Source organism: Saccostrea echinata, unplaced genomic scaffold, assembly GCF_033153115.1.
Source record: "Saccostrea echinata isolate AGI-Se365-2 ecotype Australia unplaced genomic scaffold, CSIRO_AGI_Sech_v1 ptg000056l, whole genome shotgun sequence".
NCBI classification, from domain to species: domain Eukaryota; kingdom Metazoa; phylum Mollusca; class Bivalvia; order Ostreida; family Ostreidae; genus Saccostrea; species Saccostrea echinata.
Genome location: NW_026889805.1, coordinates 3,356,376 through 3,644,733, shown reverse-complemented (window position 1 = coordinate 3,644,733; position 288,358 = coordinate 3,356,376). Strand labels below are relative to the sequence as shown.

General features: G+C 33.5%; 16 protein-coding genes, 1 long non-coding RNA gene and 1 other non-coding gene across 42 annotated transcripts; 8 read left to right on the top strand and 10 right to left on the bottom strand.

Annotated features, from left to right (window-relative positions):
• Positions 1-46,227: 46,227 nt before the first annotated feature.
• Positions 46,228-50,992, top strand: LOC133173531 (phospholipase A and acyltransferase 2-like). The gene is made up of 4 exons (XM_061308515.1): positions 46,228-46,327; positions 46,754-46,940; positions 47,861-47,990; positions 50,894-50,992. The coding sequence occupies exons 1-4, from the start codon at positions 46,228-46,230 to the stop codon at positions 50,990-50,992; spliced, it is 516 nt and encodes a 171-aa protein (XP_061164499.1).
• A 9,981-nt stretch (positions 50,993-60,973) lies between these two features.
• On the top strand, positions 60,974-71,159 carry LOC133173365 (uncharacterized). Its single transcript, XM_061308352.1, has 5 exons — positions 60,974-61,187; positions 65,905-66,077; positions 66,387-66,499; positions 69,606-69,800; positions 70,883-71,159. Exons 1-5 carry the CDS (start codon positions 61,021-61,023, stop codon positions 71,015-71,017), a joined length of 783 nt encoding a protein of 260 aa, XP_061164336.1. The 5' UTR covers positions 60,974-61,020; the 3' UTR covers positions 71,018-71,159.
• Positions 71,160-87,910: 16,751 nt separating this feature from the next.
• On the bottom strand, positions 87,911-91,280 carry LOC133172940 (phospholipase A and acyltransferase 3-like). The gene is made up of 4 exons (XM_061307794.1): positions 91,014-91,280; positions 89,569-89,755; positions 88,525-88,654; positions 87,911-88,413 (listed from the first exon to the last, which is right to left on the bottom strand). The coding sequence occupies exons 1-4, from the start codon at positions 91,123-91,125 to the stop codon at positions 88,294-88,296; spliced, it is 549 nt and encodes a 182-aa protein (XP_061163778.1). The 5' UTR covers positions 91,126-91,280; the 3' UTR covers positions 87,911-88,293.
• A 1,617-nt stretch (positions 91,281-92,897) lies between these two features.
• LOC133173530 (polypeptide N-acetylgalactosaminyltransferase 5-like) lies at positions 92,898-104,256 on the bottom strand. The gene is made up of 11 exons (XM_061308514.1): positions 104,211-104,256; positions 103,195-103,351; positions 102,771-102,937; positions 102,479-102,643; positions 102,114-102,330; positions 100,302-100,419; positions 98,526-98,714; positions 97,708-97,836; positions 97,015-97,119; positions 95,004-95,126; positions 92,898-93,046 (listed from the first exon to the last, which is right to left on the bottom strand). Exons 1-11 carry the CDS (start codon positions 104,254-104,256, stop codon positions 92,924-92,926), a joined length of 1,539 nt encoding a protein of 512 aa, XP_061164498.1. The 3' UTR covers positions 92,898-92,923.
• A 4,005-nt stretch (positions 104,257-108,261) lies between these two features.
• Positions 108,262-113,014, bottom strand: LOC133173133 (uncharacterized). The gene is made up of 6 exons (XM_061308072.1): positions 112,933-113,014; positions 112,024-112,126; positions 111,513-111,714; positions 110,848-110,992; positions 110,076-110,135; positions 108,262-109,330 (listed from the first exon to the last, which is right to left on the bottom strand). Exons 2-6 carry the CDS (start codon positions 112,114-112,116, stop codon positions 109,207-109,209), a joined length of 624 nt encoding a protein of 207 aa, XP_061164056.1. The 5' UTR covers positions 112,117-112,126; positions 112,933-113,014; the 3' UTR covers positions 108,262-109,206.
• Positions 113,015-115,485: 2,471 nt separating this feature from the next.
• LOC133173834 (ubiquitin-conjugating enzyme E2 E3-like) lies at positions 115,486-121,388 on the bottom strand. Of its 2 annotated transcripts, none has more exons than XM_061308900.1 (5): positions 121,162-121,388; positions 120,855-121,075; positions 117,883-117,933; positions 117,161-117,293; positions 115,486-116,430 (listed from the first exon to the last, which is right to left on the bottom strand). In XM_061308900.1, the coding sequence occupies exons 2-5, from the start codon at positions 120,965-120,967 to the stop codon at positions 116,185-116,187; spliced, it is 543 nt and encodes a 180-aa protein (XP_061164884.1). In that variant the 5' UTR covers positions 120,968-121,075; positions 121,162-121,388; the 3' UTR covers positions 115,486-116,184. The 2 variants fall into 2 exon arrangements, with proteins under 2 accessions (XP_061164884.1, XP_061164885.1); XM_061308901.1 differs by having other exon boundaries at positions 121,227-121,388.
• A 2,069-nt stretch (positions 121,389-123,457) lies between these two features.
• On the top strand, positions 123,458-123,539 carry Trnas-cga (transfer RNA serine (anticodon CGA)). The gene has a single exon. It is a non-coding gene; the product is annotated as a tRNA-Ser (tRNA).
• Positions 123,540-125,753: 2,214 nt separating this feature from the next.
• On the top strand, positions 125,754-128,555 carry LOC133173215 (transmembrane protein 26-like). The gene is made up of 3 exons (XM_061308173.1): positions 125,754-126,612; positions 126,696-126,834; positions 127,438-128,555. Exons 1-3 carry the CDS (start codon positions 125,909-125,911, stop codon positions 128,020-128,022), a joined length of 1,428 nt encoding a protein of 475 aa, XP_061164157.1. The 5' UTR covers positions 125,754-125,908; the 3' UTR covers positions 128,023-128,555.
• A 3,155-nt stretch (positions 128,556-131,710) lies between these two features.
• LOC133173093 (uncharacterized) lies at positions 131,711-136,674 on the bottom strand. The gene is made up of 4 exons (XM_061308013.1): positions 136,546-136,674; positions 136,008-136,127; positions 135,439-135,617; positions 131,711-131,803 (listed from the first exon to the last, which is right to left on the bottom strand). The coding sequence occupies exons 1-4, from the start codon at positions 136,592-136,594 to the stop codon at positions 131,720-131,722; spliced, it is 432 nt and encodes a 143-aa protein (XP_061163997.1). The 5' UTR covers positions 136,595-136,674; the 3' UTR covers positions 131,711-131,719.
• Positions 136,675-139,305: 2,631 nt separating this feature from the next.
• Positions 139,306-141,339, bottom strand: LOC133172904 (uncharacterized). The gene is made up of 2 exons (XM_061307739.1): positions 141,242-141,339; positions 139,306-141,129 (listed from the first exon to the last, which is right to left on the bottom strand). The coding sequence occupies exons 1-2, from the start codon at positions 141,312-141,314 to the stop codon at positions 139,892-139,894; spliced, it is 1,311 nt and encodes a 436-aa protein (XP_061163723.1). The 5' UTR covers positions 141,315-141,339; the 3' UTR covers positions 139,306-139,891.
• A 397-nt stretch (positions 141,340-141,736) lies between these two features.
• Positions 141,737-146,137, bottom strand: LOC133173528 (uncharacterized). The gene is made up of 4 exons (XM_061308513.1): positions 146,077-146,137; positions 144,279-144,392; positions 142,514-142,553; positions 141,737-141,920 (listed from the first exon to the last, which is right to left on the bottom strand). The coding sequence occupies exons 1-4, from the start codon at positions 146,135-146,137 to the stop codon at positions 141,773-141,775; spliced, it is 363 nt and encodes a 120-aa protein (XP_061164497.1). The 3' UTR covers positions 141,737-141,772.
• Positions 146,138-147,069: 932 nt separating this feature from the next.
• LOC133173835 (origin recognition complex subunit 2-like) lies at positions 147,070-163,257 on the top strand. Of its 6 annotated transcripts, none has more exons than XM_061308907.1 (6): positions 147,070-147,229; positions 155,911-155,958; positions 156,541-156,564; positions 157,682-157,768; positions 160,779-160,876; positions 162,434-163,257. In XM_061308907.1, exons 1-6 carry the CDS (start codon positions 147,217-147,219, stop codon positions 162,590-162,592), a joined length of 429 nt encoding a protein of 142 aa, XP_061164891.1. In that variant the 5' UTR covers positions 147,070-147,216; the 3' UTR covers positions 162,593-163,257. The 6 variants fall into 6 exon arrangements, with proteins under 6 accessions (XP_061164891.1, XP_061164892.1, XP_061164888.1 ...); XM_061308904.1 differs by lacking the exon at positions 147,070-147,229 and adding an exon at positions 154,303-154,380; XM_061308903.1 differs by lacking the exon at positions 147,070-147,229 and adding an exon at positions 154,852-154,971.
• A 6,250-nt stretch (positions 163,258-169,507) lies between these two features.
• On the top strand, positions 169,508-233,859 carry LOC133173831 (rho guanine nucleotide exchange factor 11-like). 17 transcript variants are annotated; one of them, XM_061308895.1, is made up of 42 exons: positions 169,508-169,609; positions 176,163-176,218; positions 180,694-180,792; positions 182,885-182,934; positions 185,686-185,743; positions 202,293-202,363; positions 204,227-204,307; positions 204,573-204,710; positions 206,508-206,570; positions 206,796-206,966; positions 208,572-208,709; positions 208,917-209,018; positions 210,015-210,080; positions 211,706-211,813; positions 212,029-212,133; positions 212,294-212,465; positions 212,587-212,698; positions 214,989-215,154; positions 215,283-215,391; positions 215,588-215,701; positions 215,895-215,939; positions 216,761-216,787; positions 217,700-217,792; positions 218,191-218,299; positions 219,192-219,275; positions 220,410-220,484; positions 221,498-221,673; positions 222,482-222,628; positions 222,811-222,890; positions 223,417-223,539; positions 223,627-223,744; positions 223,866-224,026; positions 224,141-224,390; positions 224,781-224,856; positions 225,100-225,213; positions 225,521-225,633; positions 226,298-226,407; positions 227,024-227,123; positions 227,693-227,787; positions 228,301-228,357; positions 230,281-230,503; positions 231,964-233,859. In XM_061308895.1, the coding sequence occupies exons 1-42, from the start codon at positions 169,593-169,595 to the stop codon at positions 232,773-232,775; spliced, it is 5,184 nt and encodes a 1,727-aa protein (XP_061164879.1). In that variant the 5' UTR covers positions 169,508-169,592; the 3' UTR covers positions 232,776-233,859. The 17 variants fall into 17 exon arrangements, with proteins under 17 accessions (XP_061164879.1, XP_061164877.1, XP_061164866.1 ...); XM_061308882.1 differs by lacking the exon at positions 169,508-169,609 and adding an exon at positions 173,468-174,591; XM_061308884.1 differs by lacking the exon at positions 169,508-169,609 and adding an exon at positions 173,469-174,591 and having other exon boundaries at positions 204,573-204,674.
• Positions 169,603-172,930, bottom strand: LOC133173836 (uncharacterized). Its single transcript, XR_009719072.1, has 3 exons — positions 172,359-172,930; positions 171,557-171,757; positions 169,603-169,972 (listed from the first exon to the last, which is right to left on the bottom strand). It is a non-coding gene; the product is annotated as an uncharacterized LOC133173836 (long non-coding RNA).
• A 4,235-nt stretch (positions 233,860-238,094) lies between the features above and the next one.
• LOC133173425 (zinc finger protein ZFP2-like) lies at positions 238,095-239,787 on the bottom strand. Its single transcript, XM_061308410.1, has 5 exons — positions 239,622-239,787; positions 239,332-239,501; positions 239,050-239,215; positions 238,754-238,837; positions 238,095-238,624 (listed from the first exon to the last, which is right to left on the bottom strand). Exons 1-5 carry the CDS (start codon positions 239,635-239,637, stop codon positions 238,095-238,097), a joined length of 966 nt encoding a protein of 321 aa, XP_061164394.1. The 5' UTR covers positions 239,638-239,787.
• Positions 239,788-250,656: 10,869 nt separating this feature from the next.
• Positions 250,657-267,692, bottom strand: LOC133172923 (uncharacterized). Of its 3 annotated transcripts, none has more exons than XM_061307771.1 (13): positions 267,574-267,691; positions 263,780-263,983; positions 262,761-262,949; positions 261,233-261,345; positions 260,515-260,670; positions 260,084-260,290; positions 259,787-259,810; positions 259,092-259,156; positions 258,564-258,783; positions 257,617-257,771; positions 256,475-256,610; positions 255,763-255,883; positions 250,657-253,326 (listed from the first exon to the last, which is right to left on the bottom strand). In XM_061307771.1, the coding sequence occupies exons 2-13, from the start codon at positions 263,956-263,958 to the stop codon at positions 253,143-253,145; spliced, it is 1,749 nt and encodes a 582-aa protein (XP_061163755.1). In that variant the 5' UTR covers positions 263,959-263,983; positions 267,574-267,691; the 3' UTR covers positions 250,657-253,142. The 3 variants fall into 3 exon arrangements, with proteins under 3 accessions (XP_061163755.1, XP_061163756.1, XP_061163757.1); XM_061307772.1 differs by having other exon boundaries at positions 263,780-263,979; XM_061307773.1 differs by lacking the exon at positions 259,787-259,810 and having other exon boundaries at positions 267,574-267,692.
• Positions 267,693-267,995: 303 nt separating this feature from the next.
• On the top strand, positions 267,996-268,980 carry LOC133173205 (probable inactive tRNA-specific adenosine deaminase-like protein 3). The gene has a single exon (XM_061308160.1). It carries the CDS (start codon positions 267,996-267,998, stop codon positions 268,977-268,979), a length of 984 nt encoding a protein of 327 aa, XP_061164144.1. The 3' UTR covers position 268,980.
• An 8,072-nt stretch (positions 268,981-277,052) lies between these two features.
• Positions 277,053-278,993, top strand: LOC133173527 (toll-like receptor 4). The gene has a single exon (XM_061308512.1). It carries the CDS (start codon positions 277,053-277,055, stop codon positions 278,991-278,993), a length of 1,941 nt encoding a protein of 646 aa, XP_061164496.1.
• Positions 278,994-288,358: the final 9,365 nt, after the last annotated feature.

Below are 288,358 nucleotides of genomic sequence, written 5' to 3'. Positions count from 1 at the left end.
TATCGTGATCAACCTTTCGTAGTAGACAAATGGTCTGATGCAGAAGTATATAGAAGTGCAGGAAAAGATTACATGGACATGCTTGTATATGGAATTACATGAAATAAAAAGTTGAATACATATAGAATAAAAGAAAGTAAACAGTATCATCAGAGAATGGCTAAAGATATCAATATGAAACTTGCTGAGGTGATAGAGCATCAAATGTAGATATATTGATCGACCATTAATTTTCGTCGTTCCTACTTCCGGTCGCAAACGGAAGTGAATTCAAAAATGTTAAATTTGCAACTTTTTTTGTTTTTAAATATTTTTCTTTGGGATTTACAGGGTTAATAGAGAGTCTTCTAGGAGTTTTATGTATGTTTTCATCTTTCTGATTGAAAAAGTTTGCAGAGATTTTTATAAAATTCACTTCCGGTCGAGTGATTACCTGTCCTCAAAATTAGAATTTGTTCTCACAATATTGCTTGGCAACAGTAAACCATTGAAGTCTAAATCTTTCAGGTCTGATAGTCAGTCATCAGTTTATTTGAATCGTGAGAAAATCTTGTATCGCCGTTACTTCCGGTCGTGACAGGAAGTGACGCAAAAAGTGAATGGTTAATGGTTAGCTTTCTTGGATTTTCACGCTGAATTTCTTTTATCACTTTTTCAGAGTGAATTTTTGTTTTTATTTTCAGAATCGGACGGAAGACCTCTCATTGTTCGCAATGAGTTTCTAGTTATTATTATTATTCTTTTTTTTGACAAAATTTTGTGCACGCGATTTCTCGAAAAGTATTCAGTCGTTTTCAATGAAACTTTCAGGAAAAATCAGTCATTGTATGAACTTTGTTCATCACAAGGAAAATTTGGAAAATTCCATTTTGGTTCCAAGTTACGGGCAATTTCCTGATTTTAAAATGAAATTTTGTCGCCCCTTTTTTTCAAGAATGGCTAAAGATATGAACTGGAGACTTATTGGAGAGCATAGAACGTGACTTCTAAATTTGCAGAATCGCATTTTCGTTCGTCGTCGGCACTTCCGGTCGTCACAGGAAGTGATCAAAGAAATCGTTAAATTTCAACTTTCTTTTTTTAAATCAATATTTACATCACATTATTGCATCTCTTTTGTAGTTTCGAAATATGTTGGTCCCACCGGAAACAAAAACGTCAACTTCCGGTTATAAGAGAAAAACTACATAATTTGAGTATTTTTCTTTCCCATTAATATCCTTTGTAGATAAAGTATTTGAAATGAATTTTAAATATGTTATTTAGACTGCAAATATCTAGAGTAACCTCAAATATCTTTGTAAAATTCACTTCCGGTCGCGTGTTTTTCTGTCCTCAAAATGAGAAGTTGTCTGAGCAAGATCTCGGAAACGGTGAGAGATTAAAACTCCAAACTTATATGACCAACAGACCTTAAGATGTAGGCAAAACCATTTGGGTTCAGAGCGTCAGCCGTCACTTCCGGTCGTAACAGGAAGTGATCAAAGAAATCGAAAATTTCAACTTTTCTTTTTTTTTATTAAAAATTGCATCACTTTATTGCATCTTTTTCGCACATTCGAAAGATGTTGATTCCACCGGAAACAAATACGACAACTTCCGGTTAGACGAGAAAAACTAAATAATTTGAGTTTTTTTAATTTCCAGTAAATATTCTTTATAGATAAAGTATTTGAAATGAATTTTAAATGTGCTATTCAGAGTGCAAATGTCTAGAGTAACCTTAAATATTTTTTTCAAAAATTCACTTCCGGTCGCGTGTTTTCCTGTCCTCAAAATGAGAAGTTGTCTGAACGAGATCTCAAAAACAGGTAAAAGATTAAAACACCAAAATTTTAAGAGTAATGGACGTTGAGGGGTAGGTGAAATCATTTGGGTTAAACGCGTCAGTCGTCACTTCCGCTTGTCAATTTTTTAAATTAAAACTTACATGACTTTATTGGATCTCTTTTGCTGTTTTGAAATATGTTAGATTCCACCGGAAACAAAAACGTCAACTTCCAGTTTTAGGAGATAAACTACGTTATTCTTATATTTAACTTTCTCATAAATATCCCTTATCAATGAAGTACCTGAAATGATTTTATGCATGTTGTAGATACTGCAAATGTCTAGAGAACAGTCAGAGATTTTTATAAAATTCACTTCCGGTTGTGTGTTTACCTGTTCTCAAAATTAGAATTTAGTCCCACAATGTTGTTCAGCAACAGTAAACGACTGAGGACTAAAACTTTCAGGACTGATATTCAGTCATCAGATTATTTGAATCGTGAGAAAATCTTGCATCGCCGTTACTTCCGGTCGTGAAAGGAAGTGATGTAAAAAAGTGAATGGTTAATGGTTCGCACGTTGGATTTTCATGCTGACGATTAGGATTAAATCTCCAGAGTGTCTGAATTTCTTTTATCACTTTTTCAGCTTGAATTTTCGTTTTTATTTTCAGAATCGGACGGAAGACCTCTCATTGCTCGCAATGAGTTTCTAGTTATTATTATTATTTTTTTCCCGTTTTTTGTCCAAGCGATTTCTCAGAGATGGCTCGATAGATTTTCTTGAAACTTTCAGGGATTATGACAAATAAAATAAACTAAAAACATTTTGAAGGATTTTGCAAAATTTACTTCCGGTCGTCAGATATCTCCAGTTTTCGTTTTTTCAAAAGAGATCATGTCCGGACGATATCTCAGAAACGGTAAAAGATTAAGACTTCAAACTTTCAGGGATTATAGATCATTACAAGTACGTTTGCAGAATATGTTTAAATTTGTCAGCGGTCACTTCCGGTCGTCACAGGAGGACATCAAAGAAATCGAAAATTTCAACTTTTCTTATTTTAATTAAATCTTGCATCGCTTTATTGCATCTGTTTTACAGTTTCGAAATATGTTAGTCCCACCGGAAACAGAAACGTCAACTTCCGGTTATAAGAGAAAAACTACATAATTTGAGCATTTTACTTTCCAATAAATATCGCTTATAGATGAAGTATTTGAAATGATTTTTAGATATGTTATTTAGACTGCAAATGTCTAGAGTAACGTCAAATATCTTGGTAAAATTCACTTCCGGTCGCATGTTTTACTGTCCGCAAAATAAGAACTTGTCAAAGTGAGATCTCAGAAACGATAAGAGATTAAGACACCAAACTTACATGAGTAATAGAACTTAATGAGTAGGCAAAACTCTTTGGATTAATAGCGTCAGTCGTCTCTTCCGGTCGTTACAGGAAGTGATCAAAGAAATCGAAAATTTAAACTTTTCACTTTTGAAATAAAACTTGCATCATATAATTAAATCTCTTTCACAGTTTCTATATGTGTTGGTCTCACTGGAAACAAAAAAACGACTCTTTCCGGTTATAAGAGAGAAACTATGTTATTGGGATTTTTAACATTCCCAAAAATATCACTTATTGATAAAGATTTTGAAATGATTTTACATATGTTATTGTCTAGTGTGAAGTCAACCATCTTAGGAAAATGCACTTCCGGTCGCGTGTTTTTCTGTCCTCAAATTGAGATTTTGTTCACCTAAATGCTCAAAAACACTACATGACTGAAGTCAAAAACTTTCAGAACTTATAGTTAGTTACCAGTTTATCTACATCATCTAAAAATCGTACGTTGTCGTCACTTCCGGTCGTGACAGGAAGCGATGCAAAAAAGTGAATTTTTAAAGTTTTTTTCTTTTTGCAGAAATGTTTGGCTAATGCAGATGTTAGATAGACCATGACCATGCAAATTATTTTTATACATTTTATTCGTTTGGAGCACTTTCGTTCATGACGAAGTACATAAAGAAAACAGAAAAGTAATTCCTTTTGTTTTTATCTGTATCTACATATCTTTGGAAGCCTTGAGATAACTTTTGTTATTATTTAGAGTAATCCTATTGAGATGATTGTGGTTTTTTTTCCAAAGAAGTCAAGAAAACGGAAGACCTGTTATTGCCTAGGCAATAAGTATCTAGTTATTATTATTATTTTTTCCCGTTTTTTGTCCAAGCAATTTCTCAGAGATGGCTTGGTGGATTTTCATGAAATTTTCAGAGTTAATGACAAATACAATAAACTTAAAACATTTTGAAGGATTTTGCAAAATTCAGTTCCGGTCGTCAGATATGTCCGATTTCCGTTTTTTCAAAACAGATCATGTCCGGACGAGATCTCAGAAACGGTAAAAGCTTAAAATACCAAACTTTCACGAGTGATAGATCATAACAAGTAGGTTTGCAGAATTGGTTTAGATCCGTCAGTTGTTACTTCCGGTCGTCACAGGAAGTGATCAAAGAAATCGAAAATTTCAACTTTTCTTATTTTAATTAAATCTTGCATCACATTATTGTATCTGTTTTGCAGTTTCGAAATATGTTGGTCCCACCGGAAACAAAAACGTCAACTTCCGGTTATAAGCGAAAAAGTACATAATTTTAGTATTTTACTTTCCCATAAATATCGCTTATGGTTGAAGTATTTGAAATGGTTTTTAGATATGTTATTAAGACTGCAAATGTCTAGAGTAACGTCAAATATCTTGGTAAAATTCACTTCCGGTCGCGTGTTTTACTGTCCGCAAAATAAGAACTTGTCAAAGTGAGATCTCAGAAACGGTAAGAGAATAAGACACTATACTTATAAGAGTACTAGAACTTAAGGAGTAAGCTTAACCCTTTGGGTTAATAGCGTCAGCCGTCACTTCCGGTCGTTACAGGAAGTGATCAAAGAAATTAAAAAATTCAACTTTTCTCTTTTGAAATAAAATTTGCATCATTTAATTGAATCTCTTTCACCGTTTCTGTATTTGTTGGTCTCACTGGAAACAGAAGACGACAACTTCCGGTTATGAGAGAGAAACTTTGTAATCGGGATTTTTAACTTTCTCAAAAATATCGCTTATTGATAAAGTTTTTGCAATGATTTTTACATATGTTATTGAGACTGCAATTGTCTAGTGTGAAGTCAACCATCCTAGGAACATGCACTTCCGGTCGCGTGTTTTTCTGTCCTCAAATTGAAACTTTGTTCACCTGATTGCTCAAAAACAGTATATGACTGAAGTCTAAAACTTTCAGAACTGATAGTCAGTCACCAGTTTATCTACATCATGTAAAAATCGTACGTTGCCGTCACTTCCGGTCGTGACAGGAAGCGATGCAAAAAAGTGAATTTTTAAAGTTTTTTACTTTTTACAGAAATGTTTGCCTAATGCAGATGTAAGAAAGACCATGACCATGCAAATTATTTTCATCGGAAGTGCCAACCGAAAAACCGGAAGTTGTCTCAAACATGAGTAGTTTTTCATGGAAACTTTTAGGGATGATCAGTTGTGAATATTTTAGGTGTAGAATGAACATTTTATTCATTTGGAGCACTTTCGTTCACGAAAGTACATAAAGAAAACAGAAAAGTAATTCTGTTTGTTTTTATCTGTATTTACATATCTTTGGAAGCCTTGAGATAACTTTTATTAATTATTTAGAGTAATCTTTTTGACAAGATTGTTTTTTTTTCCAAAGAAGTCAAGAAAACGGAAGACCTGTTATTGCCTAGGCAATAAGTATCTAGTTAAGGTCTTCCGTCTTCACGGAAGACCTTATAGTGATTCTACTGTTTCTTATTATTATTATTAAGGTCTTCCGTTTCCAACGGAAGACCTTATAGTGATTCTACTGTTTCTTATTATTATTATTATTATTATTATTATTATTTTTCATTTTTATTTTTCTGACCTTTTCAAATCGCGATATCTCAAAAACTACTCAATCATTTTCAGCTAAATTTTCAGGAATGATGTGTTATCTCATGCCATTTTGAAATATTGAAAAAGTTTGGAAAAATTCACTTCCGGTCAGGAATTATTACGATTTTTCACTTTTTCTACTAAAAATCTAGTCCGTGAATGTTCTCGGAAACTGTTAAAGGTAGGAGTCTGAAACTTTCAGGTATGATAGAAGGTGATTTGTAGATGTGTGATCGAAACATTTCGTGTGTCGTCGCCACTTCCGGTCGTCACAGGAAGTGATTAAAAAAGGGTAGTTTTTTGAACTTTTTTGTTTTTTCATTATTTTTTTATGATATGTATAGGTTAAATAGAGAATCTTATCAGAATGCTAAATATGTAATTTATTCAAAAATGGATTAACCCGTACTTAGATATTTATTGCTTGCTACTATGATACGATGGTCTTTGATAGCGTAATGGTTAGCATGTTGAATTTTCACGCGGGGAACTCGTATTCAATCCCCAGAATGTCCAAATTTTTTCACATTATTGTTTGGGCTCAAATGTAATATTTTATTTATATTTAAAGGGGGGGGGGGGGTATGTCGTTCAACGTCAGAGCAATGGTGTTTGACTTCACAATGGCACTGTGTCTTTTTACTCCTTCATAAAGAGTTTGCAGTTAAATTTTGCACTATTCAAACCCCTAAATGTCCGATTTTTTTCACACTGTTGTTTGGGCTCAAATGTAATATTTTATCTTTAAAGGAAGGGGGGGGGGCTATGTCGTTCAACGTCAGAGCAATGGTGTTTGACTTCACAATGGCACTGTGTCTTTTTACTCCTTCATAAAGAGCTTGCAGTTAAATTTTGCACTATTCAATCCCCAGAATGTCCGATTTTTTTCACACTGTTGTTTGGGCTCAAATGTAATATTTTATCTTTGAAAGGGGGGGGGGGGGGGCTATGTCGTTCAACGTCAGAGCAATGGTGTTTGACTTCACAATGGTACTGTGTCTTTTTACTCCTTCATAGAGAGTTTGCAGTTGAATTTTGCACTAATTAATGTGCATATGTCTGTGATATGACGAAATAAGGTAAAAATGTTAATGTAGCTAGGTACCTATGAAATTGAATCACAAATCGGAGATTTGTCAAATTATATTTTGAAAGTAGAATATATTATTTTCTCATCTTGATTGAATAAAAATAGCAATTTCAATGAGAGGGAACTTCAATGACATTTATTTTAAGCAAGATCCGCCATAATTAAGAGCTCAAAGCGACTTAGCGGATAAAGGTATGGTTAATTAATGGTATACAGTGTATTAACACAATGAAATACATAAAAATCTGTATACTTGAAACAGTATGTGAAAAAATATGCTTTCACGTAAAGTGTCAATCATTTTGTTATGCCTGTGTGGTGCTGACTCAGGGAGGGGGGGGGGGGGCCTGAAATGCATGAAATCGGGTAAAATAAAACAAAATAGTGTAGATACATGTAGGTCTTAAATTAAAAAAAAATATTTAACATAATTTTATATTTTGTACAATTATATGTGAGAATCTCAAAGTTTAAAGAAATCCACACAAAGATATTTTGGAACGTAGGTCCTCCCCCCTCCTTAAAATGATATCTCGTATTTTTTTCGTTCCAGTTTTGCAATATTTTCAAAATATAAACGTTTAATTATATTTTATGTATGATTGATTGATTGATTGATTGTATGTTGTTTTAAGTCCCATTCGAGAATTTTTCACTCATATAGAGACGTGACCACCGGTGAAGGGCTTCAAATTTAGACTTTTACTCGGCACTTAGGGCTATTGAGCAGTGAGGGATCTTTATCGTGCCAACACCTGCCGTGACACGGGGCCTCGGTTTTTAAGGTCTCATCCAAAATATCCGCAACTTTCACTTCAAAGTGCCGAGCGCATGGCGAAGAAACTATTTTTTGTATGAAGGTGTGACAGGGAATGCACAACATAACATGTAGTTTAAAGAGGAATCAACATCTATGAAGACAGAGAAGGGACGGAAGACCTTCTTGTTGCCATGGCAACAAGGTTTCTAGTTATTATTATTATTCTTTTTTTTTGACAAAATTTTGTGCACGCGATTTCTCGAAAAGTATTCAGTCGTTTTCAATGAAACTTTCAGGAAAAATCAGTCATTGTATGAACTTTGTTCATCACAAGGAAAATTTGGAAAATTCCATTTTGGTTCCAAGTTACGGGCAATTTCCTGATTTTAAAATGAAATTTTGTCGCTCCTTTTTCTCAAGAATGGCTAATGATATGAACTGGAGACTTATTGGAGAGCATAGAACGTGACTTCTAAATTTGCAGAATCGCATTTTCGTGCGTCGTCGGCACTTCCGGTCGATTACGGAAGTGATCAAAGAAATCGTAAAATTTCAACTTTCTTTTTTTAAATCAATACTTACATCACATTATTGCATCTCTTTTGTAGTTTCGAAATATGTTGGTCCCACCGGAAACAAAAACGTCAGCTTCCGGTTATAAGAGAAAAACTACATAATTTTAGTATTTTTCTTTCCCATTAATATCCTTTGTAGATAAAGTATTTGAAATGAATTTTAAATATGTTATTTAGACTGCATATATCTAGAGTACCGTCAAATATCTTTGTAAAATTCACTTCCGGTCGCGTGTTTTCCTGTCCTCAAAATGAGAAGTTGTCTGAGCAAGATCTCGGAAACGGTGAGAGATTAAGACACCAAAGTTATATGGGCAACAGACCTTAAGATGTAGGCAAAACCATTTGGGTTAAGAGCGTCAGCCGTCACTTTCGGTCGTAACAGGAAGTGATCAAAGAAATCGAAAATTTCAACTTTTCTTTTTTTAATTAAAAATTGCATCAATTTATTGCATCTTTTTCTCAGATTCGAAAGATGTTGGTCCCACCGGAAATAAAAACGACAACTTCCGGTTATAGGAGAAAAACTACATAATTTGAATATTTTTCTTTCCCATCAATATCCTTTGTAGATAAAGTATTTGAAATGAATTTTAAATATGTTATTTAGACTGCAAATATCTAGAGTAACATCAAATATCTTTGTAAAATTCACTCCGGGTCGCGTGTTTTCCTGTCCTCAAAATGAGAAGTTGTCTGAGCAAGATCTCGGAAACGGTGAGAGATTAAGACACCAAACTTATTTGAACAACAGACCTTAAGATGAAGGCAAAACCATTTGGGTTAAGAGCGTCAGCCGTCACTTCCGGTCGTAACAGGAAGTGATCAAAGAAATCGAAAATTTCAACTTTTCTTTTTTTAATTAAAAATTGCATCACTTTATTGCATCTTTTTCTCAGATTCGAAAGATGTTGGTCCCACCGGAAATAAAAACGTCAACTTCTGGTTTTAGGAGATAAACTACGTTATTTTGATATTTAACATTCTCATAAATATTGCTTATCGATAAAGTACTTGAAAAAATTTTATGTATGTTGAAGATACTGCAAATGTCTAGAGAAAAGTCAGAGATTTTATAAAATTCACTTTCGGTCGCGTGTTTACCTGTCCTCAAAATTAGAATTTGTTCTAACAATATTGCTCGGCCACAATAAAGGACTGAAGTCTAAAACTTTCAGGACTGATAGTCAGTCATCAGTTTATTTCAATCGTGAGAAAATCTTGTATCGCCGTTACTTCCGATCGTGACAGGAAGTGATGCAAAACGGTGAATGGTTAATGGTTAGCACGTTGGATTTTCACGCTGACGACCAGGGTTAAATCTCCAGGATGTCTGAATTTCTTTTATCACTTTTTAAGCTTGAATTTTCGTTTTTATTTTCAGAATTGGACGGAAGACCTCTCATTGCTCGCAATGAGTTTCTAGTTATTATTATTATTCTTTTTTTCTACTTTCTTCTCCGGTACTTTTTTGTCCGGGAGTGTTCTCATAGAACCACTCATCCGATTGACATGAAACCTTTTTAGGGTTAATAGGCATGTTGTGTAGGTGTGTGGAACGAAGGTCATTTTGCGCGCACATGCATGCACGTGCGCGCGCGTGCAATGAGTGAAATGACTGATATACTTGATGAAGCCGTAACTTTTATATTTCTTGATCAATTGCTTTGAAACTCAAAATATAAAGATATATTAGTAGTCTAGACAAGACAACATGGTCAAATTAGCGTGAACTCACGCGCATGCATGTGCGCTCTTCTCTGATTGGCTGATACAAAAATCTCAATAATTTCCTTGTTTTTTGACAAAATACTGAAATTTAGAATATAAGTATATATTATAAGGTGCTACAACATGTTATATAGGAAATTTCTTGAAAACACGCGCATGCAGGTGTGCTGCAAACTGATTGGTTGAAACTTTAAATGTCTTTAACTCCCTTGGTTTTTAACAAAACAGGATGAAATTTACGACATGGATAGGCACATAGAGCTCCTACATTATGATACTATCAAAATTGAATGCAAGGCCATGCATGCGCGTATGCTGAATTTTGATTGGTTAATACTTAAAGGGTTACATCTCTCTTATTTTTCAATGAAATTCTTTAATATTTAAAACAAATGTATGTATTGTGAGACACTATAAGATAATTAATGTAAAAAATGTAGCTATTAGATTGGCTCATACCCATATGGCTATATCGGAGTAGTTTTCCAATGAAATACCCTTAAAAATAAAGTGTCCATCTATATTACAAAAGCATTGTCTAATTTATTGAAGCTTGTAGGGAATGGGGCATCACAAGGGATTGGGGAGCCGTTTGGGGAACATCTGTAACGGTTCCCGTTACAATTAGGACTAGTTTATAAATGATACGAACACATTATATATAATCAGTATCAAAAATAGATAGTCATATGTACTTGCAATCGATATCACAGATAGACATGTTTAAGTGAAATTTGAAGATAGCGAACAGTAATCAAGTCTATTGGAAAAATACTAATTTAAAGCAGAGCAAACACGGACCTCTGAAAACAACAGAGGTTGGATCAGGGTTGGTTAGAGCATTTGCTCTAGAGTCGCAGAGTAAAGAGATCCTTACGTCGCGGGTTCGAATCTCACTGCGGAATTGGAAACGGATGAGACCGTAGAAACCGAGGACCCGTGTCGCAGTAGGTGCTGGCACAAAATAGAACCCTCACTGCGAAAAGGCTAAGTGCCAAGTACTAAATTTTTAGCCCTACAAGTAGTGGCATCTCAATATGAATGAAAAACTATCGAAAGGGACAATAAACATCTATTTATTGAATTTGTATATCTCTTATCTCTTGAATTGTCAGTTACTAGTATTTGTATTCTATTGTATTTGCATTGTTTTCTTCTACATTTTTTATGTTCAATTATTTAAGTCATAATTGCAATCAGGCCTTTTTTTCTTTACAAAATATTGTCCGAAATACTTTCAAGATCACCCGATACCTGGCGCAATCACAGATTCAAAATTTCTTATAAAAATGGGTAGTTCAACAAAAGAAAGGCGAAATTATTATTTTCTATACAAGTTTTGTTGAATCAGATTCTTTATTTTGTTTGCTTTTTTTCCAGATGGCAAAAGGGGGTTATGAGCTTATGCCATCGATGATGCAGCTGAACTCGAGGCACAATACGCCAGGCAAACAATTCAGACTATATGTTAAACAAGAGATTGTTCAGGCACCGAAATATTGTACATCTCCAGCACAACACGATTGGTCAACCCAAGACAAAGTTTGGTTTTCTCGACCATTTAACCAAGATTCAGTACCCCAAAGTCTATTTCTCTGAAAAATCGTCCACTCCTAAATTGTACTGGTGCTCAAGAAGTGTCACACATGCCTGAGGGACACGCCAATTGTTGTTATCCAGCTCTGTTAGCCTCTGAGAACTAATTCACTCTTACTGGTATAACCAAAGAACAATTTAAAGATATAAGGAATTCTTTGCTACCCATCATTCGAAAGTGAGATTCGTAAGAACTTTAAATGAAAATGCGCACAAGCCTTTAAAAAGTGTTCTATGTATAACTTAAAATAGAAGAGTCAAAATACATATTACAAAAAAATGTATGTATTCAAAATGACTCTTTGTTTGACTTCTTATTTCTGCACCTCAAATATGATCATACTACGCACTATATTAATGATGTTCATTTTGCAATATAATGCTGAATGATAGTCTTATTGAATTCCTCTTTTAAATGATAACATACATAAACCAATATATTGCATTTCTCATATTTTTTTTCTGCCAGTGACTTGATTTTTTTTAGACGACCATAGGTTATGTTCATGAGCCACCTTCACCTTTATTGAAGCATGGGAATCCATCCAATTTTTTTTATTATAAAGCTATGAATTCAACACAGATTAGTCAATGTTTTTGCCAGTGACATTGAATTTGACCTTGAATCAAAGTTAGAGCTTAATTCAGGTCATAAGTCCTATGTATATATACATGTACATGTAGAATACCTTATAAGCTTCTGATGTTTCTCAGTTACAAAGTTATTGTCAGAAATGACTGCATTGACGGACAGACTAATGGTCAGACGTGTAATCCCCCCCCCCTCCCTCAAAAAACAGTTTTCGTTAAAATATTTATTTTAAAATATAAAATATTTCTCATTTTACTAAAAAAATGTAAAGTTTAACAAATAATCGGAACGAAGAGAATAAAAAACTGTATCAAAATTAACGATTGTTTTTATGACAGTTTGGTTAAATGATAATAATTCTAGATTTTCAGGTCTGAAGGTATCGTTTTTTAAAGATGGTTTCAATGGCAATGGAATGTCTGATCAATTTAAAAATAATATGTTTTCCCAGCAGTACAATTACGTTAACATATCCCAAAATATAAATATAGACATTTACTGAAGAAATTACAGATGCAACCACAATTAAAGGTTTGTTAAATGACAATAGAAGCTAGATTTTCAGGTCTGAAGGTATATGTTTTTAAAGATGGTGTCCATGGCAACGAAATGGCTTTTCAATCTAAAATATAGATCTATTTCCTTAGTAATACAATCACCATAGCATATCCCAGAGTATAAATATAGACATTCACTGAAGATATTATAGATGCTACCAAAATTAAAGTTTTGTTAAATGTCAAGAAAAGCCAGATTTTAAGGTATAAAGAAATACGTTTTTGAAGATTGTTACCATGGTAACGGAATGCCTGATCACTTTAAAATATATTTCCTTGGTAAAACAGTCACATTGGCTATCCCAAAGTATAAATATAGACATTTACTGAAGATATTATAGTTGGTATCAAAATTAAAGATTGGTTAAATGACAATAGATTCCAGATTTTTAGGTCTGAAGGTATGTGTTTTTACGACGGTTTCCATGGCAACGAAATGCCTGAACAAATTAAAAAATATTTTTTAAGCAACACACTTGCCTTATCACTTCCCACAGTAAATATAAACATTTTCTGAATGGGGGCCTAAAATGTCCCGAACCATATATAGTTCTTTTCAAAACATTAATGCATTTTCACAAAATGATCAATAGAGTCCATCCTAACACCAAAACCCCTCACCCAGGGAACATGCATTTCACAAATTTGGAAGAGACACCCTTGCAAATCATAACCATGCACTTAGTTTTTTCTGTGTAATATCCAGGAGCAGAGAAGATTTACAAAGAATTAATGATCTATAGAGCCCTGTCCTAACACCAATATTCAATTTTCTTTTCTTTTGTACTAGGCATATTGTAAAATCAGTGTATGACCAATATGTCTGAAAAAATTAAGAAAAGCTAGTATCTCTTGGTCACTTTCTCAGCTGATATGATGTTGAAGATGCCCGAACTTTAAGTGTTGATGATCGGTCCATTTTTTTCTTTGCAAAGATTTATGTGTCATGTACTGTATACAACTCCGCGAACTATTCTAAGCTCACATGGTTTTGTGCACAAATAAAAGTCACATATTACAATAACAATAATTCACATTATCAAATAAAAGTACAAAAAATTAACACTAACCTTAATTTTTAGATGTATTTGTTATCTTACGTAAAGGGTACATGCCCTTTAAAAATATTATCTTAAGTCTTCAAAGTCGCTGTTGTAAAGGGGAGTTTGTCAAAAAATGGTACGATGTAACATATTTGATGATTCTGTCATTGGTATTTAGAAATAGAATTAACCGAGCTTTCTTTGATACAATTTGGTTGATTTTTTTTTAAATTGACATCTTAAAGGTGAGTTTTCTTCTAAATACTTCGGCTCTGTGATCGGGAGGTCGTGAGTTCGAATCTCGGCCGCGACAGACCTAAGTCGATAAAAAATAGGTAGCAACTGTTCCTTCGCCATGCGCTCGGCACTTTGAAGTGAAAGTTGCGGGTCCTTCGGATGAGACCTTAAGGGAGTATGGTACTGACAAGTCCTAATTTCAGAGTAATTAAAACTCTAAAACATCCACATAAAATGAAAGAAGTACCTTTATATATTTCATAAAATATTATAAGAAAAGGTTCTAGTGAGTAAATCTAAAATTATGACGCACTAAAATAAGGGGGGTAACTCTGTATGATAAAGTGATATTTTTATAACCAATTTTTAAAAAATTGAGAACAACAATAAAAACAACATAAAAATATTTTTTTTTGAAAAAGATGTCATCCACAATATTGAAATTTTAATTTCAAAACAAAATAGTACAAGAAAAAAGCCAAAAAGACAAATTAATTTTGATTCATTTATATCATGACAATTTATTGGGAAAATGGGTTCATGTATATGTACAACGTATTTTTTAATAATGAAAGAATAATTAAAAGTTTGATATCTTATGCTATATTTATAGTGATTTGCTTGCTTTACAAATTGCTGATAAAAAATTATAATGTTAGTGTGTAGTTTTGGAGTAATGTGCTCCCGAATTTCCTGACCCGAATTTCCTCTGCTCAAAAAGCTGTTATAAAATGTTAAAATAATGAGATTGCAATTTATTTACTTGCTTATAGTTTCTAACTCTCCTGATTTTGTCGTTTTAAACTCAAATTTTTATTATAGTTATTATTTTTCTCTTGTGACACGGCGGGCAATGCTTTTCACCAGATTTTTGCCGAACAATCCGAAAATCTTCCGATTTCCCGGTTTGGTTTTGTACATTATCGCGTACACGTCACTTCCAGTTTGCAACTCGAATCGGAATCAAAGTTGAAAGTAGACTTGGAGGAGGTGCTGATGTTTACAATTTTCTATGAATTGTTTTGAACCAAAAAAAAAAAAAAAAAAAAAAATAGAATTTGAAACTCCGGATTATAATTTCTAACGTTTAGTGGAACGGATGAAATAAAGTGAATTGACGAAGACAATGCTCGAGGCTTATTGTACATTCGTTCTAGTATGTCATTATCTGATATGTCTCCATGTTTAATTTTAATGAATAATAAATCTTTGTCTTGAATGAATATTTTCCATCTTCAGCAATATTGAAAGATTAGATATGATTCAGTAACTATTAACTAACCTGCTATTAAACCCAGGTCCGTAGAATGCGGGGGGGGGGGGGTGTTCTGTGTAAAGTATATTGTAGTAAATTTTCCCTTAGATACTAGTTGATCAAATGTCGAGCACTAGCAAATTCCAGGATTTGGATAGTGAAATTAGGTGGGTTTTTTTATATTTGCTTGTCACATTTTTGAGAAATATTGCCCCCTTTTTTGGTCTTTTTTTCCTTTATCAGATTTTTTTAGGAAGTTGCCTCCCCCCCCTCCCCCCCTTTTTTTGAAATTGTTGCTACAAGTCTGACTAAACCATCATACATGCTGTTGAAGCTAGGGAAAATAGTGACACCACCACTGTACTTTGCTATGCATGTGTACAATATGGTGTAGAGTAACAGCAATATTTAACAAAATCAGATAAAATTTTAAGAGCTAAAACCACAAAGTACAAAAATAGTCCTTCACTAAAATAGATGAACTTATGTTTTATAATTTGAAGGGTTTTAAACTATTTATCTTAAATATCTTTTTCTAGTTTTCTTTTTATGGTTAAAATAACCTTTGTTTCTCTTATAATAAGTATCATAAGTTTACAAGTCAAGCAGCAGGCTTGTAGCAACGGTTTCAAAATATTAATAAATGAAGATAAAAACTTACAGTACATGATGTGAGGCAGCTTATTACCTCTTCAATGTAACCATATGCATGAGGGACGGGAGATTATTAATACAAGAAAGTTGTAGAAGATTATACATTCATGACATTGGGTCAGATTATGACACAGATTTGAGTCATAAGCAATTTTTGTGTCAAGTATCAACTACCAATTAGCCTCCATTTGAGAGTAATAGACCAGGTACAAATAATACGCCTTTTCTGCCAGAAGCCTTGAACTTGCTGGGATGACCTTGAGTCAAGGTCAGTTACTCAATACATACATGTAACCTTAGGTTATATGCAATATTTATGATCAGTATGTGCATCTCATGTTCTCCATACAAAATACAGGAATTCAATGTTTTTCTTAAAATGACATTTAACTTGATCAAAGGATCTTGAGTCAAGGTCATGGCACGCATTTGGGTCATTAGCAGTCCTTGTGTGCCATTTTCATCATTTTTCCAATGGAAAACCTTGTTAAAAATAAGGAAGATGAATTTCCCAGGTTCTACTCTTTTTTTTAACATGCAGTGTATTTAGCATCTGTTCATACAACGATAAGGTAATGAAATAATTTTTATAATGAAATGTATTTAATATTGCAAAATTCATGAGAATCAAAATACATTAACATATTGAAAACTTCTTTGCTCTATCTACAATTTAAAAAAAAAGAAAAATAATTTGTAATTTGACCAAATTTAAATTAATGAAAACTTATTACATTTAGTACCAAACACTGACGTTGTATCTAAAAATGATGCTACAGACATGGCAAATTCTGAAAACACCAATAATGTATCCACAACTGATGTCATGGACATTTCAAACAGACTGAAGATATATGACTCTTTTCATATAAAACTCTGGGGTCTTTCAACTGAAAAAGTCTGCATTCTGAGATAGAATCCGGCCACTTTACTTTTTATAACGAGTCACACACAGTTTTCAATTCACATCTTCCATCAATAACTCCATATCGAATTTGTTGACAATGCCAGTTTTAAACTGCATTATGCCAGTTTTAAACTGCATTCGGTAATACTGGGACATCATAGGAATTGATAGTGTATCCAGTGACTACACTTTTCTTGTCGTTACTCAAAACTTCAATCTAATTCTGATTGATACAGGAGAAACTTCTATGTTCACTTGTTATTGTACACCTTCATTCCATTTATTTTTAGACCTGTAATTTTGTCTGCCTGTTTATTGATTGATCTTTGTGGGAAAAGTTGAAAACTTTTCTCATCTCATTGCTGATATGATCATGATGTTCCCGCTCTCTGTAAGAAACAATAATCTTGTTTTAGTTATTAGTTCAGGTGATAAAATAATTTTCATTTTAATAACAATCAAATGATCTTTTCCACCTGATCTAGTCAATACAGGCCTACAGAATGGTTGTGTGTGTTGGGGGGGGGGGGGGGTCTGTCCTCCTAACTTTTTTCTGAGAATAGTATTTGACTATAGAGTAAATTTTCATTAAGATGTCGGTTGCACCCCCCTTTCTTTTTTTTTTTTTTACTAGAGGTCTGCATCAATAAACTTGTTACATGTATATGGGCAGTTAGTGATTTCACATACCTAAACCTGTTGGCTTTATTTCAATCATGAAATGTTTAACAAGTTAATATCTATGAAACATACAAGTTGTATGTCCCTATGATACTACAAAAAAAAACAATAATTAAATATGTTTGTATTTATGTATAATTCATAATATTTAATGTCAAACCTAATATACCAGTTAGTATTCATCAAACAGTTACAATTCTTGCATATGGTTAGTGATGGGAAATTGGGATTTTTTTCATAATTGATTATTGGAATAATGGGATGCACTATAATGGAAAAAAAATTGATTAATTTCAAATATTATATTTCTTCAATTTCAAATGTACAATAAATTGTTTAGAAATTCTGAAGTGATTTCCAAAAATACATTTTTGAAATAGTTTGTATCATTGGGTTCATATATTAGATTATTATTTAGGATTTGGTTAAATTCAAAGAAGAATGAATCAAAAATCAAAGGAATAATTTGCTTTTAACTAATATTTTGAGTAATCAAGTATCTATAATCGGGGAGCATTTCAATTAGATAATTGATTTAATCGATTAATCGTTACATCACTACATATGGTACTTTAAACTTTATCTAAAACTTGTCATGGGTATCAACTATGATATACATGTATTTGTCTAAAAGTGACACATAGGTCTAATTGACTGATTACATGTATTTTTATGTTTTTCTTCATACTGTAATATATCACTACATGTATAAAATACAATTTACTTGCTTACTAATTGTGAAATCTAGCCAATTATCAAAGAAAATAATCTAAGTAAAGCCAAGAAAAATGATTGGTTAAACCTGCTTTCTTTCCACTGTTACATGTGTATCATGTTCATGCTGGAAAAATTTAGAGTACCGGTAGGTATACTGGTAGGCATATTTTTAAATTTTTTTTTTTTTTTTTGCGTGGACTTTTTAAAATAAAACAACCAAGTAACACTGATGTCCAGTCTATGCGAAAGTTTTTTGGACCACACAGGACATTCGGTCCTGTGTAATCAATGAACACACAGGACTGAATCAAATTTTGTCGGACCAAAAAACCTAATGTAAAAAAGTGAAACACATGAAAATGCAGAGTAGTAAGCCTAACACCTTTTCTTTTACAAGGGATTGCTCCCGCATAGTACTGTAGATGGTCCATACGGTTTTAATCACCTTCATTTACGTATTTGGATTTGTGCGAAATTTTTTACTTATAACAAACATTTACATGACTCCCCATCAAAATAATAATGCTCAAAACTGGACACAGACACATCGGACATTCTGGTCTGGTGTAAAAAATGGCGCATAGGACCAGAGGCACTGCACATCGGTCAGGTCTGATGTCTTTTGCATAGACTGGATGTCAAAGAAATAGTGTTTTATTTATGTTGGAAATATTTTATACATGCTATTATTGGGGAATTTAAAATGAATATTAATATTTTTCTTGAAAAAGCATTTTAAAAAGTTAGGGTCAGCTACAAAATAGGGTGGGTTCACTGGGTTGTGAAAGTGGAAACAATTTTGCCTAACAACACCACAGCCTAACATTTTGACAAATGTAAATGTACCTTAATGATACATGTAGCTGATGATCCATAAGTTAGGATATCCACAGCATGAAAGAGCTGCTGAAATGGCATGGACATTTTAGAGCATCTGTCATATCACCCCCAGTTCCATAACCCTCCTTCCAAGTTTCCAGTTAGCAGATATTAAGGGTTCCAGATCCTGTTCCATCTCAACTTCATGTTCAATGTCCACAATATTAGGGATACCTATTCAAATAATATACATGTACTACTAAATCTATATAGCTGAGATTTCTTCCCCATCACTGCATATATGTAAATGTAGATGCAGTATATACAAAACGAGTGTTTTATTTTATTTTCATATTGTGTGGTCTACATGATTATGATTGAGTTTCACATACTCTATAATATGTATTGATGCTTTTAGCTTTCATGAACTCAGAAGAAAATTCAATTAAAAAAAATGATTATAGTCAAAAATTGCAATTCAGACACTCCACCATCAACATAAGTTGGAAATTAATAAGGAAAGAAATTATCTTTATAAAAAGAAAAGTCCTGTTTTAGGCCAGAGAATTTAGTGGTAAGTATTATTTTGTGTTGTAGTGTAGTGAATTTTTTAACTAGTATGTTTTGGAAGAAAATATTGTCTAGACAGTGTCCAACACCTTGCATCTGGTTACCTTCAAATTTCATTGAGTTATAACTGTGTCTCATTTGACTTGACATTTATAATAAATTATTGTTTCTTTTAATATATTTTCTATGTTTGCTAAATTTAAAAGCATTAATACATACATGTAGACATGATAGATAGACATGAAACTCGAAACGTTTTTCCAAAATCAAGCGCACCTGAATAACATCAATAATTTTTTTAATTTTTATTGATTCACCAACATTCCGGACTGCAATCATGTCACACAATATAAAAATAAATTACAGAACAGGATTGTATATAAATCTTGTAAATTACCCCCTCATGTGTGCACTGGTAACCAGTGGTATTGTTTTTATTATAATATAGTGTAGTGCTCTTTATCCCTTTTTCGAATCTATATTGCAAACAACAACTAAGGAAGAATATAACAAATTTTAATCTCAAAATGTCTGCTTTTTTTTGGAAAAAAAACTTTTATTAACATGAATCGTCACTAATTTATAATAACAATTATTCTTTATTGCATAATACACCCATATGGGTCAAGCAATACAATTCATAATAGGAAAAGAAAAAAAGAAACAAAGAACAATGAATGTATTTATACAATAGGCGCAATTTAAGTAATTTACTCCTTATATGTTACACCGATGTGGACCTTTTATTTCTTACTTCTAATGATTGTAAAACAGCCGGTATAACTTCAAGTGTTGGACTAAGTATATATTCAAGTTTCTGTATGGGTGATTTGAGATGAAATGAGGAACAATTATCTAACATGGTTTTTATAAGTATATTCCTTGCTTGTATATTCAAATTACATTGTAAAAAGAAATGAAATTCATCATCAATAGCATTACATGAAGTGCATAATCTTTGTTGTCGAGGTATTTTCTTATGTCTACCAGTTTCAATCAGTAGGCAGTGGTCACTTGTTCGAAACTTAGTTAGTAATTGTCTATTCTTGAAACTATTTTCAAGCATAAGATATTCTTCCATATTAAGATTGTGTTTTAATTTACTGTACAAATACAGTTTGGAGTTTTCTGTGAATTTGGATATTTTTTCCATAGTTTTGCCTTTATAATTATCTAGTACTATTTTCTTCAACTTCTTTTTAACATGTTGTGTGTTCACTCATGCCCCCAATTCAGAAAAAAGTACCCAGTTCACCCATATATATATATATATATATATATATATATATATATATATATATATATATATATATATATATATATATATATATCTTATCTAATACCGGTATTTTGCTGAGCCACAATCACTTTTACTGAATTTCTGAGGTATGTTAGTTAAATGGTGTCAAATACTAGAGACAAACCTGGGCAGATCGTTTTTGCTAGGCTAGAGTTGTCATGCGTTTGTGATTCGAATGATGGGTTTAATCTTTGCACAGTAATTTTCAGTCAGACGCAGCTCACCATCGCCTTTTTTGAGTCAACGAAGCCTTGCTGTACCGCTGAATAGATTTGGTTGACGAAAATCCTCGTTTTCTCCGCATTTCATTCTTTTGGAAACATCCGCTTTGTTTACATTACCGAAAAGTAAAATAAGTCGTAAAATTACCTCGACTTGTTGTTAGTTTGAATCCAATGAAATTTTAGTCACATTTGATATGATTTTATATCAAGTATATCTTTAAAATAAGTTGCATTGTAAATTTTATTTCCAACTCTACTAAAGAGATGAACGACATAAGATTCATTTACGTCATTCGGAGTTGCGCGGTGGATTCAAAATCGTCACTACCATACGTCCTTAAAAACCGAGGCCCCGTGTCACGGCAGGCGTTGGCACGATAAAGATCCCTCACTGCTCAAATGGCCCTAATGCCGAGTAAAGGTCAAAATTTGAAGCCCTTCACCGGTATATGGTGACGTCTCTATATGAGTGAAAAATTCTCGAATGGGACGTAAAACAACATACAATCAATCAATCAATCTAAATACTTCGGTAATTTATCATACTCGTCTTGATTTTTACAAAATGAAGTGCCGAAAAGGGACATGGTAGGAGATGGAAACCATGCCAAAAGGTAGGATAATATAGCATTGTTTATCTTTAATTTAAATATGATAAATTGTTACTATTGACAGAAAAATTCTTTAATATCTAAGGTTTGAAACTTTGTAATTTTGCAGTAGGACGGATCTTTCTTGAAGCTGGATTTCAGATAGTTACTCTGAAAAATGATTTTTTAACATAGAAAGCAGTCGAACAGATTAGAAATACCGTGTTTTCTTCTTGCGCTTCGGAGTCATGTAAATGTACAGAAAATAAAAGTAACAGTTACTGTGTCTAGAAAGGAATAAACCGGTCACCCATAGTCAAGAGAGAATCTTCAAGAATTTGGCATTGCAGGAAAGGCGAATCAGTTCGAGAGTTGAAGATGAAAAGGATTGTAAAATGATACATGATATCCATAATTAAGTGAAACAGCAATTCACCTAATATGAAAGACATACATGAAGTGCTTCGTTCCTGCAAAAAGCTACTTGTTTCATAAACACAGGTACACCGACTGCTGCAATGGGCAAGAAACCACAAGAACGACTGGAAATAGTTATATCTCCAGCCAAGAATATATCCAAGTCCTGCCAAATATTATTTGTGATTTTTGTTTTTATTAGTGGCATAAATATAAAATAAGATAACAAAAAAAAACCTTTAAATATATTGTCTCGTTACACAATATCAAATTGTAACCATGTACCTTTAATTTGTGCCAAAAACCATGTGAGCTTAAAAGTGCGCATAGCTGTATACTTACCTAAGAGTAAGACTTTTGGGAGTTGGATTTTGGTCCAAAACTTAATGTTCGACAGTATTATAAGCCTATAAGGCGTCTTGATAGGGGTCAGCTGTGTGCTCTTTTTTGGTGCAATTGACCTCCTTATATAACTGATTCAGCACTCTGATACCCCCAAAAAATGAAACAGATTACATCTACCCATAGTGTATAAAAGGTCGAATGAGCATAAAAATGAACTCAATTATAATTCAGCAAAAATTTCCATGATGAAAACCCTTGACATCATCTAAAAAAAACCAAAATGTTCTGACTTAAGTAACAGATCTCTTAGATTACTATCGTTTGAAATTTTTACACGTGAGTAAAAACACTTGCCGATTGCAGGAGTCTCGTGCTGAACCCCCCCCCCCCCACACACACACACAACTTATCTCACTATCCTAATTCATTTTTAAATGAATAAGATAATTATACCAAAAAAAAAAAAACAACTACGCTTCAGCGTCTCAGGTAAGGTTGCAGTGTGACGTCAAAAACTTGGCGCGGATTCAAATGATTTACATTTTGACAATGATATGACATATACAAAGAATCAGCTAAGTTTTTATCAAAAAGAATACCCTTCCCTCCTACATCCAGAATCATGTGAATAGCCTGTCAGACTTCCATATATGGAAATGATTTATATACAGTAATAATAATATGCACCATATATATATATATATATAATTTCAAAAACAAAATGAAGAACCGGTACAGTTTTGCTGGGTGTATTAAAAATAAAAATCCAAAAAATCACAAAATATTTTCTGCAAGCGCTTTCGCCATGTTAGGCTCTTCAGGCAGTTATACAAATGTCAGGTAGGTTACCTGGTAACGTCCAAAAGCAAAAGTTCATTGTGACGTCATAATAGATCAAGGTAGCGTAAAGTTGCCGTATTAGATAATGTACAAATATTGCATTAACTTGAACACATAATATGCATAAAATCTTACAATATGTTATATAATAATGTATCATTTTTGATTAAGCTTTGGTTTAAAGAGTTTGATAAAGTAGTCCTCTTTTGCCAAACGTAGATTTTCATTTTCATTGGGAAGTTTATAAAAAGGGAAAATCTTAAATATTCCTTTGCCGCATTTTGCAAAATGTTCACAACATGGTGTATTACGCACACTAGGGTCTTTAATTTGTTGCTTGTGTACAAATTTGTGACCCTAGTGTGCGTAATACACCATGTTGTGAACATTTTGCAAAATGCGGCAAAGGAATATTTAAGATTTTCCCTTTTTATAAACTTCCCAATGAAAATGAAAATCTACGTTTGGCAAAAGAGGACTACTTTATCAAACTCTTTAAACCAAAGCTTAATCAAAAATGATACATTATTATATAACATATTGTAAGATTTTATGCATATTATGTGTTCAAGTTAATGCAATATTTGTACATTATCTAATACGGCAACTTTACGCTACCTTGATCTATTATGACGTCACAATGAACTTTTGCTTTTGGACGTTACCAGGTAACCTACCTGACATTTGTATAACTGCCTGAAGAGCCTAACATGGCGAAAGCGCTTGCAGAAAATATTTTGTGATTTTTTGGATTTTTATTTTATATATATATATATATATATATATATATATATATATATATATATATATATATATATATATATATATATATATATAAAATTTTTCTCTATTGTTGCCAGCTATCTGATTGGCTCAAACTAGATCACACACGAGTCTTATAAAATGGGTGATGAGTCTTATAAAATGGCTGTTTCTATTTTAAGCTTCTAAAAACTTTATAAACCTGGTGTTTTTAAAATTGGAAACGTTCTTCTGTGAAGCAACAATAGTGCTAACTTCACAATAGTCCTTATAAACTGGATGTTTCTAAAAACAGATACTGCAGCTACTATTCGTAAATGTGACGTCAGAATGCGAATGGCATAACAATGCCTTATGAGAAAGTATTGAGTATTAGAAACATGGATTTAAAGACATTTCTTATTCACTGATAAAAAAAAATAGAACAATTGCAGTCTTTTGATTCGGTACAATCCCTAGATATATAGACCTTAGAGAAAGCATATCGACCTCGCACTTCGTGCTCGGTCGATATCCTTTCTCTAAGGTCTATACATCTAGGAATTGACCTCATCAAAAGGCTATAATTGTATAATATTGTGTATAAGTGTAGTGCAGTGTGTAAACAATAAGAATGCCGATATATATTTCCGTACGGTATTCAACAGTATCTATAAACATGTTTAACCACTTCTGTGCCACAGGGCCGATTTTGGGCCGATCACACTGTTGCGTAGAGTGCCACGGGGCCGATTTTGGGCCGATTTTATTGAACTGAATTGTGACCATCTATTTCTTTTACTTTTATTCAACGTAAATAATTGTTAAACGTTTGCACCTTTTTATTGCATAACATTTAAGTTTTTCATGACTTATTTGTAGAATATCATGAAAATTTCGGGCAAATATATGGATAAACGAAGTAAAATTCATACCACTGATGACGCCATGAAATTTTTCAGATAAATGAGTTGTTATTCATAATTGTTACTATTGAATATGCTCAATGAGATGTATATTGTACACTATTTCATTTCAAATGTATTTTTTTCATACTATTATAAATTCAATTTATGAGGTACACTCGTCTATTTTGCAGCAACGGTTAGAATCAACGTCATTTTACGTAAATGACGTCATAATAACTAGTACGTGTAACCCAAACATTGAGAAAGGTTCCGAGTTTATCGTTTACCAGTAATTCATGCCGTTAGATTGTCAAGATTGATTAATTGTTTATTGTTTAACGCCGAGTCGGTAATATTTTAACCATAATTCGGCGGCAGGCCCATAGAATATTCCACAAATACGACTAGGCGAGGAGGGGCGGTTCGGACCCCCCTTTACTTACTTAATTTATATAAATAAATGGCGTCGGACCCTTCAAGAAGCGCAGACCACATACGGGAGTGTAAGATATACAATAAAAGTGACTCCACCTCTCTCTCTCTCTCTCTTCATGAAATAGGATTTTGTGATAAGAGGATTTTTCCCCTAGTAAAAAAAATCTAATAGGGTATAATAGGACATAAGTGATGTAATATTGTCAAGTTTATTTATTTAATTTTGTTACATATGTAGAAATTGCACATGTAATATTTTATAAAGAACAAATTAAATATTGTTCCCTGTATAATCTCGTTTCCTGCTTTCGATTACGTTGTATGTTCAATCTATTTTTTCTCGGTGTTCTGTATGCCTATATGCAGATATTACACGCGGCTGCTTAACTAAAACACCTATAATAATTAAATATATTGTAAAGATAATCAAAGTTAATAGGTTTGTTTTTGCTATAATTTTCGTCTGAAATTCTCATCTTTACCAATACTTGTTTTTTGTTGTTGTTGTTTTTTTTTTTTGTTCCGTATTAACTTTATATTATATATAACTTTTAATATTTCATAGATTTTTTTAGCTCTGTCTCCAAGACGCATGAATACAATGTAATACAGTGAAAGGGGTAATCAGATGATTTTGATATCCATGCTTGACGATATGCCTGATATGATCATTTTTCTTCCAGAATTTTAATGAAAAATAACAACGTAATTTTACTGAAATCTCTAACGAAGAAATACATGTACGGCCAATGAATGAAATTGTTCTTATGACAAAATGTTTTGGTTTTTGTTTGTTTATTTGTTTGTTTGCTTTGTTTATTCTTTTTATTTTATTTATTTTGTTATTAGGCAAATGATCTTTTTTTCTTTGTGTAGGATATCCTAAATATATCCCTATCAATTTGACCGGAAGTACAGATTATTTAGATTTTTGCTACGGAAATTGCACCTCCCTCTGATGATGACTTAAAGATCAAGTTACCACGTGTACAAAATACAAAGTGTGGTTATATATTTTGCTGATTTTTTTCTTTTGAATTAATGCTAATCATGCATCAGGTATTGCTATTTTTGGGACTATGAAAATTAAAAAACAAAAACAAAACAATTCAATTATTTGAAAATCTAATTAAATCTTTGGTAGAAACTTTTCTTAAGCGCACTCTGGTGAAAACGGAAAGGGGGGGGGGGGGAAGAAAATGAAAAGGAACAAAACCAATAAAAGGCAAACTGAAAAAATAATACAAATGTCTTTCATTTTGAGGTGATTGTTCTGATCATTCTCACTTGTTTTTGGCCTCAGCACAAAAAAGGGGGCGTCTTTGAATTAAAAAACAATAAATATCAATTTAATACATAGCAAATGATTATTACTTAAAAATTATTAAATTTAAAAAAAAATCGTACCTCGATCCAACCTCCCCCCCCCCCCCCCAACCCGTTAGTACGTACCTGCAACGAAATACGCGTTTTTAAAAATCGCCCTTCTCTTCACAAACACGTGAGTTCCACATACATTCGTATCGCACGTTTAAGTTCAGTGTTGTATTTTATTTCATTGTTATTACTTTTTTTGCATTTCGTTGAACGAATTCTTTCCAACTTCTATCCTTTTCAATCCAGTTTTCTATAATTCTGCCTCCACTACACCATACTGATCATGATATAGTCGACATGATTTTCAATATGATATTTTGTTCAAAGTACAAAAAAGTGTTTAAGATTTTTAATTTTTTAATCGCAAGTGAAATTCTTAGATTACCATTCTCTCTGAGTGTTTTTCAAATATATCCGGAAATGCAAATTAAAGGTTGAGAAAACATGAATGGAATATGTACATGTACATGTGTGTACGTGTACTTATGAGAACGAATAAACAACGACAATTTCAGAGTGAGAGAGAGAGAGAGAATATAAACCCAGTTAATAAAACATTATACAGTTAACACTTGTCGAAGCGTACCTAAGTTTTTTATAACCAAGCTTACAATCTTTTTATAATTGTGTTTCCATACATAATTATTTTTATTAGTCCCCTACCGGTGAAACCGGAGGGGACTATAGGTTTCCTCTGAGTCTGTCCGTCCGTCCGTCTGTCTGTCTGTCTGTCTGTCCGTCTGTCTGTCTGTCCCTCTGTCTGTCTGTCAGTCTGTCCCAATTGATTTTTCGCACTTTTTTCCTAAACGCTTGCAGATATTGAGCTGATTTTTGGTATGTGAGTGTATCTTGATGAGTTACAGATGAAGTTTGCATTTCGTTCCGCTTCATTGATTTTTGACGGAATTACGGCCTTTTCAATTTTTAGGGGTTTTCCGCAATTTTCTTCTAAACGCTTTCAGATATTGAGCTGATTTTTGGTATGTGACTTTACCTTGATTAGTTATAGATCAAGTTTGCATTTCGTCCCGCTCCATTGATTTTTGACGGAATTATGGCATATTCAATTCTTAACGGGAACCAGATTACACTTGCCGGTAGGGGACTAGTATTGCTAATGCAATACTTTCAGAATGCTTGTTTTTTTAGATACAAAGTACGAAAATATGTCGACTTTTGTTTTAGTTTGTGTGTGTGTGTGTTAAAATATTTGATTTAAATTATAATATAACTTGCTGTCGTAGAAATCTTTACATTTATTTGAAATATTGATAACGCCCAATATTCGGTCTCTCGGAATAGGGTTGAACCGCACCAAATAAGAACCGGGTCCAAAAAAATTAATGTAATTTTTTCTCTCCTATTAAAAGATCGCAAGTGGTGTAAGCGATTGAAAAATAAATTAAGAGATGATTGACTTCGTTCGAATATTGTTGATAATAAATCCACAAAAGTTTTTTTTTAATTTAATGTACTAATGGAGGGCGATCTACATGATTTGTTGTTGATCTACACTCGACCATCCATTAAAAATGCAGTTTTTAATGTTTAATCTTATAACAATAGTAGCATGAAATCGGATACGAAGCTTACGGATTGCAGGTAACTTGGGATGTAAAATACTAAAAACGTATGTTGGATTCATGGAGCGAGGGTGGGGGATGTCCCCTCCTTTTGAAATTTTCCATTGCATGCAGTTATTAAATTTCTATGTAAAAATAACAAAACCGAACCATCCCTAGAAATACAGAGCCCGCTTAAGAGGTAAGGGGGAGAGAGTCATGTATTTAAAAAAATGACTTAAGAAAGCCCCCCCCCCCTTTCCCCTCCACACATATGCATAAAATATGTTTTTCAGCTTTGAGCAGGTTGCTTCTTTTTCTTCTTTTATGCTTGTCAAAAATTTCCGAGACTGACACGTTGTATCCCCCTCTAGAGAAAAAAATTGAACCCGCCCCTGATTTCTGAGATTATCGTAAATTGTATACAAGGGCAGGTCGCTGTTTGAGGCCAGAAAAGCGCTGTTTTAAAGGCGTTTATTTTTTTTTTAAAAAAAGAAGTTACGCTTTAATCATTAATTTTTTCAAGTTAAAAAAAAAAGAACATCGGACACTGCACACGTTAAATTTAGTATGCGCATCCACTTCGTTTAATAATGTAATTGTTGCATAATGCTTTAATATTGACATTTCTAGCAAAAATCTTTGTATATTAATTTACGTTTATGTACTCTATACAGATTGAAAATAAAGTAACAAAACTTAAAAAGGTTGAGGATGGACTCGCACAATTTACTTTGGAAAAAAATAGAGGCATACAATGCGAGGACTATTCTATTTCCCACTCTCAATTTTCAAAGTTCGTACTAGAAAACAAGTTTTAAAAAAATATATAGTCAGAAATGTTTTTGACACATTTGATTTTTTATTATTATATGGCATAAGTTATTGATAGAAATTTTATTTCTAAGTTGTTTTAAGGTATGGTGATTCATGAAGACAACAATTAAAATCCTAACAGTACTTGATCTCTCTAAAGCACAATTTTTAGCAATTAAATACACTCGTTTTGTTTTAGGTTTTTAATTTTTTGATAAAGGCGTTAACCTCTCTACTCTGCACAGTCTTCTTATCAGTGTAGGGTGTCAAACTGGTTTATAAGTAAACGGGTTTGTTGTTGAAGCATGTCATTTTTCTTTAGAATAAAAAATCAATTTTCATACAGAATGTGTTCAGATTCCTTTTCTTTTTAAACAGCAGGTATATTTTACATTCATATTTCCGTCATTTATGCTGTAAATATGTACATATGCAAAATGGAAACCTACCGTTGCATGCAGTTACTTGCATTATTGTAACCTTCTCTTCGAGTATGTAAATGTTAACAGGTTAGTTCTCATATAATTCTTTTTTTTTTTTGGAGTAATAACTCATTTTAAAAATAAAACATTGAATCTCAGTTTAGTTTTGATTAGAGGGTTTGGTCATGAAAATAATTTACACAGAAACAAACCGTGGAGTAAGTGTCAAGGGGGTTGGTACGTAGTTATTTCTACGGCCTAGGGTTTTGATTAACCCTATAATAGTTTTCCTCTATAAAAAGATTAACAAAGTTTTCCTCTCCAAAATGATTTGACTGAATAAATATTGGTCTACAAATATATATAAGTACGACCCTTCCCTTACTTAGGGGAAAATCACACTTGGAAGTCCTTACTCAAAGATATGAAGAACAAGGTACGGTTTCAATACAAATCTGGTCTTGTATTTTTCTAAAATATGAAAGTGATGTAAGAAATTAAAATCTTGCTTTCTGAATCCTTAAAATTCCATACAGTAAGAACATACAAATCGTTTCTTTAATATGAATTCTTGCTGATTGTGACATCTTGAACTTGTGCATTTTCCTGTATTTTCTTCAAAGGTTGCGGAAGATATATATTTTCATTTGAAATTTCTCTCATATAATATAGAGCACAGGCATCGCCCACAAAGATTTTGAGAAATGTTAATTTTCAAAGGATTTTACACAACCTATCCGAAAAATTGAAGTGGGTGAGGGCTGTGGACACTATTTTCTTAAGGAAAATAATCCCAGAAATGAGCCATTTTAAGGCTTTTTCTAGCTGTATAAAACTTAGAAATGTACCAAATTAATGACGCCAGAATGCCCTACTTTATGCCATATTCTGTCAGATTTATCACATTCATACACTCAACTCATTTAAACCAATGTCATAACATTTTGAAAACATTAAAATTTTAGGGCAAGATAAACCCCCAACCATACCTTCTTCTTTATAAGTCTAGATAGAATCATGCGCTATTCAGGCAGTGGCGTTTATCATAGAGGCTATTTCTAGCTTAATATAGGTTTCTAAACTCCAAAAGCAGTAGTCATATTGTGTCTTATTTAGGACAAACTAGTTTCCTCTGAAGTCTGAAACCTTCTCTAACCGAAGAAAAACGAAAAACGTATAGGCGAACCTCTATGATGTCAACCTCTATCTCTATCTACAGATTAGTTACAGATGCTTCAGAATAAGCATAATACTTAGACAAAGGTGTCTACTGAGTAGGTACAAATGCCTAATGATGTACAGAACTAAGTTAAGCATCTACAGATTAGTCCCAATTGCTAGGAGATATACAGAAGGCTAATAGTTAGGAATCTATTAAGACGTTGGGAAGAAAGGGATATACACAACTAATTTAGGGATATACAGAGTAGTTACAAATGCCAAGGAATGTACAGAATACATTGCGTTTGAGATCTACTGAGTAGATACAAATGATAAAGGAAGTATAGAATACTAAGTTGGAGTCATCCCGTTTGTATTATTGTTTAATTTGTTAGTTAGCCATTAACATATTTCTCATCTCTGTTTTTTAAAAATTCTGCTTGAAAAGAATAAATAACATAAAAACTAAATAAAAACAGGCTATTAAAGGAGCACAATTAGTGCCCAAGGAGCACAATTAGACCCATAGAACTCTAAAAGATTATAGGAAGACATGGTCTGAAAAAGACTACATAGTTATTCGTCAATAAGACACTCCAACATTATACAGTTATTGACTTGGTATGAGGGCAACATATGCTTTGCGAAGGGCAACATTTTCACTTTCAGGTCCAACAAATCATATGTTGCCCGAATCCCAGTCTAAAACTATCTTGTTATACCCTTCACTTCAGATAGAACAATTAAAATTAAAACATTTGAACAGATTTAATCAATATATAATCAATTACTTTCTTTGGAAAATTTTGGCTTGATCAATAAAATTAAAACAATAGGAGAGAATGAAAAAGTCAGAAATAAAATTACTATATCACAAAAATTATTTATCACAAAACATACTCTTTCATATAGCAAACGACATTTCTTGCAGCTCTAAACTTCCGTGTCGCCGATATTGAACGACGATTAATAACTTGTGACGTAACAATGACGTTGCGGTCTAACAATTCTTATGTTGAACTGGCAGGCCGGTCAACAATAAAATTGTTAGACCGATGCAATAAACATTTCTTTTGTTGGACTTTTTATTAGTAATAAATATATAAAAGATATTTATAAGGGTATAACAGATTTTAATATCAACTCCAAAGTACCTATGTGTAGACCAGTCACAAGAAATGAAGTTCCATTTTTATTGCAGAAGCAGTTGTATATGATATCGAAGAGCCGAGTCTTTAATTTATCGTGAAATGTATATTGAGTTGTACCAGGTATTTGATATCCTTCACTATCCAGATAGACTATGTTATTCAGTGGACAAAATTTCTTTACAGGTACAATACACTTCAAGTGGTGACTTTGTGTCTTTGTCATATAAACTCCTCGGTTGGGAAAGTTTAATGCCTCACACAGAGTTAGAGAATTGTTCTGCAATCAGATAGTCTCTTAAGATGGATTCAGCTGATTTTGACTTGTCGGAGCTCCCTCCTTATACAGTTATGTTATGGAAAAAATTTATAGGAAACCCACAACTGATGTATAATCTGTTAACAGCATCACCGAATTGGACAAGCTACGCGTCGGAGCGTGTTATGGATATGACAGGAGTTTGGATCAATTCAAAAATGAAGTAAGAAAGACAAACATTTAATAGTTAAATAATTAGGCATATACCGGTATAACTGTCGCATGTGTCAAACTTTGAATAATAGACTTATAATAAATAATAATAATAAATAATAAATGAATAATAAACTTTGAAAAAAGGGAGAATATATTTTTGCATTTAACAAACATAGACCATGTTAGATGAAGAGTTAACGAATATATATAAAGTATATACAATCTTTTCGTAGATAAATTAAGAAATTAATGTCACAGTTTCCTTGATTACAGGGAGTTAAAAGTGGGTAATTTAGAAGAACTACAGCGTTTGAGAAATGATTTCTTGACAAAGCCTATATTATTCCACGTCAGAGTAACGCACCGAACAAGGAAAGATTGTGAGGGCATATATGAGGGTTTACCGAGGAGCTGGACAAGTAGGCTACTGACAAATAGGTTTATGTTACAGGGACTTTGACAACATCGTTTAAAGTCAATCTTAAATTTTATGGTCGATATATTAACCTTGTTAGCAAACATAACCTATCATTGGGTCGTATTTTGACAAACACACTTCATACCAATTATTATGTCTTTGTCTTTATACTCAATTTGACAACGGATTATCTCGTCCACCTGTTAAACACACTTGGCTCATTTCGTGTGTGACCGGTCGATAAAGGATAATTACTCCTCCAAGGACACTTAATCCACCTCTGGTATCTTTATGGGGTGCCTATTTAATGTTCACACATTCATTTTTAATTTCGTGTTAGATCAAAAAATGCTATTTTCGCCTACATTGTATTTCAATACGAATATCACGATTCTTATAATCAGCACAAATTTTGGTTTATTGTAAATAATACGACCCTTGTTATCACCATAGTGTGGTTTAAATATGAATATAACGTACAGTTATTAAACACAAAAGTCGATTGAAACAATGCAGATTTGGAGCAGAGCAAACGTGGACCTCCAAAAACATCAGATCAGAGGTGGGATCAGGTGCCATGGAAGAGTAAGTATCCCCTGTCGACCGGTCGCAATCACCGTGTGCTCATCATCGGGCAAACGGAAAAATCTGTATGTAATTCAGTGTGTTAATAATGACCTTACAAGCAGTATGAAAACGTTTGTTTAAAGTCCACATTTTGCAAGTTCTTTGGTCGATACAAAGGCATCGCAAATCAGCAAATACAACCAATCATTGAGTCAAATGCTGACTGAAGTTTTTCATTTTTATTGATAGACTATTATTTACATAACTTTTCCGTTTGCTCAGTCATGACAAGGAACACACGGCGAGTGTGACTGTTTAACAGGGGATGCTTACTTCTCCATGACAGCTGGCCTCAAGATCATAAACTGAGAACAGACTTAAGTCAGAATTTCAAATGAATATAACTTCTGGAATAATTTTGATAATCTAACAAAATTTTCATCATTTGTTTGTATTAAGATAGTTAACAAACATGCAAATTTCGAAACATATATGTAAAATAAAACTCAAGATACTGAAAATCAAAATTTTGACTTAAGTCTATTCTCAGTTTATGGTCTTGGGGCCAGATCTCTTATGTTTCTAGAGATATGATTGTTTCAATGGTGGACTTTTGAGCTTGATTACATTTTGGTATCTCCATATTTCATTTAGAGCAGTTTGTCGTCCTTGTAAACACCAGACATCAATCGATTCGGGAAATCCTCTCACACAAGCTCAATGAGGTCACACAGAAAATGCAGGAGGGTAAAAAGTTCTGTCTAAAGGTAAGACAAGGCCATGATTTCTGATCGTATCATATTAATTACTTTGAAATTGAAAACCTTGAAGAAAAATATGTAGTTTATTACTTTCGGTTAACTGGAATTTCAAATTCCAATCATAAAATAACCTTGTTTTATTGACTTGCCATTTATTGTCTAAAAAGTTTTCTTGAGTGTTGACATTTTGTATGAATTCTGTTAATCAAATTAAAACCATAGTTCATAAGTCTATTTACTTTAGATGAAAACTGATATGGCGTTTCTCAGTGCGTTTATAATATGGTATAAATATATAAAGCTCCTTTCCCTTCTTTATTTTAAGAAAATGAATCTCATCTTATTTCCGAAGATGACTACAGTCGTTTGACCAGTTGCGAATAGAGAACCGATTAGGCGGTGTTATAAATATATGACAGCATTATTTCAAAATCTAATTTGTTTGTCAAAGTAGTTCAAAGACTTGCGGAATAAAATGTTGTTTCATAAAAGTTCAACCTTTCAAAAGAACTTTTATTTTAGCAAGTTGACATGGGTACTCACTTTAGTAGTTAAGAATAAGCCGACGAGTTCCGAATACCCTAGCGGTTCCCATGCAATTCGACCCTATATTAAAAATATCCGTCCCACACATTATAAATTGACATGCCTAGGAAAAGTTAAAATAAATGCTTACCAGTAAATAAGTGGTATTTCCAAAGGATAAAGAGAAATAACAGTCACGTTTACAATGAAGATATTGCAGAAAACTAACGTATTACGAGGGGTTATCAAAAAGTTCGTGGACTGTTGCGATAAAATTAATACAATGTAGTCTATGCTTACAAAATTTATAAGGAACATAAACCAACAAAAGTTTATGAAATGTTGAAAATTTTAGCTTGATACGTTAATTATTTGCCAAATTATTCTAAAATAAAAAAGACATTATATGATCACCCGGAGCTGTCGCCGTTTAGTTTCATGACGTCCGACAAACGTCATTGTTTCTCAATGTACGCTCTCTCTACCTCATACACTTATCTTGACGAGATTACCTGGAGCTAAGTAAGGACTTAAGCCCGTCTTGTTTATATGACTTTACAATGTCATGAACAGCTGCTTTCAATGCATATAATATTGTAAATGGATCTATACACAGGGAAAGATCCTCACTTTATTATGTCAGAATACTTAGATTGTTGGAGTTCAATTTCTACCACACATGGTCAACGTCACTTTTCGACGTGACTGACTTTTGACACCCTGACTACAAATGGACACTAACTGTGCATCTTTCATTTCTCTGAATCTTTTTAGGCATTTAAAAACAAGTACTCTCGGTGCTTTTTATTTTTCTGTAGCCCGTTTAAACATTCCTTAGGTCTATATCAGTTTTTCCAGGAGCGAAACTTTATAGAATGTTGGAAAAAGAAACCCCTCCCCCTTTTTGACGTCATTTTCAAGCCCATAATTGTCTGGACACTCCATATAAAATTTACGATAAAATTTCATAGAACTTACAGAATGGGGTAAAAATTGCAAATTTTACGGAACAATTGTATCGTACCACATGCCTGAATTAACAATATATTTTGATGACAAATGCTCATATCTAAAAAGTTTTTCTCAGTTACACTCAGGTAGAAAAAAACGTCATATTTGAGGTTGCACCGCCTGGACATACCATTGCTTGCAAAAACATTAACAATTTATTAAAAAATAAAACTGATGATTTATGGTTTATTCTATAGGTAGAAAAGATGATGCTAAGTAAATGTGTAAAAATTCATTGATGTACCTAAAGCGGTTTTAATTTTATGGCGCTAGTCCACGAACTTTTTGATAACCCCTCGTGTATAGTGTTTATAATGGGTATTCGGAACTAGTAAAATGAGAACACGAAAATATTCCGATATCTTCCGGTGGTCTAATTATTTATTTTATTAAAATACATATGAAACTTACTTTTGATAGTTGAAATGTTGTTTTATGTGAAAAATTGACATCTTTACAGACGTTTTTCTGCAGACAAACGCGTCGCAGTGATTCAGATTTGTTGCATAGTAAAGTATGTCGCCTGTTTCAAAAACGATAGCGGACACAAACTAACGGCAAAAAATCAAAACTTCACATAATTCTAACACTCATAGATAAGCCTTCATACCGTGTGTGTGAATTTATGTTTACACTTTTGAATTTATTAATTATCAGCTCTTAAACTATTAATTATTCGGAACTGGTTAAAGTTCGGAACTGGTCAAACGACTGTACAAATGTTTAATTAACAGTAGAGTAACAATGAATCACTTGTTGAACTTACCGGAGAATATTTTGAAGCTGGATTTTGGTCCTCCTGTGCAGCAGTGGTTCAGTGGAGTGGTGGATCCTAACTTTTACTGGGATAGCTCTCGCAGCAGCACTGACTCCGGACACATGGAGATCTTCATCCACAATTACACCACCCCTATAAAGTGTTGTAGTGATCAGTTTTTCATCGTCTCTTGTTTTCCTTTCTGGTTGCTCTTTGGGAGCTCATGTTATTGGGTAAGTCAATATATTTGTATAAAAATTGTAATGATCTTACACGTTTTGATGTTTTAGTAGCAGCTCTATATAATGTTCTAAGTCATTAAGGTCTTCCGTCTTCACGGAAGACCTTATAGTGATTCTACTGTTTCTTATTATTAAGGTCTTCCGTCTTCACGGAAGACCTTATAGTGATTCTATTGTTTCTTCTTCTTATTATTACATGTGTATTCTTTTTTTTCCAAAAATTTGTGCACGCAATTTCTCAAACACTATTCACTGGATTTCAGTGAAACTTTCAGAGATAATGGACAATGATATGAACTATGTTCGTCACAAAGAAAATTTGGAAAATTTTCTTCCGGTTCCAAGTTATGGCCAATTTCCTGATTTTAAAATGGATTTTTGTCTTCGCATCTCCTCAAGAACGGCTAAAGGTATAAACTGGAGACATGTCAAAGATGAAAGTGCATGAGTTGTAGATCTGCAACGTTATTTTTTTTTTGGCGTCGTCATTACTTCCGGTTGCCGCCGGAAGCGAATTTCAAAAGTCAATTTTTCCAACTTTTTGGTTTTTCCAATTTTCTTCATGATATTAGTAGGGATATTAGAGATTTTCATTTAAAAACTAAAATTATAATTTGGTTTGAAATTTATTTATCCATATTTCATTAATTATATTCGGCTCCCCCCAAAATTGTGCAGGCGATTTCTCAAAGAGTATTTATTGGATTTCAGTGAATCCTTCAGAGGTAATGGACAATGATATGAACTTTGTTCATCACAAAGAAAATTTGGAAAATTCCCTTCCGGTTCCATGAAATTGCCAAATTCCTGATTTTAAAATGGATTGTTGTCTTCGCATCTCCTCCAGAACGGCTAAAGATATGAACTGGAGACATGTCAAAGATGATAGTGCATGAGTAGAAGATCTGCAACGTTATTTTATTTGGTGTCGTCATTACTTCCGGTCGCCACCGAAAGCGAATTTCAAAAGTAAATTTTTCCAACTTTTTGGTTTTTCCAATACTTTTAATGATATTAGTAGGGATAATAGAGACTTTCATTTGAAAACTAAATATATCATTTGGTTTAAAATTAATTTATCCATATTCCAGTTATTACCTCCCCCCCAAAAAAAATTGTGCAGGCGATTTCTCAAACAGTATTTATTGGATTTCAGTGAAACTTTAAGAGGTAATGGGCAATGGAATTATCTTTGTTGATCACAAAGAAAATTAAGAAAATTCCTTTCCGGTTCCATGTTATGGCCAATTTCCTGATTTTAAAATTAATTTTTGTTTTCACAACTCCTCCAGAACAGCTAAAGAAATGAACTGGAGACATGTCAAAGATAATGGAGCATGAGATGTAGATTTCAAAGTCTTTTTTTCTTGGCATCGTCATAACTTCCGGTCGCCACCGGAAGCGAATTTCAAAAGTCAATTTTTCCAACTTTTTTTCCCAATTCTTTTAATGATATTAGTAGGGATAATAGAGACTTTCATTTGAAATCTAAATATATAATTTGGTTTAAACTTAATTTATCCATATTCCAGGTATTATCCCCCCCAAAAAAATTTCGTGCAAGCGATTTCTCAAAAAGTATTTTTTTTTTTTTTTTTGGATTTAAATGAAACTTTAAGAGGTAATGGGCAATGATATGAACTTTGTTCATCACAAAGAATTTGGAAAATTCCGTTCAGGTTCCAGGTTATAGACAATTTCCTGATTTTAAAAAGGATTTTTGTTTTTGCAACTCCTCCAAAATGGCTAAAGATATGAACTTGAGACATGTCAAAGATGATAGAGCATGAGTTGTAGATGTTCAAAGTCATTTTTTTGGCGTCGTTATTACTTCCGGTCGCCACCGGAAGCAAACTTCAAAAGTCAATTTTTTCAAACTTTTTGTTTTTTCCAATTTTTTTTAATGATATTAGTATTGATAATAGAGACTTTCATTTGAGAAAAATTAATAATTTGATTTAAAATCAATTTATCTCTTTATTATTCTTTTTATTCCCACATATTTGTGTAGGCGATTTCTCGAAAAGTGGATTTCAGTGAAATTTTCACAGGTAATGGACAATGATAAATTTGTTTATCACAAAGAAATTTTGGAAAATTTACTTCTTGTTCCAAGATATGGACAATTTCCTGATTTTAAAATGGATTTTTGTCTTCCAAACTCCTCCAGAACGGCTAAAGATGTGAATGTAAGACATATCAGAGATCTTAGACGATGACTTGCAAATGTTTAGTTAATTTTTAATGCGTCGTCGATGCTTCCGGTCACCATCTGAAGCGAATTTCGAGAATCGGTTTTCAATTTTTTTTCTTTTCAATATTTTTTAATGATTTCAGTAAGGATATTAGAAAGTCTTACCTGAATGCTAAATATATACTTTATTTCAAAATTAATAAATCCTTATTCTAGATATTAGTCACTTTTCCTCTCAAAGCGTGCGTCCCCAATAGCATAGTGATTAACGTCGTGCCTCTCACGCAGGCGAGTCGGGTTCAATCTCAAGAATGTCTGAAATTTTTCATCACTTTTTTTAGCTTAAATTTACGATTTTATTTTTAAAGTGTTGTCTGGTATTTATTGCTGTTTGAATTTTGGATATTTTCACACTTTTTAAATTTTAATATATTCTTTATACGAAGGAGTTAAAAGGATTGCACAAAGGTAATACATGGTGTGTTATAAGTGAGGAATGAATTCTCCTATGACGTCTGATGACAGAGAAGGGACGGAAGACCTTCTTGTTGCCATGGCAACGAGTTTTTAGTTATTCTTATTTTTTAGACAAATTTTGTCCAAGCAATATCTCGAGAACTATTCAGTGGTTTTTCACCATTCTTTCAGGAATAACGCGCCAGTTAATGGCATTGTTACATTTAAAAGAATTTTGGGAAAATTCGCTTCCGGTTCCAAGTTATGGACATTTTTCTGATTTTAAAATGAAATAGTTTCCGCGGGATATCTAAAGAACAACTAAAGATATGAACTGGAGACTTGTTAGAGATTATAGAACATGACTTCTAGATGTGCAAATCGACCTTGATTTTCGTCATCAATACTTCCGGTCGCAACCGGAAGCGAATTAAAAAAGTCGAATTTTTGAACTTTTCTGCTTTTCAATATTTTTCTATGATATTAGTAGGGTTAATAGAGACTCTTTTAAGAATGATAAATATATAATTTGTTTTAAAATTGATAAATCCAAATTCTAGAGAATTTTTATTATTCTCTTTTTTTTTTAGACAAAATCTTCTGCACGCGAATTCTCGAGAACTATTCGATGAATTTCTTTGAAATTTTCAGAGATAAAAGATCTTTATATGAGTTTTATATGAAATTCCGTTTTTTGGAAAATTCGGTTCCAATGCCGAGTTATAGACATTTTTTTGATTTTAAAATGAAACTTTGTCTGTGAGTGTTTTCAAGAATGGCTAAAGATATGAACTGGAGACTTGTTAGAGATGATAGAACATGATTTTTAGATTGGAGAGGGTACCTTTTCATGCGTTGTCGTTACTTCCGGTCGCTACCTGAAGCGAATTTAAAAAATCGATTTTTTTCTACTTCAATATTTTTCTGTAATATTTGTAGGGTTAAGAGAGCCTCTTTTCAAAATACTAAATATATAATTTGTTTTCGAAATGATAAATCCAAACTCTAGATATTCGTCATTTTCACTTTGAAGCGGGAGTCCAAATGGCGAAATGGTTAGCGCGTTGGATTTTCACGCTGACGACAAGGGTTAAATCTCCAGTGTGTCTGATTTTTTTTTTTATCACTTTTTAGCTTCAATTCACGTTTTCATTTTCAAAATCGGACGGAAGACCTCTCATTGCTCGCAATAAGTTTCTAGTTTTTATTCTTTTTTGGTTCATACTTGAAATAAAGCATTTAGTTAACAATCTATTTGAAAAGCTAGTAAGAGCAGATAAATATATCACTTCGAACGAAACGAAGGAGGCAGGTTGTTACCGTTCACCCTATTTGATTATCCGCAGATAATCTCGTAGATAAGTTTTACAATCCAAGGAATATCACTTAATTGATATTCACAGTCTAGTTGTGCGTGCAGATTCTCGCAAGGGAGTCAAATAACATTCACATTTTTATTCTCTTGGTCCCTTGTGACATTCCTGGCAAACTCGATGTCATGTCTTCTTTGCCTTTCTGCTATGCAAGTCGACTGCTAGTCGCACGGCATTATTAAGTGACTTTGGTGGAGATAGTCGCATGTCAAAGTCTGTCAGTGAATCGACGAATACTTTCACCTCACTCTGGCAAAGTTTCTATGGGTTTTTGTTTTTATCTCATTAAGCATTGCTCTACAACTCAGTTTGGTTTGCAGGTGCGAACCTGGCCTCTAAAGCATCACACAAAACCTCATATTTACAGGCTGTACCTGGGCTCATATTTTCTAGGACGGTTTGAGCCTGTCCTCTTAATGAAGCTGCTAAGTACAAACTTTTCTGTCGAGTACTCCACATATTGATACCACAACAGACCTCAAAGTGTGCCTTGTAGTCAATCCAAGATCCTATACTCCATCATATGTCGCTGGTTTCATCAATGTTTTGCCCGTAGTATATCCCGTGGTTTTATTTGTTGCACTGTCTAAACTGGGTTTTGGCTGTTGGCTGTTGAACAGATAATAAGCCAGCTCCGGTATTTCGGCTGTCTGACCAGGTCTCATTATATAAATAGTGCACGTTTTTGAGGGTAACAGTTGAAATTGACACCCCAAGGAAAACCATTGACAACCGACGCGTCAGCGGAGGTTGACAATGGTTTTCCGAGGGGTGTCAATTTCAACTGTTACCCTCAAAAACGTGCACTATTTATTTTATTATACTGAATGTCTTATTGATTTCGGATGTCATAAAAAAATCGGAGATCGTCGTTAAGTTCACGCTTAGAAAGCTTTCAAACTCCCCGCTTCTATTTTTCTCAATAAGAACGCTTCGGAAAAGATTTACCAACCTCTTTATTGTTTGTTTGCTACTCAAAAAGTCCTTTATCATCTAAAGTTTGCATTCGCAAGGATGTTTCGTCTGTCGTTTGTTGTTTTCAAGTAAGCTACATCGGACGCAGGCTTTTATTGACGTCGTTTATTCGGCTTCTTTCAAACGCACAACCGACGTTTTGAGAATTCTACGGTGAACCGTACGCGCATGATTTGAACGCATGTGACATTTTCGTTGTCAAGTGTGTTGCTAACGCTGAGGGTAACATTACGGATTGTTCACTGCGTCTAAACCAATCAGATTTTAGTACTTAACATGAAAGTATAATAAATATAGTTGTTGACGGAGCAGCATATTCACTAGTACCCCAAGGCCATCCTGTTGTTGGAATCGATTTAGGGAGAATTGTTTGCTTAATACGTCCCGATGAATCTTACTTGTTTGGTTTCCCAGAAGTAGACATACCACTACCTTTATTCTCTATTTTCTCATACAAAGTGTAATTTGGCTTTGGGAACATAAGGTACCTATAGTCCTCTGTGCCACCTGTTGCATCTTTTTCTCTGTCCAAAGTGTCGTATATTTACTAGATGTAAGTTTATCAAAACTGGATTCAAACGGCCTGCTTCCAGTATCCACTCCCGATACTGGTATCTTTGCTGGATTTGTAGACGTCTGTGGTGTAGACTTCATTCTGTTTAGGGATTCACTCAGTTTCTCTCGCATGGTGTCTATAGCACACTTAGGTCGGCCAAAAGGTTAGATTTTTGTCAACAACATGGTATAACAATTATATAAATTTAAAAAAGGAAATCTTCATTTTTTATCCATATAGAGACGTCATAATTTAGCGGTGAATGAATACAAATTTAGATGAAAACGTGAGGATAACAAACAGTGATTAAAAAAAATCTCTAACAATACAAATCCATGAACAGGGCATAAAACACGGACCCCAGGAAATTCCAGAGGTTGGATCAGGTGCCTAGGTTGACATCCCCTATTGACCTGTCACATCCTCTGTTGACCGGTCACATCCGCCTTGAGTCTATGTATTAATTGATCAGGTAGACAAAACATTCCGTAGTCGAATTCAGTACAAAAACAAAGGTCTAACACATGTAAGCCAAATGCGGCCCAGTGATAGGTTATATTAAATATGGAAAATTTTGTTAACAAGGTCATTATAATGACTCTAGTAATTACGAAATGCTGACTTTAAACGGCATTGTTGATTCAATTTAATTGATGTTAATGGGCGAAATCTTATGTTTAAGAATGTAGTTTATAAACTTCTTCAGTGAGTTAACCTCTAATTCATGTACACTACGTACAATAAACTACTTTAGTTGGAATGTTCCTATCTGGATGTGTAAAGACTGTTTCATTGATATTTTAAAATCATGAAAGAAAATGATAGAGTGTGAAATATTTTTCAGATTCACAGAACAATTAAATGTACTGATGACGTCTGTGAATTCCATGATTGTCCCGTAGTAATTGGATGAAGTCAATGTCGAAGGCCATAAAGAAGTCAGATTACATATATATACTGTTACATTTGTCGCTGTATCGGGATGTTCAACACAATGAGGGAATAGTCAGCAAATCAGAATCTGTTATACTTAAGTGGAGTTAGAATACCCCTTTTTTGGCGTCTGTCAAAAATAGCATTGAAGGTCAAGTTATATTGATAAGTACATGTACTTGTAAAAATGATTGTGTTTGGTGCATAAACTTTTCGTTGATTTTTTAAAAAAATCAAATTTATTGAACTCGTTATAACGAATTTGTTATAACGAATTAAATTCGTTATAACGAATTCTGAAACTTGATATAACGAATTAAATTCGTTTAAACGAATTCTCTAATTTGTTATAACGACTTAAATTCGTTAAAATGAATTCGACAAATCGTTATATCGAATTCATACATATTTTTCTATAGGCCGCGGTTGTTGAATTTGATTTTACGAATTTAATTCGTTACAACAAATTTTTGAATTTGTTATAACGAATTAAATTTGTTATAACAAATTTTAGAATTCGTTTAAACGAATTTAATTCGTTATAACAAATTTTTGAATTCGTTATAACTAATTCAACAAATTTGTTATAACAAATTAAATTTGTTAAAACGAATTCAAAGAAATTTTTATAACGAATTAAATTTGTTATAACAAATTCCACAATTCGTTATATCGAATTTGAAAATATTTTTTGATAGGTCCTAAATGGGCTTCCGTACCTTTGATACATTTCAGCATTGTAATCTTTTGTTTTACTCTGTCAATTGAAATTTAATACATGTTTTGTTCTATAATTAACTTGAGGCTGTCCAAAGTTTGATATAAAGGGAAGTTTATAGTATCTCTGTACTTGTCTTTTTTAAAGTTTTTTTTTTTCATGTTTTCTACTTTCTTATCAAAACTTCTGGACCAGTTTCAACAAAATAACAAATCATATTACTCGTTGAAGCAATTTTAAGTAAACGAAGATTTTATAATAATGAATAAAAAATTTACACATTTTGCGGAATACAAGATAGTGCTTGCGATTATGGATGTTGCTCAGCATAGGCTCTTTAAACCGCCACTTGTGTCGGAAGATAATTCTGACTCAATCCGTCGGTTCCTTAAACTTAAATTTGCCAACAAAGGAATAGATGCTGTGAACATAAGTAACATCCCTAATCATAAAAAAGTTCATTCTTGCATTCCACCATATTTAAAATTGAAGTCTACCTCTGCTTTTATAACAGATATACCCAAACTTTTACTTTTAAGCTTTTCAATAATAAACAATTTTACAGTGCCAAGATAATGGACATTTAAAAAAAATCTTCTGAAGTGTTCTTGCTCTTCTTCTTTCAACTACAGTCCTGCAGGACACGTCTTTATCGTGATGTTAATATAATTGAAAATGAGGACCTTAAAGATCTTAAGTACAGGGAGCCCCGATCTTTCAACTGGCGACAGAACTTCATTTCTGTTATGAATTCTGTGGAAGATTATGCCAAACGTGTTGTACATATATTCATATGATGCCGAAAAATGGTAATTTGTAAATGTGCGGTCAACTATGATATCTTGATTTTTTTCTGCAGAATAAATGATTGAGGTTATAGCACCCTTTCATTGTTTTCTTATGCTGAATTTTAAAATTCACTATATTCAGAAATCTCTTTGAAGTATGATCCCGGAAGTGGTATGATGTAACAGAATCCCACAACTTCGTTACGTTGGCTAAAGGCGAGGATTGGTATGGATTCAGTGTGTCATATACTGTAACCATTGAAGGGATCAGATGCTCACCGCTTTGGTAGGGATTCAGTGTGTCATATAACCACTGAAGAGATCAGATGTTCACCGCTTTGGTAGGGATTCAGTGTGTCATATAACCACTGAAGGGATCAGATGTTCACCGCTGTGGTATGGATTCAGTGTGTCATATACTGTTACCATCGAAGGGATCAAATGCTCACCGCTTTGGTAGGGATTCAGTGTGTCATATAACCACTGAAGAGATCAGATGTTCACCGCTTTGGTGGGGATTCAGTGTGTCATATAACCACTAAAGGGATCAGATGTTCACCGCTGTGGTATGGATTCAGTGTGTCATATACTGTAACCATTGAAGGGATCAGATGCTCACCGCTTTGGTAGGGATTCAGTGTGTCATATAACCACTGAAGGGATCAGATGTTCACCGCTTTGGTGGGGATTCAGCGTGTCATATAACCACTGAAGAGATCAGATGTTCACCGCTTTGATAGGGATTCAGTGTGTCATATAACCACTGAAGGGATCAGATGTTCACCGCTTTGGTAGGGATTCAGTGTGTCATTTAACCACTGAAGGGATCAGATGTTCACCGCTGGGTCGGAGAACTGCTCTTTCTTTCCTGATTCTTTTTCATTGGTGGTAGTTTCACATTTATGTTTATTTAATTGGATGATTCAACATTGATTAGTTAGGTGCGAATATGATGAAGATCTAGCTGTTTTTGTAGGTAAGGTCGTAATGAACTAAAGGGGACATCCTGAATAATAGCCTTAATGTAAAACCGATGTTCATTACTACGTTTACGTCTCTATTTGTCATCAAAAAAAAAGTCCCATAATATTCACCTTGCTTTTTTTTTTGAAAATATTTTTCTGGAACTTTGCAGAAAAAACAAGACACGTAATTATTCCGTTTAACTTTTAAATTAACTCATTAAACTGTGTTTTGTAGAATATTAAATTGGAGTATTATATTTGGAATGGTCTTTTTTTTTAAGATCTTTAATGGCATGGTATTTTGTTGTTTACTTTATAGAGTTACCTTTCTTTACCTTTTGTCCAATTCGGCATGTACTATTTATAGCTTTTACGCGAAATCTTGTCTCCGAGACCTACAAGTACAACACAACGAGGAAAGTATTAACTTTACGACAATATCATATTCTTTTCCCTAAAGCAAAGCTTCACTACAGGTAAGAGCTCTCTGTGTTTGCATATTCTTTACGTAATATCTGTCATCCCAAAACATTAATTGTTTTTGTACTTAAGATGAAGAAATAATGAGAGTAACTTGTCATGATTATGTAGTAATGGAACAAAAAATATCATCAATACCTAAAACTATTGATTTTTACAAATCCATAGGTTCAATGTTACTGCTTCTATGCTAATCCGTTATATTTTTAGCATTTTTATGTTGTCATGAACGAATTACATAACAGAAAAGTTATAAATAGAGCACGAAAAGGAGATTTACTAGAATTTCTAAGAGGATGGTACTTGCACTGGGCTGTCTATGTAGGTAATAGTTATATTCCTTGATTTTTTTATTTTAAAATATGATAAGATATGTATAAAATATGTGTGAACAAGTAGTGCAAACATATGAAAGCAAAAAACTAGGATATTAGGATTTTTATTCTTAATAATAGGATTCCGTGTAATTCAATTAAGACATCCACGTACAAATTTTTACTTAATGCTGATTTTGTAAAAATGTAACTCAAAATAAGCGAAAAGTTAATGAATAATTGTTTTTTGATGATGAAAGTTTAACACTTCATGGTAAAATGTATTTCTCTTGTCAGAATTAAGACACTGTGTAAAATTTTTGTTCACAGTGTGTAAACTGTAGATGAAGAAATGATTTGCATCAAAACGGAAACATAATTCTATGAACACCACAGTTAAAAGATGAAAATAGGTGCATTGATATTTACCTTCAAAGGAAATAAAGAGGTTGTGCATTTAGCTGGTATTGATGATGATGGTGTAAATGGAAACTCAAACCCTAGTCACGTCCTTTCCATTTGTGGGAAGAAGTTCAACAAGGCTGTGGTCAAAAGGGAGAGTTTTTGGAAAGTGGTTCAGGATTCCAAGGCAAAAATCAACAATGACAAGGATAGGAAATGCAGGTTCCTAGCAAAATAAGTTAAAGTTATTTTTTCAAAAAAGTTTATAAAGATTTCGAAAAATTAGTATCGTAAAAATATACTTGAACAGATACCACAGAGTCTGACACATCTGTTTCATATTTAAATATTCACTAGAAAAAGACGTTAGTGGTAACCTAACAACTAAGCTTTCTGATAAACATGATGACTTCAATTTTTCAATCAACTTCCCTTACTTATGTAGTAATATACACTTATCACCTGCATATGGGGTTTATGTTTCTCAGCTGATTCGATACGCATGAGCATGTTCTACGTATGAACAATTTCTAAAACGAGGAAAGCTATTGACAAACAAGTTGATGAAACAAGGATATCAACAGTCTCGTTTGAAGTCATCATTTTGTTAGTTTTAAGGTCGATACAATGACATTGTCAGCACATACAACCTATCATTGAGCCAAATGCTGACTGACGTTTTCATACTAATTGTTAGGCCATTATAAATACACTGAACTGCCTTCGGATTTTCCCGTTTTTCCCGATCATGACTAGGAGCACACGGTGGGTGTGACCGGTCGGCAGGGGATGCTCACTCCTCCATGGCACCTAATCCCACCTCTAAATATTTGCTCTTCTCCAAATTTATATCGTTTCATTGGACTTTCGAGATTGAATACTGTTTGTTATCTTCATATTTCACGGTAACGTCCTTGTTCCATATAAAGTATTACTGAAACTAAAAAATCATGTCTCAAATTAAAAATTATATATATTTACCCAGTTTACTTTAGTAATTCTCATCAGTTCAGAATGAATTCAATTATATATAGAAATGAGAATTGCTATTTTAAGATATTTAATTTTTCAGACTTCTGTAATGTGAACAAATACATTGTTATTTGGCAAATAATCAAATGATTATTAAAATGTTTCTATAGACCACGTCCCGCGCATCAAATCGCTGAAGAAGCTTTTAAGAAAATAGGAGAAATTGACTACAATGTTTTTTGGAAGAATTGTGAACATTTTGCGGCCTTCTGTAGATACGGAGTGAACTGGTCCGTGCAGGTATCATTAACATTCGTATATATATATATATATATATATATATATATATATATATATATATATATATATATATATATATATATATATATATATATATATATATAAATGCTCATACGTTATGACATAATCAACATTCAAAATTAAGGTTACTATCTTGGTTGCCTTGGTAACGGGCTTATATAGATTTTTGCCCCATTTACTCTCATTTCAAGCATTTCAAGCATAAAAATGCTAAATTCTTGATTTCATGTGGTTTAATCATATTTATTATTTTGAGAAATTCATACGTTATATGAATAGAACAAATTAAGCATTATATAACACAATTAAAAAAAATTCTACAAGTTACTGCAAATTCTTCAATTGATAGCTCAAAGATGACCAAATTCTTACATTTTGAAAATGGTCAATTTTACCCTATATTTCAAAAAGTCTCTCAAGAAATGCAGGCAATTCAAGAAAAATCACCATAAAAACACCATCGTAATATTTGTTAGCTTTTATAAAAAGTAGAGTGGGGGTTTATTTTGTTTTCGGTATTTTGAACTTCGAAAATTGGCATTTTGCTAAATAATATTTTGTTCAAAATGTTACCAAATACTGGATGTTTTATAAAATTTCTTTTCCAAACATTTTTCTCATTGATAAATAAGACAAACCGAATTGTTAATAAATATTACTAAATATAAATAAGATAAAACAAAATTAATTGACTTATTATTGTTTTTCTGTGATCTTTTACAAAGGGCAGATAACTCAAAACCTAAAGAAAATTATCTGACGTGTTTAACTTTTTACTGGAACTTATTCCTTTAACAACATTTTCAAATACTAGATAAAAAATGGAAAAAGATAATGGATAAAAACTCTAATGACACTTTTTCAACTAAAAAATAGTAAATAAATAAATAATTACTACTTCATACATAGGTAGGTAGATATTAATTTAGCAGGTTTGAAATTTGATAAGCTAATTTTAATTTCCTCCATTTAAATTTTGCTTATTTCCAGATGCATATCTTTATAAATTAATTTTACTCGATTAAAGCAATTAAGAATTATTCAGGTTGACCATAAATTAACACTCCATTAAAAATAAAACCATTAATGTATAGTCTTACAATCAGTAAACATACACATATTCATATAATTTTATCGTTACTTTGAAAAACAGCCTTTTTTCAAATCGCTAATAAAGATCTTATATTAGTATTTACATTAAGGTCGATTTAACATAACAATCATAAAGTTTAACTTCATTCTTTCTTGCCCTTACACTCAAAATGTATTGAAATCTATCTCTCTCTCTCTCTCTCTCTCTCTAAATACGATGTAAACCTAGAATTATGGAAAACTCAACAGGAAAATTACTCGCTGAAACAATCGATAAATCAGTACAAATATTAATGATACAACTTGTTGGCACACCAGTCTCAATGCTTTTTTTAGAAAGTCAGAGACTAGTATTGTTGAGATTTTACTATACAATGAGCAATAAAAAAAATACTGTAGAGTGCATAGTTTTCAAGAATTCGCCCATTTGATACCATTAAGATTAGAACTCTAAATATAAGCGAAACAAGAAGTTTGTGCGCTAGATGTACAGCTGTTTAGAAGACTTTATAATATAATTCTTTTGAGACGATGTCTTCCAACAATCTCATGGAATTCATGTTGGTACAAATTGTGCCCCGTTATTTGCAGACCAAACTTTTTTGATATTCTTATGAAGCGGAATGTATTAAAAAGTTTCTAAATGAAAAGAACTCTCTTCAATTCGACATTAAGATAAGTCGATAACGTTTTATAAATAAACAATATTCAACTTCATTCCAACTTTGAACCGTCACTGTAGCTCAGTAGGTAGAGCGCTCGCTCTGGGATCGGAAGGTCGTTGGTTTGAATCCCGGCCGCGACCGACGTAAGTCGATAAGAAAATGGGTAGCAACTGTTCCTTCGCCAAGCGCTCGGCACTTTCAAGGGAAGGTTACGGATCAGGACTTCGGATGAGACCTTGGGGACCGAGGTCCCGTGTCAATGCAGGTGTTGGCACGATAAAGATCCCTCACTGCTCAATGGTTCAGAGTGCCGAATAAAGGTCAAAATTTGAAGCCCTTCACCGGTATATGGTGACGTCTCTATATGAGTGAAAAATTCACTAACGGGACGTAAAACAACATACAATAAATCAATCATTCCTTCTTTGATTCGATATATATATATTGAGTTCGAAACAAAATACACCATATAGTCTAATATATTTGATTTATAATCGATTCTCTTACTAGAGAAAGACTTTTATGACAAACTAACAAATAAACTTTATGATAAACGTGATGACTTCAACTTTTCTATCATCAAGTCCCTCTATTTTCGTAGCAATACATAATTAGCACCTTCATATGGAGTAAGTGTCTCCCAATTGATTTGATACCCCAGAGCATGTTCTACGTACGAAACAATTTTTTAAACGGGACAAGCTATTGACAAATAAGTTGATAATACAAGGATATCAATAATTTCGTTTTGCAAATTTTTTGATCGATAATGTCCTTGTTTGTATGTAGAATCGTTCTTTAGATAGAATGTTCACTCTTTCCTACATATTATACGGACATATCATCCACACTGAATTTCCGTTTGCTTGATCATGGCAAGGACCATTCGGCACTTTCCAGGGATGCTTACTCCTCTATGGCATCTACACCCACCTCTGTTTTTAGAAAACTCCGTTTGCTCTGCAATTATTACAATAAGTGGACTTTTAAGCAAGATCACTGTTCGTTACCTTTACATTCATTAAGAAAAAACAAAAAGATTTTGTATCTATTCTTAGGGGTATTTTTTTTATTGATGACAAATATTCATTTCCCTATATGCTATAATATCGTCATGTTCTACAGGCTAACAAAGCTCTAGTTGTCATTATGTTGTCCGGAGCTGCTGTGATGGTCGGTGGTATAGTCATGGAAGTTTCTGGTTGGAAAAAAGAAAGAAACTAGAATCTACGTACTATAATTTTCTCAATGAATAAAAATTTATAGTATTGAATTTACCTCCTGAATGCATTAGCTTTTATCTTGAAGAAAAATACTTCTTAAACTGTGATATATACACCGTGATACATGACGTATGCCTTCAATGTTTCTTTCGCATTTAATTGGAAAGTTTTTTTAAGTGTTATATTAGTCATTCTTTTTTATAAGAGTTTAAATTGAATTTATTATGTAATTCAAAAAACAAAGTGCAGAATTCTTCAATCTTTGATAAACTAACCTGAATAAGATATTTCACTATGTTCTCTTTTGTGTTTTCTGGTTAGCGTGTGTTTATGATCATGAATTTTATGTTTATTTTTCATTGTGCCGTGTTGCATTTCGTTGTATTATGCAATTCCTTTAAAAAATGTCCAGCTAATTGTGCTGTATAACTTTTTTCATGTATTTGTTTATACACTTTTGTTAATATCCGTTTATTTTTCATTGTGACGTGCTGCATTTCGTTGAATTATGCATTTTTTTTTATTTTTTAAATGTCCAATTAATTGCGCAGTATAACATTTTCATGTATTTTTTTTATACACATTTGTTAAAATCCGTATTTTTTAACAGCTTCTATGTCCTTCCTTATACTATAGTATACTTGTAATAGTTTTGCTTTGTAGTGGTTGGCTTAAATTAAGAAATCCTGTTTATTTTAATTTTTCTTATATTCTTCATTTCTTTGGCTTTATATCTCAGATTCTTTTAGTGATTAGATGATTTTTTTTTTTCAATTTCCATAACTAGTCAATGGGTAAGTGTATTTAGTTAAGTGTCAATTATGTTGAATCTCGCAGCGTTGTTGTTCCTTACTATTTACACAAAGACCTTCCTTATAACACCACACTTCTTCATTTTTAAAATCTCAATTTAGATTTAATGCCTTAAGATTGAATATGTTGCAGGTTATGATTGTATATTATCATACATTATATTGCATTTATGCAATTTTGTTCGATGTTTAAGATTTGTCATGCTTATTTATTTTTGTATATCTGGTGGTGAAATAAAGATATGAAATGCTTGGTTTGATTCTTCTTCTTCGAAAAACAATGATTTTGATGATGATTGATATTTATGTTACATTTAAATTTTTTTATGATAGTTGTTCTCCATCTCTCTTTTCAGGCGGAAACTCATTGATTTAGATATGTTGTAGATATGGTGGACGTGGTATACACTTCAATAGTTTCTTTCCTATGTCATTGTTTAGGGTTAAAAAACGTTTACATCAACAGAACAAACACTGCATATTTTAATGCAATTACCATTTAAGCCAACTTCACATATCAATATGTATAATGTTCTGAGAAATTAAAATAAAAAAGCACTGTATTGTCATAACAAAAATATTAATACCTTAATACTTTAGAAGTTTACTTTATTTATTTTAAAACTGGCGGTCGACTGGGGATGCTTGCTCTTTCATGACGACTGATTCCGTGTCCAATGTTTTTAGAGGCCCGTTTTTGTTGTGCTCCCAGTTTGTATTGTTTCAATGGACTTTAGAGCTTGATCACTGTTCGTTATCTTCATATTTCGTAGTAATTATGTCATTAAGGAAAAACAAATATCAGAAAAACATGTATTCAGGAAAAAATAAAAAGTTCGTTAACCTATTATAAAAAGGTCTTTAGGTTGCATACTCCGAAAAACTGATGTGAACAACATGGAGAGTGACTAAGCTTTTGTCGGATAACTTTTCAATCGCCTTGTTAAATCACGAAATTTTACAGAAATTTTTTTCCAAAGGTCTGACATATTTCAGAGAGGATTACAGATACAAAAGTCAATAAGAATAAACAAGGAATAATTTATCAGCCTATTTGGTTTTGTATATCATCCGAATTCATGGCGTTTAGTTTCTATTCTTGAATGGAAGATTGTTATTCGCTTAGCATAATTGTGACAATTTGTTGTTCGTTGTTAAGTAAGCATATCTATCTCAGTCGCAGAGCTTTGTTCCAGACTTAATCTATACTTGCCAAAGAACTTAGAGAAAAAATTTAAAATCTCCAAAAAAAAAATTGTCTTAGTCAAAATCATCAAAACATACGAGTTTTCTGAAGTAGCTTTTTACTACCATTCTTCACGATAAATTAAACACTAGGTCTTTTGATATCATAGACGGAAGTCGGAAATGTTCGTATCTTGTGATTGGTCATTAACAAGTTACTTTGTTAAAAATCATTCCAATTCTTCACGAAAGTACTCTGATTTTGATATTAAAAGATGCTGGAGTTCCTCATCGACAACATTTATGAAGTCTTCTGAGACCAGTTCAGATGTTAGAATTCCGATATACACTAATTGTGCCTCTTCATTAGCCAGCTTGGTTTCATACTCCCGAATAGAAGAATTTATTCAATAGGAGTAAAAATGTACATGTACACTTGCTGTGAGCTTCAACTCGACATTCATATATATTGAAGATATTTTGTCAATAGACAATAGTTACTTACTTTCATTCATCTGTCGATTCGAAATATCCTTGTGAACCTGAACTCGAAGACATAACAGTGTCTGTCATTTCTGTTTCATATTTGGATGTTTTTCTGACAATAGGCGATAAGGGCCAATAATAACTAAATTGTATGGAAAACGAGATGACTTCAGCTTTTCCATTGTCAACTTTCCTTGTTTATGTAGTAATATTCCACTATCATCTGCATATGTTGTTCAGGTCTCCGAACTTATTTGATACTCAAGGACATGCTCTGAGTATGATCAATTCTTAAACCGAGGCAAGCTAGTCATAGATAAGTTAGGTTTACACGGATTTCATCGTTTAAAGTCAGCATTTTGTTAATTTTATATTCGTAATAATGACCTTGTTATCAAATAATATATAGCCTATCATTGGGTCATATTTAGACGAAGGTGTGTCGTGCTTCATAATATCACATCAATGTTAGGCCTTTATTTTGATTCTAAATTTGGCTATGAAGAAGATTTTGATTCAAAGGTTTTTGTTTCCAAACATATTTCCTTCTCTCCAAGTAAACAAAGTATTGCATCAGAAAAAAATCAAACAACAAACAAGTTTATGGTAAAGTTGCAAAATAAAGTTTTGTTTACTGATAAAAAGCTACCTTAATTTAATCTTAAGAAAGACGACTGGGGTTTTTCTTTTGCAGTATTATTATTGGCAGTTTATATAATGACCAAATGGGGTGATACCCTGTTAATAAATTTTATACCCGGCGAGGCGAAGGCTTTTTGTGGGTGTCTTCTTGTCGTTGTTATTACAATTTCTCATTGGGGTAATTCTTTTTTGGACAAACACAGCTTAACAACTAGTTTTTGCAAAAATAAGCAGTACAAAGGAGATCCTTGATGGATGACATCAACTGATTCTATCTTATCAGAGCTTCCTCCATATACAATTGTGGCATGGGTGAAATTCAAAGCAAACACACAGCTGATGTACAATCTGTTAACAGCTTTAACGGCGTGGACAATCTACACGTCGGAACGTGTTCTAGACATTACGGGAGTTTGGATAAATTCAACAAATAAAGTTAGAAGATAAAAGCTCGTGTAGATAAATGATAATGTAATAATGACATCATTCATGCTCGTCTGAAATCAAAGTGAAAAAACCACTCACACTCAAGTGTGTAGGAAACCCTTAATAGAAACCACTAAAGGATTTGTTTAGCTCAAACTTCAAGAAAAATAAATAAACAATCCGCTTCTTTTTCTTTCCTTTTTCTCTAGGGTTTGTTTTATTTTTTTTAATGATCATTTCCGTTTTTTATTTCTGTTTTAAAGAGCTTTAAAAGAAATAACATGCATTGAAATAAAAACTCTTATGTGACAATTGTTAAGAACTACATACTGTCTGCTTTAATATGTTGATTTTTTTATCAAACAGAGAAAAAAAAAGATGAGAAAAGCATACGCACGCGTACATGGATATGTTTTGTTAATGTATATTCGATGATAAATGAAGGAATCAAAATTTAAGTATATAAATTCGAGTCTTTTTCTTGGATAGATGTATGGTAGAAATTAAAATAGCAGCTTCCTTGATAATAGTTCACGGATAATTTTGCAGAACTACAATATGTAAGAAATGATCTATTGACAAATCGTCGTTAACAATACACATGTTGAGTACGTATAATTTTGTACAGGATTCTTGACCTCTTATTTTACATTTCAATAATGATCGACAATACCAAACCTTCAAAATAGTCCTACAATATGTATATTATAAATAACACAGAGCTTGTATCCATTACAAATAAAAAAGATTATAACTTATATTGAATGATTGACTATTTTCTGTTTTGCGAAAATATTTTTCTTAATTTTTTTTTATATTTAAATATTTCGGATTTCCTATGTTTCGACATGAGCATCACTGAAGATACATAATTTGTCTAAATGCTCATCTGGTGCATTAAAATTGGTACCGTATAACATTTACATTTCAATCATATTAGACGTTGATATGCTTAAATATTGGTAATGTGATCATAGTAAAGAAATGGATTATGCGACTGGAAACGTTCTCAAAAGCCTGGCAAATTATTTCGTATGTATGAATCTGTCAACTCACTGTCATCTTATTTGAAAAAAATGTTTTGAAACCCTCTTTTTGTGAGATTGGGGTGAAAAAGTATGGACTTGTTTTAGCTTCTTCAAAAAGGCCATTCAAAAATGTCAGGAAAACCGAAATATATTTAAGTACTAATGTGATGCAGACCTAATTGTTTATTGGCGTAAGGCAAAAGTGAATCAAAAGAGTCATCATGTATAATTAGTTTATTGAATAATTAATGTCCATGAATACATTTTCGTATAGATGTATTGTTAAAAAGTCCACTCACATTTACACTTGCTCATAATGGGATTGAAAGACTCCCTACACATTTCTGTGGTCGTTTTAACCAGACGGAAAGGCCTTGTCTAGTGTTTTGATCTATTTTTTTTTCTCGTCGTCTACGAAAAGGAGTACTCAATGGAGGACTATTAGGTGGAGATTTATTTTTTTTTCTCTAAATTCTAATAGAGTGGTCTAGTTTAATTGCTGTAAAAACTACATAGATATTGTCAATCAAAATTTCAAGCATCTTTTTATTATCAACTTCAGAGTACTTGTGTGCACAATCAGAATGTTTTTTAACAAAATAGTTTTGCAAATGACCAATGACCAATAATGGTAAATACATTTTTATTGAAAAAGCAGTGTCAATGATGTCAAAAAGCCTGCACTTTAATTTATAAATTGTTATTGACCCAAAGGAGAATCCGAGCAGCACCAACCATTGTAAGAGCATGCCCTTCCTATAGACTCTACAGATTGACACTTTTTTCATACTGGACGCCGTGTCAGCTACTATGGAATCGTTAATCTTTTCAATATCCATAGTAGAAAATATGATTGATCTCACAAAAACTTAAAAAACAATACAAATATGTTAACAGGGCATTCACACAGACCCATGGAAATTCCAGAGGAGAGATCAAGTACTTAGGAGGGATAAGCTTCTCCTGTTAAACCGTCACACGCCGTGAGCCTTATGTATTGATCAAGTAGACTAAACATTCAGTAGTCAAATTTATTAGTATAAAAACAAAGGCATACCAATTGGTATGAAACAAGTGAACCAAAATACGTCCAAGACATAGGTTATGTTTGCTTATAACTTTATAAAAACGACCATAGAATTTTAAAAAAAACGCTGACTTTACACAAAGTCGATGAAATCCCTGCAACATCAACTTATGTGTGAGTAGCCTGCCTCAGTTTAAAAAATGATCGTATTAGAGCATGCTATTGTGTAGCGAATAAGATGAGAAACATTAACACCATACACATGTGAAAGATGAATATTACTACATACATAAGGAAAGTTGACGAAGGAAAAGTCATTCCGTTTGTCATACAATTTATTTGTTAGTTGGCTTTATCGTCTGTAGTCAGTAAAACATCCAAATATGAAACAGATGTGGCAGACTCTGTGGAGTCTTTTATTTAAAGCTCACTTGTATATATCGATTCGACACATGAAAGAAAATAACTACTGTATTGTTAATGGATAATACATTGTTCACATATTTGAATATCGAGAGGAAACTCAAAGCAAATGTTTTCGTCTTCTCATGTACCGTGATCGAAAGGACGTGAGTCGAATCTCGGCCGCGACTGACCGTCCATAAAAAATAGGTACCAACTGTTCCTTCGCCATGCGCTCAGAACTTTGAAGTAAAAGTTGCGGATCCTTCGGATGAGACCTTAAAAACCGAGGTCCCGTGTCACGGCAGGCGTTGGCACGATAAAGATCCCTCACTGCTCAATGGCCTTGAGTGTCGAGTAAAGGTCAAAATTTGAAGCCCTTCACCGGTATATGGTGACGTCTCTATATGAGTGAAAATTCTCGAATTGGACGTTAAACAACATATGATCGATCAATAAATCTTCTCATGCAAAAGTTTTTGAATAAATTATGCTTCATAGGAATATGAAAACAGGTCGGTTTATAAAAGTACACAATTATTGCCTATCTAAATTCCGCTAATATAGGTACACAATTAGTGCCTATCAAAATTCCAAAGTTTGTTGGAAGACCTGGTTTCAAAAGTATACATAGATTTTGTTAATGAGGAAATTCAGCATCCTTTTAGGAATAACTACAGAATTTTGTGTGTAGAACAACAAAGTAATTTTGTTGATGACCAATCACAAGATACAGTGTATGAACATTTCTGATTTCCATTGTTATTGGAGAAGCAGTTGCCTAGGGTATCAAAAGACCTAGTTTTTAATTTATCGTGAGGAATAGTTGTATAAAGTGCAGGAAAAGCGTACATTTTGATGATACTGAGTTTTGAGAAAAAAAATTACGATTTTAAAGTAAAAACAATCCAAAAATGAAACAAAAATTCTTCCTCCCAAAAAAATTCTTTATGCAATACACTCATGGCTCCGTAAAACATGAATGTTCTGTTAGGTAACTGTTTTTAATTTTATCAGTTTTAGAGTCTATTTTTGATTAAATGAGAAGAAACATGGCCTAATTTTTAGATCATTTTTACCTTGTCTTGTAAAACTATAACTATTTTTCAATAAATCCTAGCTAAATCCAAGATCTAGTTTTCTGTAGCATCATGATCTCTCAAGGTTTAATAAAGTTTACACACATGGATCTTGTATGAACACATGAATGAAATGCTACCTATCACCTTTTAGAGTTGTTTTTAATCTTATTATTTTGTTATATCTACATTTGATGATTTTTTAACTAAGCCAACTATAAAATTGAATTGAATGACATTTTTGTGTATAGCTACACGTAGAAATTTACACGAAAAAAGCGTGTTATTGTGACGACACAATGTCGCGACGGCAATGTATTAATCAATCTGATCAAAATATACTGGTCCCTGCTGACAAAGCAAGTTCCGTTGCCCGCGTAGCGCAGTGGTTCGAGCGTTTGCTCAGTGTGGCGAAGCTAGGAATTGATCTTCTAAAACATTTATAGATATACAAAAATGTAAAGAGGAGATAAAACACGGACCCCTGGAAATTCCAGAGGTGGTATCATGTGTCTAGGAGTAAGCATTCCTTGTTGACCGGCCACTCCAGCTGTGATCCCTATGTATTGATCAGGATGAAGAAACTTTCAATAGTGTGAAAATTCTCGAAAGGGACGTTAAACAAACAATCAAAAGAGCTTACAGCATTGTCTTTGTTTGTAGAGTTCAATTCTTTAATTGTATTTTAAATGAGTTGAATTTTTTTCTGCAAGTGGTATTCCAACTTATACTCATAATTCCCTTTATAAGGAGAAATTCTTTAAAATCGTATTACTCTTTATTTTTTTTTTTAATATGTCCAATAAAATATGGAGATGAAGAACAGTACGAGGGTTGCAAGAAAAGATCGCTATTTGCATGAAACCACTGAAACTCTGGAGATAAAAAATATGTATTTTCCATTAACTTTGCAAAGATTTGGTGTTTTCCGATGACTTTTTAAAAATATTCAACTATATCATTTAGATCAAACATGCTTCGCGGAACATGTCAAAATTTTCGCAAGGTTACGTTACATAGACATTTTTTTAATTGAAAATTACACTGTTGCGACCACTATTGGAATAATTATTTCAATAGTTGTTGAAAATGCATTTCAAAACCAACACTGGTTGTAACCACTATTGAAATAACGTTCACTATTGAAATAATGATTTCAATACTGGTGGAGAATGCATTTCAAAACAAAAATCACTATTTCAATAGTGAGCGTTATTTCAACAGTGGTTACAACCTGTGTTGGTTTTGAAAAGCATTCACAATCACTATTGAAATGATTATTTCATCTTTCGCTACAATATTCATAAAAAAAGTCATTTGGCACAATTTTGAAAAAAAATTGACTGTTTTATCATTTTTATTATAGGTATTCAATGCGTAAAGACAAAGCCAAAAATGACGAAGTCATTGAACGTATTGGAGCTTAGAGCTATTAAAAATGTATGTCTGCAGACAGGAAAATATCCGAAGTAGACAACACTGTTTTTACATGATCTTTGGGATTACCCACACGTATCTAGGAGAAGTGTCCGAAGAGTAGTAGCCTTGTTAGAAGGAAGGATTGATGTTCAACTCCTGCAAAACCTCAATACCCCCTTTATCGCGAGGACATTTGATGTAATATTGGTTCCATACTTTATCGCTTAACTGTATAGACAGTGATTTTTCAGATCTCACTTATATCCAATACGCAATAAAAGACATTTCAGAAATAACTAACATGTCTTTCTCTAGTTATTTAAAATTTACATGACAAAAGACATGAAAAGTCTAGAACTGAAGGATATTTAGAACTATGAAAAAGCTGGAATCAGGTTGACACGTCGTCTAACGTCAAAAATACCTGAAGTGAGTGCTCTGTGAATCTTATGACCCCTCAATATAAATCATTGTATATTTTTAAAATTAGGGTCTTATGATCTGTCGTAAACGTCTTGGGATTGTGGAGTAAAAATTTGGTTTAAAGAATATGAATAGATTGCAAAGCACGTTGAAAGTCTTGAGATTTTCGATACTGTCAATGATTTGAAGTCCCTACGTGGGTGATAACGGTATATTGTTTCATTAGAAAGGGAAGTTGACGATAGATAAGTTGAAGACATTACATTTATCATAAAGTTAAGTTGTCATTTTGTCATCAAAAACCTTCTGTTATCAAATATGAAAAGGATGATGATAACGTGCAGTGATTGATCTGAAAAATACTACGAACAATACAAATCTGTGAACAGGAACCCCGAAAATTCCAACACAATAGAATGCTCTGAGTATGATAAATATTTAAACCGAGCCAGGCTGATGAAGAATAGGTTGATGTTACGGAGATTCCAAAAACTTCCAAGTCAGCATTTGGTTAATTCTATGGTCGTTATAGTGACCTTGTTAGCAAATACAACCTATCATTAATTGGGTTAAAGTTTGATTAACATGTTTCATACCTTATGTTTTTATATGAAACACTACGGACAACTCCGTCTACCTGATCAAAACAGTCTCTTATTTTATGCCCTGTTTACAATTTGTACTGTTTTACATAATTTCGAGAACGATCACTTTTCCTTAACCTCTTCTATTTACTTCATAAAATGCTTTATGACATTGCTCCTCTAAACTCAAGATTCTGTTGTAAATTGGAAAGATAATTTTTTTTCATGCATTGATATTCCACAAAAGGTATGTCAAATTGTACAGTTGTAAAAAAGAAAAAAGTATGATCTTTGAGAATTCCAACATTTCAGTATAGCGGACAATGTGGAAATATATTTTGAATGATTTTATTAGTCAAAAACTTCAAACAGTTACTCTGCAGAACTAGTTTAAAGTCCCGGATTTAAATTAAAAATCATCCGGATAAAGTTAAGTAGATTTTTTCAAGTGCTGCGCAGATCTTCATCATTAATTTTAAATAAGAGCAGTTTCCAGAATTTTGGGAGATACCAAAGATGAACGCGACAGGTATTGATGTATCAACAGCTCCGCCATACACGGTTATATGGTGGAATCAGTTCCAGGAGAACCCTCAGTCCTTGTACAATTTATGCTCCGGGGGACAGGAGGGAACGATTAATGTCTCAGATGACGTAGTTAACTTGACACAAGTCAACTCAAGGTAAAAGTTAAAGACTGAGTAGTAGTTTTGTTTAGTTTACTACAAACAGTTTATAGTCTGCTATTTAGTAATAGTTTGGATAATGTTAAAGTCATTTCGTTTATGATTTAGGACAAAAAGAAAATATAGATAAAAAATAGGCTGCACATAGGCTGAGATACCGATTATATTATTCATCAATTCTGTAAGGGATGGAATTCTCCCAGTAAGATTTGAATAAAATAATTTTGGTTGACAATGATTGGCAAACATATCCCAGTCAGATGGGTTAGTAAAAGGTAGTGCCTAATCATTTGTACATGCATGAAGTTTGTTTTATATATCTTTGTCTATGACAACGCATTCTATTATTTGCCGACAAGCCCAGGAAATGCACTGGGGAATCGGAAATTTACTTAATCAAGTATATAAAAGTTTATAAATATAGTATAATACTGTATAAATATTATATTACACGCAAGAATACTCTTTTGGATATATATATATATTAGGGATGTCAAATCGGTCAATTTTTGATAATCGGTTACTCGGACGTTTTTCCGATCGAGTACCTGGGTACTCGGTAAAGATGTAAATACAAGTGTGTTAATTTTCTTGAGCCCCCAAAAGACACAATTAATACATCAAAAATTACAAATGGTTTACGGTTCTTGTTTAGGATCTATTTCATCAAAAGGAGGACAATCTGTTACGCAGGTTTGTTATTATCAGACTAGCCAAAGAGAAGGACCGGACGTTGTCGGGATTGCTAGTCTAATATTCTGATAAGTTTAGTGTACACGGGGGAAACAATTTCATATGTTGATTGTTTCCCCCGTAGACACTAAACTTACTACACAAACTGACTTTCAACATTTATTTTGAATCTTTAGTTATTTCTAAATATTTCTTCACTTTTGAAGTGGGTAGCGGCATTTCTGTGCACGTCCAATTTCGTTGCGTATATTAACTAAATAATTTAAAAATGATTTAAAGATAATAGACAATCGATGTCCACTGAAAACAATCAATGAAGCCATCCAAAAATTAAGGACCAGAATAGGTGAGAAGAGCTGGGTGACTGATCAATAATTACTGTATATACACAGCCACAGGCGATAATGGGTGTTTTACTGGTGTAGAAGGCTACACGCTATAATTAACGTATGCATATTTAAGTTAATTTTTGATAAGTTTTTGATAAAAATAAGTACTTTGAAATAAGAAAAAAAAGGCAGATCCGAGTAACCGAGTACCATTTTTAGTATTCGATACTCGGACGTTCGATCGAGTACCCGGTTAACCGGGTACTCGTTGACATCCCTAATATATATATATATATATATATATATATATATATATATATATATATATATAGATAGATAGATATATAGATATATATATATATATATATATATATATATATATATATATATATATATATATATATATATATATATATATATATATATTGGATACATATATTATATATATATATATATTTAAAGCAGGTAACATTGTCTTTGTTTGTAAGGCTCATTATATTAAATGTATTTTAGAGGAACTTGGATTTAATTCTACAAGTGGTAATCCAACTTATACTCATAGTTCCCTTTCTAAAGAAGAACTTCTTCAAAATCATATGTCAGTTTTGAATATATTTAAAATTCCAAACAACCAAAATGAATTTGAATTACCATCTCTATATTGGATTCCGAAACATCATAGAAATCCTTACAAACAAAGATACATAGAGGGTTCCAGTAAATGTTCAGCCAAGCCTCTTTCTTTACTCCTCACTAAGATATTAACAGTAGTGAAGGAGAATTTTCAAGAGTACTGTGCAACAATTTATTCGAGAAGTGGTGTAAATCAGATGTGGATACTTAAAAATTCCAAGGAACTTTTGGAAAATTTGAAATCACAAGATTTACCAAAATCAACAGCTTAAAAATTTACGACTTTTCAACTTTATATACAAGCATTCCCCACGATAAATTAAAGTCCAGGCTTTTTGATATCAATGACAGCTGCTTTTTCAATAAAAATGGAACTCGTAAAATTACTTACTTGTCATTGGTCGTTTGCAAAATTATTTTGTTAAAAACACTCTGATTGTACACACAAGTACATCTGAAGTTGACATTAAAAAGATGCTTGAGTTTTTGATTGACAATATCTATGTGGTTTTTGGAGACCAGGTCTTCCAACAATCTATTGGAATTCCTATGGATACCAATTGCTCCCCGTTATTAGCAGACCTTTTTGTATTCATATGAAGCAGAATTTGTCCAAAATCTTACGTGAAAAGAAGAAATCACTTGCTGTGGCCTTCAATTCGACATTTAGATATATCGATGACGTATTGTCAATTAACAATGGCTATTTCCATTATATGTCGATACGATATATCCTGGTGAGCTTGAGATAAAAGGTACCACAGAGTCTGACACATCTGTTTCATATTTGGATATTTACTTGAAAAAGACGTTAATGGTAATCTAACAACCAAGCTTTATGATAAACGTGATGACTTTAACTTTTCAATCGTCAACTTCCCTTACTTATGCAGCAATATACCTTCATTACCTGCATACGGGGTATATATCTCTCAGTTGATTCGATACGCAAGAGCATGCTCTATTTATTTACAATTTCTAAAACGAGGTAAATTATTGACAAACAAGTTGATGAAACAAGAATATCAGCAGTCTCGTTTTAAAGGCATCATTTCGTAAGTTTTATGGTCGATACAATGACCTTATCAGCAATACAATTTATCATTGAGTCAAATGATGACTGACGTTTTCATACTAATTGTTAGGCCATTATTTACACACTGAATTGTCGACGGATTTTTCCGTTATATCCCGATCATGACAAGGAGCACACGGCGGGTGTAACCGGTCGGCAGGGGATGCTCACTCCTCCATGGCACCTGATCCCACCTCTAATGTTTGGATGTCCGTGTTTGCTCTGCTCCTATTTTGTATTGTTAAATGGACTTTTGAGCTTAAATACTGTTCGTTATCTCCATATATTTCATTACTCTCTCTTACTTTGATATCTTTTCACACTGTGAGAGACTATCACTTTGGTATCTTTTCACACTGTGAGAGAATATCATTTTTATTCAAAAAATAAATCACAGTATTTCACTGTTGAAAATGTAATAAACTGTTTTACGCCCCGTTCTAGAATTTTTCACTCATATGGAGACGTCCAAAATAACATGAAACCAAATCATATTACTCATTACAAAATGAATCTTCTAAGCAGGCAGAAGTTCTAGACTGAATATCCCCGTCTCATATAAAATAGCGAATATATTCTGAAAGTTATTTCACTTGCAAAAAATCGGAGAAGGGAGAAGAATTGCCCCCCCCCCCTTTTCTGAATGTAAATTTTAGCAATTTCTAGTTTGAAAATGTTCATTGGAAGTCCTATAGCCACCCCTAGGCCTCTTTTTCATACGGTAGATCTCTGCTTCTTGAGTGGACAAGGTGAACATAACATTCATGCGCATAGAATCAGGGGTGGGGGTCCTCCCCCTTCTATTTTCATGAACGTAATTCTTTTATTTTTTCGCTTGAAAATGTTCATTGCAAGTCTGGTTGCCCTACCCCAGACTTTGTGATACAGTAGAGTAAAAGGAAATCCCCTTTATATCAATAACTTTTTTGGTTCATCAAAGAGGTAACCTGTCATTTTTGTGTCTTATAATGTCCCATTTCCCCTTTTGATGCTATGCCTAACATTTATTTTTTCTACATTGCACCAAAAATAGATATCAAATGCAAAATTTATACTGGTTCTGCTTATGTTAACTCCGATTCTCTCAAAAGGTTTGGCTAGGACTTGAGCAAATGTAAACAAGAAACTTGACATGTCTACTTCATCATTTTGTATCAATTTAATCGTTGAATCATATAATGAAAAAAACAGTTATTGCTGTTTTTTCTGTCAGTACGATAATTTTCCACCATCGATAAGGACACCACACCAAAATGTCTAATATAGTATGAATTGAAAGTTAAGAAGACAGCATGAGTACCATTTTTGTATAACGTACGATTGATTAAAATATATTATTCATATCCTCCATTTCCTTTCATAAGTCGTCAATTTGATAGGGGAGTGAGGATGTTTTACTCCAGAGCAAGACTTCAACGGAGAAACATGGCCAAAAAGTGGGCATTCCCTAAGGGAATAGAATCACAACGGGGAAACATGGCCAAAAAGTGGGCATTCCCTTAGGGAATAGAATCACGTGCTCTAGAGTAAGTCTTGCGGGGGGAGGCTTCCCCCTTGGGTAGCTACTAACTTTTGATACTTTTGGGAGGGGGTATGTCTCCGGGGGAAAAGGATGGCTTTGGAGGGAAAGTATGACTCTAGAGTTAGATTCCCCCATAAGATGAGGCTCAATTTTCAGCAGGACTTCTGAGGGAAGTCTCAATATAGAGGACATTTTGCCCTTCAACACGCCATCTCAAGAAAATCAAAACGGACAACGACTTGCACTATCTTAGCACCTGATGTCGACCAGAAATATCTAAAGTTATAAACTATGCTTGTTTCAGTTATGATATGAATATTTTATTTAATGAACAGTTAATATTTCAATATGATCACAATATGCTTTGCATTAATGTCAAATTATTTAAATCGATTGGAAGAGAGTAAACTAAATGATCTACACCTCTAATTTTAAAGTAAAGGAAACATTTTTAATCCGTAGAACTACATTTGGAGTGGGTTTGGACCACTCTTGGGAAATCAAAGTAAAGAGTTCCGAGGATATGGAGAGGTTGAGAAGTGATCTTATGTCAAAGCCTATTCTTTTCCGTGCAACTTTGGATCACGTACGAACTGACTTTTACGTGGTGTTTGCTGTCCATAAGAATTGGAATGGTATTCTTCTGTATATTAGCAAATTGTATCATTTTTGTTGTTGACATGTTAAAAGCTTTATGATTGTTATTTATGACTTGTCACATATAATGAAAAAAAAAAAAGAAAATGAGACCGCTAATTATGACATAAATACATATACAATTTTTTTTTCATTTTTCAGATAAAGTAATAAAAACTTCGCATTACTTTTTCTTTTAATTAATTATAATAATTAAATGTATAAGCTTTACTATCAAGAGAGGTAACATAACGTTCATCATGATGGAAAGCACAATCTGTTTATCCTTAGTTATCTTCTTCCTATAGCTGAGTTGGCTGTTCTCGTTAACACCAAGCATCCATCCATCAGAGAAGTCTTATCTACCAAGCTGAATGAAGTCACACAGGCCATGAGGGAAGGCGAAAAGTTCTGTCTGAAGGTACACAAAACAACTACAAACTCACAGGGTTCATTGTATTATCTTAAGTTTTCAGTCCAAAATTGCTAACGCGCCACCTAAATAAATTAACATTTTTCTTTTCAAAACTTGTTTATGATGTTTTTGATATATAATTATGTTACTTTAGTATAAAATGAGACATTTAAATGCTTTACCTGATAAATAATAACAATGTTTACTGAAGCGTAACCACTTCATAGAAAAAATTAAAATCACATTCATACTTTTTGGTGGAATTAATTACTATTTTTTTTTTTTTTTTTTGTGGTTGTGTTTTTTATGTTTGTACAAATTAAAAACTCAGAAAAAAACTTACACCGTATGCGGCGTTTCACTCTAGAAGAGCGTGCTAAGACAGCCAGTATGGTGTCTGCAGTGGGTTCCTTTGAAGAAATTTGTAAAAAATTAAAAGAATTAAATGATTATGAAAAATTGTTGAAAATGAATTAACGATCATAAAAATGTTTACAATAGATATCGACCGCATTAGGTGAGCACCACACAATAATATCAAGATTGTTCCACAAAATTGGGGCAACCGGAAGTTGGGTGGATTTGGTAGGGACACCAAGGCACTGGATGACTACTAAGCGATATGGTAGTCAATCAGGGTATATCATTTGATTTTTTAGTGGGAGACTGCTCCCGTCGCAACGTCAAGGACCAATGTGATCAATTCACAAATAAGAATAATAAGTGGTGCGTTAGCAATTTTGTCCAGTGTATATTGTGAACAAATATAAAGTAAACAAAAATAATAATAACAAGATCTGTTTGTGAAACACTGATGCCCCCGTATGGCAGCTTATAGCGAAGTTTAAAGTCTAACTCCAGGTCAAGAGATCAAAAATGTTGGTATCCAAAGAAAGGTCTTGTCTCGAGGAATATACCTGTGAAATTTGAAAGCCATAGCACCTACCATTCGGGATTTATGTCCAAGTTTAAATTTTTGAAAAGTAGGTCAAACTCCTGGGTCAAGGTCAAAGGGTCAAAGTCGTTGTTATCCAAAAGAAAGGTATTGTCACAAGCAATGTACATGTTAAGTATGAAAGCCCTAAAACTAAATGTATAAAGGTTATGGCCAAGGTTAAAGTCTTTAAAAAGTAGGTCAAACTCCAAGGTCAAGGTCAAAGGGTCAGAGTTGTTGGTATCCCAAGGAAGGTCTTGTCACAAGGATTACATATGTGAAGTATGAAAGCCCTAGCAACAACCATTCAAAAGTTATGGCCAAGGTTAAAGATTTTCAAAAGTAGGCCAAACTCCTAGGTCAAGGTCTAATAGTTAAAATGTTTGATATCAAAAAGGAAGGTCATGTCACAAGGATTACATATGTGGAGTATGAAAGCCGTAGACCCAACCGTTAAAAAGCTATGGCCAAGGTTAAAGTTTTTTTCAAAAGTAGGACAAACTCCTAGGTCAAGGTCAAAAGGTCAAAGTTGTTGTATCCAAAGGAAGGTCTAGTTACAAAAAAAACATGTGAAAAATGAAAGCCCTACCACAACTGTTGAAAAGTTATGGCCTAGGTTAATTTTTTTCAAAAGTAGGTCAAACTCTTAGGTCAAGGTCAAAGGGTCAGAGTTGTCAGTATCTTAAGGAAGGTTTTGTCAAAAGGAACACATGTTCACATGTAAAGTTTGTAAGCCCAAGCACCGACTGTTCCAAAATTATCGACTACGTTAAAATCTCATAAAATTTTGCAAAAGTGGGTCAAATATGTTGGTACCCAAAGAAAGGTCTTACAAGGAATACACATGTGAAATATGAAGGTCATAGCTCCAACCAATCAAAAGTTATGGGCAAGGTTAAAGTTTTTGCGGACAAACTGACAGACAGACAGACGATCGGACAAGGCAAAAACTATATACCCCTGAATCTTCGATACGGGGGCGTAAAAATCAAAAGGTATGGAAAAGTATTTTAGGCAAATGTTTTTCGTATATTGCAATTTAATGGGAAATAAAAAACAAAGACGGAAACTACTACGCTCCGATTCCATATTTTTTCCCAAATGATAGAAAACAAGTGATGAAATCTTTTGATTTCCCGTAATAAGAATCTACCTGGAGTCTTGGAAAATTCATGGAAATGGCGTGTAGTTTTTTCAATGCCACAGAAACTTAGCGGAATAATCCGACATCAATCTAAGAAACGACTGAAAAACATAGTTATCTAGATTTCTATTAGGGTTCGATGTTTCCCTTCTATCAGAATGATAACCTAACAACAAAGCTTTATGATAAACGTGATGACTTTAACTTTTCAATCGTCAACTTCCCTTACTTATGTAGCAATATACCCTTATCACCTGCATATGGGGTTTATGTCTCTCAGTTGATTCGATACGCAAGCGCATGCTCTACTTATTAACAATTTCTGAAACGAGACAAGCTATTGACAAACAAGTTGATGAAAGAAGGACATCAACAGTCTCGATTGAAGTCACCTTTTCGCAAGTTTTACGGTCAATACAATGACCTTGTCAGCACACACAACCTATCATTGAGTCAAATGCTGACTGACGTTTTTCATACTAATTGTTAGGTCATTATTTATACACTGAACTGTCTACGGATTTCTCCGTTATTTCCCGATCATGACAAGGAGCACACGGCGGGTGTGACCGGTCGACAGAAGATGCTCACTCCTCTATGTCACCTGGTCCCACTTCTTTATTTTGATGTCCGTGTTTGCTCTGCTTCAAGTTTGTATCGTTTCATAGGACTTTCGAGATTGAATACTGTTCGTTATCTTCATATTTCAACTCTTAATTTAGAGTGCAATGTAAGGACTTTAGAATAAATTTAAATATTCATATATTAATATTCTTGCAAAGTATAATATAACTTATATTTGTTAGGCCTTATTTTCCAATGAACTTGACTACGAAATCTTCCATCTGCCTGATCAATATCTAGAACTCACTGCAGTGTGTCTGATCAAAAGGTGGTGATGCTTCCTCCTCCCTGGCACCTGATCCCTCCTTTGAATTTCCAGGAGTCTGTGTTTTATGCCCTGGTCACAGATTTGTATTGTGTATAGCTTTTGGGGGGGTCAATGACTGTTTATCTTAAAGTTTTTCATTTAGCTCGACTTTGGTGAACCTGTAGTGCAGTGGTATTGTCAACAGGTGGATACCCAGAGATGCTGGAGCAGAACCGTCGATTGCAGAAGCATGGCTCTCTTCATCAACAACTGCAGCATGCCCATAGATATCTGTTTCAATCCGGTTATCATCGTTTACTGTTTTCCATGCTGGCTTTTTGGAGGTCCCTGCTATTGTGCAAGTCTTTTTATATAATTACTTACTGAGGGTGTCCACTTCAATGAAGAACTTTGAAATAACACCAGGATTTGAAAAATAGAAGATATTCAATATTTTGTTGTTGGACATGCAATTTATCTCAAGAGTGGGGCTATATATATATATATATATATATATATATATATATATATATATATATATATATATATATATATATATATATATATATATATATATATATATATATCTTTTTGAGCGCGAGACAAGATTAAAAAAATATAGAACAAAGTCGTGTCTCGCGAGTGGAAAAAAAACCAAAACAGAGAATTTTCCGTTTATTTTATTTTTAAATTTTCCTTTGCCTCTGTCTTTTTGCAACCAAGTGTCATAGACTCTGACATCATAAATGAACGGTTGTGAGGCGTCATAGCTCGGCAATTATGAGATTAAAAAATGTAAACGTTGATCATAAATACAAATATGAAGAAACTTTGAAAGTTTTAGTCTCTATCATGAAAGTTTATTTACTATCAGTATTGTAAACAGACTAGAGTATTTTTTTATAATACTCTTCGTGAAGGGATGGAAAATCTCGAGATTTGCCGCACTTTCAATATTTTTTCACAGTATAAATAAAAAGATAAATATATTGGAATAAAGTGGGAAGTGATTGACCAAGGGGCAGAAAAATTTAACACTTTCATCTAAAAACTTCTTATTATAAAGTCCCTCAAGACAAAAAATGGTTTTCAGAAGTGTGTTATATATTTAAAGTATAAGTATAAGGGATTTGAAACACAGCTAATTTTTGTTAGACAATTTTAACCGGTCCAGTAATATTTTAATTTTTTTGTACAAATTATAAAAACATAAAAACCCGGAGCTTGTATTGTGAAGTTTAAGACTTCTATAATTCTTTTGGGAAATAAACAACTTTGCATCATTTTACTCATACTTCATTTACGTGAGATTGTATGTGTAGTGATATTCTTCACCAAAGAGCTGCTTTAAAAAAAATAAACGGTTTCTTAATTCAGCATTTAATGGCTCTGTATTCATGATTCTTATATGATATTTTTATATGTGTGTATATTTTGTAGATTCACAGGAAAGGGAAACGCATTGATAGGTCTTATAGTTTTCGGGACCTTCTTGTCGTCTCACAAACAGAAAACATCAAGGCCTATTCCAAACTACGGGAAAGCTTTACAGTTTTGAACATTATCTCAATCTGAAGAATCTTTATCGATGCAGACTGTGCCACTGAAATCGAGGTTATTTAAGGCATCATCTCCTGAACATTCACACGTGTTTAATCTTCATATAGAATTATTTATATAATTAATGCTAACTTTATACGTACTTGTTGATTATTAGTTAGTATGTAATTACTGTAGATTCTTACTTATTTTTGGACGACTTCCATATTTGTTTGCGTCTGTTAATACTTTTATTTTCTTTGAAATTCGATCATGTGAACTTGAATTGGAATCCAGATTAATCATAAGATATATACAGCTTTTCTTTTATTTAGATCGTGCTGCCTACAGGGAATATGATTTCGTGGGTATATATAGCTTACTTTCTGAGAACTTGAGCTTGTAAATTTTAATGCTTTATTTTATTTATTTATTTTTTTTGAATAAACTGAGGAATTGAACAAAAAATCAGAAGTAATCAAATTTGATCAATGCTAAGGATTTTGTCTGCTGAGCAGGTAAAGTGTTTAATTTGGCTCCTACAACGCCATATCAATCTTCCTCAGTAATGCTGACTCGCACTATCTGATCCCTAACGTAAAGCCTTTATCATTTAAGATAACATCAACTTAAAAAGTTGCCTTTAAATGAAAAGTACTTCAGAGTAAGATCCATTCAGTCATGTCAAATACTATACAGAATTATTGATACTCATTAATTGTCTCATACATTGTAGCCTTATCACTTACATCTACTCTGTACAAGGTCTAACACGGCCTTGCATACCTTTGTGGTATATGGTACTAAATTTTGATTGGTCATCTAAATTAATTTCTGATCTCTGAAAGAAGAAGGCACGGTTTTAGCTTTATTATGCCCTAAAAATTTAATATTTTTTTAAAAAAATTTGAAACTGGCTTAAATATTAGTTGAGTATATGACTGTGATAAATCAGGAAAGAATAGGTCATGAAGAAGTACCAGTATGGAAATATGACGTCATTTTCATGTATTTCTCTATTTTAAACAGAAAAAGCCTAAAAAATAACCTATTTCAAGGGTTATTTTCCTTAAGAATATAGTGTCCACAGCCGTCGCCCACTTTAATTTTCGGATATGTTCTGTAAAATTCTTTGAAAAATCACATATCTCAAAATCTTTGTGTGCGATGCCTGTGGACAATATTATCTGAAAGAAAATTCCATTGAAAATTGATGTTTTCTGCAACTTTTTAAGAAAATACGGGAAATTTCATAAGTTTATGATGTCACAATTAGCATTTAGTAGGTCATGTGAGAAAAATGATTTGAGTTATCTTTCTGCATGGAATTTCAATGATTCAGAAAGCACTTTCATTTTTAGGAAACACAGGGCAAGATTTGTATTGAAACCGTATCTTGTTCTTTCATGTACAGGGGAATAGGTGTTTTCAATCCATTTTAGTCATCTATTTAACATGCTACAATAAGAAAAACAAAAAAAATATTATAAGTATGAAATATGTCAGTTTAAATACGACCCAATGGTAGGATATATTTGCTTACAAGGTTAATTTAACGACCATGGTATTTTTGAAATGCTGACTTTAAACATTAACTTATCTGTCAATAGCTCCTCTCGATCTAAAAACTTATCTTTATCAGGACATGCTCTTGAATATCAAATAAGTTGGTAGACATAAAAACCATATGCACATGACAGCAGAATATTTCTTCATAAAAAAAGAAAAGTTGGTGATCGTAAATCTAAAGTCATCTTGTTCTCATTACAATTTAGTTGTAAGTTGGCCCTTATCGTCTAAAGTCAGTAAAACATCCAAATAAGAAACAGATGTTTCAAACTTTGTGCTGTCTTCTACCTCAAGCTTGCTGTATTCATTTTCACTCCTACGTTCATTCGAAATATCCCTTTGATCTCGAAATAAAAGGCAGCACAGAGTCTGGCATATCTGTTTAATATTATAGAATTTTACTATAAGATATTAATGGCAACCTTACAACAAAACTTTGTGATAAACGTGATGATTTCCACTTTTCTGTCGTCAATTTATTTATTAAGCAATGTACCATTATCTATTGTATACAGAGTTCATGTCTCCCAGTTGTTTCGATACGCAAGAGCATGCTCTACATATGAACAATATCTAAAAGAAGCAAGCTATTGACAAATATGTTGATGATGGAAAGATATCGATATTTCCTTCAAAGTCAAAGTCAAAATTTCGCATATTCAATGGTTTATACAATTTATCATTGAGTCAAATGCTGACTGACGTTTTTCATACTAATTGTTAGGCCATTATTTACACACTGAATTGTCGACGGATTTTTCCGTTATTTTCCGATCATGACAAGGAGCACACGGCGGGTGTGACCGGTCGGCAGGGGATGCTCACTCCTCCATGGCACCTGATCCCACCTCTGATGTTTTGGAGGTCCATGTTTGCTCTGCTCCTATATTGTATTGTTTAATAGACTTTTGAGCTTGAATACTGTTCGTTATCTCCATATATTTCATAATCTTGTTTGTCATTGCAAGCTGCCGTCATATTTGAATGTTGACTGGCGTCTTTCAAAAAATGTAAGGCCATTATTTTCACTCTTGTATTTACGATTTTTTTTTTTGCCCATTCATGATACGGAGTACACTGTAACCAATGAGCAGGGGATGCTTACTTGTCCATGATACCTGATCCGACCTCTGTTTTAAGAGGGTCATATAATATAGCCCTGCTTTCAATTTTATAGTTTATATGGACTTTTGAGCTTGTTCACTGTTCTTTTTCTTCACATTTTATCTTAAATGTCGTCAAACAACTTAAGATTCCTTAGAAATTAATCAGATATAGAAATGGTAGATGTTGAATACAAATATCAAATAAACCTAATTTTTTACGTTTCTCATATCAATTAATTACACGGGAAATGAAAATGCGTATATATTGAGATCCTTTTTATGAAAAAAAGTATCCATCAATTAAGCTTTGATCAGATGAAATGTTTTCTTTATGGCCTTAGAGGAAATAAAAGTCTAAAACTAAAACTCATAATCTGAATTTTTCAATTATTTCGGGGGAAAATAACCTTTAATATTAGACATCGACGGATTAAAGAAACATAATTGCCAGGATCATTTTAACTTAATGGGATATATCTAATCGTTGAGATTTGATAAATTTTCGCAATATTATTTTTATGGTCTTAAAAAGTCTCGCATTCAAAAGTCAGACTATGCACATACATATATATATAACATCAGACTCAAGGAGTCTTATTCAGAGGGACAGATGGTATTCAAGGACTCTGTTTAAGAGAGACAAACAGTGAGGGTAGGTTGTTTTACAATATCTCTAAATTTGTAATGAATGATTGTGCTTTTGAACATGACTTTGTTTATTATCTTCCCATTTATTTAGTGAACATATTATACTTGTTCATATAAAGCTTCGTATCCTTGTTCTTCTTACAGACAGTTTTATATTTATGTGTAATCTGAATAGTGCGGATTATGAACGATAAATTCGGACAAACATGTAAAAGATTTTATATCTATATTTTGCCTTAATTAATGTTATAAATTAAAGAAAGGAATTCTATGATACAAAAACAATTTTTAAATTATATCAATTATAAATCTAAATTTCAATTATTGGTCAAGATGTAAATAATAAAACCATCCTTCAATAAGGTGTCTCTACAGTATTAATATTTTGATAAATATTTTTGCTAAAAATGCAAAATTTTGAAAAGCCATATTCTATCTAGTTTACATATTTAAACGTATACTTTACAGATCTTTTAAATGTAGAAGGTAAACATAACGAATAGTGATCGATCTCAAAAATTCCACAAACAATACAAATATCTGAAATTGGCATGTGGGATCAGGTGCGTTGGAGGAGTAAGCTGTTGACCAATCTGTTGACCGATCACCCCCGTCGTGAGCCCTAGGTACTGATCAGGCAGACGGAACTATCCGTAGTAGACCTAGTACAAATCAAAGGCCTAACAATTGGTATGAAACAAGTCAGCCAAAATACGACCCAATGATAGGTTATTTTGCTAACAAGGTCATTATAACGACCATAACATTTACGAAATGCTGACTTCAAACGAGGCTGTTGAAATTCCTGTAAGATCAACTTATTAGTAGCATGCCTCGCATTAAAAATTGATCTTACTCAGAGCAAGCTCTTGAGTAGCGAATAAACACTATAAGCAGGTGATAGTGGAATATTACTACATAAATAATGAAAGTTGACGATGAAAAAGCTAAAGTCATCTCGTTTGTCATACAATTGTTTATTTGCCTTTATCGTCTATAGTCAGTAAAATATCAGATGCGGCAGACTCTGTGGTGTCGTTTATTTTAAATTCACTGGGATAATTCTTATAATACATTTTCTTACAGACATGCATGTGCTTAAATATCAAGTGTTAGGCCTTATCACTTCCCTTCCAACAGTACAAAACATACATCAAAATTTGATGAATCTGGTAAAATTAGGAAGTTTACTTCCACGATTTTATCTCATTTAAAAAATCAGTTTCAGTCTACCACAGAAATTCCTGAATTTTGACGGTATATTCAAGAATTATTTTGTGTAGGACAAAGCAAACGAAGAACTGTCGTTCCATTTTAACTTTATCATTCATGTTCTTCAATTTCATTTGTTTTTGATTGATTTCGTGAGATACAATAATCTAAAGTTGTTATTAGATTTTATAATTATTTAAAATACTCATTGTTTATGTATTAAGAAAGGAATATCTAAGAATATGATACAAAGCTTTCCAGTGTTAATTTTAAAATTCATTAATGTTTGCTTCTACAAATGAGTATGGATTTCACTGGGGAGAAAAAGCATATTTCAGCTCTTATCTATTAAAACGTTTAAGAAGCGTCGATTTTATGTAACAGATATAATGTTACTTTTTTGTAATGAAGGAAATAACTTCATATTACATTTGACGATGAGACAATGATTCCATTCGATGAAAATGGACATAAACTATTTTCTCAAATTATGAAAGATACTTGTTTCTGAATGTCAAATTAAATTTAAAAAAAATTGAACACACAGACGTAATTAAATAGTTTTGATTACAAGAAAACGAGTCAATTTTTACTTTGCTTTTGAATTTAAATTTGCTCACAAATGTAACAAAACATCATCATTTTGAGTAAAACAGTTTTTATCATCCATTGATTTATCACCAGGCAGGTTGTAATGTTGTATATTTTCATAAAACGTTCAGGTAGAAAATGAAGAGCTCTTGGTTGTACATTTTCCTTTCTGTTACAATCAATTCCATGAAGAGTAGAGAGATCTCTACGTTCAATATTACTGTTATGATGTCTTCAACATCGAACATCTCCGACAACGCAAAATCAACTAATACAACAAAGGTAAATTTCTCAATCTTACATGGAAACTAGTGATTAAACTCAGAAGCAAACTATGTACTTGTTCTACAAGTTAAATTGCAGTGCATTTTCTTCTTGAATGTCCAAAGCTATTTGCAAGGAAGACAGCTTGATGGACGAAATAGTGAACATAATGTGTCCAATCATACGCTAATCTAACAAATAATAGTGATGATATAATCGCTAATACCATTCTGGGATCAAGGTGTTATTCTCTTGTATCTGAGGTGGAGTGGGAAGTGTTTAGGCTTGCTGTGGCAGCTGGTGTAGCGCGCATAATGACAGAGATGAACACTCATTTACATGTAGCATAAAACTTTAGCATTTAAACTTGATATGATGTGATATAGTGTTTAAAGGCAGAGATTTTTTTACCGGATGGTAAATTTCAGGTGAGGGAGGGGCTTTTTTGTACAGGTGTGAATGCCTTGAGTGCTAGAAGTCTACCTGTGGTCGATTTTCTACTAATCCCTATACAAAAGAAGTGATTAAATACACAGTAAAATATACAAGAAGTCAAACTTTACCTGTGTGGGAATTATGAGATGATTTTATTTTAGAACTAAAAAGTTGTAAATGAAGTGTTAATATATAAATTTATATATTAATTTGTATTTGAATGTGTGTCAAAGTGTCCCCATCCATTAAAAAGATTCAAATATTTGTTGAGCTGTGAAAAAAAGTTATTATACCAAATTCTGATACATTATCACGAAGAATATTAAAATAATTATTTCAAATACTATGGTGTATATATATATACATATATACATATACATATATATATATATATATATATATATATATATATATATATATATATATATATATATATATATATATATATATATATATATATATATATATATATATATATATATATATATTCAAGCTAAAAATTTTATAGTAATACAGCTTCTCTGTACCATGTGAGGTAAATATCAAAGGATCAAAAGATAATTTGAAGTTTTTCACGTGTGCCAAACAAGGTGTACAGGGTATACACAGAGACTAGAAAGTAAATGTCAATCAAGTTCAAGCACCAAATGATATACCTTTATGCACTTGAATTACACGGGTACACAGACCAGGTATTTTTGAAGGTGGTGCTTAAAATCTCTGCCATTAAGATTATAGACATTAACTCGTTTACATATTTTTGTTCTCAAGTTCAACTCTAATTGCATACGTAACAGTTCGTGCATTGATCTCTGCTGCAGAAGAAATAAAGAATGTTTGTCTATCTGTCGTTCTAAGAGCGTGACTGTGAAAACATAGAAACGCCACTCTCAGTTAAAACAGAAAACGTAGAATACATATTATCAGATTCTAAATTCTAGATTGTAATTTTAGGAGATCAAGTCTTCAAACAAACTGTCGGAATTCCCATGGGTACCAATCGCGGCCCGTTATTATTTTTGTATTCACGTGAAGCAAAATTCTTCTACATGAAAAGAAGAAATCTCTTGCTGTGGCCTTCAAATCAACATTTAGATATATCGACTACGTCTTCTCTATAAAAAAAATAGTCATTTTTATTCTGTCCGTCACGGTCACTCAGTCGGTAGAGCGCTCACTCCGTGATCGGAAGATCGAACCCCTGCCGCGACTGACATAAGTCAATAAAAACTGTTCATTCGCCAAGCACTTTAAAGTGAAAGTTGAGGGTCCTTTAAATGATACCTTAAAAATGGAGGTCGCACGGTGAAGAGCTTCAAATGTAGATCTTTACTCGGCACTCAGGGCTTTTGAGCAGTGAGGGTTCTTTATCGTGCCAACGTCCACCGTGACACGGGGCCTGGATTTTTAAGGTCTCGTCCGAAAGACCCGCAACTTTCACTTCAATGTGCGCTTGGCAAAGGAGAGTTTGCTACCTATTATTTATCAACTTGGGTCAGTCGCGGTTGTAATTCGAACTCACGACCTTCCGATCACGGAGCGAGCGCTCTACCCACTGAGCTTTCGTGACAGCGACAGGCACGTAACTTTAAAAACCTTGTTTATGCCATGGAGGAGTAAGCATTTCCCTTTTGAGAATTTGCCAAACGTTGACTTTAAACGAGACATTTGATATCCTTATATCATCAACTTACTTGTCTATAGCATGCCTCGATTTTTTCGTACGTAGAGCTGCTCCTACGCATTGAATCAACTGGAAATCTCTATAATAGGTACTTTACAATCATTGTTCTTCTTCCTACCACACTTCGATCGAAAAATAAAGAAAATATTTTATTTCTTTTCATTTTTTTAATAGCATTAAAACTGATGATTTAAGTTTGTTTTTTTTTTTTGAAAATAGCATTTTTCAGTTAAAATCATCAAGATCTAAGGTTTCTATTGATATTGGTTTTCTGTTCTTTTTAGCATATTGACAAAAGACAACCAGGAAACATTTCAACACAGTTCAAGGATCTTCTAGATCGCAACTTGCATGCCTCATCATCAAATAAAGTCAAGTTCCCTTTTAACTGCGAAAAAAATGATAAGAATTGTGCAGCGTCAATGGACGAAACAGCAGAGTTTTTATGCGAAAACACATTTTCATCCACTCACAATAAAACGTTCAGACAAACAAGTCAAATAGAAATGCCTTATGAAAATTTCCATTTAAGACATTTCTTTGCATTTTTGGCTATATTATGTAACATTGTAACAATCATAGTTATAGCTGAATATTCAAGCCTTCGAAAACCTTTCTATCTATCCATTCTGAGTCTAGCGTTTGCAGATATTTTATGCATTTTGTATGAAATTGAGTATATCTTTAACTTAGATGATCTCTGTTCCTACAGTTCAAATAAAAAAATATACGATGTATACAAATACTCAACGAAACTTAATGGTAAATTAAACATCACGTTTTTAGCAACAGTGAGATACTGTATGTTCGTTTACCCACTTAAAAGCCGTGCATTTTTAAGAAACAAATATATCATAATTTCCTCTATTTTTGGTATAATACTGAGTGGAATATATGGTTATTGTATTGTCTTTTATTTATGGTGGTTAAAAAATTTAAAAACACGTACTTTGTTAATTGTTATTGACGACATAGTCCTCATAGTATTTTTCATTGTTATCAATATATTATTTTTCATTCATCGATTAAAAACTGTGAAAAAATCTAGAGCAGCTGGTGGTCTTCAAGTTAAGATTGCGGTTATTGTGGTCTTCATTTTGATTCTAAGTACTGTGGACTCAATCATGTCGCTAGCAAAACAATTATTAGACCTTCCTATTGTCGACACTGGTTTAGCAGGACTTCCTGTTGTCGACAGTGGTTTAACTGAACTTCCTGTTGTTGACACTGGTTTAACAGAACTTCCTGTTGTCGACACTGGTTTAACTGAACTTCCTGTTGTCGACACTGGTTTAACTGAACTCCCTGTTGTCGGTAAGAATTTATCAGAACTCCCAACTGTAAACATGGATTTATCAGAAATTCCTCTTGTCGACAAGAATTCGTCAGAGTCTCTTTTTGTAAACAACCCTTTTGACGAAACCTGGTCAGACTTTCTTTATTATGCAACTTCTTATTATTACATTTTTGTTCATGGTATTAATCCTTTCCTTTATTTCTTTTCTTCACCAGCTGTTAAAAAGATTTTTTCATCAATGCTGAAATGTTTCAGGGAAAAGTAGTTTATTGTTATTTTTCCCTCAGTTTTAGATATTTTCATGCCATTTTTATAATGTTTTCAGGATTATAATTTTCTGTGTCATTTTACTGGTGTTTTGTATGTACTGTACGTGTACATAGATTGGCGTATTCAAAATTCAAAACCGCAGTCACTGGGTATAGAGTTGTTGGCGAAATCATGAATTAGCGCTATACATGTCCGTGTCGTATATTGTATGTATAAATGATTTCTTAACGGTATTCATGAATTAGCGCATCGTTGTCTGCACCAAAGGCGCTAAAATATGAAGCCCGCTTTTTTAAGTACATATACAGTATGACAAAAGAGCCTTGACACCGCATGCATTATTTGTCCTTTCTTTAATTTTCTACTATTGTTTAAAAGACATTGATATGTATTAAAGTCAAACCGTAAACATTTTTCAAATATTTTTATAACGATTTATTACATTTTCAAAAGTGAAATACTGTCATTTATTTACTGAATAAAAGTGATTTTCTGACACAGTGTGAAAGGGTATCAAAATGGTATTCTCACAGTGTGAGAATAGAAGTGCGGCAAAACTAACAATTTTCCTTCCCTTAACGAAGAGTGTTTTAAAAAAAATCCCTGGCCTGTTATAAGATAGAGTTAATGAGTCATCCTGACCGAGACTGATAGTTATACTGAAAAAAGTTTTTCCAAATATGTCGTTTAAAACCCATGTTTACAACTTTTTTCAATCTCGCAATCGCTTAGCTAGGTCTTAACCGCTCAACTATGACTTCACAGCCTATGACACCGTGTTACGAAAAGCCAGAGGCAAAGGGAAAATCTAAGAAAATGTAATAAACAGAAAATTCAATGTTTTGTAGATGAATATGGAATTTATTTCACTCGTGAGACAAGATGTTTTTTTTTATATTTTCACTTGAACTTCGCACTCGTGAAAATATATAAAAAAAAAATCCTGTCCCACTCGTGAAATAAATTCCATATTCATCTACAAAACATTGAATATCCTCTATTATTTTTTTTTTCTTAAATTTCTGAGAATAGAAAAAAATATATTGATTTTTTATGTTGTTTTTAAAAAAATCACAATAAATCTTTTAAAAGTTTTTTGATGTTCATGTATCATTAAAACCCCTTAACATTTACTCTTACAAGATATTGATATGCATATTTATTAATTACTTAATTACTTAATTAATTTAATTTAATTATTCATTTATTTATTTATTATTTATTTATTTATTTATGCATTAATTAATTAATTAATTTATTTATTTATTTATTTATTTATTTCCATTGCGGAACTGTGGAGACCGGTCCTTCGGATGAGACCGTATAAACCGTGGTCCCGTGTCGCAGTAGGTGTTGGCACGAAAAAAATCTCTCACTGCTTAATGGACCTGAGTGCCGAGTACAGTCCTCCACCGGCAAGTGGTGGGGTCTTCATATGCGTGAAAAATTCTCGATAGAGACGTTAAACAACAAATAAACAAATAAAGAAAAATTAATTAATTAATTAATTAATTAATTAATTAATTAATTAATTAATTAATTAATTAATTAATTAATTAATTATTTTATTTCATTTTATTTATTTTGATAGATAACGCAGATTTGATGGAATTCCAAAGGTAGTAATTGTACACCATTGTCAGCAGACTTGCTTTTTGCATTCTTATGAAGCAAATTAAATCAAAAACTTACACACCTCTAAATAAGTTATCATTATCTTCACCTTTTTTTATTTGTTTTCAGCTTATTATAATACCCAGGGAGTTCGATGTAGCTCTGGCAAGATTTAGTGAAAATAAGCGAGACTGTAAATAGATCAGGTTAATGATTCACGAAAGGAAGTGACAGTATAAACAGAAAAAAAAATATGTTTCATTTCATTTTTTGTCACTACTCGATGAAATATGGAGATAACAAACAGTATTCAAGCTCAAAGTCCATTAAAACAATACAAATCGAGAGCAGAGCAAACACAGACCCCAAAAAACATCAGAGATGGAGGAGTGAGCATCCCCTGCTGACTTGTCACACCCGCCGTGTGCTCCTTGCCATGACTGGGAAAAAACGGGAAAATCCATCGAAAATTCAGTGTGTAAATAATGGTCTAACAATTAGTATGAAAAACATCAGTCAGCATATGACTTTATGATAGACTGTATTTGCTGACAAGGTCATTGTATCGACCTTAGTACTTACGGAATGATAACTTCAAACGTAATTGTTGATATCCTTGCTTCATCAACTTATTTGTCAATAGCTTGCCTCGTTTTAGAAATTGTTCGTAGAGAACTGGGAGATGAAAACGTACCCATATGCAGGTGATAAGGGTACATTGCTACATAAGTAAGGGAAGTTGGTCGAAAAATGATATCATCACGTTTATCATAAAGCTTGGTCGTTACGATACCATTAATGTCTTTTTCTAGTAAAATATCCAAATATGAAACAGATGTGTCAAACTCTTGGATGTTTTTTTTTATTTCAAGCTCACGGGGATATATCGAGTCGACATATGAATGGAAGTAACTATTTTTAATTGATAATAGGTCTTTGTTATATCTAAATGTCGATTTGAAGGCCTCAGCAAATATTTTCTTCTTCTCATGAAGAAGTTTTTGTATAAATTCTGCTTCATATGAATACTAAAATAGGTCTGCTAAGAAGGGGGTGCTTTTCGTACCCACGCATGGGAATTCCAGCAGATTTTTGGAAGACCTGATCTCCAAAAACCACATAGATACTGTCAATCAGAAACTCCAGCATCTTTTTCATATCAACTTCAGAGCACTTGTTTGTACAATCAGAATGTTTTTTTAACAAAATATTTTGCAAATGACAAGGAAAGTATATTTACGAGCTCCATTTTTACTGAAAAAGCAGCTGTCTATGATGTCAATTTATCGTGGGGAATGGTTGTATAAAGTGTTGAAAAGTAGTACGTTTTGATGTTATTGATTTTGTAAAATTTTGTGATTTCAAATTTTCTAAAAGTACTGGAAATGTACCTTTATCCCTCAAACTTCTTTAATTTTAAAATAATTCTGTATTTTTTGCAGTTATGTAATAAATTTCTTTTTGGACAAACAGGTTTGCTTAAGAAACTATATTTTCTGGCTCAGAGTAGTATATGCTAAATAAGGTATCATAGTCATTTATAAACCAACAAATCAACTAAATGAGTTGAATTGCATAATGGTTTGCTTCGAATACTACAAGGAATATCTCATTTTCTACTCACTGATGGAAAAACACCATTATTTTTCATGCATTTCGAAAATGCCTTAAAAATACAATTTTATTATATCAGTGTAATATAGAGATAATGACCCCTAATCATATTTCAAGTCTATTAAAGCAATACAAATCGGGAGCAAAGCAGACAGACCTCTAAAAACATCAGAGGTGGGATCAGGTGCAATGGAGGGGTTAGCATCTTTTGTCGACCGGTAACATCCGCCGTGATGGTAAACAGAAAATCCGTAGACCATTCAGTGTGAAAATAATGGCCCTACAATTTGTATGAAAATTGCCAGTCAATATTCGACGTAATATTAGATTGTATTGCATGTTTGACTTGCTGACAAGGTCATTAAATCGACCATAGAATTAGGGAAATGTTGACTTTAAGGCATTCAATGTATAACGACCATATTTTGTACCTAATAAATGAATGGTCCGAAATGATTAATCATGGTAGCATTTTGAAGGTGTTATGAAATAAACATGCTCCACTAAAGGAATTTACAAAAATTTAATTATTGTCCAATTTATTTCACCTTAAATTTTACATTGACGTTCATGGACAGCGCATATTTTATTAAGATACGAGGGTTGTCCAAAAAGTTCGTGGACAATGGCGTTTTTGTCAAAATGAATGGTTCAAGAAATGCTTATTGTATACCAAAATATTAGTTATGAAAATCCAAGTCGGAATAGTTTGGTTTTTACTGTTTGAACTTAATATTTTTGTAAAAATCTCGGTCATTAAAGGTCGCCGATAGTGCGTACGGACCAGGGTTAAAAATGCCATGAACTTTTAAATAAAGTGATCTGATTGAAATGATTATTTTCTTTTTAAAACGAGTCAAAGCTGAATAAAAATTTAATATATCACAAATAAAGCGGTTATCGCCATTTTCTGATACCTTTAGTATCGCTTACTAAATAGACAATGAAAATATTAAGTGAAAACCGCAAGAAGTATGTTTCAAAAATTGACAGAAAAAGAGACGTCGGCCATCCGAACGGGACAGCGTCCAATCATACAATTAAGGTGAATATGCTTGAAACGTCGTCAAAAACAAAATATTTATTCAAACAACTTAAATTTATTGGAAAATATTTAGTCTAGTGATTTGTAATTGGTGTATATGATTTTTCAACGGTGTTTTAAGTGACCTCTAAATTTTAGGGTCACGTAGAGGCCTGCATTAACTTCATATGCAGGTGATAATGATATATTCCTATATAATTAAGTGAAGTTGACAATGGAACAATTGAAGTCATCATACAGTTTTGTTGTTTTACCATCAATGTCTCTTTCTAGTAAAATATCCAAATATAAAACAGACGTGCCAGACTCTGTCTTTTATCTCGAGTTCAAAAGGATATATCGAATCAACGTAGGAATTAAAATGAATATTGTTTATAGATAAGACTTTTTGATGTATCTAAATGTTGAATTGAAGGCGACAGCAAAAGACTTTTTATCATGTAGTTTTTTAAAGAATTCTGCTTCATATGAATACAAAAAATACGCCTGCTGATAACGGGGCGCAATTGGCACCCATGGCAATCCCCAGAGATTGATGGAAGACTTGATCTCCAAAAACTACAAAGATATTGTCAATCAGAAAGTCAAGCACCATTTTAATATCATCTTTGGAGTATTTGTGTGAACAATAAGAATTTTTTCCAACAAAAACATTTTGCAAATGACTAATGACAAGGTAAATAAATTTAGAAGTTCGGTTTTTGTTTAAAAAGCAGGTGTCTATAATGATTATCTTTTATTTATCGTGGGAAATAGTTGTATAAAGTGTTAAAAAGTCGTTATTGATTTTGGTAAAATTTTGTGATTTCAAATTTTCTGAAGGTTCTTTGGAGTTTTTAAGTATCCTAATTTACACAACTTCTCAAATTTATTGTTTTACAGTATTCCTGAATTTTCTCATTCACTGCTTTTACTACTAAATGGAAAGAGGCTTGAACATTTACTGTAATCCGCTATATATCTCTATTTGTAAGGATTTTTATGTAGTTAGGAATCCAGTATAGGTATGGTCATTTAAATTCAATTTGATTGTTCGGAATATTTAACATATTTAAAACAGGCATATATACACAGACTTTAGCAATTGCCTGTTTGCTTCCAATTTATTTGAAGAAGCTTATTCTGTCCTGCAACCATTGATTGGATCAACCAGGACCATGCGTCTCGAAATAAATAGCATTAACTTTCGTAGAGGTGTTTCCCGTGCAAAAAAGTTCTTCTGACCCTCAATTCGACATTTAGATATATCTGAGGCTTTTTATAAATTTACAATATTCGTTTTCATTTATGGTTTACTGTAAAAAAAAAAACTTACAATTAAAATAGGCAAGAGAACATGCGTACAATTTTTAGAACGAGGGAGATTACTGAGCGTGTAAATGGTGAAGATAAGGAACAGTAATAAATCTCATAAATCCATTAAGCAAAACAAATCGTGAACATGGTATAAACATGAAACCCTGGAAGTACCAGAGGGAGGATCAGGAGCCTAGGAGAAGTAGGCATCCCTTTCGATGTCTCACACCCGCCATGAGCCCTATGTACTGGTTAGTTAAATAGTGTACTCCTTAGTCAAATTTAGTATAAAAGAAAGGACTTAACAAATGCTATGAATTATGTCAGGCAAAGTAAGACCTAACAAAAGGCTGTAATTAAAAGCAGTCATTAAATTGACTTTAGAATTTTTAAATGGGGTTGTTGAAATCCTTGTAACATCAACTTACTTGACAACTAAGTGGATGATACCAGGATATCAACAATCTTGTTTTACTTCAATGTTTTGCAAATTCTATGGTTGTTACAGTGGCATTGTTTGGAAATTCAATGAAATATGGAGATAACGAACAGTATTAAAGCTCAAAAGTCCATTCAAATAAAACAAATCAGGAGTAGAGCAAACACGGACCTCTAAAACATCAGAGATGGGATATAATAAAGGGTACACGGCACGAGTAGCCGGTCCACAGGTAATGCTCCCTCCCCCATGGCACTTGATCCTACCACTTGATGTATTTATAGATTGGTGTTTGCTCAGCTCACAATTTGTATTGTTTTACTCAACTTTTGAGCATGATCACTGTTCGTTATCTTCATATTTCATAGAAAGCCCAGTTAATGGAAGATCGTGACATTAATCTGAAAATCTTTAGGTATAATGTCATAAATTCGATCGTTTAGGTAAACCAAAGGAGACCAGACTGACTGAACTTGCCTCGCGGTTGTCCGGATTCATTTCAAATTAATTAGATATCAACATTAAAATTCAAAATGTAAATAAATAGAGTTTAGTAGCTTAGTTGTAGTGCTAGATGTTTTTGTTTTCATCTGTTTTGTATTTTATGACTTTTTAACCTCTTCTATGATTGAACTTAAATGCCAAGATTATGTCTGTATAAGTGCATTGTCATATAAAGGTTGATTATATCCTGCATAATGCCAGGTTTGTATCTTTTGTATGCTAACAATTTGTATTGTAGTTGAACCATGAATGGCCTGCTTCAAAATTAAACAGTTCTTTACTCAATTTTCAACGTTGAAATTTGATATAGCGATGGAGTCCAGAGGTTACTAGGTATTTCATCAGAGGCTTCGGTTTGTACTTAAGGTCAGATGACACGTTCCTCAAAAACATATATTTCCCAAGAATTTGTCGCTCAAGTTTTGCTACTTAAACAAAATTTCTCATAGAATATTAAGGTACCTTACCAGGCATTTGTGCAAGATACCAGAGGGCGCTAATTCTTTTATAATCCTAATGGGTAATCTTTTGAACTGCCCATGTCACAATTTTTGGTGTAGTTATTTTTAAAAAACATTGAAAACATTTTACAAATCAAAAGAATATGACAATTATGAATATTTTCTTATATAATACCAAGAAAAAAAAACATATATTTGAGGTACGTGTCGTCTGATTTTAAAACTTTTGGAATACAGCTTCTTTTTTCCGCAAGCTTTGAAAATAGAGAGAGAGAGAGAGATTAAATCCCATTTATTATGCAACTTTAAATTAAGATTCAAAAACTTTAAGATTAGTAGAAAAATTTGTACACACAAATCCAGAATAAAATAACAGAAAGACACGGTAGAAAGAAAATATGAAAGATTACAAATTAAAAATTATAACGAAATTTAAATAGATAACGATGCAATGAAACTGAAAAAAATGACCTCGTATGAAGGGAGTCGAAAAATAAACAAAAATATATACATTGTACAATAAGAGCAAAACTATAAAGACTTAAGATTCAAACTCATTGACTAATGAAATATACAAATATATTACGTATAGACGGTTGTTCTCTGTTTCATTAATAGATATTACTATTAAATGCATAAATAACCTGAAAAAAAAATATGTTACATATAAGTTGATATCTAATAACTCTAGAAAGTTAATAAATAACTATTTATTCTAGAAGGAAGTGGAGTTTGTTCATGGTTTATGAGCTATATCATTTTATGAAATATCAGATCATTACATCTTCTATTCATAGCTGACAAATTCAATCCAAAATTAAATTCTGATCCGAATTCACATAAAAAGAAGGTGAATACATCCATAACAGATCATTTTTATAAATTCAATAAAGGCGAACATAATTTATCTATCAAAAAAAAAAAGGAAAGAAAAAAAACAAATCCAATTTTTTCTTTAGCACTATTTGTTAAAGATTTAATATTTTACAACTGATTATAATAATATGATATGAAGGAGATATTTTGCGACTAATCAATATATGATAGGAAGTTTAAGAGCAGCCATTAGTATTGCACTTCAAACAAAACCAAAAAATATAAATTTTAAAAGGTAATACCTAGTGAAATCAACGGTATCATAATTAATGAATCACAGCTTACTTTAAATACATAAAATATTTATATTTAACAAATATTTCAAAAAATAAATCACTAGGTGTCGAATAAATAATGTCCATAACATTTCTGGAGATTGACACGTAATCAAGCGCTCTCTGTTTTCTTTTCCTTTTTCTCTTCCTTTCCATTGAACCACTCCTTAATTAATCCTCCCACCATCACCATGGCTCCCCCGACCATCATCCAGGTCAAGGCCGTGTTGGCCTATAAATAGAAAACATTTCAATTGATAACCTGTATTTAGTAACTTGACATAGAGAATTTATCTGATGACCACTACAAGGAATTATTATAAATTCATTTCTGAACACGCACCTGTTCTGACCAGTTCACTCCGTATCTACAGTAGGCAGCAAAATGCTCACAGTTATTCCACAGTACATTGTAGCCAATCTTTCCAATTTTCATCAAAGCTTCTTCAACAATTTCATGTGCTGGACGTGGTCTACATGTTTTCAAAAAATATTAGGTCATATAAAAAACATAATTCTTTGGAAATTTATGAGTAATACCGACGTCGTATGCCCAAATAAATGCATTACAAAGGCATTTAGAAAAATCTGGATTTCATGCATATTAGTTTCGAAAAAAGTCAAATATCTAACAACTGACAAAAGTCCAACGAAAATGTAAACTTAAAAAGTAGGTGAGCCTGTTCTCATTAAATTCATTTAAGAAAGGAATGTATTTGAAAAGGGTGTCCTTATGCTCATGCAGTTTTGTTTCAATAAATGGCTAGAGCTTTCCATGTTGCCAGTCTGCGTCTTACAAAGTTATGGAGAATTATTTTCCATTTTTCAAACGTTTAGCAATTTGTAAAATTTCACAAATAGACTTTAAAACTTTTGCCAATTTTACTTAACTGGATTGACAGAATTATGTAGAAAATGATGCATTTTCTTGGAATTCAATTTGAAATCATATCAAAAGGAACCCCGATACCTATATTCAATTTAATATCATTTTAAAGAAGAGGTCAAGAAGTTATGAAAACCATTTTCTGAGAGACTGTAGGCAATATTGATACCTTTTCTTTGTCTGAGATGGAGAAAACTTTCATTTTTTTTTTATCTGATTTTCTCCATTTTTTAATCAAAAAGGGCAGTTTAAAATATGTTTTTGTTGAGTTTATCTAAAAATTACGCCCAGATACACCTTAATTTATAAAGCTATATTTGTAAGGGATTGTTAAAGGAATTTGTTTCTTTAATTTGAAAAATATGTAGGCACTCTTCATTTACTACTGTAGATCTTGACCTTAAATAAACATTTTATATCTGCCATTTAAAAATAACAAACACAATCTTAATGTTTTGTGAAAGCAACTTCATCTACTTCGTACTATATTTATTGTTTTACCTGCATTTTCTGTCTTTGTTGTTGTTTATTTCGGCCTTGGAATCCAGAACCACCTCCCAGAAATTCTCCCGTTTGACCACTGCCTTGTTGAAGGTTTTCCCACAAATGGTAAATACATGCTGTGTTTTTATGTTACCATTGATACCGTCATTTTCATCACCGGCTAAATGTACAACTTCCTCATTTCCTGTCAAAAACAAGAGGTGATTATAGTTTCAATAAAAAGTTTATGCTTGATATACATCGTTATTCATTGTCTATAGTACACATGTACTTATATCCATCCCTAAGGACCTTGTAACTATGTGATGAACTATCTCTGAAATCCCGTTGGATACTTGTGCTTTTGTCCTATAATTGTGTTTCTTGTGAATCTTTTGAAGTACTGTAGGTCCATTCCTCTGCGTACATTTCACCAGTGCAATTACTACGTATCTGTTAATTTTTATTCCCTGGTATATATGATATTTGCACACATGTCTGCACTATGGGTTTATATGTAGCTATATTGATAACCTGGTCCCTTGCCCGAAATGAAAGTTACATGTAGGGCCATTCCAAGTTTTTTCTATGTTTAGCGTCCGCGTGCGCCTTGGTTTCTGACACCCCATATCAGAAAAAAAAAACAAAATCAGGGGTCCTAAAATTGATTATTCTGGTCGAAATCTTTGAATTCTTTCAATTTTTCTATATATTTGTCTACAATATGTCGTATTAGGTATATTTTAAGCAATTTATACCTTAGTTTTGCAAAAGAATAAATCTTTCTACAAGAAAAAAATCTTAATGAAATTATATCCTTCGACAATGTAATTTGTAAGACTTTAAAGTCTGTGTTTTTATTTTTTGGTTTGTGTGGGTTTTTTTGCGAATAGGTAGGTAGGATTTTGAAAGATGGGTGGGCGCTAAACAGAGAAAAAAAACTTGGAATGGCCTAGTTGTAGCAACCCGAAATGAAAGTTACATATATAAGTTGGAGCAATCGATGAAAATTTTGTAGTTGGCAATCCTTGAGCAAAAACGGATTTAATACAGTTTGAATTTACGATTTTTAAAATGTCATTAAGTTAAATTTGCATTTATACTATCTTACTGACCAATAACAAAAAAGAAGGATTTAACATTTTACGTCGTATGAGGTACATTATGGGATTTTATACTATAAAGTTTCAATCATTTACTTTACACTTCAAGCCGTTCAAATTACGTTAACCAGTAAGTTCTTATATTTCGTTGTTACATTCTAATAACTATTATCTGATTTAACCCATAATTGTCTATCCTGTTGTATTCAAATCAGTTATACATCCAGCAAATTATAATATTGCTACAAGTACACACATGACAGCTGCATGATATTGAACAGTTGTTGAAAGATCGATATGTCAATCACATATTAAACAATATCGATGTATTTTGCTTTAATTAATTAAAAACAACCTTACCTAAATAGACAGCCCAGTGGGAGTACCATCCACGGGGAAACTCCAGTAAATCTCCTGCTTTTGCTCTGGTCAGAACGCTTCTGTTGTGAGCTTCGTGTGTTTTCGCTGTCATGTTGACATTTTTTGGAATCCCGGGAAGATGTGCGTACAATTTCACCTACAGATTCCTCACTTAAAAGATATAAAATTTTGTATTCTGTTCCAATCAATACAATTTAAGTACTGTGAGTACTGAGTACTACGAATTTATCACCAGTTAGTTTACAAAGTAAACGGTTATTCCGACGACATTATCGTACGTAATTTCTATTTATAGAAACATTTGACAGGTGAAAAGGTAGATAACTCTTAAACAGCTCATTACCGTTATAGTGGCCATTTTTAATGCACCAAAATTTTATATAGTAGCTCTTTTGATATTGAAATTTTTTTTAATCATTTTAAGGTATTTTAACAGTTTTTTTTTTATTTTTTTACCCTAAAAAATAAATTGCAAAACTTGTCTTGGTTTCCATGTAAGATTTTATACCTTGAGTAATATATATATATGTAAATAAATCAACATGATAAGCTTTTAATTTTATTCGGAGATATATATATATGTATTATCTGTGGATGAAATTTTCAAGAAACGTACTGACCTTCAGAAAAAAAAATTAGGCAAGCATATTTTTAAAAGAAGTAATGACAAGTGATTCAAATGAATATGCAAAATTTATGAAATATTACAAATTTTCAAATTTTAACCAATCCCGATGAAACTAAATTGATACCGATCGGCATAATTATAAAGTGGAAATATATAATAATTAACAACAAGGTGGACAAGGACGTAATCTTACAGCTAGGGGGAAATATTCATTCATTCTTTATTTCCTCCTGTTAGAGATTCATTTTATACAAAATACAGTCGAAGAAAGTAATTTCACATAAGTGCTAATATGTAAATGAGTGCAAAAGTCCTTTCTGTCTGACATATATATTTTTCTTTGCTTCCAAAAAGCTACAAAACATTTGTTTTCATAATTTCATTACATGTACTTCAGGTAAGAGAGTTACAAGAGGAAGTTCTATTTTGTAGAATTATATATATATATATATATATATATATATATATATATATATATATATATATATATATATATATATATATATATATATATAAGTACTTGGTAATTATTAGTCTACAATAAAAAAAAATCAAAAAATATTTAATTCATTATTTATTTCATATGTAGAGAAATCTAATATCGTAATAACCTTACTAGTAATTTCTCAAAGCAAAAAAAAAAATAAAATAAATAAATAAAAAAAAAAAAATTAAATTAAATTTAAATAAAAAATCTTCTATCACAGTCACTTAGTTGCTTGAAATATTACTTCATATATGCACTACATATAGTACTTCAAATGTACAATAATTTACAAGGCCGTAGGAACCGGGGGGGGGGGGGGGCGTGCCCCCAATAATTTTGCCGATATATAGAATACTATAGAAAACATAGCTTCTGTATGCTTGTGCCCCCTCAAAATAACGTCTGATGACCTTTTTTTTTTTTTTTTTTTGCTTGTCAAGGAATTTTGGTAGTTGATAGTGCCCCCCCTCCCAACTGAAAATTTACGTTTGTGCCCCTTCAAAGTGAAATTGCTTCCTACGGGCCTGTGGCCCTTTTCACAAAACATCCTACGACTAAGATAAAAATTTGACAACTCTGTAATTTTTTGTTAAATAAATATATTGATTTTTTTCGTAAATAATTTTACAATGTAATCTGATGTAATAAAAATGTAAGACTTTTTAATGTCCTACTATAGCTTAGATACTTTTTGCAGAAGGGGAATATTTTTGTCTTAGTCGTAAGATTTTTTGTGAAAAGGGCCACTGATTTTAAAAAATGTAACTGTAAATTTTAAGTTCTTCGCATGCTCCACAGCTGGGTTGGTAAATGTTGGCAACTCGCCAGGATGATCGGTTTGTAACTGTCCACTATGGTCAGACAGAGTCCACTTTCACTGTGTATCATTTGTCCTGACTGAAAATTTCAGAAAGTTATTAAGCAAGATACATGACTACAACAATAATAAAAACAACTCGTAAATATGTTAAAATATAATAAAACAATCAGTTCTTAGTTGATGATCATTTTACGGAGAGAACATTTCCTTTTTTGTTGTCCCTGCTTTCGCGATTCAAGCGAGGGGGACATTTCATCTCATTCGTCTGTCTAGCTATCGGTCTGTTACAAAAACTTTAACCTTGGTCATAACTTTTTAATAAGAAAAGATAGGGCTTTCATATTTTACATGTACATTACCTGTGACAAGACCTTCCAAATATACTATAATTTTTTACCCCGTAACCTTGACCTTGAAGTTTGACCTACTTTTAAAAATTTTTAACATTACTTTAAATTGGTCATAACTTTTGAATGAGAAAAGATTGGGCTTTCATATCAAAAATGTGTATTACCCTTGACAAGACCTTTCAAAATGTACTATTATTTTTAACCCTGTGATCTTGACCTTGAAGTTTGACCTACTTTTCAAAAATTTTATCTTTGCTTATAACTTTTGATTTAGAAGAGATAAGGCTTTTGTGTTTCACATTTGCAGTACCTGTGACAAGACCTTTTCAAATATACTACGATTTTTCACCCTGTGACTTGACCTTGAAATTTTAAAATTACTTTGAATTGGTCATAAAATTTGAATGAGAAGAGATAGTGCTTTCATATTACATATGTACATTACCTGTGACAAGACCTTTCCAAATGTTTTATGGTTTTTGATCCTGTGCCCTTGACCTTGAAGTTTGACTTACTTTTCATAAATTTTATCATTGCTTATAACTTTTGATTGAGAAATGATAGGACTTTCCTATTTGACATGTGCATTACCTGTGAGAAGACGTTTCCGAACATGCAATGATTTTGACCCCTTGAACTTGGCTTTTATGTTTGAATTTAAAAAAAAAATTACTTTAGTGATTACTCTTGAATGAGATATGAGAGGGCGTTCATATCTAAGAAGTGCATTACCTGTGTCAAAATGTTTCCAAATGTGCTATGATATTTGACCCCATGACCTTGACCTTCAAGTTCGACCTAATTTTCAAACATTTTATCAGTGTTAATAACTTTTGAAGGAGCGAAGATAGAGCATTTATATTTGATACGTGCATTACCTGTGACAAGCATTTCCAAATGTACTATGGTTTTTTTAACCCATGACCTTAACCTTGAAGTTTGACCTATTTTTTTTAAAATTAACATTACTGATAACTTTTGACTGAGAGAAGACACGGCATTTACATTTGACATGTCCATTACCTGTTTCAAAACCTTTCCGATTGTATACTCTGGTTTTTGATTATTTTTTTTTTCACATGTGCATTACTTGTGACAAGACCTTTCGGATTATATTATGATATTTGACCTCATGACCTTGATCTTGAAGTTTGATGTAGTTTTTAGAAGCTATAATCTTTTTCATAACTGTGATTAATTCAATAGTTTATGTCTTTTTTTTGTATGATATGCTCATACAAGACAGGACACACAAACAAGACAGTTACAATATGCCATAAATAATAGCATCCCATCCACTAAGACACCGAAAGCGGAGGAATACAATTCTTTGAATTTGCTTGTTGTACTGTAATCGAACTTAGGGCACACTCTTGTGTTAAAAAAAATATCGAAAAGTTAGAGAAAGATCCTAACCCCTAACCCCTTACAAAAAACAAGATTTTCGAGTTTGGTAAGTTGGTATTTGAAATGTTTAAAGCCCTGTCTATTCTATACTTATCTTTCATAAGAAATTCTGTTCAAACGTTTATCAACACGTTAAACCACTGCCATAACATACCAGGTCGTATGGCCATTTCTTTTCTGAAGCTGTTTGTTGTAATTATCTCATTGATTATATTCATTATAGTTCCTGGTTAAAATCTCATTAATTACAATATCTAAGGAAACCGCCCTCACATACCTGGTCGTATGACCATTCCTGATTGTTGCTGACGCCACAGGATTGTACAGCAACATTGTTGTCCTTCTTCAAGCAACACATCATTCCATGACGTAATTCATTATTTGCGGACATTTCCCAGTACTACAAAATATGAGAAAGTGTGCATGCTAAACTATAATATGATACATACTAGTATATAGGATAGCCCAGAGGCCCAGAGGTAGAATGTTTGACATCATAAAATGTCAACAATATCTTAATATATCTAAATATTTCAGAAATTTTATATTTTATTTCATTTACAATCAAAAAGTAGGTCTAAAATATATACCAAATTATGCATCCTTTTTTGGTAGCATCTGTTCTTAAATTTTAAAATAAAGAATGAGTGAAATCAGATTGTTAGATTTTTATTTACATTACTTCAAAGTGTAGATTTCGGGTCTTTTTATTTTCAATTGATTCACTGATATATCAAAATATACTTTAGGACAGATGATACCAAAAAAAAAAAAAAAAAAAAAATAGATGTCTGGATTGGTATATATTTTTGGGCTAATGTGGTTGTAAATAATGCAAATATCAAAGTCTTAAATACTTAGAAATTGTATTTACTTTCTACGATGTTCAAAATTTTACCTTTCTGTAATCATCCTTATAAATATAAAATCTATACAACTTTGTATTACTCATGCAAAGACATTATTGTTGAGAGAAAAATAAAAAATCTGGGAGGTAAAACTTATTCATTTTAATTACATAAATCTGACTAAAGATTTTATATCTTATTTTTTTTTTTAATTTGTATAATTCATTCTTAAATAAAAAAAAATCTTTATATAAAAAAGCTTCTAAAATAAGCCTAGCTGAAATAGTTATTCCAGTGGAAAATATACATGCGATAGTTTTTCCATTCACCCTTTTTTAATGAAAAAAAATTTACCTACAATTCAAGACAACTTAACTGCTCTGAGTGTTTAGAGATATAAGAAATTTTGTTTCCTATAAGCTTAAAGGTATGTCATAGTCTTGTCTTAGTTCAAACTCTAGAGTCATGTCGAGAGGATATGAATATTACACACAATGCATTCTTCATCGCGCTACCACAAGCCTCATATCTGAGTTTCGAAAAAAACATAGGATGTAGCCAAGTTTCATGCCAAGGAAAACATTTACTTAAGCTCTAAACGCTTATGACCTTTTTTTTAATTTTAGAAAATTGTATAATATAAAGGTGTACCAAATGAGTTTATCTTTTTTTCATTTTCAACAAAGCCTACACCAGGAAAAATGTTCAAAGACAATGATATATGTGGAGATATCGAACAGTATTCGAGCTCAAAAGTCTATTATACATTACAAAATAGGAGCAGAGCAAAAACGGACCTCTAAGACATCAGAAGTGGGATCAGGTGCCACGAAGGAGTGAGCATCCCCTGCCGACCGGTCACGCCCGCCGTGTGCTCCTTGTCATGATCGGGAAATAACGGGAAAATCCGTCGACAATTCAGTGTGTAAATAACGGCCTAACAATTAGTATGAAAAAAGTCAGTCAGCATTTGACTTAATGATAGATTGTATTTGCTGACAAGGTCATTGTATCGACGAATGAATTACTGATGAATGGAAATCATCTTACAAGAAAGAGCAGATCACATAAAACTACCAATCGGAGTTCCTCTCGTGGCTCGTACCTCGCACACTAATATTTGTATGGAGCAAAGCAGAGTCAGCCGAGGATTTCCGAATGTAAAACTACCATGAACTAGAACTCTGCACTGCATGTGCAGTATTTGGATCTTCCTTAAGTTGCTTTGATATAAAAGATCTGATTATGAAACATCCAAATCAAACTTAGGGGCTGAAATGTTTTCTTACCCAAATAACTATTTGACGGATACATGAGGTATGGTTTATTGGATATATCGATAAACCCACAAGATGGATAAAAGATTCACAAAAGAATATGACTCCATTGTACGCAAGGAACCAATTTTTTAAGTAATAAACCACGTGGAGACATAAATACCTGCGGTCCACCAGAGTGGTGACAAGGGTAGGCAAGCAAGAGTTCATTAGAACCATAGCCATTTGTCCTACCATCTACACAAAGGTTAGACGCATTGTTCTGTATCTGTAAAAGATGAGACGCATTTCTCTCTATCTGATAAAGATTAAACACTGGATGTTTTTATCTGTTAAAGATTAAACACATTGTTTTTTTTATCTGTTAAAGATTAGACACATTGTGTTTTTATCTGTTAAAGATTAGACACAGCGTGTTTTTATCTGTTATAGATTACACACATTGTATTGTTATCTGTTAAAAAAAAATAGACATATTGTTCTGTATCAATTATGCACATTTATCTACACATTCTTCTGTATCTTTTATAGAATATACGCATATTTCTGTATCATTCTGTTAAAGATAAGACGCATTGTGTTGTATCGGCAAGAGAAGCATTATTCTTATCTCTAGGATCAAAATTCAGATGTGCAGCATCTCTTCATCTTAATTCGTGGAGAAAACATGGTCAAAGAGGGTTCAAATGTTTTATTATCAGATGTGACGAAATAAGACAAACTGTACTATATGGTGTCTCGATAGGGCCACTTGCAAAAGTGTAACAGCGCGTTAGGAACAACGCGCTAGCGGGCAAACGGCTCTATTGGGGCACCATAGCACTGAAATAGAAATTAAAGGCACGATTTAATTTACCATTCCTTTGGCCTTTAAATTTTCGGGAACGTAATAGTGTACATATTGGCGTATAGTGTCTAAAAAGTATTGGAAAGATCTGCAGTTGTTCTTTTTTCTGATCATCAGCCTTTCCGTAATGTCTCCACTCTGGAGTTCCTGTCACAAATAAAAATACATTTGTACATAAAGCATCAGATTTATTAAATTACAGAAACACATCACATATCTCTGTGAAGCAATCAAATTTAAATCAGGTTAAGTAGAATTAATCATCTGATGGAATCCTATTTGTATTCAATTTGATGTTTAAAAAAATTTAAAACGTTGACAATGGTTTCTAAAAATTAACTGATAATTCTTATTTTTTATATTATCTTTGATTATTTATTGATATATTGTTTATTTGCAAAAGGATTGAGGTAAGATAAGTTTCAAATTTCGTCTCAGTTTATAATAATTGTTTGGATAATGTTTTACTTAAGATTGTTAGATGACTCATGCATTATAACCAGTATAAATTTACAAAATAAAAAAAGTTATTAAAAATGATTGATTGGAACAATTTGTCTTTTTTGAAATTTTATTCAAATTTTATAGTCTTTGTGCTTAAAAACATAAGGTGCAAGCTAGAGTATCTGTATTATCGTGTATGTATCTTAAACATGAATAAAACATGCCAATAGATTATACATGCAAGGGACCATCTCTTGTGCTTTATACCAAATTAATACTAATTCATTTTCTTAAATGAAGGTTAAAGCGACTATTTTTAAGTACATTATTTAGATTCAAAGTTGGACACAATTAATTCTGTAACAATATCGACTGCCAGTTACAGTTCTACTTGCCGTTTTGCCTGACATTTCTTTAAATACTTCGGCGTAATCGTCCATCCAGACGCCAATGACTCTATCGTTGTTGTTTGTCTTTGCCTTGTTCAGATCTTTTACCCAGGCCACGTTCCGATACAGGTGGGCGGCGTTAGAGCACGGTATCATCTCCACTGACCCACCACATTGCCACACCTACTGAAAATGATACAAAAAAGTCAGAATTTTTGTGGTAATATATATATAGAGAGAGAGAGAGAGAAGATATTCAATATGGAATTTATTTCACGAGTGGGACAGGATTTTTTTTAATATTTTCACCAGTGCGAAGCACGAGTGAAAATATCAAAAAACCCTGTCTCACGAGTGAAATAAATTCCATATTCATCCACAAAACATTGAATTTTCTGTTTATTACATTTTCTTAGATTTCCCTTTGCCTCTGTCTTTTCGTAACATAGTGTCATAGGATGTGACGTCATAGTTGATATATGATTACAAGATTGAAAAATGTTGTAAACATGGATTTTTAACGACATATTTGGAAAAAACTTTGGCAGTATAACTATTAGTTTCTGTCAGAATGGTTCATTAACTCTATCTTATAACAGGCCGGGTATTTTTTTTAAAAAACACTCTTCGTGAAGGGAAGGAAAATCGTAAGTTTTGCCGCACTTCTGATATTCTCACACTGTGAGAATACCATTTTGATACCCTTTCACACTGTGTCAAAATACCATTTTTATTCGGTAAATAAATTACAGTATTTCACTGTTGAAAATGTAATATATATATATATTAAAAAAATATAAAAATATAAAAAGAAAACACAAAAATCCTCTGTAAAGTTTTAGCGCTTTCATTAAAAATCTTCAGAAGCTTTATATATATATATACATCATTGTAATTCTTTAAAAGTGAACGTCAAAAATTTAATGAACATATTTATCACAATTTTTACCGGGCCTCCTTCAAGCTTTACTTGCTGTCATCAGAGCACTTTCTATTTAAGAAACAATGATAAAAAGAAACCCTTCCCACCCCTGAACTTGATATCTGATGTCATTCTGATAAACACTTTAAAAAAAACTTTTGTCCTAACATTTGGCAGTCTATTTTTAGCATTCAAATTATTTGAAATTTAATCCTAGAATACGTACATCAGTACTTTGAGTAGCTGCAGAACTGTACTCTCCAATTACAAAACCATTGACAGACCGGAGAGCTACAGTGCCACCGTATTGTCTTCATACCCAAAATGACAGTTTTAATACTGAGTAAGCAAAATTTTCCATGGTTTCAATTCAGACTCAGGGATGGGGTGTGGGGTGGGGGCTATTAAGAACTGTTATTAGTCCCCTACCGGTGAAACCGGAGGGGACTATAGGTTTCCTCTGAGTCTGTCCGTCCGTCTGTCCGTCTGTCTGTCCGTCTGTCCCTCTGTCTGTCCCACTTGTTTGGACTGTTTTGTTGTGAAATTAGTTATTTAAAATGAATATGTAAGGAAACACGGTTAGTTATATTTTGAGATGACAGCTTGAATATACGGAGAGAAAATGAAGAACACTTTTTATTGGGTGGCATAGTAGTTCTGCGGTTGTCCATCCGGACCAGCGAGCTACAGATCTGAAGCTAATCATTGGTCAATTAAATAACTTATAAAATAATTTCCTGATGTTTTTAAATACAATGTACATGTAGTTTTCAATATTATATGTTGCCTAAGAATACTTTAGCAGATCTTGAACAAGTAGCTGAATTATACTCTCATGATTGACTGACCTTGATAGAAAGCTCGTATTGTTCAGCTCCCCAGACTTTCATTCCAAGGTCAAACCCCCCAAGACTCTGGAAAAACGTCTTGTTGATTCCGAAAGCCATACCTTGAATACCAGGTGCTCTGAAAAATAAGAATTAAAATATTCTCACAATTCATCTCAGCTTCGTCTCACAAAATTAACATAATTTTTTCATAATTTCTAAAAATGGTCAACAGATCAAGCACCAATGTTAAAATCGTCAAGCATTTTTTGAAATAATTCCCTTTTGAGGCTGTAAGGATATGGCGTAAACGAAACTTTTTGCAAGTAATAGACTATAAATTTTAAGTATGACTTTGATTATATTATGACATACCGACCAAGAGGGAATGGTTCTACTATTTCTATGAACAAGACCTTGAATAGAGGTCAATGCAAAGAACGAAGATAACGAACAGTGATCGATCTTTAAAAAATCTATTTAAAAAAATACTAAATCGTGAAGAGGTCTAAATATGGACCCATGGAAATTCCAGAGGTGAGATCAGGTGCCAATCATACATATCATATTGATTCTAAACATGACCTGAATACTGGCCATAATATAATAACCAGAAAGTACGTTTTCATTTATTCTCTCTATGTGGCCTTGAATACATCCAATGACAGACACGAAAGAACGAAACTGTTGGTTCTCTATGCATGACCTTAATACAGGTCAAAGAGTCCATTTTTCTTGAAATACCGATCAAGAAAAAACCTAATTCATTTATTCTCTATATGCATGTACTTGACCACAGGTCAGGAAATGCTGACTAAGAAAGAAAATGACCTTTATTACGTTAAGACATACCGACCAAGAAAAAAGCGATTTCTTTCATTTTCCAATCTTTCAAAGGTTCCCAACAAATAATTATTGTGAAATTAACTCATTGAACATTAACTCCGGTTTGAATTATACCTCTTTATCCTAAGGGTGGAGTAGAAAGATGATATTTCAAGGCCACATAGAATCGATTCGATCCAAGAAAAAGTAAATGAAATGCCAAGCAGCCTCGTAACAACGTTTTACAAAAATGGGGGCTGATTTTTTTTTTAAAGTTATCTGCTTCAGCTCATAAATCCTATTTCGGTTGATGGGTGCTTCTATAATTTTTTTTTTTCAAATACTGCAATTCGCCAGTGTTTGACCTTACAGCTACAATAACAAAAATCCCGAAAGGGACGTCAACAAGAATCAATCCACTATCATCTGCATATTGTGTTTATGTCTCCAAATGAGAAGGTGAAGATAACGAGAAGCGATCGATCTAAAAAAGAAAAAATCCACAAACAATACAAATCTATGAACAGGCATAAAACACGGACCCCCGGAAATTCCAGAGGTGGGATCAGGTGCTTAGAAGGAGTAAGCATCCTCTATCAACCGGTCACATCCGCTGTGAGCCCTAAGTATTGATCAGTTAGACAGAATATTCAGTAAGTACGAAAAATTGGTACGAAAAACGTCAGACAAAATACGAAGGTGACCTTATGATATTTTCTAACAAGGTCATTATAACGACCATAGAATTTACGAAATGTTGATTTTAGACGAAATTGTTGAAATTGTAGCATCAACTTATCTGTCAGTAGCCTGCGTCGGTTTAAAAATTGATTTTACTTAGTGCATGATCTGTGTTTTTCCCTGTTCAAAATTCGCATTCTGTACTGGATTTATGATCGAGTTTGATCACTATTCGTTATCTTCACCTTTTACAATATAATAAGTTTAGTCTTTTAGATTTGTTATTTATATTGCTTATGAAAACGGTTATGTTAAAATTATGAGTACTTTATTGGAGCAAGTCTGTGAGGCCGACTGTTCAGATATTCCGATTTTGTCGGCACGTGATTTTCTGCCATGTAGAAATCAAATGTGACCATGTATACCGGGTCAGATAGCTTGCCGTTCGTGATTTCAAAAGTGTCACTGTTAATTGAGCCCATGGCGGGGAAGACCATGACTTTAGGATCATCTTTTATTCTCTGCAATAAAGGCTCCAACCACCCTGCAATTGTAAAGCACATCAAATACTTGAATTGTAAATCTGAGATGAATGAAGACTCTATTGCATTCAATCTTCACAATTAAGACTGTAAAACATCTAGAATACCAACGCTTTCTTTCACAGGTCTATGGATATTTGTACAATTTACCTGGTGCTACCTCTAAATGTGAGTCCATTACGATGATGACGTCCGACTTTGCATGGTTTATGCCAGTTTGCCGTGACGTCATAAGCCCTTTACTTTCAGGTAATCGAATAAGAATAACCTTTGGAAGGTACGAAATGTACCGAGAAAGTTTAGTTTTTAAATCATCTACAAAATTAAAAAAGTGTAAGATTCTTCAATCATCAGAATATTTCAGTTCAGATCATTGGTAAAACATTTAGTGCACAACCGGTGTTTGTTAGTTTGTTTGTATGTAGCAAGCGTTGATTTTTACCCAGATTCGATCCATCATCCACCAGAATAATTTCCCTGAGAAAATCCGAATTAGATTTGTCTAAAACACTGTGTACTGTTCTTAGTAGTGTAGTAAAACCCTCGTTTCTGAATGGAATTATAATGCTTACTTCCGGTAACTTGGCGTCATATTCAATATCATAGCACCTGCAAAAGTAAGAATATCGTAGTATTTTCAAGTGTAATGTGTTCTTATAATACCTGATTATTTGTATGAGTGGGGTTATACAAAAGTTCATAACCACTTATTAGTGAATTTGAAATATGTTCACTATTTGAATCAATACTGTGTTTGCAAGGTTGGGATTTTCTCCATCTGTAGCTAGGGGAGAAAACAAGGAAATTAAGCGTATTTGTTTGCCATGTTTCCCAGTGGCATCTGGATAATGATGAGGAATAATTACCCCTTTTCTGGAATATCTGGCGGAAAATTCCGGTGCAAAGAAATGAGATCACTGACAAAAGAATTGTACAAGTACAGTTCAAATCCTCTCTTATAATGGCGAAGGTCATCTCCAGAAAGGTCACTTTCTTTGACTGTGACCCCTGTCCCATTGTGCCCTACAATAAAATGAGGACAAGAATAAAAGTTTCACGACCCATGCTTTATCATATTCCAACAAGTACATATGTACATGGTAGGTCTGGGTATCTTTTGGAAATTTTGTATTGCGATATATTGCGATATTTGGAACTGTATTGCGATATGCATTGCAATATTTTTAATATCAGTTAAAATGCTCTTATTTTTTAACCTCCACTTATAGCAGAGTGTATAGCAGAGTGTATAAAACTTTTATAAATACGTTGTAACAAAAAAGTTCTATTCGATTTCACTACAGTTTGGCAACAAAATGCATCATACAACAGAAACCTTTACCGTTTGGTACTTTTAAGCACGATTGAAAACGTTTCTGAAATCTTAAATTTCATATTTTACTTCATAAATCTGAAGCCCAATCATTTTGCCGGTATATCGATACTGGAAAAACGTATTGCAATACGATATTTTTTTGTTAACGAATCATTCGCAATATACCGGAATATCGATATTATTGCGCAGTCCTAGTACAGGGTGTGTAAACAAGGTATAGATCAAGGTAACAATCCTTTTCAATAAAATCAACTAAGTGAAAGGCACAACTTAAAAAGAAGCTCTTCTCTCGTTCATGAAGCGAAATACATTGAATCGTGAACAAAGCTGAAGCTTATATAGGGGGTGGAGGATTACAGAGTAGAGGAGACAAATATGGCGGACAAAGATGACTAACATGACTTTCTTCCTTTTACGAATCGTGTTCAGCCTTAACCTATCAGAAATTCTTGACAAGCAAAACAAAAGATCAACAGCCTTTTTATTGGAAGGGGGGGGGGGGACGACCGTAAATAAGCTTTGTTTTCTAATGTATATTTTATATACTGGCAAAATTACTGGGGGAGGTATGCCCCCAACCCACACGGTTCATACAGGCCTGTAATATTAGTACTACTGTTATGCGGCATCAAATCTTTAACAGCAAGTTTAAGGCAGGCAAAACGTGATGAAAATAGTCATGGTTTGTTTTTTGGACATGATTATGAATTACCCAACTGGTTGTGGTATCTATGCTCTCATCACAGTAAATCACACGTTTGATAAAATATGTCACATCCAATATCAAAATATAAAAAAAAATTAATATATTTATCATTATTATCAACAATACATAGAAGAAGATGACGCATAGTATGTGGCCAACAGTGCAGCAGCTGTCAACAAGTCTAAGATGGAATATAAATTATATCTGTATATTAACATATTTTCAACTCAGATAGTAAGCCCTAATATTCACTTTGCATTCTTTAACGAGCGCACTAGTAGACAAGATATCATTAATGCCACAGCTGTGATTTGATGAAATGAATGCTGCTTATTCTCCAATCAATTTTGATATCAATCTTGGTATTACTGGTGTTAGAAAGACAGCTTGTAGAAGAGATATACAGATTAAAACTTGAAAGCTAGGAAATTTGTTACCTGGCCTATGACCATTTCACGTGAAAAATTCATTTGCTGCAGGGTTTTTTTTTTAATTCATAAGGTTCACATCCAACATTAATTACTTCTAAACTAAGCACAAGAATGAAATATGGATGAAATATCCTTTTTCCAGTTAATGAACAGTCCCGGAAATAAGATTATTAATATATACATTTCTACTAATTTAGTAGATATATAAGCAAAAATGATAGTCTAGGATTTTTTTTTCTTTTGCTCCTCTTAAACTAAATTTTATGCAAAACAAGTACAAATGCCCCGGAATGTGGTCTTTTTGATCTGACCAACAGTTTCTAGACTAATTATTGCACAAAATTTAGCAGTGTTTAGTCGACATGAAGGTGTAACTTGTCATTTAAGGTTATCTAAGGTTATTAGTCAAACCCATCACTTTACGACCTACTTACAGTCTTGCACTTTTTATTTATTTCTGCAACTGTTGTTATCAAGATGGTTATTTAAAATATTCACAATAATAAGTACTATGAACTTTAAATTGATTTGTAATTGCAATATATTTTGAGGCCAAAGGTTGAAAAGGCGAGGTAACAAATTTATATATAATATGAAATGGTTTCCAGATTTATTTCAATATATACTTCTATGAGTAAAAATATAACCCCTAACGATTTTTTAAGTGAATTGATAATTTCAGTCAATGTTACAAATTTGCATAATGCTAAATTTTTAAAAAATGGTTTTCTGGACGTGATGTAGATTTGCATTTACCAAAAAAAAAAAAAAAAAAAAAAAAAAAAAAACCATCAGTATTTTTTGCTGCTGGTCATTATTGAAGAAACCTGTAGAATATCGTGGTCACTGTTATGTGTAATTCTCTTGTGTCACTTGTAAAACCCACGTTTTTATCTAATTTTTGCATTCTCTGTAAACTTATACTGTTGAAATTAAAAAAAAAAACATTAAAAATAATTAAATTACTCCAAAAATAACTATTAATTTAATTTAATCCCCTAACAAATTAATTTGAATCTAAAAACAATGAAAAACGAAGTTATGATAAATGCCCACTTTCTCTTGATTTTGAATATTCTATGACCTTCACAGAATATTTTCACTTTTCAGAAAAAAGTAAAAACTCCTATACAAGAAAAAATGCTTCAAGTCCGAATGCAACTATTCTCCTATATTTAAATAGGTTCTAACTAGTGGTTTTAATTTGTACAATATTTTCAGTGCTCGTAGTTGCTTTCTTCTGCATGAATTTCAAAGTTATGCACCTCATCCCACCTCTGGCATTTCCAGGGGTCTGTGTTTTATGCCTTATTCACAGATTTGTATTGTTTGTAGGTTTTTTAGATCGATCACCGTTCGTTATCTTGCCTTTTTCATTATGATTTTTTTTCCAAATTGTTAGAATTTTTTCCTGTTAAAGATAACGAAAAACGGAAAATTTTATGGAAGCACTTAGGCCTCAAAATACCTGCCCTCATATAATTCTGTCTCACTCCCTCACCTTACAACGCCCTCAACAACAGAATCCTCTATCCCCACCGATCAGAAGAGTCACTGACGTTGAATAAATTTCATGGTCGTAGGACCCCCCCCCTCCCCCCCCCCCAATAATTTTTCCCAATACATATTATACTACAGAAAACATAGCTACTTTATGCTTGTGCCCTTTAGTAATAATGTCTGACGACTTTTTTTCATTTTGCTTGTCAAGGAATTTTTCTTGACTTCTTGTGTAGAGAGGGTATTTATAGGCATTGTATGCCCAATCTATTCAGTATTCTGAATAAATATTGTTTAAACCAAGGAATTTTTGCTTAGTGGTGCCCCCCCCCCCCCAACCGCTACTGAAAATGTTTGGTCCCACCCTCCAGCTGAAATTGCTTCCTGCGGGCCTGTTATTAGGTCGGAAACTTATGAAGATTATTATATTTAAACATGTAAAAACGATGACAGATATCTAGACAATTCCCGACCTCAGACGTGATCGACTTACCTGGACCGTCGTCCCTGCTGGAATGGAAGTAGGCTTTTCTCTTTACCAGCGGTGATATTGTCTGTAGGCTTGTCTGTTTTGTAAAGAACTGTAACTCCTGGACTGAAATTTCTTTTTCCGATGACCAAAAGTAAAAACATATAAAAGGATATAGCACTATTAATAAAGAACAATACAGCCTTTTTCGGCGGATCATGGATGAAGAAAAATATTTCATCACTAAATTTGTGATAGAAGCAATGTTTCAATGACTATATGAAGCTAAACCATTCGTAAAAAAAAAAATAAAGAATCAATGGGTATCACCATATGTCGCGGTGTTGAAGGTGACAAAACAATAAGTACAAATTAAAACGTTGGACACGCTCAGTGATTACAACAGAACGATCTCTTCATCAATAAGTTAATTGTTAACTTTTAATGACTGCTTAATTTCATCGTAGTATTCAGTGTCAATGATTCCGTCGATAAAAAGTCCGGATGAATTTCAATCGTTATGTCTGTCCATCTGTCTGTCCCAGTAATGGCAGGTCATACCTTCCTATAAAGAGGAAATAGGAAAACCTCAAATATACATGTACTATGTAGGATTGTCTTTCATTTTTGGGAATTCCCGATCTGATTGAAATCAGATCTTTGTTACAGGCTCCGAAATTCTGACAGCGATTATAAGAATTTCGGAGCGTAAAAAAGATCTGATTTTAATCAGATTGGAAAATTCCACACCATCTACCAGTCTCAACTTGGAGAGATGATTTGCAGTTCTAAGTTTAATTAAAATTGTTCTAATTTTTTTAGGTTATATATTTAAATATTTCTCAAATCAAAATTCTGTTTTGAAGATACAACATATAAGACCTTTGGACGGAGTGTTAGTGGTTTAGAGAGTTTGTCTAAAAAAAGAGATGGAAGATGATCTCTTAGTTTTTATCAAACTGTTTATATTATTTTAAATGCTGATGATACTGTTATTCTGTGTGAAACTCCAAGTGATTTACAACATGTATTAAATGAATTTTCTGTATATTGTTAAACATGGAAACTCCATGTTAATGTCATAAAACAAAAATTGTCATTTTTTCAAAGGGACCATCACCTAAATGTGCATTGAGATACGACGAGGTTATAGAAACCGTCCACGCTTCAGGTACCTGAGTTGAGAATACATTGAGCATTCAAAAATCAAATTTTCTCGGACTCCTGGACACCTAGCTGCAATAGCATGCAAACTGTTTCTGAAAATTGTCCCCAAAGTCCACGATAAGGCCCCAGGGTGTGGCTACATTGTTCATACTTTGAAAATTCATTATATCTTTGAAACTCGTCTTTACTCTTGGACATTTTAAAGCCAAACAAAATGGTGACAATGAGGAATCAGCCCTTTACCAAAATGTGTGACCTTTTGTCCTCTATGGTTGTACCAGGCATACTGAGATGGAAATGTACTGAAACTCACGTTACTTTTCATTCATTTTTTATATTTGGTTGAAGCCATTGAGCCAGAGTACAGGTACAGGTATGAGCTTTCAATTTTTTTTAAAAAAAAATGTTATCATGTATCAAAATAAACAATATATATCAACTTTTCCATATGCTTAGATGAGATGTATCATGTTACAATGCACGTTATTGCCATTTTCAATTATTAAACTTAAATAATTGACAACTAAACTTTTACTGTAACATTATCCATTTTTCTTTTTCAAAGAAACAATTCAACAATCGTCTATTTAAAAAGTGAAACAACAGTCTTTCAAAAAAAAAAAAAAAGAACAAACAAAAGACCTAGTATTGTCATAATAAAAAAAAACAACATGTAAAAGCAATTCTATTGTACAGTAGATGCTCATTTAAATTTACTTTTGTCATTATAAATCAAAAGGATCTGAATAACAAATAGGAGCAAGTTACAGGTCTATCACAAAGAACCTTAACCAGTCAAAGTACCTTAACAATGAACAATAAAGTAGAATTCTTGAAGCTCATGATAGGTAAAAACCTATCAGGAACAAAATCAAGTAAAGCCACAAATTACAGCAAGATTTTTGTTTTAAATACATCAGTCACACTTGGAATTATGACATCACTAATTATTCTGGTTAAATGATTAGGTACAGAATTTATAAAAGAGCAAGTGTGCAATACACACTGATTCCACCTGGAAAATGATGATGATCATTTCAATACTAATAGTCTGAGAAGAAATGGTAAACCCATAAAAATTAATTCTCTTACAAAATAAATCGTTTTAAAAACAATAACAATTATCGTGTATGTGTTTAGATTCCATACATTTACAAGGTAACCTTGATTAGCTTGTGTTTGGAATACAATGCTTTTTTTTTTTTTGCTGATTTTACAAGATAAACATGGTTCTCTTCTTTTTTCTCCAAAGTAAGTCTGCCACCGGTGCTAAGATTCCATCTGATTTTCCTGTTTCAGTTTGTTTTGTAAATGTTCATGAATTGTGGCCCTTGGATCCTTTGAATAAGATGGATGACTGTACACTTGGTGGAATAATTCCATGTCTTTTAACCTTACAAAGAAAAATAGAAAAAGCTTCAAGTGATTCTATAACAGAACAATAATCAACAACATTTCTGCCACACACATTTTAAGTACATGCATGTCTAAAAAAAGAAATAAAAGTAATTCTTAAATGTATTTAACTGTCAAAATTATCAACTTCTCCTCAAAAATGTGCATTAAAAATTTTAAGGTCTTAAGATGTACTTATACTCATAGTCATAGTAATAATATTAAATTATTAATACTCTAGTACAAATATACATGTTACAAATTCTTTGTATATGCTAATTATATATATATATATATATATATATATATATATATATATATATATATATATATATATATATATATTTTTTTTTTTTTTTTTTTTAAAGCATTTATTATTGGTAATCCCCATCTGCAATAATCATCATAATCTTCTTTAGTTAGTTTTTTTTCTTTTCTTTTAATATTGACATGTTGCTGCTATCAATTTTGAATTTCTCCTTGTGTACATTATTCTACTTGTATGCCCTGAGGGGCCCCAAATTGGTATCAATAAATCTTAACTTATCTATCTTATCTATACTCATACAGTTAAATAAATAAAACACGATGAGTTTACAATATGTTTTAAAACTACAGTGAATGAAAATCACTTTACTATAAGCATTTAATCATTGTAGGCATGTTGGTTATAATCATATTTTATGTACTGTATACCGTAAAACATTACACTGACATATGAGACAAAAATTATTGGTACTCACATCTGCTTTTGTCGCTTTTTCTCTTTTAAAATACTGCGAGGTTTTTCTTTATTACATTCCCTGAAGAAGAAGAAAAGTTTTACATGTTAGAGAGTACTAAGGCAGAAGACAATCACTTAATCAGTAGCCACTGTGGCCATGCTTATTTCTGATCACTCCATTTTGTGTCATCTCTTGAAAAGCCATGACAATAACCTTTATTTTCTGATTACTTTGAAAACTAGAAAAACACTTCTAAGTTGAGATATACTGCTACTCCTGGCAAAATTTCATTCTTTTTCCTCTACAGACATTATTCTTGCATAAACATTTTGGGATTATGAATAATGGGTCAGATATTAGTTACCACAAGTCTCTGAAAAAAATCAGGATAATAAAAGTTTCCTTGAACTTGCCAAATAAACTTGACATAGAATGAGGATACATTCTCAGGTCCTAGGCAACCATTTATGTCAAGGCTGTGACTTAGGTTATTTAGAAGACTTCAGCAGAAAAAAATTAAAACATCCTTCCTGGCCATAACATTAGAAGCTATACAAAGTCAATATGGAAGTAATCTATGTTTGAATTGCTGATTTAGATTTTATACAATTCTAGCAATACTACCAATGGGGTTTTTTTTCAAACGAGATACTATGAATTGAATTAGTATTGGTAAATATTGCAAATTGGAACATTTTCTCATTTATATCAAAGTGAGGTATTAAATCAAGAGAAGAAATCTGTATTATTATCAGACATAGGTGGGAGTTTGTTTTCAATATGCTCTTACTTTTTCTTGTGTTCATCACTTTTGAGGAGCATGTCCAGAGTAGGGAGGGCCTCTCCCAGCAAACCGATGTCCCCCACCACAGGGGCACTCTGTTTTCTCTTCTTCTCTTTGGCAGCTTTTTCTGCTGCCTCCACTGCATCCAGCTCTATCAATTAAAAAAAATCACTATTAGCCAACCTAATAAAGAATTATCAACTCTAACAATCACGCTGATCCCTAATAACCATCCTGATAAAGAATTATCAGATCTATCGATGTAACAGACCACTATTAACCATCCTAATTAAGAATTTTCCGCTGTACCAGTATAACAGATCCTTATCAATATTTGTAATAAAACATTAACATGTTTTGTTCTGGCATGTAACAATCAATATACAGGAGATACAGCTGTATCTTGTTTTAGCCTACGCTTTACTTGTAGAGAAAATGTCTGAGAGAAAATCTTTGTCTTTCTTTCTACTCTGACTAAGAAGTTTATTTCATCAGTTTATTAAATCTGTTGACAAAAAGAGCCTCAGAATAACTTCCTCAGGAAACAGTAATGGTTCCACACCATCTAAACATGTTAACGTGAATTGAACCCTCTCAAAAAGAAAAAAAATTAATTTAAAATGTTTGGATGAATTATCCATACTTCATTTAAAATTTAATTTTTAACTTACTTTGCACTAGAAGTTCTCTTCTAAGTTTCTTCCTGTCTTTCTTTTTCAGCTGTAGCCCCTTAAGTGAGGTACTAGTAATGGCACTCTTTGTATCCCAGTCAGTGGGCAGTTTCTGAGCCAAATCCTCCATGCTGATTTTCACACTCTTAAACATGTTACCTGTTACAGCAGGTACACTTGGAGTAGAGGAGGTTTCCATTTCCTAAATGTAAGATCATGTGTACTACTTGATAAAGCAGATGATTCTTAAATATGTATCACTAAATATATATAAGCACACAAACAAAGGATTCTAATGTTCACTATTCTCAATGCTATGTCCTTATTAAATTCTACCCATCTTATTATTTTATACTTTTAGCAGTGTTTACCAAACATGTGACATTATCATTATCAATATTTTGTCATATTTTAAGTTTTACCTATATCCTTGTTTCATAGTGCATTCAAGTTTCCATGAACAAGGACACAGATTTTACAGGAACACAGATTTTACAGGAACACCTCTCACCTCCTGGTCTGCCTTTCCCTCCTCTTTGGTGACATTTTTGGGTTTAACTGCTGCATTGTGGTATTTCTGTCTACCTCTCTTTTGTTTACCCATTTTTTACAACCTTAAGTAAAAGGTGACATTGAGTTACTGCCTACTACTAACATATTTCCTCCATATTAATCTAATTCTATTTACAATGTTTTTAAAAACTTCATGGAGATAACTAGAAACACTTCTAGAAAAAATGATGCATAAAGAAAATTCTGCCAAGAAAATGTGAATTAAGCTAACTCCATGTTGCAGGTTCCTCTTTCATTTAAAATTTTTCAATACTAAACATGTTGGGACCAATTGCCCAAATGGGATATTTTATAGCCCATTCACGATACATAACAATATGGCAAATGGGATATAAATTTACTGTGCAAAAAACTAAAGATTTTTTCCTTTAGCTTTACATGTTATAAATCTACATCTGCATCATACTTAAAAAGTAACAACCTGTGGTTAACAGGTTTATCTGTATCCCCACCATGTAGGGGATTGATTCCTCTTTACTTTTTGAACTGTATGTCACAGGTTCTTGGGTCTTGGTTTATAAATATGTATACCTATTGATATGTAAAAAAAAAAGTTCTTTTTTTTTTTTACATATCAATAGGTATACATATTTATAAACCAAGACCCAAGTACCTGTGCTCTGCAATGGGCTTGCGTCAAAATTTTTGCCATAAAGTAAAAAAAGATTTCAAGGATTTTATTCAAATTAATAGTGAATTACTTAGTAAATATCTTAAAATGTTAAAGGCAAAAATTAGAGCAAACATTTTTTTTTAATTATAATGAATGAAAACAAACGCTATTGCCGAGTATCAAACCTAAAAAAAAACAAATCAACAATACTAATAAAGCAAACAATCATCTTACATAAGCCAGAATATACAATTATTGCAAGTTGTACATGGATATTCCTAGTTCATCACAACTCCATCATATACAGTCATGCTGCTGTCTATTTTGTACATGGGCGCCGCCATCTTAAGTTTTACAAAATTGAAAAGGTAGACTTACAGAAATCTGAATTCCGGGAAAATATTTTTTATCGAGCGCATGTCCCTTACCAACGGACACGCATTGCTTAAATAAACAGTGTAAAAATTTGATCGTAGTTTGAACAGGGAGATTAATGCTATAAGCTATAAATTACAATTTGGGGGGGGGGGGGGGCTCTGAGGGGAATTTGTTAAACTCTTCAATGTGCTTTTGAATAGCTGTTTTTAACTGTTTTAATCAATAACAACAAAATTTTACCACTACATAGGCAATTAAAATTTGTATTGTACACTTTTAATTAGGCTATTATATTCAATTTATTAAGGTTCTGTGCATGTATCGCATGTACTTATTTTAGCAAATTCAAAATCTACATGTAGTGCAATCAGTTGGTCATTGGACTCCACTGTCTTTACATGGATTACTTCTCAGTAAAAGTATTTCTTGGCAGTGATATTATAAAGAGACAGTGTGTAATGTCCTATAGTTTGAATCCCATTTAAAAATATGCTTCATTACATGAATGGGTGGGCTGAATTAGTGGGAAAAGGTTGATAAATATAATGACCTGATATTTTTGAATGTTTTGTTTTGCTTCAAACTCTGCCTTTGAAGTTTTCTCCCCCCCCCCCCCCCCCCCAAAAAAAAAAAAAAAACATGCAATTACATTCCTGTGTCTAAACTACAGCTATGAATTGCTTCAGAAAACAGTTTGTTTTTTTTTTAATTCCCTGTAAACTGCAGCCCATATGTTCTGTCAAAGTGAACCTTTTTGGACATGAGCTGGGGTCCATCAGACTGAGGAAATGGAGATATGGTACTCATTAGTAGTTACAATAGTGGGGATCAGGCAGGTTCAATCACTGTTGGCCAGATTATAGCTCAATTGGTAAACACCTGACTAGTGATGTAGGGGGCCCAGGTTCGAATCCTGGTTTGGTCTGTCTCATTTTTCTCCTTTTTAGTTACACTTGGTGCTGAGCCATGCCCTGGAAGTGACAGATGAAAGACATGCCAGGGAAGAACCTGGTTTGGTCATGTCTTCAGGGGCAAAACCTTTTGAGGAAAGAATATGATGGTCAGGCAAGTACGATCACCTGTGGCCATATATCTCGGTAGAGCATCTGTATAGTGATATAGGGTCTGGGTTTGAATCCTGGTTTGGTCCCTGCCATCCTCGCAAGCCAGGGGTGCTGAGTCAACACGTTGCCGTTGGACAACGTGTTGACTCAGGACCCCTGGCTTGCGAGGATGGTCCCTTGCCGGTTACACTTTAAATATCACCACTATTCCAATGGCAAACCTCGAACCATGCAAAGAAATGAGATCATGTACAATGTACATATGTTGAAGCAGCATAGTCTTTGATGATGGCATAACTTCATTACTGTACTGTACAGGAGTATCTTATTTGATTATAGACCATCTATGATACATGTTTTTCATATGATTAGAGACCATCTATGATACATGTATTTCATATGATATTTTAGTCCATTCAAGATACATGTATTTCATATGATTTAGACCATTCATGATACATGTATTTCATATGATTTTATTCCATTCATAATAATGTATTTCATAAGATTTTAGTCCATTCATGATACATGTATTTCAGGCATGGATCCAGGAATTTTTTGCAAGGGGGGGGGGAGGTCCACCCCAGTCAAAAATTTTCCACCCAGAAAAAAACCTGAACTCCTTTCCCAAACGTATCAAACCAAGAAATTTCCTGACAAGCAGAAAAAAAAAAAAACGTAAAATACTTTTCCCAGATGTGAAATAACCTATTTTGTGGTGGTGGTAGTGGTGGGTCCAAGTTTTCCATGGGAGGGGGGTCCAAAGTCATTTTTTATTTGCTTCAGTGTATACTTTTAATAACTATGCAAATTCCGGGGGGAGGGGCGACCCACCCTCTAGATCCGCGCATGTATTTCATATGATTTTAGACCATTTATGACACATGTATTTCATATGATTTTAGACCATTCATTATACATGTATTCATATGATTTTAGACCATTCATGATACATGTATTTCATAGGATTTTAGACCATTCATGATACATGTATTTCATAGGATTTTAGACCATTAATGATACATGTATTTCATATGATTTTAGAGCACTTATGATACATGTATTTCATATGATTTTAGTCCATTCAAGATACATGTATTTCTTATGATTATAGACCAGGATTATTGAAACTAGGCAATACCCTTATTCTGTGATAAGTTGGACATGCATGTTTGTCAGAGAGGGATGGGTATAAAAGCATTGATTCAGAACTTAAGCGCCTTAAACTGCCTATCGATCATTACACTGGCTTGCATTGTAAAGATGCATATATGTATAAATAGGAGGAAATCAATCTCATATTTAATTAATTAAGCTCTTCAAAATGACAACAGATCTGTATAACTATATATCATTTAAGTTTTATTTTTACTTTCATATAACTATAATATTTGTGTACACACCACATGCAAAAAATGAAGCATAAAATGTCTTTTTTTTTCAGTCAATCATTATGATCTTTACCTCTGTATAAATTTACTGCAAAACAAACATTCACTTATGAAACGGAAACATTTTGTGGTTACATCACACATAAATAACGTACATATCATACAAATTCAGCTGTAAAACTCTTATACACAAGTTTATTTTCATTTTTCACTGGTCAAAGGGACACACAGAACCTTATCAGGCCCTACTGTAATAACACGTTATACAAAAATGAAATTGATAGTGAAAGAAGTATCACATATAAAAAACATATGAAGAATAATCAAGGGAATATGAACCTTTAATAATTAATAATATAATAATTAATTATAATAAAGTAAATTATACATATCACTGACTTGCTCAGATAGATTGCCACATTTTATTGATACTCAGATTTAAGACAGAAGTAACATATATATCTTTAAAACACTTTAATTTTATTATGACAGAAGAACAATAATTTTCTACATTTTAACAGCTATCAGTTTAAAGCAGATTTTGATCAATATCCTTTGTAGGCAGGAGAGTAAACATTGAGATTGTAAAATACTACCCTTCCCCAAATCCCGTATCAGCTCTCAGTTACAATTCTTTAAATTTCAGAATGACATCATGTTGCATATCTCTTGGTCCATTGCCGTGCCATTTTGTCGTGCTCTTCACGACTGGACAGATACTGCTGTGCGATAGAACCAACCAGGGGGTCATGAGGATTGCAGTCTGCCAGGAGGCTGGTGACTGATAGCAGCACCTTAGAAATGGTCAGTGCTGGACTCCACTGGTCCTTTAGGACATCTAAACAAATGTGACCTTGACTGTTGATGTTACAGTGGTAGATCCGAGTCTTAAATACCAGCTGAAATTTAAAAAAAAAAATATTCTTAAAATTTTTAGTTGAAAATTGCAGCTGCACGTTTCTTCTGATAAAAATTCCATAACTAGCTCAAAATGACCTCAATATAATCTTACTGTACTACAAGATTTTTGTGGGACTTTTTCAAAGATGTGGTCTATGGCATGTATGAATCTAGCTTTTGTAATCAAAAACACTTGATGTGCATTATGACGAAAGTTTGAAAACTGCTAATTTTAAAACTTCAAGAAAATGACAGTTTAGGAACTTTCAGATGGAATCAAACTGTTCACTAAGATAGAGCAGAATCCTGTTTACACAAGTATAAAGGTCCAGGAAGGTCATCAAGAAGTATGCATATTACAAGATATTTCAATGTACCGGTACTTGTTCTTAATGAAAATTTTCCTGAGAAAACAATTTTTAAAGAAAAATTATAGTTAATCATGATATTTTCTACCAGTTACTATTACACTGCAAGAAATTATAGACAATATCTCTGTAATTTTTTTTTTGGCTGATTAGCATGTTATTAATCAAAGATGCAAAGTCTGGTTTTGGTCAGAAAGACTAACAGACAGTGATTATAAATATAGGGCACCTCAAATCCTTACTGGGCCCAACAAACAATAACTTTGTACTGCTAGCATTAGATTGGATAACATAAAAGAATTACCTGTTAATAATTGGTTGAAAACTTTTTGGGAAATAACCTTGTTCAATTGACACTTACCTTAGGTGGCTTAAATGGGTAGTCAGTGGAGAAAGAAATATCCAGGAAGAAGACTCCGCCCTCGTACACTGTACCCTTTGGCCCAAGAATTGTCGACACCCACTCATAGAGGTTGTCTCCCTTTGGTCCCGCACTTCAAAGAAATAAGAACCAGTTATAAACTTTCAAGCTAGGGGGAATACATTTAATATAGTTCCTATCTCTCTCAGATGTAAATAATAAACATTATCAAGCTGTGATTGGAGTCAAATGTGTCTCGTCATCAACAGTGATCAGACAAACTGTGAATGAATCGAGAAAGGTAACATTTACTCTCCATGGAAATAAATTTCTGAATCACTACCTCCAATACATAGAGAATCATATTGTACATGTACTGGTTTTTAATATTTTGAAATTGAATATTCAATAAAAGTCATATGCATGTGTATTTCTAATATGGTTATTTTTTTTGGTTGTTGGAAATTTGTGTTATTCATATTCAATTAATTACAATGTACATGTATTTAGCCATAAAATGCTTGAGGAAAAACCTTGTACATGTATATCAACTAGCAATGAGTGGAGATTTAAAACCTAATTACTAAGGTACATATAAATTCCTCTATCAAAGAAAAAGCAATAAACTATATATATTTTTTTTGAATGAGAAAGAGAAAGTCACTCATTTTAGATTGATCAATCAAACCCTCTTAAACTCTTTGTGATCCAGACTTACTTACCTTACATTTGGTGGGGGGTCTAAAGTTAATTCAGCTAACTCTCTTTGCAATCTGAAACCATCATTTTTCTTATTACTAATTTACAAGTACATGTCTATACAAAATAATTTACTAATAAATGTAAATATACAAGGAAACTTAATAGAACATGTAAAGATCGATGCATGGTAATTCACTAATACATGTAAACAGGCAATGTAATTTACTAAGTAATTGACAGATACATGTAAATATACAAGGATATTTACTATTGCATGTAAAGAGCTAGGTTCTTTTTATGCATAAAATGGCCCTGTCCATGTATCAATTAGTTGACTAACTCCCTATGTCCCATTGCATATGTCACTATGAAGTAGTTCATCTATTATAACAAAGTTTCCTTTGAGAGTCCAGGTATTGGAAAACAGGATTTGTAAAATTGCACAATATTATAGTTCTTGAATCTTACAGAATTAAAACAGTTGTATCTAAGTACTTTCAGCAAAGAATTAAAATATGAGCACACCCCTTGATCCAAAAAAATAAACATGTTTATAACTTTCAACAATTCTATCATTATATATACAGTTGAACTTTGGTATCTCGAACACTGATATCTCGAATACCCTGGATATGTTGAAGTGATATGGAAGTCCCAACCCCTTATTCTTTAAGTATTTTACCCTGGATATCTCAAATCCTGGGATATTTTGAAGTTTTTTCTCAGTCCCATTGTGTTCCAGATAACGAGGTTAGACTGTACATGTAATTGCACATTTTGGATCAGAAGTAGTGCTTTTTATGAAATGTTGAAAAAAACTGCTTAATCCTTATGGCATTTTTGAAGAAATTTTTAGGATATGGGAATGATGCAAAATTCATGATGTCAAAATACATTGACTAGAGCAAGAAAAAATTGTCATTTTTAATAGCTGCTAAGTGACCCATGCTCTTTACAAAGTAATTTACAAGTACATGTAAATATACAAGGCAATTTACAAGTACAAAAAGCATGTAAATATGCAAGGTATTTTACAATTACTTATAAATATACAAGATGCAGAAGTAGGTTTGGTGGTCAGGTTCTATCACTGTGTGTCCAAGACAGAGATAAAGTGTACATTGTATAGTTCTCTAGCTATTCTAGGAAGCTGTGTGTTCACTGAATGTAAATAATTGCACATTTATTTTCATCGGTTTCAGAATTTTCTGGAGAAGAATTCAAAATAAATGTTCTTGACATTTTTAGTAAAAATTAGTTTTCTTAAGTTATGTTTATACCATTAGAAATGCACAAAAGAGTTGTGAATGAAATTTGAATTTTATGGTTTTTAGAAAAATGTTAAGGGAAAAACTATATTTTAAAAATTTCTGTATTGTAGTAAGAGAAAGTTTTAAAAAGAATTTTACAATGAATGGCAAGCATTATTAGAAAATCTGATAAACTGATTTAAAGAATTTTTATTTATGATTAAGCCAAAAAAAATATTCAATTATAAGACATTTACTTTATAAAATAATTTTAAGTCTATTAGCAATATTGATTACATATTCATTCTGCAATGTTACATGTATGTATTTTATCTTAATTTGTAAAATGTAAGAGCCAATTTAAAAAAATAACAAGTTTTCATTTCCTTAGTTCTGAGTCTGGCACAAAATTGGCATCGGATGTACAGTCAGAATTTGTTTTATTAAATCAATGGAAGCACTGACTTTATCAATGACTATCTACTAATCACTTAATCAATAACCTTTTGATTTTTATTAAAACTTTTTTTATGCATGGATTTATTGTACTGCAATATATTTTCTTCATCACACAAATCTGTCTCTTATTCTCCTTTAAAGTCATAATTATTGATTCAAATGTGAAATATTTCCAAATTCTCTATCATTGTGTCCACGCAAACATATTCCTTGTAAAAAAAAAACTTTTTACTTTCAGAGTTATTAGTTCTGACCATCTTTGGTAATTTGATCTCAGCTGTGAAATATTTTGTAATGGATTATATCAGAATTAATCCAAGAAAAGGTCAAACATTTTAGGTGCAATACAATTGATGTTTAAATTCATGTGAAAGAAAATTGAGTGGAAAATTTATACAAAATGTTAATAGTTTGTTACCTTCATTCCACATAATTCATCGAGGATATTTTTTTCTTTCTTAGGGGTAAAATTTCAATTACACAAAAGATTTTTCAAAAATATTTTAACTTTTGTTGTAAGATACATTTTTCAAATATATTTTTTTAATTATCCTTTTTTTAAAAAAAAAAAAAATACATATTTCCCCCAAATGTCGGTGATGCTTGTAAAATCTTAATATCAATTGAACATGTTGAATAAAACTATATATTAAAGAAAATCTATTCTTTGCTTTAATTTATGTTATAAATGTCCCTGCATTTTTTAAAATCACTTTCTATCATTTTTATAATTTCCTGAATATTGCTTGATAGTTACAAATCACCCAAAGCATATCATATAATAATATGAAGCATACCATTCGTGAAATCAAAATTCACACACAAAAGTCTACGATACTCAGCTATAGATATAAATTAATAGGCAGAAAATGACTGAATCAGATAAAACTGTATGTTGATGTGGCTATACAGAGGTATCGTAGTTACTGGCAAACTAGAATGCACTTTGATGATTAGTGGTGCACATTCTAGCACAGAGATTAATGTAAATGTGTTCCCCTTCGGAAGCCCCCACTTACATCGTAACAATGAACAAGGCGTTGAAAAAGTTTTCCCCTAGATTTCTCTTAAATCCCAATATAGTTAAATATGTTTTACACTGTATAAAACCTGAGATAAGGGAGATCACGACTCATACTTTTGAAAGATAAAATACTTAACAGTTAAGTCACAGTACGCTGTCAAATCTTATATGCAAATTAGTTTGGGTTATTTGAGGCACACGAAGGGTATTATTTAAGCCAAGATATTTAATTCAAGGAAACAATTTTTGGATGAGATACCTGCGAGCACTTGTACTGTTGTTCTTTGTAGTCTTGGTTTTGGTTTCTTTAGCAGTGTTTGGCACACGGGCACGGGAGGGACCAGGCTGGGGCACCCCCGAACTTGTAGCCATTGTGCTCGGTCTCCCCAATGTCAAGATGTAATAGATATTCCAAAGCTATATATATATTCAGCTGATACTCTCTCGTGCTTTAGTTCAGGCTTTGAAGAATAGGAAAATCTGAAATTAAAAATGTTCATAAGTTATATCACTAATAATATGCTGGTGTGAAATATACAAGTTAAAGGCACTGAAAATAAGAATACCAAATTATCGTCGGTACTAACTCCGCTGGCGAATGATCTGTCGTCCGATAACTCACAAGTCTCACCTAAAGAACAAGACTAATTTGATGATAGGAGATTTAATTCCGCTTGAGACGACTAACTGGTCATCCACTATATAATACCCTCTAAGATCTCGGGATGATCCAAGGGTCAGTCCTTCTTGTGAGCTACTCCGTTCTACGCCCCAGCCCAATGATTAGGCCAAAGCAAAAAATGTTCGTTCGTCAGACGTCACGCTTTCGAACAAAGCGAAAAGTAAGAGGTGGATCTAGGTTTTCATCTCCCTAAAAAAATGAGATTTATTGATATGATTATTACAGGGTACAAGCACAAATAATTAATTTATATACAAGAAAATCATACTTCACTCATCAAAATTGCGCAATATTCTATAATTAATTTTAATTTTTAATTTTTAAGATAATTTTTTAAACTGTATGAACCAGGGGCACGGGGTAGGAGGCGTGCCCCGAATAATTTTGCCGATATACAGATTACTATAGAAACATAGCTACTATATATGCTTGTGCCCCCTCAATAATAACATCTGATTTTTTTTTTTTTTTTTATGGTCAAGGAATTTTAGGAAGATGATATAGTGCCCCCAGCTGAAAATGTATGGTTGTCCTCCCCCCAATTGAAATAGCTTCCTACGGGCCTGGACAGAACATTTTCGATTTTGAAAACTTGGAAATTTTTATTTTGTTTTTACAACCAGGGCCTGCAACTGGTGATATATGTACATAGAATGGGCACGTGAATCTGTTTATCTTCGGCTTAAGAACTTTGTCATGCATTAATTAATTAGTGGAAAGAGGTATAGTTATATAATTTATATAAAAGTCTCGGATTCAGGAAGAAATATATGGATATTAATTTTCACCTAATATCTTTATATAGAGGGACGGATGGGAAACAGTGCTGCATGTTAGATCTATATAAATATGAACAGAACAGAATATCTATTTCTAATACACAATCATGAAATGATTACATAATCAGGAAAAGGTATGCGAATTGATAGTATAACAACTATTACATATGGAACGTTAATAACTCATTCCATAATGTATTTGGAAGATTCAAATTTACCCTTCTGATCTGAGGTGATATAATGCCTCAAAAACTCCGAATTAATCGAAAAAGGGGGACCTATTTGTGTGTGGGGGGGAGAGAGGGGGGGAGTGGGCTGGGGCTGGACACTCGTAATGTAAATTCAATTGTTCTAGCTGAAAATCGCAGGGGGTCCGGACCGGCCCCTCAGTTCTAGATCCGTACATGAGTGGGTTATCATAATAGATGATGACAACGTCTTGGAATCAAAATCCGATAAATTTGAAATTACGAAAGTTTTTATTTATTTATTTATTCATAAAAAAAAATTATTCACAGCTATTTTTTATTAATTAATTACCTAATTTATTTATCAGCATTCATATATGGTGATGTATTTTATTCCCATCATTTAAAATGAACTAAAAACGAAATATTCATTAAAATGAACTAAAAACGAAATATTCAGTCATTTGAAATTGGGACAATAATTTTTTCAGCCTAGGTTTATACATTTGCTTTATATTTTCTAAATGAATTGTATAAAATCATTGAGTGATTGACTCGATCACTAGTTGATTAATTATTGAGAGAGAGATTTTTTCCTTACAGTACGTCATGCAGAATAGAAATGGATATCTACATGACTGGCTTTTTTTAAATAAAGAATTTCAGTCAAAGTTGAAAACTACCACTAGGTCTTTTCACCATGCACAAATATTAAATAAATGAAAAGATGGATAAATGGATACATAGATAAAAAGATCGATTATAATCATACGCTGTACAATTATCAGCGATCAATCAAAGCTAGATCCGCCACCTTTCAGGCTTTCTGGTTCGCTTACAACAAAGAAACATAACTCGTATTATTTCAATATGAAAAGTATTTCAACACGTCTACATAATTTATGGAACTTAAAAAATACCACCAATGTACTAACTCGAAGAATTACTTATCACTGTATATTCATATTCAATGATATTGTCTATTGTCTGTATGATATATAAGAATATAATTGTTATTTGTTTATGCCCATTTGGGCTGAGTTGGTATTAAATACTATTCATAACTCGAGTATCAAACACATGTCAGTAATGTATAAATCAAGGCAGTCCACAATTCTGGTCAATTATACAAAATCTGGTACTGGAGGTAAAACGTTTATCATTTTTGTACAATCCAAAAGCATGGTTTTTATCTTCTTGCAATTCAGCCAAGGTCGTGGTGGCCGAGTGGTTAAGGCGTTTGACTCGAAATCAAATGGGCTATGCCCGCACAGGTTCGAATCCTGTCCACGACGGAAAATCTTTTTTCCCCCCACGATGTTATCTTTCTCTTTCAATGAATCGGGGGAAGATGCACATGTCCAAAAAATGCAGTGAATAGCACACTTCTCTACTGATGTAACTGAAAGATTATTTTTTCACTGTTTATAAAAAGCTGGTATGAAAAGGATGTGAAACATTTAAATGTCAGAGGGAGGAAATTTTATTTACCGCATGTCATTTTTCAGCAGAAATTTGATATTGAAATATATGAAATCTTTTGTAAACAAAGGTTTATTTAATAGATCTTCTACTCCATATATTCCATTGTATTATAAATCTTTTCTTTTGCTAAATAGATGTACTACCATGGAAATGTTTATTTGACAATATCAATAAGCTATAATCTGTAACAATATGCGAGGCTTTTCTTAATTTAGTGTATTTATATTGAAGTATTTTTTTTCTCTCATTCTGTTAAACTATAAGAACAAGTATGCTTCCACATACCAAAATGAATGAATGTGAGTGAGAAAGTGTAAGCCAATGGTGTGAAAAAAGAATAAAGTTTCATACTTGATACTGTATGTTTGCAATAAGATGGAGAAAAAAAAACAAGATGTGTTTGTGAAACACTGATGCCCCCGTATTGCAGCTTATGGCGAAGGTTAAAGTTTCTTCAAATGCAAGTCAAAATCCAGGCCAAAAGATAAAAAATGTTGATACCCAAAGAAAGGTCTTGTCTCGAGGAATACACCTGTGAAATTTGAAAAACCTAGATACAACTGTTCAAAAGTTATGGCCAAGGTTAAAGTTTTTTACATAAATGTCAAATGTCAAGGTCAAGGTCAAAGTGGTTGGTATCCAAAGGAAGATCTTGTCACAAGGATTACATATGTGAAGAATGAAAGCATTAGCACCAACCATTCAAAAGTTATGGCCAAGGTTAAAGTTTTTTCAAAAGTAGGTCAAACTCTAAGGTCAAGGTCAAAAGGTCAAAGTTGTTGGTATCCAAAGGAAGGCCTTGTCACAATGAATACACATGTGAAGTTTGAAACCCCAAGCACCAACTGTTCAGAAGTTATGGCCAAGGTTAAAGTCTCATAAAATTTTGCAAAAGTGGTCAAACTCCAAGGTCAAGGTCAAAAGGTAAAATATGATGGTGCCCAAAGAAAGGTCTTGTCACAAGGAATACACATGTGAAATATGAAAGTCATAGCTCCAACCAATCAAAAGTTATGGGCAAGGTTAAAGTTGACAACAGACAGACAGACAAACGGGCAAACAGACAAACAGATAAACAGACAAACAGACAGACAGGACAAAAACAATATACCCCCGGGATCTTTCGATCCGGGGGCATAAAAATAAATAAAAAGATTATTTATTTCCATGCGAAAAAAGACCAAAGGAAAAAAAATAAAAATATCAGTGCTAAATACAAACTTTAAAAAATGGAAGTTATATTAGAACCCTCTACATGCACTGCAGTCGTAAGAGTTCTGATTTCTTGGTATTTTTATGCAGTTACAGAACCTGCCTTTAGATCTAAAGTAAAATATATTGAAAACTTCAGTGTATTACTTCAATTGAAATTAATTCAAACGTATTCTTAAAATTTCAATCGGTCAAGAATTTAACTGAACACTAAAATATTTGCGTATTCTTTTCCCCACTTAGTAAATAACAGTGATTTCATCAATAAACTTAGTTGTCATTTTTCTTTGGGGTTAATTTCCCGGGAATCTAATATTGAAATAAAATATAGATAAGCAATATTTACACTTTTTTTGCAATATAATTCTCTAGATGTTAAAATAAACACTTAGCTTAAGTATTTAGAAGATCCTTTTCCATAATTTTAGTTTTTCGAAAAATTCGAAAGAGTAAAAGAAAAGTAATTAATGCAGAATGTGTTCCGCAGGACACTGCAGACGCATCTTTTGAAGAAGGTTGTTTTATTCGCCATGGTTCATGTATAAGTTTATTATCAGTTTTCACCGAATCCTACAGATTAAGCTACATGTATACATGCATTTACATCAAAAAGTCAAATTAAGAAGTTAAGGATTCCATAAAATTATTCAAAAATTGTTATCAACGATATCAGGATATTATTTAAACAGGTTTTCAGTAAAATGCTAGAGCATATAGCGTTTTAGATCTTCACTGGAGCGAACATATTATTCAGCGATACAAAACGTTCTGATCTTTCCATATTGCGTGCCGATATTTCACATGTGCTAGACTGCTCCAACATTTGTTAAGCGTTTATTAACAAACTTTTCATAGTATCTACATTTTAGATTTATGATTGTGGCTATTTACAAAAGTCTTAGTGAGGGCCCAATATTGGAATTGGAAAAGACTTATCTATCTTTAAAGTGACATATTGGAAGATAAAATGGACTCAAGTGAGATTTCATCAGGTCCCGCAGAGGAACATAAGTGTACTATACTTGCAGCAGAAGGGGCGCATACAAAGAAAGAAGAAATCAAATCTGTACCGCGTAGTTATACTGAGGATTCCAAAGTAGGAACACCCAAGTCTGACAATCAAAGGATAGGTGAGTGTGAAAAAGAAATCCTTACTGAAGATGAACCTAAAAATCAGGGCATAAACATTTTGAAAGAAGGATCGTTTAAGCGTGACAAAAGTAAAGACGAATCGAGTTCAGATATGCAAGTTTCACCCGAAATTTCTAAAAGTCACAAAAGACAGGACGAACTAGACATAGAGATGCAAGCCACTACGGAAGGTTCTAATTCCATGGGCAGTGTAAAAAAATCTGACAAATGGCCAAATCCCAAAGAAAATGTCCGAAAAAGGAACAAGTCGACCAACAGCAAGCCCAACAAAAACAGAATGTCGACATTGTCGTTGAAATCGTTAAGTGAGAGTATCCACGAGAAAGTGCATGTCAGTCATGACGTCATACAGGCGTTATCAGTCCGAGTCCTTCTGTTCATCCACAGCTGCCTGTGTGTATGGAGAACAGCAGACGTCAAAAAGGAAGACCTCTACTGGCTACTAGCCATGACCAACATCCTTCTCGGCATCGAGGCTCTGTACACGTGTATCTTCCGAAAAGGAAGGGATCCAAAATGGTACACACACTCTCTCTCTCACTCTCTATCTGAAATTGAACTGGAAATGTTTATTTTAAGTTTAAGTATCGTTTGCTTTTCAGGATCTGTCCATGTTTTGTCCTTTATTTACTTGGAACTGTGCCTGCTATATGGTTTCTCCAGTTAGATGTACTAGAGAGAAAGTTTAATGTGAACGTAACCTCTAATTCTTCAGCGGAGGAACTTTCTACATTCTACGGGGTATGTGATAAAGATAATTGTATGTGATAAGGATAATTATCTTTCTGAAGGGCCAGGTAGAGATTTTGTGTGTATATGTGAGGGTTTTTTTTTTAAATTAACTATTCACAGGTTAATAATGTGACTAAATTCATGCAAGAACCAGTTAGCCTTTTTTTTAAAATCTAAATGTAATCGATAAATGCATATGCTTATTGGACTCTTTCAACAATACATGTATGATGAAATGTTATTAAAATTTGATCGTTATTTGGATGTGTTGCACTGACACATAAAACGGAGGGCAATCAAGATAGACTTTTAATTAGTTTTCTGTACGTTATTCTTGCTATTTGAGCTCAGTATATATCATCTACATGCAATTTACATATTAATTATTATAATTTTGAGCAATTCAACGTGTGACATTACTAACGCTAAAACTGAAGATCCTGTGAAACCTACCTACAAAGGAACTGTAGAATCTACTGTTCACAAAATCTTTCCGAATAATTCTCGTTGTTCATCACCATTCTCCTGTTGTTTTAAATAAAATCTTTTTTAATGTACATAAGGTATATTTTTACGATAATACATGCGTAAAATATTTTTTTTTCCTTTAAGGTAAAATTAATCCCAATAGCACTTGATGCCGAGACATGGGCTTCCATTTTACAACAGTTGCTTTTGTTTGTCCTTGTTATTGGACGGATGATACTGCCACGTGGTCATTTATCACGTGATGAATTATCACAGACACTCTTCATCTTCATTGGTTCCGGATCTGACGTCATGGAATTCTTCGTCGTGTTCGAAGATCCAGTCTTCTACACGAATACAGGACTGAAATACGCCACGCTCATCATTTGGAGTATAAGTTTGCTCCAGTTTATCTTCGTGATTGCGGTTGCCAAAGGACCTAAAAGGTTCCGCTTGGGGACCATAGTCGACGAAAAGGAGAGTGAACACAAGAATTTTGGGGCTGAATTGTGGGGTCTGCTTATATCGATTACATTTATGGATGGCCCATATTTCGCTCTCCGCATCTATGCTATAACTGTGCACAAGGTGTTAAGCTTTGGAATACTTTTCTTCACATGCAAAAATGTTTTGATGTTAATTCTTCTTTTCTATCGGTTGTTCATTGTTGTTATGAAAATCAGATCCAAACGAAAAGACGTACCACAAAAGAACCTAAATTTTTCTTAATGATACAGCCAATCAAAAATATATATTTAAAACAACACACACACACCCTCTCACACACACACACACACACACACCCTCACACACACACAAAACGTTAATCTGCAGCAATTCCTGTCTTTTAAAACATTTATCTCGGCGATCAAGTTTCATTTGTCTCTGATTAATACGAAGACGGAAATGTCAACTTTCAAGGGAAAATAATTGTTGCGTAAAATTCAGTCACCGAAAAATTCTGCTCAGCATTGAAACCTTTTTATTTACTTAAAAAGGCGATCAAATTCCTCAAGATTATCAGAATTCTTAACCCATTGTGTACTATTATATATATATATTTAAAAAGTTATATTTGCGTTTATGCTTTTATAATTTAGCTCATGTGATATTGTATATAATTCTTTGAAATACACTGTGAAATATGAATAATGATTCTTCTCTCAACCCATAACATCTACAAAATATGTACGTGTTCTACTTTTTTTTGGCCATGTCATTGTGATCTTCCGTATTTTATATAAAGAATAAACTGTATTGAGATGTGTACAGTGCAACTAGTCTTTTGTGTTCTGTTAACGTTAACCAGCATAACTTACTATACTACTTTGTGTGTACATATATATGTATATACATAGTGGGAATTAAATGAAATCGCGTGTTGGCTCTCTTGTATCGTCTCGAACTTAGTGTTTTATCATGCTACATGTGGTAAATAATGCTACTGGCCAAATGTCCGAGATGTTATATAACCTGGCCAGGTGCTTGCATTTTAAATGAATCCTAATGTCTTGTCTTTGAAAGCTAATATTATCACGTTTCCTTCCGTTTGCGTGTTCTTCTGAAATAATGACTTTGTGGAGGGGGTGCAATCTCAATCACACACAGAAAGACGTAATTGAAATCGGATTTCAAATTAGCAATGTCTGTGAAATATGTTGATCTGTTTCCTGTAACTCTGAATACAAACGGTGTTTTATCTTACCGTCTTAGCTGAATCTCGGGTGATCTTGTTCACAAGCACCTGTAGACCAAAACAGTACCGAGTTACAGATTCATCTTAATATTCACCTTAATACTGGAACAGTACACGTTACAGGTTCACCCTAATACTAGAACAGTAAACGTTACAGGTTCACCTTAATACTAGAACAGTACACATTACAGGTTCACCTTAATACTAGAACAGTACACGTTACAGGTTCACCTTAATACTAGAACAGTATACGTTACAGGTTCACCTTAATACTAGAACAGTACACGTTACAGGTTCACCTTAATACTAGAACAGTACACGTTACAGGTTCACCTTAATACTAGAACAGTACACGTTACAGGTTCACCTTAGTACTAGAAAAGTACAAGTTACAGGTCCAGTTGTAGACAAGAGAACAGATATAGTACAACAGTAAAAGTAACAGGTTCAACTATAGAAAAGGACGACTTAAGATTTATTTAGATACTAGAATAGTACAAGTTACAGGTTTAACTGTACACTAGAACATTTATACTAGAATAGTACAAGGTGTAACTGTAGACTGGAACAGAACTCATTACAGATCCACCATTATACTATTATAACATTACAAGTTACAGGTTCATTTGTAGACTAAAACAGTACTGGTTACAGGTTCACATATAAATAAAAAATAACTGGTTACATGTTCACCTGTAAACTAGAACAGTACTGGTTACAGTACACGTTCACATATAGATTAGAAAATACAGTACAGGTTCACATATAGATTAGAAAATACTGGTTACATGTTCACCTGTAGACTAGAACAGTACTAGTTTACACACAGGCTAGAGTAGTACTGCATGGTTACTAAAAATACATGTTCACTTGTAGATTGGAACAGTATTTGTTACATACAGATTAGTACAGTATTACATACAGGTTTACATGAAGACTAAAATGATACAAGTTACAGATTTTTGTAGACTTACCATGTGTGTTCCATTCATCCTCTTTCACCAAGAGTTTACAGAATTGTTTTCGTCCTTATTTGGACATAACTTATATCTTTGTGCACTAAATATAGAGCCTATATTTATCTAAAACTTAATCTAATGAAAATTAGATCCTTTGATCCGCTCACATACGATCGCTACAGTAGCGATAGTACGTGATCGGATCAAAGGATCTAATTTTCATTAGCCTTAGTGTAGAAGTCTCTGATGACACTGTAGCTCTACTGGTTTGTACTTAAAACAAATGAAGAGAAAAGTAGTACTTGGACTTGAAACTTTGCAACAGCAATAAATAGAATAATAATCCTTTGTTAAGTCTCTTTTTGTGGAAGATTTATTGCAGCAGGAGGTGTAGTCTTTTGAGAGAATTTTGCAGAAAATTCTATTTTTAGCAACCAGGGCAACATCATTCATCAAAAACCGATATATAGAATTATGTATCTCATTGTAGTGTACTTGCATGCCAAGTTATATTTAAATCTAACCAGAACTGTAGGAGGAGTAGCATTTTGAAAGTATTTCACAGAAATTGTTATTTTTAGTAACCATGGCAACACCCTTCATCAAAATCAAAAACCAATACAGAGAATTATGAAACTTGGTATAGTCTACTTGTGTGCCAATTTATTATGAAATCAAACCAAAAATGTAGGTGGAGTTGCGTTTTGAAAGTATTTCACAGAAATTTCTATTTATAAAAACCATAGCAATACCATTCAGCAAAATCAAAAATCGATAAACAGAATTATGTATCTTAGTTTAGTCTACTTGTGTGCCAAGTTATTTGTTACAGTACAAAAGAATAGCAAGGCCATTTGAGACACAGATGAGTGTTGTGGCCCATGGGCTTCTTGGTTTTACTGTTTACTGGTCAAAAAGAGAGGGTCAAATTGAAGCCTTCCCAAACCGGTCCTTTGCCTTATTAAAGAGAATTTCAAAATGTATTGCCTGAATAAAATTTATTATAAAATATAATGCATGTACAGTTAAATGATAAAAGTCCAAATCATGTATCATATACATTAATGATTATTATAAAAGTAATGAGTGACCTAACCATATACTTATTCTACACTTGCATTCCCTTAACAATTTTACAATAATATGTCAGATTAATGGAATGTACAGATGGAATGATTAAAATATATACAATTAGGGATGATGTAATGTACAAATGAAATATTCATAATGATATTGTATAGATTACATGTTCAAAATCTTAGAATGATATTCCTAATCTACTCTCTCATACCTAATTCATGATTATATCACAAATCACAATGGCACATTCATACTTGCTTCTTCATATTTCCTTGATAAAACAGATCCCATTTAATTTTTTCCTCAAAAAGGAATATAAAATATACATAAATTCTGTTAGGTTTACACATTTTGTCTGATTATCATTCAAGTTTTCTATAAATGACCATCCAGATATTTACAAAAAAGTAACAACAGGGATGATTGTAATTATGATGAAATTCAGATGTACACAAGTTATTCTTTGGAACTTAGTTTGACAGAAATGTTTCTTATTCTGAAAGATACAGTTATAGGTCTCACACACTGGATTTAACATCACGTTAATTTCTCACACTATTCATATACATCAGAAATTCTTTGTTGAAATGTATTTATCATTACAATACAGTAAAAGTCAATGTTGAGGCTATCACATCTTCTACAGTTCTGGTGTAGATTTGGCTTCTGTAAGTTGATACTGTTGCCGTGGTTACCTGTAGAGATGGTACAATGCTTGGGAAATCAGAACGATGGACAACAGGACAATACTCAGCTGTGTGTGACTTCCTCCCAGCTAAAAGAAAATAAAATACTTGTATTCAGGTTGTTTTTATTTTAGATGTAATAATGATACATGTACCTGTATGAAGAAAAAAGAATTTTTTTTTTTACAGTCAAACTCCTATTAATTGTACCTGTCTTTTACATTAAGATTTATGACATTTTACACACACTCTTTCTTTACAGGATTTATGACCTTTCACCAATACTTCAGACTTTTGATCAAAGAAGATGTTCTGCAGAAGATGCACTGATTTAATAAAGTAAAATTCACCAGTCTCTCCCCAACACTTAAACTCTGATTGTAGTAAAACATGTATTTATGTGCTTGTGCAAATTTTCAAACAAGAGGCCCAGGGGCCACATTGCTCACCTGAGCACTATGGCTAGGAAAAAGCAGAAATCACTTCAATCTTGAAAGGTTGAAAAGTTTAAATATAAAAGTGGTTGGGGGGGGGGGGGGGGGAGGGGGGGGGTCATGAATTGAACAAATTTGAATCTACATTATCTGAGGATGCTTCCATTTAAATATGACCAATCATGGCTTTGCTGTTCTTGAGTAGAAGATTTTTAAAGATTTAACCTATGTATTCCTACGTAAAACTTTGATCACCCATTGTGGCCCCACCCGACCCCCAGGGGTCATGTTTGAACAAACTTGAATGTACACTATCTAAGAATGCTTCCATATAAATATGACCAATCATGGCTTTGCTATTCTTAACAAATAGGTTTTTTTTTAAAGATTTTTACTATGTGTTCCAATGTAAAACTTTGATCGCCCATTGTGGCCCCACCCGACCCCCGTGGGTCATGATTCAAACAAATTTGTATGTACACTATCTGAGGATGCTACCATATAAATATGACCAATCATGGCTTTGCTATTCTTAACAAATTGTTTGTTTTTTTTGTTTTTTTTTAGAATTTTTACTATGTGTTCCTATGTAAAACTTTGATCGCCCATTGTGGCCCCACCCGACTCCCAGGGGTCATGATTTGAACAAATTTGAATGTACACTATCTGAGGATGCTACCATATAAATATGACCAATCATGGCTTTGCTGTTCTTGAGAAGAAGATTTTTACTATGTGTTCCTATGTAAAACTTTGATCGCCCATTGTGGCCCCATCCGACCCCCGGGGGTCATGAGTTGAATAAATTTGAATGTACACTATCTGAGGATGCTTCCATGTAAATATGACCAATCATGGCTTTGCTGTTCTTGAGAAGAAGATTTTTAAAGATTTTTCCTATATATTCCTATGCAAAACTTTGATCGCCCATTGTGGCCCCACCCGACCCCCTGGGGTCATGATTTGAACAAACTTGAATCTACACTACCTGAGGATGCTTCCAGGTAATTATGACCAATTATGGCTTTGCTGTTCTTGAGAAGAAGATTTTTAAAGATTTTCCTATATATTCCTATGTAAAACTTTGATCGCCCATTGTGGCCCCACCCTACCCCCGGGGGTCATGATTTGAACAAACTTGAATCTACACTACCTGAGGATGCTTCCAAGTAAATATGACCAATCATGGCTTTGCTGTTCTTGAGAAGAAGATTTTTGAAGATTTTTCCTATATATTCCTATGTAAAACTTTGATCCCCCATTGTGGCCCCACCCGACCCCCAGGGGTCATGATTTGAACAAATTTGAATCTACACTATCTGAGGATGCTACCATATAAATATGACCAATTATGGCTTTGCTGTTCTTGAGAAGAAGATTTTTTTAAGATTTTTCCTGTATATTTCCTATGTAAATCTTTGATCGCCCATTGCGGCCCCACCCGACCCCCAGGGGTCATGTTTGAACAAACTTGAATGTACACTATCTAAGAATGCTTCCATATAAATATGACCAATCATGGCTTTGCTATTCTTAACAAATAGGTTTTTTTTTAAAGATTTTTACTATGTGTTCCAATGTAAAACTTTGATCGCCCATTGTGGCCCCACCCGACCCCCTTGGGTCATGATTCAAACAAATTTGTATGTACACTATCTGAGGATGCTACCATATAAATATGACCAATCATGGCTTTGCTATTCTTAACAAATTGTTTGTTTTTTTTGTTTTTTTTTAGAATTTTTACTATGTGTTCCTATGTAAAACTTTGATCGCCCATTGTGGCCCCACCCGACTCCCAGGGGTCATGATTTGAACAAATTTGAATGTACACTATCTGAGGATGCTACCATATAAATATGACCAATCATGGCTTTGCTGTTCTTGAGAAGAAGATTTTTACTATGTGTTCCTATGTAAAACTTTGATCGCCCATTGTGGCCCCATCCGACCCCCGGGGGTCATGAGTTGAATAAATTTGAATGTACACTATCTGAGGATGCTTCCATGTAAATATGACCAATCATGGCTTTGCTGTTCTTGAGAAGAAGATTTTTAAAGATTTTTCCTATATATTCCTATGCAAAACTTTGATCGCCCATTGTGGCCCCACCCGACCCCCTGGGGTCATGATTTGAACAAACTTGAATCTACACTACCTGAGGATGCTTCCAGGTAATTATGACCAATTATGGCTTTGCTGTTCTTGAGAAGAAGATTTTTAAAGATTTTCCTATATATTCCTATGTAAAACTTTGATCGCCCATTGTGGCCCCACCCTACCCCCGGGGGTCATGATTTGAACAAACTTGAATCTACACTACCTGAGGATGCTTCCAAGTAAATATGACCAATCATGGCTTTGCTGTTCTTGAGAAGAAGATTTTTGAAGATTTTTCCTATATATTCCTATGTAAAACTTTGATCCCCCATTGTGGCCCCACCCGACCCCCAGGGGTCATGATTTGAACAAATTTGAATCTACACTATCTGAGGATGCTACCATATAAATATGACCAATTATGGCTTTGCTGTTCTTGAGAAGAAGATTTTTTTAAGATTTTTCCTGTATATTTCCTATGTAAATCTTTGATCGCCCATTGCGGCCCCGCCCTACCCCCGGGGGTCATGATTTGAACAAACTTGAATCTACACTACCTGAGGATGCTTCCACATAAGTTTCATGTTTTCAAGCACAGTGGTTCTTGAGAAGAAGATTTTTTAATGATGCCATTAATTTTTCACGAATTCTTAATTATCTCCCCTTGGAAGAAGGTGTGGCCCTTCATTTGAACAAACTTGAATCCCCTTTACCCAAGGATACTTTGTGGCAAGTTTGGTTGAAATTGGCCCAGTGGTTCTTGAGAAGAAGTCGAAAATGTGAAAAGTTTACAGACGGACAGACGGACAGACAGACGGACAGACGGACTACAGACAAAATGTGATCAGAAAAGCTCACTTCAGCCTTCCGCTCAGGTGAGCTAAAAACTTAACTGCAGATCAAAATTACAAAAGAAGAAATTTGAATCCTACCATTATTTGATCAAATTGCCAAAATTATTAAACTCAATAAAATGCAAAAATTCTTGATAGACAGTATACCATATGGTACATATTACTGACAAGTTGATATTATGCCAGTTTAACTATCGGTATTTAACCACCTTATGAAGATCTAAACTGTGATTAAGTTAAAATAACTATTAAATAAATTTGATAGTGAAACATTGTCAAAGCTGTTTCTAACAGTTTTTATTGTGTTACTTACTGGTTACCCTGACAACACATACCGTTGCATAGTAATTACATCGGTCTCCTTGACAACACTCCACACAGTCCCAGTCTCGATACCAGTCCCTCATGCATCGGAATCCCTTCTCCTGGGCCTCAGCATCACAGCGAGATTTTGTCTCACAAGATTTAGAGATGTTGTGATACCTCTCGCTGACTCTCTGCCAAAACTTGGGCTCTGATGGAGAAAAAAGAACACTGCATAAACTCTTTATTATGTAAAGAAATTTCACAATGCAAATTTACATAACAAATACTGACTGGTAATTGTTCAAAATTGATTTCAACTAATACATGTACATTGTACATGTAGTTTGTATAATAATGCAGTATCTTATTTACTAAAAAACTGATTATTTATTTTGGAGGTAGGAAACAAATGCTACCATGGTATGTTTATTTCGTTCCTACAGATCTCCGCATACCATTACTATACAGACCCAAGAAAGTGATTCTTACATATCTCCCTCTTTGAGATACTTGACATTTGAAAGAACAAATTTCCTCCTCTTAATTTGAACTGTACTTACGCTGCCATCGTATTTGTGTTTTAGTGAACTGTACTTACGCTGCCATCGTATTTGTGTTTTACAGGCATCCTGTTCTTTCTCACATTGAATGGTGGTTTTTATACATTTGTCTTTATTTGTTCTCTGTCCCAGACAAACATAGCATTCCAGAGCAAAACCTGCAATGGAAAATCGTCAATTATAAGGAGAATAAAATTTTTAACTTATCATAAATGACAGCAATTCTAAATAACGTAAACGAAAATAAGTCATAAGTGACTGTCATTTTTAAACGTTATATTTTTAAATTTTCTACTCTGGCAAGTTTTATTATTGCTTCTTTTAATATTACAGTACACAGTCATGTTTAAACTGTCTATATTCAGTAAATTTCAGAAGAGAATAAGGGCCTTTGTTTAAAGAATTTCAGCCCTTTCGTCCATTTTAATGCCACATAAATAAAATATTCTTTCATAATTTACTTGTTTCAGAAATAGCTTTTTATATGAATCAGTCACTTCCGCCATTGGTCATAAACATATTACACCTCAAAAAATAATGATTTTCAGAGCTAAACAAAAATAAAATATTACTTACATGAACATATTAATCCTAAAAGCCCCAAAAGGACGACTGTGCTCTTCATTTTATATCTTTTTTAAAACATCTACCTGTACACATTCATTGAATTTTTGGAACACAGGTAAAGCGGATATTACACATAGGTAAATGCCAAACCTGCTTTTGACGGAATTATAAATCCCGGAAATCTATCTTAACTGTTGAGAAGTAATGAATGAATTCAAGATCACAAAACAATGCAAATTACGAAATATCAACAAGTAGAATCCGATCAAAGAGATATAAAATATGAATTAGACTAGTTAATGGTCCTCACAAACTTACACCCTCTAGACTGGATCTTATGTTAAACCCTTGCCGACGGGGGGACGACCCCCCCCCTTTCCTGAGTATAGTAATTTACTACAGTAAATTTTCATCTAGATGCTGCCCCCCCCCCACTTCTTGACTTCTTGCTGCTGTAAGGTCGAGCACCGGCAAATTCCAGGATCTGAAGATAAAAAAATGTACTAAAAAGTAAAGGAAAGGTCCCTACCCCCCCCCCCCCTTTCCACCACCAACGAAATAATTTGGATAGTTCAGTTTTTTGTAAAATTATATTTGCTTGTCAAAGATGTTTTTGGGAGATTGCCCCTTCCCCACACTATTTGTACAGTTTATTTTTTCACTGGTTTTTGTTTGTTTGTTTTTTTTGTTTTGTTTGTTTGTTTGTTTGGGTTTTTTTTCTTCTTTGCTAGTCAGACCCCCCCCCCCTTCCCAACTATTTGGGCAGATAAGATTTTTCTTTTTTAATTTTTTTTTGGGGGTGCCCCCTTTTCAAACCGTTGCTACGGGCCTGCATGTTACGAAAAAAATATATATAGCATATTTGTTACATCATAAGCACCTGAAGCGTGGATAAAATACATTTCTTCATAGCCCCTCCACTTACTTTCCAAAATATAACGGGTCTATTTTCTCGAAAAATATGTGATTTCTTCATCAATTCCATCTATATGTCATTCTGTTATATCGGTTAAGGTTTAAAAAATGATCATATATACGGTATTATAATAATACTCAAGGTAGGAAACAAAAATTATAAACAAACGGGGAGTTCCCCTCTTCGAGGCTGATTTCCAAGGCACATGTTACCTATCATATTTTTGCAAGCACTTTCTCCTGCTAATCTCTTTAACCTTTACCACATTCTTAGTGCTTTATAACTGTTGTAATCAGAAGATTTATTGAACGGACACATGATATTTTCGAGAAAATAGAGACTCGTTTATATTTTGGAAGTGTGTGTTGTAACCTTGAACACAGTATTCATAATGGAAGTCGGACTTATCGTTGAAAAGCCCACCTTTGTATCATTTGACAAGATATCCAAAAACATTTTTGAATCTCTCAGCTCTTTAAAACCCCAAAGTGAATTTAATTTGCATTACTATGAATGAGTTTCACTCTGACTCGAAACCATGACTATGATTTGAACAAACCTGAATATACACACTGTCAGGATGCTTTCAAATAAGTTTCATGTTTTCTGGCCCAGAGGTTCTTGAGGAGAAGAGTTTTACAGCTGATCCGATCTTTTTGATCTTAGATAATTGTGATTTAGCACCATCATTCATTTACAGTGTTAAAGTTTTTCAATTTCCTAAAGTTACACACTCTAGTTCGCATCTGTTCAAAAGAAAAAGAAATTCGAAGATTAAAATATAATTATTGTAGTTCGACAATAATAATTACAACGACTTATAATATACTTGCGAACTTAATAGTATCGCTTTAACCGTAAACAGGAGATTTCACGAGTGTATATTAATGATTTGAAAAAGCTGGTTATTTTGATGGAATCAGAACTCAAGAGAAAAATAACAGTGGCCAAATAGTGTCCTTCATTCAATAAACAAAATTCTTGAACATGGCATGAGGTAAATAGGTGCTAAACTATGAAATTCTAACCAGTAAACAAAAGTATGTGTTTTAACTTTTCAGCTTTCGAAAGGTCATGCGATCGTTCTCGAATTAAAGATCTTTACGCTGAATCTTCATGAATTTTTGTTTGTAATGAAATATGGAGATAACGAACAGTATTCAAGCCCAAAGTCCATTAAAATAATACAAATCCGGAGCAGAGCAAACACGGACCTCCAAAATCAGAGATGGGATCAGGCGCCATGGAGGAGTGAGCATCCCCTGCCGACCGGTCACACCCGCCGCGTGCCCCTTGTCATGATCGGTAAATAACAGAAAAATCCGTCAACAATTCAGTGTTTAAATAATGGCCTAAGAATTAGTATGAAAAAAAGTCAGTCAACATTTGATAAATGATAGATTGTATTTGCTGACAAGGTCATTGTATCGACCATAGAACTTACGAAATGATATCTTTAAACGAGACTGTTGATATTCTTGATTCATCCAACAATACAGTTTTAAAAGATGCTACCAAATGTTTATCATTATGAATTCTTAATTATCTCCCCTGAAAAAACGACATGGCTCCTCAGCTGAACAAACTTGAATCCCCTTTAACCAAGGATGTTTTTGGCAAGTTTGAAATTGGTCCAGGGCATGGTTCAGTCTGGAGAAGTCGAAAATGTGAGAAGTTTACAAACAGCACACGGCAAACAGACAGACGACGGACACTCCTCGATCAGAAAAACTCACTTTTAGCCTTTGGCTCAGGTGAACTAAAAATTAGAGTCTTTTGGTATGCATTAACAAAGCAGTATTTTTTTTTTTAAATACATGTATTATTTATTAGAAAACAAAACATCACATACATGTTACATACAATGCATAGATTAGATTAGTTGAATCATTACATTCTTTCTATCTGTCATTTATAGAGTCATATAGAATAATTTATCATAAATTATCAAAAAGAAAAAAAAGTAGATATTTATATGTATAGTTGTATAGGTACCCTGTAATATCTGGGAAACCACGCCTTTCACAATCTTATCTGGGAGACAATTAAAAGCAGTATTTTTATAAACTGAGCATTGTTCACAAATAGGCGCATTTATTAAGAAAGAGCCATGCAGATGTCTTTCAACAATATGAAATTATCAATTACTAAGTATTAATAATACATGTATATTATATATATATATTGATGTACATGTGTAGACATAAAAATATACAAAAACAACTCAGAAAAACTTCAACGAAAATGACAGTGATATATGTTCAACCGAAAACTTTTTTTAATGCATGTTTAAAAGATTTTTCAGGTATGGGACGGAAAGTATGCACAAATGACGACACAACTTTTGCAACATTACAGACATTGATGAAGTGAAGGCAGTCTTCAGACATTACAGACATTGGCGAAGTTAAAGGCAGCTACTGACTATAAGGAACTCCTCTATAGAGGCATTACAGCTGCTGGAGACGAGGCGGAAGGCAAGCCAAGCCCGGCAGGATAAGCATAGGACTGAGTGTCGTCAAAGCCATACAAAATTAAACCAAAATTTACATTAGGATCCTGATGTGAAACCTGGTGCTGTCCCGCACTCACTTCCGCTGAAATAACGAGGTATATGACCTCATTTATGAGCAGAACATCCACGCCCTCTATTTTGGAGTATATCTTGTCCCCATCCAGCCGGATCCCGTTCTCGTCCTGGCTTCTGACGAGGATTACAATGTAATGGGTCAGGTTCGCTTTTGTCGGGGTGAGGAATTTGTAATTGTTTGAGTATTGGTCCAGAGAGGGTACAAAGAGCATAAAAGGACTAATGGTAAGAGGTGAAGCCGTCACAATGATGGGTTCTGTGCTGGAGCCGTGATAAGGATTGGCGGCCCCGGCTGTGATTCTGGAACCCCCTCGCCTTTGTAACTTACTCGAAAGATTAACGTTTTTCCCCTTTGTCGAGATTACATTGTCGACTCCCAGATTGCTGTAGTATATGTTGATGTAGGTAGAATTAAACACAGGAGGAATAATGAAGTCCGTGCCGAGACTCCTGGACGGAGGGATAAATTCAATCATTTGGTTAAATTTAGCTCTCCGACTGGATGGAGACGCGTAGTACTGACCGGAGATAACTCCAACAGGTTTGCTAGAGTACACTCGGGTGCCCAGGAGATAACCGCTAGGAGTTTGCAGTTGCGCAGTTTGTCCCGCTGTGAGATTAAACGTAATATTTTCCCCCATTCCATAATAGATTGATTCAAAGGTCACGCCACCCCAGAATCCCTTTGTGACGCTTACTTCCGTATCGTCTTCCGTTGCTACTAAAGCTACCGTGCTGTTGTACTGGGTAGCGGTATAGTACTCCGTACCCCAGAAATCAACAGGGATAGCCTGAAATCCCTCCCCCGCGCAACAATCGTCACCGGAATGTCCATAAACATAAATGGGGAAATCCGATTCAATAATGATCCCTTTATCCTCCCTCTTGTTCCCATCTAACACCACTTCTGGAGGAAGAGAGACTACGGCGCCTTCGTTTGCTTTCAGCTGCAGCACTCTATCAATGCCAGGAAAACCGGAAGTCAACCTCACTTCCGTGTCCTGTAGACTCGACATCAACAGTTCTGCCCTGGTCACTGGTCTGTTTCCATCCGGAAACATAACCACATATCGCGTACCTCCATGGCCTAGATGAACAGTTTGTTGAAATACATCTTAAAGTTTACATTTAAAAACATAAGAATTAAAATTTAAGGGTCTATAACTTTTAGAAAAGAGAAAAACAAAGCAAATATGTACCTGTAGATTGTCCCTCAGTATAAAGCTGGAAAAATTGTACCACAAATAAACTGTAAATAATTTTGCAATTCATCTTAGAGCGACACTAAATCTTTTCTGTTCTCTTAAATTTTAGATTTGTCAATGCTTATTTAAGAGGTATTCATTAAATGCATATAAGATATGCTAATGAGATGCGTCAGTATGGCATATATAATGAGGCATTGTTTTAGGAGTTTGCCTTTATAGCGTGTGAAAGGTGCGGTCCAGATCCAGACCGATGACATATTGTCTATATCGAGGAAAATATCAATCAGTCGGTAATAATTCCTGAAGTTCGAAATTCTCATTTTTATAGGCGGGACGAAATGTACGTGTAATAATATTGCTTAAAAGCGGTTTTTTGTTTGATAAATACGTCAATCCAATCAGAAAAAAATGAACCAATGATAAACCAAAAACGTATGATGAATTATATTGTGTTTTTTTAGCATGAAGATTAGAACGAGAGAGAAATCCTGAATTATAACATTTATTGTATAACTGAGAACATCAGCTGATGATTTCTACGTAGGCAGGTTGGACAGGGGTATAGGCGTGACCCCTGGGGCTGGGGACTGTCAGATCAGCGTACTGTCTACCACTCATATTGGCGTAACGGTTAGGTTCCCTTTTTCCTCCCATCTCTGTACATACTTTACTGAAAATTATATGTATACAAATATTTATTATTAGTATTTGGAATTGAAATCTTCAGCAAATATATCTGGAAAATTAAAAGAAACTTTAAGTGGGTAACTGTGACTCCTTTGTCAAACACATGCTTCATGCAGAGATAATTTTGGCGAGGAAATATGACTGGCGAACTCCTTATCAAACTCATCTGTAAAAATACAAAAAGAGAAGACAGTGGACCACAGAAAAGGCATAGAGATTTACACGTAAAAACTTGCTCATATTTACCAACTATAATGAATTAGCCTAATATTACGTATCCCTCTATCCCGAAATCTTCAAGTAAATAACATATCAAATCTTACAGATCTGAAGTGCAAATTCTGAAAGAAAATACCTACCCAATATCCCAGTTTGTCATCAGCATATTAAATAAATACATCAGCATATTAAATAAATACAATATACCTAATATTAGATGTCTTTGTGCCCCTACATTTAAAAGTAAGAACCCATCCATTTTCCCTTAATCCTTTTAAACACTTTTATGTACCAGTAAAAAACCTTTTTGATCTTATATTGTCCTTGTAGTCCCAAATCTGGAGGTAAATCACCCACCTGTCTTTAGATTGTTCCGGCGTCTCCTCTAGTCCTTTATCTACAAGTAAATCAGAAAATTAACCCGCGAGGGTCTGGTGAGTTTGTTTCTTTTAAGTTGTATAAGGTACATTATTTATTTCGTACACATGATGTGCAAAATGTTTACTTGTGATTTGCTTACATCTCCATGGATCTTTTTTAGAGGTTCGTGTTTGCTCTGCTTCCGATATGTATTGTTCCAATGGACTTTTGAGCTTGTTCGTTATTTTCATATTTCTTCTACAGAGAAGTATCATTTGTTATTGAATTGAAAATTTTAATCAATACATTGTACTTTCCTTATTTATCTCTGTCTTGCGTTTTGGTATTGTTTCTAAAATCACCAGGATATTCCTCAAATTAATTCCCAAGACCTCTTCCAGTTTTCCCTCTTTGCAGTGCAAAAACTTATATTTTGTTTTCATTTTTTCACAGCAATTTTTTATTTCAATTTCGTTGAACCTTATTTTGAAGTGCTTGTGAAATTAGATAACTTGCTAGCCTTCGACATTTTATTTTGAGTAATTCTAGATTCAGCTTTAGGCCTATAGCGTACAACAGAACTACTAGTATGTCTCAACTAACTCGACTCGATGTACTGAACCATAGGTACATGTACGCAACTGGCTATCTGGAGTTATTCAAAGTTACTATGGAAAGCCAAAGGTACCGTTCATTTTATAGTTATGATAAGACTTAACCAACATACATGGACTTTGCCATAAGGAAAAAAGCATAAACAAACCTATAGAGAATGTCCATAGGTAGACAGTAATCTAAAGTTGTCGGGAGGGATATAGTTTGGGGATCGAGGGGGAGGGGCAAAAAGAAAATGCTTTGAAATAAAAATGTGGCGGTCAGACCTTTAAGAGGGAGGAATGTGGCGGTCAGACGGATTCGATCGCCGGTGGTAAGATAGCTTAGTTGCTAGAGCACCTGACTGGAGATTCAGGGGGCCCTAGTTCGAATCCCGGTCTGGTCCGTTGCATTTATCTTCTCTCCGGTTACATTTGGTGCCGTGCCATGTCCAGGGAGTGACAGGTGAAAGCTCTACGTACGAACAATATCTAAAACAAGACAAGCTACAGACAAATAAGTTGATGATACAAGGATATAAACAGTCTAGTTTAAAGTCAACATTTCGCAAATTCTATGCTCGATACAATGATCTTGTTAGCAAATACAGTCTATCGTTAAGTAGAATATTGAATGACGTTTTTCATACATATTGTTAGGCCATTATTTTCACACTGAATTGTCTACGGCATATTGTCTACTGTTTTCGTTTGCCCTATTTTGACAAGGAGCACATGGCGAGTGTGACCGGTCGACAGGGGATGCTTACATCGTTGCAAAATATGTTTTTACATAAGCGGGGAGTGTCTCACTCTCTTTCACAACTTCATAATATCCCCATTTCAGCATACCTCGCTTTTCTAGTCTCAGAAAGTGGGGTGTTTAAAAACATTGCGACGAATATTGCTTTCTCAGTTCTATAGAAATGGGCGTGTCATTATGTAACAACAGACTTTCGATAAGAAAGACCCAAACATTCCATTCAAACGAAACATTTTACCACTTCAATGCGCATCATTGTACTTTTGTTTGATTCAAAAAAATTGTTCTGTAAGTTAAATTTGTATAAATAAATTGGACGTAAATGGTACGATTTCCTCTCCTGTGTTAGGATACCAATAGCAGAATTTCTCTTTTATCAGCTGTTCCACTTTTATTATAAGCTCACCTCTTGTCTGCTTCAGTGCTCGAGTATATATTACAATGAGGACTGCAAATATTACTAATGCGACCAAGATGAGGAAGACTCCCACGTAGAGAAGAGAGACGTCCGGACTTAAGTCTGCAATTAAACAATTTCCTTGTGAAACTCACTAAAAGTAACTAAACACCTATAGACACACACACACACACTCTCTCACACACGCACATATTATATATCTATACTTATAAATTAATAAATTTTGCAAATAAACTCCGAAACGGGTGAACCAGAGTTCTTACTTACTCCTCTAAGAATACACACGATACAAGATGATGTCCGTAAACTATATTTAAATTTCACTTGCATTGTAAGTATCGTAAATTAAATTAAAAGTATACTTTTATTTTCTATAAACAGCCATGAAATAGCAAAAACGTGAGTACGGTGGCGTTTCCGGTTGGCGGATCTAAGTTACTGGCAATTTTTAATGAAACTGACAACAAGCAATCGTTTATTTATTTCATTAAACGTGATTACTGACTTATTCAATCAAAACTTGAATTAAATGATATAAAAGAAATAAGTTGTGATAACCGATTAAAAAGGAAAACGTGCAAATTATTTTTGTCATTCACCGATCGTAATATTGACGGAAACTTCTAGAACAACATATAGCATCGAGCCCGATGTTAAAAAGAAAAACGAAGCGATTATAGCTGCTTTAACATAAAAAAAGCTTTTGTGTGAATGGTCATTGAAATAATGGTAAATCATTGATAACACTGTAAGTTGTGAGTATATTTATATATCGAAAGACTATTTCATATATATAGTAGGTTTTCCTAATACATTTATCGGTAAAATTTGTATATATTCCTCACTGAGAGCATCGTGGCAACGAACCCGAAGTACAATTTGTACTTCGTTATAAACTTGCTTACATGAAAAGAGAATATTAACGAATAAGGCATTATTGAAATACAATAATGCTGTAAAATTTTGTGCTTTAATAATCAATACATTTCAGTTTTTTTTAATACAGTCTTTTGTATCAAATATTCGGCCTATTCCAGTGGCGGATCCAGAAATCTTGAAAGGGGGGGGGGGGGGCAGTTTGGGGTTGGGATAGGGGCCCACGGACACACCAAAAAAATTGATTTATTAAATTCTATGTATATTTTGGACAGAAAACGGGAGGGGGGCTGGGCCCCCCTCTAAATCCGCCAGTGTATTCATAGGACGTTATATAAAAGCTAATTTTTACACGGGTTCTTGGGTCTTGGATTATAAATATGTATGTACCTTATTGATATGTAAAAAAAGAGGTAAGGTACAGTTTTTACATATCAATAAGGTACATACATATTTATAAACCAAGACCCAAGTACCTGTGAATTTTTACCAAAAAAGAAATCTATTTCTCAGTAAATTGTGCATATTCACTGCTTTTATTCTTGACGGAAATGAAATAAGACCATCTGAAGTACAATATCCATAACATAGTATATACAATATCCATAACATAGTATAAAACAGGTTCACAATAAACGTCAATTAATAAGTTTTACAAGGGGGGGGGGGGGTGGTTGGAGACGTACTTCTACTTCATGCGGGATTTTGAACAAAGTATTTCTTCCTGCTATAAGCCTGTAGGCTGTCAGTAGAAACTACAATATATATATATTATTAGATTTTTTCTGTCGGTATATGTAGTGGTATAAATTCAATTCCCTGCGCTTGCGCGGGATTTCATCTAGTAAATATATATATTACTCGGGTAAGATCTCATCCCACCACCCATACCGCACCCCCGATACCCTACCTTCTGTTTCTGCAGGAAGAGGGGCACGCCGGGGAGGAGGCTTTATTTTCGGTGCATCCATTTGATTAATTCCTAATAAAAACAGGACCTAGACTGTGAAATACAAAACCAAAAACCAGCGGAAGGAAAGAGATGTTTATACTGAGTTTTCGTTTCATCATCAACCTCGTCAAATCGGGGGCTTATATACATGTAACAGGAAAGGAGAAAATGTGTATGGCTGGACCGGGAATCGAACCCGGGACCCCGGCATCACTAGTCAGGTGCTCTATCGACTGAGCTACCCAGGCCGATATCCACGGCCCAAACCATTACATTCCTCCCTCCTTAATTGTCTTCGCCCTCGAAGACACAACCCAATTTCTTATTAGCCCCTGGCAGGATTTCACCTGCAAGTCCAGGGATGGTCAACGGCACCAAACCTGTAAATGTATGGCTGGATCGGGAATCGAATCCGGGACCCCTGCATCACTAGTCAGGTGCTCTACCGACTGAGCTACCCTGGCCGATATCCACTGCTCAAACCATTACATACATAACAACGGCCCAAGGAAGTAAGGAGCCTCGTTAAAATATAGAGCGTCTAGAGTTTACAGGAGTTTAAAAAGCTTTCAATTATATCTATTATCAATACCGGGTGTAATTTGATTCATACTTAGGTCATATATAATATGAAGTCGAGGTTCCCAGTACGCAGTGACACTGTTTGAATTATTCTTCCTCCTTGTCCTAACACCTTAATGTCTTGTTAAAACTTTAATCAGGGATTTGATACTTCCTGTTAGAGTTATATACTCTTTTACTTTCTTTAGTGTACGTCTTTTGTATGGCGGATACTGTGACAAATTGTTGAGAGATCACGTGAGTGACATGGCGAGTAATTAGTGTAATACAATGTTACTCACACACGCTATGTAGAGGAAGGATGTGCTCTGTTAGGAGTGTATATACCGAGGTTTCCTTGTAGAAACTGTCTAGGTTTTACAATTGACCCAAAAGGAATATTTATATGTATGTGTAAACTCTTTACATTATGATATTAATGTCTTTGATTTTTGTCACCTGAAAACTGTTCAAAATTTTCAACGAAGAGAACCGCAGATTGGAGAGAACTTTTTAGTATCAGCTGTTTGTATTACAATGGGTGGGACAGGTATGTAACTTTCAAACTTTTGGATGTTAATTAATGTAAACTTTACATGTAGAAATGTTTTCTCTCAATAAGAATAGAGTATATGAGTAAAATTAAGCTGTGCCTGTGTTAGAATGGCAGTATCTAAGCCTGTCTTTATGCTATGTATTACAATGTCGACCATCATTGAACACAGTCCATTTCCTGTGTTTACGAAGTGTTTATTCTGATTAATTTCCTTATATGTACACTTATTTTATATAGAATGAAGGAAAATAAAGTATTGTTCGATTTAATGATCAAATCATTGCAGACAGAAAGGTTTTTCACCCAATAAAGATTATTTCTATTTCAGTTTTTACTTTAGCTAGTACTTTGTTTCATAAGCTTTCTTCCATTAAAACCATCTACAATAGGACGCATCTACATATACATCTATCAATAGGTATAGCTTTGATTTAACTATAAACATATAATGATATTCATGCCGAAAACTTTTTTTCAGTTTTATAAACTTCCGCACGACAGTATTCCTCTATATAATTATCATAAGAAGGAATAAAATATGTTAAATAAAGCACAGCAAAACAACTTAATCTGTACTTCCCCTACAAATTAATTATGGGTGAGTCATTGAAATGATGAAACATCAGGCCTTACTCTACAGCAACTGTAGAATTTAAGCAAACAATTACAAACAAGTTCTATATATACGTATCATTTCTTCATGCTTGTGAATGAATTAAAAGAGAGAATCCTTTGCATGCATGCGAGGATCTAAAGATGGAGGGGGGGGGGGAGTCCGGACTCGATACCCCCCTCCAGGAATTTTCAGAGTAATTAAATTTACATAGTTAAGTAACTAAAAATGACTTTACCCCCCCCCCACCCCCCGGAAACGCAGATCTCTTTTAAGTTGACAGGAAGAGTCATATAAGTGAAGGAAAGCGGTTCATAGAAGGTACATCCCCCCAATGATATTTTGTAAAAGGCAAATTAGGGAGGGAGTACCCTCCTTTCAAGTTCGTCGAGAAAGAGAATCAGTAACATGTATGGAGACCCTACTGGTTAAATTCCGTATTTCTAACATTGGAGAGGATAGTTGGAAAAGAAAAAAATCACTTGATGAGACAAGCAACACATTTGGTATGTAGGTTCCTTGGCAAGTTTCTGAATAGGAAATATCGTTTGCCATTCAAGTTTCGGCCATATTCAAAATGGCCGATCTAATTTTCAAAACGGCGCTATTTTTCGTATTCTATATATGGTATTTTCAATATTTTTAGCAACAACGTTTTTAAAATTCTTTCAGATATTAAATCAAATTTTTGTCTGGCTTATGATTAAATTGTTATTTAACGTATATATGCAGTATTAAAGCATGTGCTTAAGTACGTTGTCGTGGTTTTTTAGTACTCAAAAGAACGAATCTGCAAATCAGTTACTGCAAAGAGCAGTAAATGGCTAATTTTGCCTGAAACATTTGCAGTTACCCAAAAAGTAATTCTACACTTACATTCATGTACTTCTTGGCGTAAGGCTGCGACCAGCGCCAAAGATGTTCAGTATATGGGACCCATTTTTTCACATGCCCAGTGAAAAGGTGAAGGTATAGCTTGCGACTTACAAACGGCTGCTTCCACTTACGTTTTGCTCAGGTGCTAAAAAAGAAAAATCCTTGAGAGGAAAAATGCAACAGAAGGGACTCTGTTTACGGGGGTAAAGACGTGGTAAGGACATGGACATTTTTAATTGATACTGCTGGACCGATCGAACATGACTTAATCCTCTAAATTGACGTTCTTTGTGAGCAACAGCATGCTCTGAATACGATCAATTTTTAAACCTAGGCAAGCTACTGACAAATAAGTTGATGTTACAAGGATTTCAACATTCCCGTTTAAAGTCAGCTTTTCGCCAATTCTACGGTCGTTATTATAACCTTGTTTGTAAATACAGCCTAGCGTTGGGTCTTATTTTGTCTGACATGTTTGATACCATAAGTTAGGTCATTGCTTTTATACTAAATAAGACTACAGAGTATTCCGTATACCTGATCAATACACAGGGCTCACGGCGGATATGACCGATCAACAGGAGATGCTTACTCCTCCTAGGCACCTGATCCCTGCACTGGTATTTCCAGTGGTCCGTGTTTTTGCCCTGTGCATGATTCATTTTGTTTACTGGATTTCTGAGATTGATGACTGTTCGTTATCTTCAGATTTTACACCCTAACAAAAAATACTATAGTTAACTATAGTTTACTATAGTGATAACTTTGACACTATGAAAACTATATCTAACTATAGTGATAACTTTGACACTATGAAAACTATAGTTAACTATAGTGATAACTTTGACACTATGAAAACTATAGTTAACTATAGTAATAACTTTGAAACTTTGCTTTACTATAGTGATAACTTTGAAAACATTGATTTACTATGGTGATCACTATGACACTATAGTAATAACTATGAAAACTTTGAAATACTATAGTGATCACTATGAAAACTTTGATTTAGTATGGTTAAAACTTTGATTTTCTATAGTGATAACTTTGAAACTTTGATTAACTATAGTAAACTATAGTTAACTATAGTTTTATTATAGTATTTTTTGTTTGGGATTGTGAAATATAAGGTTGTCACAGTTGTCCTCCACCTGGTCCTGTTTGAGCTGTTTCTTTTGTCTCCGTCCAGTTTGTTCCAATCTCATCTTATTCTGTTATTCTTGTCCTTCAGCTATGTAATGGACAACTTCTTTTCCGATTTCTCTGATCCGTCTTGAAGATTGTTTGATGTTGGCATTGTCAGGTTTGTGTAACTTGCCATGTTCTTCTTTTAAGCTGTTTCACTGCCGGTTCTTTGCTATCCAGAGCCACCTATTGTTTATGGTTGTGAGCAAACAAATCTGCATATGTATCGTTGGCACTTGTTCACGATAAACGAGGAATTACTATTGTAGGCTTTTATTTATATGTAATCTCCAGGACTTTAGGCCATAAAAAAGATTGATTTCACGCTGGTGTTAATTGATCTAATTTTGGTGTCCTCTGATAGAGTTGTTGACTTCTATGCCGGCTGATAAAGCCTGCCTTCCTTTGCTTGTTTTGGTTTTAATGCTTTCTGTAGTTCCTCTGATTAGTTTATGATACTAACAGGAAATTGATTGACCTTTTCTATATGTCCGTCTTTGAAAGTTTACTCCATTCTCGGTATGCCTCTCATTAACTTTATTTTCTTGGTATAGAACTTAAGCAGGGACGTAGCATCGTTTCTGAAAGTTGGGGGGGGGCAGCCAGAGAAAAAAATTTCAACTTACCTGGAAAAAACTTGACAAGCAAAAAAAAAGGGATAAATTGTCCGAAAATCCTATTTTGCGGGGGGGGGGGGGCAGGTAGGTTCCAACTTCTTTCAGTACCAAATTTTATTCATACACTACGACAAAACCCTTATTTTACTACCGGTATTCTACAACAAAAAGTTGTGGGCCAACCGGCCTTTCAATTAACATTTCAAATAGTAAAAAAAGTCTGGAAAAAAGTGGAAGGGAGGCAGCTCCCCACCTGTTGCTATGTGCCTGTTAAGCCTTATCTTTAACCCTGTTTCATCTGTTTTCTCTTCTCTCTTATCCTAAAGAATTAAGTCTAAGGTCCTCTGCAAAGTCTATGTCATCTAAACTCTTAAGGAAGGGGGCACCGAATTCCTTACTGGCTTTTAATAAAGGATTGTCTCGTAGCCTAGCCTACAGCTATCAGGAATATAGTCAGTGATAGGATTCAACCTTGTACAGCAAATGATCCTGTCAGAGTTTTTTTTAGGAATTCACTTTATGCCGTATCTTGATCATGTTTACGATTGTAACAGTGATCCATGATGCCTACCAGGTAGTCAGTGCAGTGACTAGTGACTGATCATTCTAAATCTCTCTCTCAAAACTTTGTCATTTACCTCTTTCTTCGAAATAATAGGTTTTAGAATCTTTCTTGCTACACATTGGTATGTGATGCCTCTTCAATTTCTGTACAGGTTAAGACCCCCCTTCTTTGGTTCACGTAGTTATACATTCAGTTCTTTCTTCCTCTCATTTGGACTCGTCCGATTTTATTAAGACAGTCTATACATATATTCCACAACGTTTCGTCCTATAACCCCAATACTTCTGGTAGTATTCTGTCAATTCCTGTTGTTTTTCCATATTTAAAAGAATTAATACCAGTTGCTGTTTCTACTTCCTTCTTCGCATCTGTCAATCTTTACATCTATTTTTGTATTCAGGAATACTGTTTTTCTCTCTGGTGTCAATTGGTCTATTTAGTACATCATTTTGAAGTGCCCCTCCCTTCTTCAAGGTATTCATCTAGCTTTACCAACATATCTTTCAGGCCTCAAGACCATAAACTGAGAACATACTTAAGCCAAAGTTTTGATTTTGAATATCTTGAGTTTTATTTAACATATGTGCATAAAAATTGGCAGGTTTGTATTATATTTAAGTTCAAACAAATGATGAAAATTTTGTTTCATTATCAAAATCACTTATTATATTGATTTGAAATTTTGACTTAAGTCTATTCTCAGTTTATGGTGTTGGGACCTGGTTTTCTTTGACGGCTTGGTTTTACTTGGTCTTCTCTTGCTCTGAGTTTTTGTGAGGTTATATGTGCAGTGAGTATTGTCTCCCATATGATCTTCCAGCTCAGCTTCCAGAGTAAGTTCTTTTATAATCTTTTCTTCTTGCTCGTAGCTATGTTTGACTTCTTTGTCTAACTCATGATATTTTGTTTAAAACTACTTCTTTTGCAATCTTTTTTTTTCATTATTAATCTTATCCTTGACATACTTTTTCCTCTAAGATTTTTGCCATTTTTTTGTCACATTTTTTTCTTTCAATAGACATAATTTTCTTCCCAGGATTTCTTCACATGTCTTTTAGAAAATATATTTGCCTATATCTCATTCAAGATCTTCTGTGGTGTCTACACTTCAATTTTTTAGTTAGATTTTGAATTCTTCTTGGATTTGTAAGTCTTTCAGTTTTTGAAAATTGTACTAACTGCTATATTGTTCCCTCTTTTTTAGTTTTGCTAGTCGAATTTTAAATTTCCCAGAACTTATTACTGTATGCTCCTCGTTTTACTCTTATATAACTGAGGTCCGAGATTTTTCATCTCTCCTTATCATGATAAGATCAATCTATCTTTTCATAATCTGTCTTGTGACTCCCATATATCCTTATAGATACATAAATTCATATGTGGGAACATGGAGTCTCTTGTAACAAGTGCCCACAATTCATCTAGATCTCAATTTGCATTCATACCCCTAGAGGGGCACCATGCCTTTCCAGTATCTTTTCTTTTGTCGTCTTGGCAAATCCCTGCATTCATATCACCGTTTAAGTTTTTAATACAATTTAATATTGCAATTAACCAATTGTATGTGAGGCCAAGCAGTATAGAAACGGCGCCATTTTATTTTAGTGGAAATTGATTTTTTTTTGTTGTTTGTTTGTCTGTTTAACGTCCCTTCGAGATTTTTTTACTCATATTGAGACGCCACTTGCTGGTGAAGGGCTGCAAATTTAGACCTGTATCGGAACTTTCGGCCTTTGAGCAGTGTTCAAAGGGTCTTTTTCGTGCCAGCACCTACTGTGACACTGTTTATACGGTCTCATCCAAAGGAGCGGTCTCCACATCCCGCAGTGGGATTAGAAACTGCGACGTATAAGGATCAGTTCCTTACTCCGCGACTCTAGAGCAAACGCTCTAACCACTGCGCCACGCAAGCGACGGCGGAATTTGAGATTGGCAACGATGATTTTAGAAACAGCATTATCTGACTTAAATTTGTAGCAATGTTTATGCTTGTATGTATCTCCACAAGTGAAATATTTTGGTGAAATTTTGATGGTAATCGCTACACTTTAACTGGAAAGGAAATGAGTATCTTAGTATGGACATACAACTGTGTTTTAAATCAGTTTTTTCCAACTGTAGAAAGTTTCTGCAAGGAGTGTCACAGAATGATCCATCGAATCAAATATAAGAGATTTTTTTGTTAACAAATGCGTATACAATGTATATCCGTATAGAGGTTTTAGAAAAGGACCTGTAAAATAGTGCAGGTAATACAATTACAAAAACAAACTAGAAAAAGAGAACAGTTCTTTATTCTGGTTATTTCCACTAAATTTTAAGACGATGGAGATTTCTTAGTAATGAATTTCAAAAGTGGTCATTATTGTTTGATTAGTGTTGATATACAGCAGAGGCAAGGAAAAAAGCAATGTTATTTTTCTTTAAGGAGGCTGGGGGGTCAACAAATTAACCATCAGATATAACTTTATTTTTTAGATATGATATCTTAAGCTGTCAACTATCATTTGGCAAACAAAAATTTCATACATTTTAGTTTTAAAATTTGATAATTTTTGTATATCTTTATATGGAGCTCTTCTTCTAAAGGAGATCAATATAGTCTGAAAATGGCCACAACCACCCAGCCCTCTTAACAGAAACAAACTCTACCTATATTCGAATACTTTGCTCTAAGAAAGATAACTCTGACATAATTTTTGTAAAACGGAGCCATCTAAATGCATTTACCTCCAACTATTAAATTCAAGAACATGATATCAATCCTAGGGATTTCTACAAGAATAGTTATGCCAGTCTTGAGGTTTAACTTTGGTCAATTAAATAAAAAAAATAGGAAATAGATAAACGGAACGATAAATTAATAAATTAAGCCTCTCTGAAGTTGACCTACCTGAGCTGGGGGTTTTACAGCAATTTTTAGTTTTACCTTGGAGTTGTAAAAATAACGTCAAACACAGTCATTTGACTTTTTGTGTCAAATTAAAAAGTAGGTAGATAAAAACCAATCATCTATATTATTTAAACTTATAATGTAACAAGTTTTATGATATTTGGAGTTTTTATGTCTTTTCTCTCTCCGTTAATAGCTTCTAGTCGAGGAGTTATAAGCAGCCAGCAAAATAATGTTCTGTCATCAATTACATCTGACCCAATTACCTGAGGTCTTGTTTTGACATATTTATTTTCGTAACGTCAAAAAATGAAATGAACTACAGAATTCTAGTGGAAGGGAGGGTAACGATGTTTTGTTGTGCTAATTTTAAAGGATGCCTAGGTTCTGCGAAAGGTAAAGTGTCTCTTGTGTGTGTGTGTGTGTGTGAGGGAGAGGGTGTGTGTGTGTGTGTGTGTGTGTGTGTGTGAGGGAGGGTCTGTGTGTGTGTGTGTGTACAGTAATATCCTGGTGAAATGAACCTTGCTGTGATGGTACAACTTCGTCTCTATCAGGTTGTTTGTCTTGTCTTGTACGAATCATTACTTATCTATATAAACTCTGCACAGGTGTTAACAATATTCCTATGTACACAGAATAAACAATGGTATACATTTTATAATTGCTGACATGGCTTTATGTTTCACTGAGTGCCTTTGAGCAATGACACTTAGTGGCCGTGTTTTTCTTATACAGTGTACGTACAATATGAGTCAAATAAACCCTGTAATTGTGTTTATATGAAGTATATCCCCTATGTTGCCTCTCCGATATACTTCCTGTTTTGGGTGACGACTTGTACATGTATTTGTTTCGTCTGTCGTGTTTTCACTTCGATAATCTGATAGTTGTTTAACTTCTGGATAAGTTTTCATGTGAGCCGTGTGGTTACAGCACAGAAAATGACATTTTGGGCTAAACTTAAAGCATTGGTAGGATTTGGTGACGGTGGGTATATTGTCTCTCTCATATATATATATATATATATATATATATATATATATATATATATATATATATATATATATATATATATATATATATATATATATAGACAGTTGTACTTACTATCTAACTAGAAGCTAGTGTATAACAGCTCGTTTAAACCGAAGCAAGTGTACTCGAAATAAGGAAATATGTAGTATGTATCACAGGTGTATATTATTGTTAAATTGATCTTATGATCGAGTTTTAAATCACTGCTATTTTGTTCGTTAAGATTAACTGAATTGTAGATGTAATTTGAAAAGTATATCAGGCATCATCTATATATACAATAATGAGTCAGCTTGTATACCACGGAAACTAGTGACACAGTGTTAGACAGTGGCAGCCAGATCAAACGCTACATGTAAAATTCACAGTTGCAGTATATATTAATAGATAAGCGTCTGTTTAACTTTGAAAACCCTTGAAAAACCCTGACATGTATCTCAAGTTGATAATTTTATCTTTTTAGTAAGATCAGACTTGTCCTTAACTAGTAATTAACCGTACGTTCACTGTCTTTTCGACCAAGTTGGTCAAACGTCTGACCATATTTTTGAAAAGTTCAGTAGATCTTTACACACGTATAGTATTCAGTCTCTCTCTATCTCATTCTCTCTCTCTCTCTCTCTGAGGTTGTAGATATTTACAGGAGTGCAGTTTTCAATTAAATCTTTTTATACAAAAAACCCGTGCAATATCCGAACATCTAACCAAAACCGTTACCAATTCATCTTTTTATTCAAGAACCCCAAATGCTCTCAAGTCTTACTTGAGTCCCCTAATGGTAATGTCAATATAGGGTTACCCCTACCATTAAAAGTTCGAGGGGTTCTTTTCCTGCAAAAAGCAGAATAAAATTTCGAGCGTAATGAATTTCTAATTTTCTTGATCTTTCAGGATCGAAGAAAAAGACAACTAACAATGACGCTGCGAACGGAAAGGAAGGTAAGGAACTCCTACCGCAACAAACGGGCACCTGCCCGTCTATATATGTATTATACTCTGTATAGGGGTTTTTCTTTAACAATTTCTTCCGACTAATACAATATATATAACTCATGGAGTGCGCTTTTTTTTGTGAAAAAGTAGAGCAGGGAAAGGGTCTAAAGGCTTCTGTCTTAGTTGTTTTCCAGACTATCAATATTAATTTCCCTGTGTAAATTTAATCTATATTTAAGGAAGTGTAAACGGGGTTGTGTTAAAAATGCACGCTTCTGTCTTAAAAATTAAAAAAGAATACCGATAACCTTCTACACATTCTTAAAAAAATATTGGTTGTATGTACACAGCTAACTCAAACCATCTAAGAAAATCTTTTAATGGAATTGAATATTGATTTGTTTTCTTCCATGATATTGTCTGTTAATAATAATTTTGCTTTGCTATCCCTTTTTAACGCATACAATAAACTGCATTTCTATCGCTGTATGTGAATCTTGGGTAAAATGTAGCACTGTCTAAACACATTTACTATTTTCTGGTATGTGACAAAATCTAACCATGCTTTTTTTTTTACCTGTCTTCTAGATGAACCAGACCCCAGGTGGTCAGGTAGGTACACATGTACAACCAATACAATAACAGGTAGATAAGTGTAATATTAATGATGCTAGTGGAGTCGGTTTATAAACATGAATAAATCGTCAAGTTCTGCATGTGGATCCAATGATGTCGGAAAACAATATCATTTTAATGAGTGTTTTTTAAAGCAGGAAATGAAGTATAAGATCCATACAAATGAATAGTAGCTCTCTATTTCAAAAGAAACATATACCGGTGATATAAAAATGATCCATAAATGATCTATATAAGCATGTTGGAATAGCGGTTTGAACTAACATCTCTCAAAATTCGAATCGTGATTCGATGACGAAGTTTAGAATTCCGAATAGTACCGATATCCCTCTGTGTTCTACGACCCTCTTTCACAATGCAGTCTCATCACTCTACTTTAATGATCGTCTATAAGTATGCATTATATGTGGTTAAAACACTTGGTGGTAAAGCAGGAAATGTCAATCTTTTTTGCCCGATTTCCTATTGAATTGAATCAGAAAAAAATGTTTGAATTATAAGCTATACCAATCTTATCATCTAGGTTATTTCCTTGTTCCAGAGAAATTATTTAACATAAAATACAATGTATCTAGTCAAATTCCTAGCCTCTGTCGTTACAGATTTATCAAATTGGTACTTTATCTACTCACAGAATGCTATAGATGTATTTATCAAATTTATATCAATATAAAGTCAATAGCCTACAGTGCCACGTCAGTATAGGTCGTGAGAAAAGTTTTAGTCTTTAAGTGACTTGCTCAATAAAATGTCGTCTACTTAAATGTGAACTTTGAAATACTCGTTTGGTAGTTTCGTGCATTACATAAACACGCTAATGAAGAAACAATTCATGGACTTGTGTACTTACCGCCCAAAAGCCGTCGAATGAACTTTGATTTCTTAGAATATTCCAGCAAAGGCTCCTTCAACATGCTCACATATTTTAAAGAAAGAGGAGGCCCACTTGATATCAAAAAGCACAGTTAAAGAGAACAGATTCCCATTGAATTATAACCACTCACATAAATCATGGGAGATCCAATATTTATTAACAAAAACACTAATGCCATCTTAAGCTTTAAGTAAAATAATGCTATTTGATTTATTTTAGTTGCAGGGAGGAAACATACATATGAAGAATGCCATCCAGAGGACGAGGATGATAAACCAGACCCAGGGGCACAGGAACAGTACAAAGGTAAGAATTACCACCCAAAAATACAAAGATTAGAATTACCACCAAAAGGTACAAAGGTAAGAATAACCACCAAAAAGTACAAAGGTTAGAATTACCATCAAAATGGTTAGAATTACCACCAAAAAGGTTAGAATTACCACCAAAAAGTACAAAGATTAGAATTACCACCAAAAAGTAAAAAGGTTAGAAATACCATCAAAAAGTACAAAGATTAGAATTACCACCAAAAAGTACAAAGGTTAGAATTACCACCAAAAAGTACAAAGGTTAGAATTACCACCAAAAAGTACAAAGGTTAGACTTACCACCAAAAAGTACAAAGGTTAGAATTACCACCAAAAAGTACAAAGGTTAGAATTATCACCAAAATGGTTAGAATAACCACAAAAAAGTACAAAGGTTAGAATTACCACCAAAAAGTACAAAGGTTAGAAATACCACCAAAAAGTACAAAGGTTAGAATTACCACCAAAAAGTACAAAGGTTAGAATAATCACCAAAATGGTTAGAATAACCACAAAAAAGTACAAAGGTTAGAATTACCACCAAAAAGTACAAAGGTTAGAATGACCACCAAAAAGTACAAAGGTTAGAATGACCACCAAAAAATAAAAAAAAATTAGAATTAACACCTGAGAGTACAAACGTTAGAATTTATCACCAAAAAGTAATGAGGTTAGAATAGCCACCGAAAAGTACACATGTAAGAATTACTACCAAAAAGTACAAGGGTTAAAATTACCACCGAAAAGTACAAATATTAGAATTACCACCGAAAAGTATACAGGTTAGAAGTACCACCAAAAAGAATTATCGGCAAAAGCCCCCAAGGTTAGACAACAAATAATACGAAGGTAGAAGTATGGCCACTTCAAAGGTTAGAGGCATTATGAAATATTTCAAAGGTTGAAAATACCGCACAACGGTTCAAAGGGTAGATCTTCTACCAAATTACATAAAGGTTACGTAAACGTTAGAATAACTCCAAAACATTGTAAATGTTAGAATTACTTAAAACTCAATTTAAAGGTTGGAATTGCTGCTAAACAATAACTCTGAAACAATTTATTTATAAAGGTTAGAATTACTGCGAAACATTGTAAAGGTTATAAAATTAATCCAAAATAATGTATTAAAGCTGACAATGTTAAGATTAGAATTACTTCGAAACAATGTAAAGGTTAAAATTGTTGCCGAAAAGTTCAAAGATACACATGTTGTGGCTCAAGGACAGTCAACACACTAATGAAAAACGTTTTTGGACATTGAGAAAATTTAATCATATATCAGATGTACCTATTTCAACATAGGGAACCTGCCATTTAACCTCAGGAAAAATATTCAAAGAAAACTCAGTACTGATGAATAGAAAGCATTCATTTGTTGCTTGCTAATTCATGCGCGGATCCAGGAATTGAAGTTTGGGGGGGGGGGGCGCAAAAAGTAGGCAGGGGGTCTGGGGGCCGCCTTGAGGCCCCCAGTGGGTCCAGGGCGAAGCTCCCGGAAGCTCCTGGATTCTAGAGATTTTGTGGGTTAAAAATGAGGTCTACCGAGTAGACATTTTTACATTTTCTCGAAGAAACTGCGGTTTACGTTAACTTTGACAGTTTTAGGGAGGTGCGCGCCGGGGGCGCCCCTACCCTTAAATCCGCAACTGTTGTTTAAGGGATAAAACATATGCAAATAAAGTTTTGGTCTAATAAAACGCTAAAAATGCTTGAATTAATAACAAATACCCGGTAGAATAATATACTGTCGATTTCAATTTATTTAATTAATTTTAATTTTATTTATAGACAAAACCACATGTGGCGCAAATCATACATACAGTATACAAATATAGTCACATACATGTAGATTTTCTTATGTTAAATGCATCACGTATGAAGTTACAAATATTTCTTGTTGAATTAACATCTGCTAGATTAAGAATTTCATAAGATATACATGTATCATTAAAAAGTATACAGTATTCACTTCTTAGTTGTTTATAAAGAGGACATAAAAATAAAAAATAATATTCATGCTCAACAACAGTATGGCAGTTAATACACTATCTTTCATCTCTTGGTATAATTGGATTACAATATCTGCCAACTCTATCTGTAATTTGTGGGCACTTATTCTTAATTGAGTCAAAAAAGAACGAAGCTTCTTGGAAATGGAAAAATTTTAAGTATGGTTGAATTTCAAGCTTGTTTAGATTTTGTGGACTTATTAACTGACTGTAGAATGACAATTTTCCATTACCCTTTTCTTTGATATTTCTAATGTCCCTGAAAACTATATTCTCAAAAATACTTTTTTCAAATTATTTTTAAAATCATTTATAGATAATGTATTAGCATTTGAAAAAAAGATAACTTCATCAAGTATCTATATATACATATCGTAAACATATATCTTTAACATTTTTTGAGTATCCTATGTCCTAAAATTGACCCTAGTCAAGTTCCAAACTCTGTTAATTACATTTATTATACCTCTACTGATTTTTCCCTATATAACATTAGATCGTTAAATAGATGTGACTTACTCCCTAGAAATCCTTATGAATGGACTAATCCCCGTGCGTTAGTCAAGTGGGCTAATCCCTGCTTCGAAAGCTAATTCCCGGTTATCCGTAATCCTCTAGATTTTACTTTCACATTGGTATGATACGTGAATGGACTAATCCCCGTGTGTTAGTTCAGTGAGCTAATTCCTTGCTTTCAAATCACGCTATCTGAATCCTCTAAATTTTACATTTGTATCGGTATAATAAAACAGTTAAAAGTATATCATTGCGGGAGTTAGCAAGATTCCAGTTCCCCTCGACCAGGACCATTTCCCTCGGCTTCGCCTCGGGAAATAGTCCTGGCCTTGGGGAACTGGAATCTTGCTAACTCCCTCAATGATATACTTTAGTTGTATAGTATTCCCTTTATTTACACTTAGTATTAAACTTCAATATCTTCTGATAAAAATACGCAGGTAAATCATGTTTACTGCATTCTGTCTATATTTTCAGTGACAAGGGCACCACGACAGTACGAAGATATCGATAAGGATTATGAACAACAGAAAGCCGAAACCAAAGATTCTAACAATGCAAGGTTGTCACAAAAGGTCGCTTATCCTTCCTTTCTCATTTGTCGACACCCTGAGTATAGTATTAAGTACTGGAAATAAATTTCCTTACTAAAAAAAAAAGAACTATTCTATCCCGGAACACTTACCCCGAACTAACCATTTGTATTTTTGATACTACAGAGAAATTTATAACGTAAATATGCCCTTATACGTGGTTTTTAGTGTAATTTTGGTTAAAAATGAACGCTAGACATGTGACTTTCAGTTGAATGTCCTAAAGAGATAATAAAATACTACTCACCGACCTAGAAAGTTTTGATCCAGCACCATCAAAAATACTACTCACTTTTACCAGCCGTTGCGTAGCTCAAAATTTGTGGTCTATCATTCTGACTGAATATTGAAATCCACTAGTTCATGTACTGAAAATAACTCTCCACATAAGCTATATTTTACTCCTAATTTGGAGTCCGCTAGTACTCAAAGTATAACTCCCCATTTATGCTACCCCTTGTTTAAACTTTGATTGCTGGAGGTGATAAAAAAATATTGCTCACCATTCAAATTATGTCAAACGCCGGATTCAAAATCTACTTGTACCAAACTATTGTCCAGTTAAAAAGTGCGTGTGTGTGTATGGGGGGGGGGGGGGGGGGTAAGTTCCATAAAAGGGAAGATTTTTTATGTTCTTTAACTCGAACTTGTAAATGTCAATTTTAAATTTGAAAAACCTTTAGTGACCTTCAGGGTATCGGCAATGTTTGTATGCAGAAAATGCCAGAAGAATAACCCTTGTTCTTTTCCTCTTCTGTGCTGGCTTATATAATCCCCTCATGTGAGACAAATGACTTGTTCAAACTTTGAAGAACTGCTCTGAAATAGCTTTGTTATTACAGAACAATGTTAAATGTTCACTGTTATCCTATGCTCGCTCAAACTAGTCATGCTTTTATTAGATCTAGCTATACTTTAGGTGAAAAGACTCAACATTAACAAATTTAAATTATAGTTTAATTTTTCAAATTCGAATTTTTGCCAGTTTTAAAACTATATGTATGTTTGTGATCCCTTTATTGAAACTAGAATACTGTTTGAAACTACTTATTGCATAAGTTTCTTAAGGAGTAAAGAATAAAGTTTCCTGTCAGACAGACAGACAGACAGACACTGTTGAACATTTCTCAGTTTAACTCCATCTTTGAATATAGAGAACAAATGCATGAGAATACTATTTACACTGCTTTTAAATGCATGCTATATAAAACTTGCAAGCATACGACTTATAAAGTTTGGATAAGCTTTGTATCCCCCCACTCTAAGGGATCCTAAGGTAACGCTTTCTGATTCAACACTAGGTTTTAAGATTAATATAAATATAGTACATTGTTGATTAATATTTCAGCATGCTGTTTGGTAGGATCCTAACAATATCTGTGGTTGCAATCAAACTAAATTTTCTTTTTAAAGAAATTAATTTAAGAACATCAATGCAGGATTTTTTTTTTCTAATTTAAAGTTTGTGTCAAAAAAAAATTAGAAACACCCCGTGTTTGCTGATGGTGCTTAATAATTGATTTTGTCCTATATTTACAGCAGTCCGGAGAGTTAAATTATGTTGATGTTGAATTTACCAAGCCACAAAAGAAGAAAAAGAGTAAAAAAGACAAAGAATCGGATTCTAGTGACGTTCCAGCGGCTTCTGTGGAATATAGTGAAGTGGTCATTCAAAACTCTAAACCCACGATAAACTGAATGTCCACTTTTCTTAATGTTGTCTTCTGTACATTTGTAACTTACGCATTTTGTATATTCATGTGACGTTAAATATTTTTAGTGGTTTTTTATTTGTATATATAAGTTCACAAGTTTAGGTAACTTTGACTTTGTACATTTTGAGTAAGGTTTGTCTCTAGAAGGCGGATTTTACTACTGTTTCACCTAGTGTACTATTATCTAGGGTTTTCAAACCTTATAAGGTAACCTTGGTGTTTGAAAATATTATTGTTATGTATTGACAAATGAAAACTAAGCAAAAAATATGCGTATTGCAATTTTAATGAATATGTGGATAATAATGCCATTTTTTTTTCAAATTAATTTTCAATTAAACAAAAAAATCGCATGTATTAAATTGCCATGTAACTTGAATTAGATGACGTGCTTCATGATTCTTTATAATCTACATCTGTATCAAATGTAGCCTTATGTAAATGTCTACATGTATAAGTCAACAACCTTGCATGTAGATAGATGATGGAATTTACGCATTGTTTGTATTGAATTTATGTGTGTTTAAATAGTTTTTTAAATTCCTCAAGTTATATATGTATATGTAATCGTGAACACTTCACATGATTGCAAGTTTTAGATTTTTAACACAATTTTGATAATTAAACAATAATAAGATCTTCCATGAACATGTTAGATTGTTTTAGTTGGGACAGATAAAAAATTACGTTGACTGCGTTCAAAACTTCGTGATTTGTGACTACATAAGTACATGTACATGTACACTAATATTGAGGAGAAATTTGAGAAAGGAGATTAATATATACATGTATACCTTAAAAAGGAAAAGATATCCAGACAAACATTAAAAAAGAAGGAAAATATGCTATACAATCAATTTTCTTTTTGAAGATTGTCAAAATATATCCTTTTAACTCACCTGAGCCGAAGGCTCAACTAAGCTTTTCTGATCGAAATTTGTCCGTTATCTGTCGTTGTTGTCGTCGTTAACTTTTCACATTTTCAACTTCTCCAGAACCACTGGGCAAATTTCAACTAAACTTGGCACAGACTATCCTTGGATGAAGAGGATTCAAGTTTGTTCAAATGAAGGGACATGCCCTCTTAAAATGGAACATAATTAAAAAATACTGAAAAATTAATTGCACCTTTTAAAATCTTCTGAAGAACCAATGGGACAGGAAAGATGAAACTCAAGTGGAATCATCCTCAGGTATTGTAGATTCAAATTTGTTCAAACCATGACCCCCGGGGTAGGATGGGGCCACAACGGACGATTAAAGGTTTACAAAGAAGTATATAGGAAAAATCTTTAAAAATCTTCTTCTCAAGTACAGCAAAGCCATGATTGGTCATATTTACATGGAAGCATCCTCAAGTGGTGTAGATTCAAGTTTGTGCAATTCATGATCCCCGGGGGTAGGGTGGGACCATAAAAGTTTTACATTATTTAGAGTAGTTAGGAAAAAAGTTTAAAAATTTTCTCAAGAACAGCAAAGCCATGATTAGTCATATTTATATGGAAGCATCCTCAGGTAGTGTAGAATCAAGTTTGTACTTATTAACTATTTGGAAGTATCCTAAGGTAGTGTATATTCATGTTTGTTCAAATCATGACCCACTGGGGATAGGGTGGGGCCACAATTGATGATCGAAGTTATACATAGGATTTTTTTTTTGAAAATCTTCCTGTCAAGAACAACAAAGCCATGATTGGTCATATTTATATGAAAGCATCCTCAGATAGTGTAGATTCAGATTTGTTCAAATCATGACCCCTGGGGATAGGGTGGGATCACAATGAAAGTTCAAACTTGTAGGGAAAAAAAGCCACAGTTAGTCAAAGAAATATGTAAGCATCCCTAGTTTAGATTCAAATTTGTTCAAATCATCCCCCATTTTTAGGGGTAGATCGGGACCACTACTGAATTGAATTTTGCTTTTTTCCTAGCCACAATGCTCAGGTGAGCGATGTGGCTCATGGGTATCTTGTTCTGTTAGGGAAAGAAAATGTTTAAACACAAAGAGATATTTATTTTATTGAATTTATTAACAATATTGAAATATGCCTTCCTCGGGTTACGTGGAATAGAACATCCCAGCCTAGTAACATATTTCACTTTTCAGACCTTCGATAGTCAATGTTTTTACATTTTAAATACTTAAAAATTGGATTTTGTTGAACTTTTCCAATTTGTGTGTATGTCAAAACAAAACTGATATACGGTCATAGGGGGTCACTGCATGTGTGACTCCAACAGACCCGAAGCAACGTTTTTGAAAGGGGACACCTCCAAACATCAAAACAAAATTGAACAAAAATGTCCACACTCGAAAATCCTACTTCCTGTGTGTGTGTGTGGGGGGGGGGGGGGGGGTGATGGACCTTTAACTGATCGGTACAGTTTTTTAAACCAAAAAAAAAAAAAGCTGGAATTTGCCAGTGTTTGACCGTACAGAAACAAAAGTGGGGAGGGCAAGTACCTTCCAAATGGAAATTTACACGACATAACTATATCAAGAAACTATTCTCATAAAAGTGCCCCCCAGCGTATTACAGGCCGTCCAAAATCTATATGATTCTTTTCTATCTACATCATGGTCAAAGTAATCACCTTAGCTTCTATAACAGGAAAGGAAAACAAGAGGTCCATGGGCCACAACGCTCACTTGACTCACCTTGGTCCTGTTGTTCTTCACAAAGAGGTTTTTAAAGATTTTCTTTTTCGCTATTCAATGACACCATATTGTTGCCCCAACATACCCCTAAGAGGTTATGACATAACCAAAGTTGAATCCACACATTGGAATATTTCAATATCAATATGTTTAACATGGCTCTACTGTTCCCCCAGGACAAGATTTTTTAAAGATTTTTTTTTTACACGTGCATGATGAAAGTTTGATCACATTTGAGCCCCACAGTAATCCCAGGGTCCATAATTAAAAAAGAGTCCATGCAACTTTGTATAAACAATTTTTTTCAAGAGTAGCAGAGCCATAATAAATCATATTGATATGGAAACATACCTAAGTTGCATGAACTCTTTTCCATATCAATATGATTTAGTGTGGCTCTGCTACTCTTGAAAATATTTGTTTATACAAATACTCATGTAAAACTCCAATACCCTACCCCGGGGACCATGATATAATAAAAGGTGAATCTACACCACCTAATAAATATTTCTATATTGATATGACTAATCATTGCCCTGCTGATCTTGAGAAGAGGACTTTTCAGAATTGTTTTTCTATATACTAGTATTCATATGTAAACCTTCTAACCCCTGTTGTGGACCCACCCTACCCCTGGTCGAGGCCATGATTTGAACAAACTTGAATCTACAACTGCCTGAGGATGTACCATATTAATGTGATTTATTATAGCCCTGTTGGTCTTTAGGAGATTTTTAAAAAGATTTTTTAAAAATATCTTACCGTAAAAAATTGATCCTATATAGTGGCACTACTATCCCTCTGGTGGTCATGATTTGAATAAACGTGAATTTACACTACCTGAGGATGCTTCCATATTAATATGATTAATTGAGGCCCTGTTCTTGAGAAGAATATTTTAAAAGATTCTTTAGCTCACCTGAGCCGAAGGCTCAATTGAGCTTAATTTTCTGGTTGCATTTTGTCTGGTGTACGTCTGTAAACTTTTCACATTTTCGATTACTTCTCAAAAACCACTGGGCCAAAAAAAAAAAAAAATGAAAATTATACGGAAGCATCTTCAAGTAGTGAAGATTAAATTTTTTGTTCGAATCGTGACCCCCGGAGGTAGAATGGGGCCACAATAGATGATCAAAATTTTACATAGGAATATATAGGAAAAAATCTTTAATAATCTTCTTCTCAAGAACCATTTGGCCAGAAGAATTGGCACTTTTGTAAAAGCTTCAATACATAGTGTACAAATTTGTCGAAATCTTGACCCCAAGGGGTAGGGTGAGGCCATAATGAGTGATCAAAGTTTTACACTGGGATATATGGGAATTTTTTTAAATAAAATCTTCTTCTCAAGAACAGCAAAGCTATGATTAGTCATATCTATATGGAAGCATTCATCAGGTAGTGTAGAATCAAGTTTGGTTCAAATGATGACTTCTGGGGGTAGAGTGGGATCACAATAGACGATCAAGGTTTTACATGAAAATTCATAGGGAAAATCTTTTTCTCAAGAGTAGCAAAGCCATGTTTAGTCATATTTACATGGAAGCTTTCACAGATAGTATAGATTCATTTTGTTCAAATCATGACTTCTGGGGATAGGATGGAGCTACAAATCACTTATATGTGATCAAAGTTTTACATAGGAATATAAAAGGACAAAAGGTCTGATGAAGTACAGGGGGTCACAGTGAACCAGGTAAGTTTTGTCGCCTTTGGTCCTCTGTTTATTTTACAATTATAATTAATTCTGGTTATAACGCGTTATTTGATTGGATAATTTTTTTTATTACATTTTCAACAGTGACTGAAATACTGTGGTTAATGTAATCTATTGAATAAAAGTGATATTCTGTCACAGTGTGAAAGGATACCAAAGTGATATTCTGTCACAGTGTGAAAGGATATCAAAGTAAGTGAAAAATAATTTCTGGCCTGTCATAAAATAGAGATAGTAAGTCGCTGTAGATAGCACGTAACCTCACAGGCACTTGACGTTACTTTTTTTTCTTTATATATATATATATATATATATATATATATATATATATATATATATATATATATATATATATATATATATATATATATATATATATATACCCTACCTAATAATAAGGGTTACGGTGCAAGGGTTAGGGTTAGGTAAGTAGGGTTAGAGCGTATTATTAGGTAGGGTATATTTTTTTTTATTAAAAGAAAAATAAGTAACGTCAGATGCCTGTGCGTGACCTGTGTGTATGTACACATTGCTTTTACAAAAAATGCAACGTCAGGCGGATTGATTTGTTTTTGACGCGCGTCATTGTGACGTGGGCAACCCCATTTATGATATACAGTTTGATAACAATTTTTAAGGGCAATAATCTTTTTTTTTTCTTACACTCAATGAATGAAAATTAAATTATAAAGACTCGATTTAATGGTACACAATTTATACGGTATAAAGTGGGTTGAAACAGTTTGTAAACACTTTTTTATAAACCGCTTTGCGGTTTATAAAGCGTAAACTGTCCCAGCCAGTATAAATTGGGAAGCTATGAATTAAATTCATTCCTTAAATAAAAAAAAATTCATCCCCTATTGTGGCCCATTCTACCCCTGGGGTCATGATTTGAACGAACTATTTTGCAGACTGGGTAAATATTAAAAATTTTGGGGAAAAAAGATCATTCTAATCTAGGGGATAATGACTTTAAATTAAATAAATCATTTTCACTGATAATCAAAATGATTACACAAGTCAACTGTTATTCGGTGTAATGTAAAGTGCGAACGATCGACAGATAGAGAAAGTGAGAAATTATTGAGCAGTGATTAAAAAATATATCCCATTTCGTCCTATAGTGGATTTTTCAAGTACAGGGAGAAAATATTCCTTGGTACAACAATAGTTTTGATTAATCCTTCAGAGCAAATAAACAATATATCAAACATTTCATACCTGAAATTGCAATTTTAAACAAATTCATTGTTGCTATAATACAAATTAAATGTGGTAAATAAATATTGAAAAATATTTGAATTTTTCACAAAAGCTCAAAATTCATGGTAAACTGAGGCGCGGATCCAGGAATTTTTTTCCATTTTAAAGAAAAAAACCTATTTCGTGGTGGTGGTGGTGGGGGGGGGGGTGGTTCCACGTTTTCTAGGGGAGAGGGGGATGGGGTCCAAAGTCATTTTTTATTTGCTTCAGTGTATACTTCTTATAACTCTGCAAATTCCAGAGGGGTCCGGACCCCCAACTCCGACCCCCCTCTAGATCCGCGCATGAAAATCTTACTTCGTAATTAGTATTTGTGAAGAGTTTAATTAAGACAGTCAAGTCTTAAAAGATTTATATGAAAATCATTCTTAAAAAAATAACTTTCTTTAAGTATTTTTTTCAGAAATTTTCATTACAGTATATACAACCAAGAGAAAGAATATTTAAAGGCTTTTGCAAGCCTGAGTGATGCATAATCCCCCCTCTTTCCATAAATGGAATGGTCACTGCTCAATTCATACTGCAAACTCAATTAAAAATAAAACAAAAGAAGGAATAAACAAAAATCTTAGGAATAAAGATTTGCAACAATATTTTAAAAGAAGACGGTTGCTTTAGTTCTGATAACGTTAGGCACCAGTCTGTTTGGAGTATTTTGATCCACGCCTGAAAATTACAAACCTCTGATTTATATATAAACAAATACCCTTAAAAGTTAAACACCTTAAAGAGCTGGGGATTAATGGACAGAAACTAATATATTGATTTCATTTTAATCAAGATATGACTAGGAAGTTAATTTTGAAGTGTACTGTAAACATTTTGTGCGGACCTCCCTAATAAAAGTAGTCTGCATATTTATTTCACATATCATTGCGCATAGTATAAGTCACGGCGTGCACTATAAAAACAAGTGACAATAGTAAGAGGATAAAGCTAATATGCTTTAGATGACATTTTTGAAAATTAAAATTCTCCTTCGAAAACGTTACAAGAATAATTTGGGTAGGGATGATATTTTTTGATGGACCTAATTTTACACGGTTAACGAGAGTACTTCAGTGTGTTGTTCGGTTAGTTATGGTGGACAGTGACAAATTCCTATAAGCTACTGAATCTTTTCTCTCCAAGAAGCGCATAATTCAAAATAACATAGTTTTAACTTCATTCAGAAATAAGCAAATCAAATTTCTCAATCCGCTTTTATCTATTATTTGGTTTCTTCTGTCAAATCTATTTGCATCGTCGACATTTTACTTTAGACCAAGCAGAGTAAGGTGTTGCTTGCTTGCAATGCTAGACTTCAGAGTCCACTACCGTTGAAGTGACCAATGCACAGCCATGTCTTTTTCGGAGAGGTTTGTATGTTACATCAGTGAATGCTTGACAATATCTGGCTAATCCGTCAATAATTGTTCAGTGTCTGAAGTAATTACTTCCGAGCGGAAGCAAACGTAATTAGGCCATCAGATTGAATCACTGTTGCCCCATAAGATCCACTGTTATGTCTTCTTCTGTGTCCATTGAAAATTGTTGGTAGTAACTTTAGAGAGTTGAAAAATTCTGGATGGGACACTAAAATTAATTTAAACAAAACGAACAAGAATTGGACGACGGGCCACTACTCCTGATTCCCAACCTTGCCCAGATAATGGACTTTTACTGATATTCTTCACACCACTGCACAAAATTGCTTGGTAATCCTCAGTCAGACATAATTTCTATGATAAAATATAAATATATCAGCAAATAAGCAATATTAAATGTAAATTAATATACTAATCCAAAGAACTCCAAACTGTCCCAGATAGTGTTTTTTCTTCATTGATATTCCGCAATCTAGATTAAAATTGCTTCATGCTTCTCAGGCACATTTGCTTTGTATAATTAAATTCACTTATTACAAAAAATATATTAAGAAATGTTTTGTATAATATATACTAAACTGGAATATCATCTGTCCGTAAGTGATAAATCTGGTTCTGGGTTATAAATGCAGAATCCCGAAAAGGACATCCATTCACTGAGCTGTTCATCTCGGCCCATAAATGCTGGCATATGTAAGATTGTTGAAATAATTGTTTCAGTTTAGCAAGTGTGCCTGGGAAATATGAAACAATTCTATTCAGTGTTTAAAAGAAAATGTAATCCAAGATGATTGGGAATCATTTCCTGTCGCATTAATATGCTTCAATATGCTACAGAATCTATTGCCCAGAACATTACTTCAGTCAATCTCCACTCTATCCATATATAAAGCTATTTGAGAATAAAGCAAAGTTGAGTGTAAAATTTATCATGGTGCTTAAGTATTGGCTATAATGTTGAATGCCAGGTCTCAATATTCTTGAAGTCGGAGTAAGTATCGTCAATAGTCAGTAAGAAGATACTCAGTGGAGCAAGGTCTACTACTAAGGGACCTGAGTTCCATGTTATGAAGTCAGTTTACACAAGCTAACCACAAACCTGCACAATGCTTTTGAGTAGAGCTTGTTCTGGGATATATCCTTTGAGTAATAAAATGGAAAGTGTTAACAGAGTCATGTGATTACAGTTCTATATCTAAGGAAAGAACAAGTAAAAGATTTGAACAATTACTGTTAGTTGGTGTTTTAAACAGTTACTTCAGATGGAAGTGTTAGAATAGATGCCTTAAAGTTTTAGTAGTTATACCTGCAAGATACATTTCTTAAGTGTGGAACAGAATTGTAACGGACTAATTCACTTTATACAAATATTCATTTAGAAAGTGAAAAACAATATTGAGGAGTTACACATAATATTACTAGCTTATAAATGAAAGTAGACAAAGTATATTTCATATAAAGACTTAAATGTTGTGTTATTTGTCTTACACATCTGTACTTTCTGTTTGAAAAAAACTGTCAAATATTTTCTTTAGAGTTCACACTAAGGGTGAATTCATTGAAGTTCAATTTTTTTTATTTATCTTATCTCAAGCTGATACTCCACATTTATTTTGGTTTGTAAACTGGAGTATAAAACTTAAAATTTCATAGAAACTAGCTACTTAACTAGCTACAACTTAGGAGTGTGCAATGCATGTCTATTAAAGACTCTTTTTTTTTTTTTTTGTTGGTCATGGGTTAAGTTGTAGAGCCTTCTAGGAAAATTAAGTGTCACACTACTATGTTTTGAACTTTGTTTCAAATCATTTTCAAGTGTTTAAATTAGCTCTCTAAGGCTAGAAATTAATACCTGTAGAAAATGTAACCTGTATATATACCAACACTGCTATTTTAATTAAATTAGGTTATTATTCCTATATCTATTCATGTATTTACCTTCATAGGAATTTATGGCATTGGTTTCCTTCTTTGTAACATTGACAAAGTCGATCTTTAGCAATCATTGCTTTATGAATGTAACGGTGGTGTCCTTGGATCCATTACAGTTGGTTGTAAAGGAGGATAACTCCGACATGACTGTGTGTCATGACGGAGTCATCTTGAAGTTTCTGTTTCGGTTATGTCATTCGTCTTTCCCTGAAATATGCAAATTTTTAATTGGATCATAATGTCTGATTATGTGATAATCTAATTGTTATTTCCTGAAAGTCGTGGTAGAGCTGTTGTCATTGAGTTTCAACTTCTTGGATTTGATATTATTTACAGATCTATGCAGATAACAAATCATTCTCATATATGTCATTTTTGGACTGTATTGTAAAACATTGTAAAGATATTCTATAAAGATTGAATGTTACTAAATTCTCAGTTCATAGGTATCAGTATATATAATTTAGTTACTCTAGAAGTATTTATTGATAGGTTTAGCAATAAGAGCTTTGGAGTCTGCTGAATTTATTTTGGAAACAGTTTGTCACATTTTTTTTCTTTCAGATTTTTTTGTAATTTTTTTTTTTAAACAGTTCTTTTTTAAAGTAAAGACTATGAGATTAGTGAGTTTAGATAATGATTATCTGCTGGTCACGTTAAACTTTGAAATTCTTATATTTTTAGCATTATAGTAATATCTATAAATTATATTCTTATACCAGTGGCGTAGATTGTTTTATGTCTGATAGTTAAATAAAACAAGAAATTATATATATACTAGTAATACTGTACATAAAAAGGTGCTTACCAATACTTAATAGAAATCAAACTGAATGTCATAAAACACGTCCATTGTTGACTGAATTAAAATCCAGCTGATGGCTAGATCTTCCCTTTGAGTCATTTAAAACTCCCATGTTTTTTTGGATGCTTTCCTTAGAACATAAAGATTAAGTTTATGTTTCAGCTCATCTCTTCCTCAGGTTTCTTGGTATCAGTCTGTTGTCTGTTGTCTTTGAAGTATGTACAACAACATGTGGCAACGATGGTGATCACATGTTGTCAAGTAGGTGCCTTAAATATCTCCTCATAGCAGTGTCATTATATAGCGTGAATGTGCATCATAGAAAAAAAAAAGATGACTGAATAACTTATCCTTCCTGTAATTTATTTTCATGGATTATTAGTCATCTGATGCACTGAAATCTATAAGGTTTTGATTTCATATGAGATATATGCATTACACGCAGGCCACACAAATCAGTCAGGTGTCAGTCGTGCCGTGAACCATCACAATAATTCTGAATATTTTATCACTTTTTTAAACAGGTAAATATTTCACTACCAAGCCCCTTTCAGTTTTGTGTACAATAGCTCTCTTTACCTACTGACTAGTTTGATTTCTTTTGGGTTTTAACAGCAAACCTTTATTTTTGCAATTAAGAAAAGGGGTAAAAAAAATTATTCCTTTGGGATTAAGGAAATTGATTATAAACAAAAAATAATCAGCTAAAATGCATTAAATCTGATTTATATCATTTTTGTCAGTATCCATTCAAATAAAAGAAGTAGTATGCCTAAACCTGTCTAATAATCTGTCACAGAATGTATCTTTATTTCACATCAGTTACTTGGCAATTATTTGCCAGAGGAAAGTGACGTAAGGATATTAAAGCCTAAAGGTTTTATTTTTCTGGAATGTCGGATTGATTACAAGGCTGGCTTGCTGGAAACCTAATGTGTTTTGTGTTTTTTCTTTATTGAGAGAGATATAAATGCATAGGTAGCCTACAAAGACGGATGAGTTGTGGTCATACATGTTTTTGGGGTTTAGTCGGGTCACTAGTGTAATCTGCAGAGAAGGATCTGTAATATATGACTGTATAAATCTATATACAGGATGTGGCTTAGATGAGAGCTTAACAAAGCCTACCAACATTGATATAATGAAAGTCTTTGTTTTAATGTTGTTTTTACTTGTAAACAATAACATTTCCTGGTGTCTTCCCTGAAGGTCAAAGTTCAGAGGGAATAAACACAGCAGCTAATGGTCGGGTTAGCTAACACAGTGTAGATAGTACTGTAGTGTTGGAGGGATACATTACATTCATTGACCGGAAGTAATAGGGAGTAAATTGAGTTTGCTGGAATGTACTCCAGGTGATGTTGTGTGTGTATTTAGTGACCAGACTCTGAATGACAGGATTATCAGTGATCATACTGGCGGCCTGGATGAACAAACAAATTTGATGATCCACCTCTTAAGATTGAAAGCGTTGTGGTGTTAAGGAATTCATTTTATGTAGAGGAAAAAACCCATTGTTTTTTGATGATGAATATTTAATGAGGAATTTAAAATGAAATTAACTACTGTGATTGGATGTCATATGTGTATTTTCGTCAGATTTTAGCGTGGTTTGTGTCCACATCTGTGAAATCAGTTATTGATTTGAATATTTATATCTTATTTTACCTCAAATTTATTTTAATGTGTTATTTCTGAAAGTGCTGAATTCAGTGAATATTAGACATTCTTATATAGATTAATTAATAAACAGCTAATTTATATGATAATGGAGAAATCATTCAGGCTGTTGAGATAGCTAGTCTACACAATGGTGATAATAGAAAGCAATTAATCTAGCTCAGCATTGATTCAATTTCGCATAATCTGAGTTTACAAATATGCCATTGGGAAAAAAATGGCGATCGATGGACGTTCTTCATTTCGGCTCTTCTAAGCAAGATAAAGAGGCCTTAAAAAAAGATGATGGACTCATAGGATCAGGGGAACACCTGTCCCGAACCTGTAATGCTCATGTTAAGGGTGGGTCCAGAGACGATCTGATCAATGAAGATCCTCCGGTTATACTGAGAAAGAAGCATAGTTCTAAGCATCGGTTTAGCTCAAGGGAGGACCTCTTAGATAAACCTGCATCCCCCAAACTGCGACAAAGCCTGCATGTCCCGTGGCATAGGGCTAAGTCCAGCTCCAGGGATGATCTGATAACTAATGAATGTAGGAAAGACGTGAATGACAGGTATTACTAATACACCAATAATATCTGTCTGCTATATTAATTATCATCACAGTAAGGGTTACATGGTGCATGTACACACAGATTGTTTGTGTATATAACTGTGATAGCACTGGCTAAATAAGGGTGAAAGGGTTATACATTAATGTATTAAAATCAGCTGTACTCGTAATGGATCCAAACTTGTATGCATTACTTTGTAAGAATCTGACATTGTGGATCATCTGTGCTGCAGAATGCATTGATGGGGGAAGGAAATGAACTGATAACTTACATATGTCTATGCCAGGAAATTGATGTCTTGTGTATATTGGTGTGTCATCATTTGGTACACGTTAACACACTTGTTGAGTACTCTATGACAAGAATGACTGGACATAGTACATGTATATTGTACACAGACATCAACTGAGGGTCTAGCTGATCTACTCCAGACCAGGGCTGTGTCTACAGTCACCTGTCATGTATACAAGTGTCCTGATGCAATGAATGACAACTTTCCCACATGATTTTACTAAATTCTAGACCAAGGGAATGTTAAATATATAGTCTTTTCCTTTCCCTGTGCAATTATAATTCCTTCAGCTCAATTTAAGGTGGTACTTCTACTTTGTAGATAGCTGTTTTAGGTCAGGTGTTTACATTGTAAATCTTTCCAAGGGTGACTGGATTTAATGTGTTAGGTCTTAATTTTGTGTCCTGCATGAGTAAATTGTGTGTAATGGGTATCTGCGACACTACACAAATCTGATGTCGTACAGGAACTGGCTTTTCTTGTTTGCCTCTACTATTTGGGTTTTTCTCAGGAAATGATAAACTGTAGATAGTTTATATACACAGAGTGAAAGTTAGTTATGTTAATATATATAAAATATAAATATCTCTTACAAAGGGAATTTTATTCCCATTATTCTTGCATACTTTACTTTATATTATTTTCAGTAGGATGTAGTGTATGTTATCAATAAAGGACATTGGTTTTTCATTTCGTCGTTAAATATTATAGGTAATTAGTGAAAGAAAAAAATTTTAGAAACTATGTGTTCTTTATTTTTATCTGTGCAAAACACTTGAGTGTAAGGAAAATGTATTCTCACTATTCAAAACACATGTTCCTGTTAATGCTTATTACATAAAAGTTTGGGAGTTTGTTGTATGGGCTTTTCTGTTGTAAAATTGGGGAGAGAGATAGAGAGAGAGATTGAGAGAGAAGCAGTGGTTATATGGATGGCAACAGTTGGTCATGCCTTTTTTAACTGTAGGGTTACATTAATTGATCTATTTATAACTAAGAACAGTCAGAGAAGAAACTTCCTTGATGACATTGATTTTGTGTATTTACACAAATCATCTTATCTTATTTTTAACAGAGTACACATAATTTCAAAACAAATGTTCTATAGATAACATTTTACTGTACGTAATTTTACATATTCACAAAGTTTTGATTTTAAAAATCGTAATTGAAATGTTATTGCCTCAATATAGAGACAATATTTAGGATATTTATTGTAAAAAAACTGGCTTATATGAAATACTGGTAAAATGTATTAATATTTTGTTGTTCATTGTAGGCACTCTAGCAGTGTGAAAGGGGAACAACATGGCACTCAGGAGGAAACCAAGGAAGGTAAGAGGGCAGAAAAATAGACACCAACATAAGTAGATTTAATGTAGCAACATTAGGACATTAGCAGGTGAAAATATTAGCAGGATTTTACAGGATGAGGCAAGTGTATCAGAGACATTGCCATCAGAACAGAAACTTTAGTACATGTGTATATGTAGGGCTATTAGATAAACAAGAATACTACATAAGGTACGGCATTTAGATTTGTATCCCTTGTGCATGTGGCAGGTCAAATGTGCAAGCACTGAAAGTAGCGTGTCATAGCTTAACAAGAGGAATACCTGTATATGTTATAATTAATCTAACAAGAATCATCCTAGTGGAACAAAGTGAGAAGCATTTAGCAGATATACAAGTATGTGAAGGGGAAAGAAGAAACATCAGTAGTACTTGTAGACCAGGGCAACATAAAAAGGTTTACAACAACAACAACAAAATAGAAGAAAACAGCAGCTAAAGTTGTAGCTGGATAGAGAGGCAACAATGATGGTGTTTGTAGCAGGGAAAATGTCTGATGAAGTATGTATAGAAGGACAACTAACTAGAAAAAGGACAGATAGCGGGACATAGAGCAGGGCTCTCACAAGGAAACAACAAAAGTACAAACAGCAGGACAAAGAGGCAAGCAACCAAAGAACAAATAGCAGGACATAGGGGCAAGCAACAAAAGTACAAATAGCAGGACAAAGAGGCAAGCAACCAAAGAACAAATAACAGGACATAGAGGCAAGCAACAAAAGTACAAACAGCAGGACAAAGAGGCAAGCAACAAAAGAACAAATAGCAGGACATAGAGGCAAGCAACAAAATACAAATAGCAGGACAAAGAGGCAAGCAACAAAAGAACAAATAGCAGGACATAGAGGCAAGCAACAAAAGTACAAATAGTAGGACAATGGGGAGAGGAACAAAAGTACAGATAGAAGGACAAAGAGGCAAGCCAAAAAAAAATTCTGGTAGCAAGGCAAAGAAACAAGCAAGAAAAGTACAGATAGCAGGACAAAAAGGTAAAACAAGAAACTACAAAAAGCAGGGAAGTGAGGCAAGCAACAAAAATACAGGTAGCAGGGCAAAGAGACTAGCAACAAAGTACAAATAATTGGGCATAGAGGGAAACAAGAAAAGTACAAAAAGCAGGACAAAGATTAAGGGGCTAGCAACAAAAATACAGATAGTAGGGCAAAGAGGCAAGCAAAAAAAAAAAATACAGATAGCAGGCAGAGAGGCAAGCAACAAGAATACAGGTAGCAGGACAGAGAGACAAGCAAGAAAAGTAAAAATAGCGGGACAAATAGGGAAACAAGAAAAGATAGTAGGACAAAGAGGGAACAACAGAAATACAAATAGTCAAGCAAGAAAAATATAGGTAGCAGGACAAAGAGGCAAGCAAGGAAAATCCAGATAACAGGATAAAAAGGTAAACAACAAAAGTACAGATAGCAGGGCAGAGAGGCAAGCATCAAAAGTACAGATGGTAGGCAGACCTAGGCAGATATTTAGGACTTGTGAAGTTTGTTAGACTCAAGGTGTGACTAGCAATTCATTTAAGTTTTATCCTGCATTCATTTTATATGGTGGCTTGTCAAGATAATGAGGCAGAAAAACCACCTAGCTATTTCTGGATTTGCTTATCAGAAGGGAAAGGAATATTGAAGCTAAATGCCTGCCAAAACACATCAATATCAAGCAATAGTTCAGGTTTCTGTCATTCATCCAAATATGCATTTACACACACACTGATAGAATAAGACAAATGCAAGCAGATGTCTTCAGAAATGTGCACAATTTGGAAGAAACTTGTATGTCAACAAACCATAGGTGATAAAATTGTCCCAGCTTATACTAAGATATGTTATACAAATTGCTCAAATGTTTTTTTTTTAATCAGTACTGGTCAAAGGTAGTTTAAAATTTATATTAGCCTTACACATGTGTCTGTCTAATATGAATGATACTTAACTGAAGAGTAACAGGGCTTTATAAGAATTATATTTCACTATGTTTACCTGATATAAGGCCAGTTTTTAATCAGTACTAATTAAGTGATGTGAATTATGAAAAATCTATTTGTTTGAAATCATGACCATTTTATATTTTTAGCCATTTTATTTTTTTTTTTACCTATGTTTTATGTTTTTAATAAATTTTCTGAAAGTTGTCCTTCTAGTAGCTAAGGCCAACATTTTTTTATTTTCTGTTTTACGGGAATTTTTTTTCAAAAATTTGAGTCGGGGGGTCGAAATAAAAATAAAAATAAAAGCTCGAAATTTAAGCAGTCGGTCAGAAAAATAAAAATAAAATGAAAAAATGCAATAAAAAATTTTATTTTTGATTAAGGTCGGAATTTTTTTGTATGACCTTAATTTGTTAGGAAAACAGTGTTATTTGAAAAGCTTATGAATACAAAACACAGAATTGGTACTGTTAATGGATCAATGAACTATTTTAAATTTAATACTTTCTCTTAGATATTTGGGGCAGGGGGTGCATTTCTAGTATACAGCTTGCAGTTTCTAACATTAATGCCAATCAAACATACATCTATAGTCTTCTCTCAGTTGTCAAATATCATATTGTCACCACAGTAAACCTATAGGACTTATGTCACACCCCTCATAAACTTTTCAGAATCTTTTATTTTTGGTATTCAGCAAAGTACAAGATCTGAGGATTTTGGAGTAGCTCTGGCAAAGTTGTGGAGAAAATACAGTGAGACATTCAATGGATCAGCTAAAATAAATTAATTCACAGAAGTGCACAAGACATGATAAAAAGAAAAGTTGTATAATATTTTTTTCAACGCAATTTCAATTAATATACGTAGGTGGAAAAAAAACGTACCACAATATCTCTGTTGAAAACAAATTCAAACTTCCACAATCTGTAGTATATTGGATATCTTTTTATCCTTATATTTTTCTTTCTGAGCATGCTAACTTTCAACATAATTGTAGAAAATACACATCTTTCTCATAGTATACACATGTAAATTAAATTGAATTGCTGAAACTGGTTCTAATCCACAACTTTTGAATGAAAAAAAGAAACCAGGTCTTCAATTGAAATAATATTTGTAAGAGCGTATCATTTACAACAATACTTTTCCCTAGTGGTAAAAAAAAGTTGTTTTACTAAACAAGAGATATACATGAACACTATATCAGCTGACATGAATACGCTGATCAATGTACATTAATTTGTTACATAGCACGCAAACTTCCATAAAACGATAAAAAAGGAAATAATATCTTGTATCAATCAAGCATATATATTTTCGTAGGTAATTTTGAATTCCAATATTTGTCATAAAACGAGTGAAAGTTGTGACTCGAATTTCCTCAGTCACGCCACTTTCTACCAGTTCTACAGTGTTCTGTTCTGTCGTTACTTGTAAAAGAAAACATTTTTGTCTTAAAATTAAAGTTTTTAAAAATCTTCAGGACGTATTTCAATGTATTGAAGCAATTGTCAAAGATAATTTACCTACTCAAAATCTTTCAAAACAAGCAGTTGACAGAACCTCGATTTCCACGTAGTCGATCCTCCGCATGACATTTGATCAAGATTACTGTTTCGTCTATTTCATTCAATGTTTCATTAAAATTTATACTTTTTTTTCTAATATATGGCATTGACTCGTCACTTTTTAAACTGACTATTTAAAAACACGTGAAACCCTCCGGATTCTGACATTTTGGCGCTATGCTGTGCAGTGACTATATTCACGCTTCGAATACTGTGAATGTGATTGGATGAATATATTTACCAAAGCCAATGACAAATCGCATTTTGAAAGGCTTGTAAAAGGTTCTTTATAAAATTTCTTTTATTTTTTCAGTGACTATAAATAAACTATCGGCGGGAGAAATAAAAATAAAACTTGAATTAGGGACTTTTATTTTTATTTCATTTTAGCCCAAATTAGGGTCGGCGCTCCCGTAAAACAGGATATAAAAAAATGTTGGCCTAAATGTGCCATGTGTAACACTACTCATAGTTTGGACTACAAAGTTAATTAACAACATCAGGATGTCTTGAGAAATGCGAGGTTTTCCAAAGAAAAAGAAAAGATCCCCAAGCACTGTAGTACTGTAATGTTAACAGTTTACTGATATGTAAATATGTACAAAATCTCTCACCATATCCTGTTCAAATCCTAAAATTCCCAAATTTGTAGTAATACATGTAGCTTAGGGAAAACAAATTTATCTTGAAGACTTGAACCAGATTATTGTTTGGGCAGCACAGATTTAATTTCAGGTCATTTGCAGATGAAATTTTATAGAATCAAGATGGCTAGATGATGAGCAAAGTGTGTTCAGCCATGACTTATGCTAATCTTGGTAATTTGATGTTTGTAGAAATTCATTATTAGTGTATTCAGTAGGTTGAGTAATTTAAATATATGTGTTACAGAGAACATTACACAGGTCTTAATTTTAGGAACAGATTGTATGTACTTTCTTAACTTACAGGTTACATACAGAGGTGTGTAATCATACAGAGAGATGAGAAGGGCTATGGTCTGACAGTCAGGGGAGACAACCCAGTCTATGTGGAGTCTGTTAAAACAGGTCAGTACTGGCTAGCTTTTCAGAACCAAATACATGTATGGGAAAAGACTGAGAGAAAAAAAAACTCAACTCAAAATCAGAAATAAATTGTCATTTGTTATGTTTTTCAAGAATATAAGCATCCTCTTCTAGCAAAGGTTCAATTTCTCAAATTGTTAGGGCTGTCACGATTCCCCAAAATAACCAAAAACTGCGGTCCAAATTGTTTGGTTTGGTTTTGGTTCCTTTTTTCCGGATTTCAGTTCGGGTCTGGTTTATAATATTAGAATCTGATTTAAACAAAAAATGGCGTTGAAATCAAAAGAATGTTGATGATGACAGTGATAAATAAACATCACAACTGAAATCAACTTCATTCCATGACAAAACACTTGTCACAAAGGATTAGATAATTATCAAAACGAGAAAGAATGGTCAGGTTTTAGCTACTAGTTGGCCAAGTATTCCTAAACACCCACGTAAAGACGTTAACATGGTTAAGGCTTATTTTCAAGGTGAATTTAATGTAAACTATAAAGATTTTTTTCAAGTTTAATTCATGAAATAAAAGTTTAAAATATGTGTAAATAACTGGACCAAAAAAACCCTGAAAATTTTGGAATCATGACAGCCCTACAAGTGGTACAACAAGTATTTTTTAATCTCTATCATTGTGGGTTATTGGCCCTTTGTTTTAATTTTGACACTTTCATTTGGCAAACAGAAAATTATGGCACATACTTTGCATGTATACAAATAAAATGTATTATTTTAGCTAGATGCAAATTCAACATTTTCTGTCTAACCTTGGCCATAACTTTTGAATGGTTGATGCTAGAGCTTTCATATTTCATTTGTATATTTCTTGTGACAAAACCTTTTGTTGGACACTATTAATTTTGACCTTGAATTTCGAGTTTGACCTTCTTTTGAAAAACTTTAACCTTGGCCATAACTTTTGAACAGTTGGTGCTAGGGTTTTTATATTTCACATGTTTATACCTTGTGACAAGGCCTTTCCTTAGGTAAATACACTTTTGACTCTTTGACCTTGATCTTTGAGTTTGATCTTCTTTTGAAAAACTTTAACCTTGGCAATAACTTTTGAACAGTTGGTGCTAGGGCTTCCATATTTCACATATTTTTCTTGTGACAAAACCATCCCTTGAGTACAAACAGTTTTGACCTTTTGTCCTTGACCTTTGAATTTAAACCTATGTTTTAAAAATTTACACATTGGCCATAACATTTGAAAGTTAGTGTTCGGGTTTTCACTTTTCACAGGTTTATTCCTTGTGACAAGACCTTTCTTTTGGTACCAACATTTTTTTATCTCTTGACCTTGGAGTTTGACTTGCATTTGAGAAACTTGAACTTTTGCCATGAGCTGCCATATGGGGGCATAAGTGTTTCAGAAACATATCTTGTTTTTTTTTTTTAATTAAAAGAAAATCAGCATTAATCATGTTAATATGTAATAGATTCATAAAATTGTTGAGAAATATCTACTTGTGCAGTAGTTGAAATATTGACATATATTGTTCGGTGACACTGATACCATCACCAGTAATGATGGTAACCTTTTCTGTGAAAAGGCACAGTTTCTTAAATTTGTAAACATTTTGTTTGTTATTTATTCATATTTTTGGGAGGGGAACATTTGGGTATTGTATGAAAATATTGCGTAAATATTCAGTGCATACTATGTGTGGACTATATGATTTGGTGCACATGGTATAATCACATGTGTTGCACAATATTTAAAATTGCTGTTGGGTCTTATTCATTAGTTTTCATCAATCTGTCTGTAATTTGAATGGTACACTTAATTAAAAAGAGAAGTTAATATTTAGGCTATAGGATCACCAGCTCTGATAGTAAATCACAACCAGTTTGTTGGTATTCCTGAGGCAAATGCTTGGCATATTACGCATTTTACTTAACAACTGCATGTAATATATATCTTTTTATACACCTGACTATTTCTGATTTGTTTTCTTTTTAATCAGGATATTATATGAAAAAAAGCCTCATACACACAAATTTAATTTATTGTCAAAATTTTGAAATGTTAATTTAGAAAGCTAATGACTTGAACTTTTGTGTTTTTTAGATGGGGCTGCAGAGAGGGCTGGAGTGAGGCAGGGTGATCGGATTTGCAAGGTAAATCACAAAATATTTATAAATCCATTGTAAAAAATACAAATAGGGGTTCTTTTCATACAAGGTGAGGTTTAATGATGCTATAACCCAGAGATTTACATATGATGTAATTGATATATAATTTTACTTTTAGCCCAGGTATGAATTTTTCCAGTCAGACATTACATACAATTTCACATACATGGACATGTGATTTGTACTTTGTCTCCCATTTAGATCATTAAAATTAAGTTTAGATGTGACTAACCAGCCTTAAGTGTTCATATTGTTTCAAATTTTAAAAAGATAATGTTCGTTACAATTGACACAGTCACCAGTGTCTGGTAGTGGGTACAAAAATAACCCTTAACATATGGGGAATAAAGTCTGTCCGTAGTATCTCTGATCTGACTTTCTTTTATTCCATTCTTTTTGAAATTGTTTGCCTTTCATGCTTATATAACATGCCATTTCATGTAGTGCCAAGAAATGTAAATGCTGTAAACACAGGTTTTATATATTGGGGTTACTGCCCATTACAAATACACAGGATTGAACTGACTAAAATGAAAGAAAAAAATTGGGAAATTTTATGAACAGTTTTTTTTTTCTGATTACGGTTTGTTATCACTATAAGGTACAGTGTTTTAGTGCTATAAATGTCTTCTTATAAACTTCAGAGACATCTTTTGATTTTATTGAAAAAAATTCTATGTTTGACCCTAAGTTGAAAAACTGTTTTTGATTCCTAACATTTACTGCTGTGGACATTACCTCTATGATGTATTTATACACAGAGCAGGATGAACAGATGCTATTTTATCTCAACATACTTGTCACATTACTGACTTCCTGTGTGGAAGGAACTGTAACTCCTCCAAACCTTTTAGAAAAGAGGCCCACTGTGGGTTTCACAAAATCTTGTACATAAGCGTGTAGGTAGGCATTGATCTTACCTGTAAAGTTTTAGATTACACATAAAACATCTTCAATAGGGATATAAAATTTTAGGGCAGGTGTGCTCAGATTTTTTATATCTTCATGGATTTTAGATGAAGCTATTTCATGTTGAGCGCTGTATGTCTAGAATCTTCTTAGTGATGAGTAGATTGCACTGTCAGGAATAACTAGAGGTACACAGTTTCCTGGCACTGGTGTGGGTGTAGTTTTTCACTGTTATTTTGTGTGTTCCCTGTTACAATCGCTTCCTGGTCACCTTTGTGTAGGCTCATTCAGTCAGCTGATAACCAGTAAGAAATTATGTATCACACCCAAAATTGACTACAAAGTCAATCAAAGAACAAACACAAGCTATACAGACTGAAAGCCATTAGTGTTGAAGATGTGAATAATGTGATGATTATAGGAAGAAAGTTGCAGTAGTTTGTGGTGAGATATTTTGTACTCCATACAAGTTCAGGGAAATGTTTGTGTGCATGTAAGTTATGATCGTACCTTTAATACTCTTAGATTTTTGTAATATTAACTAAGAATTCTGACAGAATGCAGATAATTGGAGATATATATATAGATAGATAGATATATTGACACTATTCAAAATCCACTGAGCAGCCAAGAGGTGAAAGTGCTATGGATTAAGAGTACCATCTTCTACAGAATCTTTAATTATTATTTTTTCTGTATTACTGCCTCTACCAATGACTTATAGATATATAGATTGTGTGTGTGAGAGGGTGTGTATTTGTGTATGTGTGAGGGTGTGGTGTGGTGTGGTGCAGTTATAATTGATTTACAGTGTGATATTGAGTACTGGAAGTTTTTCTATCTTTTTGACTGATTTTGCAACTGATATTGTGAGCGTTTTCCCTGTGTAGTGTTTATAAAAATCAGTAACTTCCTCAATCACCTCAAACTTTCCAACAGAAGTGCTGAGGACAAGAATAAAACAGGGGCATTTGCCAAAACAAAATATAAAAAAAAACCAAGTGCATTTCTAATCTGAAAATAGAATCATTGTATCCAAAATTTCAAGGATTTTTTATCCTGTCTGGTGTTTGATAATGAAGCCATTGTAAGGTGTTAATAAATGTCAGTCAGAAAGAAAATGATGTGGGAAATACACTCCTCCATGGTGTACACATGTACACATAAATGTTCAATATTCATGAAATTTATAAATCTCAGTTTATCAAAATGATTAAAGAATAAGCCAGTTTGGTTTGGTATTATGTTTGGGATACATTTATCAAGTTTATGTACCAAGTGATCCTGAGGTTGGTATGGTAAGTAGTGTTGATAAGAATTGGCTGGGTTTGGTTGGAAACCACCTCAGTTTGACCGGTCCTGCCAATTACTGGCAATGATGTGGAAAAAACCTCTTCCCCAAGGTCAGAAGGTCAGGCTAGAGGAATATGTTTGTTTGTTTTGGCCATACAGTACACACATCTAATCCCCAGAAGATTTGATACATTATAGCTCAGTAATTGTACATGAAGGTATACTCGGGGAATCTTTAGTTTTACATAAGCATGTGTGTGCCACCATCACTTGGAAGTCATACATCAGTCTTGTCTTACTTTTGACTATATGCTGTCACTTCTAAAACATCAAGTGTCTAAAACAAGAAAAGACAACTCATCATATGAACTAGTCATAAAAGGCCCTGGTGTCGTTGGGGAAATTATTCTGAACAATTTAGCAATGACTTCTTCCTGTACATGGAGTCTCCTTACTTTTTATTTTAAGTACAATTTAAGAAGTGTTTATCAATTGAAGATTGGAAATGTTAAATTTTGTTATTTTGATTTTTAGGTGAATGGGACACTGGTCACAAACTCAAACCACTTAGAAGTTGTGAAACTTATTAAAGGTAAGAAGAGGTCAAGAAATGAGGACGGACTACTGACAAATATATGTTAGGATTGACACTTCATGTACAAAATGTATCACTACCAAATTATCTGGAGGGAATGAAGGTCACGGTTAGATAGGAGACGTTAAAAGTTATTTTTGATGATAAAGTTTATTTGTAAATATAGCTGGTGTTCATTGATAGTGGACATAATTACCAGGAAAATATTGATGCAGGGGGAAGCATATCATTTTGATTGAAATCGGAGTTTACATAGGACTCCTCTTATTATCATTTTTTGATACTTTCAATACATTTGGTCTAGAATGGACTAATTAAGACATATACACTGCTTCTCTGTGCACTGTAATACAACATGAAATGCGTCTCTCTTATATGACCTATCTCAGTGCAGATGAGGTATTCTGTTTCATACATGTTCTTGAAATCTTTGGATTTTTTTTTCAATTACAAATCATCTGGAATGGTCTCTTACATTATAAGCATCACTTTTCTCAGAGATATTTTGGAAAGGTATTCTGGATACAACCAACATTTATTTTGCATGTGACCCAATTATTAGTCCCCTACCGGTGAAACCAAAGGGGACTATAGGTTTCCTCTGAGTCTGTCCGTCCGTCTGTCTGTCTGTCCATCTGTCCCACTTGGTTTTCCGCACTTTTCTTCTAAACACTTGCAGATATTGAGCTGATTTTTGGTATGCGAGTGTATCTCGATGAGTTACAGATCAAGTTTGCATTTCATTCCGCTTCAATGATTTTTGACGGAATTACAACCTTGAAAATTTTTCAGGGTTTTCCACACTTTTTTTCTAAACGCTTGCAGATATTGAGCTGATTTTTGGTATGTGACTTTACCTTGATAAGTTATAGATCAAGTTTGCATTTCGTTCCGATTCATTGATTTTTGACGGAATTATGGCAATTTCAATTTTTAACGGGAACCAGATTACACTTGCCAGTAGGGGACTAGTATTGCTAATGCAATACTTTCAGAATGCTTGTTTCATTGTGTATTTCTATCAAATGTTACCAAAGGTAGCTGGGAATTGATTTCAAACTGACAAATTGGGGATAAAAGTTGTTGTAAATAATGGGTGGTAAACAGTATAATTGTGAATAGTGGTTGGTAAACAGTATAACAAGGTCAATATGAGGATGTTTTTTTGTGTTCCTATTTTTAATGCATTTCTTCAGTCTACTGGAATCACTGCCCCTGGGTTGTGATGCAAGGGTAGGGGGTGATCATGCATGGGTGGAGTCTTGATGCATATTACAGATGGTATTGGTATGTCATTGGAAATATTCCTGTGACTGTTAAGGCATAATTTTTCTGCACGTTAGTTTTTATGGTATGCAGGTAATATACACTTAGAGAACTTAAAAAAAAAAAACTTCCAGGTGTACATCAGGTGTTTAAACTTGTCACTATAAGTAGTACTATAGGAATTAGTTTAATATATATATATACTGCCTGTATTCTATAATTCATAGAACCAGCTAGTCTGACATCAAAGGCAACAAATGTGCAACCATTAGGCAGGCCTAGCTTCTTGTTGATAACTCTCTCCCATCACTTTAAGCCATCATCAAGGATGAGCTCAGCCAGAAAATTATGGCAGACCATCAATCTTAGAAAAAAGGGGGAAAAAACTCGCAAGTTTGGAGGGGAGATGTCAAGGTCATAGGTTTCATTGACATTGAAATTGACTGATTTATGTACCAGTAATCTCATTAGCATGCTGCAAGTAATTCTACATAGCATATTCCCTCAGCCAGTTTGGCAAACTTATATAAGCAATCAATTACAAAAGAAATATAGGAAACTGAAATGTTGAGGTCCATGTTTTTTTGCCCCTTTATTCTAGAAGTCTAGTGGAATTTCAAAATAGTGGGGTTTATAGTAATGCTGTTCAATATGTCATCACTTCGAAGATGATTTTGTTGTTTTATTATGCCCCCGGATCAAAAGATCACGGGGGTATATTGTTTTTGTCCTGTTTGTCCATTTGTCTGTTTGTCTGTCTGTCTGTTGTCAGTTTTAACCTTGCCCATAACTTGATTGGTTGGAGCTATGACTTTCATATTTCACATGTGTATTCCTTGTGACAAGACCTTTCTTTGGGTACCATCATATTTGACCTTTTGACCTTGACCCTGGAGTTTGACCCACTTGTGCAAAATTTTATGAGACTTTAACATTGGCCATAACTTCTGAACAGTTGGTACTTGGGGTTTCAAACTTCACGTGTGTATTCTTTTTGACAAGGCCTTCCTTTGGATACCAACAACTTTGACCCTTTGACCTTGACCTTGGAGTTTGACCTACTTTTGAAAAACTTTAACCTTGGCCATAACTTTTGAACAGTTGGTGCTTGGGGTTTCAAACTTCACATGTGTATTCCTTGTGACAAGACCTTCCTCAGGATATCAACCTCTTTGACCCTTTGACCTTGACCTAGGAGTTTGACCTACTTTTGAAAAACTTTAACCTTGGCCATAACTTTTGAATGGTTGGAGCTAGGGTCTTTCATTCTTCACATATGTAATCCTTGTGACAAGACCTTTTTTTGGATTCCAACCACTTTGACCTTTTGACTTTGACCTAGGAGTTTGACCTACTTTTGAAAAACTTTAACCTTGGCCATAACTTTTGAATGGTTGGAGCTAGGGTCTTTCATTCTTCACATATGTAATCCTTGTGACAAGACCTTTTTTTGGATTCCAACCACTTTGACCTTTTGACTTTGACCTAGGAGTTTGACCTACTTTTGAAAAACTTTAATCTTGGCCATAACTTTTGAATGGTTGATGCTAGGGCTTTCATACTTCACATATGTAATCCTTGTGACAAGACCTTCCTTTGGATACCAACAACTTTGACCTTGACATTTTACTTACTTTTAAAAGACTTTAACCTTTGCCATAACTTTTGAACAGTTGCAGCTAAGGCTTTCAAATTTCACAGGTACAGTGGACCTTCAGATATCCGGACGCCAGATATTCGGACGCTTCAGTTTCCGGACAATTTTTAATGGGAATGAAAATTTTCTACGTTATTTTGTCTCGTTTAACCGGAATTCCGCGTTCCGTATCCGGATGGTCTTTTTTCACCACAAAATGAATTTTTACGTTATATTTTGGTTCATTTATCCGGACGATAATTTTTCAACTGGTCTGTCAAGTCTGCTCAAATTTCTTGATCTGGGTGTTAATTGTTGTAAAAACACTGGTCTGGCTGTTTGTTTAAATGATGATCACCTGCGACCTGTTATCAATGGCTTGCGGCAAGGTTAATTGTAGTTCGATAGGTGCGCACGAGACACTCGCTTCACTAACATGGTTTTGATACGTATTAATTAAGGAAAATAATTTTTAAGTCTAGGATAATTTTTCGTAGTCGGCAAATATATTTCTTTTACTGTTAGAATACAGTCGTAACATGGGTTTATATATTTATCAGTGTTTATAGACATGACATCGGAGTTTTTATATGCACAGTATTTTGTGCGCAAAACGCATTCTATGATTTGATGACATTTATAAAATCACTTTCAGAATTACACAATCGTTAATACGATCTCGCATTGGATGATTACGATTAGCGATCGTATACATATGCAGATTATGTCACATTAAGCATTGATAGGCGTTCATATTAAATAAGACTCTACCGACAGTACTGTACCGACATGGCTACTAGGAGAAGACACTGGGAAGTAGAAATAATTAATGTGACCATTTAAACACGTTTTTTCCCAATGACAGATGTACTTTTTTTATTTATTCAGACAAGTATTGAATAGTACTAACTTATATAAAAGTATTTAAACAATAAAACATATTGATATAAAGCAACATTCTTTACGATTGAAAATGGTATGAAAGGCCATATATAACTAAAATCAGCGCAATTCAGGTATCCGGACGCTTCACATATCCGGACAAATTGACTGGGAACCAAAGCGTCCGGATAAATGAGGTTCCACTGTATATTCCTCGAGACAAGACCTTTCTTTGTGTACCAACATTTTTTATCTTTTGGCCTGGATTTTGACTTGCATTTGAGAAACTTTAAATTTCGCCATAAGCTGCCATACAGGGGCATCAGTGTTTCACAAACACATCTTGTTTGGAATGTTTTTGTTTTGTTTGTTTTTTACACTGACTTTATAAGTGGCTATCATGTTTTTTTCTAAGCTAATGAAAATGCAATAAAGTTAGTGTTTTCCCTTTATTTTAAAGTAAAACGGTTAGAGATCAATTGTAACAGGCTATGGGTTGAGGTTTATGACAAATCTCAATGGCCATTACAACAATTAAATTTTGATTTTTTTTTTTTTAATTTCAAAGCAGCATTTTTATCAATTGAAGTGGTCAATTTTGGCCGGTAGCTGGTTCTTAGGGAAAACACTGAAAGTGTAAGTTGAGATATAAACTTTAAATGCAATGATGTGGACGAAGAAATACCTTTATGTATTGTACATGTTTTATGAGGCTAATATGCAAACTATGGGTGGAGTAGTTACAGTGTAAGATACTTAAGGACGTATTGTTTCCAAACAGTTCTAGTAACTAAATGAATCTAGCAGGAATTTGGGAATTAAGATTTTTGAAATAGTTGGTATGGAGGTAAAAATTTGGGCAAACAATTACAAGTGTCTGTTGTTTAGAGATTCGATGAATTCTCTTCCATTTGACAATGATGATGAGAAATGCAGACCCCCTTGAATTGGCTCACGGTTTTGAAGGAACTGAATCTTTTTCCAGATCTTGTTTACCTATCTCTTGAGCTGAACTTCCTGTGTAGTACTGCTGCCATTATAGGCTCTCTTGGCACAGACTATATATTGCTGATTTTTCAGATAAAGGTACTCCACAATCTGGAGAAATGTTGTACTGGAATAGCTTATATTTTCTTTCCAAATTGAAGTAGTCAATATATACATTCTATCAGGCTATTTTTGATATTCACAAGAAACATTTTAGCTTTCTTCTTAATTTTTTTTTAAGCTGATGCTTTTCTTATGCTACCACTCAGTGATTACAGATGTTTACTGTAAATGAGGAGGAATATTAGATCTGGTTTCCTTGTCTATTTGGTTTTTTTCTCCTATTATTAGTTGTCTTATGTTTACATTTGTCATCCAGGCAGTGTAATTGACAGAACAGACCAGAAAATCACCCTTGTGTTCATGACAGTGAAACTAAGCTGTAAGGACCTCTCCAGTATTCCTATATATACCTCTGATGTATGGCTTTATGAAAACCTCAGAGGTGGTGTAAATTTTCTGATCAAGTTCTCCATCTCTGTGAGGCAGAGCTTAGAAATCTGCAGCTTTAATGGTTACAACCAAATCATTATCTTACAGAATTCAATTAGATTTAGATTTTAATCAGCAGCATATTGTCTTTGATAAACTAATGATCTGTCATTCATTGGAACAGTATGGACAGATATAACATGGGGACAAATTGATTGTTTTATTCCTATCCATTTCTGGGTTTGATAGAGAAAAACCTGGTTTATACAACTGTATACATTGATTTTTCTGAGTATTGAGAGTGCATGGACAACTTCATGGTCATAATTCAACATTCCACCTAGTTCAGGGTTAAAGGCAAAGACTGGGGCATTTATTTACAGAAATCGTAAAAACATGACATTGTATTAAAATATAATAAAAAATGTACTTAAGTTTAAGACCTCCGAATGGGAAGTAAAGTGAGTTATAATTTGGTTACATTTATCTAAACGCTGCTAGAAGTGCACTTTGACTGTCATTAGGGAATGCTGGGATAAATGATAAGGCACTACGTATATTAAAAAAAATTATCCTTGAAAATCAATTTATAAGTAAATTAAAGAGGAAATGTAGAAGGAAACAAATACAAGGCCTCAAAAAAATCCATATCTCACTCATAAACCTGTACAGACACATATGGTGTTACGGAACTCCATCCATGAAATGTGTTCATTTCGTCTATAATGTAGAATGATGTTTTAATGAAAATAATTTTTCACTTGAAGTATAACCGATGCAGGAGTAATTGTTAAGCAGTATTTCTCTCCATGCCTCGCCTTGTAGGTGATCATCGTCTTACTGTGGCAGCTTATCAGCAGCAGAGGTAGGTAGGCAGCAAATATTGAAACAGACTATGACTCTCTGTGCAGAGCTCTCATATTGTTCCTACTGCAGACTGTTGTGGGGGAACTCACCGTACACTCTCGCTGGAACATTTTCCTTCTGATCATCATTTCTTTTTATGTATCTATATTTATGTGTTCTATAATTCATGGAGTTTTTAAGTGTGTAACAGGATGTGTTAGGAAATAATTAGTGAGAGTTAAAGATTGTTAATTAGCGGGATGCTGGAAGACTCGGAAGGTAAGCCTTGTCCAGAATCCAGGTGTCGGTATAATTTTTAAAAAAAACTTCTTTTTTTTACCTGTACATTTAGGGCATCCATTTCCTAAGCAGGTGTATGAATATTTGGAGGGAAAGATATTTTTATTTTGTTGATGAGTATATTTTTTAGTTGTTCCTGTTTGACATAGTCTTGTGATATGGACTAGTTTATATATCATTTGTTATAGGTAAGACAAGAGAAGCTGTATACCTGATTCTACAGTGTACAGTTTATAATTGTTTTTGCTGCTGAAGTGATAGAGAGGCTCTGGAAGTTTTGTTGATGAAAATAGAAGCACTAGAGAGACTGGAGGGTTTGTTCTAGGCTTTCCTCAATCTTATCTCTCCGAGTCTTGGCACTCCACAGCATCAAACAAGGCAGCCTCTGCCTTCAGCATTTTTTAAATAATTTGGTTTTTAATCTTCCAATTAGATGTGTTTATTTTTGTTTGCATTGTAATCCATTTAGCAAGTGGTTAGCATTATCTTTCTGCCAAAAATAATAATACCAAAAAAATGTTATAAATGATCATTAAGAATTCTTAGAGGTATGCCGAAAGAATCAGATTCTTGTAAACAGGTGACTTGCAGAATGTTTCCAAAACATGAACAGTTTTGAAAGTAAAAAAAAAAAAATGAAACTGGAGAGTAATTGAAAATTCATATCACTATCTTGGAAGTATTCAGAAAATCTGTGTGATTGATAGTGAGGATAATGGGAAATTCTTGTCTGAACATCACCTGGTACTCTCCTGATACTCCAAAGTATTTCTTGTCTTCTGAGAACATCAAGATGGTGATGACAAAATAAGGACAAGAGGATGGCCATTCTTTACATGTAGGATCTGAGAACACTAGGGCTAATTCTCAGCACAAACCATCATGGTCTGATATAAAAAAGATTTCCTTCTTATTTTAATTGATCTTCACTTATCAGTTTGATCATATAACTGTATGGAATGTGACAGGTGGTTGGGGAGATGGGAAATATCAACTAGCAAGTGTACACACGTGTGTGGAACAATTCTCCGCCTCTTGAAGATGTTTTATTCTCGTTTTCAGTATCTTGAATTTCAGTATTATTGATCTCCAAGACATCTGTGTACTTGGGAGGGTTACTTTTGGTGTTGTTTATGTGGTTGAAGAGAAGACTAAGTGCAAACATACTACAGGAGCTCCCAACATGATAACGTTACAGTTTATTGATGAATGCAATCATAAGAACAGTCAGCTATAGGGAAGAGGTGTCCCTGGTCAGTTAGTATACATGAGTATCTACCAATACAGACATGCTGCTTGTCCTTCAACCCTTTTATAAGATTTTTTATGGTGAATTAAGACCCATAGTTTCTAGGTGTCTCTCAACAAGGTTCAAATTTCTGCTTCATGTGATGTCAACATTAACAAGATAAAGCCAGATATAATCTTTGTGAAAGAAAACTGAATATGCTTAAGGTACATTGACCCTCTGACAAGAGAGATAACTCTCATGGGGTTAAATGAATATTATTCCTTTATAAGATTGTCAAGTAAAAGGGCAGTTTTGAGCAACATTTGCCCTGTTAAAGTATGTTGCAATTGTGTGGATTTTAATTATCAATTAGATTTCTTTCTGAAAATCATTAGAAGTAAAGGAAAATTTCCTGTGAGTGAACAGAGGGACATAGAACTGTATATTGGAAAAAAATCTTTTGTTAAGTGATTATTACAGCATAAATGTATTGTGTACGACTCATAATATATTAAATATTTAAATTAGGTAGTGTAGGTCTCAACATTCCTTCACTATATGCAGAATTATGACTGTTTGTGCAAGCTGTACTATTGCAAAAAATGCATCAGATTATTTATCATCAGTAAAAAGCAATAAAGTGTAGATGTAAAAATCATTTTCATGCAAATGTCCCTTTAATTAATCCAAATGCATACATGCCAGTGATCGAATAGCAAAAGGGACAAGATGTGTTTGTACTTCGAGTTCAGGGAAGAGGAAAGTTGTCGTACAAAATATCAGAGCTGGAAATTTAAAACAGCATAAACATATTTAAATCTCTGTTATGCTACAATGAATTTTACATGAGTGACGAGCATTTATTAGGATTATGTAAAATTATGACAGAGTGACACTCAGGTGAAAGATTCGACTGCCTAGGCAAAACTTGTATCTCGTCTAGCAAGATTTCTAATAAGGATACAAATTTGTTTACACCTGTGTTTAGGGAGAACGTTGGTGATAGGATCGAGTGTTTAGAACATTGGACCACTTGATAAAATAAATTTATGATAACATTCCAAATACACCTGACCTAGGGATCCAAACTTTCACTACAACACTGTGTCATTGGTGCAGGACAAGAAGATTGTGCAATGTAAATAGTCTGGAACGTCAGAAGAACAGGGGCTTTGTTAAACTTGTCTTGGTGAAGATTCCATTAATAGCGGCATGTAAAGGCTTTGGCTGACAGAAGATTACATATTTGTTTACATTAGCCCACAACAGGAAGTGAAAATTCTGAATTCTTGATTGTTTCCAAATTCTCTGAGATCTATAGTGTTTACTTTTCTAACCCTCAGTATGCTTTTTGTGCACATGTCAACATAAAAAGGAAGGGGGATGTATCAAGTATTGGACCTGTGTTAAAAAAAACAAAACAAAGTAACCATACTGTTACACTGAAAATATAAAATGGATAACTTTCTCTTGAGTTAATTAGATTCCAGTTATGTCGGAGTAGCCTGTCTTTAAGTTTGTTACTAAGTGTATAATCAGATTTTGTTGACCTGATTCCTGCCATTAATGACCCGGACTGAAGAGGTAGACCCAGGTTTATGGTCCTGATAGTGTGGGGACTTGTTGACAGAGTTTATCTGGGAAGAAAACAGATCTAATACATGAAACGGGTCACTCCATTTAAAGCATTGGAAGCTGATGGAAGCAAATTTACAGAATTAAATATTATTATTGTGTGGGATTTAAAGTCATTCATCCATGTGGATTATTAGAAATCAAGCTTGTTATGGTGAAAAAATCAACTGGATAAAATTTTTGTCATTCAATATGACAACTCTGCCAGGAAAGTAAACTATTTGAGACATTGAAAAAGGAAACTGGATTGACTCATGCTATGCCCACATGGTGATAAATGAATGAGCTATGAATAAATTTCTTGAAAAGAGAAGAAGTCAAAGTAAGTTGAATATCAGCTTTTATGTAGACAGGTTTTTGTGTTTAGGTGTCATTTTAAAGAGATGATAACTTGGGTTTATATTGAGTGACTATAGGTAACCACATTTATTGGTATAGTCAGTTAAAACTTCCTCTGTATTGGGGAGCTTGATGGTCACTTTTAATGTCTGTTTCTGTACTTGTATAACCTCTATATGTACTGGAGATTAATGGTTACTTTTGATGTGTCTAAGTACTGTATGTGAAGCCTCTTCTTATTCCAATCCAAGTTTTTAAAGAAGTTCATCTATAAAGTGTAAATGACAGGTTCAAAAAAAAGTTAAACATGTATGTGTACCAGCCACAAGTAAAAACCGGAATTATGTAACTAAAAATTACACGTAAAATGGCTAGAATCCAAATGTTAATACACAGGTCTCTGAGCAGTGTAGTTATTTCAGGTACTTCAAAGGGGTGTGACTGATCCCAAAGAACAAAAGAGAAACATAGGCAGTCAAGTGTATGTAAATATACCAGTGTTACAGCTTAGGAATCTTAGAGTTAACATCAAAACTTTGGTGGAATAGATAAATAGTGTGCATTAGGAGAGAGAGAGAGAGAGATGTTTTGTGGTGTACATTTAGCATGTTAAGGTGCTCCATGCAAACCTTGGAATGAGTGCTAGGTCCTTAGTGCAGTACATCCATCAGGAAATCAGCAGGGCTGACATGTCTGGTGCCAAACTATTGCATGTGAATATATTGCCCAGCAAATTAAGCAACTGCTTCATTTTTTTCTCCTCTGTGAAGTTTTTTTTTTCTGCAAGAAAAGACTTTTTTCTTAAATTCATGGCCTATTGTTATCAACAGCATATTCCAAGTAGAGTACCATACATTTGGAAGAGCTAGGTTCCACTTTTTGACTGAATTGAAGGTTTAGAAAAAATGGCTTTAAGTTTTAGAAGCAGCCAGTAATTGTTAGTTTTTGAGATTTTTTTCAATATTTTTGTCCAAGATGCCCAGAGGCAACAGCAAGGTCCATAAATATTAAACTAAATGCTCAATGAACTTGACATGATGCAAAAATCTGAAGGCAACAAATCTGTGTCTCTGAGATTATTTCCAAATTTACATGGATTTTGTAGAAATGCATCTTAACACAGTGTGATGTCTTGGATAGACGACAAACAGATAAGTTCTCTTTCCTCTTGTAGTTCTGTTGGTGGATCCGTAATTAAGAAGTGCATACGTATTCTTTGTGATCTTTTGTAAGCCTCTGTAGATAGTGATTTCATGGTCTGGTGGTCATAGAAGTGTTTCTGCCATCTTCTCAGTAAAGAAAAAAACTTAATATTAACACAATAGTTACATTCTCAACAGATTTTGATTTTGTTCAGTTATTTTGAAATGGATATCAGATGTGTTATGGCAGTTAGTTTTCCATACCTAAGCTTGGTAAGTAGAAAAACAAATGGCAAAAATAATAAAAATTTTTACTTTGTTTCATTTCATGAATAAACTACTAATTAAAAATGAATAGGTAATAAGTTAGTTTACTTTTATTAATTGTGACTGAAGAGAGTAGCGATAGCAGTGTTAGCAGGTATACCAGGCATTCCGTGTGTTATTTGATAACTATCTTTTTAGTGCGTTTTTTTTTTTTTTTTTTTTTTTTTTGCTGATTGTGCATTCCTCCTTAATAATTTGACTTTGACTAAACCTTAAGATATATGTGTGTCACATCTCACAAAATTATGCAAATATTTCAACATTGTCAAGTAGGTTTAATCGATGTCGTGTGTTAATTATCCATGTCCAGCTCAGGTAGATGTTAATGTACGTTGTGGCAGGGACTTGTAAAGCAGTCAGGTGACACTTGTTAGAAGAAGGAGTAGCATTGTATATGGCACATCCATTCTTCCACTGTTTACTCCAGGGAAACTTGTATGTACACAAGGCTAAAGTTTACTGAGTGAACACTGGTCTATGTTGAGGAAATCAGGGACTAACAGACGAGGTAGGGAGGTTTAAGATTTCACACCTGATTTGCATTTTTACCTGATAATTTTGTTTTTCTTGGAATGAAGATGAAGATTTTTATGGAAGTGTTTATGTAGTGTAATTCTTTTATATTTTCTGTTTGTGTTACTGTGGTTGGGGTGATCTTGTGTCTTTGGGTTTGACCTATATATAGTGGATGGAGAGGTAAGGTGTGTGATACGACTTATTGACCAGATTATTAACATCAAACACTAAGACTGTGGTAAACAGGGTGTATGTTTGATTTATGATGAAATCCTCTTTATACAGAGAAAGTCAATAATCACATCTAGACAATATAACTCAAAGGTCACCAGTAAAGTGGAAATATATCAGTTATCTCCCTTGTTGAAATTACTGGAGTCACCCCCCTTGTTTGACCTCAGGCAAGTAATGGAATAGTCATGTAGGAACAGTTCAATAGGTCAATATATACCATATAAACAGATGAATAATATTATTTTTTACAGTAAGGTGAATTTTAGAAACCTCTGACCATTTGTTGTGCATAAAATTATCCATATGTGCATGTAGTCAGATAAAAATAACTCGGCTTAGGAATAACTAAGAGGTGATTCACGTAGACATGCTGTGCAACAAAACAGGATTGTGTTTTACCAAGTCACTGGTCTATATGTCATGAATATTCATAAGTGTTGTAGGACACTTAGTGCACTGCTAGCTTACACTGCCTTATTATAGGTTAAATAAAATGACATAAGGTGTGTCTTGTTTTAATTGCCTATTCCCTGCCTTGACCACAATACAAGGCACAGTTTCCACGTTGTTTTTCATTTGATATTAAAAAAAAAGATTGTCACAAGGTAGAAAAAAAATTACACAAAGTGCTGCTGGAGAATTTGCCTCAAAGACTTTTTTTTTCAAAATTGATATGAAATTTAGAGTAAGAAAGGTCTTCATATACATTAAAGACTTATTCCAGTGTCTTAATTTCTGTTCTTTATCTCAACCCAATATGGCTCATAATCTGGTACAGTATTTACTGTATACTTGAATGCATAACATCATGGATGATTGATGAAAGGAAATATTCTAAAAACTGCTGTAATTCTTAATAACATATTTGACTTTAGATGTAGTATGTATTTGTGTTAGATTTTCCACTCAAGGGTACTACGTGTAATGTTAATTATTTTCCCAGGTTCTTTTGTTAAATATATTTTTTTTTAATGAAGACACCCAGAAAAAGCATTTATGATTAGTTATCTCAGCATTGTGAAAATATATTCTCTTTCTGTCTCAGATTGCACATACCATTTCATTCATTAAATATGCAGCTATACCCTGAAGGGCACATAAAAAAGATTCAGAATTTTTTATGTGAAACTTGAATCCTTGTTTATTTGAAAGAAAAAGATGAAGTGTACATGCATAAAATGCAGACCTTGCTGCCTAGGATATTTGACACCTGTTTCACAGAGAGGATATTTTTGATAAGTTTTCTCCCTTGACAGTGTCTGCACTATCCATCTCATATGTATATGATTACATGTGATTGCCTTGCTAAACAGGACAGTGAGGAATGCCTAATTACACTAGTGACTAATGATCTGATTGAGTTGGAGATCAGATACACAGCTATTATAGAAGGACATATTAAGGAGCTACTGGTTTTGTGACAGAAAAATAATTTGCCTCAGGAACAGGTTCACTGTAGCTGGAGATATAGTGTTTTTAGGATCTCCTTCCTGTTGTACAATCCTGGGATCAAGTGTTCTGGTGTCTGTTGGACTACTTGAAAGTGTGAAGTAGGGGAAATTTATCCTGAAGACTTGTGCAGGACTCCCTCAGTGAGAAACTCTTCAGTTTAGTGTGTAACATTTAATCTGTGATGTGTGTCGGAAGTTTTATCTTGTTTACTAACACTAGATCATAATCATGGAGGACAAAATGAAAGAAAATGGCTACCAAGAGGGGTACAACTCCCTCCCCCTTAAGAGGAAGAACTGTAAAAAATATAGGAGGGCCTCCGATGTGACTGTTGGTAAACGCCAGCTTGGGGAGGGGCGATTCACTGCCTCGATGTATGATGTTAGTGACCACATGACCGGACAGGAAGATTGTAGGTTTTTCCTTATCAAGCTAAAGATACTTTCAGTTAAATCTGGAGTTTAAATTTCATAGCTATGCTTGGAATGTGGATTATAGTGTGTTGTTTGTGTCCTCTTCTTCTTATATGTTTAAAAAACCAAACGTAGAGCTTTTCTGTTCATTAATGAACATATTTTATTTATGTGTAGTATTTAGCATGCAGCTTGTATATCAAAGGTCTAAGAAAACCTGCCCAGATAGGCATGTTTGTTTATCAGGCCTGAACACTTAAGTACACACATACTTATCATAGATTTATCATTGGGTTTTCCATGTAGTGTTTGAATCATCTGTTTCTTCAAAAGTGAAAGTCACAGGTCTCTCTGATGAGACCTTAAAAACCGTAGGCACGATAAAGAACCCTCATTGCTCAGTATCCCTGAGTGCTGAGTTTAGTTCTAAATTTGAAGCCCTTCACCAGCATATAGTTACATCTCTCTATATGAGTGAAAATTGAATGGGACGTAAAACAACATACAATCAATCAAGCTTTTTTTTAGAATAATATACATTTGAAGTCTACATACCACTAATATAGAAGTTTTAAATGAGGACTCTATTGATTCTTTCAGCTGCATTAGACATCGATCAGTGATTATAACAGTATATATAATGGTGGATCTTGTGTGAGAGTTTGTAATCAATAAGACAACAGGTGCTCCTTGACCAGAATTGACACTTCTCTAGACCGTCTTATAACTTGATTCTCTGTCACTACCTTGTCATGAGATTCCCATACTGTGTTCAGAACTAAAGCTATAATAGAGTAAAGGAGAATGGTTTTTTATTTGGTATGCTTGCTTTTAATGGTGATATCAGGAAATCTTGAATTCTTAATGGGACTTCCTGGTATTTAGATATCTGTGACAGAATTTAGGTATTTGATGATTTAAGGTTCATGTTTCAGTGTGACTAAACAATTTTTTTGGTAAGCTTTGGAGAATGACAATCCAGTGTTTGGTGTAAGTTGTATAATTTGACATCTGTATGAGGTGTGAGGGGACAGAAATACTTGAATTTACCTGTACACATTTCTTTTAGCATTCTTTTTTTTTCTTTTGCATATTATGATGCCTAAGATCTAAATTTGCTTTTAAATGTACAAAAAAAAAGCGTACTTGGCCGGGAAGAAGGATTTATTAAATTGTGTGTAGTGTTCTCACAGTTTAAGGTGGTGTTGTGATGAACCTGAAGCATGAAATTTATTCAAGGCCTTGAAATGTTGACAGTAAAGTTTCAAGATATTCATATGATTGAAGCTTAACAGTGCTTAATATCATAAACATTTTAAGCTGAAGTCAAAGTCTGTATACTGTGTTGAAATGATGTTGAAGTCTAACAGTCCAAAATTAAATTATTATCTTATCTTGCATCACTGAACAGCTTCTATCCATGACTGTAAACAGTTGTGCAATCAATTGAAACAGTTAAATGATGCACTCTATTCTGCATTGCCCAAGGCTGATTTTTAATACACAGATAATACAAATATAGAAGAGTCATCTTGATATATTGCTCATTACTCCTTTAAAAGAACCTCACAAATATGATAGAACATGTTTGTAGCAAATACTTGTGATGAATCGTTATGACCTCATTTTAACACAGTTGTGTTTATAGAGGATATTCAACATGATCAATGTTTTGTTGTTGGATATGGAATTTATTTCAGAAGTTAGACCGGATTTCCTTTTTTTTTTTCTTTTTTTTTAATACCAGGGTATATTTTCACGAGTGCAAAGCACTTGTAAGTGAAAATATATAAAAATAAAATTGTCTTACCAGTAAAATTAATTCCATATTCAACTTACATTTTCTTTGCTTTTCCCTTTTGTCCCTATAGCCTGAATGAGCTTTTCGTAGCAGGTGTAGGCTAGCTGTGACATCATACTTAAGCAGTTGTGAGACATCATGTGAGATTGAAAATTTTAACAACAGTGTGGAGAAACCTTGACAGTGTTAGTCTGGGTCAGAATGGTTTATTCTCTCTCAATATCTATAGGGAGTATTTTTATACCCCCCCCCCTTTCCCCACTTGAATAGTATGATGTGGATGTCAGTATGTCTATCTTTCCATCTGTCTTTCTGTCCATCCATTTTGCTTTGGGGTACCTATCTCTTTTCTGCAACTCCTATACCACTGAATAAAATTTAATACTTTCACAGAATCTTAATTGCATAATTCCATTGTGACCTCTTATGTTGTTTTTTGATCGGACACATTTTTCTGGTTTTCAATAGAAAAACATAGACACTGCCATTCTTTTTGTAATATTGAGGGTACCCATCTCTTATCCACAACTCCTCCTGTATCACAAAATAAACTTTAATGAGAATTTCCCAGAATCTTCATTACATAGTACCATTGTGCACCTCCTACTTGATGTTTTGATCGGACAGATATTTGGGCTTTCCCATTCCAAAAATGAACTTTGCCTTTTTTTTTGTTAATTGGGGGGGGGGATGTTATCATTTGTGATTTTACTTCTCACAGTACCTGTAGTTTATAACACACTTTGTGAAGGGAAGAAGAGTTGCTGCAAATTGATATTTAAGGTGAAAATAACACTAATATGTCTCTATATGAGTGAAAAAGTTTCGAATGGGATGTAGAACAACATACAATCAATCTTTTTTTTTCCAGTGAAAATAACACGTTATTTTCACCATGAAAATAACAGTCGATGAAAATTTAAATTATATTCAGTAGATAAATTACAGAAATTCACTGCTGAAAATATGATAAACTAGGTAAATGTTCTTTTAAGAATCCCTTTTTTTTGTCAGACTTAATGACATGAATTTTTTTTTTACTTTCAGCTGGATCCTTTGTAGCACTCACACTTATGAACAAAGCGCCTGAAAAAGTCACCAAACCCATTCCAGTCGATGTAAGTATGATTAAGTATAAACTGTAATGTAAGTATGTAAGTCGGTAGGATTCTTTTAAGTCACCAAACCTGTTCCAGTTGATGTAAATCATTAGGATTCTGTTAATTCACCAATCTCAGTCCAGTCGATGTACACCACAAAGTTAACTCCAATAAACTTGCTTAAATATGGATTTACCTACATCACATCCACATATTTCCACAACCATTTTGTAGGTAACCTTCTCTTGACTTGATTGTGACGATATTATTACATGGTAACGCGAGATTGTAGAGCAAAGCCATTCCACATTATATTGCTGTATGGACATGACATGGATTAAATATTTAGGGTTAAGTTAATCCAGGATAAGTTGAGCCGGATTGACTTAATCCAGTGTGGATTGGTTCCAATAAAGTTAAAGTTTTCTCAGAATTTATCCATGAAGTTCTTTTTGCAACTGTACATAAAATCATGCCAAATCTGGTGATAGGCTGTTGATGTCCTTTGCTTCACAACTTAGAGGAAGGAAATCTTCATAAAAACATCAATGTATTGTTTTACCCACAAGACATTGTTCTTGCTTGGCATACTTTTGGATTTCTCTATAAGGCCAAGCCCCAGGGCCATGAAACAAAAATGAGCTGACTTAGGATCTCAGTCTCACTTTTATGAAAGGAATTTATAGTGAAAAAGTGAGACAGAGATCAAAAGTGAGCTCGTCTAAGTTTTATGGCCCCGGAGCCAGATCAGGGAAATATTGGCCACTTTTATCACTGGTGAACACATGCAAGGAAACAAATGATGTTTTTGAGTAGTATTACTAAGTATTACTACGATAAAAGATAAAATATGTCTGTTCATTAGTAGACTGTCTGAATTCTCATTGACAGGTGTCTAAATTGACCAGAAAACTTGTTAGCAAATATAAATATTGTAATAAGGACTGTGGCTAGGAATTTAATTGATTTGGACTTCTTTTGCTAAATTTATCAAAACTGTTTTACATCCATATGTAATTATAGTTCCACAAGTTAAGTATTTAAAAAAAGCAATCTGTCTTATAATAATGAGTCCATGTGAAGAGAAAAGTGCATGTTCTTCAGAAAACATAGAAAAATTGGCAGCCTTACTTGCAGTGAGATGTTCTTAGTTTAGAAAAGACTGACATGAATTGCATCCAAATCTATCTTCCAGAGAGTGTAGTGGTAAATTGCTAACCAACTTAAGCAAATCTTCTATATGTTGGTATCAGTAGCCTCTTTTTGTACCTTGTGTATTTTTAGCTAATTTGTAAAACAGAGTCTCTGAATCAGTTATTTTGATCCATTAGGATTTTCACATTAACTATCATCTTTAAAGTTACAGTGAGCGTGGTTGTGGGTGACTTTTAATTAGTAATAAGAGTATAATCCTCTAGCTTCACCTGAAAAAATGTCATGAATTGAAAAAAAAAAGTCTATAATAATTTGTGACCTAACATGATAATACAAGATTTCCAAATATCAGATGTAGTTACATTTTGATATTAAAATGTTTTCAACTGTCCATCATCAAAGTTGGCTTTTATTTTGCTGTTTGAGCTAATTTAAGGTTTATAAATGATGCAAGGATACGGTTTATGTGACTGATTTTTCTACCAAGTATTTATATTATATTTTATATTAGAATATTATATGTACTCTGTACAGTTTTGATTCATCTTTTCACAATCTATCTATGCTTTAGAAGTCTGTATCAAAAAGAAACATCTTTATGCCATACATATAATAGATAATTGATACTTTGTACAATACAGTCTACATATAATAGATAATTGATACTTTGTATAATACAGTCTACTGTAAGTAATTGCTTAAACCTGACAAAATCTCTCTTGGCAGTCAAGAAAGAGCGCAGAACTACAGGCTTCCAAACTTTCTGAGATCAAGAAGTATTATGACAATGCCACAGAGGAATTACAGGTTGGCAGCTAGAGTCAGGAACTATATGTCAATATTAATAAAAACTCCTAGTCATTTATATACAGAAAAGAAGAAGAACTAATTTTAGAAGCTCTCTGTACTGCAATATTCCATTTAAACTTTTCTCAAATAAAAGTATATTTTCTGTTTCACATGAAAATTTTCAGAGCTTAGATTAATGAAACATTTAGTAGGTTTTATGCTGTAATGCTGTAATTTGAAAGTAGTGAAAATACAACTTCTGAATGATTTTTTTTTCTTCCAGAGAACAAGAACACAGCTACAGAATAACCCAGCAGATGACAAACTAGCTTCCAAGGTCAAGGAGCAAGAAGTTCTCGTTAAAAAACTTGAAGATCAATTAAAGGTTCTTAGTTCTACCTTAAACTCTAGTCAAAATAATGTAAGTAGGTCAAAGGTCAAGGTTGCATGTGTGTGAGGCATGACCTTTGTAACAGTTGTGTGTTGTGCCTAAATCCATGTGGGTGAGTGTTACTGCTATTTGGAATTCAGATGGTGCAAAAACAGCAAGACATAAATCTTAAGGGGATATCTCAAGTTTAATTTGTTTTCAACAACTTCAAAGTGCTGTCAGTTCAATTTCCTTTCCAAAATTTTTTAGTAACACCCCAAAAGAGAATATTTAACTTCCCTGCTTCTATATTCACCTTTTGTTCTATCTCACCACCATGTTGTTGTTACGTAAGTTTAGAGAAGGATCCTGGTCAGAGATAATTCTGACTGTGATGGTATTATAATGTCAGATTCCAGAGGTTTGTGACAGGATATGGATTCTAGTTTGTAGATTCCTGTATTTCTGGTTTTATTGACTCTGGAATACATGCTTGTCCATTTTTGTTTTGTCGAGTTTATTTTGATAACAATTGTAGTCTATGGTCAGTGTGTAAGAATATTGTTGAAGTCACATGTTATACTGTTCTGCTGTGTAGGTAGATCTGTCTTTATATGATAATTCATCAATGTAACACTGTAATTAGGCCTGCTTAAGACTGATGTCTGGTTATCGTATGATGGATTCACTTAATTACAATGTTTTGAAATAACATTGGTTAAGAATGCTGCTTTTGTTTAAGATGGGTGTTTTCTTTGTAATAAAATGTGGTTCGCATTTTTGAGCAGTTGATCAAGTTTTACATAGGATTACTAGGGGAATTTAAAAAAAAAATCTTTTCAGATTGTTGGAGTCAGAGAATTTTGGATTGCACTGTGTTGTGTGGAATGTGTGCATGAATGAAACGTAATAAAATAGCTGTAGAAATGGTTCTTATTAGAATTGAATTTTAAATCCCATAATAAGTGTACAGATGATTATGCCCTGGATACAAAGGATGGCAATTATGAATATTTTAAAAATCTGTGCATTTGGTTTAATTGTAATTGTCAGAGAGGGAGATACTGTATTCTAAATCTATAAACAATGCAATGATTAAGGAAAAAAAAATTGAAAAAGGTGGAATGGGGGGGGGGGGGGCTTATTATGTAAGATGTTTCTAAGTTCAGTGGAGATCTTAAGTTGCACACATTTACAATATATATCAACTTGTTAGAATTGCTTATCGAGACTAATTTTCCCTTGGAGTTATTATAATTGAGGTGTGCAGCACAAAGTGTTGTAGGAATTCCATTAATCATATTAACATTTGCTTGAATTTGAGGAAACTTGAGTAACCTTTCCATTGTGACCTGTGTAGCTAATCTTTTTAATGCATGCAGTGATTGGCTGTCCATGTTTTCACAGGTCAAAAGTTTGCAACAGGAAATCTAACAAATGTACTTATTGATTGGTTGACATAAAAAAGTTCTTCAATGTATAATGATACCATACATATACTAAATATGATACTGAGAAATCACTAATTTTTGTGGGGTTTAATTTTCATTGTTTTTGAGGTATGAAGACACCCACGAATTCATGTCCACCACGAAATGTACAGTAAATTTTCACATATATTACTACTCAACAATATCTTTATCCACAAAATCAAATCCCCACAAACCCAATTTTCCCCCTCAATCCACGAAAATTTGACCCCACGAAAATATCTGATTTCACAGTATATTACAATGTATTTGAATATATTAATTTGAAAAAACACTTTTTATCAAGTGTCCTTAAGAATTCATTTCATGTTTATATACATCTGTGACACAGACTTCTTTATTGTTTTTTGTCTTACAGGCACAAGCGGCAGAAGAAAGTAGTCCAGACATTGGAAACGGGGACGGATCAGTCACTCCGTGGGTAAGTCCTGACAGTGTGGGGTGTGGGCGTGTCTGTTTTAACTTATGTGGTTACTATACGTATATCACTTCTTTCACAGTATTGTTTCCTTCTTATCTGGCTTTTATTATCTTATCAATTCAATGTACTGTAATTGTTATAGGTATTTTTGTTAGTTTGTGTTAGTTATGTTCATATATATGTGATATTTTTTGGACCCTAAATGTTTGCTGTGTCAATTGCTAGCTGCCTGATGGTCCAAAACATAAAAAGTCAGGGTCTACCCCAATTGACTTTACACCAGACACTAGGGAATTAAGGGCTATTTCTCGCTCTATGTCTGATGCTAGCAGTCGAGTTATGTTTCGGAAGCCTGCTCCAGTACAGAAACGACAACCAGGGGACATAAGTCCAGAGGTATCTATCTCAGTCTTCAGTGCTGTTTAAATGTTTGTACACCCAGATATTGTCATGGAAAAGACCAAGCATTTAACAAACACTGTTGATAGAAGCCATGCCAGTTCTGATCTCCCTTCTATTCTAGAATTAATCCATGCTTGTTGCCTTATATGAGGTAGACATTTGATCACACATGCAGTCGTTCAGCCATTTCTTAAAATGATCCAGCACTTACTGTTTTGACTTCCAGCCCCTCTCGCACTGTGACACTGCAATGCTGTAGTTCTTAAGGGGGTAGCTTGTAAGACTATTTCTGAGGGTGTTTCCTTGATTGTTAAGGACTACAATATTGTACTCAGTGTTTGGCTTGCTCAAAAAAAGTACGAGACATTGATCACTGTCACATTTCCTATTTGCACTTTTCACCATTTGACTCGTACAGATCAGCATTTGTAAGTCATAAATTGTCATTCAGAATAAAGTAAACAAGAGCTTTGCTTATTATAGCCTTCTCATTATTGAAGCTGTTGTTCTCTCTGCATTATGTCAAGGTCTCCATTAGAAAAGAAAAGAGATTTAAATATTTTATCAATTAAAAACATGCATGGTGTACTAAACCACACATTTAAAGTGCCGTTATTTTGTGAAGAGAGTACCTGTAGATATATTGATTTTTGTATTCCTGTATTGTAATGTTTGTCTACCTGTATTCTGATTGTTTTACCCCTGTATTTTAGCATGTATTGTTTAGCACTAGACGAGGGCGAGTGTTTAGAATAAAACAGGTACCGGTATTTTTTATTGTGGATCTGGAGCATTGGGTTTCTGTCTCAGTTTAAGCTAATCCTAGACTCCAGTTTTGTTTTTGAGAATTAAGTACTAACAATTGAGAAGTTTCTTATTTTCAGGTATCGGACATGAATTTATGTTTTCTGTTTTGAATAGTGCATTTGTTATTAACAGAAACAAATTATATACTCATTGACATTTTAGCTCACCTTGACATTTGTAGAAATTTTTTTTGAATACAGTCAGCTTGTATGTAAAAGATGTACACAAATATTTAAATGTTGTATGAAGTGAAACTAATTGCTACATCTATTTAAAGATTTGTTTTAAACACTTCTAGATGTCGAGATGAGCTTATAGTTTTTACACTGTGTTAAAATCATTCTGGATTTGAAAAGTTTGACAGTAGAGGACATGGTTTTCTGTTTGAAAAACTTCATGTTTCTTTATCAAAAAAGTTTTTTTTTTTCAGAATTGCTTTTCAATTATATTTGAGTTAAATAAATCTTCTATACTTCAAATGCACATCTGATCTTTTTACTCAAAGGATAATAATATGTAGGGGGGAGCTAAGCAAAATTAAAGCATGAAACTAGATATTGATCAAACTCTCAGCTAGCATGCTTACACTTTTTTGTCATGAAAAGGAAAGCACTGTTTTACTCTTTATTTGTAAAAAAGTTTGAATTTATAAATGATACCACATTGAGATCTAAGTAATTGCAATATTTTTACATATAAAGGTCAGTTTTTGTTATGCATATCAATCTGTTAAATGCACATACCTTTATCTTGTTTTATGTGTTTTATTAAACCTGTGCTTGTAAATTTCAGGGAACAACCGGTCCAGTTTCTGATGGTAGCAGTGTGTCCGATTCCCCTAACACCTCCCCTCCTCCTTCTCCCACCCCAACCCACCCCAACAACTTAGAAGACACACAATCCGTCCACAAGAAAGACCTGGAGTATGATGTGAGTTCATTTTAATTTTTTTTTATTTTAAGTATAAGATGATAAATATTTTTGGAAAGTCATTGCTTTAGGTTAAATGAAGTGATAAAGACTTGGAAAAAAAACTATAAAAAAGCAACCACTCCAGCATTCAGAATGATAAAATCATAATACTCTTTTTTCATTATGAGAAGGTCAGCTTTTGTAATGCTGTTGTTTGTTGTTTAGGAAGTAAGTCAGACAAGTCAGGCTTCTATTGGTCAACAACAGATGCCAATCATTGCAGCAGAGGAGGACGAATTCAACTCAGATGAAGATATGCAAAACAAGGTAGTTAAAATTGCGATGATCACAGAACGATCAAAGGGAAAGAACTTCCAAAATAAATACTAGTTTTGTATGCATGATCTAAAGCTTGTATAACCTATATGTCTGTAAAATTTATAGTGTTCTCAAAATTATTTCTGAAGATTGGCTTTTAGATATGTACTCATCTTACATAGAAAATAGTATCAGAGATGTAATGCACAATTAAAATGCACACTTGACCAATTCATTTTAACGAAGAATATGTTATAACTGCAGAATAATTGCAACAGAAAATGTGCCCCCATACAAGATATGGAAAGTGTGCTGTCACATGTTAGAATTTCAATGATGATAGGCTTAATTAGATCAACTTATAAAAGATTCTGTTGCAGTTATTTTGGGATGATGTATTTAGAGTGGACACAGTAGATGAATTTAGTTTCACTTTGATTCTAATTCTTACTAGTACCGGTACTTAGAACTTGTATAGCATGGATTGTGTTATGTCATTGAAATATCTCGTCATTTTGTTGATGTTTTGACCACTTTGTTAAGAAGTCCCCTAGCCCTTTCACCATGTCATTTATATGTATTTATTGTCAGGAACTGGATATGCAAGACCAGAGGCCTGTTCAACAGAGCGAACGCTCGCCTAAATTCCTTATCCCTCCAATAGAAATGTTCGTGAGCGCTCGCAAACGTTCGCTCTGTTGAACAGGCCTCAGCTTTCCATAGTAAAGACATTATTTAGAATAAGTATGATTATATATTGAGATTGACACATTGAAATGTATAAAGGACACATTGAAATGTATAAAGTGAAAATGCAGGAGAGGGAACCAGATCACCTATCAAAACTTTTTATATTGATTTATATTTAAATTTTAAACTTAGTTCCTCATATATATTATTGTCAGTATCTATAACAGAGTTGAAATATGATAATGGGGTTGAGATGTGGTGTTAAGTTTTCTATTTTTGTTTCTTTTATGATTTGGTTTGTTTTTCCTAATCCAGGTACCAGTCAATGGGAGATCATCATCGTTAACAACTGCCTATTTAAATGCCAGATCTCAAGCCGAGGTTAACAATTTATTAATGCACTGCTGTAATAGAGCATGTGGCTAGAGGTTTAACCATGCTAAGCCTTCCTTGTCTCACCCGTCATGTCATCAGTACTCATAGCAATTTTTTTAATGCAGCCAGTATATTAATAAAAAGGGAAAAAAAAGGAAATAAGCCAAATTTTTGGCTATTTTTAAACCACCCTAGAAATTCTGTGTATGGTACACAAATTTTTCTTTGTATTTCTTACAGCTGTATTGCAAATTTAAATATGCTTTTGCTACAATTAAAGCGTCAGTAATTTCTCACTTAATAAAGCACTAAAGATAAAATAATAAAAAGATTTTTTGTAGAAGAGATTTATAAAATATATATCGATATACATATACATTTCTACAGTCATACCTGGGTAGAGAATGTGGAAAACTCACTGGGGCTGACCATAAAAAAATAAGATACATGTACTAATCATAAATAGGAGCACTGTATTAAATCTAGCATATCCCTAATATTTGACATATATTAATTACTAGTCCAAGAAACTGAAGTTCAACTGTATTTGTAATTATGCAAATCAAATGGTAGTAAAATGATGCCATTAAAGTTTAGGATACTTTTCTATGACAGTGCACATTATTCTTTGTACTAAATTAAATTGTATGTACAGGCATATTCAAAATACATCTGGGAATTGGTTATATTCATGTGTAAACGTTCAACTTAACAAAGGACTTTATGAAACAAAGACCACTTTCTGCCCCTTTTCTTAAGCTGGTGCTGTTATACGACCGATGACATCCAAAAATAAGAATTCAATGCTTAATTAAATTCTATATTTTACATTGTTTAATTGTTTTCAGTTTTTGTATATCTCATTGAAGTTTGTTTTGGGGTTGGGGGTGTTATATTTTTATGCATTGATTTATCCAATTCAGGGAAGTATACTATTTTATGCAGTCAAATTTAACCCTTTGCAATCAACAAATCATATACTTGTCACAAATGTGCTCTCTTATTGGAGATCTGTTTATAGAACTCATTGTGATCAAAGCTAGAGCAGTTTTTCTAAAAAAGAAAATATGGATATATTATGAAACCAAATGTTGAAGAAAAGAAAAAAATAATTTCTCTGCTTTATTTCAAAATGAAAAGTGTCTTGAATTTTTATAAATCATAGAAACAGAAGTAATATGCTATATTTATGTGTAACTTGCAAACTTTGATGGGCAGATAGTTGGGCCTGCGGCATATAGTCCTTCAGTACCATATGTATTATTATAATTAGCTTTCTACTACATCTGTACACTTTGTAATCTGATTCCAGGGATACCTCAGTACCCCAACCTGTATATTGTAAGAGGTCTTCTTACGATTCCAATTATCTATTATACTGTTTCATATCCAGATATAAATCTATTAAAAATTGTCTCCCTTTATTCTGCCCATTGATACTGTAATGTATACAAGGCTTAATTAATTTGTATTTTACTGTTCCTTACAGAATAGTGCATGAAGATCTAGTTAAGGACCACAGTGATTCCTTACCTTTATTTGTATTCTGTCCTCTCTGTTTACGGTCACTTATTTCCTTTGTATGATGACTATGGGCCTCTTTGTTTACAGTTGTTGTTGTTGTTTTATAGCTGGATGACTGTGGGCCTTTCAGTAGTCTACATCAGCTGGAGACTAAGCCAGCCCACATGTCTGTCTTCCTGAACTTTGTCCTCCAGAATGAGTCCCCCTCAGCTCTGGTTTGTATCTATCTTAAATTACCTAATAAAACATAAAAATTCTATTCATCAAGTAAAAGTCAGGTAATAACTTCAAATTTTATATTAATAAAGCAGGAATATTTCCAGCTATTTATAGAGACAGTTTGAATCCATCATAGTATTTTTGACTTCTGAGAAAAGACAAATTAAAGGAATAAAAGATGAATTTTCACATTGAAATCTTATGTTAACAGTTATTTTATATAACCACAAATGTGTACCAACAAGCCAAAGGGGGTATCAAGGAATTACAGAAGTGGGCATTCGAGATTTTCTCTACATTTCTGGCAAATGGAGCAGTAAGTTACTGTTGTCTTTTGTTTTCTGTATCTTTGTAACATTATTAAGTAAAGGTATTTTATCTATTGATATTATTCATACCTAGTCTTTTCGGCTGTGAAAACAGCTCTGTTAATTCTTAATGAATGGATTCTTGCTGACATACTGATTTGTTTCTAGCCCCTAAAGGTTAATGTGGACCAGGGCCTCGTGGAGAGAATTAATGAGACATTCAATAGTAAGTCTTCCGAGAAAGAGGACATATTAAGGACGGTGTTTAATGGAGCTCGTAACTTTGTTCAAACAGAGATCTCCAACAGCCTTCAGGGATTCTGCAGTAAATTAGGCTTAGGTAAGGGGGAGATAACTCATTTCTAAAGCAGAGATTGAAAATAACAGCCATAGGAAGAATGCAGTTTCTCCATTTCTGATGAAACTAGCAGGAAAATGAGAACCTTTGGATTCTTTTTTAGGTTTTGGCACTATGTATGGTTTACAGCTAATAACTGGTATATCCAATATGAGGCAGAAAGAAGAAGCAGAAGTTGCATTACAGATACTGTCTTCTTACATTGACAAAGTCCCGTAAGTTACACATAGAACAGTTATTGTCTCCTTACATTGACAAAGTCCCGTAAGTTACACATAGTACAGTTATTGTCTCCTTACATTGACAAAGTCCCATAAGTTACACATAGTACAATTACTGTCTCCTTACACTGACAAAGTCCCGTAAGTTACACATAGTACAATTACTGTCTTCTTACATTGACAAAGTCCCGTAAGTTACACATAGTACAGTTATTGTCTCCTTACATTGACAAAGTCCAATTACTGTCTTCTTACATTGACAAAGTCCCATAGGTTACACATAGTACAATTACTGTCTTTTTACATTGACAAAGTCCCATAAGTTACACATAGTACAATTACTGTCTCCTTACATTGACAAAGTCTCGTAAGTTACATATAGTACAAGTACTGTCTCCTTACATTGACAAAGTCCCGTAAGTTACACATAGTACAATTACTGTCTCCTTACATTGACAAAGTCCCGTAAGTTACACATAGTACAATTACTGTCTTCTTACATTGACAAAGTCCCATAAGTTACTCATAGACAATTACTGTCTCCTTACATTGACAAAGTCCCGTAAGTTACACATAGTACAATTATTGTCTCCTTACATTGACCTGGGGCTTGTTGGACATTTTTTTAAAAATTATATTTATTGCACTTATTCATCATGTGTACCATAGGAAAAAATCGTGAAAACCCCAAAATAATCGTTCCACACAAAATTACCCCACTATACATTATAAGAGAGAAAGGTATGCCACTCTGGTTTGTTTACGTGGTACCCCCACTGGTCTTTCTGGGTTTAAAAACATATTTATTTTATTTTAACCTAAAATGTCGGTTCACACTGTCTCTACATATATTTCTGTCTTAGTTCATGCTATCGGATTGACTCTGCATCTCGTAAGAATCCCACAATTAATCCTTAAACAGCATTGCAGTCGGTGCGTTGAAAAATCCTTAGGTAAACGCAACGGAAGTACACCAAAAATGTATAACTTATAAGATAACGTCCAAGAGAGTTTTGGCCTGATGTAATAATCTCTCTCGGGTGTAGTCATAATAAGTAATATATTCTCTATGCACTTCTGTTGCGTTTACCTTTTTTTCAACACACTGACTGCAATGCTGTTTAAGGAGAAATTGTGGGATTCCTACGAGATGCAGAGTCGGGGGGGGTGGGGGGGGGGGATCCTGTCCGCAAGTACCTGTGAGTACAATTACTGTCTCTATACATTGGCAATTGACAAAGCTTATAGTAAAATTGAGTTCTTCTTACATTGACCGTAAGTTACACATAGTACAATTATTGTCTCCTTGCATTGACAAAGTCCACAGCAGTAGCAAACATCAGGAAAATGAGCAATACTTGAAATAGGGAATCTAAAATTAATTCAAACAAGACAAGTTCTTTCTCATGAAATGCTTGCCCAACAAACAACTTATGTGTGGAGCCTTGGTAAAATCTGAAGCTTTGAGATTCTGTAGTGTAATTCACATCCATACGAGTATATTTAGCTCAAGCCTAAATGATTTTGTTCATATACAGAATCTTGTTGAATATTAACACTCTCTTGTTATTTCTAATTTTAGTATCTTCTAAATAGGGTTCAGTAATACTGTTTTTCTGTAGGTCATCATATAGACATTTAAAGGACATTGCGTACATGTACGTTTTTGACTTCATTTTGAATTTTGCTCTGAATTGCATAGATCTGTATTTTCAAACTAGATTAAATTTATCATAACTTCCAGACAAACGAATAGTTTCATTGATACTATGTGAAAGCATCACCCTGACAAACAAATCCATTTTTTATTTACCAAACAATGTCTCATCTGCATAACTCGGGACTGCATAATTCGTACTTTGACTAAGTTGGAGTGAAAAGTCCATCACCTAGACCCAACTTGACAGTCTCAAATTGGAGTAATTTCTTAAAGATATGTTGGAACTTTTATTGCCAGTTGTGCTTCATGACATCAAAATATTGGGGCCACAAGTTACAGTACCAGGACTGATAATCCAAAACGGCAAACATGTTTGGTTTCTCTAACTCCACTAGTCTAGGTCTATTTTCAGCGGAATCTTATAACATCTCAGTTTGTATTCAAAAAGGCTTTAATGATAGCGATCTGGGCCTTCTAAATTTAAAACCTATCATGACAAACTAACTATTTCCGGAATATTTTGATCAATTTTACCGAAAAAATTTTAAATGCGGCGGGGCTTGAGAACCAATCTTATTAATTTTTTATTTGGCGTTACTGTTGATTGACTAGTGTTAATTGTAGACAATCTGATGAGGAGAGTAAGCCTGACCAGAGTCATGCCATTGCCTGGGCTGTAGCAACATTCCTCAGACACAATGGGATCATGGACAAAAAGCACTCCTCCATGGAGAGGGTGCAGAGCTTTATGGCCAAAGATAAAAAGAAACCTCTGATTCAGAGGAAGAGGGTATGAACAGCAGTAGAATACAATATAAAACATTCCTTAAAGATATAATGCCTGCTGCATAAAATGTGAAAAATTCAGCCAATTTTAGGGGGAAAAAACATGATATTTAGAATTCTTGTATATTTCAGACCCAGAAGGGACACAGTTTCCAGCCTCAGCATTTTTCTCGGGTTGAGAACTGTATACACTGTAGAGAGCTGATATGGGGTGTGGGAATCCAGGGCTACCAGTGCTCTAGTAAGTTATAGGGGTCAGGAAACATACATGTATAAGATCAAGGATTTTTGTGTAGTATATAGAAATGTAAAGCTTTTATAACCTAATGTTTCCCTTTGGTTTCATATATCAATAACCACAAGCACAAACAAGTTGAGGAGTTCTAACTGTATTTCTTGAATGTGTGAAGAATGTATCGGTTTACATGTACTTTCAGACTGTGAGCAGTGGATACACAAATATTGTTTAGACAGTCTGGAGGATCAGTGTCCTAAGAAAAAGCGTCCACGTCCTCATTCATCTGTGTTCAATATTCCAAGACCACAAGCAGGTAGGTTGCCACCTCTTAATGCTTATCCCAGCCTGATGAGTGGAGTTAGTGTATAAAACTGCCCACGCTGGGAAACTTCTACTTGGAAAGGGGTTATATCTCTCAAAGACAAAATTTGTCAATAACAACCTCATTTTTGAATGCAAGAATACTGCCAAATTATAAAATACTGATTGTGTAGCACCTCTTGTAGACAGACATTCCAGTTCTAGTATAGAACAAATGCTAAGTCGATCAGGTACGTAGTACATGACTACAGACTTTAAGCTTTAGGATTATATCCTCCTAATGCATGAAGTAAACCACTGATAAGATTCAGATGATCACTCTGATCAGTGGTAAATACTTCATCGAAGCCAGAATCTTTAGCCTTTTTTCCCCCTAAATACTTTTTTTTGTAACAACAGACTATAATTTTATAACAATGTAACTGCTTATTATTTCATTTTCTTTGCATGTTAAAAAAAATGGCTAGGGAGATTAAGTTAGAGGCATGATGTGCATGTTTTGTGTAGTGAAATGCCCTGTTGTATACATGAATAGGTAGTCATGGAGTCGTGAAGCTCATTTTACCAGAGCTTTGGCCAGCAGGTATCACTAGATATTCAACATCCACTCTTGTAGAAATGTATACTGCACAGTCTGTATTGTTAATCTCATAAACAGATGTACTCTAGGTATTAGACTGACACTATACCTGTCAGTCTCTGATTGTGTTTTCAGTAGATTGAAAAAAAAATGTTCACCACTGAGTTCATGTTCACCATAGTGTTCATGTTCACCATTGTGTTCATGTTCACCATTGTATTGATGTTCACTATCGTGTGTTTATTTGAATGCTGACCATTCAATAATGTAGTTGTTTAACACATTCCAGAGAGTAGTGTAGTTTATCAAGGATATCACTATTATGGAATTCATCTGTCTTAGACACAATAAACATTTTACATACATGTAGATTTTCTAACAAAAAATATTATGGCGCTTATTAACAAACATAAATTTGATGTAAATGACTAACAATGCCCCTAATGTATATTCTGCTTTTATCTTAACAAGTTTTCCATGTGCCATTGGCTTTGACAGGTAATTTTTGCATTTGGTTGAATGTTTTGCCTGAGCCATCAGATATGAACATGTACATGTATTTCCATAACGCTTCACATTCAGTACCTACATATAATATATAGCCCTCTTATAATTCTTTGTCTGACAAAAAACATTTAGATAGGTTGCAGGATTGTATTTTAACTGTATTTAACATTATCTAACGATGAGAGGTGTGCATCTACAAAGGCAGGAATGAAGAATATATTTGAATAACTTGACAAGCATGTTTATTATTTATGAAGGAGACTTTTGAATCATTAAGAAAATTGATGGTAATATTGTATAAGCAGAAATTTTAGTGAGGATTCAATTTTTGCATTTTTAGCGAGGGTGCTGAGATTGCAAAAATTAAATTTTGCTAACAATTTATTCTGCATAAGAGGTTAACGATATTGTTCTCTGCACCATAAAATCGCTAAAATTACTTCTCGCTATAATTAGATTATGATTTTTAAGGACAAATTGCTAAATTTGCATCTCGCTAAAAATTCCACTTATACGGTGTATTTTCCATCATGCACATACATTTTAGAATGCAATGTACATGAAGTATATTGGGGGATCTCAAACTTTATTAGGTACTGATGTCCCTCCACACTTTTTTTAGCATGTACATTTGATAAAATAAGTACGTGTACTACATCTTGAAATAGTCATTTTAGCATGAAGATAATTGTATGCAAGAACATTTTACTATAAGAAATATTTCACTTTGTTTTCTTATTCTTTATTTAAGAATAATGAGCACATTTTAAATGACATCATATTTCCTATATTTCTCTGTCTTGAAGACTAACTGCATTTGCATCCCCTTGAAAATGCACTGCTAGCTGTTAGTTATACATTGTTCTGTTATTATCTGTGTTCTATTGGATACTGTTGTTTCAGTCCCCTCAACCTCAGAGGCTCCCAGTCCGAGTCCAGCCAATCCCACAACGTTTAACATACAGCCCTTTAAGGATGAGCGAGAGGAAGATAAAGGTAACTCAAGAACCAATGGAAAAGCTTCTTATAAATTTACAAATTTAGATGTTGTTGTGTTATGATGATAGACTGAATTTATTCTTCATGAGGGTGAAAGAATTATGTCCTATACTGTAGATTCCTAAATATAGACGAGGAATTAATTGTCATGTAATTTCATAAGAAACAACACTCGCAAAATTAAATTACTCGCAGGGATTTTTATGGTGCTAAAATCCATGCAAAATCCCTTGATCAACCATCCATTCATGGATTATTGTTATACTATTGCGTGTATAAAGTTTGATAAAATTGTTATACTATAGCATGTATAAAGTTTGATTTCCATTTCTACAGGCTTAGATTAAGAAAAAAATGAAAATTCACATTTTTTTTTTTTTTTTTTATCATTTCAGTAACACCAATGCATTCAGTAAATTCCTTGATTAAAAGATATGACAATGGAAACCCTGATGCACCGAGTGACCGTAAGAAGAGTCCTAGTGTCGAGGACATGGCCAATAAGTAGGTCACTGTGACCTCATTCTGTAATCAAGAGGTCATCATTAGCATGTTAAACAAGTATAAACAAAAAAGCAGCACATGATGCACAGACACATACAGCTTTATAGAGGACAAGATATTTTGTAAAGATGCTTTGTGAATTGGGATGCTAGTAACTGCTATATAAGAGATAAAAATAGACATTGTCTTGATCCGCTGCTTAGACAGAGCTATTTATATCACATAGCCATGTATCATATATCAATGTAGTACTGCTTCAGAATTACCAGGAAAGCTCAGGAGAACTTAAGTCAGTTTTCTCGTTTTTAATGTTAGGAAGGAGAAGTAGACACTGAGCTTTCCTGTGTGTATCCTCTGGTGGTAGTCTAATATTCTCTAATATTCTGCACAGCCAGTGCAAGTTTTCTTCCTCCTGCAGTCTTCAGATGATGTAATCTAACATACAGTATCATTAAAGTCTTGATTAAAAAAGTGCAAAGATAATTTTTTGGGGAAAAAGAAAGTTAAAATTGGGAAGAGAAAATTTGGTCTTACCTATAAGTGATTTGCTGTGTATTAGGTTGGTGCCTGTAACATTTAGGGATTTGAATAATGCTGTGGTTCTTATTACAAAAACTGGCTTGACAAAGTATAAAATGTAAACATATAAATTATATAAAAGTATCTGTATATATGTACATGTGCTACATCTAACCCAGTATCATTTAAAGAACTGTACATATTTTCATTCAGAGAAAAGTTACATTCAATTTTTTCAAAGTAAAAGTATAAGATCTATCAATTTGAACTGGCTGTCTATCAGAGCTTTCTCCAATAATCAGCATTAGAAAAGTAGAAGCAATCAGCTTCCTTATTTGATGTGGATGATTTTCCTTTGTTGACCTTATTATAGGAAATCAACTGAGATCAGTAGATCTGAAAGTTTAAAGGGTCGGCAAGACCAGAAAGGCAGAATTAAACAACGTCGCGTTAAAAGGTGAATTCATATCAAACGCATGTGTCTTCTTGATTGAATTTGGCATAACCCGTGTGATTGTCATAGTGTGGCGATTTGGGTTAGGTCGTACACTCTATGATAGTCGGTTTTCATTTCACTGTACAAATGTTTAGAATCGGGGTTAGTACATGTTGTTTTAACTCGAGTTAGTACAGGATGGTTAAGGGAAGAGTGTGATGAGGCCATTTGTACAGTAAATGAATTTTAAAAAGTTGCTATGGACATTTTTTTTAAAGATATATTTTATAAATTCATAATTCAAATATAGCATGAAGATTCTTTTATTTTCAATATTTTTATTTTTAAAATCTTTAAGCATGATGTCTCCTTGTTTTGAGCAAAATTTCCAGAATCTGTTCACCCTGTCCTTTATTTTTTTTTTTTTTTTTTTATTTTGCATGAATTAAAAATAAAAAGAAAATCCCCCTTAAATAATGAATGTTTAAAACAAGTTAAATGAAGCTGGGTTATGGAACTGATGGACAGTAAAAGTTTACATACATAAAGGTGACATATGCACAATATATATATATTTATGATGCAAGTTGCTGCATTTTTTATCATTTTTGATAGAAAAAAGAGTAAATTGAACATTTAATCAGATGGTACTTTTGCTAAATCAGTATGGCTGTAAACTCTATAAGGGTACTGAATTTAAACTAATACTTAATGGGGTATGGGATTTGGACTGATGGCTGTACACTTATTAGGCAGTTGGATTTGTACTAATATTGTATGACTGTATGTCGGTCATGGGACTAATTACCCGTCAGTCATTTGGATTAACTACATGTCAGTTGCTCTCCTGTCTCACTGCTACTAACCTGTCACGTTCACTCCTATCTTCCCATATTTAAGAGAAAATTTTGTGTTCAATATAAATAATTCAAGGTACTTATTTTAAAAAGAATCAGTTATAATAAACTTCCCAAATATTTTGCAAGAGAATTAGCTTTCAATGTTTATTTTTCCAGTTTTGTTCTGCATATTTTTCCTCCTCTTAAATATGTTTGCATATATATTCTTCACATAATTTTGTTTACCTTTGTCTTTCGGAAGCAGAGACTTTTTTTAATTTCTAAATGATATTTTTTTTTATATTTCTGTTTTTAGTGATGTGGAAATTGATGATAATATGATGAGGACCATTACAGGCAATTCTCCAAGTTCTTCCTCCTCAAGTATAAGGTATGGTCTATTTGTTTATTGAAATCAGCTGATAGGCTGGCTGTTTTCCTTGACAACCAATAACTTTGTTAATATAAATAGCTGAAAGAAAAAAGAAAACTAATTCAGATTTTAATTTTTATGCTATTATTTCCTTATCAAAAAAAAAAAAAATATACTGGTAGAAATAATAATCTTAGGAAGTGAGAGAAATGAATTGTGTGTGTTTACTTGAGAGTAGGGATCTTGTGAAGGACATGTTTGTAATGTCAACACTGAAGGTCAGGTTGTAAACTTTATCAACTTCAATGTAGGACCATGTGTTATAAGCTGTATAATTAATATTGTACTATTACAAACATTAATTATTATTGGACTATAGGCCGTAGTACCCTGTGTTATCTTGTGTATAAGGGATGGCCCATAAGGGACATGTAGTGAAATATATTATATTAAAATGTGCTACAGACTGTATAAGAAACATCTTTAAATAACTGTAAAACCATATGTTTTTAGACTTTCATACATGTAGGGATATTCATTTAATTACAGTATAAAGTGTGCATACACATAGTCACATCCATTCAGTACAATTCTCAATCTCATGCATGTGTTCACAAATATAGGGTTAATTATCACCACAAAAATCAACAGATGTGTCAATCATTTATCTATCTATAAAGTCATTTCATAAAAAGAAAGATATAAATATTCAATATTTTAAAAAAAAATCCTAAAGGTTGATTTATAGTTCACAGAGATTCAAGTACAATGAAACTTAATTTCAGTGCATGTTAATTAAAATAGAAATAGTTCACAGTGTTAAATGATTTTATGCGTCTACCATTTAACTCTCTACAGTGTTAAATGATTTTATCAGTCTACAATTTAACTGTCTACAGTGTTATATGACTTTGTCTATCATTGAACTCGTCTACAGTGTTAGATAACTTTTTTGGTCTAACACTTAAATCATCTTCAGTGTTAGATGACTTTGTTGATCTACCATTTAACTTCCTGTTTCCTTTTTACAGGAGTGGGGAGAGTCCCAGCAGTTCTATGGATGCTGTAAACAATATTCCTCATACCATAGAGAATGACTCAGATTTCGAAGTTGAAAATGAATTACCTCCCTTAGAATCTATTTATCCCAGAGATGTTTACAAGAAGTTGCGACCAAAAGATAGGAAGAGATTAGAAGTAATAAATGGTAAGATTTAATTAGTCTGACATAATGCATTGTTTTTTGCATGTACTCGAATAAAAGAAATCTCCAAGTCTGTAAAAGGCAATATATATTATGTATATACAGTAAAACTCAGTCATAGCAAAGTCCTGGGGATCTGTGAATTCACTTCATTATATCCGTACTTTGTTATGTTGTTAAAATGTATATAGTGAATTCGCAATAAACATGTACATGTTTTACAAGTATGACTACCGAATATGTTCAAGAAGCATTTAATACAGGACATATCTTAGATAACTCAAATTTTTATTGTGAATTAAATTTAATATATAAATGCTTAATGAAAAATAGTCTGTTCAATATTTTGAATTTAGAGATGTTTAAAAATTTGTTTAAATATCATTATTTTTATATCTATATCTGTCAATTCGTTATATATAAGAGTATATAACTGTAAAATTTTACAAGAAATTATTAATAAGAATTTTGCCTGGGATCCTGAAAAATGTCGCTTTATTCGTGAATTTGCCATATACATTTTCATACTAAATGAGTTTCACTGTATTGTGCTGAGCTGTAAAAGGGAATATATTTATATTATGTTTGGATGATCTGTGAAAGGTGGTATATATATATATTATGTATAAATTTGGCTGATCTGGGAAAAACAGTTTCTATTATTTCTAATTCAGCTGATAGAGGTTTAACAGTCTGTTTTATGGAATGTATTTTATGTGCATATTAGGCAGATAGGGGTTTATGCAATATGTATTATGAATACAGTTTGCACACACAATTCAATATGTTAATTTTGAAATTTTTTTTTCAGAATTATTTTACACAGAGAGAACACACTGTCGAAACTTGAAGATATTACAGAACTTATTTTATAAACCTATGTCCCAGGACCCTAATATATCCCAGGATTTGATTAATACACTATTTCCTAACCTAGAAGAAATGATAGCACTACACGGTAAGATTTTCTGGCTTAAATGTCTGTTTACAAAGTTTACTTTTGATTTTAAAAAAGTGTGTATTCTTATGATAAGGAAGCTTTGTGATGCAAGACTATAATGTACAATAGGCCTCAAAGAGTTAAAGACAAGAGATTTATTGTGAGAATTGTGTTATTACATATATACATTTACTACTTAGGTCTAATGAACAGTGCAATGAAAGAGAGGAAGAAACAGAGTTCTGTGGTAACAGAGGTTGGGGATATATTACTGGCTCGGGTAAGTACACATGTCATCTGGGAAGATAGCTGTGGTTGGAGATACTGTAGATTCCTTAATTTATGCAAATACTTGCGCAAAGTGACCAACTGACTTCAAATCAGAAGAGTATGAATTCACAAATGAACTGTTGATGGGTAGATTTTACATGTATGGAAGTTTAAGCAATTTAAAAATAAAGCTGAGTTATTTTATTTTGTGAGTTGTGCTTCTTGCGAGATTACATGATAATAAATTCCTTGCATATGATTAAGAAACTGCAGTATATTACTGGCTCAGTTAAGTACACAAGTCGTCTGGGAAGGTCACACTCTTGTTATACTAATGGAAGGTACATGTAACTTGCAAATGTTAAATTACTTATACATGTACAATGCTGCATGTGCTAGATCTTGATAAACCTGTATTTATAGTGTGTACATAAGATTATAGTCATTATAAAAAGCTGTTGGAAATCATTGTTCACGAGTACAATTTCTTTCGAGAGCATAAAAACCTGTTAAGGGAGAACATTTCTTTATTTCAGTTTGATACTGAGGGAGAAGCATTCCGTAATGGCTGTGCCAAATTTTGTCAGAACCAGCAATATGCTTTAGATTTGTTAAGGGCAAAACAGAGAAAAGATTCGAAACTGTCCAACTTCCTTATGGTGAGTGAATGAAAATGTCAGTTTTATTAAAGTAGTTATAATATTTACCAGGTAACATTAATGTATTCTTAATTGGTTGACTTGTAGGAGGCAGAAAGTAGTCCCTTGATGCGCCGGCTTCAGTTACGAGACTTAATTCCTACACAGATGATGCGTCTCACCAAATATCCACTATTAATAGAAAATCTTATGAAATATACTCAAAGTAAGTTTATTATGATGTGTAATTATTAATTTTTTTGTTGATTTCCTTTACTTTTCATTTTGTTTGGAATTTGTAGTTTTGTATGTGGAATTATTGAACAAAAACTGATATAATTTTTCAGCTTCAACTGAGGAGTATTCTCGGCTGGAACGAGCCCTTAAGTTGAGTAAACAAATTCTGGCATATGTCAATCAAGCAGTGAAAGACTGTGAGAACAGTTACAAACTCAAAATGTTACAGCGTAAAATTGACAAGAAACAGCTGGATCATGCTGAATTTAAGGTAAACATGACAATATAATCAGGTCAGACATTGTAGTTTTCATTCAAAGTAATCTCTGAAATCACTTAGTATAATTTTTTTTATTAGTAAATCACTAAATTTTCCTTGTTACAGGAGCTGGATCTCAGTAAACATAAGCTGATGTTGGACGGAGCCTTGACGTGGAACATCAACCAGAGGAAGTCGGTGGACTGCCATGTTGTGTTGTTAGAGGACTTATTAGTGCTATTTCAGAAACAGGATGATAAACTGGTTCTTAAACAACAGTCTACTCAACTGGTGGCCGGTAAAGAAGATAGTCGATATCAGTTTAGTCCTCTCCTCAGATTAGAGAATGTACTCCACACCAACAGCAAAGCCACTGGTAAATGTGATTTTGTCAATCAATCTGTGATGGAATCTGTTAATCTATAAAAGGCTAAGTATCATAACATTTGTGTTGTCAATCCAATATAAATGTTTCAATTTTTCTTGCACTGTGAGGATGTATAAGAATTTTAAAATTTTGTCAGTGGAGATGTATATATATACGGGGGGGGGGGGGGGGGGGGGGGGGCAGAAAAATCTATCTTGGAGTGCATGGTGAAATTTGTACTTCTGATTCATATAAGTAAAATCATCATATGTTAACCTTCAGTCACCCCCAGCAGGGTATATTATGTGATGGTGCACTTCATTACTTAAAACTTTTCTATCAAAAATGAATGGTCAATTTAATATTGTTATCTTACATCTGAAATAATTTTATCTGTAGACAAGAAGGCATTCTTCGTTGTATCAAAAACCCAGATTTATGAACTCTCTGCAACATCAACTGAAGAGCAGAAAAAGTAAGTGTAGCAGAATAACTCTAAAATGAGATTTGACTTAAGTCGTAATTTATAATATAAATGGAAGGTATTGTGAGTGAATCAGTTTTTATATATTTTTGCTGAGAAACCAACAACTAATATATTTTTAGGTGGGAAACTAGCTGCAGATCTGTAGCTCTCTGGTTGAAAAAATTCGGATAGACAAACAGTTGACAACTGATTTACTTTTAGGTGGAAAACTGACAACTGATTTATTTTTAGGTGGATAAGACATATCAAAGAAGCAGCTGAAACTTTCAAAAAGAGGAAAGATAAGGCCCAGGAACCAGCACAGGTGCATGAACTGGCTGTGGAGCCTCCTCAAATCATCAGAAGGTTAGGCCCCTCAAATAGCATATCTGATTTAACATTTAAAAGGGTTTGGTATCTGTGACATATTGCATGGTAATGATAAACATTATGATATAAAATTAAGGGGGAAATTTTCAACTGAAAATAACTGAGAACATATTCTACATGTATAAACCAATTAACAATGAAATAAACAGTAAATATCCACTTGTAAGAGAAGTTGCGAAAGATGCAGATATTTCGCACACTTGATAAAAAGTTAGGTTACAGAAGTTGATTTGGATGTGGCCAGAAATAAGTAAATGTAGTGAATATGTATTTGATTTAACAGGCCCAGTGCAGAGAGACAGGAGGAAGATTTGGAGGAGGAGCTTATTCAGCCTGATGAAATCACTGTACAGAATCCGTTAACTCAGAAAGCTGAGCCAGTCCTGACCCCGCTAGGTATGTCACTTAACATGGATACATTCATGTCTAAGTAAGGAATGCAGTACCCAGACTGATTATCATTACATATTATATCCAGGTGTGCATTTTGTTGGTGGTGTCTATGGTTTGATATGGAAGAGGAAAACAATGAATTTGTTTTACACATGTTTATGATTTTGAATATAAGGACAGCCTAGCCATGAAAAGATTTGATTTCCCACCCTCCAGTGATTTTTTGATAACTAGATCCAGAAGTTTGATGAGCGACTGCAGTGTGTCACCTTATTACTAACACCTGTATGGCAGGCATGAGATGAACTCGGCTGTTCTGTTTTTGTTACCAGTATTTTGCAATTTTGAAAAGCAACCTATAACATTGTGACAATGTCTTTCAATTCATCCATCAAACTTTTTGTACTTCAAAATAAGTTTACATTACTTGTTTGTTTGCTATATTTGGGAATGAGACATCTTCAAATTACAAATTACTGGTATCAAAAATTATTTTAGAGGGATAAAAAAGTCTTGAAAACTGAACACATGTAAACAAGACATCTTCACAATGTTATAGATGAGCTCTCGGTATAGTACTAACACATAACTAGTGTTGTCTCTGACAATAGCCAAGTTAGTGTCTGTGCATGATTTTGAGTGTCATTTTTCTCTCGCCTTCATCCAGAGAAGATCCGACGCCTCGATGAGACACTGCAGGAGCACCTCCAGGAGAAGACAGTTCTGGTGGCCGAGGTCCTCAATATCCCCACAGCCGAGGTCCCACAGAGGCTCCAGGTATTGTGTCCTTTTCCACTCAGAAAGTACTTTACCAAGCAATTCTCACTGACATAATGTAATTTGAGAACAATTGTTATGATGATGAAAATAATCTGAAACCAAATTAAGTTATTTAGGTAGGGTGTTCAATTCTTTAATTATTTTAATTGCATTATTTCAGCAGTGACATTGAGACACTGTTTAACACAGTCTTAAGGTTCAAAAGAAATGTAAATCAAGTGGGATTCTACTCCAGTTAAAATAGCATGAAATTTTGTCCCTTTTGAATTTTTGCATAAGAAATCTCCAATGCTTATAACTGATTTGAAGTTAATTTCACCCAATAAGTGATGGATAAGTGTAATCCATCTCCTGCGATATTAAACTGATGTGACACAATGTTGAGCCTGTGCATTATTTGCATTGTGTTGCCATGTCTTATTGGTTTAACAGACTTTATATAAATGTTTTCTTTTTTAATATATATAAAGAAGATATTTATATACATGTACTTGTAATTCTTTAAGGAATAGGCTACTGCTTATAAAAAATAAGAAAGCATAAAACCCGGAGAAGACTGTTGTATATATATATATGTAGTTGAAATTAGAGGTGTGATTTTTTTTTGTTTCAGATGGTGGAGGAGATGCCAGAGAATGCTAATACCAGTGATAACCTACTCGCCCTAAGTCGAGAGACCCAGAATTGTTTGGTTTTGTTAAACAATGCTGAATGTATGTTCTACTTCCTGTACGCATGTCTGTGTCTGTCTGTCTGTCTGTCTGTCTGTGTGTGTGTGTTGCCTTCTATAGCTTGCTACATCTAAGCATGAAATATAAAGCAAATATTTTTTTGGTATTCAATACAGGGAAAAACAAACATGCAGTATTTTTAAATGAAATTTAATTATAATAAATTCGGATTATTTGTGCAATTTGTAGAGGCAATTACTTTTTTGTTTGTTTAAATTGGGAATTTTTTTTTTTAAAGAAAGTAAATTGATATACTGGTATCTAAAGGTATTTGTTGTATCAGAGAATTTTCATCTAGCATGGACAAGAATAAGTACAATTTTAATTAAATTGCTTCTAGAGAAATATTTTTGTTATGATTTTCTGTCCATCTGTCTAACAGCTTTACCTTCAGTTGTGAGTGTTGCTGCATTGCTTTTAAAGTGGGTGATTATAAAACAACACAAAAGTGATTAATGAAATAAAATTTTAAAAACTTTGAACCCTAATTTCTGTAGATAATTGTTCCATCTGTTAATTGAATTTTAAATTCTGATTAATTCCTGTTTTAGCTGGACTAGCGGAGGAGGACCTAAAAATGCCAATACCAATGGAGAAACTTCGAGAAATGGCCAACAGAATGAACCAAATTCTTACCAATCTACTGGTAAGCTAGTATATTTACTTGCAGCATATTGGAGTGGAGTGTTTTTACAGTAATATTTAGCCAGAGAGTTAAGCTTTAAGCTGATAATTACACTATATACTGCTGTGTTCGTGTTGTACCTCTATATTCTGCTAGAACTGATCTCAGATGTGTCAAAATTGATGTTGTAAATATAGAGGATAGAATCTCTGTTAGGGTTGTATTTGCCACTGAAATATTTCTCAAGAAATCTGTATTAAATGTCTAAACTGTTTTGTGCTGGACATGTTAGCATTATCATGTTATGCACATGAACTTAACAGGAACACAGGGATGTCATTTTTGCTCCAAATGAAATTTTTTCACACTAAAATGAAACCAGAAATGTTTTATACGAGTGGTAAATATATCTCCTCCCACCTTGTTGGCATTTGATCATTGTTACCTTTGTAAACTAGAGGCACTCTTTTTTTACATCACTGTATGACTGTTGTTGCCAGTTTGATAACATTTGCTGTGTTGGGTGACTTTCAGGAAAAAACCAGACAGTATGCAGCGCTTAATTCGGGGCACACCCCCACAACCTCCTCAGTGAGTGATCAATAGTAGTGTGGTTTTTTTTAGTTTTCTTGTGTGGCTTTGTAAGATATATCTCTAGAGTTGCTGCATGGGCTGTTATTTTGACAGTTTTTTTTTTAAACAGAGACTTTATTTAAATGTATTCTTGATATTTTCCTGATTTTGGTTGGCTTAAAGTTTTGAGTTTTTGCTATAAGTTTAGTTAAGTATGATAATTCTTAGGAAAATTAATTGGAAGTTCCTTGGAACAAATATGAATTAAGAACACAAAAATGTTGTTATTAAGTCAACAAATTGTTTTATGTCGCAAAAGACAATTTTTTAATAGCCAGCATGCAGTTTATTTTCCTCGATAAGTAATTGCCACAAATTACAATTAACAAAGGTTTATTTCTTAATCAGACTGTGACTGCAAAGTATGCTGCAATTTTATATGCAGTGAGAGATCAAAAGATGAACTTAGACAAATTTTGAGTTATAGGGATTCCAGATAGCATTAGATCAGGTGATGAATTCCATTTAGAAGATCAAGTATACTGAATGACAAATGTTAGTTCCTTACAACTGTTAAGGAAGAGATTGTTCATAAACTACATGTACCTCTTTCTTTACAGAATTTAAGGAATGTACAAAGCATTTTTTTGTTGCTTTAAGTAATTTTTTTACCTGCCGCCCACATGGAATTCTACTGAAAAGAATATAATATGCACACATTGAAATAAATTCTGAAAGTTTATAAGAGAAAATATGGTTTTTTGAAATTAAAATAAGCCATGTGAGGAGAGTAAAGAATTAAAATCTTACTCTGAATGTTTACATTTCTGAAAACCAGTTCATCTTTTGATCATTGACTATAAGTGATGTGGAAGTACGTGTGTTTGCCTTGTAAGAACCCAATCCTGAATAAGATACCCTCTAAAATCTTTGATGAATTTGTATACTAGTAGAATTAACATAGGCTCAGGAAGTGGTGGAATATTTTTTAACTAATGTGCATTTACATTGTAGATGGAGGTAGTAGCTATGTATATTCACATAAATATATATACATGTACATTATATATGTAGCGATGTATATCATTTCAGCAGAATTTCACATTTGAGCTGTATTTGTATATCCATATAGGGAACACTAACATTAAATAGTTCAGTTTTGTAATGGTGAGGTGTATAACAACAAGCAAGTGGTCCATCCTGTTTTGTTTTACCTTGGACTAAAATGACAGTCTGTCATTGGATAACAGACATCACATGCCTGTCATCAGTATTTCTTTGGATGGCGAGTAGCAAAATTTGGATAAAATGACGTTATGCAATCCAAATTTAATGAGAAAAAATATTTCAAAGTTATTTTTGTTTTTTAAAGAAACCGATAAATTGATTTGGAATTGCGATTAAATTAAGAGTACAGTGCCCCTTTTCAGTGACATAATCAGTAAACAACAAGGTGAAGAATAAAGGAGATTTGTACATACGAAAAAACCCTTTAATTGTAATTGATCTATGAAATTTTGTTAATTGTTATTGGTCCTTGACAAAACAAAACATTAAGTTTGTTTCTGACTTTCCATGGAAATATATTGGGTTGGTCAAGTCCATAGAAGGCTCTGCTTTTCCTCACCTTCTATGGACTTGAACAACAACCCAAGATATTTCTGTGGACAGTCAGTAACAAGCAAGTAATTGTATGCTGCATGCTCTTAAGGCCAAAATTGAGTCTCTTTTGTAAACATGATGAAAAGAAAAAAATAATAGTACAGTATGTGGTCCCACTGTATCTTGTAAAAGTCTAGAATCAATGGTTCAATCATGTTACCACCTTTTTGTTGTTATATCACAGTTGATATAATAGTATCATAATTGATTCAAATTTAATTTGATTTTGATTGGTTGATTGAATTCTATCAGCGTTTAGAGTGGTTGTTTGTATTGTAGGCAGTGGTGAACAGCCGGGATGAAGAACGGGAACGACTTCGGTTGGAACTTAAAGCGGCTCAGGAAGAACTGAACATGCTACGAGAGATACAGAGGCGAGTGTCTGGCTCCAATACTGCAGCCCTCGCCCCAGTCCAGGGCCGACCTCAGAGTTTTATTTCAGATGCTTCGTCTTACTCAGATAATGAGGTTGTAGCCAATACAGAGGATGAGGACATGCCAGGTAGAAAATTCAGAGTTTCCTTCTTAATGTTGTTTACAAAGTTTGCTTATTGTAAAGGACTTACACAGGTCTTCATGTCTGATGTCCAATCCCTTTTATGTGCAGAACCAGGGTTGGCAAAAAACTGGGAAATACTCGTATTTCCCAGGACGGTGGGAAATACTGGTAATTACCGGGAATTACTGGTATTTCCCGGGAAATACTGGGAAATAAGAAATAGGTACATATTTCATTCATATTGGCATGTAGTACACCTTATTGGCTAAGATATCTACCTCTGGTATCACTGTTCCCGATTTAAAAAAATTCTGGTTTCCAAGTAATTCATTTTATATACATGTAATCATACCACAGTATATTCATAAACCACTCATGAGTGCTTGAGTCAGATGTAGTCTACAAAGGTCCATGAAATGAACACAAAGATCCCAACTGGATTTTTATGTAACTAAAGAAGGATCAAAGAAAATTCTTAAATGTAGAGTATGGTATGAATTTCATATCTGAGAAGAAGCCTTTCAGTTCTACTCAAGGTAATTATCTCTCAAAACAGGAGCACAAAACTGTCCAGAGCAATTTGTTAAAACAACATGATTGTTTGTAATAACTACAGTGTTTATAGAAGGATGAAAACAAGTTTATTTTTGTTGTTCTTGGATTTATAATTAATAAACTTAATAATTTTACAAAACTGAAAAGAAACTTGAATTGAAAAACTTCAGTTTTTGTACAGCCAGGGAAATGTTCCAGAATGCTTTTGGGTATGGGACCTGGAGTAGGTGATACATTCTGAATATGTTATATTAATAGCAATTTGAGACATATTCCATATTATTCATCTTCTTTTTTTATGTTTATTTTATTTTAAATTTTGTATAAGATTGAATGAATTAGAGAAATAAAAAACTCTAATAACTTAGTATTTCCCAGTATTTCCCAATATTTCCCAGTTTAGAGAAAATTTGTAGTATTTCCCAGGATGGGAAATACCGGTATTTACCACTGGTAATTCCCACCACTGGTATTTCCCGGCCAACCCTGTGCAGAACTGAAATTTAAATATAAGTTTAGCAATATAAATTGATCACCTTTTGTCTTTGTAACACTGTAACCTGTTGCTTTAAGTATAATACAGTTAGCAGCTATTTCATCATATTTCATTGTATTTTCATCATCCCAAAAGTGGAATTTGTCTTTTTTTTTTCTTTTTTTTTTGAGATAAGTAGAAAAGTCAGTGTTAGAATCTTAATTTGAATCACAGGTTTTTGGTCAGATCTTGATCTTTGAACTTTTGAATTACTGAATCAGATCATAGGGTTTGAACCATTGAATTACTGATGTTCAGTCAAATCCTTATGTTTGAACTTTCCATATACAGATATTCCATTAGATCCTGATGTTTGAACGATTGAACTACTGATAATCTCTCAGATCATTATGTTTGAACTTTTGAATTACAGATGTTCACTCAGACCATAATGAAGTAGATGTGGATACAGGGGATGTACCTGATGATCTTGATGTGGATCCAGAGACTGCTGAATCTGAGGTCTCCCATCCCACCAACCTGCCAAAGGAAATCACAGACATTGACGTGCAGTCTCTGACAGAGATTGAGCCTCCATTGGAGGAGTTTATGGAAGAACCAGAACCTCTTAGTGTGCCTGAGGACATTCTCACGGGAGGTGAGGATACAGAGAAGGTTACGGCAGAAAGTGGTGTCCAGAAAGCCGAGATCAATCTGATAGAGGAGTTCAGTGAGGAGGTAACTGAATTCCCGTCCAATCAGAAGGACGTCGTTCATTCCGAGGAGAGTGAGGAAACCGAGTGCAAGGACACAACAAAGGAGGAGCAAAGTGCTGCTGATGTTCCTCCTACAGAAAATTCATGTGAGGACCCAGGAGGGCTTTCAGAAGAAATTAAGACAAGTGTCGATGAGGAAAGACGATTCAGTAATGATGATTATGAAGACGCATTGGAAACACAATCAGAAATCAGGGAGAGCAGTGAGGAGAGGACTAATGAGAAATTACAGGAAGAAATAACGGACCAAGAGAAAACAGACGTCGGAAAAGAGGGGGCTGAATCCGACCCAGAAACTGCTGACAAAGAAACAAATGGTGTGTCCGAGAACAGTGAAAAAAGCCAAATCATCGAGGACAAACTGAGTGAAAAATCAGAAGAGAAAATTCTGGACAATGAAGACAATGAAAATAATTTAGAATCTACAAATACAACAGACAATAGGGAAGATAGTGGTTCTCCTGTATAGCCTTAATCTACTTCTGTCTCACTCTGTGATAAAGTGCTACATTCTAACATGGATGTGAATTAGACTCCTTCTCAGTTATGTCCCTTGTTAGGAGGGAGACCGCTGTGAACTCATTCCTCTGTACAGTCTGTATTAGACGGAGAAGATATTGTATTGGAAACTAGTTTATATAAGGAATTAACAAGATACAAGAGATTGATGCCTGTAGTAACGAGTATATTATATATAAATATATATAAATATATGTACTTTTTTGTTAGAAGGAAGATGTCACATATTTATTTATGTTATGGTTGTCTCTAACGTTACTAAATATAGGATAAATGTTTACAGTTTGTACATGTGCTATGCCCTCATAGTCAAAACCCCAATAAGTTATGTCAGTGTCTACATTTGTTACATATGCAAATGTCAAAAGCTAGCCTTCATGAATATTCTGGAAGCTCATTACCTCATTTTTCACTTTCATTTCATGGCTGTGAACATTTATTTTAGGCATCGGTTTATATCATTATTCATTCTGTAAAGGCCCAAGTTTGAAACTTGGTGCAAATTCTAGGGTGCAATACATTTATTTTAGTTCTATTTCAAAGCTTTTTATATAATGTATGGATGACTACCTATGGTTTTTTTTTTGTGCTTGAATGAAAGAGTGCTCAAGACTGGCATATCAGGTCTTATTTTGTATCAGTGAACATTTTTCATACCTGTGCCACAGAATCCTTGGTAAAACTGCCTAGAAAATCAAACTGAAAAAAAAAATCACTGCTGTTAAAATAATGATCTGTATCAGAAGTTTATGTAACAAGTCAGTTTTTCACAAAAGCTGAACTGCATTTTTCAGCTGCTAATTTCATACTGTTCATTTGATACAAAATCTGAGTGCCATGCTAAAGCTTTAGCTCGTTTCACTTCGGTCATGTGACTTCTTGGATATCTGGTAAGTCACATGATATCAACTGTATTTAATGCAATCATTAAAATGCACAGATAATTACTGTAAACTTTGGGGTCAAGCATAAGCCAAGATTTATGTTGAGAAATTTATAATAATGACTCCAGAAATAATAAAATCTTAAAAACCGTTCAATGTCATTTCTGGACTGGTGGTGTCATAACAAGCTATTATGGTTACATGGTGGTTCTGTGTAATGCTTAAGACCGATCATACAGAATATTGTCACAGACCTGCCTACCTTTTCGCTTTTGGCATATTTCTTTATGCCATATCAACCAATTTTACACTTTTAATGTCCTGCTTAAAATTGTGTTATATTAGTGGTTTTAAATGTCTGACTTGCATTTGAGTTGAAGAATGGCCTATTAATATGCATAGACAAGAGCTTTTTAAAACGCATAATTTATCAAGGGGGCTACAGTTCCTCAAGAGCTCAATCCTGAAAATTTATTGAAACTAAGACAGCTTTCAAACTTAAACATGCTGCACATGCCAAAAATTTGGAAGAAAAAGCAGAAGCAAATACATCATTTACTTAAGTGATTGGAAAGGTGTGTGCCATTAATACCACCGAAAGATTAATTAAGTTCAAGCTCTTGACCAAATACATCATAAAGAGTGGAGTTATGTTCCCAACTTATTTGATACTCAAGAGCATGCTCAGAGTACGATCAGCTTTTATACTGAAGCAGGCTACTGACTTGATACTGACCCTATAAATTGATATTACAGGGATTTCAAACAACCTTGTTTAAAGTTCTGTTAATTCTATGGTTGTTATATGACTTTGTTAGCAAATATAAGTTAAATGTATCATTGGGTCAAACATATTTCTGACTAATTGTTTGGCCTTTGTTTTTATATAATTTAACTACGGAATATTATGTCTATCTGATCAGATCAGTACATAGGGCTTGAGCCGGATGTGATCAGTCGACAGGGGGTTCTTACTCCTCCTCGGTAGCTGATCCCACCTCTGGAATTTCCTGGGGTCCGTGTTTTATGGTTTTATGCACTGTTCGTTATTTAAGACCTGTAGGAATGCTACCATGCTGATGTTCAACGATCATAGACGATCTAAGCTAATAAATGATTGTAAAATATTTTTAAGTCCTTAATTATATGAAATACAACACAGAGTCTGATTTAGATTATACAGAATCACAATGACACATCAAAATAGAAGAGTACAAAGAATTATGCCTATTACTTGAAATTGAAGGTTAAGATTTCACCTCTGCAATAAAAAGGGTAGACGGGGCAATTCAGTGATTGGAAAAATGTAGATCATTGGTTCTGTACCTCAACCTAAAACACCACAAATACGGCGGTTCTGTACTCAAACAAAACCACTACAAATACGGCGGTTCTGTACCTCAGACTAAAACACTACAAATACGGCGGTTCTGTACCTCAGACTAAAACCACTACAAATACGGCGGTTCTGTACCTCAGACTAAAACACTACAAATACGGCGGTTCTGTACCTCAGACTAAAACCACTACAAATGCGGCGGTTCTGTACCTCAGAATAAAACACTACAAATACCGTGGCAGGGGTGTGCAATTAGCATCGCCCGACGCCCGGGGCTACCATTGTTTGGGGTCGGGCTAGTAGTTTTGTGCACGGAGGTAGCCCCTTGGGCTAGTAAAAATTAAAACTACCAATGTAATACATGAAAATCACTATCGGTATTTTCACTCATTTTTTGCTATTAAATTCTCAAGCAATGAAAAATTTTCGGCAGCATGCTCCAATTGTTCGTAAATCTCCATAATCTTACCCATTTTGCAGTACTACCTGAATTATGTACTTCCAAAAACGATCGTTTTTATCTAATCCGAATTTCCTCTATTCCTCTGTTTATGGTAAATACACCTGCAGATATCTCATTAAATTATTTACAATCACTCAATCAACTAAAAATAAGTTTTATGTGGTTTACATAAAAATATATTTCCAGCGTATTTAATGATTTAAGATGAAAAAATGATTGTCATTTCAGTTTAGATAAGATAATTTATTTGAATTTATTTTTACTTTCTATCATAATTATCAGTTTATATATGATTCAATTTTACTTCTGAAAATTAAAAAGAATCAAATTTATTTTAAACCCTGACTATTTCAACAATAAACTATTTCCTTGTAATATTAGTTGTTACCCCCCCCCCCCCCACACACACACATTTGGGCTAGTAACTTTTTACTTGGGGCTAGTAACTTTATTGCTTCCACTAGCCCGTGGGCTAGTACTTAATTTTTTTAATTGCACACCCCTGCGTGGTTCTAGATCTGTACCTCAGATAAATCCACTACAAATACGATGCATCTGTTTCTCAGACAAAACCACTACAAATACGGCGGTTCCAGATCTGTACCTCAGACAAAACCACTACAGATACCATGTTTTTTTTTTTTTGTATTAGAATGATGTCATTGGTGTAGCATTGTCATTGAACCACTTGTACATAGTGAGTGGCTTTATGTTTCGTACTTCATTCGAACTGCTAGAAAGTTATTTAGACAATGGGTGGTTCTGTACGGAAGTTAATTCTTGTTCACAGAAGATTTTATGCTTTTTTTTCTCCCTAGTTTGAATGTTTCTTGCCTACTGCAGAACAAATAAAAGAAAATTCCCTAACCTTTTGTATGGCACATGCCATTCATGTACACTACAATTATAGAGACCCAGGTTTTTAGCTCACCTGAGGGAAAGACTCAAATGAGCTTTTCTGATCGAAGCATGTGTCTGTTTGGCATGTGTCGTTTGTAAACTTTATACATTCTCAACTTCTTAAATACCTCTTGGCCACTTTCATATATATATATATATATATATATATATATATATATATATATATATATATATATATATATATATATATATATATATATATATATATATGAGTAAAATATGAAATATTCTTGAGTTTGGAAAGAATAATTGGCCAGAAACTGATTTTTTTAAATGACATTTCGAATTCAAATGATCAATGTGTCTGGGATTTATTTTCAAGACTTTCTTAGATATTATCAAGTATGTACATGTATGTGTTCACCAAAACACACTAGTGGATGGTTGATTCTTTTAATACACCAAATGTTTTCCTCCTAACGCATCTGAATCTTTAGATCCACAACAACTGCTCAAAGAACATCATTAAGGATCAATAAGGGGTTTAACGTACGAACTTTACTGGAATTTTATTTTTACACAAAGGGTTATATTATTTTTACCCTAAGAGTGGCATACTAATTAAGGGTGGCATACTAACCCTAAATTAATGTAAAAGAGTGAACATTAAGGGCCGTTTAATACTGTGTTAGGGTCAAGCGAATTTTGAACGTGTAGAGAAAATATGTCTATTTGTTTAATTGTATGGTGACCTAAATAGAATTAAAAAAACTCAGTTAAGATCAAAACATATATTATAAGGGCATATCTACTGTTAGGATATTTCTTTTGCGAGGAAAATCTTTCCTATGTGGCATAGCACGCAATCGAAACTTCCGGGCCTTTCCGACAAGCGGAGAAACAACCTCTCACGGAAAGGCCCGAAATGATGCGATTGGCATAGCATGTGTATTTTATACCAAATGAATGACTTTCTGTGTTTTTACTTGAAAGAGTTCCCCGACGCTCTGAATTCACCAAAGAAAATTAAAACATTTTGTCGTAACATAAGACTCGGTTGTTACGTGTTTTTCATCAGTCTGTCTGTATCGTCTGGTTGACTTACATAAAGCACACGTCCCAATGGCTATCAGTGTTACGACACCCAGGGGATATCATTAGAATTTTACGAGCCATTGCCTTTCATATCACCCACTAATGAACACTTCATTCTCAAGCGAAAGTAAACAGAAGTCCAAACAAACTAAAAATATTTATTAAATATATATCTGGTATTATGTACAGATAGAAATAAGACGGTACGGGAGACAGTCTGATATCACTTGCGTAGATTGTGCACAAGGCATGGACGGCATTACACTGATGCTGGGAGAAGTCACATACATGCATGTTAAAAACATTGTTAAAAGACGAGTTCTCATTGCTCAGTAACCTTGGTGATGTGAGAAGGATCCTGGCTACGGTGCCCGTGAAAAAGGTGTGTCACTTCCGGATACTCGGTAACCTAGCTTGGTGAAGTGACAGGGATCCTGGCAACGGTACCCGGGAGTAAGGTGCGTCACTTCCGGTTACTCAGTAACCTTGGTGATGTGAGAGGGATCCAGGCCATGGTACCTTTGAGTAAGCTGAAGATACTTCACTTCCGGTTACATTTTAATCTTGGTGATGTGTTAGTGGTGCTGACCACGGTACCCATGAGTAAGGTGCGTCACTTTCGGTTTCTCAGTAACCTTGGTGATGTGAGAGGGATCCTGGCCACGATACCCTTGAATATGGTGAAGGTGCGTCACTTCCGGAGGACATATCCTCTCCAAATAAAGGTTTAGGTAGATTGCTGGTACCTCTACTTTGGAAAAATCGTGAATGGAAGGGAGACATTATAGCATGAGAAAAATGGACAGTGTTCGCTAAAACGTTGTTTGGTTGTAGTGGTGACAACAGGGAATGTCCAAATGGTGGGGGAACTAGTTTAGGGGAATATGGAGAGGAATGGAGGAACTCCGGACTTGGGTACGGTGAATGTCCTTCACTACTGGCAGACTTGCTCGCACGATATGGGGAAAAAGACATCTTCTTCGGTGTTGCTTCGGTCAGTCTTGAGATGCTGAAATCTGTGATCCTTTTTTTCTTTGGTCCGTTTTCCGTGTCCTCTGGTTTGACCTTCAGGCATTGTGAGCAGACTCGCTTTGGAGAACTCTGACTGGGTACAAACGACTTTCCACATTTGATACAATTATCTTGTACAGATGAGGCTGTGAACAGATTAGAATATAAATTTATTGAACATATGTACCAATCAGAGCTTTCTATGATTATTTGAATTTAATACAGATAACAAGCAAAGGCAAAACTTAAGGTTAATGTTACGTCAAATAAATTACCTTCGTGCGTTTTCATGTGAGTTTTCAGATTGCACTGAAGGGCGAATTTCTTTCCGCAGAGAATGCATTCATGTGGCTTATCTCCTACAATGAAGAGTTAATGGATTAAAGGAAATCTTGGAGTAAAGTATGAAAAATGTCAAAGATATTTAGACTATGTCCTATTTCGTCACTGACCGAAACAGTGGTGAACATTAGAGGGATTCTAACGACCATAAGAAATCGGAAATATATGGAGCTGTAGAGGAGATGAGATAAGGCGATCCTAGCAGACTGAATCCTTATGATAAACTCACCGGAATGAAGCAACACGTGGTTTTTCAGGTTGGTTTGCTTGCTGAATCCCCGGTGACAGATTTCGCACTTGAAGGGCCAGGAGCCATTATGGACGTACATGTGACTTCTAAGGTCTCCGGGCGTGGGAAAGGATTTGGAGCACAGGGTGCACTTATGGGGCTTTTCCTGACCAAAGAAAATTATGATAATTGATCTTTCTTTTTTCCCAAGTTGCCTTTAATGTCAAAATTTAAGCTTCATGATATTGTTTTAAAATATCTAACTTGTTTTTGTTTTGTTACCTTATCGTGTGTCATTCTATGGTAGTAGAGGTTTGAAGACGCAGTAAACCGCTTCCCACACACTTTACACACATGGGGTTTTTCTCCACTGTGGATGCGTCTGTGTGTGTTCAGGGAGGAGGATGTGGAGAATGCTTTTCCACACACGTCGCAGGCATGGGGTTTCTCACCTACAATATTTTCAAGGTCATTTTCAATTTAAATTTCACCAATCAAATTAACAGATAATGAACATTATATTTTTGAGCAACGAGGGTTACGGATAAAAAGTATAGTGGGAAAATCTTTACCCGTATGTGTCCGCATGTGTCGTTTCAGAAGCGATGGACGGTCAAATTTCTTTCCACATATATCACAAGGCAGCCATGTTCTTTCTCTGTTTCTTCTGACTGGTCTGTCTACAGGGACTATCTGTTCTGGGCTGCTGTTGGTTACGTCTGATTCGGAACATTCCAATTTTATCTGTTTTAATATAGATCAGGTTTAGAAAACGAATCTGCTGAGTAAACATCATGCAATTGTTTATGGGATATTATCTTTACTTACACTTGAATGGTCGTCACTTCCGCTAAAGATTGACGGACAGTCGTCTGCTCTCGCAATAGGCGAAGTGAGAAGGGAGGCTGAAAGCGTTGGCGACGTAAAGAACAGCTTCTCGCTTCTTGCTGTAAAAGGTAAAGAAATGGCGATTATATCTAGGGAATTATTGATAAAAAGCATTCCACCACAACTTCATGAAATTTAGTTGAAAAGCAATTCTTCAAAAAAACTAACTTGATTCTGAAGAACTGTTCAGTTCTAACTTTGATGTGTCCCTACTTAGGTCTAAATGTTCTTTTGCTCCCAAAGTCTCGACAGTTTCCGTGACATCATCAGGACCTATGTCGACAACATCAATTTCTTCCTCGTCTTCGGACAACATTGACTGCTCGGCACTGTCGACAGATTTCTGTATGATGTTTTCTTTTGTTTGTAGGGTTGTTTCAAAGTATACAATGATTTCATCATTAGGTTTTATTGTGCGTAATGTCTGGTACGTTGCTTTTCCATCTTTGTTTGAGGCAAACACGTTGGAAAGTTCTAGTTCATCTGAAGATTTACAAAATCGAACCCAGTTGCATTGGCGGACTTCCTTTCCATCGACGATTAGAATGTCGTCTTGACAACCAAATTTATGTCGAACCTGAAATTCATTATTCAAGACTCTATTTTTCTGAAATATGGTAATGATGGAAGAAACAGTAAAGAAAAAAAGACTCCATTCTTAAGAATCGGAAAGCCTTTAAAGTAATGCATTCTTCGATGCTATTTCACAGACAATATGGCATGACATTACTGTGATTTGTGTATACCGTACATTCTCTTGTTTTTCAGAATACATAATACACGTCTTCTTACAATTTCACTTGAGGAATTTCAAAACGATGGACATTTGAGAGTAATGAAACAGGAGAGATATTCAAAAGGTCATTAGCGTGCGATGTTCTGACCATAGCATAGAATAATAAATGCAGGAAATCCTTTGTCGTGCAATGAATGGTTTATCAACCTGTTAACTTTAAATCAAATTCAATTTCACGTTTCCTGAACAGAAATATTCAAATTTAAACATTGTATTACACGTATTTAGAGTCGGTTTGAAGACTCCGACCTCTTGATTAGACAGTACATTATACGCTCGGGTTCAGAAGTCGGGGCCCCGCCACGCGAATCAATTAGTATAAAGTGTTTAGGGGGTGATCCCCTATTATTATGTGATAATAGTGAGAGTGAATGGCGAGTCCCCCCAGTAACAGATGTCCCTGTTAACCTTCTGTCATCCCAGACACGTGCAGCACGGCGGAGATGGCCCTCCTCTTACGCAATGCACACGAGCAGCATCCTGACCGTCCGCTTGATACCACACCGAAACATTCTTAAAGTCCTTCCATTTACCACTTTTTACGTTTTTATATATATTTTATTTTATTTATTTTTTCCTTTTTTTCCGAATGACATATATACAATAGAGTTGTGACTCCCGATGAAAGCTATTTTAAGATTATGAATTATTGATTTCAAAATTAAATATGCTTTTGATTTTTTTTAATGAGAAAAAGCTTTACTGATTTCGTGGGCTTACCTTCTCTCATTCACTTTCTTAACGACAGCTTTTCAAGAATTTGACTTTGTTATTGACTTAGTTATTAGCAGGTCTCTAGGCGACGAGATTATATTGTATAAAAACATATTTGTTAATATTTACTTTATATATTTTATTTGGGATTGGAGTGTCTGTGGAAAAAAAAAGGCAATATAATATAAAATCATAAAACCATCTACCACATCTCTCACAGATGGACATTTCTTACGTCATTCAAGTACTGAAGGTCCCCAATCACATTAAATTTTATTTTTGAGACCACCATATGACCATTTGAGGAGCCAGTCCTCAGCCTTTTGAATTTCTCTTTGAAATGTAACTCCAAGGGGTGAATTATCAGTCAGCCATGATGCTTCACCCCAGGTTACTAATGGTTACATCATCTGTCCAATTAAAGTAGCCATCCACTCTTCGCGAGCTCTTCTGTAAAAGATTTTCACCAATGGTCGAGCTATTTGATTAAATTGTAATGATTCGTTATTACCAAATTAAGAGGACAATATCACCCTATCTGGAATGGAAATAATAGATTTTACACTTGAAGTTGAGTGAGCAATTATGTTAAAAGTTGAGCGCGGCTTATTGGATTTTCTGGAAACAATAAAGAAGCATAGATGCTTTCGTTTTGCCCCCAGTCGGCGGTTCCTTCGATTCTATTATAAATTACTCTCGATGATCGTTTACAGTATCATGATGGAACACAAAATAAAAGTTACACCAATTTCCAATATCGATATATACTAAAGCTCTTTTATGAACGTTTCATAATCGCAGACGTTATTGAAATTGAGCACAGTTATAGGGAAATGAATTATTTAAGTGGTCTACGTTAATGCATCGATAGTTTCATTTTTTAAGTGAAGTTACGCTTGATAATAAAATTAAACATTTGTACTTTAATACTTGAAGGAAACACATTTGTTTTAATAATTATCTTGGATTTGAGTTGACACGATCCAGATTTTCCAAAATGACTTGTCGGAGTTGGCGTATAGAAAAAGTTCCAAATTTCACACCCTCATTTATAAGGGTCTCCCGAGATTTATAGAGAGGCTGGTTTACAACTGTTAAGACTCCCTTCACTGACAGCTGGCCCGTTTATCGCTCATCATCGCTAGGTCCTCTTTCTGTTAACCTGTTTACATATGTAATTTACTTGGAGGAGGCCGGATCACCGTTCGGATTGTTATCTCCCCTTATCTGATTAACAATATCGCCTTCCTTGTTGCAATGTTCGCAGCTAATCTCTATTTGTCAACATTTTATTAATCATTATCTTATTGCTCCACGTGGCCGAGGAAATGCGAATAATTATGGACCTTTTCCTTATTTTCTTGGGTATAAATGTCATCTTTAATTTATAATTTTGTTTTTAAAAAAAACTATTTCAAAATTCATGAAATTATAAGAAACTTTCGTTACTTTATGGTCGTTGTTTTCCTCAACAATTTTTCCCCTTCTCTTCTTTGGTTGACAAACGAAATTTAGCATGATATCTCGTTAAATGTGTTACATATTTTGGTATTGTACATATTCTGTTTTGCCGTGTTTATCAATTGTCCTAAATTAAAGAAATTGCGAACAACAATCAAGTTAAAAATCTTGGATCAAACGTGCCCAGTAGGTCATTTATCGATACCAGGCCACAACTGACAATGCCTCGATTGTGCTTCAGTACTAATGAAAAACACTTTTATTTGTAGAAAATACCACCCTACAGTAAGGACAAACACTTGCTTCTTTCATATCACACGATGTACAGTCAAATTCACGGGCCCCATAGCGCGCTCCCCGCCACTAGTTTCCCGCGCCCGTCATTGGTCGGTTATGCAGCGCCGGGGAGTCGTGTTTAGAATATGTTAAGTGTATATCTAATTAGCGTAATTATACAATTCGTTTACAACCTAACTGTTAACAGGTAGTTCCGTTACACGATTTTCCTTTGAACAAGATAGGGGATATTTTAACTTTATTCCCCGGAGAGAGAGAGAGAGGCAGTGCGGGAAATGTATAGAATTCCTTTCCCGTACGTGGAATAAATAAATAATTTATTTGGTGCACAAAACACTTCATTGACAAAATTAGCAGTGGAACTCTACATTTGTAAATGACAAAAGTTTATCTAACTAAATAAATAAATATTACAATAAAGTAAATAGAGCATGTATTGTCACTGTGGCTAATACGACGTGCCTCTCAATAATTGAAATTTCACTTCGATCAAAGAAACGTCTTCCCCTTTTGACCATTGTCTGGAGTACTATTGTTGATCTTCCCAGGAAAATCAAAGGAAGCGCTTCACAAATACCCAGAAAAGGGACCCAAATAGAAAGGTGATAAAATAGACACCCGCCAAACGACAGCCAAACACAGAGAAAATATAGCCATTTATTTCTAATGTAACGCAAACCTTCCTCAAATATACCGGTAAAGAGTGATAGAGGACCATTGACATACACATTCAAATGAATATGATTTTTTACATATTGCAAGTTTTGTTTTTCAGAATTTAATTCATTTTTAACGGCATGTTTAAAAAAACTGCTGAATTTATGTTTAATTAATGATGTTTTCGCCTTCATGCTCCAAACACAAATTTCTAAACTTTACAAGCTCAGCCTCAGTTTTCGCACAGTTAACAAGTCTGGTAGAACAATATAGCAACAAAAGCGATAAAAACAGATTTATGTCAACGACTTCAACTTCCGTCTAAAAGACAATATTTGTTAAGGAACACTTGAACCTGCTTCCCTGGTGCGGGGTCAGGTGTGGGATTCAGACACAGATTAGGGGGATCGAGCGCGGGATTTAGCGGTCCCCCAGTCTGGATTACGTCACACACTTAGCAGAGGCGCAAAGGATTTGTGTCAGTTCTAGGGTCCACACTCGGGACCTGTTAGGGCCGTCACTATTTATCTCATCTATGGGTAGGGGTCAGGAATTACACAATAAAGTGTTCAGTTTGTTTATCCCTTAATCATGCGACATATATATTGTACTAATATATACTTAACTGATAAAATCTTTTGGAAGACTTCTACATCTAAAATTATTTTCCTTTTTTTCCAAAATGGGAATAAAATACGTGTAGATCTAACATTGCTTTCATTTTTAAAAACTTAAAACATTCACTTTTTTCCTTTTCTAAAAAATGTTGTATTTACAACTACTCTATATGCATTTAAAATTATATTATAATATTCAAATTAAGGGGAAAAATCTTTTTATCATATGTTTGCTAGTTTGAAAATGTTCATGTTATATCAGCTCTTTATGACAAAAGGAAGACCATCTCCGCCCGTTTGTTCATCTCTGAGGGAACTCCTTTGATGTGTAGATATTTATTCCCCTTAACGACTTCCGATATAATTAGTAATTACTTGACAACACTTATGATATTTAGAAGTGAAGATAAAATGTGCATGTTGTGTCATTTATACAAATTTCTCACGCATACGTCACATTTCGCGCAGCATCGCGAGATAAACGCCGACTTTGTTTCTGATGTGAATGGGTGTTCTTCAAAGAGTTACACTGTGTGCTTCTTTATCATAAGTACACGTTAAGAATCTGAATGATTCCTTTTTATCTCATATTTACATACATATGAGAAATAAAAGTTTATATTTTGACAATACTTTGTTTACTGATAAAGAAGGCGTGATATATCAATTTCGCTGAAATAATAAATTGTATATATCACTGTGATATATTATTTCGCTGAAATAATAAATTTTATATATCATTGTGATATATCAATTACTGTGGAAAAGTAAGCAATAGTAATGTAGGTAACACATTTTTAAAGAAATAAAACTAACAAATACAAATAATAATAAAAAAAAAAAAACAGGCAAAAATGTAATTTTAAAAAATTAAAATCAAAAATTTAAGCAAATAACGAATAATAGCGGATGAATGTTAATTATTTGAGATTGTTACAATGTATTACATATATATAGAAAATAATTTTACAGTGAAAGAGAAACTGAGTCTAGAATTCCTATAAGATTGTTACAATGTATTACATATATATAGAAAATAATTTTACAGTGAAAGAGAAACTGAGTCTAGAATTCCTATAAGATTGTTACAATGTATTACATATATATAGAAAATAATTTTACAGTGAAAGAGAAACTGAGTCTAGAATTCCTATAAGATTGCAAAAACATTTTGTTAAGTTTGTCAAATGTTATTTAGCATAAAACTTAATTTGAATAAAAATTTACAATCATTTAGATATCCGTTTTTACAAAATTAAAAAAAGGTCATTTCTAAAAAATTTAGAATTAGCATTCGTCATTCTCCATAAATGTATACTTTTAAAAGTTTATTCTTTTGATTTTTATTCCTTTTGATCATTTATTTATTGATAAATGAAATTAACTTTATCATGTATATTTCAAATCATACAAACTGCATGAAATTTTAATACTCCTGAAAGCTTAAAAAATACTTAAAATTAATATTATTAAGATATATACTTACATCATCTGCAGGGAGTTTGGAATAGACTTCTAGCTTTTCTAAGCGAACTTTCCCGTGGTCTGGATAGAAGCTGGTTCCCTGGGGGACGAATTCATTGCTCCAGATCGCCACAGACATTTCCAGGATATTGGAAGGATTTGGGTGAAGGGTCAGGACCAACCCAAACTCGTCCGGAATTAAAATATAGGTGTCCATCCTCTAATAAATTATTGAAAGGCTTTGGTCACTTTTTAGCCAAATTAAGAAGATATTTTTGCAGGAAAGAAATTCGGGTAATTGTTCATTATTCGTCAAGTACAATTAATGTCTCACTCAACGGCCGAATGATTTGGATGTCCAAAGTAACATGGGGTGAAAGTTAAAAATGAACTTCACTTCTGGCCCATGTAACAATTGTCACTATTCAAAGATTGAAAAAGTTTTGACAAGAAGTGTTTTCCTCCAGTGAGTTTTTATTCTGCGTCAAAGATCGGCCAGAGGGAAAATTATCTCCAACTTACTTCATTATTAGTTGTGACCACTGTCCAGTAGTGGTTCATTATCCCCGTGACGTAATCAGGCCGCATCCGAAATCCCGCCCCCTGATTGGTCAAACAAGTTCCCTTCAACTTGTTGCTCGCGCTGCAGGGGGCACTTTCGATTTGTGACGGCTGAATGGAAAGATAGCGACCTATTGCCCTATCATTAATTTACCAGAAAAAAATATTTAGCTAATATGTTTGGGAAAAGCAATAACTGAATATTTAATTATCCTGTTAAAAATATTGTTGTCAAATATTTGATCAACATTGCCTGAGATTTAACTTTCGAATATTTTATTTCTGTGACAGGAAAATCATGTAACATCGAAGTGAGAAAAAATCAACACATCTGAGATAAATAATCAAATAAATAAACAAATTAAATGTTTTGTATAAAATCTGTAATTGGGCAGTGTTAACTTGTTGCTTGCTCAAAAAAGGAAATATAGATATTCTTCTAACGATTAAAATCAATTGAGGTCCACGTGATTTAATATTTGACAGAATCTGAAAATGTTAAAAATGGTTGGAGCAAAATCAAGTAAAAAAAAAGTTTCGGAATAGTTTGTGTTTTGGATATATAATATTTGAAATAATGTATGAATAAGTGCCTAAATGTATTTTTGATAACTTGGCCCGATGAATATTAAATTGACACCTCATCAATATGTATTTTAAGTGGAGTGGTCGGTCCCGACATGCGGTTCTTGCAGCGCGCGGAGTTTGACGTTAATAAGACATACTTTTGACACGGCAATTCCGCATCATCCATTTCATATATGTAATAATTCAAAAGGTATCTTACCGTTTAGAATACACGTAAATAAATCTTATCACACTGTTTTTTCAGTAAAAGTCCATGCTTAATTTGTGCAAGTTAGTTAAGTATAACGAGCTTTCAGCATATCAGTTTATAAGTTTTGTTTTTATATGTTATGTTTTTACTGCGTTATTTTTTCCTGCTGAAAAAAAGAAGAAGATTAGTTTCTCCTTTTCATTCTAACTAAAGAAGGTATCAGAACAAATGTTGAGCGGCGAGAGGATTTTCTTGACCACACCGTGAGCTATGCCCACTCTGCTCTCCCGCTGGGAGGGGGAACAAACAGTGCATTGTGCGTGACCCCCATAAATTCTGACCAGCCTGGATCTTCTCGGTTACGTCCGAGTTAATGCTGCAATCATTTGACACAAGGTTCTGACATCCGCCTGACATATAGCAAAGCCCCACAAAGAAATACCACACGCCACACGGGCAAAAGAAAATCAGCTAGAACCTTACTGATTTGAGAGTGAAATTTTATAAAGTGATTAGGGTTGTAGAATAAAAACTGCGGCCATTGTGATGAATACAATGATACCCCAGCAGGAAACAGAAACATAATGTGTGGCAAAACCCATCCCGGGTACAATACAGTACTCAAACCACTAGAAAATGTCCATGCACTCCAAAAATACCTAATCAATTGCCCAATGAAATTTTTCTTACTTATTTCCTGTATATCTAAAATAAGCATATTTATTAATGTGTACAAGAAATTAAAACAAGGCACGGGGGGGGGGGGGGGCACAACATTGTGCATGTACGTAAATTGTTTTTGAAGATAAACACATTGTTTTTGCTTTTTTTTCTTTTTCTAATTAATCATGCAGTTAGTTAGTAACCTGTTACCTGTCAATTTAGAAAGATAAAATTCTTTTCATTTATTTTTTTCACACTTTAGTCCAAATTTTAAAATTAAAACTTAGGTGGAAAATTATGTAATTTCTCTCTCACACATAATACACCAAGAAGTCAATAAAAAAATTAGTTTTCCCCATATAAACAAAATAAGAGTCAATAAATCTATTAGCGTGCTAAGTGGGGGAACAATATTGCTAGCAATCTGTGAGATCTATACATTATCGATCTGTGAAATCTACAATGGATCGAGGATAGGCAGGTCGGAGATCCAGCGCCTCGCCCCTGGGTGATAATGCCTTCTTCACGACCTTTGACACTTGAAAACACCTTTTGGACCGTAAAATGAAGTTAAGATTTGACATTCCATGTATCTTGAACAATTAAGTATGTACGTGCGATAAAATGTTCACAGTCTGTATATTGGTTCTGGTTCTGATGTCTTAATAAACAATATTCAGACTGTGAAAATTCCATCGCACGTTTATACATTAATTAATTGTTCCGAAGATACGTGGAAACTAGAATTAGGAGTACCAACTGCAAGCATCTCTCTTACATGCAAATAAAAAAAATATTTAAAATTTAGTTTTTATAATTATCTAGACAAAATTATTTCTAAGAATGATGTTAATTCTACTATTTTGAAAAAGAATACAAATTATCTTGAAAACTCCTCATTTTATGGGAATGACCCTTCCTTCCCCGTTTCCCTAATTATGTGCGAAAAATGGATGGTAATCGATTTCGGTCCTTTTTCAAGTTCTTTTGGAGAAACACAGTCTCGCGAAAATGGGCGGACGACTTATGGGCGTTTTTCGCACCATAAACCCTGAGCCCGATCCGATTACAATGCAACGATCAGTAGCCATCGATATTTCCAATTCAAAAGAACATACTCATTACTGAATATTGTGAAGATCCTTTTGTTTGAGCGATAGAAAATAAGGAAATTTATACTTTGTTATTGAGTCGCTTAAAACATCTATAGGGACTTGTTGTTTGGCCACCGAAGTTGAACCTCAAATTCGTCATTTTCGTTTAATCCGATTTTTTTGGCGGGATTTAGGAGCATAATCCCCAGCAATGAATACACACAGGTTAATAATACTATTATTTAATAGTATCATCATCTGATCAGGTCCTGCAGGTAAAATAATTGAACACAGTCGGGTTTTGTTAGGTATCTTGAAAAAATTCCGGTATTAAAAAATTGAAACAGATTTAAATTCTTGTTTTTGTATCGAAGATAACGGAGAAACTATGGACTTAGTAAGGAATAATAAAACACGTTTGTTCAGGACAGGGTGAGACGAGGGATAGACTGGGTCAGTCTAGTGACATATCTATAAAACTCTGATATGATTCATTAAATCAGATGTAGAGTTTAGTTTTTTGGTGTCTTTCCAGAAAAATGTTTTGTCGGCTCCTTAATAGAAGAGACAAATATGTGATTAAATCTGTATTTTAATTCACGCATTCCATTTTTAATCCCCTTACTAAAATAAACAAAAAGTGGAGATTTTTTTTCTATATACTTTGTTAATTCTAAGAATGTTATGGAATTCTTTGACACAATAGCGACCTCTTTTCAGTTGGAATTATTTTATCATTTGATCTATAAAAATGTAAGAAAAAATAATTAAACGATACACAGAGAAGTGACACTTGATCATAGATATTGTTGTTTTGTATTTCTGTGTTATGACTGGGCCCTGCAGGGATAACGGTTCCAGTAGCTTTCTATACTGACAACCAGAAAACATATAGATAAATCTTTATCTATCTCTCTTATCTTTTTTAACACTTACTGCCAGAAAAAGGAGACGTATTGACATGGGACAATATGATAGATAAATAAACAATTAGCATTAACTGTACTCCTCCATCATCAAAAGAAAATCCTAATTAATAAATCAGAACACTGGGTTATTTTCAAAACTGTATGAATCCCCACTCAGTAATTAACAAATTCTGTTAATTTTTCGCCCCATTTTAAGATGAGACAGAAGGACAGTGTAGGTCTTAATTAAGCAGAATTGATTGGACACGATGAGAGTGTAGCGAGGGGAGATGAAGACAGATCTCGGCTCCCTGGGAGGATTATGGACGGGGACTTGTGATGCTTGTTTGTAAATTATAATGCAGTCTTTGACTTAGTTCAGCTAAAACGAATTTTATTAGGTAAAATATTACTGGCTGTCACTTAAAAGATCTTTAATCATAAGAAAGTTTTCTTGTTTCTTCACCTGTCCTGACAGTATCTATAAACTAAACATTGCCAACTGTTAGTTCCGATCCCCCCCCCCCCCCCCAAGCGGATGTTTGGTCTACAAGAAAGTAAAATACTCTGATCATGCTGAATATAATAAATTAAAAATACTTTAAATAGATTATGCTTGCCACTGTCTGAGTCTTAAGGTTTCTTCACACTAACACAATCACTCTAACCACATACGTTATTTTGTCTAGATTAAAACAAAACCAAATAATTAGAAACTATCCCATTTATTGAAAAAACAACAATGAATTTCAGTAACAAAAACAATATCACTCGTGTGTGTAAAACAAGAAAATTGACTAATTTTGATATTCAAAAAATACATATGAAGTAATCTACAGGGGAAAGTTGCTGCTTCACATCCTTCATTCAGTTTTCCCTATCACTGTGTAAAAGATTCTGGTAAAATATATTTCGTAAAATGGACGGATGAGAAAATGAAAATAAGCACAAAAAGGACAAAACCAGGTGTATCACAGGTGTATGTAAATCACACAAAGTGTGCAGGTATTTAACACAGGTAATTAGCACTTCTAAACATCTCATTTTGAAAACCGAACATCTTTACATTCTCAGAGGGAAAAAAATCCTCTCAGTATCTACAACACTGCAGAAATTAAAAACATTTATACATGTTAAACCTGGGAAAATATGTTCTATCTAACTGAATAATGTAATACTGAGGTAGCTACATGTTGGAATAAAGAAAATTTAGAATAAGAAGTTGGGAATAAATTAATTAGAATTTAAAGAAAGATATAAATCAATTAAGTATTTATTAATTAACTTTCCGGACTTGTGTATGTCACGTAAAATCTTTTGAAAATTAAATGGCAGTTTTAAATACAAGGTTTAGTTGTCATATATTTGCACTGTTAATAAATTAGTTAGTGGTTAAATTGAAGAAAATAACTGTCTTATTGTCATAACATAATTTTTTCCCTAAAATTTATATGAATCAACAAAGTATGATTTTTATATTGTAAAATCTACAATTCCAAAATTAACCGATAACTGACCATTCCCAGGCATCCAGAAGGGTATAATTTTAGATTTTGGTGTTTATAACTTTGGAATCACAAAAAAGGTGGAGTTGAACATTCCTGTAGATTTCAGTAATACAAATGTAAATCTTGGTTGATAATTGAGTGCAAAAACTTCCACAATAAAATTACCTGTAGCACATCATCAAAATAACTATATGATCAATGTTTTTTGTAAATGTTGTTTAGAAAAATCATTTAAATAAGCATAACTTCATTTTAAGTCTCAGAGCTACTTATTATTATTATTTTGTGTGTGTGTCAAATGAAATAAGCAAGTTAAATAATTATTATTGATTGTCACCTACTTCTGTGGGGAGATGAATCAAAAAATGTTGAACTCAATCAATATATTTTTCAATCAGTGCAATGTACACAAATTTACTACAGATTCTGTAATATTTATTTAACTATTACTGCCTAACACCAGAACTCAAATAAGTTATACATTAAACTTGTAATGAATGTCTGTATAAAACATGCCTGTTTGTATATCAAAGTTTTTCTACGGATATTTTGACAGTTGTAACCATTTAAGGTGAGAACCCGGTAAGTTGTTAGAACTTGTGTTCGATCCTTTTGTATAATATTTATATAATAAAATAAGTTCACATCATGCAAATTACAAAATCCTGTATATACATGTAAATATGACATTTTATCACACTTCTTTAGAAATGATAATAAATTTAACAGAATTAGCTGAACACAAAGTCTCCAATTCTTTATATATAGATAAAGCCTCACCTCAATTATTGAAATGAAATCTTAAATTACGGCACTGATAAATTCATGGTTGGAAGACACATTAATTTACAGAATAAAATTACGTCAACAAAGAGTACAAAGAAAGACTAAATGTATCAGTGGTAAATTGAAAAAAGTTAAATCAGTTAAATTCTTCATCAACAAGACCTACAAATCACTACTTCAGTTATTGCACTTCTATTTTTATAATCCTTCATAGTCATATGTAAAAGAGATTGTACATATATATTGTAAAGTAAGAAATATACAACCATCCCTATATTTTAACCCCCCTGACAGTTTGAACAGGGACAGTTTGAACAGGGAACTTCAAGACCAGGAAAAATAATATTACATCAGTTTAAAAGAAGCAGAAATGACTTAAGGTAAGGGCAAATTATATATTTGTAAAGTATATGGAACAGTTTTGGAAAAAATAATATTGGACAATTTTCCAATAAAACTCTAACCCTAACCCTGATGGGGAAAAAATATTAATAATAATAATAATAATTCAGGATCATACAAGACTATATAGTGTAAGGAAAATCACTACTATTTCTAAAATGATATATAAAAACCAAAAATATTTACTGACTGCAACTTATCTAAACTTTGTATAAAATTTGATACATGTATCAAAAAAAAAGGCAAGCAACAGACAAAGAGGTTGATGTTACATAAAGTGTGAGAAAAAAATAATATCAATGTGCAGATAATGTCGAAATACCTCCCTCTTATAAATGCTGCTAAAACAACAGCTGAATCTTCCAATACTTCACCAAAAATATGAAGCTTAAAGAAAAAAAAATCCTCTTTTCTCTTCATTCCTATTAATGTCTTTAATCATTACTTGCAGTGCAAGAAATGAAGTTCTGGTGCACCTTAGCTCGTAAAATGGTGGGATTTATGAAGCAAATTTAACATGAGTAGGTTTATGGTATATTCCTGTCCCCTTCGTACTTGACCCCTTGACCCCTGTTCCATGAACTGAGGAACCTTTAAGCCCTCCTCCGTACTTGGAATTTTTGGCACCAAACTGAGAACCAGACACTCCAAAGTAAGCCCCTGTAGTGGTGCCTTGTTTGGACCTAGAAAAGAAAAAGGCACAAACTTGGGAATGCTTTCAGAATCATTTTATACTGTATAAATAAAAATCAAAATTGCATACGATTTGATCAGCTGGCCTGTTCACATTTACAAAAGAGTGATACTTTATGATTGAATCATTCCAAAACACATCCATTTAAAAATAAATCTTACTGATAAGGTGTCATCTTTAATTAATCAACAAATTTCATAGATTTCATGATCACCAATTACTAAGAAATTTTACTGAAAAACAGGAATTTGCTTATACAAGTTCATTTTTGTGTTGGCTGCAGAGCAGAGTGACACTTAGGGATCACTTTACCATGCATCTGTCTGTCCGTCCATCCGTCTGTCAAACCTAATATTTTGAAAACTGTAAGAGGTATGGATTTAATATTTTGCACGTATATAGCTTGGCTCTATAGCTTTTGTAAAATACTATGGTTACCCACGTCATGATCTTTGAATTTGACCTTTTACCTACTTTTCAAAATAATTCATGGAGCTGATTTTTTACATTTAAGAGGTAAGTCTGTGCTATTTAGCATCTGCACTGTCATAAAAAAAAATTCCAGCATGACAGTCCACTTGACCTTGACCTTTGACCTCATTTTCAAAAATACTTCAAATAGTTAATTTAAAAGTTGTCTTTTGAATTTTGAGTTTCGGTAACTAGCATACCAGTATGTATCACATGATTATGAGCTCATGACACTGTACTTTGAAACTATATAATATACAAACTGAAATTTAAATACTATGAAAATACACTGGGAAAGATATACCAAAATAGACTGCACTTCAAATAACATTGTAGATTGACAATTGCAGTAAAGACAGTCCGAAATCTCTCTCTAGTCAAAAATCTAGGGGATTGTTGGTTAATAATTATTTCTAAAAAATTTCAATTTCATTATTCATTTTAGTTTTGAGTAAGGTTGGGGAATCATATACCGAAGTATTTTATTTAACTGTCACATTTTATACAATAATTACCATTCTATTGAAGTATTTCTATATGTGGATACATGTACTAGTAGCAAATAAATAGCTGACCACTCTTAGATTTATTTACATGTTTAATGATGCTATAAAGCAGGCAACACATGTGTTCCTTGGAACACTCTAGTTATAAATCATCAATTCCATGAGTTTTAAAGGCTTGTGATAACCATGTAGTTGGATGTTCTTTTACAAGTCAAACTTAAGTGTGCCTTTACTAGTAGGGAAATTCTTCTAGAGAGTTCAAGAAGTCTGAGGTTCAAATCAGTAAAGAACTATGCATATTCTCTCAATTCCTGACATGTTACACACACATATTTGAAAAATTTGCTATTAAAGTATACTTAAATGCAAACTTGTAAAATGGAATTTTATTCCTTTATACTGTATTTCTATGTAAAACTTTAATCCTCCATTGTGGCCCCACCCTACCACTGGGGGTAAAGATTTGAACAAACTTGTGATGAAGGTTTAAAATATGTTTCAACTTTTTTGGCCCAGTAGAATTTTTTTGAAAATGCCATCAAATTGTCAATAATTCTTATTTATCTCCCCTAGAAAGAGGGTGTTGCCTTTCATTTGAACAACTTGAATCCCCTTCACCTAAACAAGCTTTGTGGCAAGGCCCACTGGTTCTTGAGAAGAAGTTGAAAATGTGGAAAGTTTACAGATGGACAGATGGACATTTGACAAAATGTCATCAGAAAAGGTCAATTGAGTTTTCCCCTCAGGTGAGCGAAAAATGGTATTCATTCTCAGCAGCAGTTAAGGATTCCTCTCCAAAAATAAAGTGTGAGTATCAATGGTATATAATTTCTCCATTCACCAAAATTTGTCAAAAAATCTGTTCTGGCTTGTGTATATTTTTTAAATGAAAAGAAATAATCAAGAGCACAGGGGACTCCGAATCACCTTACATCGATAAAGGTCACTATTTAGCACACAGTTGTGATGAAGACTTGTATGTCATATATTTAGGCATCTATCAGAAAGGTGGCATTGGAATAGTTTTAGAAATTACTGTTTTGAATATAGGCAGTTTACAATCGACAAATGAGAAAATTTCTTTAAAATTTTCTAGAATAATTATTCAAAAGACTGAAATGGGGAAGTTTACATTTATGTTATCCACATGACCAGTAAGTCTGGTTCACATATATTTTACATGGCCTGACTATTTACCAGACTGGGTTCATCTGACATGCTTTAGTGTCAAATCCTGATCAATCTATGATAACTTTTCAAAATTAACTTGGATGTAAGCAGGGAAACAATGCCGTCATATGCAGTCCTTTACTGATTAAATTTGGTATAAAATTGAGAGCTGCACCTTTCCTTTACTTGGACGAATTTCCGAGGCATCTAGAATAATCTGTATTTGCTTAAAAAAAATGTTTTGTACATGTACAAAAATGTGGGTAAGATTTACTCACTCAGCATCTGATTTGAATCTGGGGGTATGATTTCTGGGGGTGTGGCTTGTAGACTTCGGGGTGTATGATGACCTTGGAGTGGCAGGATGCAGCCCAGTACTGGATGTTGGAAAATGTTTCTCTGAAAACAAATTAGAACAAAGCTTGGTTGTTGTTTACTGAAAAGTGGCTTAGCCACTGAAATACAATTATCTATGTATTCTTCAACAATTCAGTCCTTTTTCAAACTAGCAAAAGAAGCACTTGTCTGTTTGTGAATTTGGTTTGATTTTTACAAAAAATAACCAACATTTCTATCATTAACACTTCTATATCACCACATTATAATTTACTCTATATAGTTAACAGCCAACATGAAGAGAATTAGCAAAGCTATATCTTAATTGTTCAAATTTAACTAAGCAAGGCTCAGGGAGACAAAATTGATGAAGGGAAACAAAATCCCACAACGGCACCTAAACATTTTACTACAATTAACTAATGGCTTTTTGTCTTTTAAACAGAAATTGATGAAGCCTTATTAAAAAATATATCTTGAGAAGTGAATAAAAGGCTTATTTTGGAAAATTAAATCCTAACATTCTCAGACACTTGCAGATTTCAATGACTATTAAAAGTCATGGAGTCATTACTTTCTTCCTGTATGCAAAGTATAAAACATAAATAAGGCCTACACATGTTTCCACAGTCAAAGTAAGCTTTAGATGCCGACCTTTCTGTTTTGGTTGGGGGTCCTTTAGGTCAGGGTAGCTGGTGGGGCGGCTCCTACTCCTATTTGTTGTAGGGGGAGAATCCTTTTCCTCATGGGGAGTTCGATGTCTTTTGGGTTTGGGGACTTTCTTTGAGTACTGTAAAGAAATCAATTAAAATCATTTCATGCTCTCTGGATATACCAGTAATATTTTTTTCACTCTTTACAAAAAATCATAATGCAATTTCAATTTTAAACAATTTTGTCCTTAAAATACCCGATAAATTTATCTATCATGTCCCTTTCCATGCTTCATTGCCTCAAAATATCCAAAAGAATTAAGATAAATAAAATTTTATATTTATTTTTTGTAAGAAGATACAAAAACTGTGTTTTTTTTTTAAAATTTGGTTCACACTTTAATGATACTGTTAGGGATAAAACCACTCACAACAAGATTATGCCCAAAAGGGAAAAAACAAAACATGGTGATATAATAAGAAGGAAAATCAACAACTTTTTTATGCACAAATATACACAGATTTTGGCCAATTCTTGTTGAAACAATTTTAATGTTAACCTATACATACTTTTTGAATGTTTCTTACTTATGTAAGTTTCTATTTGATACCAAGTCACACACTGTGATAAACTCCATGAATGAGTATGTTTTTGCAAATATATTTCTGCAAAGTGGGAATGGGGGGGAAGGGGGGGGGGACAAAAAAGTAAGCATTTTATAACTTTTGTTATCAAAAGGAGAGGTGAAAATCACTAAATTCAGTCTAAAAATGCTTTGGGACGAAAAATGATGGTGGCATGGAGTTGCTGACTGGGAGTTGCTGAATTATAATGAAAAACTCTAGGGAAGAAATTATTTGGTCTCTTATTAAAGGAAGTCACTAATATATAAATACATGTGGTCGCTATGACAGGTTTGACTGTATATTACATTAAATACATAATATTATAAATTGATTTTAATTACTTGACAACTTGATCATCAAGTTAGTCACTTTATCATCATGTTTCGGGAAAGTATAGGACCATAATACTGTACATGTATAATCATATGCAGCAATTCGCCATAGGTTTTTACATGCATGTAAGAGAGTCAAAAGCTCGATATCATTAATTCTTCTCTAAAACAAAATTGTTCCCACCTCTTTGGCTCTGTCTGCCTTGCTCTTTGTATGGTACATAAATGTTGGACTCTGAGGCCGTCCATGGTCTTTTGTCCATTTCTCACAGAAAGGGATGTGACGCTCTGCAGCTTTCCTACTGAAAGATCTCCCACACCAGCTACATACCACAGTTTCTGAAATATAATCAACCAACAACTGCTTAGTTATATATAGTGAAGAAGCTCTGTTCTAATAAAAAAAAAACCCAAAATTTTAAGGATCACTAATTTTCTCTACTATTAAGAATTCATGTTTACAAAAAGCATTTTTTCTTCAATAATAGAATTATTTCAAGAATAAGGAGATTTGGCCCCTGGACTATAACACAGTCTTAGACTTCAGTATGAATTTCAGTCATTCAAAAAATGAATATTTATTATATACTGATTCTTGAAAATTAAAATAGCATTAATGGGAAACAATTTTTAACAACATTTCAAATTCTATGTGGTTTCTAAAATAGAAACACAAGACAATTTACAAATTTTGACTTAATATTTTAAGACTGATTCATGGTCCTGGGGCCTGGGCCCTCAGCAGAGAGATATAACTCCTAAACATACAGAACACTCTGCTTGCTTGGAAATACTTTTAACTTTAACACTAATTTGTTTCAAATCTTGACCGACATGGTATACTGTAATTTCATCATTTTTTACTGAAAAGCAATTTTCGTGGTTGAGCCAGACCACAAAAGATCAAAGAACTACAAATTTTACTGCTGACAGAATAGGAACAAAGGAGCTGTCCATGAGTTTACATACATGTATGAAAGAAATTATTATTATTTTTTTTTTTTTGCCAAAGCAATGAAATTTGACTCCAAAGAAAATTGATAAAACCACACTAGTAAACTTACTTGAATTTAATGTTTGTTTCTGATAGAAAATTGTCCTATTGAGACATCAGAGTGAGGAGTAAATTACCTAGATCACTCTTCAGTTCCTCCTCTCGTTTCTTGGCCTTGGCTGCCCTGCGTTGTCTTCTGATGTGTCTGAGGAGCTCCTCGTGGGTGCCCCGCCAGTCCCCAGGGATGTTAGAAGGCCCATACTTTGAGGAGTACCCATTATGGTCAAAATATTCATCATCACTGTCGATGTTTACTTCTTTCTTCTGGCGGCGACCACAGGCAGGTTCATGAGTTTTCTATAAAAAAAAAAAAAAAAGTGCTCAGGTTATCATAAAACCTCTAAGAATGTTAGGGTCAGTTGAAACAGTCACCACAATTACAGAAGATTTAAATCACATCCTTATTTCATGTGTAAACTTTAATATTACAAACACAAAGATATTTGTTCTCTGTATGGGTTTCATTAGATTTTGTGAACTGATATATATGCCTGTACACTAGTTACCTACTTTTAAAATTCTTCTCACTTATGATTACATAATTTATCAAATGTCACTTCTCTGTATTGGTACATTAAATATCTTATTAAGGAGGTTTAACTTACCAGAGCATCAAGTTTTAACATTTTCCCACAGAAAGAGCACTTAAATCTGGTTTCCTCATAGTCATCTGTACAAAAAAGTATCAACATTTCTGTCTTTACTGAAACTATCTTCACAGTCAGCTTTAAAAATATATCACTAACTCCAGTTGTTCCATCATGCATTATTAAATACCACACTGTAGGATGCTTACCACATAATATCTATTCATTACTAAGTGTTCTTAAATACATTTGTAGCTTTTTTTCTCAATATCTGCATGCATATATATTTAAATTAACAAAAAATATTATGATCATAAGCAATGTTGACTAATAATATAAAGAACTGAACCTGTTTAAATAAACAAGTTTAATTAGTATACCAGTGAACAATTTTTTTTGTTAGAAATGCAAAATTCAAACACATCAAACAAAGATCTCTAACTTTTGGTGAAACATTACCAGGTCGATCTAACTAAATTTTCTCACGGCAACATATTTTACATGCCAGGCAAATTCATTTCAGAAATTACTAATTCGTCTTTTTTTTTTTAAAACAAATATAATTAATTTTGTAAAACAGTTTCCTACAAGGAAATTTAAAAAAAAAAAAAAATCACAATTTTGTTTGTTTAATTTGAAAACAGAAATTTGATTGTGTCAAAATGAAAATTACAATGTCTCAAACTTTCCATGCTAAATATGTATGACCTTACCATAAAACTGATAAAAGCCAAACCCTGAATGAGAGACAATACACTTGTTACCAGTACATACCTCCTGTTGTTTTTCTCACAATTACATTATTTTTTGACTCAATTCAAAAATTCATGCTTAATATTTAAAAGACAGTTTTGAAATAAAATCCTTTTTATTACATCTACTCTACATTAAATTCACTATACCAAGGTACGTAACTCTTCTTGGCTGACTAAATTTTCATACTGAAAAATCACTTTAAATGATATGGATGTACATTGTATCCATATGTAAACAAGGCTTTTTATTTTTACCTGGATCAGACTCAGACTCGGACATGCTGAACCTGAATGCTGGTTCCTCATCAGAGTCTGAGAAATGGTTGTACATTCGAGACTTCCCTTGTCGTGGAGAAAACAGAAATTCTTCATTCAGATCCTCATTAAATCCATACTCATCTGCAACATCTCTCTTTCTATCCTTCTCTCTCTTCTTAGAAAATCCACCTGTTTCTCCTGAACCTGCAGAAAGAAGGAAGAATTATGTGAGCTAGCTGGGCCAGTTGAATTTTCACACATAAAACAAAATATTTTCAAACCATTTCTGGGAAATTCTCAAGCCTATACTATTGTCCTATTTTGGCTTTATATGCTGGAAGTTGATTATCAATCATTTTTCTCAATTAATAAAATCACAAAAAAGATAGGAAATGACTGTGTAAATCAGACTTTATATGTACACTTACTTGAGAAGAACTGAGCAAAGGGATCTTCCTTATTGCCATAGAATGCAGAAAACTCAAATGGAGCTGAGGCTTTGAAGAACATCGAGAAATGAGAATCTAGGTCATCTACAAATGTCTTAAAGGCAAACGAAAATGATCTGCTTTCATCACCAAATCCTAAAAACAGAACACAATATTTTCAAATACATGTGAATCTAAAGTAGGAAATGTATGTAATCTATGTGTCAATTAGGATAGGTTACCACATGTAATAAGCTGGAATAGAGCTTAATGCTGTCTATAACCTTACAACTAAAGAAAAAGAGATATGAAGATACCTGAATACCCTAGAGAAAATAAAATAAAACTTTTTACTTCAGAAGTACTTGAGATACTGTTTCACAAGAATGATAACAGAAATACAAATAATCTTGTTTTTGACCCCAAAACTAAAATATATATTCCTTATGCCCTCTTTTTCCACAGTGTAGGTGTTGATGTGGAGACCTGTAGCAAGTTGATGACATAAAAAGAGGAAGATGAACAAACACAGAATTGAATTTACCATGATTTAACCATAATTTCATGCACAATAATGAAAGTAGTATATATAGGTGTAACATGGTACATGCCATTGAACCAAAGATAATATAGAGGTAGTACAATATATTTCATAGATACAGAAACAAGTATTTCTAAGATTTTATATTGTTACTTAAACCAAGAATACGAGACAAACCTGGAACAAAATCTTCATCTGGATCATTCCAGTCCTGACTCCAGGGCTTCCGCCGACCTTTCTGGGTTGGCTTCTTCTTCTTCCCTTTGGTTTCTTTTGAGTCAGTATGAGACCTAAACCCAAATTATTCAAACAAAAAGTGTAAACAGAGAAAAAGGTACAAATAGGAGTTTAATCTTCTTTGTCTCATTTATTAAATATATGTAATAAAATCTGGGAGAGTATATCATATTGAGTGATTTTGCTGCACTTTTGTTTATTTTTTTTTAATTTTTGTTTTTTTGTTTTTTGCCTGAGGGTAAAAACATGGACAAAACGTTGAAGTGAAAATTATTTCCATAATGATTAAACACTAAAAAAAATTAGAAACTGTGATTTCATAGCAGACCTGATAATAGTCCTGCCAGCAAAATCAGACTGTATACAGTAAAGTTACCATTTACGGAATAATATAGAAAACATATATATATATATATACAAATTAGGGATGGCAACGAATATTCGAACATTCGAATATTCATTCGATCAGTTGATATTCGAATATGAATTTAAGATTCAAATATTCGGTGTTTTTCAGATTTCATAAAAAGAAGTACTGTGATTAATAAATTCTGATAGAACAGTGCTGGAATTATCCTTGTTTAATTTACTAGCGATCAATTTCAGTCGCCTGATTTCTTTCACTACTTTCTTATCTTATAGATTTACTAAATTACCGGTACATATATTTTGTTTTGAGTAAGGTGTTAAAGAATTGTATAATAATGCTTTATGTATAATATAAAACGTTTACTCATAGTTTTGTTAGTTAAATACGATCAGATCTAGAATCGAGGACAACAAAATGAAAACCTTCTTAGAATGTCTAAAAGATGTGAAGAGTATTCTTATCAAAACAAATTTAATTGATCTATCAAATGAATGTCCAATAGAATTTGACTGTCATTAATATTGTAAAGGGCTCATGCAATTTCAGAATAAATGATTATATCATAATTGGGTTGTATATAATCCTGAATTTTATATTCATTATCGGGAAATTAGTTAAATACCTAGAAAAATTGTCTTTGGAAATATTTGTTTACATTGTATCAAAGATTATAATCATATCTCTTATTAGACAAATAATTGTAATTTATTGCACGTATTGAAGTCTGAGCAGTATACCATTACGACTACCTTGCCTTTGGTAAGACGATTGGTTTCTCAGTTGGAGCTACTATATATACACATGTTTCATTTGTTAAAATTATTCTTTTCTACATTTAAATCAATTATATATTTCAAACATTGACAAATATCAAATGGAATTTCTCATTGTAAAACTACAAAAGTCTTCATACAATTTTACTTCCAGTATAGGAATGCCTACGCTAAACCTTTCATGAGTAGGATGATGAATATATAAAATAAAACAGATTTTATTTATTTTATTGAATATTCGAATATATTTGAATACTTTCATTGAATATTCGAATATGAATTATTGACAAAATTGACATCCCTAATACAAATAAATCATATTTACCAGGAAAAGTCATGTGGTTCTTTGAAGTCAAACCTGGTTTTGAAGCTTGTTCCCTTGTATTTACTGGAATATGCCGAGTCATCTTTATCTGATCTATTTTCCTTGGTGCTGTAGTGTGTGAAATTAGGAGGAACCTTTGTAGTTTTCTGTTCTTTTGGCCTGTTTAAATCTCTTTCCAAGATCTCTCGTCTGTAATTAAATAACCTCTGTATACCTAAACTCTATCAAATGAGTGATTTATAACTCAGACATGTGTCAGGAGCATATAACTCTTAGTTCAAAGGTCACGGAAAAAGTATTGTGATGTAATAATACTGTAATGGGATGCTTTTCAAAGATGCTCTCTGTAAAATCACAGTTCACTATCAATGAAAAAATCACAAAATCAAAATACTTGATATCGTAATTACTTAATTTAATGGAACTCCTTTGCATTGGAAGTATGAAATGTCTGTTAGCTGGGGACAATGTGCTGTTAAATCTCAAGATCTATCACCCTAGACTTTTTTAAGGACACACAAAAAAGAAGTGATAGTGAAATATGAAAAGTTCATCAATCGCTGAACCATGCTCACAAATCTTAAGAGGAGCTAGTCCTTTTTCTGTTACATTTTTATTAATGCTTTTGGCTGAGCCAATTCTTCTGACATGTCTAATATTTCAATTCTTCAACGATTTCTTTCCGATGATCATTACTTTTGAAAGTCAATAATATATTCTTAAAATTCCAAATTATACGACCTATTATCGTAAGTGCAAACCTTGGCAATACATTGTTCTTTCAGCATATTATTAATGGTTCGAAACATTTGATTGTCACTAGTGTACACAATTTTATGCCCAGGAAATTTCACAAGATTTAGAACTTCCTCGAGTTTCCCACAAAACATCGCCAGTAATGTAAATAACTGCAAGGTAAATGCAAACAAAATATTGTGTCAGCTGTCCATGCATCATTAACAGTGTCTGAATTTGCAATGTTCTATTTAGGAGATGATTCATCTAATATAGAATCCCACCTGTCTTGACTCTTCAGATACTCATAAGCTGCAGCGATCTCTTTGAATTTTTCCTCCGCTCCTGCATCCTTGTTTTTATCTGGATGGTACTTTATGGCCAGGGACTTGTAGGACTTTCTGATTTCCTCCTCGGTGGCTCCAGCCTTTAATCCCAGCACCGCAAAGTGATTCTTAGTCATCCTCTACACACTTTACAAGCGCTGTCTACAGAGAATTGTAAGAAATTTTTAAGCATTTTTAGTAAAGTTTCTATGCATTTTTTGGTTGTTGTAAAAATTACACAATGTATTTGTATCTCATGGAAAGCAATTTGTGTTGAAATTTGTTCTCTGGGTTTGACTTAAACCTAATCAAGATCTTTAATTTAAGCAAATGTCAAGTCCCTGGATCTCATTTTCTTCATCTTGACCCTAGCTAGATCCTACGAGGGCCTGAACTTCACTGTTGACCAAGGATTATTAATTTAAAATTATGAATTTATGACTGTAGCAGGTTTAGTGTTAATATAAATGTATTGTGACTTCACTAATTTCATGGGGGTTTAATTTTTGTTGTTTTTGAGGTTTGAAGAGACCCACAAATTCATGTCCACCATATAATGTAAAATATCATATCCATAACTACTTAACACTTCCCAAACCATGAAATTAAATCCTCCCAAAACAAAATTTTTTTCTTCAAGCCTCTAAAATTTGACCCCATGAAAATATGTGATTTCACAGAAGTCTAAATTTTGCTTTGTTTTTGTTTGTGGATGACTTTCTGAATTTGACCTCTACAGTAAATTATATACACAGGTAAATTATGTCTTGAAAATATCTAGAATTCGAAATGAAGTAGAAATGAAAATAAGATTAACAACACTTTTCAAATCTATTACCACTATATTAAAATATATAATACACACTAAGCCTATAAATCCTCTATGAATTCCCTCAACCCAAATTATTTAAGTAATAAATAAAGGAATCAAATACAGATGGACAAAAGGGAAATTCCATAATGGAGGAGAATGTAGCTCTATAAACTAATATAAACTCATTATGCCATCCAACAACAAATTCACAACAAGCGAGTTTATTGGTCTGTAGAGATGACTACAGTCAAACCTGTATTAAGCAGTCACCTACGGGATCCATTAAAAGTGACCTTTATACAGAGGTGACCTCTGGATAGAGGTTCATCTTTTTTTCAAAGAATTTCTATACAAATATCTCGGTTCTGTGTTTATATTATTACACTATAGAATATAAAAGAAAGATAGGTAGGACATCAGTGGTCTCACTTATTTTTTATAAACTTTATTCCGTAGATGCATGACTTGAAGATGAGTTCAAACTAAATTTAATGAATCCAAGAAAATAAAATACCAGTATATTCTTACAGGGTGTTGCATTATCCTCCATCATAATAACTTAAATTTTTCTATAATATGAATCAATAAAATTTATCAAGTATTATTTTATCTAAACTGGATTCATAAAATTAACATCTAAACATGTATTTTCTTTCATAAATTCAAATTGTTGTATAATACACAAATAAGGCACTGTCACTTTGACTTTCGGTTGATCAAACAGGTGCACAGGTGTCCTGAGCAACGAAGCGTTACTAATCCCTAACGGTCGTTTTCCTTTCTGAAATTCATGACATACTCAAGCCACATTGTGTATATAAACAGTAATTATGGTTTCTACAAATCATACAAGTTTCCTAGGTGTGAAAAAAATCCTATCATGCGTAAAAACATTTTACAGCTCTCGGAGTTGGGCATGCGATATCGTAATTAGCTTACACAATGTAAATGGGAAACAAAATAATTTTACATGTATCAATAGATAAATACGGTTACGTTGTTCTTTTTTTAAAGTTGATTCCAAATCCATAATGTCAGGTCCTCATTATTATGATCGATAACGTTTTTTTTTTCCTGCTATTAAATAAAGTCTATTAATTTTTTGTTCATGATCCCGCAACACTTGACCAATTATTTACGTTACAAAAATTAGGAATCAGCTGATGCCAGATCAGGTCACGTGATTGGACAAAATGGCTGCTAAAGACAGGGAAAAATGGCGATTTCGTTTGAAATTTGATGACCGCGTTACACAGGTGACCGCTCAATAGAGTTCCTTTATTTAGGAAATATCATTGGGAGGAAATAAAATGACCGCATAGGACAGGTGACTGCTGGATAGAGGTGACCGCTATGAAAAGTTTGACTGTATAAAGGGTTAGGAGGTAGATAAAATATATAGGTTGGTTATAGAATATGTCTAGAATTATGGGATGAAAAGTTGTTAATTGACCAATGCTGGAAAGTGGCAAAATACATCCCCAGAAAATCTTGCGACATAAATTGCACTTTATTTACATTATGGGATCTGTAGCGTTATGGTCAACGACTAAAATATAAAACCATAATGCTACAGTTCTGCAGCTAGCCTCCTACCATTTTCTTCTACAAATGGTTTATCTACAAAACCATATTTGGCATGCTTGTCTTTATTATCTTTTTTTTGGATTTACTGCATCCGACAGCAAGTTTTCAGATATAGACATGGGTAAACTATACCTCCTGAACCCTTTGTGGGCGGATAATGAAATGATTTAGAATCCCATTGGAAATAAGCTCTTGAGCTTTAATGGATATCACCTAGTTACAGTAATTTTAGTATCTCCAACACTGATATCTTGAATATGTTGAATGAATATGTCGAAGTGATTTCAAAGTCCCAACCACTTATTCTTTAATTATCTTAGAGTCTATGCGAAAGTCTAAAATTTTTACAGGACATAAGGTCTGGTAAAAATATATATTTTACCAGACCAAGCATTTACTTACCAGACTGACTTTTTTCTTTAAATTCATACATCATTATGACACAGAGATTGAAAAGAGGGGGGTGTATTCTCACTGTAAAATTGAACCTTAAATAGATCCTGAGTTGAGATTATTAAAAAAATGTTTTTATTGAAATGAACAAACTTATTATTGTTTCCTTTTTAAAAGGTAGTACATATGACAAATGCATACAATTTTCTCTTTTTTCTGGTTATTTGACACATACAAACGAAAAATACAGTGTCAAAGATTTTTTTTCTTAAACTTAAAATGCACTTTAAAATATATTTATTTATTTCCTTAAGTAACTCATAATAGTTACTCTTGTTTAATAATGAAAATAATCTACCCAACCGAATCTACGTATGAGCTATCTATAGATTTATATTCCATGGCAGAGGAAATTCGAATTAGAAATAACCGATCATGACAGGGTTGATATAGATTAAAATTAATCATGCATTACTGCTAAATGGATCGAATGAAGGATATGTGTGGAAAATAAGACCATTCGAACATGTAAATTCAGATTTTTAGGCCTAATTTTTTCATCGGACATTTGGTCCTGTATCCTGAATTTTTTTACCGACCCGAACCAAATTTTACCGGTAAAAACCAATGGTCCGGTGACTTTCGCATAGATTGATCTTACCCATGATATTTCAAATACTCTGTTATCTCCAAGTTTTTTTTATCAATCCCATCGAGTTCGAGATAACGAGGTTTGTATTTCTAAAAATGTGGTTACTCGAATATTCAATTTATTTATAATTATATGAAACATTATGTTTCACAAATATGTCTTTCAAATGACTATGAGTAATTGTTTATGTATGATGACTTGATATCAAATAAATGATAACAATAAATTTACTTTATTCACGAAACTGTGCCCTTTGTAAATTTTCCCCACAATTTTTTTAACCCGTTTGTCAACCACACAAAGTACCTTAGCATGGGGATACACTTGCTTTATCACGACTTAAAACATATTCTTAAGACTCCATCTTGTTCAAATTGATGTCTTTTATCACATCTTCTTTTTTGGTCTTGTTTCTTGACGACAAAAGGTGAAGGCCAAATATTTTTCTGAATCACGACCCCGATGTTGTTTGTTGGATCGTTTTAGTTTTTTTTCTTCTTCTTTTTGTGTGTGTGTGTGTGTGTTGTTTTTTTTTGCGATTTCATGTACATTGTATAATTTATTGTATTGATAACGAAGGTGTGCAATTAATTTAATTTTTTTTATTCTTAATTTTTATTATAAATAATTGTTAGAGAACCGGAAATTAATTGTCCACGCTCTATTTTGATATACCTTTCGGCTTTCCATATCCTGTGTTGATTTTAACAGTCAAGGTAGCATGACTGATGATGACAGTTTCATATTTTCATCCTATAGCCATTTTAGACAGCCGTTATACAAAGGATGTAGAATTAACTGATATTTACGCATCTGTGATTCAAAACAAAAGAGAAACAGTATCAGTTGTTAAGGCCTTATGTGAAGATTTTCCACTGGAGAACCTGCAACATCTGAAAAGAGTTAGGTCTTGTAATGGCAAAGATGGTCCTCTACAGGTGATTGTTTGCCATGACAGAGCAAACTCGAATGTAGAAAAAGTTTTATCAGAAGGAAAATACAGCTGCTTAGGAAAACCATTTCTGATCAAAGTTCCTAGACTGAAACCACTGACAAGAAAGCAATACGAAGAGTCAAAACTCTACTGGCCAGTATCATTTCATGAGGATAAAAAAGTGACAAAACTTTTAAACTTGTCCTATTTTACATCAGATGAACTAAATAAAATGGGAAAACACATACAGGAGGTGATTCAACACAAGGAAAATGGGAGGTCACTGAGTGCTTCACTGATAGTTAATCCCACAGATGACAGAGTTCTTGCAAAGACTTGTGATAGAAGACATATAGGTCACCCTTTGCATCATGATGTTATGTTGTGTATTGACAAAATTGCTCACAACCAAGGTGGAGGAATGTGGAATATTGAAAAAGATATTGACACAGAAAGCAGTTCAGATGACCAGTTCTCTACAACAAAACAGCAGGATGATAGCAGAGAAATGTCAGAAAATTCATTAGGAAAAATCAGTGAGGTGCATAATGTGCAGGCCAAGAGTGACATGCAGTATTTGTGTACTGGCTTTGACCTTTACACAACCACTGAACCATGTGTTATGTGTGCAATGGCATTAGTGCATTCTAGAATTGGAAGGGTGTTTTATATTCACTCTCATGAGGATGGAGGACTTGGTTCAAGATTTCAGATTCACACTGAAAAAGATTTAAACCATAACTTTGAAGTTTATAAATGTCATTTACCTTTAAAATAGATAGCCATTTGAATCAATTTGTGGGTTTTTTTAATCTTAGATCTATGAAATCATATCATATTTATATTAAAGAAAAGACTTTGCAAGTTGTTAATGGCAATTTTTTTGAAACCAAATTTTTTATCGCGTTGGTAACTTTATTTTTCAGTCAGATTAATACTGTTGTATGCACATATAAGAGTTCCTACATAAAAGATTCAAGGCATGGTTCATATCTGTCCTTCAGAGCCATGGTTCAGCCATAATAGGGATTGAAAGTTCTGTATGGGAATGCAGGGTTGTCCCTAAGACACGGAGGCCAGGGAGTTTCCCTGCCTATAGTGATGTAATCCCCCATTTATTCTGGGATTCCCCCTCAACCCCCTGTAAGGGAATGATACCCTTCTACTTTTTTAATGTCCCTTACTATTTCAATTCTTAGGGACAACCCTAGTCAGAATGTACCATTTTTTTCTTAAAAGAATACTCCTTTGAATGCCAGTAACAGTGCAGTAATTTTTGTTGTTAAATACTTAATAATATGCAAGCAACTTTATTTAGTATGAATTCAAGACTTGTTTGCCAGTGCCAAGATAGAATCATTTTAGGGAATCAATGTTTGATGATTACATGAGAGTATTTTTTAGATTATTCTGTAATTGAAATATTTTCCAGAATGAGAAAGCTAAAAGATGTCTATCTAATGACCATAAAATGTTTATTTTAGTTTAGTCTAATCCATTTTCCATACTGATGCAAGCTACAAGTTTTGTATCCACCACTGCCCATTTTGAGAATGGCTTGTGTAAAACCCATGGAATCTGATGATCTTCAGGATAACAATAAGGGGCAGACAACTCTTTTCAGAGAGAGAGAAATAAAGACAGATTTACATGTTTAGGCAATGTAATGGAGTGCAAATCCAGTATTTTCATTTCTCAGGAGTACATATGGTGGCATATTTTTGCCACCACTTGTCAGATGTTTATATCAACTAGTCAGATGATTATGTTGACTTGCCAGATATTTATGTCAACTTGTCAGATAATTATGTCGAGTTGTCAGATAAAAAATCATCACGACCAGGAACTCGGTATTTTGTATGGTGGCATATTTCTGCCACCACTTATCAGATGTTTCTGTCGATTGTCAATGTTTATGTTGACTTGTCAGATATTATATCAACTTGTCAGATAATTATGTCAACTTGTCAGATAAAAATCAACACGACCAGAAACTCGGTATCTTGTTATTACAGCATGTTAAAGCCACTAACTGACATCTACTTGTCATCATAATATCACACAAGTCAGCATAATTTTCTGACAAGTCTGCTTTTCAGATGTTATGTTGACTTGTCAGATAATGATGTTGATTTGTAGAAAATTATGTCAACTTGTCAGAAAATTTTGTTGACTTGTCAGATCATCCTCACAGATAACATTTCAACTTTTCAGATCTTTATGTTGACTTGTCAGATTTCAGATCTTTATGTTGACTTGTCAGATCTTTATTTTGACTTGTCAGATACTTATGTTGACTTGTCAGAAAAGTATTCGTCAACTGGTGGCCTTAAATGGACAAAGACACATTTTCATGTTGAATTTTTAAACACATGAATAAAGAGACAAGTTAACAAAAAGATCTGACAAGTCGACATAATTATCTGACAAGGCAACAAAAAGAACTGACAAGTCAACATAATCACCTGACAAGTAGAGGGCAGAAATATGCCACCATAATTTTGTTATTACAGTGTGTTAAAGCCACTGACTGACATCTACTTGTCATCATAATATCACACAAGTCCACATAATTTTCTGACAAGTTAATATATTTTTCTGACAAGTCGACATCATTATCTGACAAGTCGACATAATTTTCTGACATGTTGGCTTGTCAGATGTTATGTCGACTTGTCAGATAATGATGATGACTTGTAGAATATTATGTCAACTTGTCAGAAAATTGTTGACTTGTCAGATAATATATCAACTTTTCAGATCTTTATGTTGACTTGTCAGATACTTATGTCAACTTGTCAGAAAAATATGTTGTCAACTGATGGCCTAAACTGGGCATTGACACATTTTGATGTTGAATTTTTAAACACGTGAATAAGTGACAAGTTAACAAAAAGATCTGACAAGTCGACGTAAGTATCTGACAAGTAGGGGACAGATATATGCCACCATGAGTACAAGATGAATTAGGTTAACATTTTGACCTATGGACCTCTACTGCACAAGAATAGGCTTATCAATTCAGATAATGAGAATAGTTGACAAGAAAGAGTGCATTATTTCAGAAACTACAAATTGGTTTTTAAATTATATGCTTTCCGTAGGAAAACTTTCCTCACAAAAACCTTCTGGGGCTATTGTCTGAAAAAGCTCATCTTTGAACTTGATTTTTGATGAAAGATGTAATAAGACGTCATCAAGATTATTTTACAAAATTTGCGATCCAAGTCTCAAATAAATAAATAAATAAATAAGAACAACAAAAGAACCAAACAATTCAAGAGACTAGACAAGAAATATCTCATAGTTGAACGAGAATATCATAATCCCCCTTTATCCATCCATTTTAACCAAAAATAGCTCACCACAAATTATTACTTCCTTAAAACTTTTTTTTTTATTTTCAAAAAGAGGGGTGTTAGAATTCTCTAGTTTCTAAACATGACTTTACACGACTTTTATTTTCATGGAATAAAGTTTCCCTTTATATTTTTTAAATCCCACAAAAATGTTGTACGATACTTGGTCTGTTTATTACAGTAGTGAAGGATGCCTCAGAATACATTAAACAGTAAAAATCCTCTCACAACCTTTTATGTACAGAAGCGGAAAAACAAGACACAGTTCAACTCATTTTCTGCTAGATGATACACAGAAATATTTTATTTTTGAAATGAAAATTAATGTACTTTAATCTGAGGGAGGATTTATTGATAATTTTTCGATTGAAGTTATTTTTACCCGTTCCGAGCCTAGGCCTGCCATTTCCGTAGTCCACGTTTGACAAATAATCATTTTTATTTTTAAAAATGTTGAATGTGCCCGTTAACTTAATTTAAAATGTCATGTAAAAGTACTTAATGAAGCGTATGAAAGGAACCCGTTATGATGGAGTCAACAACTGTTTTCAAGATTTTAGCCGCTACGTAGCCTATACGTAAAGCTACGATCTTGAACGATATGTTAGCCTAGCCGCTACGTAGGGAAAGCTAGCATAAAGTTTATGCTAGGTACCAAATCCAAGATGGCCTCCCGAGTTACCCTCGGATCTCATAAGTTACCAATTAACGGAAATTGGGGTTGTTTTCTCCAGTACTAGTTTAGTTAATTAAACGGTTATTTAGTAATATTTACAGTATACATTTTAGCTTAAATTCAGCTCACATTGTTATAATTATAACTTTGATACTTGAATCCAAAATCTAGCACCTAGCGACTAGGGGAGCAGCTCGTTCTGGAGAGCTGAATATCTACCACCTAGCTGCTAGGTTAGCTGCTACGACCTTAAACGAAGCCAAGTACTAGCTAATATTTCTTATGTTTTGTGATAACGAGAGAAAAAAAAGGGATGGTTACTGTTGGCAATGGCCGCATCGAGATAAATTTACAGGTTGCCTGATTTTCTTTACTTCTAATGAGAATTAGGCAACTGTTGAAAACTGCTGCAGTACACTGTATATATCAAAGAACAATAAATGGTCATTTAAAAAGTATTTTCAGTTGCTCTTAATATTAGGTGGGTTTAGAAAACATATTCTGCTTTGCGAACTTTGAAGAATTGAAGTTATGCTCATAACACACACATCTTACGATAAAATTAATAACATACGTTAAAAGTTTTAATTTGTAAGATAAATCATTAAGTTCATTTATTACACTCACATTAACAATCAGTTGTACAGGAAGTACAATATATATAACAAATCGTCATTGAGCTCAATAGTGAAAAGAAAAATACACGTATATATGATACACACAAAAGAGAGAGGTATACATATGTACATAATATAATAGCAATGAAAAGAGGTGAAGATCACAAACGGTGATCGCTCCCAAAATAATCTACAAGAAATACAAATCTGTGAAAATGGCATAAAAACACGGACACCCAGAAACTCCAGAGGTAGGATCAGGTGCCTAGGAGGAGTAAGCATCCCCTGTTTGACGGTCACACCCGCCTCGAGTCCTATGTGTTGATCAGGTTGACGGAACATTCCGTAGTCAAATTTAGTATAAAAACAAAGACCTAACAATTGGTATGAAATACGTCAGCCAACCCAATGATATGTTATGTTTGCTAACAAGGTCATTATAACGACCATAGAATTACAAAATGCTTTATTTAAACGAGGTTGTTAAAATCCCTGTGACATCAACTTATCTGTCAGAAGCCTGCCACGGTTTAAAAATTGGTCCTACTCAGAGCATGCTCTTGAGTATCGATTAAGTTGGGAATCGTAAACTCCATATGAAGGTGATAGCGGAATATTACTACAAAAAGCTGAAGTCATCTCGTTTGTCATACAAATTAGCATCTTCGCTAGACAAGGGACTCTTTTCACAAACCCTTGGCCTATGGTGCTGTCAAAAGTCGGGTTTGTTTATGTCACGTGATCTCGAATCTTACCATATACGCACGATTGCGTCATCGACAGAAATAAAAACCGAATTCAAAAAATAAGTTTTTGGAGAATAATTAACAAGAAGGTATCGAGCAATGCTTTATAAATTTGTTATTTAGCGTGCAAATCTTCATCTGCTATATAGAATCCTGATGATATAAACTTAAGATTGGATGACACCATAGCTATTTATAGAATTGTTTACTTGTGCTTTTCGTTCCCGAGACTACAGAGTCAAGATATATCCCGAACGTAGTCAAAAAGCAAATTGCTGATTCAATCAATTCCAATCACATTTCGAGAAAAAAAAAATCACAATTTTTTTTCAGCACCGTAGGCCAAGGGTTTGTGAGGAGAGTAGCGGATCAGAAATCCTTGGCTAGCAAAGATGACAATTTAGTTGTTAAAATGAAATGGAATTCGTCTATAATTACATACATGTATACGTATAATCGCGGAAGGTCGTGTGTTCGAATCACGGCCTCGACTGACCTAAGTCGATAAAAAATAGGTAGCAACTGTTCCTTCGCCAAGCGCTCGGCGCTTTGAAGTGAAAGTTGCGGGTCCTTCGGATGAGACCTTAAAAACCGGAGGCCCCGTGTCACGGTGGGCGTTGGCACGATAAAGAACCCTCAATGCTCAATGGTCTTGAGTGCCGAGTAAAGGCCCTTCAACGGTATATGGTGACGTCTCTATGAGTGAAAAATTCTCGAACGGGACGTAAAATAACATACAATCAATCAATCAACATACATGTATTTAATGTACAAAGTCTATCATTCAATTGAAATTTGACCACCTTCCAAAAGAAACAATGCTATTTACTTTTTAATGACGGTAATGGATTACATGCACAAAAAACAATAGTTACTCTTTTTATGACTAATTGACTGCAAAAAAATGTCGAAATTATTTAAGGGGAAGGTCTACACATGTCACTACAATACAATAGTCTTCTCGCAGAAAACGAAATTAATTAGCAGGTACGGACAAAATTTACATACATAAGACAAGGATTGTTTTGAAACGTAATGATTAAATTTCGGGCACATTTTGGGAAATGATTGTACTATGTACAATGACTTTCGCGAGTTTTGCACTCAGATTTCACCTCATAGCCTTAATTCTGATCTTAAACACCGACTTTGTCATGACAATACAGCGTATGATTAAAGGGAAAGCGATTTGATAAGAAAAGTTAAGAAAAGAGAAAATATATATATATATATATATATATATATATATATATATATATATATATATATATATATATATATATATATATATATATATATATATATATATATATATATATATATATATATATATATATATATATATATATATATATATATATAACCTAACAAATTCAACTTTAGGGGCGCCTCTAGAAACGTAACAAATTCCCTTGTATTAATTCTGTATAGGACTTGTCAGCTTCAGACGAACATACGAATTTGAATTTTAGGTTTTGTTTAAAAGTGAAAATCCCTTATTGAATTTTACCTATAACACTTACGTTTAATAGTAAGCTGCTTTATTTTGCATTTCTGATAAAAATCCAAACAGTTGGTTAAGAATTCAGATGATGTAAATATCCCTTGGGGTTTACAAATACATCATAAATTCTTATCCTCCAGTCCCTTGACGTGTAACTAATGACTTCTAGGCCTTTACTTTTTTTGACAATGGAAGATTATTTAAGTTTGACATCTGAACTTCTTAATTACCTGAAGTCAGATGACGATGTGTGGGGAATTCAGGTGTGTTTCGATGAGTTATGTGGAAATGACAGCTTACTCAACATTTCAATGTTAGTTTAAAAAATCAAACGTACCAACTAATTTTCACCGTAGTATTCATTTTGAACATGATTTTGTGAAATGGACAAAATTCTTTATCAAAGTACAAAATTAAATGAAAAAAATAGATAAGAATCGAGACAAAAAGGGAAATTTTGAAACATGATGCGTAATAAAAGAACAAGGTACGCTGAAGTCCCTTTCTGGCCTCCTTTTTGGTGGACACTCGGAGCAATGCAATAGCTCGTAAATAACTTTGATTAGGCCTGTTTAAAATCAGAATTGATCTTAATTGACAAATAAAAGTTACAGGAAGATCACAGACGAAATTTTCAAAGTTCCATGATTTTTATTGATATTTTGTCAATTTTCAAATATAGCTTGCTTTACTAAACATAGACCACACGCTAGTCTTTTGATCTTATATGTACTAGTATCATATATATTTCGTCTGTGATTCCTTGTTCTCCAGAGCAGTAAATAGAATTTGATGAAAATTCATCAAAACTTGGGAAATTCGGAAAATTGAGGTAACATATCACTCTCCTTAAGCTTTTACTTATGCTATGTATCAAAATCAATGTTAGTTTTGAGTGGTTATGCCTCTGGATTGATTATTACGTCAAAAGAGGAGCGAAATTTGGCTTCTACAATACATTTACCTTTTTTTCCCCAACCTCTGTACATATGCATCAAGATAGCTTGTCTATATAGTTAAGGATATTTTCTGTTTAAAAACCCTCTTCCTGATTTTGAGATATGGTTGTTTAATTCTAACAAATTATTCACAATGTCACATTCACTGAATGCGATATTCTTGACAATCGCTGCACTTGATCGATTTCGGATTATAATGCAAAACACTAAAATGCCTTTAACGTATTTTTTTTCCAATAATGAAAATAAATGCATAAACTAAATGTTTGGTCAATCTTGAACACACGTGAATACCTGTGCAATTAAGTTTGATTGACGAATGTAAAATATGACCATAATGCTTTCACTTTTCAATAATTAAAATACTTTGAAAATTATGATATACTGACAGATAATTCTCGGAATGTCTACTGTATGATATAATTGGGGGTCCGCCCATACCAAATTAAAATTTTAATTTCAATTAACTTTTATTTATAAAATTGAAGGCCATGATTCTAAAATCATCACAGGACAAGCATAAGTAAATTTGATTGTGAATTTCATTGCTTTTCTGTATAAATGGTTAATATATGAGCTACCACACAAAGTTAGATTAAAGCAAGATCTGAAATAACAGTTACAGTAGGCATCTCAGGTTGGGGGTTGACTTACGTCACTTCATTAAAATATTTAATTATAACGCCAGCTCTTTTCTAATTTTGTCCGTAGGCAGATTGTACAACGACCGTCTGGCAGAATGCATGCATCAAATGTCGCTGACGAAAAAAATGAAGTCTTGAAAATAATTAACTTGAAGAAGACATTTCGAAACATTTACCTGTTTATTAATTCTTTAAATAACTAAGTAAGAGGACCTGCTTGTATAACTGAATGGAGATGTACCTTTTGTGTTGTTTCTTTGGAAGATGGATATTATTAAGTCTACTGTTTTTTACTATATCTCAAACAAATCCAACTGAAACGTCCCAGAAATTAAGTCCAAATGAAATGACTGCCAGGAAATTGAACCAAACGTTTACAAATAACTCAACCCCTCCGCTTCCGCCGGGTTGGGATGACTTTTGTACCGAGAAGAATGGCGGAAGTTCCTTTACGACCTTACAGTTTGTGTGTCTTATTGACAGAAACAATTCAGGACGCTGGAATTTTGGCGAGCTTAGGAACTACATTAAATCTCGAGAAATGAAATATAGATTTGATGTGGAATGTCTAAATGGAGCTAATATTTCACTGATCAGCCCAGCCAAGGCAAAGAATCTGATAGAAATTAGGGTAGATAAATGTGTTATAGAGGATTATTACAGCGACTGTATAAATCACGTGATAATCCCATTTCCGGATGAAATGGAGTATATTGCTTTAACTGATGTCGTGATCATGGCCGATATTTTTGAGATGATGTATTTGGGTGGGATTATAGCAAACATCACTCACGACTGCCACTGTGGAAATGATGAAAGTGTTGTCACAAGAATTCTGAGCAATCGAACTTACAATTTTGGCGATTCTGCGAAAAGGTACAACGATATGGTTGGACGAGAAAAGAAAATGTACAATATCAGTGACGAGCCTGTACTCCGCGGAGCCCAGAAGATGCACTATGACACCTTTAAAATTCAACATATCTGTAACTACTCAAAGATGCAAACTCTTGATTATAGCATAAATACAACACCCGGAAAATTTTACATCAACACTAAAAAAGAGACATCACGTTACCCTGTTCTTCAGACATTGAATTTTTCATTCACAGATATGAGCTCTGTTTCGGAACTATTTGATGATATAGATAAGTACTTTCCCAAGCTAAAATTAATGGACCTGTCCCACTGCAATATACAGAAACTTGACATAGATATCGATTCACTTACTAAACAACCGACCGGAAAGGTATTGGTGGTCAACTTTACCCATAACAACATAACGGAGTTACAGGTAGATGTCTTAGAGAAGTTGATTCAGGAGGAAGGAATGTTCGTTAATTTCAGCCACAATCCTCTGAACTGTGTGTGTTCTCAGGACATGAAGGAATTAATTGTTTTTGTCCAGGAAAAAGAAAAGTGGACAAAACCAGAATATCAAAGATATGAATACATAAGAGAGATGACATGCCTTTATCCAGCACGCCTAAATGGAACGGCTCTAAAGGACCTACAAGAAAGTCAACTAATGTGTAGTTTCCACAGAAAATTAACCCGATCCATTCTTATAGAGGCAGTGATTCCTCTCACTGTAATCTCTGTTCTTCTGCTTGTGATTATTGTTGTTATGGTGAGATTTAGACAGGAAATTCGTATTTTATTGTATACAAGATTTAATGTCGTACTACCCTGTCAGCAAGATGAAACGATTGAAGACAAAAAATTCGATGCTTTCGTGTCCTACAGCAACGAAGATCATGAATGGGTCAGAAGCGTCTTTGAAGACGATTCCATTGAAAAGTTGAAATGTTTCAAATTTTGTTTACATCACAGAGATTTCATGGCGGGTAAAACCATAACAGAAAACATCATAGACAGCATTGAAAGCAGCAGACACACCATAGTCATTGTGTCAAGGCACTTTCTGGACAGTAGTTACTGCCTCTATGAATTTGAAGAAGCTCTTCGACAGAGCTTAAGTGAAAAGAAACGTCATTTATTAGTGATTTTGTTTGAGGACATAGCAGAGGAAGAAATGCCTAAAGTTTTAAAAACATGTTTAAAGACATTTACATATATTCATAGAGACGATGCCATCTTTCTTGACAGGTTGGTATATTCCCTGTCGTACAAACAGAAAAGGAGAAAAGATGGAGGCAAGAAACATTTTGTGGCGTATGAAAATCCTTTATGCGAACAAACTGACAAGAATATGGAAAATATCTTTCAAAACAATATGCTTCAAGCGGATAATTCGACCCATTTACAAAGACCTGTTAAACCGTGAACAGAATTGATTAATGAGCCTTTAAGCAAAATATTTAGTCCATCAGTGGAAAATACCTGTACAAAATTAATAAAGACATCACAAAAAAGTCAGCTTGGTCTGTCTTGAAATGACATTTTAGATTTATGTTCGAATAAACATCCAAATTGTACTCAACACTTTCTTGAAACCATTTGCAAAAAATAACAAATTAAATAGAAAACTGAAATTTAAACTATGAGAGATATATAAATACTTATTATATTTTATTAAGAAAGTTCTAAACACTAATGAAAATGATTCTTTGGACATCATATAAAGGTGTACAAATGGAGTATATCTAGTTAATTTTTAGTTTTATGTATCTGCCATATTTTTCCAAGAAAAATGTTCGACAATGAAGTATTTGCGATCAGAAATCAATTTTGTTTACTGCGTTGGGAAAATACATGGAAATGATGTATTCAATTACTTTATTTTTGGTTTAATATAATATTAATAATACTTTAATTTATTTCAAATTGTGTCATTTGCAGTGGATTTCCGTTTATTCTATCTTGCATCAGAGATCAGATCACTCTAACTGCGTAGGACTATGGAACTAAAACTCGATAAACAGTGTTTTTATTCAAGCAAATGACGTCAGTGATACATATGTATAGAGAGAGAGAGAGAGAGAGAGAGAGAGAGAGAGAGAGAGAGAGACGAATTTCTACGAATCTATTTTATCATGATCATGAATGATCCAATTTGATGACTAATTTTTTCTAGAAATATATTTTTTTCAATGCTCATAAATGATCCCATTTAATGACTATTTTTCTCTACGAATATATTTTTTCAATGCTCATAAATGATCCCATTTAATGACTATTTTTGTCTATCGAATCAACTGGGAGACAAAAACCCCATATGCAGGGGATAAGGGTATATTACTACACAAGTAAGAGAAGTTGACGATTGAAAAATTGAAGTCATCATATTTATCATAAAGCTTTGTTGTTAAGTTACCATTAAAGTCTTTTTCTAGTAAAATATCCAAACATGAAACAGATGTATCAGACTCTGTGGTATCTTTTATTTCAAGCTCGCTGGGATATATCGAGTCGACATATGATTGGAAGTAACTATTGTTACTTGATGATACGTCGTCGATATATCTAAATGTCGACTTGTAGGCCACAGCAAGTGTTTTCTTCTTTTGATGTAGAAGTTTTTGAATAAATTCTGCTTCATATGAATACAAAAATAGGTCTGCTAACAAGGGGTCGCAATTGGTACCAATGGGAGTTACGGCAGATTGTTGAAAGACCTGATCTCCAAAAACAATATAGATGTTGTCAATCAGAAACTCAAGTATCTTTTTTAATATCAACCCGAGATTACTTGTGTGTACAATTAGAATGCTTTTTAACAAAATAATTTGGTAAATGACCAATGACAAGGTAAGACATTTACGAGTTTCATTTTTATTGAAAAAAGCAGCTGTCTATGATGTCAAAAAGCCTGGACTTTAATTTTTCGTGGGGAAAGGTTGTATAAAGTATTGAAAAGTCACACGTTTTGATGTTATTGATTATGTTAAAATTTTGCGATTTTAGATTTTCTAAAAGTTCCTTGGAGTGTTTAAGTATCCACATCTGATTTACACCACTTCTCGAATGTACTTTTGTACAGTACTCCTGAAGTTTCTCCTTCACGGTTGTAAATATTTTAGTGAGGAGTAAAGAAAGAGGCTTGGTAGAACATTTACTGGACTCTGCTATGTATCTTTGTTTGTAAGAATTTTTATAGAGTTTCGGAATCCAGTATAGGTATGGTAATTCAAATTCATTTTGATTGTAAGGAATATTAAAATATTTAAAACTGACATATGGTTCTGAAGAATTTCTTCCATAGAAAGGGAGCTATGGGTATAAGTCGGATTACCACTTGCAGAATTAAATCTTAGTTCCTCTAAAATACAGTTCAAATAACGAGCCTTACAAACAAAGACACTGTTGTCATTGCTCATGAATGATACCATTTGATGACAATTATGTCTACATATCAATTTTTGAATACTCATGAATGATTCCATTTGGTGACTATTTTTGTCTACGAATCTATTTTTTCAATGCTCATGAATGATTCCATTTGGTGACTATTTTTGTCTACGAATCTATTTTTTCAATGCTTATAAATGATTCCATTTGGCGACTTCTACTGCAAATCTAGCGAGAGTCCTTTATTTGTACTGCTTATTAGTGCGTCATTTGGTGAAAATCCTGTATTACATCTTAACCATTCCTTTGAGCATAATGATATGTATGCATTTAATATGTTTACTAAATAAAAATTCCTATTGAACCTAAAATCTATTTTTTTTTTGGAATGTACACTTAATAATTGCAAGTACATCTTATTTTGAAAGCATGAAACAGAACGAGAAAAGGTATAAATCATGTATTTCCATGCGAGGATCTAGACGGGGAGTGTTTGAGGAGTTATTAAAAATATATAGTAATACTGAAGGAAATAAAAAAAAAAATGATCCCCCTAGAAAACGTGGACCCCACCACCATGTAATAGTTTTTTTCACTTTTGGGGGATTTTACGTTTTTTTTTTGTTTTTTTTTTATTTGGCTTGTTAAGAGATTTCTGAGTTGGAAATTCTTTGAATGGGGTAGACACCCCCCCCCCCCCACCCCCTGAAAAAAATCCTGGATTCGCACCTGCATTTCTATGAATATGTGTATCCTTCAAAACAGACGGAATATTCGATGATTTCTTTATAAATCCCTATTAAATCAATCCCAAAACATCACATTTTCTCACCAGTTCCTTTCAATTTTTAAATATTTGCTTCTTTAAAAAAAAAACAATTACATTTAATTGTATGCATCTCTTGATAGACATACACCAGTTTATATACAATATATCAAGCAAATTTGCATGATTTTAATATTTTATGACATATCTTTATGTATACACGTGAAAAATGCATATGAAAGAAAGTATGAGATGGAAATCAATAAAAAGAATTGTTAGAATTCAAAAGTAATTAATTTACAATGTACCAAAAGAAAGTATACATTGGATAAGCCTATTACAAATAAGAATAAACGTAACATCAAGGACCTCATTTTTTCCAGGTATTTCCTTTCAAATTCTATAATTTTTTTTAACAGCAGTACACCTATATTATAATTTCATTTTTTGAGTGTCTTCAAAGTGTTAACTCTTAATTTTGGACTCTTTTATAATTAAATGCAGAGATAAAACAAGCACAAAGTATTGGTAGATTATGCATTGCTAGTTAATCATTCTAAAATTGCATTCTTCAATGCTCTACCGTTCTTTCATTGAAGGCATTCAACGAACAAGTGACAAATTGTTTCTATGTCATGTTTACAGAAGGTACATGCTAGAGAATCAACTTAAATAAGATAATTTTTGTTTGGTGCGTAAAAATGGCCTAACTATTAGTATGAAAAACGTCAGTCAGCATATGACTTAATGATAATTGTATTTGCTGACAAGGTCATATGTTTGTGCAAATAAAAATGAATTTGGATAATTTGTCCAATCTAATACCTATTCTTCTCAACACAAAATCTTTTAAGTATTAAGTGTATTTGAGAGTTCTGGATCAAGATATAACAATTTTTGGACACGTGAGAAGAAAAATGAAGCCCATTCTCAGAATACGTATTTTTAAAAAAAATCTTTTTAATTGGTTAATTCAACGAGAGCATGTCTGCCATTTTCTTGGTTGATATTAATAAATTAAGTAGGACTTCTTTCTTCAAATAATGAAAAAGGTGAAGATTTCAAATAAATGATTTATGTCTATCTTACAGAAGAAATGGGTCATGGACACGAATTCACAGTGTTTAATGTCTGTATCTAGTTTTGCCTTAAAATGTTTTGCCAAAATTTGCATCTGAGTTTACTAAAATAAATCATTTGATCCAATTTAAAATACCTCATTGAAAAACCTTCATATTTGTACTCCCGAGGAAAAGTACTTCTTTCTATTCTTTCTTCTTTCTATTAACAATTATTTGATATACCGGTAATTTTATTTGAGTAACGAGTATTGTTCTTTGTTTGTATGTTGTATGTTGTTTAGCGTCCCTCTCGAGAATTTTTCACTCATATGGAGAGGCCACCATTTGCCGAAGGAGAGCTGCAAATTTTGTCCTATACTCGGCACTTACGGCCATTGAGCAGTGAGGGATCTTTTTCGTGCCAGCACCTACTGCGACACAGGACCTCGGTTTATACGGTCTCATCCGAAGGACCGGTCTCCACGTCCCACAGTGGGATTCGAACCCGCGACGTAAGGATCCACTCCTTACTCCGCGACTCTAGAGCAGACGCTCTAACCACTGCGCCACGCGGGCGACACGAGTATTGTTTTAAAGTTACATTCGTTTTTCTTTCTTATGACAATTATGATGAAAGAGCTAGGTTCACTTTATCCGTAAATAGCCCTATCCATATACCAATTAACTGACCCCAATGTCCCTTTTCAAACATCAATACAAAGTAAAGACTATAAAAAGGTTTCCTCTGCGAGTACAGGTACTGGAAAAAAAGACTGTGAAATTGAGATGTTCTTGAATTTTTAAGAAAATGGTTTTATTTGAGTTCCATCAGCAAACAATTAAAATATGAGCCCCCCTCCCTTAATACAAAAAATGAAACAATCTTGTAGTCTTCTTTCATTATATAATGGAACATTTTGGATCAGAGGTTGGGGTCTATGCAAAATATTGAAAAACAGCTTTTTGGCCATTTTGAAAGAAATTTTCAGGATAATGACACAATATTAATGACGTCATAATACATGGACTAGCAAGAAAAATACTTACTTTTTAAAAGATATAGAGTCACCAAGGGTCCAAGAGAATTTTCAACTACAACTGAACAGTTTTGATTTTTCATAAATTCATAGGGCCCAAAAAGGCCCTAAGTGAACTTTGTTCTTTTGTTTGAGTAAGGAGTACTGTGTCACAATGTAGTACTTAGGATGATTGATTGTATGCTGTTTTACGTCCCATTCGAGACTTTTTCATTCATATAGAGACGTCACCATATACCGGTGAAGGGCTTCAAATTTTGACCTTTACACGATACTTACGGCCATTGAGCAGTGAGGGATCTTTATCGTGCCAACTCCTGCTGTTACACGGGGCCTCGGTTTTTAAGGTCTCATCCGAAGGACCCGCAACTTTCACTTCAAAGTGCCGAGCGCATGGCGAAGGAACAGTTGCTACCCATTTTTTATCGACTTAGGTCAGTCGCGGCCGAGATTCGAACTCACGACCTCCCGATCACGGAGCGAGCGCTCTACCGACTGAGCTACCGTGGACGGAAGTACTTAAGATGAAAATAGTAGACATAGAGCAAGTGCACCTCTAGAATACGGATAATAAAAGTAACTATTATTAACAAGCACTTTAAAACGTAGGTCCCTATTCGAGTGACGTCATCAATAATGGTACTTTATCGAAAATATATAATTATCAAAAAGAGAATTAATGTAAACCTTTTTAATGATTTTGCATTAGTAGCAGTGCAGTGTAATTTTAATTCCATGTCTAAAAGTGGTTTTGATTTTCAACTTTACAAAATGTTGTCATTAAAGTACATACACATGCATTGCCCGCGTGGCGCAGTAGTTAGAGCGTCTGCTCTAGAGTCGCGGAGTAAGGAGTTGATCCTTACGTCGCGGGTTCGAATCCCACTGTGGGATGTAGAGACCGGTCCTTCGGATGAGACCGTATAAACCGAGGTCCCGTGTCGCAGTAGGCGCTGGAACGAAAAAGATCCCTTACTGCTCAATGGCCCTGAGTGCAGAGTATAGGTCAAAATTTGCCGCTCTCCACCGGCAAGTGGTACTGGCGTCTCCATATGAGTGAAAAATTCTCGAGAGGGACGTTAAACAATAATAAACATAAACAACAAACAAACACATGCACATTGTACAACTTACATCTGCTGTTCATACAGTATTTACAATAATTACTAAATTCATAAAAATAGCATTGTAATTTTTTTTCCCTTAACATAGAGACTCTTACTGTGTATCAAAAGAAACAAATGAAGTCATTTAGCTATTTTCTGAAGAAATATATTCACTGAAAGTTTTCAAGTTCATATTGATTGATTTTTAGAGGGTATACATGTTCTAGAAGTTGTAGGAAGAAAAGGCCTGTGAAATACAAACATACACATGTTAAGATATATATTAGCCAATTGTTTTTTTTTCAATTGAGATATTGTGATGAAAGAAGGGGGTATACATCTAGGGTCTAAAACGTAACCATTTCAAAATATGTATTTTTGGTTTTTTAATCACATAAGATATTATCGTAATAATTCAAATGGAAAATCATTACTTTTAACCAAAAATATGCCGAGTAGGGACATACGTCAATAGTTGTACTACAGTATTAATGCTTGATACATATTCTCATTAATATTTGGGAAACTTTTAGAGTCCACTATCTAAATAAACATAAAGATATGTTCTCATACACAACCCTTGTAAAACTGTTCTTTATAAGCAATTTTATGCCAAAACATTTTGCGCGTTTTCCCAATCACCCTTATGAAAAAATGTTACACAAGTTGTACCACGTATAAATGACCTGAGTGATAACGTGGATTTTGTGTTACTTATACAATTTACATTTACTTTCATAATTAAAGGAATTTGTTGACAGTTTCAGTTTCTTAATAATTACATGTATAATTAATACCACTAGCAAAGGACATTAGCCTCATTTATGAACCTGTTTACAAACTTGGGAAGGTTATCGACAGTAACAAGAACATCCTCATTTGATGGATATTTTGTTTTTATGAACCGTTGTCCCGCTATAATTAGAGCAATGACCACTTCCACCAGATTATGCGCTAAGATGCACAAATTCAACAAACAAAGGAATATGAACGGATCCGTTCATAAATTAATTTAGTTTTTATATTCTTATGAAGATAATTTATTCAAAACTTCTACATGAGAAAAAAAACTCTTGCCTTCAATTCGACATTTAGATATATCGACATTTTATCAATTGACGATAATTATTTTCATTTATATCTGTATAAGTCGACTTGATGTATCCCAGTGAACTCGAAATAAAAGACATCACAGAGTCTTATTTGTTGCATACTTGGATTTTTTACTGCCTATTGTCGTTAATGGCAAACTGATAGCTGAACTTTATGAAAAACAGGACGAATTTAACTTTATTTATCGACAAATTCCCCTATTTCACTATCACTTGCACTTGATGCTTACGTCTTCCAGGTGCTTCGATACGCAAGAGCATGCTTTGGGTATAATCAATGTTCAAACCGAGGCAGGCTACTAATAAATAAGTTAATTTTACAGGGTTTTCTACAATCTTGTTTAAAAGTAGCATTTTGCAAATTCTATGGTCGTTATTTTAAACTTGTTTACAAAAAAGTCTATCGTTGGGTCGTATTTTGACTGATACATTTACTACCAACTGTTGTTTTCATAATGATTTTGACTACGCATTACTATGTTTACCTGATCAAGACAGAGGGCCCACGGCGGCAGAGACCGGTCGACAGGGGATGCTTACTTCTCCTAGGCACCTGATCCTACCTGTTTTAGGGGTCCGTGGTTTTACCCAGTTTACGTTTTGTATTGTTTATAGGATTTATGAAACTGACCACGGTTCGTTATCTTCACCTTTTACAATGATTCACCTCTGACCTTTGACCTACACCGTGAGTTTAGTGAGAGACGAACTTCGTTAATATAACTAATTTGAAATTTTATTTAACTGACAGAAAAAACAAAACTTTAACAAAAGATTCCCGTTCTGAGGAACAATAGTGTTTATCATTTTAGCTGCAAGAATTTTTAAAATGCAGTGTTTCTATGAGCTTTTGTGAGCTTGATCATCTTTTCTCCAAGACTTTTGATTCTATGAACTTTAAAAAGTAGGGATGTGTCCTTTACTTTGAGTGAAAATGATTTATAAATGAATTTTCATAAAGAGAGCTACCACCATAAGTATGATAAAAGCAAAACATATTTGACTTGTATCATTAAAAAAAAATTACGTCACTGATGTAAAGCAACAGAAAGTCATGAATCCCTTTCAAGAAACGCTCATACACCCTGAATTTGCTGTTGTGTCAAATCATTTGAGCTAAAGATCGTTTGAAAGTTTATAGTTTTTTCCGTTTATGGAAGACCAAGATATATTATTATATTATATGTATTTGTATTTTGAGTTATATGTAAAAAGTGACGACGATGCCGTTGGACATACTATACCTCCACTCATTAAAAATAGTTCTGTACCATTTGTCAACGAAAAAATGGTTCCGATAATGCTCTACTTTTTTTCCTGAATCACAAATTTTCTATTGTCACATTTGTAATAATTTTCTCCTGATAAGATTATATTTTTTGCTGAATAACACTGCGTTTTACTACAGTAACTTACGTGAGGTCATATTCTTTTCAAATGTAGGGTCATGTTTGTTGGAAAAAACTGCATTGAGTTCAAATTTAAGTTAAATTAGCCTTAATTTAATAACGTGTTACATAAATCTGGAAAAGTCAGAAAGTTTATGAAACTACTGTTACATAAAACCCGAATCTGGGGAAATCAGGAATTTTCCAGCCTCGACAGTCTTTCACATGAATCTTGACGGACATAAAGTGTTATACAACCTTTCTAGGTCACCTGATTTGACGTTGGTCACACTAACAAAAACTTTCCTGGTAATAAGGTCGAAAAAACTTTGAGAAACTCACGTTTATTAACAGGTGGGATTGTTCATCAAGAAGGTAATGAATAAAAACAGCTTTCTTTTTGTTTTTATCTCAGTGAAACACGATAAATGACAGAAACAAAGCAAGACACTGCCAAATTTTTATGAAGAGAAAGGATGAGGTATTTAGAGTGAATTTCTGAATGATTATTTAAATGACAACGGTGTCTTGCGTAGAAAATGATAGTGATTCTAAAGATACAATATGAGAGAAAAAATAATTGAAAGGAACAACTAAGAATCAAACACATCTCCTTGCCAACCGGATGGAAAGACTTTAGTGAGCAGATTAGTTTTCAATCAAGGTAATTTGGTCAAAGTAATAGGAGAGTGAATAGTATATCTTACCAATAATTCACAGCTTTTATAAACAATATCTACATTATATTCATGCAGACCCCCCCCCCATCTCTCTCTTTCTCTTCTTGCTTTTTCGAAGTGCAACAAGATGAATTCTTTTAATATTTCTTGAATATTTTGGGGGATAAATTTTCAATTTTTTTTCCTTTCTGAAAAAATTCTGTACCAAGTACATCATAAATATAAGTAAAAATTATTGTAAGGCTAAATTC

Excerpts from the sequence above, each read along its gene's own strand:
- LOC133173531 (XM_061308515.1), top strand. The coding sequence starts at position 46,228 with ATGAACGAATTACATAACAGAAAAGTTATAAATAGAGCACGAAAAGGA. Across the intron at positions 46,941-47,860 it reads GACAAGGATAGGAAATGCAG|ACCACGTCCCGCGCATCAAA; the intron begins GTTCCTAGCAAA and ends ATGTTTCTATAG. Across the intron at positions 47,991-50,893 it reads GAGTGAACTGGTCCGTGCAG|GCTAACAAAGCTCTAGTTGT; the intron begins GTATCATTAACA and ends CATGTTCTACAG.
- LOC133173365 (XM_061308352.1), top strand. The coding sequence starts at position 61,021 with ATGAACGCGACAGGTATTGATGTATCAACAGCTCCGCCATACACGGTT. Across the intron at positions 66,078-66,386 it reads TGTCCATAAGAATTGGAATG|CTGAGTTGGCTGTTCTCGTT; the intron begins GTATTCTTCTGT and ends TTCTTCCTATAG. Across the intron at positions 69,801-70,882 it reads TTGGAGGTCCCTGCTATTGT|ATTCACAGGAAAGGGAAACG; the intron begins GCAAGTCTTTTT and ends TATATTTTGTAG.
- LOC133172940 (XM_061307794.1), bottom strand. The coding sequence starts at position 91,125 with ATGACAGCGAAAACACACGAAGCTCACAACAGAAGCGTTCTGACCAGA. Across the intron at positions 88,655-89,568 it reads AACAAAGACAGAAAATGCAG|ACCACGTCCAGCACATGAAA; the intron begins GTAAAACAATAA and ends GAAAACATGTAG. Across the intron at positions 88,414-88,524 it reads GAGTGAACTGGTCAGAACAG|GCCAACACGGCCTTGACCTG; the intron begins GTGCGTGTTCAG and ends TTCTATTTATAG.
- LOC133173530 (XM_061308514.1), bottom strand. The coding sequence starts at position 104,256 with ATGAACCGTGTGGGTTGGGGGCATACCTCCCCCAGTAATTTTGCCA. Across the intron at positions 102,331-102,478 it reads ACATTTAGAGGTAGCACCAG|GGTGGTTGGAGCCTTTATTG; the intron begins GTAAATTGTACA and ends TTACAATTGCAG. Across the intron at positions 97,120-97,707 it reads ATTTAAAGGCCAAAGGAATG|ATACAGAACAATGCGTCTAA; the intron begins GTAAATTAAATC and ends CATCTTTTACAG.
- LOC133173133 (XM_061308072.1), bottom strand. The coding sequence starts at position 112,116 with ATGGGTAAACAAAAGAGAGGTAGACAGAAATACCACAATGCAGCAGTT. Across the intron at positions 110,993-111,512 it reads AAGAGAACTTCTAGTGCAAA|AGCTGGATGCAGTGGAGGCA; the intron begins GTAAGTTAAAAA and ends TTTAATTGATAG. Across the intron at positions 109,331-110,075 it reads AAAAAGCGACAAAAGCAGAT|GTTAAAAGACATGGAATTAT; the intron begins GTGAGTACCAAT and ends TTTCTTTGTAAG.
- LOC133173834 (XM_061308900.1), bottom strand. The coding sequence starts at position 120,967 with ATGGCTACAAGTTCGGGGGTGCCCCAGCCTGGTCCCTCCCGTGCCCGT. Across the intron at positions 117,934-120,854 it reads AACAGTACAAGTGCTCGCAG|ATTGCAAAGAGAGTTAGCTG; the intron begins GTATCTCATCCA and ends TGATGGTTTCAG. Across the intron at positions 117,294-117,882 it reads GACCCCCCACCAAATGTAAG|TGCGGGACCAAAGGGAGACA; the intron begins GTAAGTAAGTCT and ends ATTTCTTTGAAG.
- LOC133173215 (XM_061308173.1), top strand. The coding sequence starts at position 125,909 with ATGGACTCAAGTGAGATTTCATCAGGTCCCGCAGAGGAACATAAGTGT. Across the intron at positions 126,613-126,695 it reads AAAGGAAGGGATCCAAAATG|GATCTGTCCATGTTTTGTCC; the intron begins GTACACACACTC and ends TTTGCTTTTCAG. Across the intron at positions 126,835-127,437 it reads AACTTTCTACATTCTACGGG|GTAAAATTAATCCCAATAGC; the intron begins GTATGTGATAAA and ends TTTTCCTTTAAG.
- LOC133173093 (XM_061308013.1), bottom strand. The coding sequence starts at position 136,594 with ATGAAGAGCACAGTCGTCCTTTTGGGGCTTTTAGGATTAATATGTTCA. Across the intron at positions 136,128-136,545 it reads TTTAGGATTAATATGTTCAT|GTTTTGCTCTGGAATGCTAT; the intron begins GTAAGTAATATT and ends TTTCCATTGCAG. Across the intron at positions 135,618-136,007 it reads AACACAAATACGATGGCAGC|AGCCCAAGTTTTGGCAGAGA; the intron begins GTAAGTACAGTT and ends TTTCTCCATCAG.
- LOC133172904 (XM_061307739.1), bottom strand. The coding sequence starts at position 141,314 with ATGAATTGCAAAATTATTTACAGTTTATTTGTGGTACAATTTTTCCAG. Across the intron at positions 141,130-141,241 it reads TACTGAGGGACAATCTACAG|GCCATGGAGGTACGCGATAT; the intron begins GTACATATTTGC and ends CTGTTCATCTAG.
- LOC133173528 (XM_061308513.1), bottom strand. The coding sequence starts at position 146,137 with ATGGATGCACCGAAAATAAAGCCTCCTCCCCGGCGTGCCCCTCTTCCT. Across the intron at positions 144,393-146,076 it reads TCTTCCTGCAGAAACAGAAG|ACTTAAGTCCGGACGTCTCT; the intron begins GTAGGGTATCGG and ends GTTTAATTGCAG. Across the intron at positions 142,554-144,278 it reads AGCACTGAAGCAGACAAGAG|ATAAAGGACTAGAGGAGACG; the intron begins GTGAGCTTATAA and ends ATTTACTTGTAG.
- LOC133173835 (XM_061308904.1), top strand. The coding sequence starts at position 154,335 with ATGTTTTGTTGTGCTAATTTTAAAGGATGCCTAGGTTCTGCGAAAG. Across the intron at positions 154,381-155,910 it reads ATGCCTAGGTTCTGCGAAAG|GATCGAAGAAAAAGACAACT; the intron begins GTAAAGTGTCTC and ends TTGATCTTTCAG. Across the intron at positions 156,565-157,681 it reads ACCAGACCCCAGGTGGTCAG|TTGCAGGGAGGAAACATACA; the intron begins GTAGGTACACAT and ends GATTTATTTTAG.
- LOC133173831 (XM_061308882.1), top strand. The coding sequence starts at position 174,236 with ATGCCATTGGGAAAAAAATGGCGATCGATGGACGTTCTTCATTTCGGC. Across the intron at positions 227,788-228,300 it reads AAATTCTTACCAATCTACTG|GAAAAAACCAGACAGTATGC; the intron begins GTAAGCTAGTAT and ends GGTGACTTTCAG. Across the intron at positions 230,504-231,963 it reads AGAGGATGAGGACATGCCAG|ATGTTCACTCAGACCATAAT; the intron begins GTAGAAAATTCA and ends TTTGAATTACAG.
- LOC133173425 (XM_061308410.1), bottom strand. Across the intron at positions 239,216-239,331 it reads ATAGAATGACACACGATAAG|GAAAAGCCCCATAAGTGCAC; the intron begins GTAACAAAACAA and ends TTCTTTGGTCAG. Across the intron at positions 238,625-238,753 it reads TCACATGAAAACGCACGAAG|CCTCATCTGTACAAGATAAT; the intron begins GTAATTTATTTG and ends ATCTGTTCACAG.
- LOC133172923 (XM_061307771.1), bottom strand. The coding sequence starts at position 263,958 with ATGACTAAGAATCACTTTGCGGTGCTGGGATTAAAGGCTGGAGCCACC. Across the intron at positions 260,291-260,514 it reads CTTTGCTCAGTTCTTCTCAA|GTTCAGGAGAAACAGGTGGA; the intron begins GTAAGTGTACAT and ends TTCTTTCTGCAG. Across the intron at positions 258,784-259,091 it reads TGTTAAAACTTGATGCTCTG|AAAACTCATGAACCTGCCTG; the intron begins GTAAGTTAAACC and ends TTTTTTTTATAG.
- LOC133173205 (XM_061308160.1), top strand. The coding sequence starts at position 267,996 with ATGATGACAGTTTCATATTTTCATCCTATAGCCATTTTAGACAGCCGT.
- LOC133173527 (XM_061308512.1), top strand. The coding sequence starts at position 277,053 with ATGACTGCCAGGAAATTGAACCAAACGTTTACAAATAACTCAACCCCT.